Source organism: Corythoichthys intestinalis, chromosome 6 (genome assembly GCF_030265065.1).
Source record: "Corythoichthys intestinalis isolate RoL2023-P3 chromosome 6, ASM3026506v1, whole genome shotgun sequence".
Taxonomy (NCBI): Eukaryota; Metazoa; Chordata; class Actinopteri; order Syngnathiformes; family Syngnathidae; genus Corythoichthys; species Corythoichthys intestinalis.
In genome coordinates this window covers 23,484,614-23,772,971 of record NC_080400.1, presented here as the reverse complement: position 1 = coordinate 23,772,971, position 288,358 = coordinate 23,484,614, and the positions used below count along the sequence as shown (strand labels likewise).

The 288,358-nt window shown below is 39.6% G+C and overlaps 3 protein-coding genes and 4 non-coding genes across 7 annotated transcripts; 4 read left to right on the top strand and 3 right to left on the bottom strand.

The window, feature by feature from the left end:
- The first annotated feature begins 18,203 nt into the window (after positions 1-18,203).
- Positions 18,204-18,297, top strand: trnar-ucu (transfer RNA arginine (anticodon UCU)). Its single transcript has 2 exons — positions 18,204-18,240; positions 18,262-18,297. It is a non-coding gene; the product is annotated as a tRNA-Arg (tRNA).
- Positions 18,298-44,043: 25,746 nt separating this feature from the next.
- Positions 44,044-44,136, bottom strand: trnar-ucu (transfer RNA arginine (anticodon UCU)). The gene is made up of 2 exons: positions 44,100-44,136; positions 44,044-44,079 (listed from the first exon to the last, which is right to left on the bottom strand). It is a non-coding gene; the product is annotated as a tRNA-Arg (tRNA).
- Positions 44,137-47,288: 3,152 nt separating this feature from the next.
- Positions 47,289-47,381, bottom strand: trnar-ucu (transfer RNA arginine (anticodon UCU)). The gene is made up of 2 exons: positions 47,345-47,381; positions 47,289-47,324 (listed from the first exon to the last, which is right to left on the bottom strand). It is a non-coding gene; the product is annotated as a tRNA-Arg (tRNA).
- A 7,098-nt stretch (positions 47,382-54,479) lies between these two features.
- Positions 54,480-54,551, top strand: trnag-ucc (transfer RNA glycine (anticodon UCC)). The gene has a single exon. It is a non-coding gene; the product is annotated as a tRNA-Gly (tRNA).
- Positions 54,552-116,667: 62,116 nt separating this feature from the next.
- On the top strand, positions 116,668-135,937 carry rab4b (RAB4B, member RAS oncogene family). The gene is made up of 8 exons (XM_057839596.1): positions 116,668-116,869; positions 126,756-126,836; positions 126,963-127,077; positions 127,175-127,237; positions 128,585-128,739; positions 128,810-128,905; positions 133,372-133,540; positions 133,614-135,937. Exons 1-7 carry the CDS (start codon positions 116,854-116,856, stop codon positions 133,485-133,487), a joined length of 642 nt encoding a protein of 213 aa, XP_057695579.1. The 5' UTR covers positions 116,668-116,853; the 3' UTR covers positions 133,488-133,540; positions 133,614-135,937.
- A 1,763-nt stretch (positions 135,938-137,700) lies between these two features.
- ap2s1 (adaptor related protein complex 2 subunit sigma 1) lies at positions 137,701-145,177 on the bottom strand. The gene is made up of 5 exons (XM_057839966.1): positions 145,028-145,177; positions 144,542-144,691; positions 144,063-144,176; positions 140,114-140,173; positions 137,701-139,281 (listed from the first exon to the last, which is right to left on the bottom strand). Exons 1-5 carry the CDS (start codon positions 145,028-145,030, stop codon positions 139,180-139,182), a joined length of 429 nt encoding a protein of 142 aa, XP_057695949.1. The 5' UTR covers positions 145,031-145,177; the 3' UTR covers positions 137,701-139,179.
- A 4,966-nt stretch (positions 145,178-150,143) lies between these two features.
- Positions 150,144-287,236, top strand: arhgap35a (Rho GTPase activating protein 35a). The gene is made up of 7 exons (XM_057839590.1): positions 150,144-150,829; positions 234,477-238,325; positions 247,871-248,012; positions 264,739-264,816; positions 269,447-269,578; positions 273,631-273,736; positions 282,531-287,236. The coding sequence occupies exons 2-7, from the start codon at positions 234,588-234,590 to the stop codon at positions 283,009-283,011; spliced, it is 4,677 nt and encodes a 1,558-aa protein (XP_057695573.1). The 5' UTR covers positions 150,144-150,829; positions 234,477-234,587; the 3' UTR covers positions 283,012-287,236.
- The last annotated feature ends 1,122 nt before the right edge of the window (positions 287,237-288,358 follow it).

Below are 288,358 nucleotides of genomic sequence, written 5' to 3'. Positions count from 1 at the left end.
TTGGCCTCCGTTATTGCCAACAAAGGGTACATAACAAAGTATTGAGATGAACTTTTGGTATTGACCAAATCCTTATTTTCCACCATGATTTGCAAATAAATTCTTTAAAAATCAAACAATGTGAGTTTTTTTTTTCCACATTCTGTCTCTCATGGTTGAGGTTTACCCATGTTGACAATTACAGGCCTCTCTAATATTTTCAAGTGGGAGAACTTACACAATTAGTGGTTGACTAAATACTTACAGTGCCTTGCAAAAGTATTCGGCCCCTTTGAACCTTACAACCTTTCGCCACATTTCAGGCTTCAAACATAAAGATATAAAATTTTAATTTTTTGTCAAGAATCAACAACAAGTGGGACACAATCGTGAAGTGGAACAAAATTTATTGGATAATCTAAACTTTTTTAACAAATAAAAAACTGAAAAGTGGGGCGTGCAATATTATTCGGCCCCCTTACGTTAATACTTTGTAGCGCCACCTTTTGCTCCAATTACAGCTGCAAGTCGCTTGGGGTATGTTTCTATCAGTTTTGCACATGGAGAGACTGACATTCTTGCCCATTCTTCCTTGCAAAACAGCTCGAGCTCAGTGAGGTTGGATGGAGAGTGTTTGTGAACAGCAGTCTTCAGCTCTTTCCACAGATTCTCGATTGGATTCAGGTCTGGACTTTGACTTGGCCATTCTAACACCTGGATACGTTTATTTTTGAACCATTCCATTGTAGATTTGGCTTTATGTTTTGGATCATTGTCCTGTTGGAAGATAAATCTCCGTCCCAGTCTCAGGTCTTGTGCAGATACCAACAGGTTTTCTTCCAGAATGTTCCTGTATTTGGCTGCATCCATCTTCCAGTCAATTTTAACCCTGTCCCTGCTGAAGAAAAGCAGGCCCAAACCATGATGCTGCCACCACCATGTTTGACAGTGGGGATGGTGTGTTCAGGGTGATGAGCTGTGTTGCTTTTACGCCAAACATATTGTTTTGCATTGTGGCCAAAAAGTTCAATTTTGGTTTCATCTGACCAGAGCACCTTCTTCCACATGTTTGGTGTGTCTCCCAGGTGGCTTGTAGCAAACTTTAAACGAGGCTTTTTATGGATATCTTTGAGAAATGTCTTTCTTCTTGCCACTCTTCCATAAAGGCCAGATTTGTGCAGTGTACGACTGATTGTTGTCCTATGGACAGACTCTCCCACCTCAGCTGTAGATGTCTGCAGTTCATCCAGAGTGATCATGGGCCTCTTGGCTGCATCTCTGATCAGTTTTCTCCCTGTTTGAGAAGAAAGTTTGGAAGGACGGCCGGGTCTTGGTAGGTTTGCAGTGGTCTGATTCTCCTTCCATTTCAATATGATGGCTTGCACAGTGCTCCTTGAGATGTTTAAAGCTTGGGAAATCTTTTTGTATCCAAATCCAGCTTTAAACTTCTCCACAACAGTATCTCGGACCTGCCTGGTGTGTTCCTTGGTTTTCATAATGCTCTCTGCACTTTAAACAGAACCCTGAGACTATCACAGGGCAGGTGCATTTATACGGAGACTTGATTACACACAGGTGGATTCTATTTATCATCATCGGTCATTTAGGACAACATTGGATCACTCAGAGATCCCCACTGAACATCTGGAGTGAGTTTGCTGCACTGAAAGTAAGGGGGCCGAATAATATTGCACGCGCCACTTTTCAGTTTTTTATTTGTTAAAAAAGTTTAAATTATCCAATAAATGTTGTTCCACTTCACGATTGTGTCCCACTTGTTGTTGATTCTTGACAAAAAAAATATATTTCATATCTTTATATTTGAAGCCTGAAATGTGGCGAAAGGTTGCAAGATTCAAGGGGGCCGAATACTTTTGCAAGGCACTGTATTTGCCCCACTGTATTTGGTTTCATGAATAAAACAATGTCAATTTTTTTGATTTACCTGCAATTAAATCACTTTCAGAGATAAAGAAAAATAAGATCAGACATTTATATGTGAACATTTCTGAATTAAGAACTGAATATTTAATGGGTTGTCCTAATTCTTTCTGGCGACGTCCATGGACCAAGGTAACATTTACATTCTGGAGATTTTTTTCAAAATCCATGCCAGACTGTTCGTAGTTGAACCTACATCCTTTGAAAAAGCCTACTTAAAGTTCACACATGTAGAAGTCCAACATATAGAGCCATGTTATTGATCCATTGTATGATTTAGCAACACACTGGCCCAATCCATAGGCTCAGCTGGTAGAATTTCGATTTCGAGTAGTGTCCAGCAATCTTACAGATGTCCATAAAGAAAAAAATGTTGCATAACAATACTGTGCTGTTACCTACTTCAAGGGTAGCTTTCTAGGCCGTAAACCTTGCGGTTCAAAGGTTCTTAACTGTAAAGTTGTCAGTTGAGTCTGATAATCATATTTTATGTAAAACTAGCCATTCAGTTTGAAGATGTGCCCTCAATTTTTAACAATGTAGGCAATGTGTATGGGTTGCATGTATCACATGCGGTATATAGACAAAATTTAGAGGTTTTAATAAAGTCAGCAAAATACCTATTTGGCTGACTTGTCTTTAATTTCTTACACTCGTACAGTACATTCTGTTCCCTGTACTCTAAACATACAATTTGTTTCCAGATAGAGCAGTTTGCGCTCAAAAATGTAAATATTTATCTGTGTAAATGGTAACGTAGTCGGCTACACGCTGTCTTGTTAAATAACACAAACATATGGATGGATACCAATGATTTGAGATTAGGGCTGTCCCAAACGGCTAATTTTCTCCTGGTTAGTCAGCCAACTATTTTTACGATTAGTCGACTAATCTAATATTTCTTTTTTTTTTTTTTTTACTAATTTAATAAAGATTTTTAAAGCTTATTAGTTCACAAAAAAACATTTTGGAACACTTAAATTCTTTATTAACGTATAAATAATAAACATAAATATCAATAATAAATCACAAACAATGAAGTCAAATGCTGCTGGCATTAACTAGTGCAAAAAAAAAAAAAATGTAAACGGAAACACTTTGACCACCTTTTTAACGGGAGTCAAAACAATTCTTACTCTTTTTGTGGTATGTCTATATTGTTCTAAATGTTAAAATGAATTGCAATCGACCTCATGTCCCGGACAATCAGAATACTTTGTGTGAGTTCAGTTACTTTTTCTGGTGTGCAGTCCGCATTTTTTGGGAAGGGGAAAAACTGTTCAACTTTTGTTTGTTTTAACCTGAAAATAAATAAAGCAGAAGGCATACTGAAATATTACCACAGTTATTTTGAATCAAAGGCACACATAGTCATGGTAACAAAAACTAAATATATACTATTAATTTTAAGAGTATAATCTTATACAGTATGTATATGCACAATAATACTTCATAATATAAAGTAATTAATAGGGCTGTCAAAATTATCGCGTTAACGGGCGGTAATTAATTTTTTTAACCCTTTAACACCGAACCTGTCGGCAGCGACGCGTTTACGCATGTCGTCTTTGAAGCTTCGTCACTCTGTAATTACGTCACCCACGTGCTGCTGGTTGTTCTCATTTGAAAGTACGGAAGTTGATGTCCACGCCAGTTTTTATTTGAAGTCAATCGACCAAGAAAAACGGGAGATAATGTCATTTGAGTTTTATAGTTTTATTGCACTCATAAATATGCATTAAAACGCTGCATTGACCATGTATCTATTTCCATATTTCCATCATTTCTTGTCCTTTTTCAAAACCGAAAGCAGCACAAAAGACTACATCCCAAGAGCCATTGTGATGTCAAGAAGGGCGAACCGAATGTGGACATTTTTAATAAATTTCCGAGCGAGGCGCCAACTAAGGAAAAGGAGGCATGCTGAAGCAAGCAACGGCCAGTTTGAGCGGGCGACTTTGAAACGTGCAGAATGAATCTAAAACTAAATTTAGCGCAAGCTAATGCATTATTTCAGTAACTCAAGGAAGAAGATGAGCCGTATTTGTCGTTGTTTTCCTGGGATGAGTCGGCGTCTCGGCGAGTAGAAGTGACAGGCTGACAGCAGCGCGCAAACGGCGAAAGAGTAGGCTGTGTGACGTTGTGTGTGACGCAGCTCCGTGACATGTTCATGCAGAAGCTTTACTGAGTTCGCAAAAAAAAAAAAAAAAAAACTTTATTGGGTCGTATGCCAGAAAAATTTGAATTGAACTGAACTACTTGTCAATATTTTTTAAAATACTTTTTTTCAATGTTATATATATTTTTTCTTCACTATAATCTTTTCCAATTTTCTAAAGATGAGTGTTCGAGAAGCTTGGTTGCATGTACTATATACTTTAGATAAGGTGATGGGTATAATACCTAACTTCACAAAGAGATATCCTCCAAACCCTTTTTGTGTCAGATGATATATATTATTTTTTTTCTCACTATTTTGCACTGTATATAACCCGTTTTGGCCATAGTATGTGTAAAGGCCAAAAACGCCTATGACCACACTTGCTGTTTGTGTTGAATTGCCAAACATAAAACTATTAAATCTTATTTTTTTCTATTGAATGTTTATCCTAACAAGTAGAATAAATATTATCAAGCTTCAAAACGTTTGGTCGAGCATGTTTGGTTGTCAATGGGACATCAACATTACAAATTTTGAAAAAATATTTTGGGATTTTTTTGTCTTTTTGGGTCCAAAATGTGGATTATAATTGGTCAGTGAAGAAAACAACAGTTTGGACATGAAGTTCAAGCTGTCCTTAAAAAAGGGACCCAACTTGGCCATTGTGAATTTTTTTTTCTTTGAAATATAAAGGCAACAACAAATGCATGCAAATTCGGCCAAAATAGGCTTAGGTGTTAAAGGGTTAAAATAATCACCTTAAAATATTTGACGCATTTAACGCACATCCCCTGCTCAAACAGATTAAAATGACAGCACAGTGTCATGTCCACTTGTTACTTGTGTTTTTGGGTGTTTTGTCGCCCTCTGCTGGCGCTTGGGTGCGACTGATTTTATGGGTTTCAGCACGCTCTGCTGACGTGATTATACGTCGACGCGAACTCACACCAATACAGTGCTATAGACCCTACTCACGTGACGTCACAGCCACGCCCCCGCGCCATGATGTCCGGATACTAGTCATGTTAATGCATTAGCGCTTCGTAAATTCCTCCTATTATGGCGTGTTTTTCTGCTCGTTAACATTAATAATCAAAACGGTGAAGTCGTGTGTGGCGGTCAGTTGCAAAAACAGAGAAGATAGACGGAGAAACTTGAATTTTTACCGTATTCTGAGAGACCCGAAGAGGAGACCGACATTGACTGCTGCAATTCGACGAGAAAACTGGGCTCCAAACGACTACCGCAGATTATGTAGTAGTCATTTTATATCTGGTAAGATGCATTTAATATATATTTAGAGGGTTTTGGGCTGACAACCACAATTAAGATCATTGCTAGGCTAATCGCCGACAACATACACGTATGTATGTAGTCAGAGTGCTATCGCTAAACCATATAAACATTAAAAGCCCTAGCTCCATTGACAAATGACATGAAATACATTAGACTTGACAGTGGATGTTAGCAAGAAAAAAAAGATTTTGAATTGAAAATTTCGTAACTCACCTTCCGAGCACAAGATTCCTGCCGAATTTTCGTGTACGAGGACCTGTTTCACCCAACCAGCAACGTAGCATTTATAAGCCTCCAAGCTCTTAAAGTTTTTCAAACTTTCGTGAGAATAGGCTGATTTTGTGTGGACAAGATAGTTGTAAATATCAGGATATCAGATGTCAGGCGAAGCCAGCAGGTCGAAAAACATCGATTTAGGCATCAAATACGGATCTGGCGAATGGATAAACTGAAGCTTTTCCACGTAACGCCTTTTATGCAACGGATCCAATGAGTTTACAGCGTCAGATAACACCGGGGCTTCCATGAATTGCTCTATAACTTGCTCGACTAATTGAAAACAATGAGAATAGGTCTGAAAAAGAGGTACAATATGGCGGCCGGAAACAGCGACACGCCCATTTTGTGACGTAGGTGAGTAGGGTCTATACAGACCAGCTAACGTCTGCATCCAGTATCCAGTGGCAGTTCTCGCTGTATCATCACACTGTTTGTCTCTTATACATGCATCGCTTGTGAGTTGCATTCTTTCTTTGTATATATTCATGAGCATTGTGTAATTATTGGTGATGTACATTTCATTTTGTTTACATATATGGTGCAATGTAGTTACATTATTTGTTGCTTGTGAGCTAATTGGCTAGTGCTACTGCTCAAATGGAAACGTGTGTGTATACCTTGTGTTATTTTGTAACTTGTGCAAGTTATTGGCACATTTTTTATTATTTTCAGTTTTACACTAATCAGAAACGTGCCCCTGTCAAGAGAATTGATGACTACAGTAAAGCCCATTTAACTTTGCCTCAACGTCTGATTCCTCTTTGGAGCTTCTGTTGTTCGCTTTCTGTCAATTTGTGTACTCACACACATTGAGGACAGAATACAGAGCAAAAGTAATCATGTTCACAAAAAGAAAAATGCTTCTATCTGTATTAATGATGTTCAGACTTTGGACAAACTATTCAAACATTTCGTTTAGCTGTCGTTTAGCTCGACAAATACACTGGATGGCAATATTCAGTCACAATATACAAACGATCAGAGGTCTCGTACGTTGTGAATCCAGCACTCAAATGATGTGCAATGGATGGACAAGAATACGGGGAACTACGGCGTCGGTCGAGGGCCAAAACACACTCATTGGCTTGATTTCTAATTTAAAACTTGGTATTGACACCTTGTGGTGTATTTCAATCATTACCTTACGTAGTTAAAGACACTGTGGAAGAACGGCAGGGAGCCCAATTGACGTCACCGCTCGGCGACATCAACAATGGCGAGCTACTAGTTTATTTTTTGATTGAAAATTTTACAAATTTTATTAAAACAAAAACATTAGGAATTTCTATAACTAGTACTAACATTTATCTTTTATGAACTACAAGTCTTTCTATCCATGAATCGCTTTAACAGAATGTTAATAATGTTAATGCCATCTTGTTGATTTATTGTTATAACAAACAAATACAGTACTTATGTACAGTATGTTGAATGTAGATATCCATCTTGTGTCTTATCTTTCCATTCCAACAATAATTCACAGAAAAATGTAGCATATTTTATAGATGGTTTGAATTGCGATTAATTCCGATTAATTAATTTTTAAGCTGTGATTAACTCGATTAAAAATTTTAATCGTTTCACAGGCCTAGTAATTAACATTAGTGCAGTCATGGATTATAGTAAGCAGGCCAGCGCTGGGTTTCCATATATATTTTTATTATATTATGAATATACTGTATATATATATTTTGTTTTTTTTCCACAAGTGGGAGCTTCCATGTTTCTAATAATTACAATCTGCATGCCGTGCACAGAGATGTCGAGATCTACAGCTTTCGGGAGCAGCAGCAGAGTAGATTAAAAACGTGAAGTACGTGGGGGGGGGAATGATCCATGTTGATACGACACACATAAAGGCAACTTCAATTTAAAAAAATCGTTAGAAAGTTGTATGGACTTACGATCCGCTAACTTGTTGTTTCTTCTCGTCTTCCAAAATTACACCTGCGCGAAGGCGCTTCAAGTGTTCGTTCATAGCCGACGTGCTACTGTGGTATGCAAGCTCAGCTTGGCAAAGAGACACACAGTGGCACCATTCATATTTACCTTGAAATAAGTCCAGCCTCTGACCATTCTTGTCCGCTTTTTTGGCTTTTTGCCACTTTCACCGCTTGCACGGCGAGCGTCCGCCATTCTAAACTTTATCCGCATGTAAAATTTTTTTTAACCCGTCGTTTTTACCCGCCGACGCTTTGTTGTGCCCATCGACGCATTTACGTCATCGATGAAGCCGACAACGTCGACTAGTCGGGACGCTCTATTTGAGATCCACAGGTTCAATGATTTGCTCACGAAAAGCTGCTTCCAGCCAGTGTGTCTTCAAATTAATTTCAATTCAATATGTTGACAAAGTTAAAGATTTCATTCAAAGGTTTAGCCGCACAGGTTTAGCCTTCAAGCTATTCAGCTAGGGTCAAATGATTTACATTGTATTACATGATAGCCCCCACCCCTCGTTGCTTTGGCCAAAGTAAAGTTAGAACAACACACCGAGGCAGCATGGTGTCTTGTCCTTGTTTTCTTATTGATAGCACGTGACACTAAAAGATAGTGTGCTGTCTGGCACGATAAATGATTATGTTGTGGGTGGAGGTGGGGTTTACGGAGTGGGAGATTAATCAACTAATCACTACAGTCAGCTCTGCTCCACTTTCCAACAATGTTTCAATAACAACACATAGCTGGCTCTCAGTGTCTTCTGAAACCTACTAAAAAGCTCAACCTTGGCACTTTCACTTTACTTGTGTACAAACCTCTTGTTCTCTATCCTAGTTCCAACAACCCAAATGGTGGCTAAATAACCCATAAAAAATTTAGAAACCATTTTTTTATGTCAAGGTAATGGGGCTTAACCATTGTCTGTGGTTCCTGGTTTGGCAGTCATTGGTTGGAATGAATATTCATCCATGTTTCGCCGCTATAGGTCATTTCTTGATAATTCCAAACTGTAGCAACAATTTCTAAATTATTTTATTTTTGTTGTGCCTATACAGTGGGGCAAATAAGTATTTAGTCAACCACTAATTGTGCAAGTTCTCCCACTTGAAAATAATAGAGAGGCCTGTAATTGTCAACATGGGTAAACCTCAACCATGAGAGACAGAATGTGAAAAAAAAAAACGGAAAACCACATTGTTTGATTTTTAAAGAATTTATTTGCAAACATGGTGGAAAATAAGTATTTGGTCAATACCAAAAGTTCATCTCAATGCTTTGTTATGTACCCTTTGTTGGCAATAACGAAGGCCAAACGTTTTCTGTAACGCTTCACAAGGTTTTCACACACTGTTGCTGGTATTTTGGCCCATTCTTCCATGCAGATATCCTCTAGAGCGGTGATGTTTTGGGGCTGTCATTGGGCAACACGGACTTTCAACTCCCTCCACAGATTTTCTATGGGGTTGAGATCTGGAGACTGGCTAGGCCACTCCAGGGCCTTGAAATGCTTCTTACGAAGCCACTCCTTTGTTGCCCTTGCTGTGTGTTTGGGACAGGGCCGGCCAAGGCCATTTGGGGGCCCTAAGCACAATAATGCCAAGGGGCCCATATTTTTGGCCCACCATTTCGTCACAGTGTACTGTGAAACCCATGCATGCAATCCAACCCATACGCCCATTTTGTGTATTGTATTGTACATATTGTATCCATTTTGTATATTAATCAGATTTTGTTGCACTGCATACTTCAAACTTATCACCCCCCCAAATGATTGTCAGTACTTACAGTAGATGGCGCCAAACCTTTTTCTAAAAGAGGAAAAGAAAGAAGTTAAGGAAGAACTCTTATTTTTTAAAGCTTGTAATCAAGTATCAAAACTGACAAAAATCAAATAAAGCAAACTGTCGTAACTGGATGTTTGCATAGATAAACGGCAATGCACGCCACATTATTAATGCTCAACGTATAAAATGGGGTTGACAGTTTGGAGGCCCCCTAGTGGTCAGGGGCCCTAAGCAGCTGCATAGTCTGCGTATAGGCTGGGCCGGCCTTGGTATGGGATCATTGTCGTGCTGAAAGACCCAGCCACGTCTCATCTTCAATGCCCTTGCTGATGGAAGGAGATTTTCACTCAATCAGTCGTCCTGGTCCCTTTGCAGAAAAACAGCCCCAAAGCATGATGTTTCCACCCCCATGCTTCACAGTGGGTATGTTGTTCTTCGAATGCAAATCAGTATTCTTTCTCCTCCAAACACGAGAACCTGTGTTTCTACCAAAAAGTTCTATTTTGGTTTCATCTGACCATAACACATTCTCTCAGTCCTCTTCTGGATAATCCAAATGCTCTCTAGCGAACCACAGACGGGCCTGGACGTGTACTTTCTTCAGCAGGGGGACACGTCTGGCAGTGCAGGGTTTGAGTCCCTGGGGCTGCATTGTGTTACTGATAGTAGCCTTTGTTACTGTGGTCCCAGCTCTCTGTAGGTCATTCACTAGGTCCCCCTGTGTGGTTCTTGGATTATTGCTCACCATTCTTGTTATCATTGTGACGCCACGGGGTGAGATCTTGCATGGAGCCCCAGATCAAGGGAGATAATCAGAGGTCTTGTACATCTTCCATTTTCTAATAATTGCCCCCAAAGTTGATTTCTTTACACCAAGCGTTTTACCTATTGCAAAATCAGTCTTCCCAGCCTGGTGCAGGTCTACAATTTTGTCTCTGGTGTCCTTCGACAGCTCTTTGGTCTCGGCCATAGTGGAGTTTGGAGTGTGACTGACTGAAGTTGTGGACAGATGTCTTTTATACCGATAATGAGTTAAAACAGGTGCCATTAATACAGGTAACGAGTGGAGTCTCGTTAGACCTCGTTAGAAGACGTTAAACCTCTTTGACAGCCAGAAATCTTGCTTGTTTGTAGGTGACCAAATATTTATTTTCCATTTTAATTTGGAAATAAATTCTTTAAAAATCAAAAAATTGGGTTTTCTGTTGTTTTTTTTCCACATTCTGTCTCTCATGGTTGAGGTTTACCCATACTGACAAATACAGGCCTCTCTAATCTTTATAAGTAGGAGAACTTGCACAATTGGTGTTTGACTAAATACTTATTTGCCCCTCGGTAAAATTAGCTATCAACAAATGAATAATATCATGGTTTGGACTTGAATGGCTTCTTCTGGAATGGGCTCCATAATTTTCATATTACAAGCATTGTTTTCTGCCAGTTTTAAAGAATGATGCAACCAAATTCAACTCATTGGCTGCAGCTGACGGCAAAAGACTACAGGGCTGCAGTAAATGAACGTCAGTGGCACTGAGAGAGTAATTAACACAAATAGAAGCTAGTGAACCCAAAACATAGCGGCAAGAGGAAATAACTGGAATTTTTAAAGCTTTCGCCATGTCAAACTCCAGGTTAAAAACCTATACAGTACCCTATAGAGCAGGGGTCATGAATTAAAAATCCTCGGGGTCCGAAATTTAAAAATTACAACAATCTCGGGTCCGGAAATTTTTTCAATGCTTCTTTTTTTCCAAAAAATACAACCGTACCTTCACGTGGCCATGCTGATAATTACAATATGTAAATAACATATAAAAAAATTAATTTATAGTAAGTAATATATAATATTTAATAATAATTAATTAGTAATAAATAATAAAGCGATCATATTGAGCCCTTAATTCCGCTATTTTTTTGAGAACAGATGGCAGAGTTCATAGGGAAACTTTGCGAAAAAGCTGCGTGCTTCGTTTCATTGTGCCTTTTCAAATTGCTGCTTTTTACAAGCGCTTCCGTTGCTCGGCCATTCCTTACTACGCGACGAAACGTCTCCACAACGCTCAGGGCACTTGTGCAAGCATCCGCACGCATGCACACAACGGTTAGAAGCGGCGAGTACTCAATATTTTTATTTCGTTTTTTAAAACCTTTTCATTGCCTGAAAAATACTTTTTCCCTGTATTACCCTCTCATACTTTTAACCATTGTGTTTTTTTGTGTTAGCTTTGAAGCAGTTGACCACATTAGTCACATAGCGTATTTAGAACCGTCCTTATTTGGTATAACTGCATTTAAGTATTTTCTTAAGACATTTTTTAGTACGTTCTGCCTTTATGCATCCAGACAAAACAAGTTTAACGCGCATGGTAGTACTTTGGGTGTCAAATTCGATTAATGTAGGCGTTTCGCCGATGTAGCAGATTTTGGCAGAACTCCGTCTCTGAACAGATGAGGACAGCGGTCTTGTACTGCCGCCAGGTAAAATGAACAAAAATGTGTTGGTCTCCTCCTCCTTAAACACTCTGTTTTCTGCATCAATCTTGCGTAATTTTGAGCACGCCATTTGCCGTACCTTTTCGCCTCTTCCTCCAACTTCATTCGGCTCAGTTTTTGGCTGTCACTCCGCAGAGTCTGGAAAGCGAGTGTGAGACATGCTGTTCTAAAAATAACTTTCAAATGCTTCACTCCCATTGGCTGGCTCACGCGCGTCAACGCTAAGGTTTTTGTTTGTTGCCCATCTCCGCTCTGCAAACCCGCAGAAAAAAATGATTTTTGTTATTGCAACGTGTATTAGTCTGGACAGCTTGAGATCCGGTCCAGACGGCTTGGGGGTCCGGAACCGGACCAAGGTCCGCGGTTCCGTGACCTCTGCTATAGAGTATGCATTTGAGGTGCTAAAGAGTAAACTTGAAGGAAGTTAATGAAGCAACAATTTATTGTCACATATTCATCTTGTCAAACTCAATTTGTTTTGGCTAAATAAAGATCTAAAACTTGACTTTAAAGCTCTTCCTATTCTATTTGGCAGAGAATCTGCAGGATATTCAAATTCTTAAGGATGATTCCGAAGTTCGTATCTTCAACTAAGCCTGTCGCAATATGCAGGAATTCCATTTATCGCACGGTAAATCAAAATGAAGGTGGTAATTTTCCCACTGCGATTTATCGCCTCGCGTGTGTGCGGCAGACGTGCTGTTAAAAGTTCGGTTTCCTTGTTCCCAACTATGTATATTGCATCTTCGTTCCAGGTTCGGTCCGGGTCCAGCAAAAAATATCGCCGGAGCCAATCCGTTCCCATTATATCCTATTGTTCAGCATATATCAGCCGCGTCAGTGCTCCGGATTGACTGCAGACAATCTCCGACGCACCGGATGGTTTTGGCTATTTTCTATTTTTGCCGGGGACGCATCCGTCAAAATGGGCGGATTCAAGCCCGGAGTCAACAGCCCAGAGTCTTATTCATGGTTTAAACGCCAGCGAACATGGACGAAGAACGTTTCATCATGGAAGTGGAAAGTCACAAAGTGATTTACAATGCAGCAGATCATTATTATAAGGACAGCATTGAAAAGGAAACTGAAAGATGTCCTAATATGTGTGTTTTTCAGGCAATGATATCAAACACACGACGTGCTGACAACTTCCTCAACCTGTGGCTCTCGGTAAACTGTCTCTTTCTCACTGCTCCCGCATCACATGAACAAAACAACGTCACTGTAGCGTGCACTTCAGGGTGCCTCGGAAAACATCCAATCAGAATATTAAACATGGAACACCATAGCAGAAGCTATGAGGATGGATGGGGAGTTTTTTTTTATGCAAGTCATGTAATTTAAAACAGTAATTAAATAGTGTCGCAAACTCATGGTAAAAGCAAAAAATAAAAATAAAAAAATATGGGAAAAAAATGTTCAATCAAATCAAGTCCACCTCTCTCTATTTGCTTCTCTGATGAGTACAGACTTTGTGTGTTTGTAGTTGTTTTGAATGCCACATTACGACGAGATGGAGTTGGCGGAACGCAGTCGGTATTTTTATGCCTGTTTTTGATGTATTGCGGGGCACGCAGTCAACACAGCCGTGCCAGACCCGGAATGAAGATGCGCCCGATGTATTTGGGACCTGTGTTTCTCTAACTGCCGCGTCACATGAACAAAACAACATCACCGTTGCGTGCGCTTCATGGTGCCTCGGAAAACATTCAATCAGAATATTACACATGGAACGCCACAGCAGAAGCTATGAGGGTGGAAAAGTTTTCATATGCCTAAATGCTTGTTATTAAGTGCAATTTTATTTTTTTCTTGAAAAAGACATTTTATTTATTCTGTGTATTCTGTGAAATTAATATTGTTGTCTTTTACTTAAAAGAGGCATGGTCTATTGTTTTTAGTTGTGATTTCTTAAAAAGTATATTTGAATTTAAGAGTAAACGTTTGTCACGTTTTAATGGGTGTACTTGATTTATTAATATGTACTGTATTCTCACTGTGTCATTGTAAATTGGTTTTTTTAAAAAAATTGCGGGGGTTGGGGGCGCAATAATATCGCATATCGCAATAATTTATGAGATACAGTGGGGAGAACAAGTGTTTGATACACTGCCGATTTTGCTGGTTTTCCCACTTGCAAAGCACGTAGAGGTCTGTAATTTGTATCATAAGCTCTCTTCAACTGTGCGGGACAGATCTAATACAAAAAAAAACAGAAAATCACGTTGTATGATTTTTAAATAATACATTTGCATTTAATTGCATGAAATAAGTATTTGATAGAGTACATCACAAAAATCGAACTTAATATTTGGTACAGAAACCTTTGTTTGCTATTACAGATACCAAACGTTTCCTGTAGTCCTTGACAAGGTTCGCACACACTGCAGCAGGGATTTTGGCCCACTCCTCGATGCAGATCTTCTCCAGAGCCTTCAGGTTTCGGGGCTGCTGCCGGGCAACACGGACTTTCAGCTCCCTCCATAGATTTTCTATCGGGTTCAGATCTGGTGACTGGCTAGACCACTCCAGGACTTTAAGATGCTTCTTACGGAGCCACTCTTTAGTTGCCTTGGCTGTGTGCTTTGGGTCGTTATCATGCTGGAAGACCCAGCCACGACCCATCTTCAGGGCTCTCACTGAAGGAAGGAGGTTGTCAGTCAAGATCTGGCGATACATAGCCCCATCCATCCTCCCCTCAATACGGTGCAGTCGGGTTGAACCCTTGGCAGAGAAGCAGCCCCAAAAAATGATGTTTCCTCCTCCATGTTTCACGGTTGGGATGGTGTTCTTGGGGTTGTACTCATCCTTCTTTTTCCTCCAAACAGGACGAGCCGAGTTTAGACCAAAAAGTTCAATTTTGGTCTCATCCACATGACCTTCTCCCATTGCTCCTCTGGATCATCCAGATGGTCAGTGGCAAACTTCAGACGTGTCTGGACATGCACTGGCTTCAGCAGCGGGACCTTGCGGGCGCTGTAGGATTTTAATCCATGACGGCGTAATGTGTATCCGATGGTTTTCTTCAAGACTGCGGTTCCAGCTCTCTTCAGGTCATTGACCAGGTCCTGCCGTGTAGTTCTGGGCTGATCCCTACCTTCCTCATGATCAGTGATGCCCCACGAGGTGAGATCTTGCATGGAGCCCCAGAACGAGGCAGATTGACCGTCAACTTGAACTTCTTCCATTTCCTAATAATTGCTCCAACAGTTGTTACCTTCTCACCAAGCTGCTTGCTTATTTTCCTGTAGCCCATCCAAGCCTTGTGCAGGTCTATTATTTTATCCCTGATGTCCTTACACAGCTCTTTGGTCTTGGCCATTGTGGAGAGGTTGGAGTTTGTTTGTTTGAGCATGTGAACAGGTGTCTTTTATACAGGTATCAAGTTCAAACAGGTGCAGTTACTTCCGGTAATGAGTGGAGAACAGGAGGGGTTCTTAAAAAAGAACTAAGAGACGAAATATTTACTAGTTGGTAATGTATCAAATACTTATTTCACGCAGTTAAATACCAATTTATTATTTAAAAATTATACAATGTGATTTTCTGGATTTTTGTATTAGATTCCGTCCCTCACAGTTAAAGAGAACTTATGATACAAATTACAGACCTCTACATGGCTTGCAAGTTGGAAAACCAGCAAAATCGGCAGTGTATCAAATACTTGTTCTCCCCACTGTAGATAATCGCACACTATAATTTGTTATCGCGACAGGCCTATCTTCAACTAACGATATTTTGTCCATATGTAAATGTCTTCCCACATATACTGTAGTTCAAATCTGCTACAGCAATCCGCAAACCATAAAGTGATGGATAAATGCCCTGTGAAACATTTAGTGGCTATTTTATGACAAGATAATGGGCTAAATCTGCGTTTGTGGTACGTCGGTTTAATTAGTCAGCGGCATTTAGAGAAACTGTATCTCTAAGTCTACTTTATAAACCACACTTTTAACACTTGATCTCCATGGCCAATTGAGCCACGTTCCCACCATCACTGTTTCTCCACATACCTAGATTCAGAAACCACTGAAACTCATACAGGCCTAAAAAATCAGTGGATTCTGTGAAATTTAGGGATACAGTATAGCATGTATAACCATCGTGACCTTGCTGTCGTCATCTTCTTAGGTCGTCAATTTGGTTTTGGAGCAAATAAATAAATAAATTGCACCATAAAATGCATTACGTTCTTTTGAATTCCTTTGTTCTCCCCAATGAACTCGTGTCTTTACGTAACTTCGGGGAACAGTCCCAGTTATGACGATGATGCCTTGACTAGGCGATTAAATAATCATTTAGAACATTTAAGAGTCGCTGAAGGATTCCTGCAGCCCCCCTCAGATAATTGCCAGCATGATGACTGCGCTGCTCTCTGGGTGGGATTACGGAGGACATTAACTTCCCTAGTCAGCTCAGTTTGGTGGGAAGGGATCCGAGATGTAGACTGTGTTCCACTTTGTGCTTTGTCTTTGGGATTAACTGTTGCCCAAGACCTTGTAATACGATGTAATATGTCTAGGGGTCTGATTAGACACCTACACCGAGAGCCACCCAGTGATATTATTCTTGATGTAAATCAGCTTTTTAAAAAAGTCACCTCTGTAACAATTCAACTAGATCTAAATGCAAAGCTAGTCAGAAAAACAATAATAACTGTAACGGATACCACACTGGCTGCTAGAGGCTGCTTGGCTGCCTGTAATGCAAAGATAATGACAAAGACAGTTTTGCAAGTAATGCCCACCAGAAATAATTGTCCGTTTTCTTTGCAAGTACTTTTTCAATGTGGCTCTGTGGTGCAATGGACCGCGCATTGGACTTCTAGAGACTGAACAATTTTTGTTTTTTAAAAAAGTTTTTTAAAGGTTGTGAGTTTGAGTCCCACAAGAGTTGACCTCTAGTTAAATCGCAGGATGTGTCCTATTTAAGGGTGTAACGGTACATGTAATAGTATTGAACCTTTTCGGTTCGTGGTGCTCAGTTCGGAACGGACGCATACCGAACGAGTTTCTGACGTACAGTATTATAACCCTTACTTTTTGAGGCTGCGAGTAAATCGGGTTACAGTTTCTTTGTGTAGATTATATTTACTCCGTCTTCTCTACTATGATGAGGACCAACATGGTAGGACAGTAGGCTATAACCCAGAAACATCCAACGGCGCGACAACGTGGCTGCCGCGAGAACGCAGTAAGACTCGGGCGTTAGAGTCAATCAGCCAATGCACACCAGTCGCAGTGCGGCCACGTGTTAGATGCGTCCCAGAAGCGGCTCAACGCGACGCACGCGAAAAGAACGGCTGAGTTTATTATTTGACGCGAGACGCGGCCCTCCTGCGTCAATGCTACTAGCTAGTAGACCAGGCAGACCAGAAGTCACTCATGTAAAAATACGGTGGATCCAGTCGATTTTCAAACTAATATGCAATGGTAACCTACTTTTTGAGTCCATCAGATCTCTTGAGTGGTAGATCGGGGCACAGTTGACTTGTCTTTGTTGATTTACTGCTGCCTTCTCTGCTATAATAATAACCAACACGGCCCCGTGTTCAATACAAAACCCTCCTACCAAAACAAAACAAGTAGGAACTAATATTCACATAGGAACTAAAGTTATACAACAAAAAAAACATTTAATATAAATGAATACTACATCACATTTGTAAAATATAAAAACATAATAAAATAAATAATAGCCTATTTAAACAAAATAAATTGAAATGAGCTAAACACCTGTAATTAAATAATAAGACTAATACACACACGCTTTAACTTGAGAAAATCCACCAATAAAGCTTTTGAAAACCGTTCATAAGAAAAAAAAAAGTTTCACTGAGGCATTTAATTTGTAAAATACATCTTAAAATCTTTGTCATTGTAATTGCTTTTCTCTTTAGCACAGGACTTTTTTCTTCTTTCTTTTAGAAAAAAAGCTGACCAATATGCGGGGTCTGAAAGGCAAATTGTTGTTGAATTACCTTTAAATACCCGCTACTTTTTGAGCAGAATTCTAGCTTTCCTATTGTTGAAAGCACAAAAGTGTTTAATAAAAAAACTAGCACATTTATATTTTGCATTTTGTTTTCTTACCGTACCGAAAATGAACCGAACCGTGACCTCAAAACCGAGATACGTACCGAACCGAGATTTTTATGTACGGTTACACCCCTAGTCCTATTGCACGTGTGAATTCTTAAAAGTCGTTTCATGACTTTTGGTCTGCTGGTACAATTTCTTGAAGGCATCTATGCTAATAACTATACCACCAAAACTGGAAGTTTTGCATTTAATATTTCAAGACGTTCCTCAAATGGATTGCTGCATGGCTCTGTGGCTCAATGGACAGAGCATTGGACTTCTAGCTAATTAACTCAAGGAGGTTATTCAAAGGTTGTGGGTTCGAGTCCCACCAGAGTCGACTTATATTGCACTCTAAAGATATGTGGTTGGTCAATTCTAATTAGCTTAGCTTGGACATACTATGCTGAGGAAGAGTGTAGGACAGGGGTTACGACAGTAGGTCTAAAAGTAAGGATTACATGGAACGAGGTTGTGTTTGCAGTATAAGATGAAATAGCTGCAAACAAGTCTTCAGATAAGTAGGGGTGTGACAAAATATCAAAATGGTTGTATATCGTGATACTTTGTTTCCCAAAAGATTATTGATATGCTCCTGCCAAGAAACGAGATATCTTTTTTAAAAGGTGTCAATGTTTAAAAAAAGAAAGAAAGAAAGGAATAAAAAAAAAAAAAAAAGAAAAAAAAAAAAAGGAACCAACAAGTTGTTATCAAAATCTTCCACCATAATACAACCCCTAGCAAAAAGTATGCAATCACCAGTCTCGGACAAGCACTCACTCAGACATTTTATCCCGTAGAAATGATAAATTAGTTCAAAAGTGCAACTCTTTAGCATTCAGAAACACTAAAGGAAATGAATACAAAACATTATGGTGGTCGGTAAATGTTACTTTTACAAAGCAAGTGCAGGGAAATATATATGGAATCACTCCATTCTGAGGAAAAAAATACGGAATAATGAGAAACAAACAAAGAAATAACATTAGAAACCCATCTCTAGTATTAAGTAACACCACCTCTGGCTTTTATGACAGCTTGCAGTCTCTGAGGCATGGACTTGATGAGTATTCTTCATCAATTTGGTGCCAACTCTCTTTGATTGCAGTTGCCAGATCATCCATGCAGGTCGGAGCCTTGCTGTGGACCATTTTTTTCAATTTCCACCACAGGTTATCAATAGGGTTGGGATCTGGACTATTTGCAGGCCATGACATTGACTGGGTGAGTCTTTCTCCAAAGAATGCTTCAACAGTTTTAGCTCTGTGGCATGATGCATTGTCATCTTGGAAAATGAAAAACATATGAACAATTGAACGGATAAGAAATCTAAAATGTCTAAAATTTCAATGTAAACTTGTGCATTTATTGAAGATTTAAACACAGCCACCTCCCCAGTTCCTTTGCCTGACATGCAGACCCATATCATCAAGGACTGAGGGAATTTTGATATCTTTTTCAGGCAATCATCTTCGTAAATCTCACTGGAACGGCACCAAACAAAAGTTCCAGCATCATCACTTTGTCAAGAGTCAAGAATCTGCATCGGAGAAGGTGTCAAGAGTCAAGAATCTGCATTGGACAAGGTGATGATGGTGGAACATTTGTGCTCTGCTGCTATTCCAGTGAGACCTTAAATGGCCCAAAATTACATAATTGCCTGGCATTGACTGTCACTGACAGCCATAGACGTTCAATCCGTTTGAAATACACACTGAAGAACACTCCGTTCTCAGAATGCAGGTCTACTGGTAGTTCCCAGGGTTTCTATAAGTACAGTAGGCGCTAGAGCCTTTAGCTACCAAGCTCCTGTCTTATGGAATCAGCTTCCAGCTAGTATTATAGAAGCCGACACAGTCTGTACATTTAAGATTAGACTAAAAACGTTCCTATTCGACAAAGCTTATGGTCAGGCTATTTGAAATCGGACTAGACTCACAGTTCAGTCTAAGCTGCACTAGAAGCTATAATGCTGGGGGAAGTACAGCAATTGAGTCCTTTATCCTTTTACTCACTCTACCTACCACTTGTCTTACTTTATTTCTCTTTTATAATATATTATTATTTTTCAGCCGCAGCCTCCTGACTATCCAGTCCCTCACTCTATTGCATCTCTATAAACTGTAACTCTGTCTGCTAATTCCCATTAACAGTCCTGGTGCATCTTGTCTATCCGTCCTGGGAGTGGATCTCTCCCGACTGTGGTTCTCCCCAAGGTTTCTCATTTTTTCCAAAGGGTTTTTGGAGTTTTTCCTTGCCGACATGGAGGGTCTAAGGATGAGGGATGCCCAGGACTTGGACTGGAAATTCATTTAACTCATCTACTGTTTCTGACTGTGTATCATATTGCCTCTGCAAAGCCCTTTGAGACAACCTTGTTGTGATATAGGGCTATACAAATAAAATTGAATTTAATTGAATTGAAGTGGGAGGGATGGCAAGGCAAGGCAAGGCAAATTTATTTATATAGCACAATTCAACACAAGGCAATTCAAAGTGCTTTACATCACATGAAAACCATAAAAATCACATTTAAATCAACACAACGTAAAAACCAAGACAAAAGATCGCATTTAATCACAGAATAAAAATAAATAAATAAAAATAAAACAAAAATAGAAATAAAGCAAAAACTACTAATAATAATAATCATTGAAATCAGCAATGGAGATAAGCACAAGAGGAATAGAAGGCAGGTAGATTGAAATATATAGACAGTTATGGATATGCAGTGCTAAACAAAAGCGTTTTTAGCCCTGATTTAAATGAGCTAACGGTTTGAGCATACTTCAGACCTTCGGGTAACTTGTTCCAGAGGTGAGGAGCATAATAACTAAATGCTGCCTCACCCTGCTTGGTTCTTGTTCTTGGAACATGCAGAAGACCCGTTCCAGACGACCTTAAGGGTCTAGATGTCTCATAGGAATCTAACAAGTCAAGCATGTATTTTGGTCCAAGGCCATTAAGTGTTTTGTAGACGAGCAGTAGTATTTTATAGTCTATCCTTTGACTCACTGGAAGCCAGTGTAGCGATTTCAAAACCGGTGTAATGTGGTCCAGCTTCCTTGTATTTGTGAGGACTCTGGCTCCAGCATTCTGTACTAGCTGCAGCTTCCTGACTGATTTTTTATCAAGACCTGTAAATATACCGTTGCAGTAGTCCAATCTGCTGAAAACGAATGCATGCATAAGTTTTTCCATGTCTTGTTGAGTCAGAAGCCCCTTAATTCTGGTTATATTTTTTAGGTGGTAATAAGCGGATTTAGTGACGGACTTTAGATGGCTATCAAATTTTAGGTCTGAGTCAATAATTACGCCAAGGTTTCTGACTTGATTTGTAGCTGTAAGTGACATTGTGCTAAGTTGGCTGCTTATCTTTGACCTTTCCTTTTTTGGCCCAAAAATGATCACCTCTGTTTTCTCCACATTTAACTGGAGAAAATTCTGGCACATCCATTCATTGATTTGATGAATGCATTTACTCAGGGAGACTAAGGGACTATAATCATGAGGGGACACAGAAATGTACAGTTGTGTGTCATCTGCATAGGCGTGATAGGAGATGTCATACTGTTCCATTATCTGAGCTAACGGAAGCATATAGATGTTAAATAAGAGTGGTCCAAGAATTGACCCTTGAGGGACTCCACACGTGAATTTGGTTCGTTCTGACTGATAATTTCCGATTGACACAAAGAAATCCCTATCATGTAAATAGGATGTGAACCACTGAAGAATAGTGTCAGATGTTCATTCGCTGCCACCCTCCCAGTTCAAATGGATTGGACGTCTACTAGTGATAAAGTAATTCCAGTTCACACTAGAAGCTTGTTTTTCTGTTAATTAGTTGTTTGTTGAATATCCTAGAATGATTTCCTGACCAATGTATCGATAATCGTTGTATCCCCATATCCTCAGATCATCGTTATCGTGAGCTTTGTATTGCAAATCGTATCATATCGTGAGGTACCAAGAGGTTCCCACTCTTACAGATAAGTTATAATCTAAGTTCGCTGGGAGAGTGAATTCATCAGAACGTTTTACACTGTATCGTAAAGAAGAACATTGCTATAAGAGTATCTGATAAGTCACTCTTCTGTTATCAAGCGTATGTGATCTCATCATTCTTAGCTCCAAATAAAACATGACCTTATTCAAGGGCGGAGCTTAGGGGAGTGTGGCCGTACCGGGGCCCAGGTCTCTAGTGGGCCCGCTTTGTGGGCATCAAGGTAGTGTGGTTGGGTGAGGGGAGGGGCAAACAGAAAGGTAAAATCATGCCAGTGCCCTAATAAGGTGTGCAAGTGATGAGGGTGGCGCCCGTTGCTACTCCATGCATCCAGGCCCTGTTCACATTTGTACCGCCACTAACCTGATGTACATTGGAAATGTTTACTGTGGAAGAGTGGGTCATTTTTCAAGACACACTGTGCTTTCTATTTATAACTATTGCCAGGTAAAACAGGTTTATTGTGGAATAAGCTGATTAGATTTTTCCATAGTAACGCTGTAGCCTGTTATCAGTGATGACTTAAAGGAGTTTACAAAGCACCGTACCAGCTTTTATTGCTCCGTTCCTGTCACATGATTTACTTTTATATCAATCTTAAAACACTAATGCAGCAGCGGCTTGTGTTATCTCCTCTCAGGAAGCACTTTTAGATGACATTATCTTTTCATTTTTTTTCTATCTCTGACGTATTGACGGATCTCTCGTCTATTGAGGTAGCAGTTAATACATAACTGGACTTATGTCACAATCTGGCCTTGTCGTTTTGAAGGTCGTGGTAGACATTAACCACAAGCTCTGCGATACTTGATAAGGAAAGTTTGCAAAGCTCAAGTTGTCCGAGACTGTACACCACTAGGTATCGATGTTAAGTGACAAATTGTATCCGTGAGGCATGAAAAACAGACTGGATAAAGGCAAATTATTATTTCTTATCATTTTTTCATGAAATTTCTTGAAAATGTACAAGGTGGCATTGTTCGGCCATGGCTTGACCATAGACTCCACCATCAGTTGACAAGACAGCTCCCTCAGACAATGCACCACGCCTTCCCGTAGGGGGCCAACGCAGGCAGAACATTGAGTTGGCTTTTACTGTGATAAACTCAGCACACGCTGCGTTCTAACGCCGGATTTAGGTTGAAATAGGATGAATGCTTTACTGCATACAAGCAGGCAGGAGTGTCTCGAGTGATTTTGTCGAGGATTCAAGGTAATTATTATATTAAATAGCACCATGCATTAACTTTGAAACGTGAAAAAAACCAACGGATAAAATTAGTGTAGCTTTGTCTTGAAATATATTTGCATAAATTGAATGATAACATCCTGTTTTTTCTTTTAACCAAGAATCTAGACTGCTTCACGTTCGTTATTCATAGGAATTCCACGATTTAAGCATTTATTTATAAGAATTTTTTAATTTAAAAAGCTCTTTGTTTTGTGAAGGCCGCCATGTTGGATTTTGTATCACTACAAAATAGCGGAATTCAACCTAAAGTTGTAATCGTATATTTAAAAAATGCAAATTTTGCTTTTGTTGAGTAAAATTAAGATGATTTTGCCTGCTTTCCTCTAGTATTAAGTTTCCAGTGTGAAAATTAGTGATTTATTAGCTGTGGATTTTTTAAATTTATTTGTTTTTTTTAAGTTGCTATTTTGGGAAAACACTTATATGCAGTGTTGTCAGTAACGCGTTAGTTAGTAACGCGTTACTGTAATCTGATTACTTTTTTCAGTAACGAGTAATCTAACGCGTTCATTTTTCTACACCAGTAATCTGATTAAAGTTAGTTTCCTTAGTGTCTCTGCGTGACTGTTTTTTCATTGCCTCGTAACGTATGTAGAATGAAGAATATTGTAGTCATGTACGAAGAGCATTTTGAATAGAAAATGCTAAAATAAAAGGTTCCCGGTGCGTGTTTCCATGACAACCTCTTAGCTATTTCCTGTTTTGGTCTCGTTTTACGTCTTGTGGGACTGAGGCGGGTGGACATTCGCGCCGAGTATTGAGATGTTGCGAGGGAATGTTGATCTGTGGATATTCATGAATGAATGTGAGTATTTTTCCTTCATTCTGGAGGGTATCAGCAAAAGGTTGGACCCCCTACATGCGCGGCCCGTAGCAACGACGGGCAGTCATCGCGCCAAGTTGGCAAGCTTTGTTTACATCATATGCGTGTTGCACATTCATGCTGTGAGGTGATGTGTTTGTTTAGCATCTGTGGGATGTGTTGTAAGTCCGACTGAGTGTAAAGTGCTTAGTTGCTGCCACGTTTTGTGGCCAAATTGACTGCATGTGTGTTGAGAGGAGTACTTCCGGGTTGTTAATGCGCACGGCTGCACGCGCATCCGCGCCCGCCACCATCTTTGTGTTTATTGCACTGTACAATCCACTTGTGTGTTGTTGATTATTGTGCCGTCAGTTTGCATTGTTTTACATTGGCACTGATATGCTGTTAACCATAACCAGAAATTCAGAAGTTTTGACATTAGGCTTAATCTTAGAGTTAGCGGGGTTCGATTGGTCGGTGGGGTTGATTTCAACAAATTCCAAGCAGTTTGTCAGATATTTGTTAGTTTCAGGGCTCCGGAGTCGCTAAGCTAGTGCAAAATTCTGATATTCCCCTTTAAATTCAATCATCATAAAGTCAATTACATGTGATGACATTTTTCTGTTGTCATTATGTTGAGGCGGCAAAGGGAGAAAAATGGGTAAAAAGTAACTGATAGATTACATTTAAAGTAACTTAGTTACTTTGACAATGAAGTAATTAGTAAAGTAACTAGATTACTTTTTTTAGGCATAATCAGTAATTAAATTACTTTTTCAAGTAATCTGTGACAACACTGCTTATATGATATGTTAAGTATTGCCATTGATCCTGAAAATATAGGTGTTTATCTCTGCATTTGGTGATTTCTGTGTATCTAGTGTAAAATTTGAGAATTTTATAGCCATTTTGTTTAGTTATACTTGTCTTTAAAAAAAATAATCGGGATTTTATTAGGGAAGGACTTTGAATTTTTTTATGTTGCTGCTCATGGAGACTCATATGTGCCAAAGGGAGCCTGTTTTGGTTTTCAGGTCGTTTCCCGCTTTGGTTTCTAAAATATTTAAATTTTAAGTTTTTGAAAATAGGCCCCGTGTCCCATCAACTGATAATGAAGACTATGGCTTGACAATCATACTGTTACTAAGTGTCGAGCAATATTATTCTCTTGCAGAGGTAGAGGACTTGAGTCACCAATCTTAGGACATGCAATTGTCTAAAACTTAGGAAATACTTGAGTCAATTAAATCAATTCACAGGATTAAAGTGTCATTTAGAGTTTTTAAAATATATGTCATTCTTATTTAACTAACTAGCTTGCAGTGAATCAGTTAAAGAAATACACATCAAAAAGCAGTGGGGGAATATATGAGTACATGAAAATGATAATTTTCAGATTTTCAATTGAATTGAATGTAGTTTAGATTTTTTTAAATACTATTTTTATGTACTTATGTATTCCTCGAATGCTTTTTGTATATTTGTTATATTTAAATTCAGGCATCGACGTTGTTTAAGTATGTGTCTTTTGCCTCCAGCTGATATTTTCAATATTGGAAACATTTTCCTTGCGTCACTTTAACCTTATTCCTTCTTCCTCCCTTTCTTATCAGTTATTTTGTTCCCTCGCTCTGTGTGATTGCTGGCAGCCTGCGGTGCTTTCATCTCTCATATGGTGAAGATAAGCCTGACAAAGGAGGCTGTCTGCATGTGTGTCTGCCACACACACACCTCAGACTAGTCCACGTTGTTCCCGCTTTGGACACGCCAGATAGTGTGAGGGACTCCCAGGTCAAGCGACATTGTCAACAAATCTCTGAGAGTAAACAGATGCTGACGGAATCAGCAGAAGGCTTTGTAGCTCGTTAATAGAGCTGATTATTTACGCTGCCACGTGCACCAGTGGGCCAAAGTACTCCTCGTTCGCATAAGGAAAAATAAAAAGCTATGTTTGCATCGAATAAAACCTGAACGCACTCCTGTGACCAGTCACGTGCCATTTTGGAGGGAAAATGACAAGCAGTACTCAATTTGGACATTTAGGGATGTACGTAGTTTTTAAGGGGTGTACTCACTTTTGTTGCCAGGGGTTTAGATATTAATGGCTATATTTTGAGTTATTTTGAGGGGAAAATAAATCAACTCTATTATATAAGCTGCACACTGACTACTTTTCATTGTGTCAAAGTATCATTTTGTCAGTGATGTCCCATGAAAAGATATAATTAATTATCTGCAGAAATGCGAGGGGTGTACTCACTTTTGAGATACACTCTAAGTGTTTTTGACAATAACTAAAAAGCCCGCGAGAACAGCTAAATTTTATTTGAGGGCTAATTAGATTTTCACAAATGTTAATCACAGCCTTTTCCCCTGTTTAATTCCTCCTTTTAATGGAATTGTTAAAGCTTTAGCTCATAATAATGGTAGCTAAATATGTGAAATTATTTGACATACATATGACATCACTCCAAAAAGATCGATGAGAGTTCAAGAAAATCTGAGTTTATATTACAACCATTGTGCTCTAGGTCTGTATCATGTAATGAAAGTTACATACACAATCCACTGTAACCTGTTAAGAGGCTTATGATCGGAGAATTCCATAAGCGTTTAATACTAGATTATAATCTATATCAAGGTCAAACATCGGTGCTGACATTGTAAATGTTGGCAAAGAAAATGGTTTCCCCTTCTATTATTAGCTTCAGTGAAAAACCATTACTTTTTTTAAGCATTTTCATTTGATTACTTCCCACCACTGATTGTTATCACGGAACGTTTCGCTAATAAATTGCTCGTTTTCACATCTTTGACCCTTTATCTCCCAGTGACGCATTCAAGACTCAGGCTGATAAACGTTAACGAGCGGTCGGCAGTGTTCCATTTCATCACGGCCTGTTTGATTCCGACCGTTTGCTCTGACTAAGTGGATCAGTGTGAGTTGCTGGCCGCCGATCAGAACACAAGTTGAGTGAATTCGCCGTGATGAGAAACAGAGACGCTCGTGTCCAGACTTTCTATCTGTGCGTCTGTGACCAGTACACTGAAACACACGCCACAACTGGATCAGTACCACAAATTGTGTGTGTATTAGGGGCCGCTTATGTAAGCCTGACCCGGGCGGTCTCCTTTCCTTGAGTCGCACCATGCTGTGTGCAAAGTTCTTGCTCACAAAAGTGAGATTACACCTGCTGCAGTGCTCCACAAAACAACAAATTCAATTGTTCCAGTTCAGAGGAAGCAAGGGCTACTTTGTCAGTCTTAAGTATTTATTCAACACTACGGCTGCAGTTAGCAATTACTTAGGTAATCGATTAATCAATGATTTAGTTATTTCGAATAATCGAGTAATCGGATTTGAACATTTAAAGCGCTGCAGAATAAATTTTAGGATATGTAAAACAAATAAACAAGCATTTATGCTTGCAATAATATTTATTTTGGCTTGCTAAGATTACACATTCAAAAGAGCATTAAATGGTAACACAAAATAAAATTCCTGATTGTTTCTTGAAACTGCAGAGTTGCGCTTTTATTTCACAACAGCAATAAATGCATTTAAAAATCAATTTCAAAGAAATAATAAATAAGGATCAAAGTACAACAAAAGAACAATTGGCTAAATAGCACAGCACAGGTCTGCTAGCCTAAATGCTATATACAGTAATTAAGGGTGTAACGGTACACAAAAATCTCGGTTCGGTACGTACCTCGGTTTTGAAGTCACGGTTCGGTTCATTTTCGGTACAGTAAGAAAACAAAATGCAAAATATAAATTTGCTAGTTGTTTATTACACACCTTTCAACAATAGGAACATTAGCCTATACAAAGCTAGAATTCTACTCAAAAAGTAACGGGTATTTAAGGATAATCCAACAACAATTTGCCTTTCAGACCCCGCGTATTGGGCAGCTTTCTTTCTGAAAGAAAGAAGAAAAAAGAAGTCCTGTGCTAAAGAGAAAAGCAATCCCTAAGACAAAGATTTTAACATGTATTAAACAAATAAAATGCCTCAATGAATCATTTTTTTTCTTCTTATGAATGGTTTTCAAAAGGTTTATTGGTAGATTTTCTCAAGTTAAAGCGCCACACAGAAATTAATAAATTTGTGTAAGCAAGATCTGTGTATTATTCTTATTATTTACTTACAGGTGTTTTAGCTCATTTCAATTTATTTTATTAAAATGGGCTATTACTTATTTTATTATGTGTTTATATTTTACAAATGTGATGTAGTATTCATTTATATTGTATATTTTATGTTGTTTAACTTTAGTTCCTATGTGAATATTAGTTCCTACTTGTTTTGTTGTGGTAGGAGGGTTTTGTATTGAACACGGGGGCGTGCTGGTTACTATTATAGCAGAGAAAACAGCAGTAAATCAACAAAGACATGTCATCTGTGCCCCGATCTACCACTCAAGAGATCTGATGGACTCAAAAAGTGGGTTACGATTGCATATTAGTTTGAAAATAGACCGGATCCACCGTATTTTTACACGACTGACTTCCGGTCTGCCCGATCCTAGCTACCAGTAGTAGTATTGACGCAGGAGGGTCACGTCTCGCGTCAAATAATAAACTCTGCCGTTCTTTTCGCGTGCGCCGTGTTGAGCCGCTTGGTGTGCATTGGCTGATTGACTTTAACGTACGCGTTTCATGGCATTCTCACGGCTGCCACGTTGTCGCGCCGTTGACGTTTCTGGGTTATACTGTCCTACTGTGTTGGTCCTCATCATAGTAGAGAAGACGGAGTAAATATAACCTACACAAAGAAACTGTAACCCGGTCGACTCACAGCCTTGAAAAGTAAGGGTTACATTACGTCAGAAACTCGTTCTGTACGCCTCTGTTCCGAACCGAGCACCACGTACCGAAACGGTTCAATACAAATACATGTACCGTTACACCCTTATAGAGAACTTTTTTTTTTTTTTTTTTTTCAGTGCTCTTAACAAATCGTGCAAACACATATTCCCACAAAACACTGCCATTTATACTTCCAATCTAAATAACAAATGCATAAGCAAACATATTAGCTCGAACAATAACATATTTTATGTTGGGCTGGATTCAGCCAAGTTAGACGAGTAACGGCATATTCACTGTTGCCACAAGAGGGCATCGTATTCACCTAAATCAATCAAACTAAATACAACACTTTCAAAACAAACCATTACAATCCCACTCTAATGAAACGAATACTTGGAAGCAGCAAAATTTGATTCAAAGCTTTTTTCAAATTACTCGAGTAAATCGATTAATTGTTGCAGCACTGTTCAATGCACTAAAATACTGTATATGGCAGAAAACACTCAGGTGACTTGAAGTTCCGCTCTGAGACCCCAATTTAACTTTCAAAATTGTCCGATATGCATGTGTGATACATCATTGGAAAGCTTAAAATTTCTATTTTCTGGGGGGGGGAGAAAAATTTTGAACAGGAGGGCTTTTTTTTTTTTTTTAATGTTTTTTAAACAGCAAAATCCTATCTGGAGGTGAGAGCATGCGAGAGCAGAATTACAGACGCCATGACTATAAGGAGACATTATCGCGTACTTAACTTGTTTCGATCCAAAAACTCCATGTAGCATGCAGGGCCGGATTATGGGGGGTCTGGGCCCTAGGGCCATGAGTTTGCAATATAATTTATTATTTAGTTTAATATAAGAATGGCTGCCCCCTACATGATACCGCCAGTATCCAGTGTTGCCAATTTAGCGACTTTGTCACTAGATTTAGCGACTTCTGGCCATCTCAGGCGATTAAAACCTCATCTAGCAACTTAGCGACTTTTAAAGTGAATCTGGCGACTTAAAAAAAAAAACCAACTCTTTCTCTCGAGTGTCAAAATCATTGTTTTTCAATGTAACTTCAGATCTGCACTGCCACCAGAAGCTTATTTCATGGTTAAGCAGCACCGCACATTAGCCCCGATCTTGAAACTGTACCCTTTGGGATTGTCAACACATTTTCTTGAGATCAGTGAGTCGTGCGTGACGTTATGACGTCATAGTAACATTGTGACGTAATCTAGCGACATTTCAGAGAGCCACTTTTAGTGATTTGTTTTTGGCAACACTACCAGTATCGTGCATAGTGCTCTGATCGTTCTGCTGCAAGTATGTGCGGTTGCGTATGTAAATTAACCATGTCCCCCCAATCGAGTACTTTCTCGGTGCACTGCAAAGCAGTGTACTGTAAAGCGGTGCACTTGAGTCGCACTGTACGCAATTTGACAGGTTAGTATTGTCCCAAATCACACACTGCCATTTCCCCCCCGGGTCCCTGTACCCTTGGGCCCCTGGGCACCGGCCCCACTGGCCCGGTCCGTAATACGGCCATGGTAGCATGTATCGCTGAGCGTCAAGACACAGCTGTGAATGGCCACAGCCGGATTTTTGGGGGATTTTATGGGTGAAACATGGTAATATAACAAGGGTCGCGATGCAGAGATCGCAGACATCAAGGAGTGGTCGAGATTTGTTTGTTCATATATTTACCGTTTCAAACTTTTTTTTTCAATTTTTTTGTTTGTATCGATTATTTATCATCAAAAATATTGGGGAAAATGCGACAGGAACGAAAAAAATACAATTAAGCGATAGTTATAAGGTAGATATCCGTGACTTTTTTACAGACGCCAATTTTTTCATTGTAACGTGATTTGTTTAAAAGTTTTAAAATATGCGAGTGAATGATTTTTTAAAGTCGTTTTTTTTTTTTTTTTTTTTTTTAACTAAATATTAGACACCAATCAATGATTCTAAGCTAAAAACGACAGACATTTTGAAAACTAATTAATTACCTTCGTTTTATGGCTGGGTTGAAACAAAAGCGGTTGCGCGACATCTTTAAAGGAGGTTTTCAGGGTAAAACGGACAAATTAAAAATAGTTCTGGGGCCTAATGCGCCATAAATCTTCTATGACAGCATAAAGACATATTGTTCTATCAAAAACAACAGTTGTTTTGGCTTAAAATACGGCAGTTTCTTTTAAAAAGGAGTGCAAGAGCAGAAACTGCTTTTTCAGTCTTGTCTGTGTTTTCCGCCAGATCCATCAGTGTCAGTGGAGATTAGTGTTCCATGCCATCGAGGGACAAAATCATACTTCTGAATAGTATGAGATTAGGGTTCTGTTCCAGTTCTTTTGCTACAGAACGTTTTGTAACTTGTGCTTCTTCACTCTTGGCAGCCTCCTTTTTTCCTCTTTTGTGTGGCGCACACCCACGCCAAACTCTCTTTCGCCTCTCTCTCTGTGGTTGCCCTTTCCCCCCCTTGTGAATATGTGCATTCACTTTCTCAATGTGAGAGCACCAAAACAATGACTTGTTCTTCAGGCCTGGAGCCAGAAGAGTGACCTCTTGCGTCTCCTCTTTCTTTTCCATTATCTGTTTCTTCTTCATTTCTACCGACAATTCGCTTCAGCTTGCAAGGCTGGCTTTAACAAGAATCCTACTCCTACTCAAATAGGTAAAAAGGAGGAGAGATATTTCAGGATGTCAACTGTGTGAAGAGCCAGTGATTAGTGATGCATCGTTAGCCGAAAAGATCAAACATTATAAAATCATTAAAACAGCATATACAGTGGGGCAAATAAGTATTTAGTGAACCACTAATCGCGCAAGTTTCCCCACTTGAAAATATTAGAGAGGCCTGTAATTGTCAACATGGGTAAACCTCAACCATGAGAGACAGAATGTGGGGGGGAAAAAAGAAAACAGAAAATCACATTGTTTGAGTTTTAAAGAATTTATTTGCAAATTATGGTGGAAAATAAGTATTTGGTCAATACCAAAGGTTCATCTCAATACTTTGTTTTGTACCCTTTTTTGGCAATAATGGAGGCCAAACGTATCCTGTAACTCTTCACAAGGTTTTCACACACTGTTGCTGCTATTTTGGCCCATTCCTCCATGCAGATCTCCTCTAGAGCAGTGATGTTTTGGGGCTGTCGTTGGGCAACACGGACTTTCAACCCCCTCCACAGATTTTCTATAAGGTTGAGATCTGAAGACTGGCTGGGCCACTCCAGGACCTTGAAATGCTTCTTACGAAGCCACTCCTTTGTTGCCCTGGCTGTGTGTTTGGGATTATTGTCATGCTGAAAGACCCAGTCACGTCTCATCTTCAATGCCCTTGCTGATGGAAGGAGATTTTCACTCAAAATCTCTCGATGCATGGCCCCATTAATTATTTCCTTTACACAGATCAGTTGTCCTGGTACCTTTGCAGAAAAACAGCCCCAAAGCATTATGTTTCCACACCCATGCTTCACAGTGGGTATGGTGTTCTTCGGATGCAATTCAGTATTCTTTCTCCTCCAAACACGAGAACTTGTGTTTCTACCAAAAAGTTCTATTTTGGTTTCATCTGACCATAACACACTCTCCCAGTCCTCTTCTGGATCATCCAAATGCTCTCTAGCGAACCGCAGACGGGCCTGGACGTTTACTGGCTTCAGCAGGGGGACACGTCTGGCAGTGCAGGATTTGAGCCCCTGGCGGCACATTGTGTTACTGATAGTAGCCTTTGTTACTGTGGTCCCAGCTCTCTAGGTCATTCACTAGGTCCCCCCGTGTGGTTCTGGGATTTTTGCTCACCGTTCTTGTTATCATTTTGACGCCCCGGGGTGAGATCTTGCATGGAGCCTCAGATCGAGGGAGATTATCAGTGGTCTTGTATGGCTTCCATTTTTCTAATAATTGCTCCCACAGTTGATTTCTTTACACCAAGCATTTTACCTATTGCAGATTCAGTCTTCCCAGCCTGGTGCAGGTCTACAATTTTGTCTCTGGTGCCCTTCGACAGCTCTTTGGTCTTGGCCACAGTGGAGTTTGGAGTGTGGCTGACTGAGGTTTTGGACAGATGTCCTTTATACCGATAGTGAGTTAAAACTGGTGCCATTAATACAGGTAACGAGTGGAGCCTCGTTAGACCTTGTTAGAAGAAGTTAGACCTCTTTGACAGCCAGAAATCTTGCTTGTTTGTAGCTGACCAAATACCTATTTTCCACTCTAATTTGAAATAAATTCTTTAAAAATCAAACTATGTGATTTTCTGTTTTTTTTTCACATTCTGTCTCTCATGGTTGAGGTTTACCCATGTTGACAATTACAGGCCTCTTTAATCTTTTCAAGTAGGAGAATGCCCTAACCCTACCTAACCCTAACCCTAGGGCAAGTTCCCATCAATGTTGTTTCATTGAAATTAAAATTAATCATTTCTAGTTTACTTCTAAACCAATTTTTAAAAGATTATTATATCAATGTTAAAAAATCTGCTTTTTACTCAGTAGCTTCCACTGACAGTGCTAGATTTCCAATCGATTTGAAGTGGGAGGGTTGGGACCGAATTAACGAATGTTGCTGATACTTACCAACGGCAGCCAGTGAGTTAACGTCATAAAGTCAAACATTGAATTAGCCAACTCTAGTTTTCAGGTGCCAATTCTCAGTTCAATTCAGTTGGTTGTCTATCACCACCAATGGCAGTGAATGGTTTAAGAGCTTAAGTGTCAAAGCAAAATTTCCTACTGCCTCCTGTTGTGTTGTTTCTCTAAAATTCAAGGGCCTTTTCCACTTCACCATGCATCTTCCACAGACAGTTGCACTTGCACACACAGTAACGCCTGAGTCCACTGGAGCCACAGGTCTTTCATTGTAAACCGAGCTCACACTGGGGTTGTGTTTGTCCACTCAGGCCGAAAAAGCTGAGCCGCCCTCAATGCTTGATTGCTGACTAATCCCACAGTAAGACAATAACACCGACTGCAATCTCCCTTTGAGCATGGCTGCAGCGCACAGCAGGTAAAAGTCCTAAAAGGGGGCTCCGTTATTGCCCCCCTCAAGCCTCTTCTATTAAGCAGAGGATATAACCGCTTCCATTTTTAGTGTTTAATTGCGGAAGCCATTACCGTGATGTGCAGCGACACAGTGGCCCTAACTAGAGCGGACCTACCCCCCTGTGACCTCGTCACCTCAGCTCCCCCGAGCAAGCTTTGAAACCTGAGAAAGCAATTCTGACCTTTGGCATTCTGCCTTCCACCTCTCACGGTAAGAAAACCCCCAGCCCTTTACCGTTTCTCCGCCAGTTTCGGACAGGATGTGACCTATGAGGAGGGCTCAGTAGGAGGGCCTTGACCCCAGACACTGTCCAGACTGCATGTCTGGACCAACCGAGGCCTGTTGGACTGACAGATAGACCTGATAACAAGATGTATAAGTACTCTGTTCGAAATAATCATGTAAAGTCAATCAACAAAAGAGTTGGGAGTTACACACTGCATATCGGGGGCCATTTAGGTAAATAGTTTTGGACTTAGAACCATAATTGAACTAAGAGTGTAACAATTCATTGATCTGAATTGATTGGTTAGCAATGATTGAATTTAATTGTAATGCAAAACTTACATCAGCTTGGTCATATTTTAGATATGCTGTTTTGTTACAAAGAGACGCTATCATTTAAATGGGAGAAATGTTTCATTTACAAAATTGTCAAAAATGTCAACATTTCTCTATCTTTTGTAATTGCGATCGGTGAAATGCTATCGATTGCTAAATTTGTGGATAATATTGTAGTAGAATCGATCGAAGGAACTTGAATCGAAACAAATGGAATTGTGGCAAACTGTAATATCGATCAATCTTGTATTGTATTGTCATGAAAATGATTACCGTAATTTCCCGAATATAAGGCGCACCCGTGTATAATAAGCACCCCAAATTTACTTGTAAAATCTAGGGGAAATTATTGTACCCGTTTATAACGCGCACCCTAATTTTAGAAGAAAACAGAGCTTGTGTACAGATACAGAGATGTCATTTTACTGACTGGTGAAACACAGCACAAGCATAGCACATTGGTAGTTCAAAACATTACCGTAAACTGACAATATTTACGGTAATAATATGATTTGACAACTTCTCCAACTTACCAGAATCTAGGAGAAAACAAAACAGATGTGACTTTTCTTTTAAAGGCTGCTGTATAACTTGCTCGTTTCCTCGTGATGAATAAATGTTTCTTCCATGGATTGATACGGTAAAATGAAAGTGAGAACGTAAGTCGGAAATCCGTGAGAGCTCATAGCTGTCAACTGGACAGTAACAAAAGGAACTATTGTTATTTGGGTTTGAGTTTCCCGAGGGACCGATATAGTTGACGGACACAGGAAGTGTGTGTCCTTACATTTGTTATGGTCCGAATGGCGGAGCTGCAATAAACGTCGACTCAAATGAGTTTAAGAAACTAAATTCTGTGCTTTATGAAGAGTGAAAAAAGCAGAATTTAACACAGACGAAATCATTCGGCCGATTAGAGTGAAGTATTACCGAAACAAAACGGTGACGTCACGTACCGTAATGGTCGGCAACGGGTCGCCGCATACGTTTCTTCAAAACAACGTGGCCGTGTCAATGAAAAAAAATCGGTTTATATATATATGTAATACATATATATTTCTGTCTCCATCCATGTACCCGTTTATAATACGCACCATGAGTTTACAAGTTGATTTTGGGGAAAAAAAGTGCGCGTTATATTCGGGAAATTACGGTATTTGCAAACCTAATTTGAAGCAATCAATGGAACAGGGCCGAGAACAGACATGTCCAAAGTCCGGCCCGGGGCCAAATGCGGCCCGTAGTCAAATTTCATCCGGCCCCCAGCCTTTGTCATAAAATCAATAACGTCTGGCCCACACACAGACTTAATAAATTGGTCAGCAGTACTGCCACCAGCATATGAAGTATCTTACACACTAAATGCTGCTCCTCATTTACCCACGAAAAGGCAGCAACACTCTAAGCAACATTACCCAGTGTGACCCTTTACTCCCAATTTTTTAAAATGGCGACAATCAACAAAAAAAGACAGTTAACTGCAATGGCTGGTGCTTGAAGGATAGGTGGAAATTGGACTATTTCTTCACTAAAATATGCAACAACTGTCTGCCTCATTTGCAAAGAGACAGTCACAGTTTTTAAAGAGTTCAATGTGAGGCGATATTACCAAACAAGACACGCTGACATGTACGACAAGATTACAGGAAAGATACGTAGCGAGAATTTGAAGCAACTTGAAGCTCGTTTAATTTCAAAGTAGCAGTATTTCGCAAGAGCCCGAGAGTTGAAAGAGAATGCCACAAGGGCTAGTTGCGAGATTGTTAAAATTATTAATTCAAAAAAATAATAAAGCATATGTGACACACAGAATGGCTTGCTAAAATTTGCTTAAATATATTGTTCTACATAAAGGATGTCAGCCAAAGTCGGCCCCCCACATTTTTACCACAGCAAATCCGGCCCCCTTTGCAAACAGTTTAGACACCCCTGGTCTAGAATTAGAAAAATGAGGTTTTCAGCGGCCCTTATTGTGCTTTTGACAAGCAAACTGATTTAAATCTGATTTGAAAATGGTTGATATCAATTTGAATAGGTGGCGTAGACGCATTTTTCCCCCCCATTTAAATTTAAGGAAATTCAAAATCTTGTGAGAAAATGCCCAAAGAAAATGGGACAAGTTTGGCTTTAAAAAGTCCTTTTCCAACCATGGTTTATTACGGTCAATGGATTTCTGACCCACATTTTGATCGTTTATGGAAAAGTTGTCACCACGATTCTGCCACCCATTGCAATTAGCAGCTGCTATCTATAAACATTAAAGCACTTAACTCATTTGCTCCCAAAAACGTATAAATACATTCTATTTTTAATTGTTTCAGTGTCCCAAAGACGTATTTATAAGTCTTTTACGTTTTTTTTCTTTTTGACAAGAGACATCTCTGGGTTCTGATTCAATTTTGCTCCAAAGCACAAAGCTGAAAATCCATTTTAAAGCAATAAAACTGGCCACTGGATGGCAGTAGCGCATGTGATAAAACCCGCAACCCGATACAACGGCAACGAACGGCCGGGCCGCACGGCCGGGGCGCCGGCGGAAGACAACCGAATGGAGAACAACCTAGAGTACGCCCGGGATGCCAGGCGCTGGACGACCAGCAACGACCAGAACGACCGGGACCACCAGTGCAGCGGACGATGCCGTTGAGTCCGTGCTGCCCGCCGAGCAGAACCCGCAGAGACTCAAAAAAAATCTCAGTTAGTTATGTGCAAATAAATTGTTACTTTGCTATCAAAACCTTTATTTGTCCTGTTGTTAATGTTATTTTGTAAAAGCAAAACATTATCTAGATGTTTGGGATGTAACTAAAGCAAAAAATAGCTGTGTTAAAGTAAAAGTTATGATTGAAATGTATGCTTTCACAAAAAGCTCAATTTCTCTGTTTTTTTCATCAGAAATTGGAAAATTGCTCAAACTAAGCTATTTTCAAATGCTGATTTCTAAAGAATGGAAAAAAGATTTGAACTTACTTTTTTTTCCTGCTGAAAGAGGAGAGTATAATATTTCTTTTGGTGGGTTCCATGTTTATATAGCAATTAGGGGTGTAACAGTACACAAAAATCTCGGTTCGGTACGTACCTTTCAAAAGCTTTATTGGTGGATTTTCTCAAGTTAAAGTGCCATACAGAAATTAATCAAATTAATTGTGTAAGCAGGATCTGTGTATTATTCTTATCATTTAATTACAGGTGTTTTAGCTAATTTCAATTTGTTTTACTTAAATGGGCTATTACTTATTTTATTATGTGTTTATATTTTACAAATTTGATGTAGTATTCATTTATATTGTATATTTTATGTTGTCTAACTTTAGTTCCTATGTATTAGTTCCTACTTGTTTTGTTGTGGTAGAAGGATTTTGTATTGAGCACGGGGCCGTGTTGGTTATTATTATAGCAGAGAAGACAGCAGTAAATCAACAAAGACAAGTCAATTGTGCCCCGATCTACCACTCAAGAGATCTGATGGACTCAAAAAGTGGGTTACGATTGCATTTTAGTTTGAAAATCGACTGGATCCACCGTATTTTTACACGAGTGACTTCCGGTCTGCCCGATACTTGCTAGCATTATTGACGCAGGAGGGCCGCGTGTCGCATCAAATAATAAACTCTGCCGTTCCTTTCACGTGCATCGCGTTGAGCCGCTTCTGGGACGCGTCTAACACGCGGTCGCACTGCGACTGGTGTGCATTGGCTGATTGACTTCAACGCCCGCGTTTCACTGCATTCTCGCGGCGGCCACGTTGTTGCGCCGTTGACGTTTCTGGGTTATACTGTCCTACCGTGTTGGTCCTCATTATGGTAGAGAAGACGGAGTAAATATAATCTACACAAAGAAATTGTAACCCAATTGACTCAGCCTCGAAAAGTAAGGGTTACATTACGTCAGAAACTCGTTCGGTACGCCACTGTTCCGAACCCAGCACCACGTACCGAAACGGTTCAATACAAAGGCATGTACCGTTACACCCTTAATAGCAATAGAACAAAATTTTCTGTGGGCCTCGCAAAATCTGTCAAAATCCAGTAAAACGGCCGGGAGCGAAGGGCCTTGCTCTGGTGAAAATGGCTGGGAGTGAATGAGGTAAAATGGGCAACGTCTATGTACTTTTTAGCTCATTGTTTGTTTCTGATGGGTCTGTTTTAAAAAGCACACTCCAAAAAAAACTTCAGGATGCAAACATTGAAGTGAATGTTTTTGAGGTGAGGGTTTACTCAACAGTAAAGTATTGTGAAAGTGTCTGTTTTCAGCACAGTGGATCACACAACCTTCGGGGCAGTTTACATGGCGACTCTGCGTCGCCAAGACGCAACAACTATGTTGCGGAGTGGCCTCGCGTTCGTATGGTGTTGGCGAAGACGGAAGGCGAAGACGCAAACCTTGGAATCCTGCCTCCAAAGTGGAAGAATTCGATTGCGTGGGCTTGATGGGGCTTGCCTTGCTCCGCATGAATATCAAAAGCTCCCGCAGCGCGGGACCTGCCGATAACGTGAACACTCGTACACGTCACATTGGGCGTGAGCAGCGGGGCTACTAAACATTAAAAACGTCAAATAGGGCCTTTACGTCGGCTTTTAATATACTGTTTTTATAATATTTTCAATTTAAATATGTTGAATGTTTTCTTTTTTGTGCCTTTTGGAACAAAAGAAAAATGCCATTGCTTGGAGTGGGCGGGCATGTTGTCTTCCGGGCTGAGGAGATTATTGGGGTCAAAGTGCATCATTCGCTGTCACCTTGTAAATCTGCACTGCCCCCTATTGCCTGGCATGAATACTACATCGTTTTGATGCCTAATTGCGACATCGGTCGAATGGAGACGGAACCATATAAATGCAAAAATGAAATTTTTCGTATTCTCAGAGAGTCACCATGGAAATGGCCCCTTTGTCATGCATTTTGAATGTTTCCTGTCACCCGCAATCAATTTAACAAGTAAAATGTCTTTAATTGGCATTTAGCAATATTGTCTGGCGAGTTCCAAAAAAATGTGTTTTTGCTGTGACAGCGTTCCTTTTCAGCTTTCACTGTTAACTTGTCTTTCTTTCGTGGGTCTGCAGGACATCCGCCAACAGAACATCAGTAAAGCCGAGTCGTTAAGCACGCAAAAAAAGAGCAGAGACCGGGTGGGACACGTTGGGAAAGAGGTCATGACGTCTGCTGTGAGTCAGCTCTAAAGCTGCTTGTTAGAACAAAGAAACTGCTGCACAAACTTTTAATACCTAATTAAACCACACAATTTGTTTTTGTCATGGACAACAACAACACAGAAAGAGAGCTTTAGATTATTAGGATGTTTCTAGTATAAAATGTTCTCATTAAAAAAGTGTTAGAGTTAATGAGCCCGAACAATAGTACACATAATTACGTTCAGTTATTGCAGTCGCTCTTGTTGAAATAGAAGTATTAATCCTTCCACGAGTGATTATTAATGGACACATGCTGGTCGTTGTGTGATTATATTGTTACCATAACAACAGGGTACACCAAAACAAGTAGTTTGATGGCAAGAGAACCGACATTTTGCAGTTGTTGAGCACACCGTTCTGGGTCCAGAGTATTGTGTAATAGTTACAGTTCTTGCACATTGAAATTAAATTAGATGCAGTTAATGGTGCCAAGTCACATGCCCTGAGGCTTTGTGGGGCAATGGACTCACTTTGCTTAGAGAACATGGCTGCTATAAATGTTTTTTAAAGGTAAATTTAATTCAATGCCTTTGATGGTGATAGATTTCCGATCTAGTCTCATGTGAGTGCGTAAAACATTACCTTAAAGTTCCTGTGACATGTGAATTATGTGAATTAGAATCATATTTTGAGACGATAAGACTATATACAACAATTTGGCAAGGCGCAATGACGAGAAATTAGTCTTTTAATCTGCCGTTTAGCCACGCCTGTCATTAGAGCGCTCTAGCGTCCCCAGCTGGATGATGACGTCGGAACATTAACGATATCATCTGATTTAGAATTCAGCCCATTGAGGGGAAAGATTCAGAACGAAGAAAAAAACCACAGAGAGCAGCAAAATGTCATGATTATTTCAATCTCTCTACTCCAATATATATACAGGAAATTCTTTTTATCTAAGTATTTTTCCGCAATTGCTAAATAAATCGTATGGTCATGACAAATAACAGTCTTGTTCTAAATGGAATATGAAATGTTAAAAATTAGGGCTGTCAAACAATTAAAATTTTTAATCGAGTTAATCGCAGCTTAAAAATTAATTAATCACAATTGAAACCATTTCTAATATATGTCATATTTTTCTGTAAATTATTGTTGGAATGGAAAGATAAGACACAAGATGGATATATACATTCAACATACGGTACCTAAGTACGGTGTTTGTTTACTATAACAATAAATCAAAAAGATGGCATTAAAATTATTAACAGTCTGTTAAAGCGATCCATGGATAGAAAGACTTGTAGTTCTTAAAAGATAAATGTTAATACAAGTTATAGAAATTTTATATTAAAACTCCGATCGTTTTAGTTTGAGTATCTGCCGATCCCTATATTTCCCGATCCGATTGCTTTTTTCCCCCCTCCCGATTCAATTCCAATCATTCCCGATCATATACATTTTAGCAATGCATTAAGAAAAAAATGAATAAAACTCGGACGAATATATACATTCAACATACAGTACATAAGTACTGTATTTGTTTATTATGACAATAAATCCTCAAGATGGCATTTACATTATTAACATTCTTTCTGTGAGAGGGATCCACGGATAGAAAGACTTGTAATACTTAAAGGATAAATGTGACTTTGTATATTGTGACTAAATATTGCCATCTAGTGTATTTGTTGAGCTTTCAGTATATGATACTGCAGCCATTTAACTTCTGCCCAAATGCATGATGGGAAGTGCAACCATGACTGTGCGTAGGGGCACCAATTGATATATCTTCTCTAGGTTGGGAAAGAACATAGGGTGTTAAGAAAATGATTAACTACTACCTTTCTTCCCCACATTGCCTCCCATGTTATTTTTAATTGCTGAAGGAGGTACTGTAAGGCTTTAGCCACATGAAAAATGGCTCCAAAGGCTGTCAAGATTCTCTCCACTCATTATACGCTTATTATACGTATATATTATACTCATTATACGTATAATGGCGTCTTTATAGATTGAATACGACAATGCGTGAGTGGGTCGTGCAGCGCATGCGTTAACTATTTAACGTGATTAATTAAAAAAAATTAATTACCGCTGTTAACACAATAAATTTGACAGCCCTACTTTAAGCCAAAACTATTCTGGATAAGTGTAAGACATTTTGTCCGTAACGTTAAATACAATTACAAAACAATTTAAATAAAACAAATATATATATTTTAAAAAAGGCATTTCCGATATTTTTTTGCCGATTCCGGTACTTTGAAAATGACGTGATTGGACACGATCGATCGGGATGCCAATTGATCGGGACATCTTTAATTAAAACCCCTCTTAATGTTTTCGTTTTAATAAAATTTGTAAAATTTTCAATCAAAAAAATAAACTAATATCTCGCCATTGTTGACGACGCCGAGCAAGACATCACAGCCGTTCTTTCACAGTGTCTTTGACTACGTAAGGTAGTGATTATAATACACCACAAGGTGTTAATGGCGAGTTTTAAATGAATAAGAGATCTAGCCAAGGCAAAGTTTGAGTAAGTTTTATGTGTATTTTGCATTGCTATTTTGATTTGGAATGCTAGTTCTCTTTGCATTGAGCGGTTTCCTTTTTGTGAACATTATTTTATCTGAGAGATAGGAATATTATTTTTGTTGTGCTTTCATTAAATGATACTGTTGCGACTTAACTGTTCCGCAAAAATGCATGATGGGAAGTTGGGCAACCATGACTGTCAGTGGTGGCTGCAAATGGTATACAGTATGTTCTGCGTTGTGTTCAATTAGGCGTGTTAAGAAAAATGTCGTCTCCTGTGAGAGATAGGAATTGTATTTTTTGTTGTGCTTACACTAAATAATAATGTGGTGATTTAACTGTTCTGCCCAAATGCATCATGGGAAGTTGGGTTGTGTTCAATTAAGCGTGTTAAGGAAAATATCGTCTCCTGTCATTCTTCCCCATGTCGTTCGCCACTGTACATATAATTATTGTGAAAGAGTCGCGAAAACTTAAGCCAATAGAAGATGCGGTCCAATGAACTCCAGTGTCCACTCGCATCGCTCTGCCTTTTCGCTCTCAATGTGCTAAAATGGCGTCATTGTAAACTGTTTTGAGATAATGCATGAACGGGTCATTCCGTGCATGCGTTAATTGCGTCAAATATTTTAACGTGATTAATTTTAAAAAATTAATTACCGCCCGTTAACGCGATAAATTTGACAGCACTGTTAAAAATACATTTATTCAGTGCGACAGGGCAAAATTACTGCATAATTGTCAAAACTGCCGAATTCTTCCTCTCCCGAACAGTATTTTATGTCACCGGACTTAATCCGGTTTATGTAATTTCCCTGCCTCGGCTTTGGAGACGGCGGAAAGAACGTAAACAAAACAAAAGGTGTGACAGCTAGCCGACATGCTAACCCGAACAGAGCAGCCTTATTCTCACCTTTCGAAAACAAAAAATCACTCTAAACTACCCTGACTCATGTCATACATGGCGTTGGGGTTGATTGTCTTCACCGATCGGCCACCACCTGGCGGTGAGCGCTTTACAGCTTGTCGTTCTGCTGCGGCTCCAGTGGGCAGGCAGAGGGGAGAGAGAAATGAATAAACGGCAAAAATAGCGCATTCTCGATGGACAACCCGGCCGACGTCGGAGCGGGGGGCTGCAGGAGTCCAAGCCGAGGATATAGGTCGCCACACGAAGAGGACCACCGAGGGGGTGGAAGTGACCATGATGTGTGACAAGCCGCCGGTCGTCGGCTGAGTGGCCTTCTAGGTGGACAGGGTGCATTGTCACCCACAAAATGCAAGCCACTTCCTTATTAAAATGTGTGCTGTTATCCCAGCATTTGACATAATATAAAACATGTAGCTTACTCATTTCCTCGACGGTCCAATGGTCCCACAGTTGTCGGACTTGTTTTGGCCATTATCCGCGGTGAACAGGAACTTTTTGAAACCCAAAAGGCTCACACGCCTCTACCTGGTACAGCTACAAAAGCCTGCAACATATTGGGCGGGCGTGATGTGAAAAATAAAAGAAATAATTAGCAAAAGAAGCTGAATCTGCAGTCGTTCTGCATACTGTAGTATTGGTTGTAGACTGAAGATGATTAGCCCATTGACGTCACATTCGCATTCTTCTTCAATCCAGGATCGCTTCCACACACATCCAAGTAATCCATTTCATTCAGGAGCATAAAATTCCGTGTGAAATTTGAAATAAACATGCTTTTTGCTGTCATAGGTACTTTAACGTTAGATGGCACGACTTCAGCGTTGGTAGTATAGTGGTAAGCGTAGCTGCCTTCCAAGTGGTCGAACTGGGTTTGGTTCCCAGCCGATGCAGAGCTTTAGTGTATTTTGTAGCCCATCTTATCTCTGACAATGGAGATTTTAAAACTTGGTATTGTGAGGCCCATATGCTAACATTTCAGCTTTCATAATTTGTTCAACACTTCACTATAAGTTGACTCTGGTGGGACTCGAACCCACAACCTTTGAATGACTTCACCTGTTAAGTACCTAGAAGTCCAATGCGCTGTCCATTACGCCACAGAGCCATGGAACATGGCATTTTATTAAATATTAAAGCGTCTGCATGGCATCATCGCAACAATATGCGAAATGAGCCGCATCAGGAAACTTTGTAGAAAAATGAAGGCTATATTAAGCTTCTAAAATCAAAACTTGCAGGTCTCTCCAAGAGAAAAGGTGTACGTTGACTAAGGCTCAATGAGTGGTTCATATGAACACATACAGTAGTGGTGTGACGATTAGCCTAGCTGCTATGCAACCAAATGACCTAGGTTCGATTCCCAGCCAATGCAGAGCTTTCGCGCATCCTTTGGCACATCTTATCTCTTACGAGGCAGATTTTCACAACACAAACACAAGAATTCATAAGGAAAGGGCTTTTGGTTTCTACAGTGTTTGCAATTTGTTCAACACTTCACTATACGGTGACTCTGGAGGGACTCGAACCCACAATCTTTGGATATCTCCACCTATACATTACTTAGAAGTCCAACGTGCTCTCCATTGTGCCAGGAGCCACAGAGCCACTTGTCAGCATGTTACCCCACTTATCTAAATAAATATTTAAGTGTGCACACGCCATCACCGCACTAATTCCATTATGCGAAATGACCCGTATCATATCGTATCATATCTGTGGCGCTGTCCATTGCGCCACAGAGCCACTAAACACCTCTTTTTAATGAATATTAAAAAAACTGCATGGCATCATGCCATCATCACACCATTACGCAAATTGAGCTGTATTAGGAAACTTTGTAGCACAGGAGAGGCTATATTAAACTTCTAAAATCAAAACTTGCAGGTCTCTCCAGGAGAAACGGTGTATGTTGACTAAGGTTCAATGAGGAGTTCATTTTAAAGGGATCCTCTATTTTTAAGACAAGTAATTCTTAAAAGATAAATGTTAGTATGAGTTATAATAATTTGATATTAAAACCGCTTTTAATGTTTTTGTTTTAATAAAGTTTGTAAAATTATTTTAAGTGATAGGTCGCCATTCTTTTTCCGTCGCAGTGCGTGACGTCACCGGGCCCGTTGCCGAAATTCCAGCGTGTCACTCGTTAGCTTTCCCAACAAGTCGTCGGTTCTACCCTTCCTATTTGTACCAGATCTGAAAAGCGAGGAGCAGGACAGCACTGTCGGTCGTTCACAAGACGAGCTTCAGGGAAAAATGCGTGCAGCAAATACCTGATAAGACGAAAGTTGGGCAAAAGTCTCAATGACAACAGAGCGAGAGAGCGTATGCTGTTGGGAACTCCAGTTTTATTAGCAGATATTCAAGGTAAGCATATTGCGTTTTCAAACTTATAACCCAATATAATTATGTAGATTGTTAGCATCCAGAGCTGTAGTGTGCTTTACATACAGTACAGGCCAAAGAGCACACTTTGTGTAATCCATGTCTTGTACATTGTAATGCGTGGTAGGTAGGATATGTGTATAAAAGTACCAAAAAGGGGAGAAGCTTCCACCTATGCAAATTTTATTCACAAAAAATAATATTTCCACCTTGACCACTCTTCACTCGGGAGCTCAGCAGTACGCAAACATGCGTTCCCTGACGAACTCCATCATTGTTGTAAGGTCCATGTCAGAGTCACTGTCGTCACTGTAGCGTGCCATAGTGCTTTGATTATTTGGTATGATTTGGGGAAAACTCCCACGAAGAATAGTCAACAAAAAAGATAGCAGTAGTAATCCAAATCTGCGTTTTTTACTCACTCTCAGATCCAGGAATTAGACCGATCCCATGGCAATGTTGCAGCCGCGATTAGGCCGTCGATTCCACAAAATAGACAGATCCGAAAAGCCGCTGTGGCACCGACGAATAAAAAAAAAATAGACAGATCCGAAACCAATATTGCAGACGCGGTGGGACCGTCGGATCCAGAAAATAGACGGATCCCTTACTTGACTGAGGATCCAGGAAAAATGTTCGGGCGCCAGTTGTAACGCGTGGTTGGTAGGATACGTGCATACAGGGACCAAGAAGGGGGAGAAGCTTCCACTTATGCACATTTATTCACTAAAAATAATAATTCCACCTTGACCACTCACTTCACTAGTTTCCATTTGACTGGAAATTCCATCCAAAAGCAGCAAATGTGGCATTTTACTTTGCGAGTTTAGGCAGCAATAAGCAGTTGTTGAACACACTACACATTTGGAAAGATCCCAATGACGTCATCACTGCGAGCCTGCAAACCATGGCACCAACTAACGGTCAAAATATGTGGTAAATATTATAAAATACTGCCATTGATTTAACATTTTATGTGTTTCTAACAACATATTTTAGTACAAGAAAACAACTGTGGTTTATTAGAGCCTACATGTATTTAAGGTAGAGGATCACTTTAACACATACAAAAGTTTACTAACAATGTATGTTTAGCTTCAGTGTTTGTGGTATGATGGTTAGCCTAGCTGCGTTCCAAGCAATTGACTTGCATTCGATTGCCAACCAATGCAGAGTGCATCCTTTGGCACATCTTTGGCCTATACTACGAAGCCGGTTTTCTGGCGTAGCAGGGTAACTTCGAGAGTAACTTCATCACGTGCAGCCTATCTTACTGGCTAACCGGGACTATGAAAGGTGGATATGTTGGAACCCGGGAGTTGCCATAGCAATACACGCCACATGTCAAACCTGTTCATCTCAGAGTTAGATCCTGCTTAACCCCAGGATTCCAATTAACCACGCTCTATTTAAACAGCACTCCTCCGCTGACGTGTCCTGTTGACAATGACAGCGTACCTGGACGACCCGTACGACATTGGCGCACGGATTGTCAGGGGCTCTCTTCGGAGGGCACGGTTTTTTAGAGACCGCCAGAATTCGCTGCCGCACTCGGACAATGTTCTCCATGAAAGATATAGATTTTCAGCTGAGGGAATTCGTTTCCTGTGCCAGCTGATCGAGGTGGATGTCTCTAACGTAACCCGCCGAAGTCAGGCCCTCATAATCGAGCGGAATGTGTGCCTGTCCTTGCGCTTTTTCGCCAGCGGACAATATATGTACTCCATCGGTGATGCTGAATATCTGAGTAAGAAGAGTGTTTGCCGTGCGATTCGGAAAGTGGTAGGAGTGGGGTACACAAACACAAGAATTCATAAGGACAGGACTTTACAATTTCTTCAGCATTTGTAATTTGATCAACACTTCACTAAAGATCGGCTCTGGTGGGACTCGAACCCACAACCTTTGAATGACTTCATCTCTTAACTACGTAGAAGTCCAATGCGCTGTCCATTGCACCACAGAGCCACCTGCAAGCATGCTACCTTACTTATTTAAATGAAAATTTAAGTGTCTACATGCCATTACCGCACTAATGCGAAATTACCCTTATCAGGAAGCTTTGTATCACAATGGAGGTTATATTGCTACCAGGGGCGCTGCCAGGGATTTTGGGCCCCATGAAGCACACACACACACATTTAGAGTATCAACTACGTAATTTCCTGCATTCTGGTGAATCTTTACACACTAATTTGTGCATTTTCTGCATTAATTTAAGATGAAAACTATTTATGTAAACATACAGACTGTAGAGCACAAATGAATAGACTGTCACTATCATCTATACGAAATGTACTGAAGGCCATCTTTTACAATCTAAATATATTTTTATTAGAAATATTCTCAAAGGAAATACCATAATGAATGACTTAGAATAAATGTTTTGTTTTGTTTTAACTTAACTATACTACAGTATACATTATAGTATACAGTATACAACTGTTTTAGTATGAAGAGATTGCTAAGGGTTTGCCTGCTGTACTGATTAAATGTAAGCTAAAAGTGGAGCAAACACTAGCTAGCAAAAATTTACAGTATTTCATTACGGAGTAGGCTTAGCCTCATCTGGAAACTCGCGATCTCCACTATAGGCTACAACTCCGAAGCGAGGTCCCTTGTTAACAAACCTAATTCAATTGATGACAAACTAAATTTGATAAACTCTTGACGAACTGGATTCAAGCCGATTTTAAAAAAGAAAATTTCCACACCAACTTTCAACTAGGCCTGTCGCAATAACAAATTTTACTGTGCGATCAAGTACACCCATATAAACGTGATAAATGTTTACTCTTGAATACTTTTTAAGAAATCACAACTAAAAACAGTGGACCATGCCTCTTTTAAGTAAAAGACAACAATATTAATACCGCACAGAAACACAGAAGAAATAAAATGTCTTTTTAAAGAAAAAAAAGTTGCACTTAATAACTTAAGCATTTAGGCAAATGAAAACGTTTCCCCTCATAGCTTCTGCTATGGCGTTCCATGTGTAATATTCTGATGTATGTTTTCCGAGGCACCATGAAGCGCACGCAACGGTGATATTGTTCAGTGAGAGACACAGCCTGCCTAGAGCCACAAGTTGAGGAAGTGTTGTTAGCGCCGTGTGTTAATAAAATATGTTGTCAGCACGTTGTGTGTTTGATAGCATTGCCAGAAAAACACACATAATAGGACACCATGCAGCTTCCTTTTTAATTTTGTCCTTAAAATGATGATTTGCTGCATCATAAATCAGTTTATGACTTTCCACCTCCATGATGGGGCATTCTTTGTTCATGTTCGCTGGTTAAACTGTGAATAAGCAACTGGGCTGTTGACTCCGGGCCCGGCTCCACCCATTTTGACGGATGGTCTCCGGCAAAAATAAAAAATAGCCTGAACCACCCGGCAGGCTCCGGCACGTCGGAGATGGTACGCAGTCAATCCAGAGGACTGACGCAGCCGGTATACGTTGAACAATAGGATATAATGGGAACAAATTGGCTCCGGCGCTATTTTTTGCCAGACCGAATCTGGAACGATGATGCATCTGGTGTATTTGGGTCTGCCGCACGAGCGCACACACGTGCACACGAGGCGATAAATCGCAGCGGAAAAATTACCGCCTTTTATTTACAGTGCTATAAATAGAATTATTGCATATTGCGGCAGGCTTACTTTCAACATCTGTAGGATACCAAAAAATGCCGTCATTATTTGGAATTCATGTTTTTGAATAGGTGAATGTCGCTCATTGAGGCCGGGAAAATCCCGTATTTCTTATGGAGTGAGCTGGGACCTCGCTTCGGAGCTAAGAGAACAGGTTAATTTTCAGCACAACACTGACACAAGACACCAACCTTCCTTTGTGAAGTACTTTGCCACATCCTGTTGGCGTTTTCTACCCATCTCCTGTTTTGCTTTTTCTTTCCTCTATTGAAAACCCGATTTTTGTTTTGAAAACATTTCAGCAGTACCACGCTCAGTGCACGCCGAGTCATTGGTGTAAATGTGCACCGCTGCTCCACGTCTGATCGAAGGAAGGGCGGACCTACATATGCTCTGTGGGTGTTTACTTTTTGCCAAAAACAAAACAAGAAAAAGAAACCCTTCATTTTATTCCTATTAGAATTATAATGATTACCGTAATTTCCCGAATATTAGGCGCACCCGTGTATAACGCGGACCCCAACTTTACCTGTAAAATCTAGGGAAAATTCTTGTCCCCCTGTATAAAGCGCACCCTAATTTTAGCACCAATAAATATGAGTCTCGTGTCTCGAACTTTTATAAAGTACGCAGTGGCAGCATTTTTTAATCCTTTTGTCAAATATTAAAAAAATTTTTTTTTAAAAAGTATTAATTTTCTGTGGTAAAATTACTCACAGTATACGATAATAATTTTCACAAAGTAAGGAGTTGTAGCGAGTTTTAACAGAATTCACCAGCGGAACTAATGTTGGTAAGTTGTGTAGTTCCCGGGGGGAAGAGTTTAGTTAAGGGAACAGCCACAAGTAAACAAATGTCCCGCGATTTGCGTGCAAGATGTACGTTGTTACTTTGTCAGTTTCAATGTAAATAAAACAACGTGGCTTGGCTCAGTGGTTCGACACTCTTCCTCAGACTCCTGTCCTAGCTCGCCACACGGTCAACATTTATACGAAACGGATCGCCGTACACATTCTCTTCATGACAACATCGCCGTGTGCCGGCCGGCATGTTGCAACGCAAAGTTTAGAAAAATGTAGTGGTAAATAATAAACGAATATTACAAAAAAAATTTTTTATTTTATTAGATGTGAAAAGTATCATGAAAATAATTATTTACCACATGAAACTTGATTATTATATAACTGTCGTTCGGATAAGGTAATATTGTGCTGGTCCATGCTTACATTGGAACATGAATCATGATGAATTTTTTCTGTCTCTGTCCCTGTACGCGTGAATAACGCGCACCCATGATTTTACGAGTAAATTTTGGGGAAAAAAAGTGCGTGTTATATTTGGGAAATTACGGTAATACTTAAATTTGCAAACGATTACCTAATGTTCTAATTTTCTTTGTGGGCCCCCATCAGGGCATGGGCCCTTAGAATCAGTATCACTTTTCTCCCCTATATGGCGCCCCTGATTGGTACTCATATATTTCAGGTCTCTCCTGGAGAAATTATGTATGATGATCAATTTAACACATAGTCAACTGACAGTTATGTGTCAGATTGGTGGTATAGACCCTACTCATATGAAGTCACAACCACGCCTCCGCGCCATGTTGTCTGTCTACTCGTCGTGTTGATACATTACCGCTACGTAAATTCCTCCTATTATGGTGTGTTTTTCTGCTCGTTAACATTAATAATCAAAATGGTGAAGGCGTGTGTGGCGGTTGGTTGCAATAACAGAGAAGATAGACGGAGAGACTTGAAGTTCTACCGTATTCCGAGAGACCCGGAGAGGAGAGCGAGATGGACTGCTGTAATTCGACGAGAAAACTGGGCACCAAACGATCACCACAGATTATGTAGTAGTCATTTTATATCTGGTAAGATGCATTTAATATATTTTTAGAGGGTTTTGGGCTGACAACCACAATTAAGATCATTGCGAGGCTAATCGCCCACAACATAGTTTCAAATTCAAGATGTTTATTTCTTCCGCCATCATTATTTTTTGAATAATATTTAGCTGGTACCAAGTGAAAGAAGCTGGCCTCGTCTCCGGATCATCAGTTAACAGGGGTGTCCAAACTTGTTGCCAAGGAGGGCAGATTTGGTGTGGTAAAAATGCAGGGGGCTACCTTGGCTGATTTACATAGAACAATATACAAATTTTAGCAAGCCCTTCTGTGTGTGACATTTGCTTTATTATTTTTTTTTAATTCATAATTTCAACAGTCTCGTCTTTGTGGCGTTCTCTTTCGACACTCGGGCTCTTGCGAAATACTGCTGCTGTGAAATTAAACTAGCTTCAAGTTGCGATAATTTCTCGCTGCGTATCTTCCCTGTAATGTTGTCGTACATGTCAGCGTGTCTTCTTCGGTAATATCATTATCGCGTCACATCGAACTCTTTGAAAACAGCGACTGTCCCTTTGCAAATGAGGCAGACACAGTTGTTGCGTGTTTTATTGAAGAAATAGTCCAATATCCACCTATCCTTGAAGCGTTGGCCATCGCAGTCAACTTTTTTTTTTTTTATTGATTGTCGCCATTTTAGAAAATTGGAAGTAAAGGGTCACACAGGGTAATGTTGCTTAGAGTGCTGCTCTTAAAGTTTTTCAAACTTTCGTGAGAATAGGCTGATTTTGTGTGGACAAGATAGTTGTAGATATCAGGGTAGCAGATGTCAGGCAGAGAGGGCGAAGACAGCGGGTCGAAAAATATCGATTTAGGCATCAAATATGGATCTGGCGAATGGATAGACTGAAGCTTTTCCACATAACGCCTTTTATGCAACACATCCAATGAGTTTACAGCGTCTGAAAGCACCGGGGCTTCCATGAATTGCACGATAAATTGCACGACAAATTGAAACCATTAAGAATACGGATAAACAAAGACGGACAATATGGCGGCCGGATACAGCGACACGTCATTCTGTGACGTTGGTGAGTAGGGTCTATAGACATTAGATTAAATTACGAATCAGACAAACAGATTACAAATTATAAAATGAAATATTCACAGTACCATCACACATCATTTAAAAGCTATTACTTCTGCTCTGATCAGCTTTGGAATTGGAATAAATTCTATTTAATTTCTAATGTGAAAAGCCGTCAAACAGCTAAAGATGAAAAGTATAAACTTTCAGGATTTTCTGACTATAGGAAGCCCATCCAAGCACAGGGAGAACATTAAAACTTCAAACAGACTGAACCTGGATACTTTTACCTGTGATGTTACTGACATGCTAACCATTTGACAATTTGACTAGAACAGTCTGGACATTGTCTTGCATTGTACTTGTTCCAAGTAAGATTGTGGTTTTGTCCACCTTAAGAAAAAACTGCACTTTGAGAATAGAAATACAGTAGCAATATGAGTTCCTGCAGTTCCTCAAGAAATATTCCAAATTACACTGATTGGAAGGCAGCTACTACTAGTATATGCTTCAACTCCCTCAACCACGTAGCGAGTGAACTGTTACAATGGTGGATTTAAGTGTCAATTACATTGAGGTTCCTTTAAAGTGGCTGTGACACAAAAAGCATGTTTATTTTATAATACACGCGGTACTTTATGCCCCTGAATGATATGGGCCGCTTGGATGTGTGTGGAAGCGATCGCTATTTTTATTTAGTTTTTTGAATCCCGCGCCATGAAAATGAGTGACTTCCGGCTTCGGTCTTGCATTGAGGAGGAGGGCGTTGTGACGTGTACGGTAGAAGACGTCCTCTTCACGCTACAGTGTACTGTTGTGTATGAGGACGAAGGATTCAGCTGATTTTGCGGATTAATACGTTTATTTTTCGCATCACGCCAGCCAAACGGCTGCAGAAAAATCATTCTGTATGAGGGAGAGGCATATGCGCCTTTTTGGAGTTTCAAAAGGTTCCCATTCACCGTGGATATTTACTGTGGGACCATTGGACTTACGAGGAAGTGAGTAAACATCTTGTTTTGTATTATGTCAAATACGAATACAGCGATTACAAAGTAAACACTACAAACTTCCTTTAAATGAAGGACTACTTACGTTTGATCATTGATAGGAATGTAAAAAGCTCTACTAATGCTCATTAGCAGCAGCACGTTAGCTGCACAACAACTCCAGCCACCCTCCTCCGGGGAACGAACTGTAAATTGCTCTCCGCCGGGCGGTTTGCCGATCCGCAAAGACAATCGACAACCGGATCGTCATGTCAAATAATCCAGGATAGTTATGTGTGATTTTCCGCTTCGAAGACTTTGAAACATCACTCGTTTCGGGTTAGCATGTCGGCTAGCTGTCACGCCTTCTGGTTTGTTTACATTCTGCTAAGCCGGGGAAGGGAAATGACATATGTCTGATTTAGGTGTCATAAATTATCGTTCGGGAGGTGCGACAGTAAAGGTGAAGTCGACAGTTTTGACCATTATGGAGTAATTTTGCCATGTCGTCCTGAATAAATGCATTTTTATTATTTCATATTCCATTCAGCACAAGCCTGTTATTTGTCATGACCATGCCATTTATTTAGCAATTGGGGAAAATACTTTGATAAAAAGAATATCCTGTAAAAATATTGAAGTAAAGAGACAGAAACAATGACATTTTGCCGCTCTCTTCGTCGCGTTTTCCTCGTTGTGAATAGTTCCCCCTCGACGGGCTGACTGGTCCTTCTCAAGCCATTTATATAGCTATTGGGGAAAATACTTGGATAAAAAGAATATCCTGTAAAAATATTGAAGTAAAGAGACAGAAACAATGACATTTTTGCCGCTCTCTTCATCGCGTTTTCCTCGTTGTGAATAGTTCCCCCTTGACAGGCTGACTGGTCCTTCTCAAGCCATTTATATAGCTATTGGGGAAAAAATACTTGGATAAAAAGAATATCCTGTAAAAATATTGGAGTAGAGAGACTGAAACAATGACATTTTGCGGCTCTCTTCGTCGCGTTTTCCTCGTTCTGAATAATTCCCCCTCAATGGGCTGAATAGTAAAACCAATGAGCCCAGTTTACCGCTGACGTCATCCACCTGTTGGGGACGCTAAAGCCCTATAATGGTAGGCGTGGCTAACCGGCAGATTAAAAGACTAATTTCTCGTCATCTGTGCTTTGCTAAATTGTTTTATATAGTCGAATCGTCTCAAAATATGATTGTAATTCACATAATAATGCTATTTAAGACTTTTTTTCTCGTGTCATATGCTCTTTAATGGTGGTGATGTTAGGTGTATTGGTCAGTATAGCATCTTTTCAAGCAATTACGGCAGATCATTAACATAATATTATCGCTGTTTGTGTGGCGACTGTACGTAGCTCATCCGGCATCAACCAGGCTATATCATTAGAAGCACGGCATAAGAAGCAATGGGGACCAAAACGCTAGCTTTGGTTGCGTATTTGCTGTATATTACTTGGAGTTTTTAAGCGTTGGTGGTATAGTGGTTAGCATAGCTGCCTTCCAAGCAGTTGACCTGGGTTCGATTCCCAGCCAACGCAATCCTTCAAGCTTTTCCAAAGAGCAGCTGCTATTCATCACATTGAGTTTGAAAAGGCTTTGGAGTGAGAGGTTTTGATTCCCTCCCACCGTGGTCATGGGAAATATACTTGTTTTCTTCAGTAATTTTTAGAATTTCCCCTTCTCTGTGAATTTATATGTCTATCATTGTGAAACCCTCAATTAACATAGGAAATATATGAGCATTTTCAGTCCAATTGTTTTTGTGTTCATCTAAAATTTATGGACTTCAGTTAGAATACCTTCTAATTCTTTCAGAGACGTTAGCAGTAGAAATCGACTTCTTAATTGAATCTTTAACACTGACCATAAATGCTCAATAATGTTGAGGTCTGGGGATTTGTGCTGGGCATACGAGATGCTCAACTACATTAGAATGTTCCTCATGCCATTCTTTAGCAATTTTTTTCAATGATTATGATGCCAAAGTGTCAGATGCTTCCATTATTTTGGCCAACCCCTGTAGATGCGTCATATCTCGTGCTAGCAGAAGTGAGCTCCTGCCATTGCAAAAGTTCTTCACTACATTATGACTCTGGTGGGAGTCAAACACACAACCTTTGAGTCAGTTCATCGATGGCCATGCTAGAAGCCCAACGCACTACCCATTGTGCCACAGAGCCTTATATAAAAATGACATGGATCTGAGAGAACTTATCGAAGGCATGACATCAATAAACATGAATTCCTTTCCAAATCAGCTCCCATTTCAAAGACTGCTTTGCCCATGAAACCTGGCATGACCTCCAGTAAAAACATCCCAGAAACTGAGGTTTGGAGATTGATAGAAGACTCAAAAAGTAGAAAGTAATCAGCTTGCTAGTGCATCGGCAATATTATTTATCATTAGGGGTGTAACGGTACACAAAAATCTCGGTTCGGTACGTACCTCTGTTTTGAGGTCATGGTTCGGTTCATTTGTGGTACAGTAAGAAAACAAAATGCAAAATATAAATGTGCTAGTTGTTTATTACACACTTTTGTGCTTTCAACAATAGGAACATTAGCCTATACAAAGCTAGAATTCTGCTCAAAAAGTAGCGGGTATTTAAAGATATTCCAACAACAATTTTCCTTTCAGTATTGGTCAGCTTTCTTTCTGAAAGAAAGAAGAAAAAGTCCTGCGCTAAAGAGAAAAGCAATCCCAAGGACAAAGATTTTAACATGTATTTTACAAATGAAATGCCTCAATGAAACATTTTTTTTCTTATGAACGGTTTTCAAAAGCTTTATTGGTGGATTTTCACAAGTTAAAGCGCCACACAGAAATTAATCAATTTAATTGTGTAAGCAGGATCTGTGTATTATTTTTATTATTTAATTACAGGTGTTTTATCTAATTTCAATTTATTCTATTTAAATGGGCCATTATTTATTTTACTATGTGTTTATATTTTACAAATGTGATGTAGTATTCATTTATATTGTATATTTTATGTTGTATAACTTTAGTTCCTATGTGAATATTAGTTTGTACTTGTTTTGTCGTGGTAGGAGGGTTTTGTATTGAACACGGGGCCGTGTTGGTTATTATTATAGCAGAGAAGACAGCAGTAAATCAACAAAGACAAGTCAACTGTGTCCCGATCTACCACTCAAGAGATCTGATGGACTCAAAAAGTGGGTTACGATTGCATATTAGTTTGAAAATCGACCGGATCCACCGTATTTTTACACAAGTGACTTCCAGCCCGATCCTAGCTACCGGTAGTAGTATTGACGCAGGAGGGCCGCGTCTCGCATCAAATAATAAACTCTGCCGTTCTTTTCGCGTGCGTTGCGTTGAGCCGCTTCTGGGAAGCATCTAACGCGGCCGCACTGCGACTGATGTGCATTGACTTATTGACTCTAACGCCCGCGTTTCACTGCGTTCTTGCGGCGGCCACGTTGTCGCGCCTTTGACGTGTCTGGTTTATACTGTCCTACCGTGTTGGTAGGACATCGTCATTATAGTAGAGAAGACGGAGTAAATATAATCTACACAAAGAAACTTTAACTCGATCGACTCACAGCCTCAAAAAGTAAGGGTTATATTACTGTACGTCAGAAACTCGTTCGGTATGCGTCCGTTCCGAACCGACTACCACGTACCGAAACGATTCAATACTATTACATGTACCGTTACACCCTTATTTACCATCATTCATGAAATATGGAAATATTTATTTAAAATATGCACTTAAAACCTTTTTTCCCCCTCGAATCTCAGTTTGTATTTTTTTGTAGATGATGCTGACTTAGCTCCAACCCATGAAGTTGAAGATATAAGTACTCTTAGTAATCTCAGACTGTAGATAGAAGTGCAAGTAATATGATCCAAAATAAATACTCATTACAATCCAAGTCCAACATCATTATAGATGGCAAAATGCCGAAATCTGAGGAAAACCACACATTCTGTAAAAACAGGTACCCACAAAAAGTAGTCATTGCCTTATGAAACACCAAGTTATACAAACAAATATGAGCCCCGTATAGCTGCAAAACTTGAAATCACTCTCCTGCAAACTCTGCAGCTCATTTATTAAGGAGTTGATTTTTTTTTCAGCTATCTTTTGCCATGTCAATCTTGTAAAAATCAGTATCGTTGACCCATGTAAAATAAACTAAATCAACAAATGGACTGATTCTTTCTCCAGTCATATTTTAAACACGGTTCAACCGGCCCCAAAGACGGTCAGGTTTTTCCGTTTTCTGACTGGCTCATCAGCGCAAAACTGTTCAAAAAGCAAAACACATCTGTAGTGACCGTTAGCGTGAATTGGACTCATTAGCTTCAATTAACGGCAATAGACATACGCAAAGAGCGTAATGATAGCAGCAGAAATCCACATATAAATGCATGTTTATTGCTTTTCAAATTTTTGCGGATGATTTTACGAGGACAGAGTGGGGCTTTATACTCGCAAAGAAGACATAGAACGAGAGAAACGGAATCCCCTCCAAGCCACAGCCTCCTAATTGGCCTCATTACTGCGTAACTTCCTGGTCAATGCGCACCGCTATGACCTTGGCCTTTGAAATCTAGAACCGCCGTCTCGGGGTTGGCGCTCGAGGAACAAGCTTCCTCTGTGTTTGAAAGTGTGTGTGCAGTAATGAGAGTTGTGCGGGGGGCTCGTTGGTGCGACTGCGTGTCGACGCGCCGGCGTTTGAGAGAGTTAGCGATGATCCCTCTGACGTCAATCTGCTTCACTTGTGCTGGATCGATGTCAGTGTTCAGTGTGGGGGCGAGGGTTGGATTAGACAGGGAACAGAAGTGCCTATCAATCACTTTTACAGATAAACAAAGAACCTTCCATCTATTGTAACACTTCAGACATGAGTGTTGGTGTGAGTGCTAAATCGCAGCCTCTGTGCAGCCCTCAAACAAAGTTATACACAGCTTCTGTGACAGTATTCGCATGTTATTTGCCTGAGTGAAGAAAAGGCCCTCTGGCTAGTTCATCTCCCAAATTGTCAACAGCTCTGTCTATAAAGGTTGCCCCGCAATGACAAATCCTTTAGATAAGTGAAGCATCATGGCACACCATCAATCCAAAATGTCACAAAAAGTACAGTATGCATTTCCAATGTAAAATAAAGATAATCTCGTGTCAATGTACAGGTAGTCCCCTGGTTACGACGTACTAGACTAATGCAATTTCGACTTTACGTCCTAATAGCATATCACACGTAACATGTCACCTTTGCTCATTAATATTCATGACGTTAGCAACTGTTGCTAGGGGGGGGTCAAGCTTGCGTTCGTCCCTCATGCTAGATGCAGGTACAGTAAATAGTTTACGAACGAGATGTTTACTGAGCTAAACCTACCAATTATGTCCCAAAATGATGTCCCCGGTATCAAATTCACTGGTAAAGATTTGGAAGAACATACAGTGGGGAAAATAAGTATTTCGTCAACCACCAATTGTGCAAGTTCTCCTACTTGAAAAGATTAGAGAGGCCTATAATTGTCAACATTGGAAAACCTCAAACATGAGAGACAGAATGTGGAAAAATCACATTGTTTGATTTTTAAAGAATTTATTTCTAAATTAGAGTGGAAAATAAGTATTTGGTCACCTACAAACAAGCAAGATTTCTAGCTGTCAAAGAGGTCTAACTTCTAACGAGGTCTAACGAGGCTCCACTCGTTACCTGTATTAATGGCACATGTTTTAGCTCATTATCGGTATAAAAGACACCTGTCCACAACTTCAGTCAGTCACACTCCAAACTCCACTATGGCCAAGACCAAAGAGCTGTCGAGGGACACCAGAGACAAAATTGTAGACCTGAATCTGCAATAGGTAAAACGCTTGGTGTAAAGAAATCAACTGTGGGAGCAATTATTAGAAAATGGAAGACATACAAGACCACTGATAATCTCCATCGATCTGGGGCTCCATGCAAGATCTCATCCCGTGGCGTCAAAATGATAACAAGAACGGTGAGCAAAAATCGCAGAACATCACGGGGGACCGAGTGAATGACCTACAGAGAGCTGTGACCACAGTAACAAAGGCAACAGTAACACAATGCACCGCCAGGAACTCAAATCCCGCACTGCCAGACGTGTCCCCCTGCTGAAGCCAGTACACGTCCACGCCCATCTGCGGTTCGCTAGACAGCATTTGGATGATCCAGAAGAGGACTGGGAGAATGTGTTATGGTCAAATGAAACCAAAATAGAACTTTTAGGTAGAAACACAGGTTCTTGTGTTTGGAGGAGAAAGAATACTGAATTGCATCCGAAGAACACCATACCCACTGTGAAGCATGGGGTGGAAACATCATGCTTTGGGGCTGTTTTTCTGCAACGGGACCAGGACGACTGATCTGTGTAAAGGAAAGAATGAATGGGGCCATGTATCACGAAATTTTGAGTGAGAATCTCCTTCCATCAGCAAAAGCATTGAAGATGAGACATGGCTGGGTCTTTCAGTATGACAATGATCCCAAACACACAGCCAGGGCAACAAAGGAGTGGCTTCGTAAGAAGCATTTTAAGGTCCTGGAGTGGCCTAGCCAGTCTCCAAATCTCAACCCCATAGAAAATCTGTGGAGGGAGTTGAAAGTCTGTGTTGCCCAACGACAGCCCCAAAACATCACTGCTCTAGAGGAGATCTGCATGGAGGAACGGGCCAAAATACCAGCAACAGTCTGTGAAAAGCTTGTTAAGAGTTACAGAAAACGTTTGGCCTCCATTATTGCCAACAAAGGGTACGTAACAAAGTATTGAGAGGAATTTTTGGTATTGACCAAATGCTTAATTTCCACCATGATTTGCAAATAAATTCTTTAAAAATCAAACAATGTGATTTTCTGTTTTTTTTTTTTTTCCCACATTCTGTCTCTCATGGTTGAGGTTTACCCGTGTTGACAATTACAGGCCTCTCTAATATTTTCAAGTGGGAGAACTTGCACAACTAGTGGTTGACTAAATACTTATTTGCCGCACTGTATAAATGTTCAGTTAAAGTGATGGCTTGAGTGTCGAGGGCTGAAAAAAAAAAAAATAGAAAAAGAGCCAACCTGATCCAGAGGTAGCTTTTTCATCCACAACTTTTTCTTGTGTGCATTACCTTACACCACTGACAATGACATTCTCCTGTTTCAACAAGCTATCCTTTACAACCATATGCCCTGTCTTTCTTATATATTATATCCCCTGGTCGTCTTACGTCTCTGACCATTCTTGGGTGTAATTCATATTGCTATTTTTGTGTAGCGATCTCAAATGGTACTCAATGACAGCCAAAGAACGCTTTTATTTTTTTTCATGAATACCAAATCTGAATTCTATTAATCCATTTACACTTCCTCCTTACTAAAGTTGTTTCTTTACAACAGAAAAGGTAACAACAGTGCTGCCCCTGCTATAGGTGTTTAAAAGTAATAACAAACATATTGAGGAACATTTTCTTTGCTAAAGCCATCTCCACCCTGAACTGCCATATGTAACACCACATAACCCAATGTACAATATTCATTGACAGTACATGCAATATTCAACGTGCAATGCTTACTTACGTGCAATATTCAATGTCTTCACTGTCAAACTGCTGCTACTTCACTTCGATTACTTGCACTGCCTGAACACAGGACTATCTCATAGACATTTATATTTATTTGGATTCTATACTTTTATACTTGCAAGTCACTTTTGAGATTTTAACATCTTATCCTGCACTCTAAACGGAGTTGTTCCACAATTTCATTGTGCATCTGTATAAGGACAGTAAAGGGCTATTCTATTCTATTCTATTCTATTCTATTCTATTCTATTCTATTCTATTCTATTCTATTCTATTCTGTGATTGAATGACTGGACACAGTCTAAATTTCGGAAGATCACTGATAGAACTTGATTGTAATCAACAAGAAGGCAGCATTCCGGTCTGTCGGCATGCCCGAGCATGGAAAAGTCGTTTTTTAGTCTGTGTTTGCACGCACTTATGCATGACTTTGTCCTTCCATCCGTTACATAAGTCACCCCACCACCAAAACACCCATTCCCTTCAGTCAAACAAAGCACTGACTGACAGAAGTTGCTCTTCAGGCAATTAGCCCGACTTGAGGATTGAAGAATATTTCTACATTGCCTCCATGTTGCAGAACGTATCCCTGAGATTCACCGCACATACAAACCTGGTTTAAAACAAAGCAGTTCAAAGAGAGGGGGCCACACAGAGCATATCGCAACACCTTGTGCGCGACGATGAGCTGATGGAAAGTATGAGTCCTGTTTTATGAACCGCCAATTGATGGGAGGCCCCCAGAGGGACTGCAGACGGAGAGTGTGACATAACCAGCATGGGGGTAGGAGACGTGGAGGAGGAACATAATTGGCACTCCCTGCTTTGAGAAGAGAGACAGTGTTAAAAGAGGTGAGATTGTGGAGAAAGGGGGGCAGAAAGCAAGCTGGAGGAGGAAAAATGAACTGATATGACATCATACCTTCAAGCAACATGAAGTCACCTCCGCATTGCATTACTTGAGAATCTAATCTTAATAGAACACAGTATATTTCAGCTTCTTGTGAGCAACCAAAAATACGTTTTATAACATCTTGACATTAATTTGTTAAAATGAAGACTTCAAATCGATTTTTAAACTTCATTCTTGTACAATTTCAAAATCTTAACACAGAATTGGTGTATTTTTTTTTTTACTCTACTTCTTTTCCATAACATTAAAATTACAGTTGTGGTCAAAAGTTTACATACACTTGTGAAGAACTCGATTTTTGTTTCGTCTGACCACAGAACTTTCCTCCAGAAGGTCTTATCTTTGTCCATGTGATCAGCGGCAAACTTCAGTCGAGCCTTAAGGTGCCGCTTTTGGAGCAAGGGCTTCCTTCTTGCACGGCAGCCTCTCAGTCCATGGAGATGCAAAACACGCTTGACTGTGGACACTGACACCTGTGTTCCAGCAGCTTCTAATTCTTGGCAGATCTGCTTTTTGGTGATTCTCGGTTGAATCTTCACCCTCCTGACCAATTTTCTCTCAGCAGCAGGTGATGGCTTGCGTTTTCTTCCTGATCGTGGCAGTTACAAAACAGTGCCATGCACTTTATACTTACAATTGTTTGCACTGTTGCTCTTGGGACCTGCAGCTGCTTTGAAATGGCTCCAAGTGACTTTCCTGACTTGTTCAAGTCAATGATTGTTCAAGTCAATAATCACTCACAAGAAATTGCTAATTCGTGTTGCTGTATGTATATTTTTGACCCAGCAGATTTGATCACTTTTTCTGTTAACCCATAATAAAGTCATAAAAGAACCAAACTTCATGAATGTTTTTTGTGACAAAGAAGTATCTGTTCCAATCACTCTATCAGAGAAAGATCAGAGTTGTAGAAATAACTGGAAACTCAAGAGAGCCATGACATTATGTTCTTCACAAGTGTATGTAAACTTTTGACCATAGCTGTATGTTCCTGTAATAAAACGTTTGTCTTCATTATTCTAAAATGATGAACTTTTTTTGTTTAAAACTTGAGTTCCTTGAAAGTGTGGCTGTTCTTTTTTTAAATGATTCCTACTTTTTATAAGAAGATTCTATCATTATTAAATATTAAATTATTATGTAATGTATTCTTTTTTAAATTTTTTACTGTCCTGTTCAGCTGCTTGGCACGAAGAATGGGAATCTGAATGTCTGATTAGTCTGAACAGTTTTCATGTATCACATGGGAGTTGTGATCATTCAACTTGCCTCGTTTATTAGGAGAAAGCAGCAAACCACAAGGTGTTATGGGGAACAGAAAAAAAGAGAATAGGAGAGAGGGACAGAAGAAGCACAGGGGGGTGCGAGCCAACGCAGCCCACAACTCCTCCCGCAGCGCCAGCAAGAGAGACGCCGTCATCCCCCCGGGATCCAGGGTGGACCATCGCGCCCCCCATCAACCGGCCTTCCGGGAAGGGATGAGGTGACGCTCTATTACCCCCAACACCCACCCGGCCCACGAACCAAAGCCGCAGCCCCCAACCAAAACGGCACATCCACCCGCGGCCCGCTAAGCCCAGGGCAGGACAGGATCCCCACCCGGAGCAAGTGATACCCGGCCAACCCACCGGCGCAGTGAGGATACCCAGGCAGAAAAGAGAGGGGAAGACGGAAGCAGGAGAGCATCGAGAAACCGCTGCGGGGAGGCGCGGGATCTAATCAACTCATCATCATGACCTCAGTGCCTAAATGATGTGTAACAACCAACACTTACACTAGCTTCTCTCAGATTGTGTGCCAAGATTTCATGTTAATGCTTTGTGATGGCTTCTAATTAAAGAACAGCTTTGCACTTAACACAATTAGATACTTTTCCTTTTTCATAAAAAGCCTTGGGCTTATACAAATATGACTGGAATAAAATGCAATACTATATAGTAGGGGTGTAACGGTACACAAAAATCTCGGTTTTGAGGTCACGGTTCGGTTCATTTTCGGTACAGTAAAAAAACAAAATGCAAAATATAAATGTGCTAGTTGTTTATTACACACTTTTGTGCTTCCAACAATAGGAACATTAGCCTATACAAAGCTAGAATTCTACTCAAAAAGTAGGCAGGTATTGAAAGATAATCCAACAACAATTTGCCTTTCAGACCCAGTGTATTGGTCAGCTTTCTTTCTGAAAAAAAGAAGAAAAAAGAAGTCCTGTGCTAAAGAGAAAAGCAATCCCAATGGCAAAGATTTTAACATGTATTTTACAAATGAAATGCTTCAATGAAACATTTTTTTTTTCTTATGAACGGTTTTCAAAAGCTTTATTGGTGGATTTTCTCAAGTTAAAGCGCCACACAGAAATTAATAAATTTAATTGTGTAAGCTGGATGTGTGTATTATTCTTATTATTTAATGGCAGGTGTTTTAGCTCATTTCAATTTATTTTATTATGTGTTTGTATTTTACAAATGTGACGTAGTATTCATTTATATTGTATATTTTATGTTGTATAACTTTAGTTCCTATGTGAATGTGAGTTCCTAGTTGTTTTGTTGTGGTAGGAGTGTTTTGTATTGAACACGGGGCCGTGTTGCTTATTATTATAGCAGAGAAGACAGCTGTAAATCAACAAAGACAAGTCAACTGTGCCCCGATCTGACCTCTCAAGAGATGTGATGGACTCAAAAAGTAGGTTACGATTGCATATTAGTTTGAAAATCGACCGGATCCACCATATTATTACACGAGTGACTTCCGGCCCGATCCTAGCTAGTAGTATTGGCACAGGAGGGCCGCGTCTCGCGTCAAATAATACATTCTGCTGTTCTTTTCGCGTGCGTCACGTTGAGGCGCTTCTGGGACGCATCTAACACACGGCCGCACTGCGACTGGTGTTCATTGGCTGATTGACTCTAACGCCCGTGTTTCACTGTGTTCTTGCGGCGGCCACGTTGTCGTGCCGGTGACGTTTCTGTACTGTCCTACCGTGTTGCTCCTCATTATAGTAGAGAAGACAGAGTAAATATAATCTACACAAAGAAACTAACACGATCGACTCACTGCCTCGAAAAGTAAGGGTTATATTACGTCAGAAACTCGTTCGGTACGCGTCCGTTCCGAACCGACTACCATGTACCGAAATGGTTCAATACAATTACATGTACTGTTACACCCTTACTATATAGATTTTTGTTTTAATGTTGAATAGTCCATCTGTTGTGTGTAGTTCCGTTGAGTTAAAAGTACTGTACAGTCAAACTGTTTCCAAATTTTAATCTAATGTAAATAGACTAGAATAATTTGAAGATGTAACGTATAAAATGTACTTTTTAAAAATGGTTATTTTAGTGGTATGGGGTTACGAATTTATTTTGTTTCATGACAATATTCTTAGTTCAAAACACTCTTTAAAAAACTGCAAAAAGTAGTCTACCTCTGTATTTCAATACACTAAGTGAACATATTGGTACAACTAACAGATGTTAATAGAATATAAAGAATTAAGAAATTTCTCCACCATGAATTATTTGTTGCAGCAGGATCTTGTGTAAGTAACTTGACCACAGAGGGCAGTATAATTCAATCATGCTAACAAAAATTAAAAATTTACAATTACAGTGGTAGGTAGAGTAGCCAAAAATCTTACTCGTTACTTCAGCGTTACTCAAAAAAAAATATTACTCAAGTAAAAGTAGTCATTCCAAAAAATAAAAATAAAAAATACTCAAGTACAAGAAGTACTTGGTGTAAAGAATACTCCAGTAATGAGTAACATTGTGAGTAACTGCTTAAGGGTTAGGGTTTGTTTGATTTTTTTTTTTTTTTTTTAATTAATTAAACGATGGTATTTTTTTCTCAGCACAAAGTTATCAATACGAACTGCAATTATTATACTGTACTATAACATATTACATAACCACATTAAGACAAAGGAAAAACGAAAACATAGAACAAACACATTTCATCTAGGAAACATGTTTCCTATTATGAAACTAAAATGATCATATCTCTGGTTTACTGTGCTCAATCTGTGTCAACTAAAAACTCGGAGCGAGATTAAAATCCACGCTTTCGAGTCATGTTGACAGAGGCGCTCAATGTCAAATTCTTAATTTTTTACGATATTTTAAAGACATCACTTGATTGAACAGGCCAGTGTTTTCGTAGAACGACAAGCTTGAGTCTGATTGGCATAATGGAGTCATTTCATGTGATTGCTGTTGTGACGTCTTATTGGTGAAACTGTTTGCGTATGCCACCGTTGGCGTTTCTGGCCCCCCAAAAAAAAGGAAGTAGAATAAAGAGTTTTCATCCCGGTCATGGAACAGTGGACCAGCTCTACACCTCGGCAGGGTCCCCAAGGGTGCATGGGAGTTCGCCCAACCAGTCTACTTGTGTTTTGTAGATTTGGAAAAGGCGTTCGACCGTGTGCCTCAGGGAGTCCTGTGGAGGGTGCTCCAGGAGTACGGGGTGCTGAGCCCCTTGGTAAGGGCTGTTCGGTCCCTGTACGACCGGTGTCGGAGTTTGGTCCGCATTGCCGGCAGTAAGTCGAATTCGTTCCCAGTGTGGGTTGGACTCCACCAAGGGTGTCCTTTGTCACTGATTCTGTTCATAACTTTTATGGACAGAATTTCTTGGTGCAGCCGAAGCGTTGAAGGAGTCTGGTTTGGTGGCCTCACCAGATGATGTGGTGCTGTTGGCTTCATCAAGCTGTGACCTCCAACTCTCACTGGAGCGGTTCACAGCCGAGTGTGAAGCAGTTGACATGAAGATCAGCACCTCCAACTCCTAGACCATGGTCCTCAGTTGGAAAAGGGTCGGGGAGGAGATCCTGCCCCAAGTGAAGGAGTTCAAGTATCTTGGGGTCTTGTTCACTAGTGAGGGTAGGAGGGAGCAGGAGATCAACAGGCAGATCGGTGCAGTGTCTGCAGACTCTGCACCGGTCCGTAGTGGTGAAGAAGGAGCTGAGCCGAAAGGCAAAGCACTCGATTTACCAGTCAATCTATGTTCCTACCCTCACCTAATGGTGACGAGCTGTGGGTGGTGACCGAAAAAACAGGATGCCGGAAACAAGCAGCCGAAATGAGTTTCCTACGCAGGGTGTCCGGGCTCTCCCTTAAAGATACGGTGAGAAGCTCGGTCATCCGGGAGGAACTTGGTGTCGAGCCACTACTCCTCCGCGGTGAGACAAGCCAGTTGAGGTGGCTCGGGCATCTGGTTCAGATGCCTCCTGAATGCCTCCCTGGAGAGGTGTTCCGGGCATGTCCCACCGATGGGAGGCCCCGTGGACGACCCAGGACACGCTGGAGAGACATGTCTCTCGGCTGGCCTGGGAACTCTTTGGGATCCCGCCGGAGGAGCTGGTTGAAGTGGCAGGGGAGAGGGAAGTCTGGGCTTCCTTACTAAAGCTGCTGCCCCCGTGATCTGACCCCGAATTAAACGGCAGATGATGGATGGATGGATGGATGGATGGATGGACGGACGGACGGACGGACGGACGGACGGACGGATGAATGGAATAAAGAGGAAAAATGTAATGGCTAGTGTAGCCCAAAGTAGCAGAGAAAGAGTCGCGTTTGCACAAATCTAGTCAAGTAAAAGTAAAAAGTTTGGCTTGGTAAAACTACTCTTAGAAGTACATTTTCTCACAAAGCTACTCAGGCAAATGTAACGGAGTAAATGTAACTCGTTCGTTACTACCCACCTCTGTACATTTACGGAAAGTGACTCCGTGAACTGGAGTCAAATGAGTCATTTTTGAAGAGGATTAAGAATATATGCGTGTATGCATTTTTATATTATCAGTAAGTGTTCAAATATTCTTTAACCTTTTCAGTGCCATTGACACCATCCTTATGCTGTGAATTTTAAATGGGTTTATCACTAGTTTCTCACTTGTAGACGTCCAATCCATTTGAAGTGGGAGGGCCCTGTCAATAGCAGGCAATGAGTTAAGCGAAATAATACTGACACATGTACAGTATGCTATTTATTAACCCGTCAATTGAATCTTTAATTGTTTCTCAGTATTTAAGTAAATTTACCAAAGTCTCTTTTGTGGGTAATTGTTCACAATCTACAAAACTGCTGTTGGCTTTAAAGCTAGTCGACTACAGTGCTTGCAACTCAAATGTCAACAACGTCTAAAGGCCAAGTTATGCGTCCACATCAGACCTGCGCCGTCAAGGAAAACCCAATTTACGACCATGCGCCGTAGCCTGACACGGTCCTATTGATTTTTCAAACCCTAGCGTCACGTCAACGCAAATGATGTGGCGGAAATGGACTGCGATTGGGCCGCTCAGTCTGTTGTTCCCTGTTCAGCGCGAAATCACCGCCATTTTAAAACATTATTTTTCTACATGCAAAAATTGACCAAGCCGACGGGAGTATCATCGAAGAGCAAGTCTCGTCAAGACATCATAAAGATTGTAAGATGGCAAGGTCATCGATTGAATAAAAAGATGGAAGCACGACCATGACGTGTGTGTTCAGAATCGAATGGCCACATGAAGCGGCAGCCAAAAACTGCCAGCTTTTTATCACTTTATGTCATATTTTTGGTTGGTGCACTTCATCATTTGTTGTGTACATATGTTTGCTGTGAGTGTGTGACTTATTTACGTGTCACTCTTCAAGTATATGAAGAATAAAGCACAGGTTTGGTGTCAAAAGAGTTGTTTTGATGTTTAATTTTCAACAACAGACAGTTCACACACAATACATCATCACTGATTGAGAATGCCTCGGTGCTTTTATCATAACATTAACATCAAGGCTTCCAACGCAGTTTGGGAAGTTCCGTAGACGCCAGAAATCTGCTATGGCTTCCCACTGGCTGGTTGTAGAACACGTCAAACAAATCGGGCCGGAGGACTTTGCAGACCTTGGACAAAACGCTGGACGCAGTGCTCGACGCCAGTTTGATGCTAGCCGCCACAGCTCAATGTTGAAGAGCTGAAGCGTTCCACATTCAAGCGTTCCACATTCAAGCGTTCCATCTTGCATTGTTTATTTTTTTTCTCCGTTTAACTAGTCAAGAGGAAGTCAACAAGCATGCTCCAAAACCGTTCAAACATAACGCAACACCCGTCTAGTGGCTTGGCGGTGAATTACAGAGCAATGCCTCACCTTGCCGGAGAACCATCGAATGACGCCGTAGTCGCTGCGCCGTCGCCGCAATGCGGGAGCATAACTCAGGCTTAAGTCAGGTCAATCTTATCTTGCTGTTAAAATTCAAATTGCATATTGTAATAGTGACTTGCAGTCGCTTTAAATACAATTTATTGCACTATTGCAATTGAACGTCGGCCATGATGATTTTTCTTTTTTTAGGCTGAACGTAATACAAAGAGAATCTTTTTCTATAGCTTGTACCAACTGATCATGGGCACACACACACGCACGTATACATTCCAATGCATTTTGTGAATGGCCGTCATTGAGGCAGCTCTCTTTGAGGCCACCTCCCAGTGTGAGTGTCGTGCTGAGCAGGTAAGTGATAGCAGGTAAACCAATACAGCCCCCACCCCTTGTGAACACACACGCCACTATTGTATTGTTGCTTGCTTCCTGGGCCCCTGTGCACTACCTGGCGGCGCATTCCTGGCCGGCTGTGTCAGAATGTCTTTGTGTCCGCACTCCTTTTGTGGCACTCTTCATTTTGTGTCACCCTTTTATGGTTACTTTGTTCCTCTTTCCCCTCCTGACATGTGTTACCTGTTATGTTGCGCATGCTCTACAGAAATGCTTTCACACTGTACTAATTGCTCAATCACACTTTCTCACAAAAAAATTCAAAGGACTCAGTCATCAACATAAACAAAATAATTGTTAACATTTAGCTTCATATGTGTGGCAAATTTTCAGGGACACGTCTCATTTTGGTGACAAAGTAACATAAGCGGATTTTAAGGGGGGGGACAGCCCCCCCCCCCCCCCCCCCCCCGGTGGCCGGTGGTGTAATTGACTTTCCTATATACATACATATATACACTCACCGGCCACTTTATTAGGTACACCATGCTAGTAACGGGTTGGACCCCCTTTTGCCTTCAGAACTCCCTCAATTCTTTGTGGCATAGATTCAACAAGGTGCTGGAAGCATTCCTCAGAGAGTTTGTTCCACATTGACATGATGGCATCACACAGTTGGTGCAGATTTGTCGGCTGCACATCCATGATGCGAATCTCCCGTTCCACCACATTCCAAAGATGCTCTATTGGATTGAGATCTGGTGACTGTGGAGGCCATTTGAGTACAGTGAACTCATTGTCATGTTCAAGAAACCAGTCTGAGATGATTCCAGCTTTATGACATGGCGCATTATCCTGCTGAAAGTAGCCATCAGAAGTTGGGTACATTGTGGTCATAAAGGGATGGACATGGTCAGCAACAATACCCGGGTAGGCTGTGGCGTTCCAACGATGCTCAATTGGTACCAAGGGGCCCAAAGAGTGCCAAGAAAATATTCCCCACATGATTACACCACCACCACCAGCCTGAACCGATGATACAAGGCAGGATGCATCGATGGTTTCATGTTGTTGACGCCAAATTCTGACCCTACCATCCGAATGTCGCAGCAGAAATCGAGACTCATCAGACCAGGCAACGTTTTTTCAATCTTCTATTGTCCAATTTCGATGAGCTTGTGCAAATTGTAGCCTCAGTTTCCTGTTCTTAGCTGAAAGGAGTGGCACCCAGCGTGGTCTTCTGCCGCTGTAGCTCATCTGCCTCCAAGTTCGATGTACTGTGCGTTCAGAGATGGTCTTACACCTACCTTGGTTGTAACGGGTGGTTATTTGAGTCACTGTTGCCTTTCTATCAGCTCGAACCAGTCTGGCCATTCTCCTATGACCTCTGGCATCAACAAGGCATTTCCGCCCACAGAACTGCCGCTCACTGGATATTTTTTTCTTTTTCGGACCATTCTCTGTAAACCCTAGAGATGGTTGTGCGTGAAAATCCCAGTAGATCAGCAGTTTCTGAAATACTCAGACCAGTCCTTCTGGCACCAACAACCATGCCACAATCAAAGTCAATCAAATCACCTTTCTTCCCCATCCTGATGCTCAGTTTGAACTGCAGGAGATTGTCTTAAACCATGTCTACATGCCTAAATGTACTGAGTTGCCGCCATGTGATTGGCTTATTAGAAATTAAGTGTTAACGAGCAGTTGGACAGGTGTACCTAATAAAGTGGCCGGTGAGTGTATATACAAATATATATATATATATATATATATATATATATATATATATATATATATATATATATATATATATATATATATTAGAGATGTCCCGATCGATCGGCATCCCGATTGATCGGGTTCGATCACGTCATTTTCAAAGTATCGGAATCGGCAAAAAAATATCGGCCATGCCTTTTTTAATATATATATAATTTATTTTTAATTAAATCGTTTTCTAATTGTATTTAACGTTACAGACATTATATGTTACACTCATCCAGTGTCATATTTGTGTGTGTTCTCAGCTCTTTTTTCTTTATGCAGCACCTGATCGAGCCAGATTGGCGGGGTAATGCGACACACCTGTGCTTGATTAGGAGAGCTCAGTATTTAAGGAAACCTGTCACCATCTGCAAGTGTCGGACTATTGCTTGCTACTTGCCTTGCTTACCGCCTGTGTGTTCATCGTCAGCCTTCGAGTTTCCCGACGTTCTACGGTCGTATTTTGGTTTGGTCATCTTTACTTTAGTGCTCTTTTGGGCTTTGTAGTTTGATTCTTGTACTCTGTTATATTCATGCATATTTCGCATGCTCCCTTTGTTGTACTTTATTATTATACTCGCGTTTATTTGCGTGCTCTCTCAGTTTGTTATATCCGCATTTTTCGCGTGCTCCCTTTGTTGTAATTTATTATTATACTCGCGTTTATTTGCGTGCTCTCTCAGTTTGTTATATCCGCATTTTTCGCGTGCTCCCTTTGCTGTAATTTATTATTACACTCGCGTTTATTGGCGTGCTCTCTCAGTTTGTTAAACCCGCATTTTTGGCGTGCTCCCTTTGTTGTACTTATTAAACACAAACTTTAGCTTTACCTGATCTCTTGGTCTGTTTTTGGGATTCACATCAACGGCTTGCCGTTCTTGACAGAATAGTCCGACCACATGGATCCCACGGACTCGGAGGATCTTTTCCGTGCTCTCGCTGGTCACGACCAAATGATCAGTCAACACGAGCAATCGATATGCAAATTAGTGGATGTGATCAGCTCGCTCACCACAAGAGTTGCGAATATGGCTCCGCCTGTAAAACCCGGAGGTATAATTGACGCTACCGCGGCGCCCGACCTGCCCGCCCCTCCTCCGATGAGCCCGCCGGCGTCTTTTCGGGAGCCTATGTTGCCACACCCTCATCGTTATGAGGGAGAGCCAGGTGCTTGCCGACAGTTTTTGCATCAGTGCTCCCTTATTTTTGACCAGCAGCCTTTTACGTTTGCTAGTGATAGATCCCGTGTAGCTTATGTAATGAGTCTCCTCACCGGTAAAGCGGCTACATGGGCCATGGCGGTAAGCAACACAAGGCCCGTGGTCCGTAATTGTTTTGAAACTTTCGAGACTGAGTTCGTGAGAGTTTTTGATCATCCGGTTAGGGGCAAGGAGGCAGCCAGCCGCCTGTTGGATTTTTTTCAGGGCGATCTGACGGTAGCAGACTACTCTATTCAGTTTCGCATTTTGGCCGCGGAGAGCGGTTTTGGAGAAGCGGCGCTGTGTGGGATTTTTCGGCGTGGGCTGTCTTCTGCAGTGAAGGACGAGTTAGCGGCCCGGGACGATTCGTCGAATCTGGAGGACCTGATTTCCTTGTCCGTGCTTTTGGACAATCGTCTGAAGGAACGGGAGAGGGAACGTGCCATGGAGCCTCGGGGACGTCGTTGGTCGTCGTCGCAGAGCAGCCCGACTGCGGTCCATAAAGACGGCTTCGTCGAGCCGCCGTCCGTCTCTACGCCGACGCAGAGTCCAGTCCCGACGGGAGGGGAGCCTACACAACTCGGTGGCGGCCGCCTTTCTGCTGCGGAGCGACGGAGGCGGTTGGAGGCAGGCTTGTGTCTCTATTGTGGCTCGCTGGGACACCCTATCGCCGCCTGTGACGCTGTTCCTTCGCGTCGACCTGGATCTTCGGTTCCTGGGGTTCCCCTCGCCCGAGGGGGGCCGAGGTTCGTACATGACAGCAATCCGTCAAGTGAGTTGCCCCACGACGACATAAAGGAACCCAGACACCCCCAAGGCGTTATGAGACTGCAACTGCCGTGTGAATTGTCACATGGTGGGGTTAATTTTAAGTTTACTGCTCTGATCGATTCGGGGGCAGATGATTGTTTTGTAGACCAGAGTGTTGTGGACGCTCTTGGCTGTACATTAATAAGACTTGCTAGGCCAAAACGGGTTTTAGATCTCGATGGGCGACCCCTGGCGGATATTAGGTTTATTACGCCTCCACTCAAAACAAAACTGTCGGGCAATCATTTTGAGGTCCGAAGCTTTTTGGTTATGCCGTGTAAATCTGCTCCAGTAGTACTGGGGCTCCCCTGGTTGAAAGTACATAACCCCAATATTGACTGGGCTAAAACGCAAATAGTAACTTGGAGTACTTTCTGTTATGCACACTGTTTACGGTCGGCGTGTCTACTTCCCGCTCAAGCACACGTGACGACCGAGCCAGTTAATTTGGTCAATGTTCCTACTGATTATCACGATCTCAAATACGTTTTTAGTAAAGAGCATGCTATGACCCTACCGCCGCACCGTCCCTACGATTGTGCCATTAACTTGCTGCCCAATGCCCCACTGCCCAATTCAAGGTTATATCAGGTCTCTAAACCGGAGCAGGAGGCAATGAGGGAATACATCTCCTCTTCCTTAGCTGCTGGCCTTATTCGCCCTTCGTCTTCTCCTTTGGGGGCAGGGTTTTTCTTTGTCGGCAAAAAAGATGGGGGTCTTAGGCCGTGCGTTGACTACCGGGGTCTCAATGAGATTACTATAAAGAACAAATACCCCTTACCATTGTTGGATTCGGCTTTCGCCCCATTAAAATCAGCCAAAATTTTCACGAAATTAGATTTGCGCAGTGCTTACCACCTGGTCAGGATTCGTGAAGGGGATGAGTGGAAAACCGCTTTCAAAACACCGCTCGGGCATTTTGAATACCTGGTCATGCCTTTCGGTCTGACTAACGCGCCTGCGGTATTCCAGAGCCTCATAAACGATGTGTTACGCGACATGTTGAATGTATTCTGTTTTGTATATCTGGACGATATTTTAATCTTCTCAAGAAGCCTGCAGGAACATCAGCAACATGTCCGCCTGGTTCTGCAAAGACTTCTGGAAAACAAACTATTTGTCAAAGCAGAGAAGTGCGAGTTTCACCAGGATTCAATACAGTTTCTGGGGTTTATTGTGGAAAAGGGACAGCTCCGGCCTGATCCCGCTAAAATTCAGGCAGTAGCCGAGTGGCCGACTCCAACATCGCGTAAGCAACTACAAAAGTTTCTCGGGTTCGCCAACTTTTACAGACGTTTCATTCGTAACTATAGTATGAGGGCCGAGCCCCTTACTAGACTAACCTCCAACAAAAGGCCGTTTACGTGGTCTTCGGTGGCAGAGGCCGCATTTGTAGGCCTTAAACGGGCATTTACGAGTTCACCTGTCCTGGTCCATGCTGATTCTGATCTTCCGTTTGTGGTCGAGGTTGACGCATCGAGTTCCGGAGTGGGGGCCGTCCTGTCCCAGAGGTCTACCGTCGACCAGAGACTGCACCCATGCGCATTCTACTCCCGCCGCCTCACCCCAGCGGAAGCAAACTATGATGTCGGCAACCGGGAGCTACTCGCCATTGTGCAGGCTTTGCAGGAATGGAGGCACTGGTTGGAGGGGACTGAAGAGCCGTTCCAGATACTCACAGACCACAAAAACTTGGAGTACCTTCGGGCTGCCAGACGCCTCAACTCTCGCCAGGCCCGTTGGTCGTTGTTCCTGACCCGCTTTAACTTTGCAATTACTTACCGTCCAGGGTCAAGGAATGGAAAGGCTGACGCGCTATCAAGGATCCATGAACCGGTGGAGGAGGGTCCTTCAGTGGAGCCGGTCGTACCTGACCGCCTGATTGTTGGGGCGCTACGGTGGGAGGTCGAGCGTCTGGTGGAGGAGGCCTTGCGGGGTGTAACGGTGCCTGGAGGCTGCCCCGCTGACAAGTTATTCGTTCCGGATGCTCAACGTGCAGGAGTGCTGAAATGGGGTCACACTTCCAAGTTCGCCTGCCACCCAGGTGTGTCTCGCACGTTCTTCCTCATTTTCCAGAGGTTTTGGTGGCCGGGTATGCGCAGGGACGTCATGGACTACGTCGCTGCTTGTACCATCTGCGCTCGAGGCAAGGCGGTTCATCGTCCCCCAGCTGGATTGCTGCATCCACTTCCTGTTCCATCTCGCCCTTGGTCCCATGTGGCACTGGACTTCATCACTGGACTCCCGCGCTCCAAAGGTCTTTCTGTCATCTTGACTGTGGTGGACCGTTTCTCAAAGATGGCACACTTTGTCGCACTCCCCAAGTTACCCTCAGCTCTGGAGACTGCTGATTTGTTGGTGGCGCACATATTCCGGGCTCACGGCATTCCTACTGACCTGGTCTCTGATAGGGGGCCACAATTCGTCTCAAAAGTTTGGGGGGCGTTCTGCAAGGCATTGGGGGCCACGTCAAGCCGGTCTTCTGGTTACCACCCGCAATCGAATGGACAGACAGAACGGGTCAATCAGGAGCTAGAGGCCGCCCTCCGCTGTGTTTGTCAACTGCATCCAGCCTCCTGGTCAGCACACCTCCCGTGGGTGGAGTATGCCCACAACACCCTCGTTTGCTCAGCCACCGGGAGGTCACCATTCATGACCGCATACGGATTCCAACCTCCATTGTTCCCGTCGCAGGAAGCAGAAGTAGTTGTGCCGTCTGTCCAGGTCCACCTGAGGAGGGCCCATAAAGTCTGGAGGAACACAAGGGCTGCACTGGTCCGCACGGCAGCACGCAACCGCCAGATAGCTGACCGCCACAGAAGGCCTGCTCCGGTCTATCGTCCAGGCGAGATGGTCTGGCTGTCGTCGAGGGATTTGCACCTTGCTGGGACTTCTAGGAAGCTGAGCCCTAGATACGTTGGTCCGTTTGCTGTGGATGCTGTGGTCAATCCGGTCTCTGTCAGGCTGAAGCTTCCTAGCTCCATGAGGGTCCACCCAGTTTTCCATGTGTCCCTGCTCAAACCGGTCTCCACCTGCCCCTTGAACCCTCCGCCAGTGCCTCCTCCTGCTCCTCGCGTGGTCGACGGTGGGCCGGTGTATACGGTGCGTACCATTCTTGATTCTAGGAGGCGGGGTAGAGGGGTGCAGTACCTGGTCGACTGGGAAGGTTATGGCCCAGAGGAACGCCAATGGGTCCCCCGCTCCTGGATCCTCGATCCGTCGCTGCTGCGGGATTTCCACTCCCTTCATCCCTCGAAACCAGGTGGTCCGCCAGGGGGCGTCCGTTGAAGGGGGGGTTCTGTCATATTTGTGTGTGTTCTCAGCTCTTTTTTCTTTATGCAGCACCTGATCGAGCCAGATTGGCGGGGTAATGCGACACACCTGTGCTTGATTAGGAGAGCTCAGTATTTAAGGAAACCTGTCACCATCTGCAAGTGTCGGACTATTGCTTGCTACTTGCCTTGCTTACCGCCTGTGTGTTCATCGTCAGCCTTCGAGTTTCCCGACGTTCTACGGTCGTATTTTGGTTTGGTCATCTTTACTTTAGTGCTCTTTTGGGCTTTGTAGTTTGATTCTTGTACTCTGTTATATTCATGCATATTTCGCATGCTCCCTTTGTTGTACTTTATTATTATACTCGCGTTTATTTGCGTGCTCTCTCAGTTTGTTATATCCGCATTTTTCGCGTGCTCCCTTTGTTGTAATTTATTATTATACTCGCGTTTATTTGCGTGCTCTCTCAGTTTGTTATATCCGCATTTTTCGCGTGCTCCCTTTGCTGTAATTTATTATTACACTCGCGTTTATTGGCGTGCTCTCTCAGTTTGTTAAACCCGCATTTTTGGCGTGCTCCCTTTGTTGTACTTATTAAACACAAACTTTAGCTTTACCTGATCTCTTGGTCTGTTTTTGGGATTCACATCAACGGCTTGCCGTTCTTGACATCCAGAGTCTTTAGTTTAGGCTTAAAGTAGGGTTATCAAATTTATCCCAATAACGGCGGTAATTAATTCTTTAAAAAATGTATCATGTTAAAATATTTAACGCAATTAATGCATGCACTGCACGACCCACTCACGCGTTGTCGCGCTCAATTTGTAATGGCGCCGTTTTACCTGTATAGAGAGATAAAAGGCAGCGGAAAATGAGTAGAGTGAATTTTGGCAGCCTTTGGAGCCTTTTTTTAATTGGCTAAAGCCTTACAATCCCTCTCCCTACGATTAGATATATCATGGGAAGCAAGGTGGGGAAGCAAGGTAGCAATTGATCTTTTTCTTAACACCTTATGTTATTTCCAAACGCAGAGAAGATATATCAGTTGGTAGCACTACGCACAGTCATGGTTCCACTTCCCATCATGCATTTGGGCATGGCTACAGTATCATTTACTGAAAGCTTAACAACTACACTAGATGGCAATATTTAGTCACAATATACAAAGTCACAAGTCTTTCTATCCGTGGATCCCTCTCACAGAAAGAATGTTAATAATGTAAATGCCATCTTGAGGATTTATTGTCATAATAAACAAATACAGTACTTATGTACTGTATGTTGAATGTATATATTCGTCCGAGTTTTATTCATTTTTTCTTAATGCATTGCCAAAATGTATTTGATCGGAAAAAATTATCGGGAATGATTGGAATTGAGTCGGGAGCAAAAAAAAAAGCAATCGGATCGGGAAATATCGGGATCAGCAGATACTCAAACTAACACGATCGGGATCGGATCGGGAGCAAAAAAACAAGATCGGAACAACCCTAATATATATATATATATATATATATATATGTTGTAAAGCAATAATAATGTGACAAAAATGAAAGAAATTAACAAACTAAAAAACATTTTTATAATTGGTCGAAATTATTTTTCTAACACCTTAGACAGTCATTTGCTTTGCATATAATTTAATATGTATATATATATATATATATATATATATATATATATATATATATATATATATATATATATATATATATATTAGATGATTTTTTTTTTTTTGATTGAAGCAACTTTTTGGGGGATTGAATGATTTAGACACAACTGTCCTAATCATAATATGGCCCAAACACAAAAAGGATTGCTTCAATCAAAACTTAAGTGTTCAAATGCAAATTTTTCGATCTCAAATATTTTTTCGCATTCAAAAACATTTTTCTAATATTGAAAATTTTCTTTTTTTGATTGAAGTGATTCTTCTTTTTGAAAATCTATATTTTTTTGAAGGAACTTATTTTTTGATTGAATAATAAATAGAAAAATGTCCTAGCCAAAATGTGGCCCAAACACAAATCAACATTACTTCAATCAAAAAGTTGCTTCAATAAAAAAATAAACAAAGACTTCAATCAAAGAAATAAATAAAAATAAAAATCAATCAGAGAAAAATAGCTTTCACGTGCATTTTTTTTTTTTTTTGAGTTTTCTGAGTTTTAAAATTTATTTTTGCATTCAAACACTTTTTTTTTTTTTTTTTTAATTGAAGCGACTTTTTTTGGGGGGGTTGAAAATATTTATTTTGATTAAGGCAACTTTTTTTTTGATTGAATAATAAAGACACAAAACTACCTCCATATGGCTAAGCCCAGGGGATACAATTTTTGACTGAGGTAACTACATTGGCACCTACCAAATTCAATGGATGGCGATCTTGGCGAAAAGTATTGCCTAAGCAGCCTAATTTAGAATTCCACTCAAGAATGATGGGAAACAAAAAACGCTCATTGTCAACTTATTATTTTAAATATTCTTGTAAGTTAATTTTATTGCTGACACTGCGTTTTGGGGTCATCAACATATAGTGCCCCCCCCCAGCCCCAAAAGTCAAACTCTGCCTATGCAAAAGTAACAATAACATACTGTTGAATCACTACGACTTTGACAGTTAGCAAAGAGACAGTTTCTGGTGTAACTAATATTTAGTCCTGTGAGTTTTTAAAGTTAAAAACTGTAGCCCACACTGTGCGTTTAATAGCTTAACCATATGTCACAGATACACTAGACAGCTTTAGTAGTGGCTAATTCATACTGTAGGAGGCATGACAATCTATTTTACACACATGTGAAACTGAGTAAACCCAATTCCAGTAATCATGGGAAAGGGTTTGATTGTAAATGCAGCAGTGTTTCATTTCAGACTCTGCATTTGAGAATGATTGGTGGCACACAAAAAGTAAAGTCAAGTCTTAAAGCTGTTGAAAGCAAATAAAAGTTTAGAGCCTCTCGAGTCTGTGACCAAGCAAGAATCTTGAGTGGAGAGAAATTGAGATGGGAAGTGACACAATCCACTTGTTGAAGTTGTCGCTCAATTTTGCGGCTTTAGTTCAGCCGTTGGGCTTCCTGCTTGCTAAATAATGCCTCGGGAAGGGTGATTACTTTAGGATGAGGTGATAAAGAGAGAGATTTACAACAGCGTGATAGAATCTGTCTCTCCTTTAGTCTCCTCCACTCAAGTGTTATCACTCAGAGGCTCAAAAGCTACAGCTTCATATTTCATCCTCAGCGGGGCATAAAACCGATAAAATTTGACAGTAGATTATTTTTTTACTGCTTATTCCTGTAGCCCAATGTGAAATGTGTTTTTGTCAAGGACCACATGGTTTTTGGTTACCCTCAAAGGGGAGGGTTACGACTATGAATAATATATACAGTGCTGCCTCGAGGCAGCTGCAATTAATCTACAACTTTAAAAAACTGTATTGTTGACTTAAAAATGCTAAAGAAATCTTATTTTAGAGCAGGGGTCGGCAACCTATGACACGCGTGTCAGCACTGGCACGCGAAGGGTTCACCAGTGACACGCGAGCACATGGCAAAAAAAAAAAAAAGCGCCTTTTTACCTGAAATTAAGACATTTTCAGTTGCGCGCCCTGTATTAGTGTAATATGCGAGCAATAATGGATTTTGAGCACACCTCCAGCTCTTCCTCAATTTCTCGATTCCTGCGCTCGTCGTTTTTTTTCTTTGCGCGCTCAATGGCGTACCGCAAGCAACACGTCACTTCCGCTCGTTAATTTTCATGACGTTTGCTACTGTTGCTAAGCAGGGACACGCCACTGTTTGTCCCCAATAGGAAATGAATGGAAATCATGTACGAAGGAGATGTTTACAAAGCTAAACCTACCAATTCTCTCCGAAAATGATGTCCCTGGTGCCAAATTCACTTGCAAAGATGTGGAAGTACATAAAAATGTTCAGTTAAAGAGATGGCATGAGTGTCGAGGGCTGAGAAAGACGAAAAAAAAAACGAGCTGACCTTAGCATAGGTTTAGCTTTTTTATCGACACCTTTTTCTTACGCGACTGACAATTACATTCTCCTGTTTCAACAAGCTATCCTTAATTCTATAATTTATTTACACTTCCCCCTTACGAAAGGTGTTTTTTTTACAACAGAAAAGGGACCAGTGGCAGTCAGATAGCCTACCATTTAAATTCTTCTCAGGTCATTCATTGTCAGACAGAAGCAGCACGGCACAACTTCACGCTACAAAATAAGTTAAAAATATCAAAATGGCCAGTGTTGGGCACGTTACTTTAAAAAAAAGTAATTTCTTATAGTTACTCACTACTTCTTTCAAAAAGTAACTGAGTTAGTAACTGAATTACTGTATAGTAAAAGTAACTAGTTACCAGGGAAAGTAACTATTTCCGTTACTTTAAAAAGAAGTTGTTTTATGTCAAAAATTTGAAATTTTCTGAGCAGTATTCGAGTCAGTTGAATAGAGAAGAACAGACAGGTAGTTGTGTTATAGAACCTTGTAATATTTATTGCACCTCACCAGCAACAGATTTATCCTACATTTGAAGTGCAACAAAAATAAAATGATTTGAATTGCTTACCACAGATGTCGACAAAAGCTTTGCCCCGGGACATAAATTATACTTTACATGCACGTTCTTTCCTTTGATTTCGACCAACTTGAAATAGTGTTTATATCTCCACCTCGTAAAGGACAAATTTTCCTCTGAATGCTCTGCCATCATATCCCTCTGCATCTGTTTTGCGTGTGTGTGTTTGCCGCACGCGCTGTTCCGGTTTGTGTGTGAAAACACCGGTGTATGGCCATTCCTTACTACGCGACGAAGCATCCTACAATGTTCAGCGCGCTTGCGCATGCATCCACACGCATGCACGCATCAGTTAGAAGCGGCGAGTGCTCACTATTTTTGTTTTTATTTAGTTATTTAGAACCTTTTCACTGCCTCAAAGATACTTTTTGCATGTATTAGCCTCTCATACTTTTAACCCTTGTGTTTTTTTGTGTTAGCTTTGAAGCAGTTGACCACATTAGTCACGTAGCGTATTTAAACCGTCCTTATTTGATATAACTACATTTAAGTTATTTTCTGCAGGCATTTTTTTAGTACATTATTCTTGTATGCATCTAAACAAAACAAGTTTAGAGCGCACGGTAGTACTTTGGGTGTCAAATTCGACTAATGTAGATGTTTCGCCGATGTAGCAGATTTTGGCAGAACACCAGCTCTGGAGTACGTGCGCTATTAGGCTCGAGCGCTTACATCACAGAATGGGGGATCACGTGAGATTTGACAACAACGCAGCCATATTGGAAACAGGTCTGGCTCGCAGGACATTAAACTTTAACTTGCCAGTTCGATAAAGAGACAAACTCGTTACTAAGGCGAAGAACCGATATGTGATCAAACTTAAGGATGTGAACAATGTTGACCCTTACGAGCAAGCCGAAGACAAATGGAGTAAAGATGTCGACGGGCTTCCACAATTACGCGAAATGGACATTCTGCTGTATTGTTTGGTGTATGTTATTAAACTCATCAGCGATTCCGAAATGACAAATCGCTACAAAGCTACGAACAGTTTTGCTGCGGATGGGTGCAGGACCTGCACATTATGACCGTATCAAACGGCAACTCCATCGTTCTTGCAAAGGTAGGCTATGTGTGTTTACTATTTTCATTGCCATGAACCTGAACGCACCCCAAGTCTTGGATCACAAATAAACAGAGCAGACTCGCTACGGCTGGTAGTTTCTTCAATTTATTCAAAGTAAGTAACGCACCGCTTTTGACCGTCAGTAACGGTAACGGCGTTGTAACGGCAAAAAAAAAAATTGGTTAGATTACCCCGTTACATAACGGCGTTATTTATAACGCGTTATTCCCAACACTGAAAATGGCTTACCTCTTTGTCCTCTGAAAGACCATGCCAACCCAACAAAATGTTTACTGCATATGAAATGTGAATGGATTCACCGAGCTGGTGTTAAAAGTCCGCGCAATTTGATTCATTCTTCACATTTTTTCCTCCCGAGTTTTTGGTTTTGGGAAACATATGAAGAAAACATCCTTCATATGTCGTAATGTCTAGAGTCGTTTCTACAAGTTCCAAAAAAGCAATGTGTGATCGGCATGTTCCTTTTTGAAATATTACCGGAGAAAAGTAGCAGAATTAACATGGTTTCTATGCGAGGGATGGTCTATAATGTCCCACTTCTGCTATACTTCCGCTTTACAATGCGAAATCACTGTGTAAAAATAATAAATAATGGTACGCCATTCAACACATGCTACTGACGTGTCACGAAGCCAACCAATCAGAGAGCTGGCAGAAGTACACTGTGTTACCAATCTGCACTTTTTGGTAATTGCAGTGCTTTCAACTCCGTACTGTAGTATGGGGTGGACCGGCGATTAACGTGGCTCGTTGTCATCGATTCGTCCGGTGCTTACTTCGGAGAGGTGGCGATGTGTATAAAAACACAGTGACGCGTTGGATGGCGTTTTGCTGGAGACTTTTATTAACAAAACAAAAACCAACGGGGGACACAGCCTCTTTTCATGGCGCTCTCCGCGCAACTCTCTCTCAAAACACCTTGCTTCGCTTTCTCTCTTTTTCTCACCCAGACGCCCACTTCTTCTTCTTCGCTTAACTAGTAAGCCGGTCATAATGTAGGGGACAGCGGCCCCTTGTGGATGCCGGTAACAACTGGTTGGCTGGTTACTTCCGCTAGCTGTCTGTGCGTTATGCCTCGAGAGCGTTGTGTGTCGCACAACAAGTGTCAAACGCCACTACGAGACAAAACATGAAAATGCATGGAAAATAGGGCAAGGGATCACATTAAGGTAGGCATCTTTTATATTTGTAATATAAAATCTAAAATTGTGCATATTGTGCACTGTTTAAGTTGCTAGTGAACAAGACAAAATGTAAGAGTCGGCAATCACAAGAACAAGACACATTGGCAATTCAGAACAAAAATGCTCCATGTACACACTCCATTCGGAATATTAAACCGCATCAAGCCCATTCCGATCAAGATCTTAGTCCAAACGTGAGGGGTGGTTTCGATTCATAATTCAAACGGTGTGCATGAAAACTAGGGATGTCCCCGATCCGTCGGAAATTGGACCATTTTTCAGAGGATCGGAATCTGTTGAAAAGGTTCGGGTTTTTAACTTTAAAAATGATTAATCTTTTTTTGGGCTAAAAAGTAACAAAATATTTTTTTTTCAGTATCAGATGGGGACACTACGACGGAGGATTATGGCCAAATGAAGGAGAAGAGAGAAAAAATGGACTACAAGATCAAAATCGTACTGGTACTACGAGAAAAAAAAAAGTTGTATTATTACTAGGGTTGTTAATCTTACATTTAAAATATAATTAATTACAGTTACAAATTACTACCCCCAAAAACTGATTTGAGTTAGTATCTCAGTTACCTAAATGTAAGAGTAATTAGTTACTTGGCAAAGTAACTGGCATTACTTTTCATGTTTTACACATTATTACATGATCCATTCTATAATGTCTTTCACATCAATCATGTTTCTATTAACTGATTGAATTGGACAGTTTTTTTTTTTTTTTTTTTTTCAAAACAAACAAAAAAACAGGTCACACTATGAGAAGTTCAAAGGTTTTTTGGAACATTAGGCCCGAGCCCAATTCTTTGACCTAAACTTAACTAGACACAGGGGTATTACGAATATTGCGATAACTAGATTGTAACCTTTGCTATGTTTGGAAGTCATTTAATATTTTGAATCATCTGTTAAAGTTCTTAAAATTGCTCCCGTTATTGCATTAGTTCCCTTCTGTCTACTTTTGACATTTGAAAGTTTCAAAACTTTTTCATCATTTAAATATAAATTCAAGTTATTTAGGTTTGCTACAACAGAGCCTTCCTGAGAAGTCTACTATTTTATGATGGCAGCTGTTTGTTAACGTTGGCGAATCTGTCATTTCTCATCTAGTTCTCTATACATGTGGTAACGCCACGGAGTCTGTCATTTCACTTCTAGTTCTATAGACATGTGATATCTACCGTAGCATCATGTGGGCGTAGTTTGAAGGCTGTCGGCTGCACACAGGTATTGTTGGAGCCACCTAGCATCGCGTTTAAAATATTCAACCAAATTGCAGTAACGCACTAACACTAACACTCCGTTATAATCGAACGTCGTTATTAACAACACTTTTACATAAGGTAAACCGCTACGCACACCTCAAATCATTATCAATAGAATGATTTGTAGGCTACCAATACTTCGTCATGGATCCCAGCTACATAGCAGCTTAACGACAAAAGTGACGTAATAGCGAATTGGAATATTGTGCATCTCCTGAGCCTATATTATAGAATAGAATATAGAATCTGCTTCATAAATAAGGTTATCCTTTATCTTTTGGCACTTATACATCAAATTATAATCAATAGATGGCTTCATATTGATGCTTCGTCGTAGCTCCTAGCTAAGGTACATGTGCGTAAAGTGCGTAGTGGTTTACCCTATGTAGTAATACTACTTTTTTTCCCGTAGTACCAGTACGACTTTAATCTCGTAGTCCTTTTTTCCCCTTCTCCTTTATTTGGCCCTAATCCTCCGTCGTAGGACACTGTAATGGCAAATTCTCAAAATCAGGTGACTCAGACTCGGGTGCAAAAATATGCGATCTGGACATCCCTAGTGGAAACACGTATTCCAAAATTTCAGAACAAACCATCTTTACTGCTCATGTCTGTGACATCACTATATGCATTTCTTTTATTTCTTAGTTAAAAAAAAAAAAAAAGCCCAAAAACAAACTATTAACACAAGAATGAGGTTATTGCAATATAAATGGTTGATGAGAGTATACATTACACCTGTAAAGTTAAACAGCTGGTCCCCTGATATTCCAGACACCTGCATTAAATGTTTAGAAGGACGAGGAACTCTTTTACATTGTGTTTGGGACTGCCCTAAATTGCAAAGATATTGGACAGAAGTGGCACGTATTATGTCATATATTGTTGGGATTGACGTACCGTATAATGCAAAATTGTTTATACTGGGCATTTACCCAAGGGACTCTGTGATCTGCAAAAAAAAACAGACTTTGATTGATTTTGGACTGCTACAGGCCAGGAGGCTCGTTGCGTTATTTTGGAAGAAAATGGACACACCTCCAATAAATCACTGGATTAAGGAAATGACAAACTCTGTTATGCTGGAAAAACTAACCTATGTAGTGAGAGGGAAGGCAGATGATTTTGAGCAAATATGGAAACCTTTATTGGACTTTATTGACAAATGGGGTGTACAACTACCTGTGGTATAATAAGTTGTGAAACTACTTGACTTGTGGACGGTTTTGTTTTTGTTTATTTTTTGTTCTGTGTTGTATGTTGCTATAAAATGTGTATAATCAATGAAAATATTGTTTAAAAAAAAAAAAAAAAAAAAAAAAAAGATGAGCGAGCAGAAGATGATCTGTATCTGAAACAAACATTTTGCTAGAGATATTAAAAAATATTACAATTATTGAAAAACCTGACGCTAGAAAAGTGGGGAAAATACACAAAACACCACTAAAGTTTAAAGTGGAAATGCACCGACCAATGTTTTGTGGACATGAAAATCGCATTTGGTCAATCTGTGCATGTCAAAATAATTTGTTCCGACAGAAAGTATGATGCATGAGTGCCTATGAAAAGAGTGAATCCGAACATTATTTTAATCGGACCCCTTATGGGATGAAAGACATTTGTCCATGTACACGTAACCACTGAGGAACAAACCACAGTGAAACCAAACTAAAATGCACTAAACAAAATCCAGACCGGGACAAATAGCAAATATTCACTTAGTTTTTTAATTTTTCGTTTTAGTGAAAATTCATGTAGTAAAATTTTCCTAACTGTGGGTCACATAAAATAGTATAAAGAGCCTCATCTGGTCCCTGTGCCTTAAGTTTGACAACGACGGTTTCGCCAAAAATGACCTTAAATAGCCCCTCACCATCACCCACTCTTTCCATTTTCCTCCTGTCTTTGATCTTCTTTCCCTTCCCTAACCTGACCTAATGCTATTCCTTCAAATCCCAGGGAGCCCCACATCCCTCTGTTGCTTATCCTCAATAGTGGGTTGGGGGCAAAAGTGCTGGCTGGGTGGTCCCCCCCAAAAAAACGACCCTCCCCCTTCTTGCCCAGGGTCAGGAGTCAGAGGTGAACCTCGACAGTGTGTGGGAAAGGTGCTATGGAGTGTGCGGAGCTAAGGAGGAAGGAGCTGGGGGCTTGGCTACTTCCTCCGCTAACACACCGGCGGGGCTTCTTAATGTGGCTCCGGGGTCAACAGGACAGAGCAACACAGGCGTGTTGCTGCACGGTGTCACTTGCGCTTTTGATTTATTGGCCCAATTTCTTCTCCCAACGCGCCTTTGTTTGGACTGACAGGGAGGAACGGGAGACTGCCTTAACTGCGGAGATCAGCAGAGACGCCTGCCCGGGTGATGTTCTGTTTGGAACTAGGTCACGTGAGGAGAGTCAAGACTCTCAAGTTGAACTTATTTGTTCAGGTTTTGAGACAATCACTGTTCTGAGGGTCAAGGTTTAAATCCTGCTGTGGGGATTTTGAATGTTCTGCCTGGGGTTGTGTGGGTTTTCTCAGGGTGCTTAAGCTTCCTACCACACCTTAAAAAATACATGTTCTGTTCACTGGAGACTGTAATTGATCTTGTTTGGACAGTAAATGTGAGTGCGTACATACATATGCTATGTCATTATCTGATGAACAGTTGCATTCCAATTTTAAGATTTTAAAGGGAATCCCAGACTTAAAGACTTGTAGGCTTTAATAAGCCACAATTTTTCTATTTTACGAAAATATGTTATCAGAAACACATGATATATTGCCAATGATTTAAAAATCTATAATATTTAGTAGGGCTGTCCCAAACGACTAATTTTCTCCCGATTAGTCAGCCGACTATTTTTACGATTAGTTGACTAATCTAATAATTTTTTATTTTTTATTATTATTATATATTTTTTATTAATTTAATAATGGATTTTTAAGCTTATTAATTCACAAAAAACATATTGGAACACCTAAATTCTTTATTAAATTATAAATAATAAACATAAATATCAATTATAAATCACAAACAATGAGGTAAAATGCTGCTGGCATTAACTAGTGCAAAAAAAAAAAAAGTAAACGGAAACACTTTGACTTCACCTTTATAACAGGAATCAAAATATTCTTACGTCACATGACATTTTGGAGGGAAAATGACAAGCAGTACTCAATTTGGACATTTAGGGATGTGTGTTTTTTCATAGGGGTGTACTCGCTTTTGTTGCCAGGGGTTTAGATATTAATGGCTATATTTTGAGTTATTTTGAGGGGAAAATGCATCAACTCTATTATATAAGCTGCACACAGACTACATTTCATTGTGTCAAAGTGTCATTTTGTCAGTGTTGTCCCATGAAAAGATATACTTAAATATCTGGAGAAATGCGAGGGGTGTACTCACTTTTGAGATACACTGTAGCAAAGGTTACTATGGTTTTTTTTTGGAATGACAACATGAAAACATGAAAGGTAAAACCAGTTCCAAGTAACTAATTACTCTTAAATTCAGGTAACTGAGTTACTAACTCAATTACTTTTTGGGAGAAGTAATTTGTAACTAATTAATTACTTTTTAAAGTAAAATTAACAACACTGGTTATTGGAGTTATTGACAGTCATAATGGAATTTTTCACACCAGAGCACCCCCAAATAGAGCATCAAATTGACAATCGATACACCGTTAATATGACTACTTTCAAAAATGGCGTATTTGGAATTTAGTTCGGGTCTTAAAAATATGTGATTTTCATTTGGTCATGCAATCTGAGATTGAAGCTATGTCTCCACTAGGACAGATCATTTTTTTGCCTTGTAATTCGGACAATATTTTATACCTGTCCGCACTACATTTAAGGTGCGTTTATAAACGCCATGCTTCTGCAAGGGTCACCTGAATTTTCACAGACTATGCCTGCGCACAAGCAGAGCAGCCTCATGCGTGACGTCATCGTCCGTGCGGGTCACCTCTGAACCAGAGGCTTAGAATTTTTCGGCATTGTTTGATGTCTTCTCTTTTGACATGTCCAAGTGCAAAATTTACAAGCTCTTTCAGTTGTAAAAAAGGGAAGAGGAAGACCGCATCTGTACCATTCACCTCAATTGTTTACAATTTCATAATGCTTAATGGCGATGGCTGTGACGTCACTTCCTTTGTATCCGATTATTATACTGATAGCCTGGCGAAAATCTCCGGACAAGATGTACATTAGTTTAACCGACATGCCGTATAGTCAAACTAATTACACGTTTAAGGCCATCATCCGTCCTAATGTAGGCGTAGCTTGAGACTCATTTTTAAAAACTTCGACTGTTTTTCACGGGATCAAAATTGAACAACTTTGATCAAAAATTTGCCAAAAACTTGCCCATTCATTTTTAACAGGAAAAAAAATAAAAGTTTCAAAATGTATGTAGTCCTTCAATTTTTGACCAAATCACACAATTTGGGCATAAAAAATTACGGGACGGTGAGGGGCAAAAAAATAGATACAGAATTGGAATAAAATTTACGGTTCCCCGGAAATTTACCAAAAACTTGCCCATTCAATTGTAATGGGAAATGTCCCGTTCACTTTCAATGGGATTTCCAAAAGAATTTACATTGCATTAATGCCATTGACGACAGTGTATGTCAAATCTATTGATGCTAATGTACTTGGATTCCATTGACGCATCTGTGAGTCGATGCCATTGACGGCCATGGACGTCCCAATTTTTTCCCATTCATTTTCATTGGGTAAAAATAAAATGTCCCCAAATCAACAGGAAAGGACCAGAAATCAACAGAACATGTCCCCTAAAGGTCCCCGAATCCATTGACGCTTATGGAGGGTGCTGCCATTCACGTCCATGGACGTGCAAATTGTTTCCCATTCATTTTCAATGGTTAAATAAAAAAATGTCCAAATTAACAGGAAATGACCAGATATTAATAGGACGTGTCCCCCAATCGTCCCCGAATCCATTGACGCTTATGGAGGGTGCTGCCATTGACGTCCATGGATGTCCCAAAATTTTCTTATTCATTTTCAATGGCTAAAAAAAATGTCCCCCAAATCAACAGGAAATGATCAGATATTAATAGGACGTGTCCCCCAAAATTCCCCGAATCCATTGACACTTATGGAGGGTGCTGCCATTGACGTCCATGGACGTCCAAACTTCCCATTCATTTCCAATGGCTTTAATCGTGTTTTTTCATTCTATTGATGCTAATGCACTCCGATTCCATTGGCGCCTATGTAAGTCGATACCATTGACATCCATGGACGTCCAAAAATTTTCCCATTCATTTTCAAAGGCAAAAAAAATATATAATAATTTCCCCAGATCAACAGGAAATGACCAGATATCAATACGACGTGTCCCACAAATGTCCCCGATTCCACTGACGCTTATGGAGGATGCTGCCATTGACGTCCATGGATGTCCAAATTTTTTCCCCATTCATTTTCAATGGGGAAAAAAAATGTCCCCAAATCAACAGGAAGTGACCTGATATTGTCCCCGAAATGTCCCCAAGCCAACCTGGGCGGGGTTAAGATATGCATCACCACAGAGCAAAGACCCAGAGTAATTTCTCCAGAAATTGCAGTTTCAAGTTTCAAAAATGTTTTTATTAATTTCATTGTATTTGTTTCTTGAAAATTGTTCTTTTCATATTCATACAATTTCTAAATTGTAGAAATTGAACTTCTAAAGGCTTATGATAACGTAAGCAACTGAAACCTCAAATCTTTATGCAGCACATTGCGTCCAAATTGTCCCTGGAGAAAGCTTTTGACGATTTAAAGCTATCTTTGCGGTTGTGGAATGAACGTCACTGTCAGAGTTCTCAAGGACATAATTTTTTTGTCAATGACAGTCATGGGGTGAAAAAAAATCCCACATTAGAACACAATGTCCTGACAGGAAATTAAACCCTTACGCAGATCTGTCTTTTCCTTTTAATCTATTAATTCATTCCGGCTCTCTTTGAAAGGCTTAAAAGAAAATCAACTTGAGGGAAAATAATGGAAAGACAAGCAGCTGCTCCCTGTTTTGGAAGCATCCCAGCGTGTGTAGAGTATATGCGGTTAACGGGACGCATACAATTACACATAAAAGTATGCAGTCAACATAGTTATTGTTGTGACTAAACATGCCCTCATTTACAATGGCGCCTTTTTGCTGACAGATTTGTGTGTCACCTCATCGTCACACCTCCATTTCCAGCATGTGACGAGCACAAAGACTAAGGCTCTGTGATCCAAATACTCCCATCATTGGGGGTGGGGAGTCTGTGCATCAAAAACATAACATTAGGTATGTTTTTGATTGCGGGCCAAAAATGGCGATGAACTTGTAAAACGAAACAGCTGTCAACATGAAACGCTCGGTAGGATACAGAGATGGATGGTGCTGTCGTTTTGTTTAATGGAGTGTTTCTTATTAGGCACAGACTTCAGTTGCTGCAGAAACTTTACACTACTTATTTTCCAAGAGAAGTCATGCTCTCAGGTGGATGGTTCCTAGAAAAGTTTTGTTCTTGGGCATATATTGATTAATAATAAATAAACCATTTGACTTGAAGGAACTTGCTGAATTAATGTTGCTGGACAGTGGTTAAACTTTCCACACAATTTTCTCCTAATTTCTACAACAATCAAGGGATGGATAAAATGAGTGACCTCACAACCAGTGAATACAGTGTATCACAAAAGTGAGTACACCCCTCGCATTTCTGCAGATATTTAAGTATATCTTTTCATGGGACAACACTGACAAAATGAAACTTTGACTCAATGAAAAGTAATCTGTGTCCAGCTTATATAATATAGTTAATTTATTTTCCCTTCTAAATAACTCAAAATATAGCCATCAATAGCTAAACCCCTGGCAACAAAAGTGAGTACACTCATTTAGAAACTACGTACATACCTACAGTAAATGTCCAAATTGAGTACTGCTTGTCATTTTCTCTCCAAAATGTCATGTGGCTTGTTACAGGAGTGCTGTCAGCATTGCTGCAGAGATTGAAGAGATGGGGGGTCAGCCTGTTAGTGCTCAGACCATACGCCATACGCTACATCAAATTGGTGTGCATGGCTGTCACCCCAGGGGGAAGCCTCTTCTGAAGACGGTACACAAGAAAGCCTGCCTGTTTCATCAGACCAGTAATCCATGAGCTTTGTTGACATGTCTTCGCAAACTATTTGCGGGCTTTCTTGTGTACCGTCTTGTGTACCACTGTCTCTGGTGTCTTTGGACAGCTCTTTGGTCTTGGCCATGTTAAGAATTGGAGTCTTCCTGATTGTATATGGTGGAAAGGTGTTTAAATGCAGCTCACCACCTCAAGCAGGTCAAAAAGTCCACCTCCACTCCACTTATTCGTTGGACTTTTTAAAGGCAACTAACAGGTCTTTGAGGCTCACAATTCTAGTTAATAGACAGGTGTTCAAATACTTACTTGCTGCAGTATAATACAGACAAATTGTTTAAAAATCATACACTGTGATTTCCGGATTTTTTTTCTCTTTAGATTGTCTCTCACAGTGGACAAGCACCTACCATCACAGTGGACAAGCACCTACCATAAAAATGTCATTTCTAAATGGGAGAACTTGCAAAATCGCAGGGCGTTCAAATACTTATTTTCCTCACTGTAGTTATCTTGTAGTGTTTGGTGGGTGCACCTTATAGTCAAATGCACCTTGTAGTTCGAAAATTACAGTATACAGCATTTTTTTAGGGTGGATAAACTGATCCTGATGTCATGATATTTTACACTGTTCACAATATTTACAAAAGACAAAAGAGTCCAGCACCAACAACCACTGCTGAGTCTTATGTGGTAAGCGGCTAACTGCTAGCATACCAGCACAAGCTACAACAACTGAATCAAGCTAATTGATTTCCTCTTTTTAAAAAATCTGACAAAGAAAAATGATTCCTATGTGGCAGTGATGCCTGCAACATGAAAGCATGTCAAATTTTGATTAAATTACCCCTTTCCTAAGTGTTTAACATTGACTACCTGTAACTGCTTTCAATGCATAGAGCAGTCAGGAACACACTGGGGTGTGTTGCGTTCAGGTGCAACTCCAAAAGGGAGGACAATAAGTATATTGTTAGAGGCTATACAGGACACCATACTAGTAATTTACTGCCATTCTTAATTCAAGATGTACTGTATAGCCACCCTATTTACAACTTTCAACAAAATTTTGTTTCAAGAATCATCTATTCATTCATCAGAGGACAAAATTGTCACTTAAACGAAATATCAAATTAAACAAAAGTGCTGTGTGTGTTAATTTGGAATTTTGTGGCTGTGCTCACATTGTTCTGGTAAAACTTTTTTAAAATAGACCAGTAAGAATTTTTGTGCATGACACTATCTTCTTTGTTAGCCTTAGCAAGTGGTCACGTTTCTTCCGTAAAGTTCATAGACGGGCGAAGTGACATCATGGAAAGTAATTTCGAAGCAAACAGAGGCGGCAGCCCCCAGGTGGCTTCTATGATTAAGAGATTATTAGCAGGGAAATGAAAGAGCTTCATGCACACTTCTATTGTGTGTGTGTGTAGGGGTGTGGGTGGGTGTGTGTGTTCTCTGTGTGTGTGCATGTAAGGGATAGGAAATTAGGTCATCAGGGTTGCCCGTCCTGGCCATTATCTGAATGTATCTACCAAAATTGCCCAATATTACAGTGTCAAAAGTTACAATAATCTGTTTCAAAAGCTTTAATGGGATATGTAGTAGAAGAACTGTGGAAATGAAACAAGTGGTTACCATACGTGCTTGTGGTTCCATGCGTGTTGATCAAAGGTACAGAGGCGTTTCGGCAACAAGGGAGTGACGCCCGCGCTGGCATCCAATCAAGACCATATTTACACAACAAAGCTGGCGGGCCTCACGTGAAAGCATTCCACGTGAGCCACCTTATGAGTTGATGTTGCCACATGTCGTCCATATGTGGTGTTTGTTCCGAGGTTAAAAAGATACACCAAAAGTTCTCTCATCCACACCTGCCCCACAGGTGGGAACGCCAACAGCAGAGAAATGTGTAGTACTTATAGAACTCCTGGACTTGTAAAAGTGAAAAAGAGCAAGAGGTCATCTGAAACGGTAGTAGTTCATATGAAAATTCGGCTAAAGGAGACTTAGAAAGTCTTTGTAGTTGCTTAGTTCCCACCTTTTTGCCTCCTGCTGAGGTCTGGTGGATTTCGCTTCTGCCTTGAGGTCAGAACTAGATGGGAGCGCTGTCGTAGCCTGGGGACCCTCTTTTGTTATAATGAGCAGTCTAATCAGAATTTAAGCATGAGGCACTTGGAAAAGTAACTAGAAATGCCTGGTGGTGGGAAAGTTAATTGTATCCCAATGGGAACTCTCATTTAGCGTTTCTTTTCTTTTCTTTTATTTTCTTTGCTTTTCTTTCTTTCTTTCTTTTTTTAATCCAAGGAACCACTTTTAAATGAGAAAAAAAATCACTACTGACCATGTTACAAAAATCTCAAAAAAGCATAAATACTGGTAAAACACATTCAAAATGAATTCCGACCGCCCGGATCCCTCTACTGGCTAACCTCAGAGCCTAGAGGTAACCATAAGTAACTACTGTAAATAATGAATTACAGGTAGTCCCCGGGTTGTGAACGAGTTCCGTTCCTATGCTGGTGATGTAAGTCGGTATTAACTCTTCAAGCTCCCTTAAATACCCCATTAATATCAAAATAACAATGCAAAAACATGTATTATATGCAGGGGTGAAAGTGGCTAGAATTTCTTGCCAGAACTCAAGGTCGCCATGGAGCCAGATTTTTTTTTTTTTTTTTTTTTTTGTGGAGGGAAGCAAACCTCCTAAAATCACTGAAATGCAGAGAAAACTGCCTTTGGGACAGTTATAACTACAACACATATTAAAAAATGGTTTTAAACATGCATTAGACTACTGTAAAGTGTTACGAATACTGACACAAGGCATACATGAGAAACTGATTTTCATTCAAAATTGTATTTTTTCAATGATTTGCAATATAAAGTTTACAAAAACAGCAGTAACCCCAACTTCTATATCCTAATTTTTACATCAAATGCAAAACCTCAATTTTAACTACATAAGAACAGAGGTTGTACATTAAAATTGAAGACAATGTAAACATTTTTTTTTCTTTCTTTCTCTTTTAAATAATAAGGATATAAGTAACATATGCCCCTTTCACACACACCTGAAGACTGTTTAAATCCCAGGATTTAGACGTGTAGCCCTTCTGTGTGAAAACAATTTCCCGGGTCAATTGACACAGAAATGACGCGGACATTTACCGAGTCTCGTCTTAATATAATGGTGGAGACTTTCCCGGGAAGCGGTATATGTGTAAGCAGGCGTTAAATTCCCGGGTCACAACACGATGACTGATGACGTAAATATCATGGCGGGCCGATCGTCATTTCCTCTTCGCTGTAAGACGAAAAGCAGTAACCAAACATCGCAATTATCAACATGGCAAGCTGGAAATAGCAAAATTAAACAGAAAACATAACGAAATTAAATTGCTCCTGGATTGTAAAGCTGAAGAAGAGAGTCCATCGTCCATCTTTGGAAATGTGTGGTTTATTTTGTTGCCGATGCCGACCAAAAATGACGTAATGTCTGGTTTATAAAATCGTGCCAGCAGCCCTCCCTGCACAGAGAGCGCAGAGTCGGCAACACGGGACAAGTCTGTGAAAGTGTCCTACCCGCGTCATTCCTGGGATATCTCTCCATGTGTGAATGCAATGACCCGAGTAAATCCCGCATCACCTTACACGGGAATTTACCGGTATATAAGTCTGAAAGGGGCTATAGATTCACAAAAACAAGTACAAATGACTTAGAGTATGCACAGTGAAATGAGAAATACTGTATTTTGAAGATCATGCAAACATTGACTTTTTTTTAATATTATATTATATTATATTATATTATATTATATTATATTATATTATATTATATTATATTATATTATATTATATTATATGGAAATAAATAAGTATCCTAACATATATGAACAAAAATAAGTCCAAAATGCACATTGACAATAAGATGTTCTGAAGCTCCCCATCAGAGCAAATATAATAAAATAATATAAAATAAAATAAATAAGCCTCTTCAACTCGTTCCTTTCTCTTAAAGATTTGATCAATTTTCTGTTGCATTGCCCTTTATTATCGCATCAATTCAACGAGCTTGTTCTATTTCTTGACTTTTTTTTTTGCTGTTCCAAAAAACGTACATTTGAACCAATCAGCGCTAACTATCTTTGCTGATCAAATCACATGTAAATATGTCAGCCAATGGCGTACCGCAAGCAACACGTCACCTCCGCTCATTAATATTCTTGACATTAGCTACTGTTGCTAAATAGGGACAAGCCACCGTTTGTCCCTAATAGGAAATGAATGGAAATCGTGTACGAAGGAGATGTTTAAAGAGCTAAACCTACCAATTCTCTCCGAAAATGATGTGCCTGGTGCCAAATTCACTGGCAAAGATGTGGAAGAACATAAAAATGTTCAGTTAAAGAGATGGCTTGAGTGTCGAAGGCTGAAAAAGACGAAAAAAACGAGTCGACCTAAGCATAGCTTTAGCTTTTTTATCGACGCGACTGACAATGACATTCTCCTGTTTCAACAAGCTATCCTTTACCATCAGCCCTGTCTTTCTTATATATCCTCTGGTTGTCCTACGTCTCTTACCGTTCTTGGGGGTAATTTAGTTAGCTTTGTGTAGCGATCACAAATGCTACTCAGTGACAGCCAACGAACACTTTTAATTTTTTCATTGATAACACATCTTAATTCTATCATTTATTTACACTTCCCCCTTACTAAAGTTTTATATGTACAGTAGCTCCGTGCCGTCCGTGGAATAAATAAATAATAAATATCGGTGGAAAAGGATTACACTCCACAAGCACTTTAGTATGCTTGTTGTTAACACCTCTGTAAGTAAATGGGATGTTGATAGATTGTTTTGTGTTTGGAGATGAGATGCGTGTATGGCGGCCTGGCAGGTTTTTTTTTTTTTTTTTAACATAGTGTGTTGACTGTTGCCGTCATATTTTTGGGATGAAAGCACCATTCCGCCCAATTCCAGCCAAGATTCACCCCTGATTATGCGTCATATTAATAAAATAAAGTAAAAAATTAGATATTGTACTTAGCATCAATCCTGAGAGGTGTTTCTTTTTTGGGGGACATGATATGAAAAAGCATGTTGAAAAAAAAAGAAGAAAAAAAAACACTCACAGACAACAACCCGGCGTCGAAAAAGTCGAAATCACGTAAATCGGTTACGTAATGACCCAGGGACAAATCAGCCCTGAATCAAAAAATACAATTAGGGTTCTGGGAATGTGTGTGTATAAATCCCTAGATATACCTATTAAATGTCAGAGAAGCAATTTTAGTTAGTGTCCCGAGAAGATCAACAACAAAGTAAGCGAGAACCTGATAGTTGTAATAAGTTAATGGAATTTTTATTCAAAGCAATGAAATAACGTGCACAGGAATTAGCCCTCATCTCAAGACATCATGAGTTTAATTACCTTAGTTGCTGTTGGTGGTCATTAATTGACGCTACTGCCATCTGCTGGTCAAATAAAGGTCAAATAAAAGTGTATTGAGATTCTTTTATGGCTCAGCCGCAAACAATTTGAATGGGATCCAAACAAAACTTGTCTTTGACACACAAAAACTCTCTTTGAATCCATAGATATGATAACAATTATAGTAGCAGTGAAATCATAACAGGATTTAGAAGATTCAAACATGTTAGGACTTGGTCGGCTTAGAGAAAACTTGTGAGAGAGTGTGGCCATGGTAACAAAAGCAGGGTTTGACTATATTGCTACTTTCCCAGGTAAGCCCCCACCTAAAAAGGCCTCCTGACCTGCTCACGACTTGTCACTTCCCACAAAGGCTAATCCGGCCTCTCCATTGTGTCCCGCTCAATCAGCGTTCAGGCCCCCGCAGGCGAGATGCTGGGAACGTCATGTAAAAAGCTGGATTGCAAAGAGCTACTGTTGAGCGAGGCTTTAACTTTATTAACCGCTGCCTCCTTTGAGGTGGACGAATCAGCCTTGACTGGAGGCCCTTATGAAATCATCTAAGGGCGGAAAAACTTTTTCTACGGCCTCCTTTCAGAGGGACTATCAAAGGGTCAGCAAACACAAGAGAGGCACACTTCATCCACAAATGACACACACTGTTTTTGCGCATGGGAGTGAGAGGAAGCGAGGGCAAGGCTGGATTCATTCCAGTTTAAACACTCTGAACAGGTCATCACCAACTAACATGCTTGGATTTAAATGGAACTAGGGGGGTGACTAAATATCAAAATGGTGATATATCGTGATACTTTGTATCCCAAAACGTTATCGATATGCTCCTGTCAAGAATCGAGATATCATTTTAAAAATGTGTCAATGTTTTTTTTTTTTCTAAAGAGGAAGCAAGTGATACTTTGTATCCCAAAACGTTATCGATATGCTCCTGTCAAGAATCGAGATATCGTTTTAAAAAGGTGTCATTTTTTTTTTTTTTTTTTTTTTAAAAGGAACCATCAAGTTGCTAGCAAAATCTTCCACCATAATAGTGTCTCACTTAACTCTAAGGCTACCATTGACGGTGCTCGACGCCCAATCCATTTAGACTGGGAACGTTCGTTCATTCGGCCCGATTTTCGGGACATTTACAGGTCATTTCCTGTTGAATTTGAGTCACTGCCTATTCATTTAGGTGATTCCCAGGTCACTTCCTGTTCTATAACTCAAAATAAACAGGAAGTGACCCTTAAAATACCCCAAAATCAACAGGAAGTAACTGAAAATGAACAGACAAATGACCTTAAATGGCCCCAAATTACCTCATTGCCTGGCATTGGCTGCCACTGACGGCCATAGACGTTCAATCCGTTTGAAGTGGGAGGGATGGCAGCGAATGAACAAATGTTCATTCGCTGCCACCCTCCCAGTTCAAATGGATTGGACGTCTACTAGTGATAAACTCATTCCAATTCACAGCAGAAACTTAATTGTCTGTTTATTAATTGTTTGTAAAAAATCCTAGAATGATTTCCTGACTAATGTATCGATAATCGTTGAATCGCCATATCGTCAGATCATCGTTATCGTGAGATTTGTATCGCAAATCGTATCGTATCGTGAGGTACCAAGAGGTTCCCACTCCTAAATGGAACTATTGATCTATGCAGATTGTTTGGCCTCGACAAATTTGATTATTCAAGGAAAACAGTAAAAAAAAAAAAAAAAAAAATCAAATATGTGTGTAAAATACAATTTCAACTCATTTGCTGCTGTTGAGGATGATGTCAAGAAACATTATATATATGTATATATGTATATATATATATAGTTTTTAAGCACTTCAAATGTCATAATTATGAGTTAAGTGAGTTAAACATTAACGCTTTTATGTACAAATTTAAATGTGCTGTGATGATACGTTGTGGTTTTGAGTACTCCACAAAACAAGACGCTTGATTTTTTTAATTTTTTTTTAAACGTACAATTTTCCAGAATATTAATAAGTGATTCATTGCGGCTCGATTTCTTAATCTCTATAAAGGCGAGTTTGTCTGTGTGGCTGTCCGTGTGTTCATGTTTTATGGATGCCAAAACGTCGGGGGGGATTTTGACGAAATTTTACACAGTTGTACTCAGTGTTGTTAATAACGGCGTTACAATATAACGGCGTTACTAACGGCGTTATTTTTTTCAGTAGTGGGTAATCTAATTAATTACTTTTCTCATCTTGGCAACGCCGTTACCGTTACTGAGGACGGAAAGGCATGCGTTACTATGCGTTACTATATTGGTCGAAAAGTCTGAGGGAGACGGACTCACCGAGATGACAGAGCAGAGCAGGAGCGGGGAGGAGGCTAGAAAGTTGTGACGCCGAGCAAACGCGATGCTAGGTAGCTCCAATAACACATGTTGTAGCCGATAGCCGACAAACTACGCCCGCATGTTATGGTAGATATGTTAGACATGGTAGATATCACATGTACTGTATATAGATATAACTAGATGCAAAATGACAGACATGGCACTAAATGCGTTAGTAGACAGCCGCCATCTTAAAGCAGTAGGCTTTTTAGGACGGCTCTGTTGTAGAGAACCTTCCTAGCGAACCTAAGTAACTTTTTATCTAAAATACTTCTAAATCGGCAAAATCTTGACTTGAATCTATCTTTAAATTTTGAAACAGTTTTCAAACTTTCATATGTCGAAAGTAGAGAGAAGGGAACTAATGCAATAATGGGAGCAATTTTAACAACTTTTAACAGTTGATTCAGGGTAAAGGGTAAAGAATTGGGCTCGGGCCAATTGTACCAAAAACCTCCACAAAAACTTCACATAGTGTGGCCAATGTGTTTTTTTTTTTTTTGTTTTTTTTTTTTGAGGAAAAAAAAAGAAGTAATTATCACCAATTACTTTGCCAAGTAACTAATTACTCTTACATTCAGGTAATTGAGTTACTAACGCAATTACTTTTTGGGAGAACTAATTTGTAACTATAATTAATTACTTTTTTTCAGTAAGATTAACAACACTGGTTGTACTTAGGTGTCTGGGAGTGCTCTTAGATGGGTTTGATCTCTGTAGGCCTCAATTTAGTGCAGAAAGTTAATTCAAAACTCAGAAATGCCCATTTTCACAAAGCCAGGAAGTGCTGCTCAAAATCCATCTAGCATACATTAAAAAAAATCACGGGGAAGCCCAAATTTCAAGGTTTCTTATGTGTCAACTTAACAAACCTTGGCCCAAACAACCCAGCACAAGTAGCACATCCGGCTATATTGCCGGACTATACTGCTAGTCACATTCTGAAACATGATTTTTTTTTTTCACTTTTCATGAAAAAAGTGAGACAGCACTATTCACTTAAAGTCATTCACATTACCCCTAACACCATCACTGCGTGGGAAGAGATCTCTGAGATTCCTGTTTTTTGAAGGGTTAGACCCACTATACTTGTGAATTTTAATTTTAGCAATGCTTGGTGCATGGTGTAAAATGTTTAAAAAACACTCGCATGATAATGTTATGTAATAGCAGGACATTCCAGTCTAAAAGGTGTGAGGATAAGAATATGAGTCTTTAAGAGGGGCTTTTCAAGAGGATGAAAACACAATTAAAGAAGCTTAAAGGAGGTTTAGCTGGTTAGTCACACCGGCATGATGGAACTGAGCACAGGTGTTGCACACCTGGGCCTTTGGAGCACACCTTTTAGCCTCAAATTCACCTACCTAAATGGGGATCAGTGACCCTCGACCCTCAGACACACACGCTCACGCACGTGCTTACATTTTTAGAGGCGGAATTACTTTGAGAAACATTTCAGACTCAGAATAGTTTGACAACAAATATAAATGTTGATTTGAAAAATACACTCATAGGATAAAATTGTGACATATATAAAATAGTAAGATTTGAATAATAATAAACATTAGTAGACCAAATACAATTTTAATAAGGAGGGAAAAAATAAATACTAAAAAAAAATATTGGGCAAAATACAAAGTTATTTTTAAAAAAATAATCATGATAATAGAAAACCGTTGACCAACTGTATAGAAAATTTTAAAATGAAAAGAAAAGCATATAGAACTATACAAAAATTTTTTTAAAACTATACAAAAAATATATGAAAAGTAAAAATATTAAAGACTAGGAAAAAAAAATATTAGATAAAACTAAAGGAAATACCAAAAATAGATTAACAAAATTTAACCAAACATAAAATAAGTTTAATTTGAAATAAGACAAAATGTACGCAAAATTACATTAAAATTATACAAAAGATGATAGACAAAGTAACAAAAAATATGGGGGCCAGAATTCAGAATGTTCCACAAAATACAGTAATCATTAACAAATGCCAATAGTTACCCAGAAAAACTAAAATATGGCACAAACCAAAATATTAAAAAGAAATACCATATGTTGCGCATTGATGTAACAAGAACAGTGTAACAGTTTGCTTACTGAGAAAGTCATCAGGGGTGAGTGTTATTACTAAAGACAGGGAGGATGTGATGGCTGATTTGCGGTTGTCTGGTGTGGAGGTCACTGATGTCATTCATCAAAGCTGACATCATCCTCGAGGGCCGACTGTCTTCTCTCACTGACACATTGGTGAACAAGAAGGGCTTAAGGCAGGACACAACTCGTAAAGGCCTTCAAGTGAGGCTCCCCCACGGATTTTGTTACACTGACCGACATTAGTCACGTTTTCTCAACTTTTATTTTGCTATCTGTTATAATTTTAGCTTATTAGCTGCTATTTATGGCGATAGAAGTCCAATCCATTTTGACGAGAAGGTCTGCCAGCAGTTATTTACTGCAAGTCTCTTACAGTTGAAACGGATTAGACATCTATCGCCATCAATGGCACTGGAAGATGATCCTTAGATGCCAGCAATCCCAGTTCAAATGAATTTGATGTCTGTCTCTGTCAATGACAGTGAATGAGTTGATTATCAACCATAAATTGTCTTTTTTTTTTTAATATTACATAGTACACCCTGAAATCATCAATTAAAAATTGGCATCCAAAAAAAAGTTACCAATCACAAACCCTTTGTTTAGTCTTCTTTTGACCTTTTACACAAATTGAGGAGGCCGCATACTGTAAGTCCTCGGTAGACAGTGAGCTAAGCTCCCAAATGACGATGTCAGACATCCATGTAGTTTGCTGACTTTATTCAGCTGCTCATGACATCAACACTTGCAGAATGAAACTAAAATAAAATGAAATTAAATCAGCCTCTCCAAGGAACCATAACCTTCTCGTGGTAGAGAGGTTTGTGTACCCTAATGATCCTGAGAGCTTGGTAGGGTCACCCAAGCCAACAGGTCTCAGGTGAAGGGCCAGACAAAGCATGGTTCGCCAAACCCCATGATAAATAGAGGAGGGAAAAACGAGACCCTGCCCGGAGGAAGCCCGGGGGCCACATCTGGAACCAGGCCTGGACGGAGGGCCGGTCAGCGAACTCCTGGTGGCCGGGTCTGCCATGGGGCCCGGCCGGGCTCAGCCCGAAGAAGCAACGTGGCTTTTCCTCACCTCTGTAGGCCCACCACTCGCAAGGCGGACCGATGGAGTCGGGTGCGCTGCCAATGGGGTGGCAGTGAAGGCACGGGGTCTAGACGGACCAGACCTAAGCGACAGAAGCTGGCTTTGGGGACGTGGAACGTCACCTCACTGGCAGGGAAGGAGCCAGAGCTTGTGTTGGAGATGGACTGATATCAGTTAGATCTGGTGGGGCTTACCTCCACACAAAGCCTCAGCTCTGGAACCAAGCTCCTGGACAGGGGTTGGACCTTGTTCTTTTACGGAGTTGTGTCAGGGGTGAGGCGCCGGGCGGGTGTGGGGATAGTCACAAGCCCCCAGCTGAGCGCTGCTGTGTTGGAGTTCATCCCGGTGGATGAGAGGGTCGCCTCCCTTAGGGTTGAGGGCGACTTAGGGTTGAGGGGGGTTCTTTACGGAACCCCTGAAGGGGACGCCATTGTCCCCCTGGGTGACTTTATTGCACACGTAGGCCATGATGGAGACACCTGGAGGGGCGTGATTGGGAGGAACAGCCTCCCTGATCTAAACCCAAGTGGTGTTATGTTATTGGACTTCTGTGCGAGTCATGGATTGTCCATAACTAACACCATGTTCAAACACAAGGATGCTCATAAGTGTACATGGAACCAGAGCACCCCAGTTCAAAGGTCAATGACTGATTTTGTGATCCTTCCATCTGACCTTAGACCGTGTGTTTTGGACACTCGGGTGAAGAGAGGGGCTGAGCTGTCAACCGATCACCACCTGGTGGTGAGTTGGGTTCGTTGGCAGGGAAAGCCTATGGACAGACCTGGTAAGCCCAAACGGGTAGTGCGGGTAAACTGGGAACGTCTGGAGGAGGACTCTGTCCACGTGACCTTCACTTCCCACCTCTGAAGGAGCTTCTCTCACATCCCTGTGGAAGCTGAGGACATTGAACCAGAATGGTCCATATTCAAAGCTTTCATTGCTAAAGCTGCAGCCGAGAGCTGTGTTCTTAAAGTCTTAGGTGCCTCAAGGGGCGGTAACCCTCGAACACCGTGGTGGACCCCGGTGATCAGGGAAGCCGTTCTACTAAAGAAGGAAGAGGAAGGGGCATGTTGTCACTGGGGACTTGCAAGGTACCGACAGGCCCGAAGGACTGCAGCCTAGGCTGTGATGGAGGCAAAACAGAGGGTGTGGGAGGAGTTCGGAGAGACCACGGAGAAGGACTTTCGGACGGCACCAAATTGTTCTGGAAGACTGTCTGGGGGGGGGAACGGGGGACTATCCGAGCCGTGTACAGCAAGGATGAAACAGTGTTGAACTCGACTGAGGAGATTGTCGGCCGTTGGAAGGAACACTTTGAGGTACTCCTGAATCCAACTACCCCAACTGACCCGCCCTCTGTTTAAGAGGCAGAGCTGGAGGATGAAGGGGGAATTGACTCAATCTCTCTGGGCGAAGTCACCAAGGTGGTTAACCAACTCCGCGGTGGCAAAGCCCCGGGGGTTGATGAAATTCACCCTGAAATGCTGAAGGCTCTAGGTGTTGAAGGGCTGTCATGGATAACATGCCTCTTTAACATTGTGTGGCAGTATGGGACAGTACCGAAAGAGCGGAAGACTGAAGTGGTTCCTTTTTAAAAAAAAAAAAAAAAAAAAACCGGGACCAGAGGGTGTGCGCCAATTACAGGGGTATCACACTCCTCAGCCTCCCTGGGAAAGTCTACTCCAAGGTACTGGAAAGGAGGATCCGGCCGATTGTGGAACCTCTGATTGAGGAGGAACAATGTGGGTTCCATCCTGGCCGTGGAACAACAGACCAGCTCTTTACTCTCGCTGGAATCCTGGAGGGGGCTCGGGAGTATGCTAATCCAGTCTACATGTGCTTTCGTGGACCTGGAAAAGGCATATGACCGGTTTACCCCGGGATATGCTGTGGGAAGTACTGTGGGAGTATGGGGTGAGGGGGCCTCTCCTTAGGGCCATCCAATCGCTGTACACCCAAAGTGAGAGTTGTCTCAATGTCCTCGGCATTAAGTCAGACTTGTTCCAAGTGGGTCCTGGCCTTCGCCAGGTTTGTACTTTGTCACCAATTCTGTTCGTCATTTTTATGGACAGAATATCAAGGTGTAGTCGTGGTGGAGAGGGTTTACAGTTTGGTGGGCTGAGGATTGCATTGCTACGTTTTTGCAGAGGATGTGGTCCTGTTTGCATCATCAGTCTGTGACCTGCAGCACTCACTGGACAGGTTTGCAGCCGAGTGTGAAGCGGCGTCAATGACGATCACCACCTCCAAATCTGAGGCCATGGTTCTTTGCAGAAAAACGGTGGATTGCCTTCTCCGGGTACGGAAAGAGGTCCTTCCTCAAGTGAAGGAGTTCAAGTATCTCGGGGTTTTATTCACGAGTGAGGAAACAATGGAGCGTGAGATTGGACGGAGAATTGGGGCAGCAGGAGCGGTATTACAATCGCTTTATCACACTGTTGCAACGAAGAGGGAGCTGAGCCCAGAGGACAAGCTCTCCATCTACCGTTCAATCTTCATTCTTACCCTCACCTATGGTCATGAACGATGGGTCATGACCAAAAGAACAAGATCACGGGTACAAGCGGCCGAAATGGGCTTTGTCAGGCGGATAGCTGGTGTCTTACTTAGAGACAGGGTGAGAAATGCTGCTATTCGCGAAAGACACAGAGTCGAGCCACTGCTCCTTCACGTAAAAAGGAGTCAGTTGAGGTGGTTCGGGCATCTGGTGCGGATACCACCAGGGCGCCTCCCTAGGGAGGTACTCCTGACACGTCCAGCTGGGATGAGACATTGAGGCAGGCCCACAACCAGGTGGAGAGATTATATCTCTACACTGGTTTGGGAGCGCCTCGGAATCCCCTAGTCAGAGCTAGTTGATGTGGCCAGGGAAAGGGAAGTTTGGGGATCCCTGTTGAAACTGCTGCCCCCACGACCCGACTCCGGATAAGCGGTTGAAGATGGATGGATGGATATGTCCAATAACAGCAATTCAAATTTGCGTTTACAAGTAGCTGCTGATACAGCAATAAAGAACGATTGGCATATCTCAGTTACCTTCCGCACATCATCAAAAACAATCACATAAACTGGCACCAAGTATATAAATGCACAATAAACAGTACAAAAGGGGTCATATACAGCCGCCGCCTCTGGATGCTTCACAAGCGACAAATGTGCGCGCAGGCTGTCACCTCTGTCACTCGGCTGCTCTGTCTGTGCGTGTGTGGGCATCTGCACATGCGCTCGCTTCCTGTTCTACGCTTCCTACACCAAAATAAAAGCACGCATCATAAACCAAAAGTTAACATTACAAAAAAACAAAAAAACAATGAGACTTAGGCATCGTAAAGTCGAAATCGCCTAAGTCAGGTCCGTCGTAATTTATGGATTATCTGTAACTTAATAATAAAACATTTTTATTGGTTCTCTGCAAAGACATACATAGAAGAGTGCCAAGCGTACCAAGCGTGCTACCCTCCTGTCAGCCAGTGCTCTTTTATAAATGTAATTGTGCCATGTTTTGTCTTACGCTTTGTGTCATTGAGGGCTTCTCAGGTCCTGTAGTGGGCAACTGAAGAGGAAAAAGGTGTGTGGGGAAAAACAAGCAGAAGATCAGAGTGTTCCCAAATATTCCTGGTCTTTAAGACAACAATTAAGATTATCTAGCATTGGTTGTAAAATGTTACGAAACATATAAATCTGTCAATATGTTCTCAAAAACATTTATCGCGACTTGCATGTTTAGTATTATGTGCAAAAGTTTACATCTACGACACTGGTTACGAGTGCAGCCATTTTGTGATGTCAGTTATACCCACGCACATACAAACTGATAGACTTGAGCAAAGGTGTATAATGATGACATGAAGCGTGGTACTCACATTTGATTGACTAAAATGGTATCAGCATCGATAAAATATCTACCAATCACTTCCTGGATATAATGTACTTTCATTAATTTCAGTTTTTTCTTCAGTATTATACATCAAAAAAATGAAATTACAGTAGTACCTCGACATACGATCGCTTCGACACACGATCTTTTCGACATCCAACGTAAAATTTGACTCGCCATTTGTTTCTACATCCGACGACATGTTCGAAATGCGACGACATGACAGCATAGCAAACGAATGCACGGCGGATTTTCTTGTGTGAGAACTCAACACAGGTTTTAAAAAGTTGGTGAAACAAGTAAAAAAGTGGTGCTTACCTTTGAAATGAAGATGCAAATTATAGAAAAATATGAGCGTGGGGTGCGCATCTGTGAACTAGCTCAACAATACAGCTCTACGATGCTCTTCCGACCAACGTTCGCCAGTCTTTATAAGTTAAGGTGACAATTATTATTGTGGTAACATCGCCAAAGAAATCGCCAGCTTCGTCACGTTTTTAACTTTTATTTAAGAACTTATCCAACACAAAACGCCCATTGTCCTCCGCAGTTGACTGTGCTCTCAAGAAAATGAAAGTATTATCTCTACCTGCACCAAACTATCTCGATGTGACGTCAGCCCCACGGTGTGTTCAGGTACAGCAAAAAGTGTCCGCCACATTAGAATCCAATTCGTTACATTATTTAAAGTAGGAGTGGGAACCTCTTGGTACCTCACGATACGATACGATTTGCGATACAAAGCTCATGATAACGATGATCGGACGATATGGCGATACAACGAGTATCGATACATTGGTACTTTGGTCTAGGATTTTCTACAAACAACTAAAAAACAAAAAAACAAGTGTCTGCTCTGAATTGAAATGAGTTTATCACTAGTAGACGTCCAATCCATTTGAACTGGGATTGTGGCAGCGAATGAACGAATGTTCCCTCCCACTTGAAACGGATTGAACATCTATGGCCGTCAGTGGCAGCCAATGCCAGGCAATGATGTAATTTTGGGCCATTTCAGGTCATTTACCTGTTGATTTTCAGTTACTTCCTGTTGATTTTGGGTATTTTATGGGTCACTTCCTGTTTATTTTGAGTTACAGAACAGGAAGTGACCTGGGAATCACCCAAATGAATAGGCAGTGACTCAAACTCAACAGGAAATGACCTGTAAATGAACAGCAAGTGACCTGTAAATGCCCCGAAAATCGGACTGAATGACTGAATGCTCTGGTTTTGAATGAAGGAACGTTCTCAGTCTAAATGGATTGGGATGTTTTGCTATGTTTAATTGCCATTTGTAGTAGTACCAGCAGTATTTATTAAGGATTTAGTGTAGGTTTTTGGGGCTTTGGAACGAATTAATGGAATTATAATGTATTCCTATGGGAAAATCCTGCTCGACATACGACCATTTCGACTTACAAACAAGGTCCTGGAATGAATTAACTTTGTATGTAGAGGTACCACTGTATTTAACTACCCATTCCACCTACTGTATCAGTAAAGATTAGGGCGAAATCTGCTAGCATGTTTTTAAAGGTAACTTAATACTTTTTCTTTTTCTTAAATTAAGGTGTCTTTGACCCTTGTGTTTTGTAACACTATTTATATGCATTGAAGACGATCATAAATGTTTTTGTTTTTTCTCCGTTCTTACAGCGATTCCAATGTTTCCAATCCTTTTCTTTCCGCATTTATTTAATGTAATCTCAACTGTCTGATATGTTCGTTTTTAATATTTGAGGTTCTCCTGTATAAGACACATTAGTGTGAGTTTTTCTTCTGTTATAAAGTGAATGAACGAAAAAGTTTTGTGCAAAATTTCCAGTGGTTTTTTTGACAGGTGAGAGAGGAGGAAGGAAATGAACAGGGAGTATTCCGGAATGTATTTGTGCCTGGAGGGAAGGTACAAAAGCCTGCTGTGACATTAGAAAGGTGAGATACAAACTCACAGATGGGAGTGTCTTGCAAAAGGACAAACTGACTAATAAGTGTAATATTTGTTCTCCAAAACATGAAATGATACATTTGATTCTCTGTACGTGCAATGTACAGCATAAGGAGAGCATTCTGTTGTCAACAAATCTACGTGCAATCTGGATTGTGTCCTCAAAGAGTTGATGTTCTCCAGTGGGATCTTTTATTAGAGTGTTGAAAGATGGACTGTCAGTCACATTGATGGAACACTCCCCCATGCGAGGACATCTGAATGTGTGTAATTTGCATTGCCTGTGTGGAAAAAAAGAGAACAAACAACAAAAAGGGGGGGGGGGGGGGTGTAGCACCACTTTACCCTGCAGACCTGCAATGTGATCTTCTCAGCATTAACTACCTACCATCAATTCCCATCATTTTGAGTGACATAATGGAGAGATTCCTCGACAAGTTCCATCGGGTAGCACACGGATCACAGAGGAGCTTCCATGTCAATATGGGTCTTAACATGAGATGATAATTGATTGATTATTTCAGTTCACTGCAGATAAGACAGATTGGGTCAGGTTCGTGCTTATTGTATCATAAATACAGTACATTCTAGCACTGGCAGCTTATGCAAACTTTTCTTCGTAACATTCACATGCACTTTCATTTTCTAAAAAAAAAGGATGGAAGAAGCATTTATTTCTATGTATATTCTTCATAATATTAAAACCACCAGATATGATTAACCCCACCTGTTTATTGGGAATTTAAGCTGATTGTTCTCATGATCAGGGAGGAAAAAGATGCAAAAGTCATGAGTTAGCATGGAGTTAAATCATTTTCTTACCATTTTCCGAGTGCTAATTGTCGATATACACTGTGTTCAGTATCTAGGTAAATTATCATTAGGTCAGGCATAAACACAAGTTGTTTGCTGAAAGGCACATGTATCAGTATGATGTTGTGTGTACAAGTGTGACTCATTCTAGTCTTTTGTTGAGTAAGGTAGTTAAAAGCTGACTTTTAATGGACATTATTATTATTTATGCCTGCTCTCCAGAAAATAACTTTGGGTTTTTATAAATGCATGGACTTGATGCACATGATTGTATATGTAGTCGTGTGCTACATACAGACAGTGTAATGTTTACAGATCATATTCTCTTGCTGCTCCCTGTTCCCTTAAAAGCAACTCCGGCAGAAAGGCTAGAGTTTAGCTTCAGGTTGTCATGGCAACCAAAGCCAGATTTTTCCATTGGCCCAGTAGCAGAAGTAGTCAGTCAGTTGTTGGAGCAGGGCCAGCCTTCAAAACAGGTATACTTTTGCAAGACAAGAAATTGGGTGTGTAAACTTAGCTATTTTTCAGTTTTTCTGGTGTGTTTTGACAGTCTTTTGGTTCTGAATATTTACACATTTTACATGGTCAGTAAAAAGGCATAGAACTTAGTGTGGGACTTTAATGTAGATTACCCAAAGTCAATCACAGACCTAATTCAGAAATAGGCAGCTAACAAATCATTTGTGTGGCTATTTAGTTTCAAACCACTTGATATTCTTCAAAAACAAACTATACACACAAGAAAAAACATACTGTAAACACACTTTTTAGGAATTGTTTTTTAAATCTTATCTGTCAACATACACTGGGGCAAATAAGTATTTAGTCAACCAACAATTGTGCAAGTTCTCCTACTTGAAAAGATCAGACAGGCCTCTAGTTGTCAACATGGGTAAACCTCAAGCATGAGAGACAGAATGTGGAAAAAAAAAAAACAACTGAAAATCACATTGTTTGATTTTTAAAGAATTTATTTCCAAATTAGTGTGGGAAATAAGTATTTGGTCACCTACAAACAAGCAAGATTTCTGGCTGTCAAAGAGGTCTAACTTCTTCTTACGAGGTCTAACGAGGCTCCGCTCGTTACCTGTATTAATGGCACCTTTTTTAAACTCATTATCGGTATAATAGACACATGTCCACAATGTCAGTCAGTCACACTCCAAACTCCACTATGGCCAAGACCAAAGAGCTGTCGAACGACACCAGAGACAAAATTGTAGACCTGCACCAGGCTGGGAAGACTGAATCTACAATAGGTAAAACGTTTGGTGTAAAGAAATACACTGTGTGAGCAATTATTAGAAAATGGAAAACATACAAGACCACTGATAATCTCACTCGATCTGGGGCTCCATGCAAGATCTCACCCCGTGGTGTCAAAATTATAAGAAGAACGGTGAGCAAAAATCCCAGAACCACACGGGGGGACCTAGTGAATGACCTACAGAGAGCTGGGACCACAGTAACAAAGGCTACTATCAGTAACTAAATGCACCGCCAGGGACTGAAATCCTGCACTGCCAGACGTGTCCCCCTTCTGAAGCCAGTACACGTCCAGGCCCATCTGCAGTTCGCTAGAGAGCATTTGGATGACTGGGACTGGGAGAATGTGTTATGGTCAGATGAAACCAAAATAGAACTTTTTGGTTGAAACACAGGCTCTCGTGTTTGGAGGAGAAAGAATACTGAATTGCATCCGAAGAGCACCATACCCACTGTGAAGCATGGGGGTGGAAACATTATGCTTTGGGGCTGTTTTTCTGCAAAGGGACCAGGACGACTGATCTGTGTAAAGGGAAGAAAGAATGGGGCCATGTATCGAGAGATTTTGAGTAACAATCTTCTTCCATCAGCAAGGGCATTGAAGATGAGACGTGGCTGGGTCTTTCTGCATGACAATGATCCCAAACACACAGCCAGGGCAACAAAGGAGTGGCTTCGTAAGAAGCATTTCAAGGTCCTGGAGTGGCCGAGCCAGTCTCCAGATCTCAACCCCATAAAAAATCTGCGAAGGGAGTTGAAAGTCCGTGTTGCCCAACGACAGCCCCAAAACATCACTGCTCTAGAGGAGATCTGCATGGATGAATGGGCCAAAATACCAGCAACATTGTGTGAAAAGCTTGTGAAGAGTTACAGAAAACATTTGGCCTCTGTTTTTGCCAACAAAGGGTACATAAAGTATTGAGATGAACTTTTGGTATTGACCAAATACTTATTTTCCACCATGATTTGCAAATAAATTCTTTAAAAATCAAAAATTGTGATTTTCTGTATTTTTTTCCTCACATTCTCTCTCTCATGGTTGAGGTTTACCCATGTTGAGAATTACAGGCCACTGTAATATTTTCAAGTGGGAGAATTTGCACAATTAGTGCTTGACCAAATACTTATTTGCCCCAGTGTAATAATTGGGGTGATTTTATACTTGACTTGCAAATTAACAATTTAGACACATGTGCTGTATGGTGCCCGAGAACTCACCTCACTTTGAAAAGATAGTAAACAAACCTGGGAAAAAATGATGTTTTAACACTGTTTATTACCAGTCTAAATTGAAGGTTACTTACAAACCAAACTTAAAGAAGGATAATTACAAATGATGTACCGGTATTCAAATTAAATACATAGCTGTGCTTCAGATATGGTTTGGCTTAATACTAACAAACACGAACAGGATTTCAGCTAACCTCTCTTCTCCATTTGAAGTGACTCGCTCCATGTACCCTGTGAAAATGACTCATTGTTTGTAGTAAATGCTTTGGTTGTCTGGCATTGCATAGGGTTTTCCCCCTCTGTAATCACTGTGAACACATTTGTTGTTGATCTCTACTTTGAATTCCGCCCTCCTTCCATTCACCTATGCCCATAGAAGTACACACAAATCTATTCGTCTGAGCTGGTTGTCCAAATTCGACAACAATGCATACAGAAGCACACTGTTTGGCCTGTAGCTCAGACAGCCGTCATGATGATGAAACCTGAATTGGCCCAAGTGGACAAGAAAGAGAGAGGGGGTACAATGAGTGATGAAAAAGCCACAAAGGTAAGCAAAGTGAGTAACAGAAGCACAGTCTGTTTTTTTCCCCCTGGCCAGCTGCACACCTTTGAGCCCACCCGTCCCCTTTCTTTTCGAGCCTACCTTAGGAAAACATCCTTGCCCCCACACGACGCTCAGCCCTGTTTCCTCCCCCGGCTTTAATCTCAGTGAAAAGAGCTTTTAACGATGAGGGGACCTGCCAAAGTGCAACAAAAGCAAGGAGGAACAAGGAGGATATTAGCTGAGTGGTAAGGTTCTGTAATTTATCACCTGTTGCCTTTGTGCCTCCTTACATACGCTCAGCCTCACCCTCTAGGCTTTTTGTGTAAGTGTGTCTTATTAGTGGAAGTGTTCAGAACAAGGGAAAACATGCATCAAGGTGCGTTTAGTTAGCTCATTTGATGCCATGGAGTTCAATGGATGTTCATCCCATTTTAACTGGGATCAATGTCAGTCCTCCAAACTAAAATGGATTTGACGTCCCTCACCATCAATGGTGGCAAACTGGTACTTCATTTACACACGCCACGTTAACACAAACTATGCCCCCCCCCCCCGCATTTAAAAAAAAACACATTTCCCCTTGCACAATTTTGCAAAACATAAGCTCATTGTGACGTTTCCAGGACATGTAAAGGACCAAGGAAATAAAATATGCTCATGAAGTTATTGCCATCTTGTGGAAATTTGTTGCAAATACAGATTTTAATTTGAATTTTGAATCATTTTACAGCAGGAGTCAGCAACCTATGACATGCGTGTCAGCACTGGCACGCGAAGGGTTAACTAGTGACAAGCGAGCAAAATATATTTTTTTAAAGAATGTGCTTTTTTTTTTACCTGAAATTAAGGCATTTTGAGTTGCGCGCCCTGTTATTTAGGGGCTTTACGGGAGTTTTTTATTTTTTATTTTTTATTGACAACAACAACAACACGACAGAATAAACAACAATACAAACACAACAATAGACAGAAAATAATCAATAATACAAACAAAAAAAAAACAAATGAATACAAACACAAATATGCCAGAGATAGTATTTCACTTTTTTTATTATTTTTTTATTAAACAATACAAAACATACATATACCAAACATTACAAAACAACTAGTTCACATAGAATATACCCCTCTCGGCTTTACGGGAGTGCCCCTCCCACCTTCCATGCCTATGACGTAATATGTGAGCAATAATGGATTTTGAGCAAACCTCCAAAGCATTTCCTCAATTTCTCAACTCCTGCACTCGTCTGATTTTTTTCCTCTGCGCGCTCAATTCAGCCCACGCGACTAACGTGTCACGAAGCCAACCAATCAGAGTACACTGTGTTACCAATCTGCACTTTTTTGGTAATTGCGGTGCTGTCAACTCCGCACCCAAGTGTGGAGTGGACAAGCGATTAACGTGGCTCTTTGTCGTCGATTCGTCCGGTGCTTACTTCGGAGAAGTGGCGATGTTTATAAAAACACAGTGACACGTTGGATTGCATTTTGCTGGAGACTTTTACTAACAAAACTAAAACCAGCATGGGACACAGCCACTTTTCACAGCACTCTCCGCGCAACTCTCTCTCAACACCTTGCTTCGCTGCCTCTGTTTCTCGACCAGACGCCCACATCTTCTTCTACGCTTAACTAGTAAGCCGGTCATATTGTAGGGGACAGCGGCCCCATGGGGATGCCAGTAACAGCTGGTTGGCTGGTTACTTCCGCTAGCTCTGTTCGTGCATTATGCCTCGAGAGCGTTGTGTCTCGCACAACAAGTGTCAAACGCCACTACGAGACAAAACATGAAAATTCATGGAAAACAGGGCCAGGGATCAACATTAAGGTAGTAGGCATCTTTTATATTTGTAATATAAACTTTAAAATTGTGCATAGAATTCACTGTTTAACCCTTAAAGACCTGCAACATGAAGCAATTATCAGGCAATCCCAAAATTTGAAAAATAAGGTCCCAATGAAATCTTTTTTTTTTTTTTTTTTTTTTTTTACAAATTTTCAAAACAAACGTCAAAATGAATATGTGTATTAAGCGCTCTAATATCTATAATCCTAGCTAAATCCAGTTTTTTTCTCATAGAACCTGCAGATGCATGTGTTGACTTGCATCCATTTTTTTTTTTTTTAATAAAGTTTCAAAATTCTGAATTACTCTCAAAATCATGAAATTTTAGGTGTATCAAATGTGATACATTTGGGAATAAAGGGTTAAGTTGCTAGTGAACAAGACAAAATGTAAGGCTAGGTTCACACTGCAGGTCTTAATGCACGCATCCGATTTTTTCGTGTTTTTCCGACTCGAGTGAGGCATTAACTTGACGGCCTGAACAGTACAAGTCACATAGTAGTAAACCGTTTCAAATCCGAATCGGAATTCGTGCAGCAATTACATCATCAAAGAGCGAGAGAGACGGCGCGCTATGGTAGCGGTGCAGCTGTGCGTTAGCGCCTAGCTTGCCTTGAACACGGCTTTTTAGGAAGGGTCGGACTTGACAACAGTCATAAAAAAATTCAAATGGGTTGAGGATAAGCCTGAGAATGATCGGTTTTCTCTTTGCTCTATATGAGCAATATTTCAAGATTGCTTACACGGCTGAGAGCCGGGGCAAACTGCCCTTATGTGTGTGTGACATGCACGGACAGTTCGTGCATGCTATCGATCCATATAAACTTTGAATATAAGCCTAAACTGGGATAATTTATGTCTGTTATTTGTGTCCTCTCAAAATATGAGCTCCCTGGAATGACGAATGACAGCCAGCAGTAGAGATGCCGATCGATCGGGTCCGATCACGTCATTTTCAAAGTATCGGAATCGGCAAAAAAATATCGGACGTGCCTTTTTTTTAATATAAATATATATATATATATTTTTTTTTAATTAAATCGTTTTCTAATTGTATTTAACGTTACAAACATAATATGTTACACTCATCCAGAGACTTTAGGCTTCAGGTAGGGTTATCAAATTTATCCCGTTAACGGCGGTAATTAATAAAAAAAAATATTTATTACATTTAAATATTTAACGCAATTAACGCATGCTCTGCACGACCCACTCACGCATTGTCGCGCTTAATCTGTAATGGAGCCGTTTTACCGATATATAGAGCTAAAAGGCAGCATAAAATGAGTAGAGTGAATTTTGGCAGCCTTTGGAGCCTTTTTTTAATTGGCTAAAACCTTACAATCCCTCTCCCTACGATTAGAAATTTCGTGGGAAGCAATGTGCAGAAGAAAGGTAGTAATTGATCTTTGTCTTAATATCCAATATTATTTCCCAACGCAGAGAAGATATATCAATCGGTACCACTGCGCACATTCATGGTTGCACTTCCCATGATGCATTTGGGCAGAAGTTAAATGGCTACAGTATCATTTACTGAAAGCTCAACAAATACACTAGATGGCAATATTTAGTCACGATATACAAAGTCACATTTATCCTTTAAGAATTACAAGTCTTTCTATCCATGGATCCCTCTCACAGAAAGAATGTTTATAATGTAAATGCCATCTTGAGGATTTATTGTCATAATAAACAAATACAATACTTATGTATGTAATATGTAATATGTTGAATGTATATATTCGTCCGAGTTTTATTCGTTTTTTTCTTAATGCATTGCCAAAATGTATATGATGGGGAAAAATTAGCGGGAATGATTGGAATTGAATCGGGAGCAAAAAAAAAAGTAATCGGATCGGGAAATATTGGGATCAGCAGATACTCAAACTAAAACGAGCGGGATCGGATCGGGAGCAAAAAAAACATGATCGGAACAACCCTAGCCAGCAGGTGTGTCATATGTTTTGATGCTTCTGCGCATGCAGGTGTTCTTGCTCAGCGCGTGTCGGACTGCGAATTGGTGCGCATGCATAATACTTGAAGGGTCCCAATCGACAAAGGCAGTCTGAACGGGCACGCCCCCCCCAAAAAAACAGATATGACAAAAAATCGGATTTGTGCATTGAGACCCGTAGTATGACCGTAGGCTGTTCTGACTTTGAAGGTTAAAACAGCCCGCTCTGTACCGTGAGAGACCTGCACTGGTTGCTGACCCCTGTTTTACAGCATTTATTGGTTACAAAATGAATGATGTCTCTAGTAGAATGAATTATTATAAAATCGATTAAGATTAGTTGTGATGTCGTCTAGGTACCTAAATAAATTACAGAGTCGATTCTTGTCACTTCGACCCCAGTCTTTCATTAAATTAAGTATTGGTGTTTCGACAGATTCAGAATACGCGTAGTGTACGTTTGTCATTCTAGTTAAAAATTATGTAACGCAGTGCAAGTACGTTTTTTAGTTTTTGCATACAATTAGGCTTGTCTGTAGTTTGCCTTATTTGTACATTGTACTTAATTTTAATTTCCGGCAGTTTTTAGTTTTATTCATCAACCTTTTCAACTACCTAAATACTGTATTATAATACATTGGTTGTAATTCTTTACTAAATGAGAAAAAAAATGTTGATTGACGTCATGCCTGAACTGGAGCGCACAAACGAAAGAATAAGGAAGCTACACTCTGAGACTATTTTGAAGTATCCCGTTTATTTATTTTGCCCTCTGCTTTTATTGCAGACTCAACAAAAAAAATCGTAGGGCAAAAATAATGTGGAGAGTGACAATACGCGAAATTTTACCAATTGAACAGGATTGTTCTTTGATTTCCAACTGCCCATGAAGTCAACATTTTGGGAAGTGCATGACGTCATCACTCAGTCACAGCGTCTGTCTCGGCTCTGTTGGCTGTGACCGAAGCGAAAGCAGCTGAGACATAATCAGACTGCATTTAAATAATAGTAAAGAAAAACAAAATAAGGAACGCCCGACTTTCCGAGTCAACCGTGAAAACGGTCCGAGTGACTCATTCAACACAGCGAGAGGGGCAACATGTCCGAGACGTACGGTATGTTCGTTCGGGGTCTTTTAATTCCCCGCCTAAGCCGTGAATGTGAAGGTTTCTCTGCTCTAGTAGGATGTGAAAGGCGCTTAGCTAACATCGCTAACTGGCTATCTTACAGGGTAGCTAGCTCTCTCACATTGGTAATTCATTATTATTGGATGGTGCTGAACTTTTTATTTAAAAAAACGCTGTTTCGTTCTGTGTTGGTGCTTGGGTCTTTCCATCTGCAGTTTATGGTACACACCCAGCTTCCGTAGCACTGGCGAGGCTACATTTTTGACAGGTGAAAGTTGGTCAAACTTGAGTCGCAGTAATATTTCCGGACATGAATGACGAGTGAACACACACGGTTTCGCTAAACCCGAAGTAATTGCACAAAAAATGTTCTATATTCATTGTCGTATATATATATGTGTATATATATATTTCATATCATATAAAGCTAAACCTAAAAGGCCTGCTGCATCAGGAAGTTGGAAAGTGTGTGTGTGTGTGTGGGGGGGGGGGGGGGGGGGGCGTGCGTGTGCGCGCGTGTGTTGGATGGCAATGACGGTGCTAGACGTCCAATCCAGTTTGACTGGGGGCGTTTAGCGACGTCCATGGTATCTAAAGAGTTATCGTTAAATATTTTCCCATTTAATTCTATTTTTTTATTATAATTGTTATTACATTTTAAAATTTAATATAAGCGGAAAAATTTGTAAATATAACCCTTTTTTTTTTTTTTTTTAACTTTTTTCCCCCAAATTATTTATATATATATATATATATATATATATATATATATATATATATATATATATATATATATATATGTGTGTGTGGTTATCTAAGGGCTTTCAAAATTATCGCGTTAACGTTAAAATATTTGACGCAATTAACGCACATGTCCCGCTCAGACAGTATTCTGCCTTTTGGTAAGTTTTACAGCAAGGTTTTTTGTGCTGTCTAACAGCGAACTCTTGTGGTTGCTTTGCGACATGGTTTATTGCTTTCTTGCCAGTTCAATATGGCTGCACGACGTCTCGGGCTGACGCCTACGTTGTAATGTTGTGCTTATTTGATCCTTGGACAAGATTTGTCCGTAAGTATGGTTGTTGTAAATAATGTACATATTATGTTAGTAAGCGAAATGTTATATTTTTTGTATGAGACGCTTTTTGTTTATGTTTAGTGAACCTGTATAGCGTGCTAAGCTAACGTTGTTGCTAATGCAATGCTTGTGTACTTTTTTTTTGTAGTTTCACTGCGGTCTAAAGAGGACAGTAGTTTGAGGCCATTTTATTAATAAATCAGATGAAAAAGGAAGAAGTCTGATTATTAAGGCGTCGTTCACTAGCTGTCTAGTTTTGGAAAAAGTAGACGCTTCGGAGTGAGGACAGCATAGACAGATTTAAATGACAGTAGAGTGAAATGCCCACTACAGTCCTTATGTACCGTATGTTGAATGTATATATCCATCTTGTGTCTTATCTTTCCATTCCAACAAATTATTTTACAAAATATATATATAATTTACAGAAAAATATGGCATATTTTATAGATGGTTTGAATTGCGATTAATTGTGATTAATTACGATTAATTAATTTTTAAGCTGTAATTAACTCGATTAAAATTTTTAATCGTTTGACAGCCCTAATATATATATATATGTGTATATATATATATATATATGTGTGTATATGTGTATATATATATATATGTGTGTATATATGTATATATATATATATGTGTGTGTATATATATATATATATCAATAAATATATTTAAAAAGCATTTTAAATTAAAAAGAAAAAAATCCAAAAAGGAAAAAAAAGAAAAACGCTGCAAATATTCAGTTATTTATTTATTATTATTACTACTTAGATTATTTATGTTTAATAATAATAAAAATCCCCCAAAAAAGGAAAAAGTAAATGTTTGTGTTACTTAAAAAATAATATGCAAGAATGTATATATTTAAAGTGAAAATATGAAACCATTTACAGCCATTTAAATTAATTCAATATCTATTGTCGTCAATGGCAGGCAATAAGTTAAATTCTATTAAATTTAAAATAAACTAAGGTCAACTCCAAAGTGTTATTGGGGGCCACAACAAGAATGTATTTTTGTTTTTATTTGTAGAAATCTGTAGGAATTTTAAAAACTATTTTATCCTTGTATTTATTAAGATTTTTTTAATTGAATATCAAAAAATCACAATATTAATGAATACTAGTTCAAAAAATGGATATGTACTTAAAATTGAAACTTAGTATCCACAGTGGTTGACATCCCATTTTGGCCACACTAGTGCTGCAACGATTAATCAATTAACTCGAGTAATTCAATTAGGAAAAAGCTTCAAATCAAATTGTGCTGCTTCAAGTAATCGTATAATTAGAGTGGCGATGTAATGGTTTGTTTTTAAACCTTTTGCACTTAGTTTTATTGATTTTGGGTGGATACACTGCCCTCTAGTTGCAACAGTGAATATGGCATAACTCATGTAACATGCCTAAATCCAGCTGTTCCCTGGTAAGACCAACATAAGGTAAGTTTTTGTTTGAGCTAATATTTTTTAATGCACTTTTGTGGGAATAAGTCTTTGAATGAGCATTGTTTAAAAAAAAAAAAAAAGTTAGAATTTTATAGCATTTAAGCTAGCAGACTTTTGCTATGCAAGTTAGCCAGTTGTTCTTTTTTTATACCTAGATCCTCATTTATTATTTTTTTTAATACCATTTGAGGCTAAAGGTTTTTTTTTTTTTTTTTTTTTAAATGAAAGTGTAATTCTGCAATTTGAAGAAATACTCGGGAATTTTATTTTGTATTTGCATTTATTGCTCTTTTGAAAGTGCAATCTTAGCAAGCCTTTGTTTTACATCTCCTAAAATTGATTCACTAACGCATGAAATGTTCCTAATTGGATTACTCAATTATTCGAACCAACTAGTTGATAGATTAATCGACTTCTAAAATAATGGATAGCTGCAGCCCTTGGCACCACTTGTACATCAATTAACATTGTGTTGTTAAAAAAAAAAAGTGGTGTTCATGTATGTGGACACTTGATCGTTATGTGGTTAAAAAAACTAATCGCCCAAAATATTCACTGTCGCTGTAAAGAGTTAAGCATTACTAACTTGATGATGAACTTCAAATCGTCTATCCCTATTAAAGAAATTGGAAATTCTATTGATCCATTCGATCCATGTGAAAAACACAAGCATATTTTTCAAAATATTAAAATTACCACACTACTGTATGGTAGTTAAATCCACTGACTAAAAATACAATTAAATACAATGAAAACAAGCAAATATTTTGTTTTTGTGCACAATTTTGGTGCATACAGAAAAATGCAAACGATGGAATTATACATAGAAATGATTATGAATCAAAAGAGCACCATCAAAGCCAAGCAGTAATTCATATTTTTTTGGTACAAGGTAATGAAACAGCAACTGCTAGATTTGCTTTTTTTAGTACAGTGGTACCTCCACATATGAATTTAATCCGTTTGAGGACCTGGTTTGTAAGTCAAAATGGTCGTTTGTTGAGTGGGATTTTCCTATAAGAATACATTATAATTCGATAAACTCATTCCATAGCCCAAAAACCTACGCTAAAACCTTAATAAATACTTATAAATATATTATAAATACAAATCGTGAAAACAATAATAATAATGTAACGCATCGAGGTCTAATATAGCGGTTGTGTTTTGAATGCTGTTCCTGAACTGTATGACTGACGAGAGAGAGAGAGGTGCGGCAGAGTGTGAAGTTTTTACTTTGTCTTTTCATGTTCTGTTGTTGGCGTCGGCTACGGCGAACAGTAGCTGTGTTGTGCTGAACAAGTCCTGAAATAAATGATTAAAAACCTGACGAAGCTGGTGACTTCCTTGCCGACGTTACAATAATAATTGTCACTTAACTTACAAGAGACTGGCGAACGGAGGTCATAGGAGGACCGTCAAGATCATAGACATATTCCGGCCGTATTGTCGAGCCAGTTCCCTGACGCACACATCACGCTCATATTTTTCTATCATTCCATCTTAATTTCAATGGTAAGTGTCACCTTTTCCCTTACTTTCACCACCTGCACTAACCTTCTTGGGACCCATGTTGATTTCTCTCACAACAAAATCCGCCATGCTGCTGTCTTGCGGGAAAACAATGAAATTGCGTCGCTGTCATAAATCATTGCATTTCGAACATGTCATCATATGTCGAGACAAATGACGAGTCAAATTTTAGTGGGATTTCGAAAGGATTGTATGTCGATGTGTTCGTATGTTGAGGTACCACGGTTTACTGATTATGAATATATTGTCTATTAGATTTAATTACTATTATTAAAATATATAAGCATATATATTGATTATACAATAACTCACAGGGGTAATCAATAGCCACCACTGATATTTCTGTTAAGGCCACTTGTTTGTATTGACTCTCAGCTTTTGCCCTGTAAGCGAATGTCTGCGTGTTTTACTGTTGAATATATATAATTAAAGTCTTGTAAGTAATGTATTGATTTCCTTTTGTGTGCTCCTCCAAGTTCTTTTTCACTATTAGTCAACTTGTCCCTTCTTTCAATCTTGTGATACTCCAACCACAACATCCTGATGGGATGATGTTAAAATGGCAGCGTTGGTGTGTTGCTCTTGTCACACTGACAGCTGGACAGCCGTGTAAGGGACTGCGGGACGTCTGGGAAGATGCTTGAAAAGCTGAGGCAAGCTTAGAAACTGACACTTGTATCTTGTCGGCTGTGCTGTCATGGCAGATAATGGCGGAGGATTTTTTTTTTTTTAAATTTAAGAATTCATGTTGTTCCTCTGATGTCTGCTGCCGATTTAATCTTGACTAAACATCTACTGGGCCTTAGGTGTGTATTTGCTAAAGGAGGTGGCTTGAGTTTTTTTTTTTTTTTTTTTTTGCTCCAGTATACTTCAGTGTTGGCTTTGATTGTTCTGCCCATGCTTGGGGGGGATAATTAATTTCATTAGCATTCCAAAAATATGCCGGTTAGGTTAATTGAATATTCTTAAGTTGTCCAGGGATAGGACTGTGAGTGAGGCTGGTTGTTGTCTAAATGTGCCCTATGGTTGTCCAGTGATTAGACACTTCTCTCCATTCAAGCAAGAAGCTTCTCCAGGGAGAAAGGCTTAAATATTATTTACAGATTTGGGATTCACTGTTGTTTCAGGTTATTCTTTAATCACTCTGCAGACGCACTGACCCACATTCCCCCTAGAATGTAAAAAATAAATAAATAATGAGAATGTTTGAAAGTCAACTGTCGAAAAAAATCTTTGTAGTAATATTTCAATATCCTTCACATTGGAAATAAGACTCCTGTAGTGACTATTTCTAAATGTGGAGTGCTGCTATTATTTTTTGCCACTTGTGGCTGTACTGTATTGTCTGTGACCTTTAGCATAAATGGCTTTAAAAGGCATTAGCGAATAAGTTTGTTGAATTGACTGTCTTTTAACATGTATTGAATAGGACTTTGACGACGCATCAGTCATTATCAATACATCGAGTGGTTAAGCAACGGTCCAATCAAAAAGCAAAACATGGGTCAACATCATCATTATTCAAATTAGTTGTTTTGTAAAAATTAGTTTTTCTTTCAAATGTCTGAAATGTTTCGGCCACAAATATTGTTAAAAAAAAATCAAAATGTTATTTTTTTATTGCTTTTATTAGCTAACCGATTGCGTAAATGTGTAAAAAATATCGGATTAAATGGAATCATGGCAGACTTTACTATTTTTAAAACGGAATTTTCACCCAAAAAATGCAGGTGCAACCTTTATGCTCGATATGCTGTTCTCGCTACGACCATTACACAATTCATACTTACGTAAAACTGAAAAATCATACAATTTAGTATCAGCTACGTAGTTTAACCATACAGACAAGTTACGCTCAAAATAATCTACAAAGATCTAATATAAAAATACAACTTCTCGTACAACAACAAAAATAAACTTTACTTCAGACAAACAGTACTTACAAACAAAAATTGCCCAACGAAGGACTAAAGACCAACATCATGGCCTAAACTGCAATTTAGGCAGCCATCTTGGCTTTCACAACAAACAATGTCGCCAAGCGTCCTCAAGAGGGTACTCTAGGAAAGCGCAAAAACCCCTGTTCCTTCCAGAACTTTGCCAAAGGCAGAAAGAGTTAAGACTGTTAAGAAACAAACAAGAAACTGAATATATTACCATAGTGGCATTGTTTGGGTAGTGTACTTATAGATTTTGCTATGTATGTAAGTTGTTACTAAATAAACATACAATCAGGTCAATTTACAGTCTTTAAACCACTATAAAATGTACATATGTAGTTTTATTTGTTTCAGTCATATTGGCATCGAAAATTGGCCCTAACATCTCCTATATTGTGTTGCGACCTATATGAGAGTCAACTTAAAATGCAGTGGTACCTCTGTTTATGAAATTAATTGTTTCTGGAAGTAGTTCTGTAACCTGCAAATTCCATAAGTAGGGACACATTTCCCATGTATAAACCCTAATCGGGTTAACACTACTAAACACTACTAAAACGCCACATTAAATTTTAAAATCAGGGTAAAACCAGAATAAAACTACAGCCAAACACATTTGAATCATTCCATATTGCTAACCTAACCATTAATATGAGGAGGAAACCTGTGCTCATATGTGCTGCTAACGTAGTGGCCCATGTGTGGGCTGAAAAAAACTCTTCATGAGACAAAAACGTGAGGAGACCTGTGCTCTTTTGGCGAGGATGGCTCAGACGTCGGCCCGCAATAACAACACCGTCGCGCCTGTGCATGTCATCATACTGCGACACTCAAATTGAAACGTCATCAACAATAGGCCAATAAGAGGGTAGAATCGCGTTGCTGAAGCATGGTGAGAAAGATTATGACCAATAGGGCAGCAGGATCTTATGGCGTGACACTTAAAAGCAGAAAGTAGGAATTACGTACCGTATTTTTTGGACTATAAGTCGCAGTTTTTTTTCATAGTTTGGCTGGGGGTGCGATTTATACTTATGTGTGAAATTATTAACATTATCACATTATTACATCATTTCACATGTTATTTTGGTGTTTTGGAGTAACACTTATGGTTTGGTAAACTAGCATTAGCATGTTCTTTATGCTATAGTTATCTGAATAACTCTTAATAGCTATGTTACGTTAACATGCCGGCCACGTTTGCATTTCATTGTTAATGCTTACATTATCATACTGAACACTTATTCAGCATGTTGTTTTCTATTGTATTTTTATTTTAAATTACCTTTCAAGATTACATATCTGTTCTATGTGTTGGATTTTATCAAGTAAATTTCCCCCAACAATGCAATTTATGCTCTGGTGCGACTTGTGTTTTTTTTTCCTCTTCATTGCGCAGTTTTGGGCTGGTGCGACTTATACTCAGGTGCGTCTTATAGTCCGAAAAATACGGTATGTCTATTTCACAGTATTGTACTGTATTTTGCCTCTCCTGTCCTTAATTTTCCTTGGTAACGAGACAATATTTTCCTGTTGAGGCGCGTAACCTGAAAATTCCATTTATTTCCATTTGTAGAGATGTTCATAAGTAGAGGTACCACTGTACGTACTTTTTCAACCACAAACTAGGGGTGTGATCTATCTGCTGGAGCGACCTATACGCGAGCATACAGTGGGGCAAATAAGTATTTATTCAACCACCAATTGTGCAAGTTTTTCTACTTGAAAAGATTAGAGAGGCCTGTAATCGTCAACATGGGTAAACCTCAACCATGAGAGACAGAATGTGAAAAAAAAGTCAAATTTTTTGATTTTTAAAAAATGTATTTCCAAATTAGAGTGGAAAATAAGTATTTGGTCACCTACAAACAAGCAAGATTTCTGGCTGTCAAAGAGGTCTACCTTCCTCTAATGAGGTCTAACGAGGTCTAACGAGGCTCCACTCGTTACCTGTATTAATGGCACCTGTTTTATTCATTATCAGTATAAAAGACACCTGTCCACAACTTCAGTCAGTCACACTCCAAACTCCACTATGACCAAAACAAAAGAGCTGTCCAAGGACACCAGAGACAAAATTGTAGACCTGCACCAGGCTGGGAAGACTGAATCTGCAATAAGTAAAATGCTTGGTGTAAAGAAATCCATTATGGCAGCAATTATTAGAAAACGAAAGACATGCAAGACCACTGATAATCTCCCTCAATCTGGGGCTCCATGGAAGATCTCACCCCATGGCGTCAAAATGATAACAAGAACAGTGAGCAAAAATCCCAGAAGCACACGGGAGGACCTAGTGAATGACCTACAGAGGGCTGGGACCACGGTAACAAAGGCAACAGTAACACAATGCGCCGCCAGGGACTCAAATCCTGCACTGCCAGACATGTCCCCCTGCTGAAGCCAGTACACGTCCAGGCCCGTCTGCGGTTCGCTAGAGAGCATTTGGATGATCCAGAAGAGGACTGGGAGAATGTGTTATGGTCATGTGAAACCAAAATAGAACCTTTTAGTAGAAACACAGGTTCTCGTGTTTGGAGGAGATAGAATTTTGAATTGCATCCGAAGAACACCATAACCACTGTGAAGCATGGGGGTGGAAACATCATGCTTTGGGGCTGTTTTTCTGCAAAGGGACCAGGACGACTGATCTGTGTAAAGGAAAGAATGAATGGGGCCATGTATTGTGAGATTTTGAGTGAAAATCTCCTTCCATCAGTAGCTGGGTCTTTCAGCATGACAATGATCCCAAACACACAGCCAGGGCAACAAAGGAGTGGCTTCGTAAGAAGCATTTCAAGGTCCTGGAGTGGCTGAGCCAGTCTCCAGATCTCAACCCCATAGAAAATCTGTGGAGGGAGTTGAAAAGTCCGTGTTGCCCAACGACAGCCTCAAATCATCACTGCTCTAGAGGAGCTCTGCATGGAGGAACGGGCCAAAATACTAGCAACAGTGTGTGAAAAGCTTTTGAAGAGATACAGAAAACGTTTGGCCTCCGTTATTGCCAACAAAGGGTACATAACATGGTATGGAGATGAACTTTTGGTATTGACCAAATACTTATTTTCCACCATGATTTGCAAATAAATTCTTTAAAAATCAAACTGTGATTTTCTGGGTTTTTTTTTCCACATTCTGTCTCTCATGGTTGAGGTTCACCCATGTTGACAATTACAGGCCTCTCTAATATTTTCAAGTGGGAGAACTTGCACAATTAGTGGTTGACTAAATACTTTATTTGCCCCACTGTATATTACTGTATGTGATTTACACCCTTAGTTTTGATGCACTCGACATGAATTGTGGCCATGGTCATCTCCTTGTGTGTTGTTGGAAATACAATATTGTAACTTAAAAAAAAAAAAAAAAAATCAAGTTGAGATTTTCCATTAATTGTTGCAGCTTAACACAGTATGCTTACATTTTGCAAGATTAAAGTTCAATTTTCAAGTTTTGGTGTTTTAAAGCTGTATTTTTAGTCAGTTTTTGGCATCACAATATACAAAATTTCATCAGCGTGCTTGCTCACAGCCTGGTGTCATCAGAGTGCTCAGAGTTGTCCTGCGCAAAAACATCTGTACAAACAGCTGGTGACGACGGTGGTGCAGTCACCCAGAGCCATGTTTAACAGATTTAATGCTGAACATGTGCTAAGCTCTGCTGCTTCGCCTTCCAATACAGCCAGCGTGCACAAACCGTGTTGTGTGTGCTCAGTGATTAGAAGGTTAATTTGGGGCCTGCCATGAGCTGTGAGAGTAGGATCTTGACGAGATTAAAAGGATTGTCTCCGAGGTTCCGAGCGCCAAGTGCAGACAGTTCTGGTTTTCCCCTGACATTTACTTAGCATTGATCTCCTCTCTTTTCTGCTTTCAGACTTTCTCTTTAAGTTCCTTGTGATTGGCAGCGCCGGGACAGGGAAATCCTGCCTTCTTCATCAGTTCATTGAGAACAAATGTGAGTTTTTTTGGAATGTTTTTTTTAATAAGTGAAAGTTGACTTCAAAAAGAAGGGCTGCACGTCTCAGACAAGCAACCACAATTCTAAGCATTGTTTTGAATAAATATTTGTGTAATTGTACAGTTAAACAGGACTCCAACCACACTATCGGCGTAGAATTTGGTTCCAGAGTGGTCAATGTCGCCGGGAAGACGGTCAAGCTGCAGATTTGGGACACTGCCGGCCAGGAGCGCTTCCGGTAACTTTTTGCGGATTTCATTTTGGAACAGAACAGTTTGACACCATGTTAATTTGAAAGGCGGTAAATTAAATGCAGCAACTGTTTGGGTTCACAGCTCTGTGACGCGCAGCTACTATCGCGGAGCAGCCGGAGCACTTCTTGTCTATGACATTACCAGGTAAAATATTGGTTCCATAAAATAATCAGCAAAGAGATCATGTATTTGTGTTTATTTGACACTTTACTGAGGAGTATGTAGACGTTAGGGCGACTCTTGGTACATTTTGGCTTGTGTCCTTTGGGAGAATTCAGGTTTTTAGCCAAATACTAGTATGTGTGACATAGTTGTTTGTCATGTCTCATGTAAAATGCTTGTAGTCTCCCCAAAATTGTAAAGTTATCGTATATTTATGGACTAAAAGGCGCACTTAAAATCTAGGGGTGCACGATATCCATTTTTTTTTAAACCGATACCAATATCGATAATTTCCTGCTCCTCAAGGCCGGTACCGATACCATAACCGATAATATATATATATAATTTTTCAATGTATATTCATCTGAGTTTTTGAACACCTGCAGGTCAAAAATACTAGCAGTTGATTCAGCATAGCATTTGCCTTTGACCGAACCAGAATTTTCATGATGACATGAACATTATTATAATGAACAAAACAAAGACAAGAACAGTTTTGACTTCAAATAAAGTGCCCATATTATTTTTTTCAAATAAATATAATTTGAGTCAATCACAATCAATCACTCAATATCATTGACGATGTGTTCCCCTGAACAATGAGCACTGATCTAAAACAGGTATTGTGCTTTGTCAGCAGATAAAACATTTGGTGCAACAGGAGAGGAGACTTTTGTCGTCTTGGTCCATGAAACAACTTTCTTAACCTGGCAATTATAGAACAGCAAGCCTATCAATAACCAAAAGGCCTCTTAAGAACTTGTAAATATAACACTGTAAAATGCAAACATTTGCTAATTGCCATTGTACGGTTTATAACTCAGTGAAGGAAAAATATGGACTCTAGAACAGTAACAAAACTTCGCATACTGGCAAAACAGGAGTGGAAACAAATGCATACATCCCAATCCGACACAGTGCCAAAAATATTATTAATAGGCCCAATAACATATTGTTATCGGATTTATTGGGATGACATCATAATCCCTATTATCGGACCGATGATTATCGGACCGATAAATATCGGACCGATAAATATCGTGCATCTCTATTAAAATCCTTTATTTTTCCCAAAAACTGACTGCACTTTATAATCCAATGTGCCTTTTATATGGATTCTGGTTGCTTAATGATTGATTTTGAAGGCTCATGATTCTATTTAACTGCTCCGGTAAAGTAAGACACTTTTCTATTACTGTGATAAATAGTGTGACATATCTGAAAATTATCATAGTTTATGTGCAACTGTTTTCTGCAAATAGAGATGAAAGCGAAAGTAAAGCTTGTTGATCGAAAAAAAATAATGTGTCCCTGTGTCCTGTCTCAAAGCCGAGAGACGTACAACGCCCTGACCAACTGGTTGACAGATGCACGAACACTAGCGAGCCCTAACATTGTCATCATCCTGTGTGGCAACAAGAAGGACCTGGAGGCAGAGCGAGAGGTTACATTTCTGGAGGCGTCGCGCTTTGCTCAAGAGAACGGTATCGCAATCGTTCTTGTTTTATTTTTCACTTTCTTGTCATGTTTCTCATTTCGTATCTGTCTGCACAGAGCTGATGTTCTTGGAGACCAGCGCGCTGACAGGGGAGAACGTAGAAGAGGGATTCCTCAAGTGCGCTCGCACCATCCTCAACAAGATCGACTCAGGTAATCATCTGGTGTATGTGGCGTGTGATGTAGACTGCTGAATTTAAGTAAGATCACCTACAAAGAAATTAGCCGTGGCTCACTCTTACAGGGATTTACTTTTAAAAGTGTGAGAATGACTAAAATATTAGGCATTGTGAAGTAATTTCAAGACTATCTTTGAAAGACTCCAAGCGGCCAGCAGATGCCATACGGCTTGCAAAGTGCATCAACAAATACTAATGAGGTGGTGACTATTTTTGACATTATTCTAAATTGGAAACCACAAAGTGACCATGCTCCTCTCCATGCTTCATGAATTGAGGATGGAATCATTAAAAAAAAAAAAAAAAAAAATGAAGAAACAATACTATCAAAGAAGTCAACTCAATTTCAGGAATTGCATTTCCGAACAATAAAATTCTACTGCATTTCATTAATAGGTACTACATTGTGGAATGAACTAACACCTGAATTTAAGAATATTAAATCACGTCCACAGTTTAAAACAGATATGTATGTATGTATGTATGTGTATATATATATATATATATATATATATATATATATTAGGGCTGTCAAACGATTAAAATTTTTAATCGAGTTAATTACAGCTTAAAAATTAATCAATCGTAATTAATCGCAATTAATCGCAATTCAAACCATCTATAAAATATGCCATATTTTTCTTTAACTTATATATATATTCTGTAAAATAAATTGTTGGAATGGAAAGATAAAACACAAGATGGATATATACATTCAACATACGGTACATAAGGACTGTAGTGGGCATTTCACTCTACTGTCATTTAAATCTGTCTATGCTGTCCTCACTCCGAAGCGTCTACTTTTTCCAAAGCTAGACAGCTAGTGAACGACGCCTTAATAATCAGACTTCTTCCTTTTTCATCTGATTTATTAATAAAATGGCCTCAAACCATTGTCCTCTTTAGACCGTGGTAAAACTACAAAAAAAAAGTACACAAGCATTGCATTAGCAACAACGTTAGCTTAGCACGCTATACAGGTTCACTAAACATAAACAAAAAGCGCCTCATACAAAAAATATAACATTTCGCTTACTAACATAATATATACATTCTTTACAACAACCATACTTACGGACAAATCTTGTCCAAGGATCATATAAGCACAACATTACAACGTAGGCGTCAGCCCGAGACGTCGTGCAGCCATATTGAACTGGCAAGAAAACAATACACCATGTCGCAAAGCGACCACAAGAGTTCGCTGTTAGACAGCACAAAAAGCCTTGCTGTAAAACTTACCAAAAGGCAGAATACTGTCTGAGCGGGACATGTGCGTTAATTGCGTCAAATATTTTAACGTGATTAATTTAAAAAATTAATTACCGCGCTTTAACGCGATAATTTTGACAGCCCTAATATATATATATATATGTATATACACACTGATTATCAATACATATAAAAATAATTATTTTAAATTGAAAAAATTTTGACATTAAAAAACATTAAAAAAAAAAAAAAAAAAAAAAAAAAAAAAGAAGAAAGAAATACCGGTACTTATTTTTTTCACATGAACTGAAAACAAATACAGTGGTACTTCAACATCTGATTGCTTCGATATCCGACCTAAAATTTGACTCGCCATTTATTTCTACATCCGACAATATGCTCGAACTACGACTATTTAGTGCAGGTGGTGAAAAAAGGAAAAAAATGAGGCTTACCATTGAAATGAAGATGGAAATGATATCCGTGAACTGGCTCGACAATACGGCCATAGAATGTCTCCGATCTCGACGGTCCTCCTCCGACCTCTGTTCGCCAGTCTTTATAAGTTAAGTTGACAGTTATTATGGTGGTATCATCGCCAAAGAAATCATCAGCTTCATCAGGTTTTTAATCATTTATTTCAGAACTTGTTCAACACACCTACTGTCCACCGCAGTTGATGCCAACCACAAAACATTAAAAGAGAAAGTAAAATCTCTACAAGGTTAACTTGGGAAGAATTGAATACCGGTATGTACAGTACATGCAGTTTGCCCACTTCCCAGTTCTTATTTTTGTCATTGGCCTTTGAGATGGACAGGGCATAGACTTCAAAATACTTGACAGGAAACGGGAAACGGGGCCGATCTGTAGGGTGCCTATTTTCAAAAACTTCAAATTCAAATATTTTCAAAACCAAAGCTGCTACCGACCTAAAACCAAAACAGGCACCTACCGTAGCTATATATGAGTCTCCATGAGCAGTGGCATCAAAAAATTCAAAGTCACTCCCTTTTAAAATCCCGATTAATTATTTTTTTAAGTATAACAAAGCTTGAAAATAGCTATAAAAGTCCAATTTTACTCTAGATGCACAAAAATCACCAAATGCAGAGATAATCACCTATATTTTCAGGATCAATAGCGATATTTAACATATATAAGTTTTTGACCAAAATAGCAACCTTTTTTTTTTTTTACTGCAAGTTTTCAACAGCTAATAAATCACTCAATTTAACATCAGAAACTGAATACTTGAGGAAAACATGCAGCAATAAAAATAATATGTAAAAAGATTATAAATACTATATACAATCACAATTTATTATGGAATATAATAGTCCTTTATTATACAGTTATACAATGAAATTTTGGAGCATCTCTTTACAGTGCAGGATAAGTTAAAATCTCAAAAGTGACGTGCAAGTATGAAATTTAAATATACATAAATATAAAATGCGTGTGAGATAGGGGTGTGACACATGATCATGATATCGTTTTAAAAAGGTGTCAGCGTCGAAAAAAGTAAAATAAAAAGGAACCAACAAGTTGCTACCAAAATCTTCCACCATAAGTGTCTCAGTTAACTCTAAGGCTGCATTGACGGTGCAACACGCCCAATCCATTTAGACTGGGAACGTTCGTTCCTTCATTCAAAACCAGAGCATTTAGTCATTCTGTCCGATTTTCAGGGCATTTACAGGTCACTTGCGGTTCATTTTAGGGCATTTACAGGTCATTTTCTGTTGAGTTTGAGTCACTGCCCAGAACAGGTGATTCCCAGGTCACTTCCCATTCTGTAACTTAAACCAGAAGTGACCCATAAAATACCCCAAAATCAACAGGAAGTAATTGAACATCAACGGGTAAATCACCTTAAATGGCCCAAAATTACCTCATTGCCTGGAACTGGCTCCCACTGACGGCCATAGACATTCAATCCGTTTGAGGGGGGGGGGGGGGGGGGTCAGCGCTGCCACCCTCCCAGTTCAAATGGATTGGACGTCTACTAGTGATAAACTCATTCCAATTCACAGCAGAAGCTTGTTTTTCTTTTTATTAGTTGTTTGTAGGATATCCTAGAAGGATTTCCTGACCAATGTATCGATAATCGTTGTATCTAGACCTGTCGCGGTAACAAATTTTAGTGGGGGATAAATTCTCATAAATTATTGCGATATGCGATATTATTGCGCCTCCCCTCAAAAAAACTTTTTTTTTGAGCGTTTATTTATTGTCATCATCATCGGTGTCATTGACAGTTGCAAGATGTGATATTACCAACCCGAAAAAAACAAAGAAAAGACAAGGGCTGACGAGAGAAGCATATGCTTATCAAGTCCCTTCCCCTTTTAACCGATTTACAATAACACAGTTAGAATACAGTATATATTAATAGATCAAGTACACCCATAAACGCAATAAATGTTTACTTTTAAAATAAAAAATATCTTTTAAGAAATCACATCTAAAAACAATAGACCATGCCACTCGGCCCTGCCTCCATCCATTAAATGAATGTATAAAAACGAACATGCCCAGAAGTCAATAAAACAGAGTGGCACAAGGAAGCTGAACTCTTAACTTTACCGTCTTCATTTTTATATACCGCGCAATAAATGGAATTATTGCATATTGCGACAGGCTTAGTTGTATCGCCATATCGTCAGATCATCGTTATCGTGAGCTTTATATCGCAAATCGTGTCGTATCGTGAGGTACCAAGAGGTTCCCACTCCTTGTGGTCCTCCTTGCCGGTGCGACCATGTTGGGGTTGACGACCGCCATGATCAGCCCGACACTCTGCTTCTCGATCGTAGAGCGCGCCAGCGCCTTCTGGGTTAACTTGTAGCCAGCCTTGACAGACTTGTCGTTCTCCCAGAACTTTATCATATGCTAATTTTTAAAAGAAAGACCAGTATATGTTTGGAGTTGTTGTTTTTTTAATTACACAAAAAAAGTCCCTTGCCTATGAAGTGGAAGTTCAGAATTTTTGACATTAGGCTTAATTTTGGAGTTACTGGGGTCTTAATTAGTCGGTGGAGTTGGCTTCAACAAATTCGGTGCAGGGCTCTGGAGTGGCTAAGCTAGTGTGAGACAAGGGTGCTTGCGAACATAGCTTTAAAGAATCAGGATTAACGCACTCAATTTTCTCTCGGGCTACACTGTATTCCCGTTTTTCCTCCGATGACCATGATGACTCATACCAAGCATTTGCCTCCCCAGGAGAGTTGGATCCAGAAAGGATGGGCTCAGGCATCCAGTATGGGGATGCGTCGCTGAGACAGCTGCGACAACCGCGAGGCAGCACCACACAGAACAAGCAGCAGTGTAGTTGCTAGGGTTGCGCACTGCTCCCAAACTCTTCGTTCAGTCCACAAGACGTCCCATACAGGTCAGTGACGTCCAACTCAAACGGTTTTTTGTCAGGAAAACAGTTTTAAGTCTTCTTCTCTTCTGTGTATCAGCTCCAGGTGTTTTGGGGTGTCTTGCACACACCTCGGAGCACCTGGATGAATCGGTCATGAAGACCACTACAACTCCGGGTTCTTGGCTTCTGGTAAGGTGTATTTATATGTGTGAGGACTCTTTGGAGTAGTCTTCAGTCCTTACCAGACATGGATAAGTCAATGGTTGTTTGTATGGGATGTCTTTTTTTTTTTTGTTTTAATTCATTTGCTTCCGTTACTGTCTTTAGTCACACATGCGGTTCAAAATTTGCGCCTAATTTCATTTATGTATAATATTTTTGATTGGAGTGTTGCTCAGTTTGTTGACTTTTTCCAGAAATTTTACTTCGTACGGTATTTAACTCTTTCAATTCCATTCATGGTGATAGACGTCCAATCATATGGCTCTCTTCAGCCTTATGCTGTGAATTTAATTTGTAATTAGTAGACGTCTGGACTGGAAGGGCTGGCATCGAATGGTCATCCACTGCCAGAACTCACAGTTGAAGAGGATTGGACATCGATATCACTGTTAATGGAAGTCAGTGACTTAAATGGAAAGATAACAGGTCTATGAAGAGCCTCATTACAAGAGAATATTGTGCATTTGAGTTGATTGGTGTCATTTTTGGATCTTGTTGTCCAGTCGTGAGCTTTATAAAAGCACAAAAGTACAGATCATGCTCTAGTTGGCCCGAGTACTGTATAAGTTGTAGTAACAGACCTCCCAAGTCACCCATACTGACGTCACAGGAAACCACATCTCCCACAGTTCCCCCAAAACGATTATATATGTGCTAGCCTGTTTTATTTTTTTTTTACTTTCCCTCGGAAAGCACACAAGCTGATCGAGATCACAACGGGGAATTTTCTTCATTTCTGCACCACAGCTGGTGAGCTTTGTCGAGCTGCTGAGGCTGAATGGATGAGAAAACAAAACAAAAAATCAGGTCAAACCGACCCAAAACTAACAAGTGTGTTTGCGAGCTCTCAAACGTACACATTTTAGAATCTCAAGTCAGCAGACTTGAAACAAAGAAGACACAGAATCATGAAAATAGGAGATAACATATCTAGAAATGTACCATATATCAAATTGTTTTTGTTCATTTTGTAATAGTTTTGCTTCCTTCTGTGTAAAGATGTATTGGGGTCACACTGACAAGAAAACAAGGTCATAATATCATGGGTGAGAAATTTTAGATAAGAATGAGGTTAGGTGTGAATGGCTGATATAGGCTCCAACTTAGTCAAGAGTTGGCGTTATAACTTATTAGTACTATTTTTCTCTTCTCGGTGTGGCCTCAACTCTCCTTTCCTTCTGCAAGTGCACTTTTACTTTTCAGATGTTCTGTTTATATGCTGTAACTAAAGAATTGTACATTTTCATTTGACTTGAAACTGTAATAAAGATTTTAAATGCCATTGTTTCTTAATAAGAACATCTGAGTGTGAAATTGATTTTTGCATAGTGAGTTTCATTTGTCCTGAAGAATTTGCATTAAACCTGCAACTGTTATTATTTTGAAATGTCAGTCAGTTCACTTTAAAACACTCAGTTGTTGCTTGGTAACAAATGACTAATGAATAGGACCATACATCTGGACTAAAACTTATGTTGTAAATAAGAGTTGTCTTTGGGTGAGTGTTGATCATTGATTGTAACAATTATGCAATCCCAGTAAATCTTTTTCCAGTGAACAACTGATGTTATTTTGTCACTGACTACATAAAGCCCCTTTCTTCAAATCACACAACATATATTTCAATGGCATACCCTTAAATCATGTAACAGAGACTGTGTGACTGTTCACATCGTCTTCAACAGGGGCACATTTGTCAATAAGAACTAAAAAGCAACATAGCAGGTTATAAGGAAGGTTTATTATCACTGGGCTAACATGATGAACAATAAATGGTTGCCAAGACATCTCAACCATCTTGATTTATGCCCCTGGCTCGGTTCAGTTGCAGCCAGAGTGGTTTTATGTAGCTGGAGTGTATCTATCGACTGATTTATTGATCTTGGCCAGGCTGTCGGTTGACCTCATGGTTCAATTGCTCAAGAAACGTGTGATGCTGACAGTTCGCCACGAGATGGTGCCAAAGCACCAGACGGAGTCCTACATTACGTCATTCCTGTCTTTTATGAATAAAGTACTATTGATGCTAACTGTAATGAGGCCATTTCTTTGTGAGTTTCAGTTCAATACTTTTTACGTAATTGTTCCGTGTACACTCAATAAATGACAAGGAATCCTTAGTTCGAAGTACACCAGTCCCTGGAGTAAAAAGTTCCTGTGGTCGGTAGTGTTGTCTTTGACCAGAAGCCTAAAGTTCTCAAAAACATTTAAAACAAGGTAATGATGCCAGGTTAAATAAAATGCAGCAAGTTAGCAAATCGGATGTGATTTATTTTTTATTTATTTTTATTTTTTGCTTTTCAGACTCCCTCCCAACTGAATTCCATTCCTATGGCGACTTTGGAACCTGAATTTATTTGTACTACTCTAAAACTGAATATTGATATTCAAATTTAAAAAACTGAAATGTCTCGTTAATTGGATAAAAAAAAAAAAAAACTCGACATGAAAAACGGAAATTAGCATGGTATATCTTGTGCTTGCAAGCTACAGTTCCTGTGTATATATGCTTAAAAAAATAGGGACACCAGGTTTCTGTATTAATCATTATTTTTCTATACATTTTAAAATGAATAAAAACAAGTCAGGCATGAAAATGAATCAGGGGTTAAAAAGGTGAGTACGATGTGGAGGAAATATGTTCCGGTACAAACTAGGGCTGTCCCAAACGACTGATTTTCTCCCGATTTGTCAGCTGACTATTTTTATGATTAATCGACTAATCTATTATTCACCCCCCCCCCCCTTAAAAAAAAAAAAAATTTTTTTTTTTTACTAATTTAGCAATCAAGTTTATGATGACGCTTATTACGGTATTAACATTTTGAAACAAAATCTTTAAATACAAATAAACACGTAAATAACAACAAATCACAAACAATGAGGTTAAATGCTGATAGTATTAACCAGTGCAAAAGAATGGAACGTAAAGATTCAGAACACTGACTTCGCCTTTCCAACATAATTGAAAACAATTAAAAAATATATATCTAGCACTAATATTATAGTATACTATGTATAATAGTACGTATTATAATCATTGCCAATCAGATTTTTCATAAAGGGTGTCATTTTAAAGCTATTCTTAGTGTAGGATCTGAATTGTGAAGTATGTGGGATTAACTCAAGAAATTGTTACTTATATTACGAACATGACATGCATTAACTTTGAAATGTTCACCGGAAGTACGTTCGCTAAACCACTAACAGTAAGCTTTACACTTCGCAAACTCTTTTTATCATTGCATGTGTTGTCAGTAACCTTTTTTGTTTTTTTTGCAAATGCTGTTAACCAGTGATTTTTCATGTTTGAAGCATCTCCTTTTAACCGTGAGGTTGCGTTTTTGGAGAAGACTGCCAATGTTTCATAGCAGGCTAAAGTAGGTTACCCCTACATTAGCCTTAATGTGGCAATGCTAACGTTTACAGTGTTTAATATACAGGTGTAGATGTGTTTCCTTATTTTGTATGTCTGAACTTTAATTCTACGGCGTGTTGATGACCAATAAACATCTGTGAAAGAAAGTGGAGTCTTGCCCTGGGAGTCTCACACGCCATCAACACGCATGCAACAATAAAACGCAGCCATGAAAATACTGCACTCATTTTTATTTCCCGTGCGATAAATGGACTCATTGCATATCGCGACAGGCTTAGCAACTTAATAAAACATGTAGTTTGTTAGTTAGATGGATTTACAATCTGCCAGGTTGTAATTTTCTACTCTCGTCTTCCAAAATTACAACTGGGTAACGGCGCTTTAGGTGTTCATTCACGGCCGACAAGCAGCCAAGCTTGGCATTGATGAGACAGGACACAAGTCTACCCTCCTTTGTTTCGTTGAAATAATGTTTTGGCCACTCTGGTGCGCTTTTTTTTGGCTTCGTGCCGCTTTCCCCGCTTGCATACCAAGCGTCTGACATAAAATCTGAAACCCCCCCCCCCTTTAAGATTTTCTCGTTGGATCTACACAATTCACGTAGGTCACCCTCGACTTCAAAACGGCGAATTTCGCCGAAAGGCGGGAGATTTTCATGCCTGTGTACACTGGTTATAGCTTCCACCATGGCACCTGAAAGTTGATGTCTTTTTATTCTTTTGAACAGTATTTAAACCAATGCCCGTCATTGACAACAAACGTCCAATTATTTTAAACTGGGATGACTGGCTGTGAATGCTCATCCTTCCTTTGGGTGCCATTAGCTGCCAGTCTCACCCAGCCAAAAAAAGATTGGATGTTTCGCACCATCAATGGCAGCCTTCGAGTTAAGTGTCCAATACAGGGTTAAATGTATTTTATTAACAGTTAAAAAGGACAATTCGGGGCTAAAATTGTTCTCATATTTTTATTTACATATCCTGTAAAGGACTGGAAGATGTTTAAAAAAAAAAACTCAAATGGACACAAAGGGAATATTACATAAGAAGTGAATCATTCAACAAAAACAAAAACATTAGAAACCATCTTGGAACATGTTGAATATTAGTTAATGGTTGGTTTGTTTCCAAGCAAAGTTGCTTTAATAAAGCCAATAAGTAACTGACACTTAAGGAGTAAATACTGATTGAGGCACACATTTTGTGTGCTCTGGAATGAATGCTTCATTTGATAGGCAACATAACTATCTTAAGATACATTTACACGCACGAACCATACTACACGCAACAGTACTGCTTCACAAATTGTGTGACAAACAAGCACCACGTCATACAGAGGCGAAAACTACATTGAAATGTCATTGTACTGAGGCAGCCATTTTGTGGCACGACAGGTTATCATGACACATTCGACCAGATGATGCTCATTGGAGCAACCTCTGGTTTGGGAAAACGAGTCCCCGGAAGTGTTATAAAACCCTGCAGCACCGGAGATTGCCACTGGAGGCCTGCTTCAAAACGGAGCAATTTCTATAAACTATAATTTATGCTTAAGAATGTTCTAAGGAATTTGTTGTTAAAGGCAAATGCCATTGCCTTTTATTTATTTATTTTTTTTTTACACTGGCATCATCTTAGACTGCTGACGCTCTGAGTGACGTCACAAAGGGTTTGTCCAGTTTTTTTTTTTTAACAGTCTATGATTGGAGCCCGTGAAGGGCCTCTTAATTAAAGTTAATGGTGATCCACATGTCAAATGCCCTTTATAAGTATGATATGACCCCAGTGGCATGTTTTAAAAATCCATTTCAAGTGCTGAGCGCACTGATTATGACGGTGCTTGTTCATGACAGTAGTGCTCTGAGATGAAGGTTAATTGGGGAGAGCTGGATGTGAACACATCGTTGTCTAGTGATTGGAAGAGACGAATCACTTCACTTCTTGCAATTTCATATTGGGGGGTTTACAAGCAGTGAGACACATCCAAAATATCACAAAGAATTTCAAGGTCTAGGAACTCCCCTCCCTTCATCGAAGGAAGAGAAGTGAAGAAGATGTCTTGTCTACTCGAGCGACTGGAGCATGAGGAGCTGCTTAAGGACCTTTGTCTGACTGGTCTCCCTGATCTCCCCAGCGAGGAACATCTCGTCCACCACCGTATACACCTAGTGGGAGACATGGCGTGGTTGAAAGCTAAGCGTTTTCTGAAATACATTAGATCAGCCGCGAGGAAAACTGTTGAACAAAAATAGTCAACGACTACCACAAACCGCGGGCTGAAAGAGGACGTGACATTATCGCTTTCCCTATTCGTGGAAAGACAAAACTTCCTGGAATAATGCCTCACCAAATGAAAACTTGTCAAGTCGTCAGATTTTAAAATAACCGCAGAATGACCTCACACACAGTCAACTCTTGAAGTATTTGGACAGTCTTAAACTTGTTTTACACGTTGTAGGGTACCACAATCAATTTGAAAAAAAACAAAAAAACTAGATAATCAGCACTGATTCAGTAATTTTCACAATGAATACAGAATTATAGCCAATTTAGAATATGTAAATTAGCAGGTGAGTCAAAAGAACTTGGACGTTTTGAGATAAACGTCACAGCTTTAAAAAAAAGCTAACCTGGAAAAGTGCCTTTCCAAATACTCCTAAGCATCCAGAATTGTTTTTGTTGACTGTTATAATGTAAATACATTGTGTTAGTCTATGAAAGGAAAAAAAAAAAAAAAAAAAACCAAAACAAGGACTTAGTTACTCAGTTATTCTTCCACATCTATTAGCCCAGTTTTAAAGAATAACATGGCAAGTGTTAATTTGTACGTGGGAGTAAGTGTTTCAGACAAAGTAATTAGCAAAAGCAGCAGCTGGGGAGTTGTTTGTTGCTAAGCATTCTCGCCTTGACCTTACATGGAACTGCCACAGGTTTTAATTACATTCGGGAGAAAAACATGTCTTTGTGCCTTGTTCACAGCTTTGTCGAAGCGTTTACCTTGTAGAAGTTGAAGACGAGATCCAGTTCGCAAACGTTGTGGAAGTACTCATTGAGCACCTAGGGTTTAGAAAATACATATTTAGGTGTGTTTAGGAATAGGTTTTCAGCAGTCTGTAGTAGGCATGTGCCGGTTCCCAATTTCAAGGTATACCGTGGTATGAAAACGTCAAGGTTTCAAAACCGCTAATGTCATACCGTCCCTACAGTATTAGCTATTTTTTATGTCCCAAAAATGCAGGGCTCCCCCCCGCCTTAAGCTGTTGCTCAGTGTCGGCTAGAGACATGAAACACCTGAACTTTTTCACCCTTCGAACAAAAAGAAGTCGCTGGCATAGGAATACTTCGGGTACAGGAAAGTTACAGACAGCCGCGGCTTAGGTGGGCCAGCCGACATGTAAAACGTGTTTGCGGTGTGTGGCAACCAGAGAAGGCAATATCTCCAATATGATTTCGCATTTATACAAAATTAAAGGTTAGTAAACGCTGTCATGAATGTTTCCCACTAGCTACAAGAGTTAACTCCAGCGTGTGTAATAGTGATGCACGATAATAAATTTTTCAACCGATACCGATAAGATTTTCCTCCTCGTTCTATTAAAAGATTTATGTCAAATTTTAAAGTATACACAGGAGAAAATATTACTGTGCAAAAATATAATTGCTCTTTTTATTTCAACATTAAATGTGAACAAGTAGTAAATTCCAACATCTAGATAAAGACAGATTGACATTGTGTAATGGTAAACCTTTGGCAACACTCACAGAGTAAATACCCAAGTTGCACAAAAATGCTTTTAAAAGTAAGCCATTCCTAACATATAACATCACTACACTGCAAAAATACACCTCCTTAAAACTGGTTAAATTCCTTGTTTTCAGTGTAAATCTATTGGAAATAAGTCAAATTATCTGCCAGTGCTTCAAGTATATTTCACTCAAATTTCTTGAAGAAAAATAGCTTGCTGAAAATAATCTTAACAGCTTTAAGCAATAAATTATACTTAATGATAAAGAACTTCTCAGAAATGTTCTTTACTCAAGAATAGCTATAGTTCAAAACATTTAAAAAGGATTTTTTTCTTGATTTAGGTGAAAAACGACCAGTTTTTTTTAGATGTATGGGCTTAAGAACAAATGGCAATATTTACTTCAAGTAAGTGGAATAATCTGGCGCATTCATCTGTTAACTAGTCTTTAACACTCAAAACAAGATGGGGAAAATTATTGGACTGGATTTAAGAAGAATGGTCTGATTAAGATGTCATAAATTTACAGCGTACTGAATGCATTACTGACTGGCTGACTTCTTTGTGAGTGTGGTTTGGTGCATGTTGAAATTATCATCTAACCACTGTGCCGTCTTGATAGGCATGCTTACTTGACATCACTTGTCCAAATGTCCGTGGTGAAACTGATTTGATCGGCATGTTTTTCACGAAGATTGGTGGTCCTATAAACTGCATTATTTTTTTATCCGGGGCTTGGGCTCTCGGGTCACTTCGGTAAAAAGACGTCTCTCGCCCGGAATCTCCTCCCGCCTGTACCCTTCAGTCCGTCTGGCCGCCAAATTTGCACCCGTGCCAGGCCTCTGTCTGGCAGTGGTGCTCAATGAGTTTAACCGGAGATGAGTGGCAGTGGCAGCTACGTTCGTACCGGATATCAGGCTCTCTGCGGCGTATTTGGGGCCTGGCTTTGCTCCCGACGGAGGTGCGTGCCTCGCGTCCCGCACGCTGTGGGGGAACGTTCGAGAAACCGGGGTGTTCGTCGGATGTCCCGCTGCTGGGGCAACGGGCTTGGCCCACCTGCCCGCCGCGGCGGCCTGCCGGACCAGCCAGAGCGGCGGGCTCCGTCTGAAGATTGCTACTTGTCGACTATCGGTCTCATGCGGGTGTTTAGCCTTAGATGGAGTTTACAACCCGCTTTGGGCTGCATTCCCAAACAACTCAACTCCGGGAAGGCCGCAGCATCTCTCCATCGTCACAAGCCCCGTGGCATAGCTTAGTTTATGTGTGTATAGTTTAGCATTCGCGCTAGCAGCAGGCTCGTATTCGTTCCAAAAATCTTTGTGATGCAGTTTTAAATGGCTGATTGGGTTAGTGATGTTGAATGAGGACGCTTTCTTTCCACCTCGTGGAACTTCTGCAGTGCATGTTTTGCAGATGGTGAGAGCGTCGTTTGTTTCACACACGGGGAAAAAAAAAAAAAAAAAAAAAAAAAATCAACCCACACTAATGACAGAACTGCCATGATATCGCCTCAACCCTGTTGTGTAACACCACCTCCTCTATGAAACCATACTCCAACCCCTCCTCCCTCAGGGGCTTCAGAGAGAGGAGGGGTTGAGGAAGCAGCGGTGCAGAAGTGGACAAAACTGCTTCGGTTGCGCACATTTGGAGGGTAAATCAAGTATATAATTATCTGATTAAATTATCGGTGGAACTTTTAAAAATCTGTATTATCTGTGCAACGTCTTAATTGCCATTATTGGCCAATAATTATCGGTAACCAATATTATTGTGCATCTTTAGTGTGTAGTGTGTCTAGCAGTGGTAAAATATACTGTAACGTAAGCTTTTTAATGAGGCAGATAACGTGGCTAATTAGCATGCCAATTTCTTTTAATTTAGAATATTTCATTTTTTAAAATTTATTTTATTTTAAAATTATACTTATATTCCAATTTACTTGTATGTTGTTTAGAAAACTAAAAATCCTGTTTAATGGAGAGAAGTTTTTTTTTTGTTTGTTTTTTTTAAATCCCAGAAATCTCAAAACACTATTTAGAGCTGCAATTGCAACACCATGAAACCGTGATATTTTTTGCTTAAGGTTATGATACCGTCAGAATCTCATACCGGCACATACCTAGTCTGTAGAACATTCAACTCAACTGCCATTCCCACAATTCCTCAAAATCTTTACTACGCAGATAAAACATGACAGTGCACTCCACCCTCCAAATGCACAGCATATTTTTTTAGAATCACGATGAACTCAATAATGTCAAATAGAAGTGATAGTTCGAGATGAGACGGTTTGACGTTTTGAAACTGTAATGTAGCAAAGGAAAGAGGCAGAGATTGCTGTATGTTTGACTACATGGACATTTGGTTTAAAGAGAAACATTAGCGTTTTGGTTTCAATCTACACAGGCTATTATGGATCATAATACAGCATAATAGCCTGCCTTTTAGTTTTAGAGCTCTGTATCTGGCCTTGATTCACTTCAGTGGTCTCTTAAGATATTAAGAACTGAACAAAACATTAGCATAGCATTTGAACCAGTTGTGGTGCTAGCATGAAGGCACTCTGAACTTAGGGTTGCCACCTGTCCCTTAAAATAAGGAACGATCCGAAATTCGGAATTAAATGTTGCGTTCCGTATTGAACTAATACGGAATATAAATGAATAGATACATGTCTATGCATTTTAGGAGTTTTGGGATGTCCTTTTTTCTCTGCCTGTACAGCTTTGGGCGTGAAGGGGGCATCCCATATTTCTTATTTCTGAAAGGTGGCAACCCTATCTGAACTATACTTGTGATTTTATACTGTCAAGCAAATTGTGATCTGCAACGGTGATCAGACAATTTCAAATGTTAAATCGTATCCTGTGCTAGGTTCTTTGTACTTTCTAGTAGTCTAGATGTGTGTAGGTGAGCTAGCACAATGCTGCAGTCATACGTCAGTCCTGTTTTTCGTTTTGTTTTAGGGGAAGATACTTGATATTGTTATAAATCTCCTTAAGTGCATGTTTCAATACTAAAATACATTTATCAAGAATGTACCTCCCACAAGAATGTTAAGAGGTGCTGCAGCCAAGGGAATGGTAATGATAATCATTAACAGACATTCCAGAACACAATCAGGGCATAAAAACTAAATCATCATACTTGACTTACAGAGTAGTTCTACTGTGTATAACATTGTGCTGCGTGTGTCTTACCTCTACAAAGTTGTGAATTCCTTCGAGATATGCCAGGTTATTATCAGTCACGTCAACACAAATGCAGAAGTAGAGTCCAGCATAGCGTCGGTAGATGATCTTGAAGTTTCGGAACTGTGGAAACAACGATTTTATTTTGATGTGAAGCAGTCTGAGCTGCATTTTATAGATAAAGACACTCTGTAAATAAAGATGATTTATTTTCTTTCAGGCAGAACCCTGAAGGGTTTTGTTCTAACAATAACAAGTATTTGGAACAGTTAATTTATCCCTCTGCTTTGACTTAAACCCTGGTATCATCTGAAACAAAAACGGTGTAAAAAGGTGAGTTTGTTCAGAAATATTTTCTAGTCGCAACAAAGAATAGTTATTTGTTGTTTAAAATGTTTGGTTTATGATTTAACAGCCTTAAATTCCCAGCAGTGAGTTGTTGCTTGCTAGTTACAAAACTGACTGTAAGATAGGAACAACCTCCTTACCTCTACAAAGTTAGTGTGCTTGGCATCTCTGACAGTCACAACTGCATGTACCTCTTCGATCAACTTTTGCTTTTCATCATCGTCGAATTGCATGTACCATTTGGCAAGTCGTGTCTTGCCAGCTCGGTTCTGGATCAGAATGAAGCGGATCTGGAATATAATGTAAAACTATATCACATGGGATGGACAAAACTCTTAATGATGTAGTCAGACATTTCTGCTGTGACACATCGCAACCGATGTCATTCAAACGTGCACACCCAGGTATTTCATATAAAAGCATAGACTAGCAGATCCGTAACACCCATGATCAAGAGTTTATTTCAAATTGTTTACGTTCTAATGGTTCAATTGCCATGTTTGAAGATTACGCGTCTTTAATAATAGCGATTTACCCAAAGCGCTATGTAAATCGGTTAGCATGTTAGCCGTGATCAGCAACCCAAGATATAAAAACGTATTTGCGTTAATATACCATATATTTACCATGTTCGTTTCCTATTGTTGGACCTTACTAACTCCAGAAAGGCACGTTTGTGGAAAATTAAGCAGCGCGTTTGCTCAAATACATGTGTAATGCTGCCGACTCGCTCACTATCTTTTATAAGCTAACAGGAAGTGTGGTACACGATTAGCTCGTGTTGCATGTTGGGAGATGTAGTTTTTATGGGTAGATTTGAAAGGATTTGTTATTGCTTATAAACTACGTTATCCAGCATTCCTCAGTAAAGCCTTTCCTTCATCACATGAGTAGACGGTTTTGTTTTTTTAATCTAATGTTGATTTTTATATACTGTACTACCCGAAAGATTTGAAAATCGAAAAAAAAAAAAAAAATCCAACAAATTTTATTTTGCCAGAGTTATATTGATTTGCATGTTATTCATTTATTTATTAGGTCAAAATCACCTTTTAAGTTAAATTTCAGAAATACACCAACATTTTGAGGAAACTTTTCGAAGTAGTTCTGTATATCCTTTATCACATGAGTAGACACATCTTTTTCTATTTTTTTTTAAACTTGTGTTTTTAAAAAGCGTTTTGAATACAAACCACGTATAAACTTTAGATGTAGTTTACGTGTGTCATAATTCAGATTGACATAGTGGAAATTGCACATTTAAATATACCAACCCAATTTTGCAGAGCACTTCAAGAATAAAACAGTTGAACAATGTCCAAAATAATAACAACAACAACTATGAACAATATATGTACTTAACGCATCACGTGGCTATAGTAAAGCTTGAATTGCTCAATAGTCTGGTTGGGCATCCAGTTCACCGCAGCACAATTGGCCTGGGAGTTTGGACAGCGTTCTTTGCTGAGCAGTTATTGGATTTAGTCGGGGTGGAGGAACCGGGACTGTCAGGGATTGCACAACGTTTGAGTGGAGGAATGTGCTGGCTCTTGAGACCAAAAACTATTTCAGCTGCAAAGCCAGAGAAAGAGATGGGGGTAAAACAGGGAGGGAAGCATACAATGGCAAGGCTAACATAGGTATTTGACCATCTGTGTTTTAATATTTTTCGTAATTTAAACTAATAGTGATTATTGTGTTAAGTCAAAAGCCAAGACAGAAAGAAAAACAAAATGGATGAAAAACAGAGGCAGATTATTTTAGCAGAAACTTTGACCCCTGTTAATCTAGTTTTGTGTGCCCCGGGTCATACAAATATTGCTTGAGAGCGACACAATGTCCGCTGTGATTGGCCTTCTGTTTTTGTGTTTGTTCAAACAAAGGTCACTGCACTTTGAGCACAGCCTTGCTGTATATTTAATGTTGGTCTATAGTGGTGAACAAAAATGTGTATATTTTAAATTAGTGGGGCTATTCCATTGGGTTCATCCTCAGTCCAGATACAGTACATGGAGTCCAATGACGACTCTAATTAAATTGTTTGACTCTTCAGCATCTGTTGAACTGCACTGCATCAAACTCTTAAGCTGATAAGCCGATACTTTTTTTTTTTTTTTTTGTTAAAGTAAAGTTTAGATCACTATCCAATTTCTATAGCACTCTTTTTTTATTTGGGTCTTGACTCCCTGGTGACTTCAGTGATTTTCCCTGTTTGCTGCACATTGTGCAACATATAAAATGTGTACACATTAATATATCATTATTTTCCTTATTAATTTCATAAAGTACTTAAAGTACAGTACAGTAAAATACAATATCTTCTATTCTTCTTCTTTTCCTTGGTTTGTACAATCTAAGGCTGTTAATCATGTCATTAAAATTCTAACTTAATCTGGTCAGCCATGTAAAATTTATTAATAAAATTATTAATATTATAACTGGTGTTATAGGTAGTGCTACCACTACAAAACATTTTTATATATAAAACCCTATGCGGCACGGTGGCTGAGTGGTTACGGGGAGAACATCCCAAAAACATGCATGGTAGGCTAATTCAACACTCTAAATTGCCCGTAGGTATGAATGTGTGCGTGAATGGTTGTATGTCTCCTTGTGCTCCTGTGATTGGCTGGCAACTGGTTCAGGGTGTCCCCTGCCTTCTGCCCGTAGTTAGCTGGGATAGGCTCCAGCTTGTGAGGAAAAAGCAGCATGGAAAATGAATGAATATTAAACCCTTTATAGGACACTTTAATTCATTGCTTGGCTGCTATTGACAGCGCTAAACGTCCAGTTTTTTGTGACGTTTTATTTTTGTTATTATATTATTATTATTAGTTGTACAAATTTCTATTACCGATACCGTTTTTTTTTATTTTTTATTTTTAACGAAATTATTTTTATTTACTATTACAATACCTTAATTTTAATACATTTAATTTTTTCATTTTATCAAAAAAAAAAAAAAAAAACTATAGGGTTGTGTGTGTGTATATACATAATATATATATTTGTTTTTTCTTGACTTTTTATGCCAAAATCATCAATATTAAAACAATAAAAGGCTTGAACTACTGTACTTTAGTTGTGTATAATGAATCTAAAATATATGAAAGTCTAATGTTTATCAGTAAAATACAGAAAATAATGAACTTGATCACAATATGCTAATTTTTTTAGAAGGACTAGTATATATATATATCATGGCTGCAGATGAGCTTCCCTGTTAAAGCTGCTGCCCCCGCGACCCGACCCAGAAGCAAGCGGAAAATGATGGATGGATGGACTTTTGACATGTTCCATTTTTTCTTGGTGTCTTTCTCTTCGCTTTCATCGGCTTCTTCATCGTTACCTCTATATTCATGCGCGGTTTAAATCAAATGTAACAGCCGCCTCTCTCTTTTTCCTGTACGCACGTGACGTCAGAGCGTTGTGCCGCATTAAAAGTAGTCCCAGCAAAACGTCATGCTTAGAGTTGGCAAAATTAACAATTCCTCGAGGAGGAGAAAATTCCTCCATTAATTTTTAAAATCCACTTACTCAAATTATTCGCAAGATACATGCGGGCGACACCTGTCCCATATGAATGTCATAAAAACAATTAAGACTTGAAAAAAGTCATAATTTGTGCATGAAAGAGTCAGTTCATAAATATTAAAAAATTGCCCTGTGTGTACCCCACCTACTGCCCATAATTAGCTGGGATAGGCTCCAGCACCTTGGCTCTTGTATGCGGAGCCAAAGTTGAATGAATAAATAAAAAACGTATTGGCCCGAATAAAAGACGGTTTTTTTTGCATTGAGATAAGAGTGAAAAAGAGGAGGTCGTCTTATATTCGCGGTCTAGACATTATACCCATTCACGACGCAAGATGGCGCCAGATATCATTGAAGTGATGTTCTGTCATGACAAATCTCAGCTAGTCTTCCCATTCGCGATGCTAGATGGCGCCAGATATCTTTGAAGCGATATTCTGTCATGACAGATCTCAGCTAATCTCAAATTTAACCAGTTTGCATTATTTTATTGCAATGTTTTTCCTTATTCAGATTTGTTTCAAGACTACAGTTACAGTTAGACTACACTTTGATGATTAATGCAGTTATTGCAATTTTGTTGTTTCATCACAATAGATTGGTTTATTTACATTTCAAAAACCAGAAGCCATTCATTTACGAATGTGATTGCACTTTAGTTTACATTTGGGCAGTCAAAATTATCACTTTAACGGGCATTAAATAATTTTTAAAATTAATCACGTTAAAATATTTGACGTATTTAACGCACATGCCCCGCTCAAACAGATTAAAATGACAGCACAGTGTAATGTCTACTTGTTACTTGTGTTTTTTTGTGTTATTTCGCCCTCTGCTGGCGCTTGGGTGCGACTGATTTTATGGGTTTCAGCACGCATGAGCTTTGTGTAATTATTGACATCAACAATGGCGAGCTAGTAGTTCATTTTTTGATTGAAAATTTTACAAATTTTATTCATTCATTCATTTTCCATGCCGTTTTCCTCACGAGGGTTGCGGAGGTGCTGGAGCCTATCCCAGCTAACTACGAGCGGTAGGCAGGGGACACCCTGAACTGGTGGCCAGCCAATCGCAGGGCACAAGGAGACATACAACCATTCACGCACACACTCATACCCACGGACAATTTAGAGTGTTCAATCAGCCTATCATGCATGTTTTTGGAATGTGGGAGGAAACCGGAGTTCCCGGAGGAAACCCACGCAGGCACGGGGAGAGCATGCAAACTCCACACAGGAAGGCCGAAGCCCTGGATTTAACCCTTGATCTCAGAACTGTGAGGCGGACGTGCTAACGACTCAGCCACCGTGCCGCCTTTAAAAAAATTTTTTTTTTTACAAATTTTATTAAAACGAAAACATTAAGAGGGGTTTTAATATAAAATTTATATAACTTGTACGGACATTTATCTTTTAAGAAGTACAAGTGATTCTAGCTATGGATCGCTTTAACAGAATGTTAATAATGTTAATGCCGTCTTGTTGATTTATTGTTATAATAAACAAATACAATACTTATGTACCGTATGTTGAATGTATATATCCGCCTTGTGTCTTATCTTTCCATTCCAACAATAATTTATAGAAAAATATGGCATATTTTATAGATGGTTTGAATTGTGATTAATTACGATTAATTTTTAAGCTGTAATTACCTTGATTAAAAATTTTAATCATTTGACAGCCCTAGTTTACATATTTAAATGCTCAGATATTAAGATTTGAATGAGGCAAAATAACATGCTTTTTCTCTCAAATACATTGTTATAATCATTTGTTTCGGATGTACTGTAATTATTTTCTGTATAAAAATTAATTTGGTGTCCAAAAAGTTTTTTTTCCAACTTGAGTCTTAAAAAAGAGGGGGTCATCTTATAATCAGGGCCGTCTTATATTCGGACCAATACGGTAATAAAAAAAATAGTGTAATAATAATTATTTTTTAAAACATTTTTTTAAATGATCAAAAATAGTCATTTACCCTATAAAGGGTTAATTGATATAATTTTTTGTGTCCCTTGCCAAATCAATTGAATGACCCCTAATAATGGACGTTTCTCATTTGTGAAAAAATGTCTGTTGTAATTTTTCAAAACAATGCTGAATTCTAAATGTATGTCAAATGAAGGGGCCACATTCAAAAGAGAGCGAAAGGGAGAGAATAAGAGAGGGAGAATAATTTGAGTTGTGTTGTAATGGTGTGCATGAACCACTGGGCGAGACTGTCTTTCTGTGTTGGCCGCAAAAGAGGAGGGGAGATGCTGCCTGGAGTCTGGAGAAGGGCCGCCGCCATTATTGGGAAGCTGACAAAAAATAAGACTTACCCACACACCGCCACACATTTTTAGGCTGCCAGCAGCCCAACAACACTAGCGAAGAAGACCGGAATCCATACTTGTTTTCCTCTTTTTTTGTTTTTTAAACCTTCGATCGGATCATTGAGGACAGCTGGCCCCCTTTTCCCTCTCTTGGCGAATCTTTTATTTTGCACACAACAAAGGAAATAATAATTGCTCCAAACAACGTGGTGGCGAAGCAAGAGACAAAAAGACTCCGAATGGACGCGCTTTAAACTTGGAATCCCTCCATTTAACCCCTCGTTCCTCGTTCCCAGGCGTGTTGAAGACGACTTTGTGTGGCATTTTGACTGCTTTCCCCCCTGAACTAGCGTTTGTTGGTTAGCCCTCCGGCACACACTCGCACACGCAGAAATGCTAATGTGAAAACTTCAGACGTGAGAGTATAAAGTGACAAGAAATGGACACTTGAACACTTTTCGCTCCTGAAAGCGGATAATAATCGATGAAAGTGTTGGCGGGCACTGTTTTGGTCTCTTTCTAAAGACGGCGAGGAGGAAAGGAGTGGACGGAATCTGAAGGGGGAAGGAATGTTATGGTACGTAATAGACTTCCTTTTAAATCTTCCAAATGTGGAGAATGCGTTCTCAAATTATGTATGATAATCGACATTCTTGCCCCTTCTTTCTCTGTATCATGCGAATATAACTGGGAGTCAACCCCAAATCCCCCTAAAATTAAGCCTACTGTGATCCCAACCTCTTCCTAGTAATAATCATAATTCTTCTTATCGGATTGAGCTTGTGTGTTCATTTATAGCTGATTCATGGGAAGTTTACCGAGGAGAGGAAGGAGCTTAATAAGCATGGACGCCATCCAACTAAACATTAAAACAGTTGTTCGGCGCACAACACCTGGAATGCATTGGTTTTGTCAGGCATGCAGAAGCTTTCCCTAATGTCTTTTGGGTTTAAGAAACAATCACAACCGCAGAGGGGGAACTACATCTATTTTACTCATACATATTTTTCAAATCACAAATGTACGCAAGTTGTCAATTTCTCAAATTGACATTTTGGGCATACAAACATCAATAAGTTAACCTGTGGGTAACGAATATTCTAATTTTATTACTCCACACCCATTTGTCATCTTTCAGGAATTCATTTCACATCACATGTGAGGCTATGTGGCTCTCGTCATGTTTTATGGTAATATCGCGTTAGTCTTACGGTATGAGGGTGACCTCATGTTAACGATTAACATAGCTGTGTAGATCTATTTCCATGACAGAGTCAGTCAACCCGTCTGTGACGTTTGCTTACTGCAAAGTGGTCGTTGGTCCCTACCAGCCACTCCCTCTCCTTTGGGTCCCCGCTGGACATCTGGTCGCTTCATTTCAGGAGACGTCTGTCTCTCATACTGCCACTGGTTGAAGATTGATGCTGAAGCATTTACAAGGAGAGCTGTGGCAGGTTTACAATGCTGTGTCATTGCTGAATGAAACAGGAACATGATGGCACATGAGGACGCTGGTTTTGAGTTCTTTAAATCAATCATAAACCAGCCTGATGGTTATGATGGCCAGCGGAGGTCTGTGTTTGTGTGTTTCGTATCCTTAATGTGTCACATGTCCCGATAACAGTTCAGAACAATTGGAAGAAAATGTAATTTAATGCTGGAATTATCTCAAATCAAGTGAGTTTATGATGTTTCAGCATACACCTACCATATTACTAGGGTTGGGCATCGTTTGAAATTGAACGATTCCGGTTCCGATTCCACGTTTCGATTCCGGTTCCGAACGATTCTCAATTCCGATTCTTTTAAGAGGCAGGGTAAAAAAAAGTCAGGGTGAAAAAAAATGCATGGTTTATATTAAAGTCTTAACATCTCGATGATTTTTTTTTAATTACCGTATTGGCCCGAATATAAGCCGGCTCTGATGTTTCAGTATACACCTACCATATTACTAGGGTTGGGCATCGTTTGAAATTGAACGATTCCGGTACCGATTCCTCGTTTCGATTCCGGTTCCGAACGATTCTCGATTCCGATTCTTTTAAGAGGCAGGGTAAAAAAAAGTCAGAGTGAAAAAAAATGCATGGTTTATATTAAAGTCTTAACACCTTGATGATTTTTTTTAAATTACCGTATTGGCCCGAATATAAGCCGGCTCTGATTATAAGACGACCCCCTCTTTTTCAAGACTCAAATTTGAAAAAAGACTTTTTGAACACCAAATTAATTTTTATACAGAAAATAATTACAGAACATCTGAAACAAATGACACCATTTACCATTATAACAATATATTTGAGAGAAAACGCATGTTATTTTGCCTCATTCAAATCTTAATATCTGCTTGTCTGTCTCTTAATATCTACCATTTAAATATGTAAACTAAAGTGCAATCACATTCGTAAATAAATCGCTTCTGGTTTTTGAAATGTAAATAAACCAATCTATTGTGATAAAACAACAAAATTGGAATAACTGCATTAACCGTCAAAGTGAAGTCTAACCGTAACTGTAGTCTTGAAACAAATCTGAATAAGGAAAAACATTGCAATAAAATAATGCAAACTGGTTAAACTTCAGAGTAGCTGAGATTTGTCATGACAGAACATCGCTTCAAGGATATCTGGCGCCATCTAGCGTCGTGAATGGGTATAACATCTAGACCGCGAATATAAGACGACCCCCACTTATTCAGTCTGATTTAAATGCAAAAAACACTGTCTTATATTCGGGCCAGTACGGTATATGAACTTCTCACAGGTCTAATTTTAACTTGTATATAAATATAAGTCTTTCACCTCGAGCAATTTTTTCTGCTCGGCGGTCAGGGCATCGAAACATTAAAATTTCGATTCCGGGAGCATCGGAGTGATAGAACCGGTTCCCATTGATGCTCGATGCCCAACCCTACATATTACTTAACATATTTTCTTAGAAGGTAGCCTCAGATGCCATAATTAATCTCCAGGTGTAGTCATTAGCGGTGTGACAAAATATTGAAATGGTGATATATCGTGATACTTTGTATCCTAAAAGGTTATCGATATGCTCCTGCCAAGAATCGAGATATCGTTTTAAAAAGGTTTCACTGTCTAAAAAAAAAAAATAAAAGGAACCAACAAGTTGCTACCAAAATCTTGCACCATAATAGTGTCCGTTAACTCTAAAGGCTGCATTGACGGTGCACGACGCCCAATCCATTTAGACTGGGAACGTTCGTTCATTCGAAACCAGAGCATTCAGTCATTTTGTCCAATTTTCAGGGCATTTACAGGTCATTTCCTGTTGAGTTTGAGTCACTGCCTATTCATTTGGGTCATTCCTAGGTCACTTCCTGTTCTGTAACTCAAACAGTAAGTGACCCATAAAATACCCCAAAATCAACAGGAAGTCAATGAAAATCAACAGGTAAATGACCTTAAATAGCCCAAAATTACCTCATTGCCTGGCATTGGCTGCCACTGACGGCCATAGACGTTCAATCCGTTTGAAGTGAATCAAATGGATTGGACGTCTACTAGCGATAAACGCATTCCAATTCACAGCAGAAGCTTGTTTTTCTGTTTATTAGTTGTTTGTAGAATATCCTAGAATGATTTCCTGACCAATGTATCGATAATTGTTGTATAGGCATATCGTCAGATCATCGTTATCGTGAGCTTTGTATCGCAAATCGTATCTTATCGTGAGGTACCAAGAGGTTCCCACTCTTAGTAGTCATCCACAAGAACACCGGACCCCAGATAGACTTTAGCGCTTTAGTCTTTTTTGGACATTTACAACTTTGCTTTTTGCATATTATTAGAACACAAATCGGAGGTCATTGCTCATTGAGGAGTAGGACTGGGTATCAAAATGTTTTTGATTCATGTACTTTAATTTTGATACTGGTTCCAAGAACGATCCTTTTTTCCAATACCAATTTTATAAGTTAAATTCTAACCTAAAGAAAATTACCTCACACATTACAGTGCAAATCTTTCGGTTTATCTATTTGATCATTTTTTTCCACCCAAGCAGTTTTCCCACAGAAACGGTGAACAATTTTGAGGGCAAGAAAAAAAAAACCTTTGCAAACAATTGCCAGGTCCATGTCTAATTCTCAATGCCACATATACTGTATTAGGGTCTTACCGATCACCTGATTTTGAGGATTTGCCAGTACTGAGTACTGATCTGTTATCACAGCAATTTATTAAGGAGAGTAAAAACATAAACTCATCCAAATTGAAAAAATTTCAGTATTTCAGTCCATTGTCACTCCTGTATGATGCTATCTTAACATTAGCTTCTTGCAACAGCTAGCATAATGCTCTCTTTCGCTGGTGTTTACTTCAACTTCAACTTGGATTGCGTAGTAGAAAACATTGTTGCTTTTGACGATATCCTTTTACAGCCATATTAATTTATGGCTTTGTTGCCCTCAAAAATAAAAAAATAACATCTTAAAAACCCGATCTTTTTCACCCGATTCCTCTAAAAATCATGTGATCAGGCCCGATTTCCAATTACATGATCGAAACGGGGACATTCCGATACTGTACATCAGTTAGCAGTTTTTCTTCAGAAAAATCGATATGTAGTTTCCCTTGTTCATATTCTCAAAGTGAAATCACTCTGCAAAGTAGTGTGTGAGAGAAAGTCCACATTAGTTAAACTTTAGTTTATTTTGTATTTAATTAATTGATTACATTTTTATGCCAAAATTTGAAATGTTCCAATGTGTGAATGGTCTTTGAGACAAACTTTTGCTTTAATTTTGGTCTCATTCTTCTGCGCAGGTGGGTCTGTTTGCTCAGCGCCTGGTAAACTGCGAGCTAGCGCGCATGTTGTGATTCTTGAACAGGCTTAATGGAAAAAGGAAGTCTGAACGGTCAAACAAATAGATCAAATATGACAACAAACAAAAAAAAGATTTTTGCAGTAAGAGTAAGAGCTGTGGTGTGAACGTAGCCTATAAGTTCTTTTAACATGAGTGGAAGTATTGTGCAACATGCTAACAGTTGATTAGTTGTGTCTAGAATATGGATAGCCATAATAATAATTCACTTGATGAACTCATGATTATGAACTACAATATGCTGGTGACCAGTCCAGGGTTCACCCCACTTCTCATATAAGGCCTCCTGGTATACACTCCAGCTTATGTGCTACCCTAATGAAGTCAAGTGCTTGAAAATGAATGGGTGGTTGTTCAATATTCTAATACTTGTGTGGAAGGATTGTTGATTGATTGCATTCTGAAAGCAGATAAGGCAAAGCAGGGTGTCGATTCAACTTTGTCTGATAAAAACAAAATCAAAATGGATTTCTCAAGGCAACATTTGGCAATAGCATGTATACAGTCGCGTATAGGTTGCTCTGGCACATAGGTTGCACCCCTAGTTTGTGGTTAAAAAAAGTAGGTATTTTAGGTTGACCCTCGTCTAGGTCGCACCACAATACGAGAGATTTTTAGGCAAATTTTTGGACCAATTTTCAATAACAATTTTATTATTTATTGACTTGATTTTTATTTGGCAACAGCTTACAGGGGTTGCACAAAATAATGGAAACAACATCTGGGCGTCATAATCATTGAACATGTAACTGTTAAAGAATGACATGAGGAACATGCCTATTTTAGGTTTTGTTTTTTAATATTAGACATTTGTAGATTATTTTGGGTGTAACTTTTCTGTATAGTTAGCATACATAGCTCATGCTGAGTTGTATGCTTTTTCAGTTTTACGAGTCTGAATTGGGAAATGGTCGGCATATCAGTCGTATAGGTTGCCCCCGCATTTTTGGACAAAAGATTTTGGTGAAAAAAAAATTGCGACCTGTACACGTGTACAGTACATATGGTAATTCAAACTGCGATTCTGTTATGAAAAATAACAATAGGTTCACTGCCTTTTAGCATCAATAAAATGGCGCGCAGTGACATATATTCTGGCCTGAGTGGTTCCTTTGCCATTATTATTAGGAATAAGTACTTAATTTTACCTATGCATGGTCAAACAAAGACATTTAGTGAAATTCCCATCCCTATTTTTCATAGTTTTCAAGCAGATACTTTGAATCATTGTCGCCTACAGTATATTTGGCAGCATTTTGCGATGAGTCTCCCTTTCACTGTGGTTAATCAACTGCCTTGGGAGGACGGCAGTAAGAAGCAAGTCAACAAAACACAATTTTCATGGTAGAAGACTCATCTCTTTGCTCCCAGGTAAAATGTATTTGCAGCTGTCAGCACTTCTGCTCCTTGCCTGATTGGGCTCATTGCAACATGCCGGTCACGCCTCCAAGCAGCGTACCCACTCACCCTTGTACTGTCTGCCACTGGGTCGTGTAGTTCCAGTTTTGGAAGTGGATGCCGTTGCTGGGATTAGAGGGAGGCTGACTCTGCTTGTCAGGCTGCAGGCCAGACATGTGGATGCATACTCTGATTAGGACACTGGAAGTGAGATTAAGCCCCTCATTATCTGAACAGCTCAGAGTTTGGCAAGGTTTATAAGAGGGAAAGTGGAGGGGTGTACTCTCCTTGACGTGTTCTACAGGATGTCAAATGGCCGTGTGGAGCACTTTTAAATCAGTTATCCTTTTTGAGAACAGGTTTGAAATGTGAACAAGATGGTTTTAGATTGAATAGCACTCCATTTAGAAATGTACCTCATGACTTCCGTGTCAGCCCACGCTTTTGTTCCCGGCCCGTCACCTGTTCACTTGCATATATCCCTCTGCAAGTCTAGCTGTCAATGCCAAGAGACTTCACATGCCAAAGATGGACAGCTTCCCTTCTTGTCAAAAATTCTTTTCCCTAAATGCACCCCCCACGTACACACGTTCACAATTTTGTTTCACAGCAGAAGCTTGTTTGTAATTCAGTGTAAGCCAGTGTTTGATGGAGAAAAGAGCTAATTATAGCAGGCAGCTTTGCAGTTTGGTGGTCCAGATTACAGACAGTTCTCGCTCAATGGTAGCTTTGTTCTGGTGACCGATTATTAGGCAGAAAGAGGTGCATTCTGGGATGATTGCATCTGAATTTCCATTAGAAAGTGTGCCTCGCCTTGGTTGAAATGAGGTACTCTTCGCTCCCCAGTGTTTCAGCTTCTTTGCATGCTACAGTTTTGATATAAAGACCTCTGTAGCTTTCCCCTTTTCTAAAGGTGCTTTAACAGAATGGCTGAATTATGTGCAAGGGACTGACCTCAAGTCAGCAGTTTCACTTGTGCCTCGCATATACTCCAGGGAACAAAATGACTATTAAATATCGCCAACAGTCATTATCTTTATAATAAATTGCTTGCCGAAGAACTTTGAATGAACAGTTAACAAAAATTGAATCTGCCCTATACCTAATCCACCCTATAATGGTATTGTTTTACAATTGAAATTGCTTATTAAGGAGGATTGCTTGTAGTAAGTAAAGCTTTTAGATATGATTAATGGTGTAACGGGTGGCTCAAAGGAGTCAACACGATTAAAGTGGCCTTTTAAATATGACCCTGCAGTGACCGTTTTCATGACTGCCTTGGAAATGTAGGACCAGGATACAAGACACTGTGAAATGGCAATGCTTTGATATGAGCAATGTGATTGATCCTCGTTTCCAATGAACTGTGCGGTTTGATTTCTTTGTGTTTCGATAGCCTGAGCTGAGGAGGATGTTGTCAAGGAAGTGTGTTGCGTTGTAAGACTGCCACTAGTCTGAACTTCTACTGTCTGGCATAAATGCGATGTAGTATTCATTTGGATTTGCTGCATTGTTCGAATAGGAATCTCTCTGCTGTGGGGCAATTTGTGTGGATTCGCTTGGGGCATCTCCCTGCAAACGGGGGCTTAAGCTAACAAAAATCTCATCCAAACCTCACTGTAACTACAAACAGAATTCAACTGCAATGCTTGGTCGAAATGTGGCTTTTGTCAAGAGTATGAATAAAGGTAATAGACTGGTGCTGTTAAACGATATGTCAGGGGAAAGCTTGTAGAACCATTTTACCTTTCAGAAGTACAATGGCTTGTCACTTGGGTGATTTCAACTGCTTTTGTACCCATGATGCTTTTATAGTGTAGGAACATAATGGATTATTGGGCGGCCTTGGTACAAATGGTTACCTTTGAGTTTAGTAATTATACCTGGAGGCTTCATATAGATTGTACCTTGAGGGATAGACTGCCAAAAACAGTGAGAGCAAGCAAACCGCTGTTGGTTTCTGCTTCAGGGCTCTGCTCCAGGTATGTGCCCTTTCGGCTTTACCATGACTTGGCAACTTCGGAGATGAGATGTTAAGATTGAGCCGCTGCCAGTGAAATGAGACCACTGCCTGGAGGTCAGTAGGTTGGACTTTTGCTGCTTTCAATGGGTCACAGAGACTTCTTCTGGGATTGTCATATGGGTTGTAACATTAGACATTATGGGTATAATAGTCTGAGATTGTTTTTTAGTGCGTAAATCATTGTTAAATATGAGTTTGCTCAAGACAGACCTGAGATACTGAACACTTGTTTTCAATAGTACTTTTGTTATTTGAGAGGTTTCTTATTCTTTTTGTGTTTCTTGTAAATGCTTTCTGTCACATGATTTCAAAGAGTAGATTTGTAGAGTAACTTTGTTAGCAAGCATTTATATCAATTTACTCAGTGCTGGAGCCATTTTACTTTATTGGAAGCATCTCTGATATGAATCTGACTTGAGGGGCCGGTGGATTTTGAAGTTGACATAAAGCTTTTTAGTGTCTTAAAATGAACTGAGACCACTTTTTCAGTAGCTGTACAAGAACTAAGCATTCTGGCCTTGTAAATTTGTGTCATTTTCGTAGTATTAGTGTTTTTTAGTACCATCTACATGTTGAGAATCAGTGCACCCCTAACTTTTTACATCGATCTTTGCTGGCCACTTTAATTACATTCAGCAGAAGTCAAAATCCATACTGCCTGCATTTTTCAAGCCATGTCTGTTGTTTTGATGACTCACAGTATAACTGTGCAACAAACAATTGAATCACTGTTCTTGGAACTTGTGTTTTGGGCAGAAATACTGTTTTGTCCATTTTTCCCATCTCCTTTATTACATCATGTAGTTTTCAGGCTTGCGCGGCTTAATGATGCCAAGCAGTATGCTATCCAAACGGTTTAAAAATCCTGATTGAGGTTATGTGAACACTTAAAACAAATATAGATGAATTCATTTCAAATTTGCGCATCCTACGTCGTTAGATGCGCCACAAACTACCTCAAGTTAATTAAATCTGGCCGCTTTAGTCACAGAGTGCCAAACATCTTACAAGAAATGAGGAAATGGGCTGCAGATAGAAACTGCCACAGGCCTTAAAATACCTTACCCAACCCCATGTTTTCACGTTCCTCCTTTTTCAGTGTCCCTTCTATTCTCACTTCACCATCAGCTATTTTAATTTGGCCTTATTGAGGGCACAGTGCAGTGTAATTGTCAAATACGTTTAGGAACACAGGAACAGCACTGCCTTGTCAACTTTTGTTTGTCTCAGATGCCACTTCAGGGGGGTCTGACCAAAGCGTTGGCCTTTGGTGTGTCCCTCGCAAACATGCACTCAAACACAAGACCCCGTTTTGGTGTTTTTTGGGGTTGCTGTCATTTACTTGACTTTGGAGTGATGCAGTCATTTTAAGTTAGGAACAATACTATTATTGTAGTGTTTGTTGTTGGTCCAAGTAATTTAGGCTAGGTTCAGACCGCAGGTATTAATGCACAATTCAAATTTTTCATCATACGTTTTTTTGGGCGTGCCCGTTCAGACTACCTTCTTCCATTGAGCCCGATCAAGTATTACGCTTGCGCACTAGTTAGCAGTCTGACACACGCTGAGCAAACTGACCCGCACGCAGAAATATCAAGTCGGAATTAACCCTTTAAGTACCCCCAAATACCACCAGAATCTCAAAATAACTATCCTAAAACATGTATTACATATCATTATGCTGTCCTCGCCAAGACGTTGGAGCAAAGTCTTACCTGGACAACGGGCTAAGCGCCGAAATGACGATGTCACTCGTCCGTTTGGTTTGCTGACTTTATTCAGCTGCTCATGACATTGCTCGCATAAACGCAAACGCAATCTCATAAACTCGCCCCTAGTATTTGACCACAAATAAAAAACGCACAATTGGAAGTACATAAGGTGTTATATACAGGTGTTGCCTCCTTGGATGCTTCACAAGCAAAAAATGTGCGCACAGGCTTGCAGCTTTATTCTTTCCCCCCTCTCGCTCTCACTCGGCTGTGCGGCTTCTTTGTGGAGGCAAATGTGCTCTTCCTCATGTGTGCGCATGCGCTCTTCTTCATGTGCCCAAATACGTTCTTCATTGTGTGTACGTGCGCCCTTATTCACATGTGTAAGTACTATCTGCTCTGTTTCCTGCGCCAAAATAAAAGCATGCATCACAAAACAAAAGTCAATATTATTAATTTAGAAAAACAAAAAAACCCCAAAAAACGACTAGGTACAAAATGGCAGATGGGACTCTGGCGTCGTAAAGTTGAAATCACGTAAGTCGGGTATGTCGTAACCAGGGGACTACCTGTATTTTGATTTCCAAAAAGAGCACACAAATTAAAGACATAAAAAAATCCTCGTTTATTCTTATATTAAAAGTTTATATGGATTGACAGAATGCACAGTGCGTGCAAGACGCACACACATACGTTTTTTTTTTTTTTTGCCCCGACTCTATGCCATGTAAGCAAGGTGGAAATATTGTTCATTTGGCGCACAGAAAGAAAAACGATAATTATCTGGCTTAGCCTTTTTTTCATTTTTATTTTTTATGACCAGTGGTGTTACCAGGATGCCAGGTGTGGGTGGGAATTAGTCTTACCTGGGGGTGGGGGGCAAAAAAAAGCTACAATGCTCATGTAGGTCAAAATCCAGCGTAGGGCTACTGCACCTTAAAGCATGTTTTGTTTTCTCCTTGAGATAACTGTTGTTGTGATTTGGTCTAAACAAATAAAACTTGATTTGATTTGATTTGACTTAGAACACATCCATAACTGAACAGTATGGACATGCAGGTGACAATGTTTTTTTTAGGTAACCTATTGTGGTTCCTCGGTTTTATTATTATTATTGTTATTGTTATTCTTTGTTCTGCAGCCCCTTTGAGCCCAATATGATCCCCTTAGAATGCTTCAAAATGCACCAAAATCGGCAGGCAGGTCAAGACAGGTGCAATTTTTGATACCGTGTGAAGACAAATTCCAAAACAGTATGTAGCGTCCCCTAGCAGTCATTCGTTGTCCCGCCGATGCTTTGAGCCCTACTTTGAGCCCTACTTTGACTCCCTCAGAATGCTTCAAAACTCACCAAACTCAACAGCCGGGTGAACACTGGTGAAAACTTCGATAAAATGTAAAAAAAATAATAAATAAATAAATAAATAAATAAAATAAAATAAAATAAAAAATCAAAATATGCGTAAATGTGTGTAGCGCCCCATAGGAACAAAACCAACATTTCATTTTTTTTTTAAGGTGAAAGATGAGGTAACAACGCAAAGCTTAAAACTTAGAACACATCAGTACTATATGAATGGGATACCATATGCGGTGCCTAGACTGCCGTTAGTACTACATCCTAAGCCTGTCGCAATATGCAATAATTCCATTTATCGCGCGATATATAAAAATGAAGGCGGTAATTTTTCCGCTGCGATTTATCGCCTCACGTGCACGCGTGTGTGCGCGTGCGGCAGACGTGCTGTTAAAAGTTCGTTACCAACTGCGCAAAATGCATCTTCGTTCCAGGTCCGGCAAAAACTAGCGCCAGAGCCAATCGTTCCCATTATATCCTATTGGTCAACGTATACCGGCCGCGTCAGTGCTCCGGAGTGACTGTGGACCATCTATGGCGCGCCGGTGTTGTTGACGTGTGGGCGCTCCCGTCAGGAGTGACATTTCACGCGGGGCGGCTATTTTTCGGCACAACGCTGGATATTTACAACAAAGTCCGCCAAAACATTGTTACCGACTTGGCTGCTATGAATAACCTCACTTTGACAACGAACAGCTGAATGAAATTAAGAGCGCTGTGCTTCAAACTCGTCCTGTTTATGAAAGCCGTCATACGCTTGCGCGCACACACTAGATATCATGAAATGGCAAACTAGATGTGCTACGGTCCATGCCATTGGCTACGTGAGCCCAGAGTGATTATGGGACATGTAGTCCATATTCTAGAATTCTAAACAGTCATCAGTCATTTGTCACATGAGGTTAAGAAGTCCAAATCAATCCATACCAGTGACTATAGATAATGTTGCAAATATTGTTAATTCAGTACGTGACACAGATGGATTCGGACCATAAATAGGATGTCTTGCTCATGTAGTAAACCTAGCTGCTAAGAGAGCTGTAGAAATCAACGGTGTGCCCTGCCTCACTTTACAAACAGTAAAGATTGTTCTCAGCACTTTTATACAATTTTTTTTCATATCAGTAAGAAGTAAGCACATAAATATTATGCACTAAAATGCATGTTTATATGATGGCAATTTAATTTTTGCTCGTTAGCAAAAAAAAAAAAAAAAAATACAATTGTTTTTTTTTTTTTTTTTTTTTTACAGAGCATTAAATGTATTGAATCGGCTCAAAATTCATGTCCCCCATATCAAAATTCGTACCGAACCATGACTTAACTGTATCGTTGCATTCCTATGGAACACCATTGCAGAAGCTATGACGGGAAATGTTTTCATTTTCCTAAATGCTTAAGTTATTAAGTGCAATTTTTTTTAATTAAACACATTTTATTTATTCTGTGTTTCTGTGCGGTATCAATATTGTTGTTTTTTACTTAAGAGGCAGGGTCTATTGTTTTTAGTTGTGATTTCTTAAAAAGTATATTTGAATTTAAGAGTAAATATTAATCGTGTTTAAATGGGTGTACTTGATCTATTAATATATACTGTATTCGCACTGTGTTATTGTAAATTGGTTTAAAAAAATTGGGGGGGGGGGCGCAATAATATCGCATATCGCAATAATTTATGAGAATAATTATCGCACACTAAAATTTGTTATCGCGACAGGCCTACTACATCCAGTTTTCTTTGGGTGGGCAGAGTGTGTCCATGGGTGGGCAGTGTGCCCCCCCCGGTAACGCCCTGTTTATGACTGTAGTGAAGCCAACCTCCTGCGTAAAAGCAGAGTTCGAGCTAGGCGCTAATGCACAGCTCAGTCGCTGACGCCGTCCTCCCTGCCTCTCTCGCTCTTTGCTGATGTAATTGCTGCGTGAATTCCGATTTGGTAGACTTGAGAGTTCATACCGCCACCACATTTTGAATAATATGGCCCAGATCGGATTTTAATCACACACGAAAGTGGCTTAGATCGGATTTGAAATGGTCCACTTCTATGTGACTCGTCCCGTTCAGACCATCAAGTTAATGCCTCACTCGAGTTGGGAAAACACGAAAAAATCGGATTTGTGCATGAAACCAAACATCCAAAATGGGGTTCAATAAAGCAGTACACAGCAACAGTTGTTATTTTTTACTTTTCACAGTTCCGATGGGCAAAAATTCCTTTGTTGAGTTAATTGTTCAGTGGGAAATCCCATCTATTGTGTGGAATGGATTGTTGATAATATCGTCTTAAAGTGATTCTGACAAAACAAGTTGACTACTACAGTGCAACCAACAGAGGCACTAATTTTGACCTTATACATAATCACTACAGCACCAGCATTGAAACAAACGTTTAGTAAATTCACATGGGATGATCTCATGTGATGATCCCATTCCACATAATTGAAATTTTCATTACAAATACTTACAATACTTACAGAACACTTTAACAACTTTTGACAATGGAAATGAAAAAAATGCACTGATGTCAACTGAGCTATACTACCTGGTAAAAACTGGTCTAAGGTTTCCTGACTAATTCGACCCCCTCTGGCATAAGCTACAGATTGTTACTAGCCTCAAGCATCGGTATAGCGGTGGCCATCATATCCTATTTAAGGTCCCAAGATAAAGTGACTGCACATACAGTGGCTACTATATTTGATAACACGCCCGGCAAAGCTTTGACACCTCCACATTGCTTATCTGACCCAGTCCAAATATATGGCCCCAGCAAAAGCTTACGCAAGCCCTCATCTGATGAATAAGCACAGCTCGGGCTGCGGATGGTTGAACCGGCCTTTATCGATTGCAGCGCCACCGCCTGTTACCAAGCCACCACTTAGCTAATGATGTCCATGCCATTGTCTCAGGGTTGGGGGGGTGGAGGACCTAAAACACAGAGACACCTACATAATAATTGAAGGATTTACTGGAAAAGCTTTGACCCAAGCAGTGTTCTTTTATTTAGTATGCTATTTGTAGTAGGACTACTCTATTTACTTCCTGCATTTTCCCTGTCTCCTACTTACTCTGTGTGCTGGCAGCCGTCTTTGTGGTACTGGCGGGTCCATCTGCATGAAAGACAGACAGACTAGAGTTTCCGACAGGCTGCCAGTCTCAAAGTTGGCCTGGTTTTGACCTTGTTTATCTGAGTCTTTCTGTTGTTGGACAAACAGCACTTGAATGCTACCAATGAAGAATCACCTGCTTGAAATTAGGGTAAATGAGGTAAAGGCAGTTAAAATATATAAAAACCATCATCTCACTCGTCCATGCTATGGAGTCCGCAAAAGGAGGTCTGAGTTAGGATTGCGCGGCGTACTGATACCTAGTCCTCACAAATTAAACAAAACTATGCTTTTTCAGTTTGACTACTCATGCCCCCCCCCCCCCCCCCCCACACACACACACAAAAAGGCTGACTAAGCTTGCTTCAGCCGGTTTTATTCATTCTTTTAAAATATTTACAGTATTTGACCGTGGAAAGAATGAAAGCCAGACGACCAAGCTGTGGTAGACTGTACTTTATTCAGCCTTCTGCACCTCAGTACAAAAGTTTGAATGTGAATGTATAAGTACAATACCTGGAGAAAAAAAAAGTTGAATCAGGCTACTTTTTTTACTCTGCAGAACTGATACCTGTGTATTCAAACAACAAATTGTCTTGCCCATATGGCAAAATTTCATTACATGAAAGTGGCGAGCTTGATGATAACACAATTTGGAATGTCATAGACTAGAAATGGAAATTAGTAGGTATGATATGATCACGTGACCGGAAATCGAGCAGATCGTGCCCCTCTTCAGAGGATCGGAAACGGGTGAAAAGGCTCGGGTTTTTAATTTAAAAAATATATTTTATTTTTTAAGGGCTAAAAAGTGACAAAATAATCCAAAAATACAATGGCTTTGCCCCCCCCTAAAAAAAAAAAAAATATATATATATATACTCTGCAACACTCCCGGAAAAAGCGGAAGTACAGGACTGTAACATGTTTGGAACTGTTTGTTTTTCGAGATCGGGACTGTGGATCGGCGGATTCTCAAAATCGGGTGACTCTGACTCTGCTGCAAAAATATGCGATCAGGACATCCCTACAAATTAGTATAATCTATATGATTATTACAGTGCCTTGCAAAAGTATTCGGCCCCCTTGAATCTTGCAACCTTTCGCCACATTTCAGGCTTCAAACATAAAGATATGAAATTTAATTTAATTTTTTTGTCAAGAATCAACAACAAGTGGGACACAATCGTGAAGTGGAACAACATTTATTGGATAATTTAAACTTTTTTAACAAATAAAAAACTGAAAAGTGGGTCGTGCAATATTATTCGGCCCCTTTACTTTCAGTGCAGCAAACTCACTCCAGAAGTTCAGTGAGGATCTCTGAATGATCCAATGTTGTCCTAAATGACCGATGATGATAAATAGAATCCACCTGTGTGTAATCAAGTCTCCGTATAAATGCACCTGCTCTGTGATAGTCTCAGGGTTCTGTTTAAAGTGCAGAGAGCATTATGAAAACCAAGGAACACACCAGGCAGGTCCGAAATACTGTTGTGGAGAAGTTTAAAGCCTGATTTGGATACAAAAAGATTTCCCAAGCTTTAAACATCTCAAGGAGCACTGTGCAAGCCATCATATTGAAATGGAAGGAGCATCAGACCACTGCAAATCTACCAAGACCCGGCCGTCCTTCCAAACTTTCTTCTCAAACAAGGAGAAAACTGATCAGAGATGAAGCCAAGAGACCCATGATCACTCTGGATGAACTGCAGAGATCTACAGCTGAGGTGGGAGAGTCTGTCCATAGGACAACAATCAGTCGTACACTGCACAAATCTGGCCTTTATGGAAGAGTGGCAAGAAGAAAGCCATTTCTCAAAGATAGTCATAAAAAGTCTCGTTTAAAGTTTGCCACAAGCCACCTGGGAGACACACCAAACATGTGGAAGAAGGTGCTCTGGTCAGATGAAACCAAAATTGAACTTTCTGGCCACAATGCAAAACGATATGTTTGGCGTAAAAGCAACACAGCTCATCACCCTGAACACACCATCCCCACTGTCAAACATGGTGGTGGCAGCATCATGGTTTGGGCCTGCTTTTCTTCAGCAGGGACAGGGAAGATGGTTAAAATTGACGGGAAGATGGATGCAGCCAAATACAGGAACATTCTGGAAGAAAACCTGTTGGTATCTGCACAAGACCTGAGACTGGGACGGAGATTTATCTTCCAACAGGACAATGATCCAAAACATAAAGCCAAATCTACAATGGAATGGTTAAAAAATAAACGTATCCAGGTGTTAGAATGGCCAAGTCAAAGTCCAGACCTGAATCCAATCTAGAATCTGTGGAAAGAGCTGAAGACTGCTGTTCACAAACACTCTCCATCCAACCTCACTGAGCTCGAGCTGTTTTGCAAGGAAGAATGGGCAAGAATGTCAGTCTCTTGATGTGCAAAACTGATAGAAACATACCCCAAACGACTTGCAGCTGTAATTGGAGCAAAAGGTGGCGCTACAAAGTATTAACACAAGGGGGCCGAATAATATTGCACGCCCCACTTTTCAGTTTTTTATTTGTTGAAAAAGTTTAAATTATCCAATAAATTTTGTTCCACTTCACGATTGTGTCCCACATGTTGTTGATTCTTGACAAAAAATAAAAAATTTATATCTTTATGTTTGAAGCCTGAAATGTGGCGAAAGGTTGCAAGGTTCAAGGGGGCCGAATACTTTTGCAAGGCACTGTATATACCTATCTAAAACTCCATAAGACAGACTGCTGGGTTTCAGGGTTTTGCCTTGATATTGTTTCAGTATTGGCTTCCCGGTACTTTCTTAAGTTGGTGTGTTGAAATCAGAATTTTGCTTTCGTGACAACCCACCTCTGACAGTGATTTGGATCATTCTCCCCGTACCTCTCAATGCCATAATTTCCCAGGATGCACCAGGGGCCCCAAAGTCTGTAGTTCTTATGTCAGAGTTCATTTCCTGCTGCGGGGCTGTTAAAGATCCACCATTTTGGCACATTCCTGATTCACAGAGGATGTGTAGTCCCCGTTTTCAAGGTGCTCGGGCTGTGACTAAACAGAGCACGGAGTATATACTAATAAATCAAGAAATAAAAACACCTAAAGTGGGCTTATTTTGTACTCTTTGTGTATTTTTCAAATAAGACTGCTGTTACATGCTTTCTGTCCCAAGCTTCTTTCTTGCTTTGCTATGCTGACTTGCAATATGTCATACTGTTAGTAAGATAAAAGGGACACGGGTGAGGAATGTAAACAAGTTTTGTTTTTGACAAGACGGCCTCACCACGGCGCGTGTTAGTCACAGTTGTCGGAGAAGGGAGAATGCAGACTTTTTTGCCCAATGAGGGAAAAGGTCATTGAGAATGCTGTTTGTCAGGTCAGGACGAGCTGGGCCTGTTGTAGCTTAAATCCATGTGACTGCTGTGGGAGGTGGGGGCTGGGGAAGGGGATGGGGGTGATAAGTAAACCTCAGCTGCATGTCACTTTACTAGATGGTAAAATTACTCAATTTACATATTTGTGATTGATCTCGTGGATACCGCAGTTTACAATGTCATTGTTTTTTATTTTGTTTGACTTGAATTTTAGTTTGAACCTTGATATTCGATGTGACTTCAGGGTTTCAATTTTTTTTTTCTCCCAAATTAAAATCCTACTGCGACTGCCAACACTCCGCGGAAGATTCCCACTATAATGAGTCATGTTCACACTCACTGCCTACATTATTTGTCACACAATAAGTCTTCATTAAATCAAACTCAAAGTCTGACTAGTTATTACTCATTCAAAAGCTGAAAAGGGAAATGAACAAAAACATAACGTTTTGTGCATTACTTGTGACACAAGCTTCGCACAAATTGATAATTTAATTCTGGGTAGCACTTACAGTATGTGCTAGGGGTGTAACGGTACAGAAAAATCTCGGTTCGGTACGTACCTCAGCTTTGAGGTCACGGTTCGGTTCATTTTCGGTACAGTAAGAAAACAAAATGCAAAATGTAAATGTAGTAGTTGTTTATTACACACTTTTGTGCTTTCAACAATAGGAACATTAGCCTTATACAAAGCTACAATTCTGCTCAAAAAGTAGCGGGTATTTAAAGATAATCCAACAACAATTTGCCTTTCAGACCCCGCGTATTGGTCAGCTTTCTTTCTGAAAGAAGAAAAAAGAAGTCCTGTGCTAAAGAGAAAAGCAATCACAATGACAAAGATTTTAACATATATTTTACAAATGAAATGCCTCAATGAAACTTTTTTTTTTTCTTATGAACGGTTTTCAAAAGCTTTATTGGTGGATTTTCTCAAGTTAAAGTGCCACACAGAAATTAATAAATTTAATTGTGTAAGCAGGATGTGTGTATTATTCTTATTATTTAATTACAGGTGTTTTAGCTCATTTCAATTTATTTTATTTAAATGGGCTATTATTTTATGTTGTATAACTTTAGTTCCTATGTGAATGTTAGTTCCTATTTGTTTTGTTGTGGTAGGAGGGTTTTGTATTGAACACGGGGCCGTGTTGGTTATTATTATAGCAGAGAAAACAGCAGTAAATCAACAAAGACAAGTCCACTGTGCCCCGATCTACCACTGAAAAGATCTGATGGACTCAAAAAGTAGTTTACGATTGCATATTATTTTGAAAATCGAACGGATCCACTGTATTTTTACACGAGTGACAACGGCCCGATCCTAGCTACCGGTAGTCGTATTGATGCAGGAGGGCCACGTCTCGCGTCAAATAATAAACTCTGCCGTTCTTTTCGCGTGCGTCGTGTTGAGCCGCTTTTGGGACGCATCTAACACGCGGCCGCACTGTGTCTGGTGTGCATTGGCTGATTGACTCTATCGCCCGCGTTTCACTGCGTTCTCGCGGGGGCCACGTTGTCGCGCCGTTGAGGTTTCTGGGTTATACTGTCCTACCGTGTTGGTCCTCATTATAGTAGAGAAGACGGAGTAAATATAATCTACACAAAGAAACTGTAACCCGATCGACTCACAGCCTCGAAAAGTAAGGGTTATATTACATCAGAAACTCGTTCGGTACGCGTCCGTTCCGAACCGAGCACCACGTACCGAAATGGTTCAATACTATTACATGTACCGTTACACCCTTAGTATGTGCACATTCTTTATCTGCACTACATTTTGCCAATGTACATTCATAACTTTTATTTAGGTCATATTCTTTAAATTGTACCTGTGATTGTCGTGTCAGGTAAATTTGAAAATGATAGGAGAAAACAATTATTTTTAGTTAGGGTGTATGTTTGGTCAGATTTCGACTAAATGTCCTTGCATGAACTATAGGGAAGCTGATCAGTATATAAAGTGTAATTAATTGTTTAATAATTGCTGTTCGGAATGAACAGCATCCCAGATGGCTGGAGCCGAAGTAGTGTGCTCCATTTCTTCAAGATGTGATTTGTTGACAAACAACATGGTGGCTTTAATATTCAGACTGAGACACTACTTAACTGAAATGCCTTTTGTTACAGTTCAACTCAGTTTTATTTGTTGACACTCGGTCAAAAATTTGGAGGCACTTATCCTGAAAGCGCAATGTGCTGTACATAATGATTGAACATAAAACAACAAAGTGATGTGTTAAAAAAGTTCAGTCTTGACAAGTTGTTATTCTAAAATGTGTGTCATAAGTGAAACTAAAATATGCTCGAGAAATTTGTGTATGTTCTATTTTTCTTCACAATGATTAGGTTGAAAAAAGTGGTAAAATATATTTACAAGACGTAACTAGTTTTGAAAAAGAGGTATTGTTACAAGCCTAAGGGGTGCAGTTGTTTCTGTCCACGATGTTATTTAATGAATGTGATTTGATGCTCCATTGTGAGTATCTAAATAACTGAAAATGTGTTGTCAAGAACTTCTGTAATTGTAGCAATCCACACTAATGGTGGGGTTGGTAGGTTTTCAGTTAAGTGTGATATGTGCAAAATTATTGGAGATTTGGAACTCGTACTAAGGGGCCCTTAAAAAAGCATACGTAAAAACAAATCAAATCTGAGGTTACTTTTTGCTCAGGTGTTAGATAAACAAGCAGAGTGAATTTAATCATACTCAGGTGATGCAAAGAATTTCTTTTTGTCATGCTTTTTGGTTGAACATACCGAACAAGTTGGCTCTGACTTGTTAAACCTGCCCTTGAACTGCAGCTCTAGCTTCGTAGCGCTCTTATTGTCAGACTTGAGGCAAATGCTGTGTACGTAATATGGATACTCCCATCCTTATTTTTTGCTTCATAACTATGTAAATATATCCTCTGGTTGTCCCCACTCAGTGTTTGGCCATAACAAACCCAATTCTGGGAAATTGTGCAGCAGTGAGCACATTCACGTGCAGTCTCATCGAAGCTCTAGTTGTTTCCCGCCCCCGCCTGTTTCTCCAGGGTACATAGTTGACAGGAGATGAGGATGGGTGATGTAAGCCCTCTCCCCAAGAGATCACTCGGGGTTCCCTTATGGGCACTTTGAGGTTGGGCACTAGCTCCTAAGTGAGCACAGGAAGCGGTGATGGCAGAGTCTGTGGGGAAGGAACAGTTCGCTGTTGTTCCACTTTGTTTGTTTTTTCATATGTCAGTACTAAAGCCAAAAACACAGGATGTGGACACTCAAGAAAAGTTCATTGCTTGCTCGTGTGTACATAGTGTGCATGTGTTGGGTTTTAAAAACATCTGTCTGGTGTTTCTTTGTTACCACTGCCAAAAGGGGTATGTTTTATTACATTTTATTATTAGAATATTTGCATAAAAGAAAGTTTTGTAACTCAAAGCACTCCAAAATCATCTTTCCGCATTTGAAATGAAGACATGCCATAATTCGTTCAAGGCACCCCCCCACCCCAAAACCCACATAATTGTTAATAGTGCCGTAGGATAGGACGATATATATTGCCAATAGGATATAAAACTTTCAACAATTTACATCTGTATCGTCATTCATTGCCATAAATAGACATGTTTGCACTGACTTGCTACATTGATAAAATTCCATTATGCCATAATCCTACAACCAATCGACCTCAAGATGTCCCATCTGCACTCAATAGTTTGCCAATTGACTCTCACTGCCAAACCCACGTGAGTAATGCATGCTATACAATTGAAAATAGCAACACATCTAGTCCACACAGAACAAAGACCTCACTTTTTTTCCCTCAATATGTTAATAATTAATTGTCCATAATATTATGCCATCTTAATATGCAGCGGTCTTAAATGTCAAAACCACTGCTCACAAGTATTGGTAGACAATTTCATATTGATACTTTTAACATTTGTACCAGGTGAGTTTGATGTCAAAAATTAAAGTGAATGAGGGAAAAGCTGTCATAATTATTGTATAATTTTTCACCAGATAATTTAAAATGTATTGTATTGATATCGTGATATGACATTTCTTTCCATATCGCACTGCATTGTTGTTAATTACGAAAATACCTCTCTTTAACTCTTTCACATTGTACTTTGTGAAAAAAAAAATAGGTTAATTGGAAAAAAAAAAATGCTCATAGCAAGAATTTTTGGTGCATAATTTTTAAAAAGGAGCCGAATCTCAAGCACATTTTTTCCAAAGTTAAATGTCAAACTACTTTGGTGATACAGAAATGCATTAATGTCAAACTACTTTGGTGATACAGAAATGCATTGTACAGAAACCCTTTTTAGCAACTTGAAAGTGTGTCACTCAAAGCTGAGGATTATATATATATATATATATATATATATATATATATATATATATATATTTTTTTTTTTTAAACTGTATGTGAAATGTCTTGAAAGCATACGATCAAAATCAATCCACCTTCCATATTAATTTTGTGTAGTTTCTTTCCTTTATGCACTCATTTCTTTTCTGTTCCTCTCAATCATCCTTTCATTCTCTCCCTTTCACCCGCTCCCTGCTGCTGATTGGCTCGACAGAAAGTGAGGGATGAGGTTTTGTCGTCTAATCTGCCAGCAGATCGCCACTGATGGGCCTGTGCAGAATGGCTTTAGTAAATTACTGTTCCAGGGTAGAGCAAATCCCTTCTATCAGATAGCAGCTCTCTTCACTCCAGCCTTCATTCTAAGTCTTTCTCAAGGCTATGTCCATCATGCTTTGACTTTATCTCTGCATCACTACCTTGAACACAGTCTCTGTTTCTCTGTAGTTTCTTTGCCCTTTCCTTTCTGTTTGTTGTGACTGCTTTCATAGTTTAAACACCTCTACCCGTGCCTCCATTGACAGTACGGCTCAGTGGTGGAGGAGTTGTAAGAAAAAAGACATTCAGCGGATTTGGATTGGAAACCAATTGCCTCGACCAGTTTCGCAAGTGTTTCTGTTGTGTTGATGCTTGTTAACAAGATGGACCAGTGTTGAGCTTTTCAAAAGAAGTGTAGGGATGGACCGATCACTATTTTGTGGCAGATCAACAGACAGATTTTTGGATGGCCTGACCTGCCCGTTTCGATTTTTGCCGATTCTGATCTGTTTCATGAGCAACAGCATGCAACTTTAAAAATTCCAATTAATTATAAATTTTTGAATTAAAAAAAAAAATCACAAAGTTTAAGGAAAATGATAAATGAATTTTCTGTAGAAAAGAACTACTAAATTATATCAGGTCTCTAAGCTTTTATTCTTTTGCATCTTAATGATTTTTTAATTCTGGAAAAATCTGAATGTGAGCAATCACTAAACAGGTATTATCTGACTGAACTCGGAAAGGAAAAACAGGCCACAAAACAATACCACGCAGCGACTATTTCGAATACCATTACAGATTGCACTCCTTCCCACATTAACATTGCAAAGAACGGCAGACATTCCAGTTGTAAACTAGGGATGTCCCGATCGCAGTATTTTACTGTTTACAATACTTACTCTCTTCTGCTTTTTTCGTGAGTGTTGAGGAGTATAAAACATATATATTTTTGTTTCTTTTTGCAATTCTATTGTATTTCCTGATTATTTTGTTATGTTCTAACCCTTAAAAACTGTTTTAAGTTTTTTTTTTTTTTTTTAAATTAAAAACCCGATCTGAAAAATGGCCGTATTTCCGATCACGTGATCGGATCGGGGGCATCCATATTGTAAACATTGTTGGGGTCACGAAAGAATGAAAATACCCAACAAATACACTTATATCCTGAATGGCCACAAATATCGATGACCCAATGCTAGTGGGCTAATACTGACTCTAGATGCAATAGGCAGACAAGGTCGATTTATATTTTTAGTGATTGAACAATCACTGATCCCCAAAAATTTATGAAATCGGCCCCAATCAATTAGTGCACCTTTACAATTCTGAAAAATGTTCAGCTCAAGTAAAACACCGTCATACGTGGCACCATGCGAGAAATCAGCATATTTCTGGAGGCTTTAACCAAGTCAGGTCAATACACATTTACATCAGGAGAAATATTAGAAACCTTGAGAAAGATCCACAGATGGGGCCATTCCCTTTCAGAATGACCAGGCGGTACAGTGGATGCCGAGTGGTAATAACACCATTACTCAAAGTGACTCAGCGAAAAATTAGGCCTTATATTCAATCCAGATTTTAAATTACACATGAAGAATATTACTTCCATCTCTACAGTACTGCAAAGATGCAACCTACGTATTTCATCTACTAGTGATGCACAGGCCATAATTCATGCATTTGTTACGTATCGTTTTGACAATTTTAATGTGTGATCTTGGCTTGTTTGTTCAGTGCGAAGTGAATAAAGTAGCTTTAGGTGTCACAATCTAGATTAGGCCTGCGCAATATATCGTTTGAACGTCGCTATCGCAGTGTGCCCATTGCAGGACATGCGATTGTTTTTTTTAATGTAAGCTTTTGTTTTTCTTCATAAAAGCCGCGATTTTGCAGAGACATGGCTTCCTGGATTCCTTTTATATAAAGATGTTCCGATCGATCGGGATGCCCATCGATCGGGTCCGATCACGTCATTTTCAAAGTATCTGAATCGGCGAAAAAATATCGGATATGCCTTTTTTTAATATATATATATATATATATTTTTTTTTATTTAAGTCGTTTTCTAATTGTATTTAACGTTACAGACAAAATGTCTTACACTCATCCAGAGTAGTATTGGCTTAAAGTAGGGCTATCAAGTTTATTGCATTAACGGCGGTAATTATTTTTTTTTAATGAATCACGTTAAGTAATTAACGCATGCGCTGCACGAACCACTCACGCATTGTCGCGTTCAATCTATAAAGACGCCATTTTACCAATAGATAGCGCTAAAAGGCAGCGTATAATGAGTAGAGAGAATTTTGACAGCCTTTGGAGCCATTTTTTATGTGGCTAAAGCCTTACAATACCTCTCCCGGCAATTAAAAATAACGTGGGAGGCAATGTGGGGAAGAAAGGTAGTAGTTGATCATTTTCTTAACACCCTATGTTCTTTCCCAACGCAGAGAAGATATATCAGTTGGTGCCCCTACGCACAGTCATGGTTGCACATCCCATCATGCATTTGGGCAGAAGTTAAATGGCTGCAGTATCATTTACTGAAATCTCAACAAATACACTAGATGGCAATATTTAGTCACAATATACAAAGTCACATTTATCCTTTAAGAATTACAAGTTTTTCTATCCATGGATCCCTCTCACAGAAACAATGTTAATAATGTAAATGCCATCTTGAGGATTTATTGTCATAATAAACAAATACAGTACTTATGTACTGTATGTTGAATGTATATATTCGTCCGAGTTTTATTCATTTTTTTTTCTTAATGCATTGCCAAAATGTATATGATCGGGAAAAATTATCGGGAACGATTGAAATTGAATTGGGAGCAAAAAAAAAAAGCGATCGTGAAATATCGGGATCGGCAGATACTCAAACTAAACCGATCGGGATCGGATCGGGAGCAAAAAAACATGATCGGAACAACCCTACTTTTATATATTCCAGATAAACAGTATTATATGAATACTAGGTATGTCCCGAGCAGATTTTTACACCCAAGTCCAAGTCACCTAATTTAGAGAATCTGCTGATAACTAGTCCCTGTTTCAGGCATGAAAATCTCTCACCTTTCGGCGAAATTCGCCGTTTTGAAGTCAAAAAGGGCGACCTACGTGAATTGCGTAGATCCGAGGAGAAATTCTTTTTGGGAGGGGGGGGGGGGGTCGGGAGGTTTTATTTATTATTATCATCCTGTGATTGATTTAGTACGTAAACTGAGCACTTAAGAACACAGTCAGCAAATCCTTCTAGACGCTTCGCTGACGAGAACCAATCATCGGCCCAAGCTGCGTTCCATTATTCCAAACGCGCGCACGCTATACGTGTACATGGAGTGCTCGGAGAGCCTTTGGTTGGATTGCAAAGCTGCGAAAACAAAAAGCAGGCCTTACCCACACCGGGGCAGACCAGAGCGCAGCACACACACTTGCCTGTATTTGCCAGCAGATTGAATTTGGTGAGTAATGGTTTCAATCGTTTTCACATTTTGCGATATAAAAAAGTTACTGCCATTCGTTGCAGCTTGCGTTGAACACTGCCAGAGCTAGCCAAATCTCCCATGAAAAAAAATAGCTCCCGTTAAATTGGCGTCAAGCTTGTGTATTTAGCGGTAATTTAAATGAAGAAACGCACTGTTGAGTCAAATTAAGCGGCTGCTCTCGGATGGAGGGGGCGCCTCGTATCGCTCCCATTGTTCGCCTGAGACGCGTTATTTTCGGCTGGGACTTTAGCTGACGGCCGGTGTCGGCACAACACCGGCCCGACGAGTGTTAGGAATGACTCTTGCTTCTTAAAGCTTTTCAGAAATACAGGGATCCCTCGTTTTTCGCGGTTAATGGGGACCAGAACCCGCCGCAATAAGTGAAAACCGCGAAGTAGCGCCCCCCCCCCCCCCCCCCCCCATTTTTTTGTGCGTGTTCAATGTATTTATTCAGATTTTACATTGGAAAAAAGATACATGTATATAAGACATGTTTTTTCACTTTTTTCACCAAAGTATCATTTATAAATGGTTTTCAAGCACTTCAAAATGTAAGAATTATGATAAGTTTTAAACATGTTACTGCCCCACCGAATTATTTTTAAACAAGAATAAAGTAGTAAGAAAATGCTTGGCTTTATTAAATGCTTCATAGTGAGTCTACTCAAACCCTCTCAGGCTTTGTTAAACGGTGATTGACACATGTGCAAAGTTTTTCTTTTTATATATATTTTTTTGTTTGAAGCAACTTCTTTGATTGAATAATAAAGACACAAATGTCCTAGCCAAAATGTAGCCCAAACACAAAACAACATTACTTCAAAGGAAACATTTGTTTCAATCAAGAAAAATAGTTTTCAAATGCTTTTTTGTCTCAAATTTATTTTTGCAATCAAAAACAATTTTTTTATTGAAGTGACTTTTTTGGGATTAAAAGTATATACTATATTTTGATTGAAGCAACTTTGTTTTTGATAGAAGTAACTTTGTTTTTTGATTGAATAATAAAAACACAAATCTACCTCCATCGTTATTGAGAGAAAGAAATTAAGAAAGCTTTAAAACTAAAAGCTTTTTTTTTTTTTTTTTTTTTTTTTTTTAAATATTTATATTTCATTACATAGACATGCCTCGTAGGGAAAGGAGATTGAGGGATAAAAAAAGGAGTTGGATGAGGCTGCTAAAGGCAGTGGATACCTCATCAGCTGGGTGAATAGCAGACCTAGTAAGAACAAGTTTGCAAGGATAGTCGGGTATTAAATACAATTATAACCGCAATTACAATGTTATTTTTCTATAAGATTTTATGTCATTGCTTTATTAATCATTAGGTGCTAGAGTTGTTAAGTATGGATAATAATGAGATAATAGTTTTGAGAAAACTGTGCTGTTGGTGGCTCAGTGACCATCTGATGTGGTTTGTTTGTTCTCAGATGAACAAGTTGAGGAAGGAAATTTTGATGCAGAGGTTGAAGGAAGAAAAGAGGCAGACTGAGTCACAGCCAGAAAGTGTTGATGACAGTTATGATTTCTATTCACTGTTGCCCCCTCCCAATTAAAGTATGTCACAGTCGCAGACAATTATTATCTAAAGCTGGTTAAAATTGAAGTTATGTTGTTTAAGGTGTATTAAATACTTGTTCATGTGCCCCTTTTGATCTACGAGCACCCGCCCCTCCACCGGTCTCTGCACAGCCCTGCTGAAACACAGTGTGGGTTGACAGAGCTCAATATTTTGTTGGGGTGTACAATGTACTGGAACATATTTCCTCCACACCCTTCTCACCTTTTTAACCCCTGACCCATTTTCATGCCTGCTGTTTTTTTTTTTTTTTTGCTTTGACACTCACACTGCCAAGAACAGGCTCTCACTTACTCAATGAACTAGTTGCCAGAGCACACTTCAGACTGTGTACCACACTTAACAATGATTAACACATTTCACATAATACAGATCAATGCTACAAACCTGTCAATCATCATTTACTTGAAGTATCAAACACCTGCTGCACTGGTGACCAAGAAAAAGTTTAATCGCACTGCTCCTTTTCATCCGATTCCGATCCTCTGAAAAATGGGCCCGATTTCTGATCATGTGATCGAATCGGGACATCTCTAATGAATACAATGTTGTCATAGTGATTCAACCAAAGTCTTCCCAAACAGAGCTATTCAATTCTAGTGAAAATTGTTCTAGTTTTAATATCGCAATATATATCTCAAACCCCAAAACATCGGAGTGGCAGTTTTTCCAATATCGTTCAACCTTAATCTAGATTGCGATAACTAAAGCTACTTTGGCCTTTTTTTCAGAGGTAAATACTGAAGCCCAAATAGAGCTTTATATTGTATAGGTACCACAATGTGCCTGAGGGGGGAGTTTTGCCTTGCTTAGAAAGCAGATTGCCTTGTTTAGAAAGCAGAGTAGAACCAAACTTGCCGAGACCTTGTAGGTTTTTGTTGAAGCTAGCCCAGAACCCGCCTCGGTTGTGTAAAACTGCCAGCATTCTCTCTGCTGACGTATGGCACCCATGGATGTCATACCAACGCCGCTTCCTCATGGACCGTGAAACACGCCATGCCAGTCCTCCAACTGTGTGATAATTAACAGGTTTAGAAAAGGCGTGTGAGGGACCACACACAGACTCACACACATAAATAGGTGCAGAAACACTTAAAGTGCTTAAAGATTATGTGTTGTTTGGTAGGTATTTCAGGAAAACCTATTAAACTTGCATTTGCTATGTGCACAGTGTTCTCCCTATCAATAACATTTTAAAGTGATGATTGATGTAAAACTTTTAACAAAAAAAAAACTTCTGTTGTTAGCAGAGATTACTTTTTTTAGCTAAATATCAGTCAGTGATTCCCGCCGAGTTCTTTCCCCCTGAAGGCAACAACCAGATGTTAGAACATGTTTGTGAGGTTTTTGTCCAGTTTTAGTGGCTGAAGGGAGATGGAAGAACATGCAGCTGCAGCAGTGTGGTGATGAGCTAGAGGAATAACACCTCTGTGGAGATATTTAACCATTATTTGTTTCTTTTCCCCCTCTAATACAATTCTTTCTTCCCCTTGACATTTCCACAGCCGACTTTCAAACGAAATATAATTTAAGCACTCCTTGACATTTCTATCTGACTGATGTTAAAGTGAGTAAGCGGTCTAGGATAAGTTTTCTTCCCGTCCATCTAGGGAATGAGGATTTATTCCTTTACTTTTTGTCATTTGGAAACATAAAGGAACAAAAATATTGTGTTGTTGTAAGTAGGGATGCCCCTGATCCAATCATGGGATTGTATCGGCAGATTCTTAAAATCCGGTGACTCAGACTCACTCGGGTGCAAAAATATGCGTTTGGGACATCCCTAATTGTAAGTAATTTTTTGTCCAAATAAAGCCTCTTTCACATACACTTGAGCACCGTTTAAATCCAGGATTTAATTGGGCAGCCCTTATATTTGAAAGCAATTTTCCGGGTCGACTGACACGGAGGTGATGCGGACATTTACTGAGTCACGTCATAGTATAATGTCTGGGAATTGTGCGAAAGCAGGCGTTAAATTCCCTGGTCACAGCACAATGGCTGATGACGTAAATATTATGGCGGGCAGATCATCACGTCCTCTTTCTTTGCAGTAAGACAAAAAGCGGTAAACAAACATTGCAATTATCAACATAGCAAGCTAGAAATAGCTAAATTAAACTGAAAACATGACAAATTTAAATTGCTACTGGATCATAGAGCCGAGGAAGAGAGTCCATAGTCAATTTTTGGAAATGTGTGGTTTATTTTGTTGCCAATGTTAGGGTCCGCAACTGCGGAAACTGCAGTAAAGCAGAAAACAACAGAGGGGTGGGTGTGACAAAATATCGAAATGGTGATATATCGTGATACTTTGTATTAGAGATGCTGATCGATCGGGTCCGATCACGTCATTTTCAAAGTATCTGAATCGGCAAAAAAATATCGGACATGCCTCTCTTTAATATATATATTTTTTAATTAAATGGTTTTCTAATTGTATTTAACGTTACAGACATTCAGGCCTTCATTTGTTTTTTTCTGAAGTTTTGGAGGGCCTCACACCCACCTGAACAAAATCCTAGCTTTCCCTGCTGACTGTTGGAATGCTACATTGCACATATGCTGCGCTAGACATATGCACTCCAGTCGAGCTTCAAATCCCTTTCCCGCAACATGGAACCCAGCTGTCTCATTTACCGGACATTTAAGATGTCTGCTCATTAAAGAAAGCTGAGCTGGTTGTTTATGTGCATGCTAACATGCGGGGTCTCTTAATGTGGAGTCTTATACAGCAGTGGCTTACCACGGTGGGGATAGTGTGTGCATGTGTGTGTGTGTTGGGGAGGGGGGGTCTTGGGTTTGGCTAGTCCCACCCATCCATCAAATCTGTCTTGATGCCTCGGCAACCCATCTTGCTATCATTGCGGCTGCTCGCTATCCTGCTCACACCAATGTCACAGCCGCTAATCTCTCTGTGCGTTAAAGGCCATGCAAAAGGAATTTATGTCCGCCCGCTACGAAAAGAAAAGAGGAAGTGAAGAACCGTTTGAGGAGGTTGACAGATAAGGCTCTTGTGCTTTCTGTGCGGTGCTTTTTAAGCCGTGTTAAGCTTCTTAATTAGACATAATCTACAGGCCCCAGACTGAGGCGGAACTAATGAAGTTAAAAGACTCAAATCCCAAATCCTGCCATCACACTTTCTTCTACCCGCCACCATCCTTCTCATAGCTTCACTTTCCAATCTTCTGCCTGAATCCTTTGTCTTCTTAAGCAGTCAGGTGCTATTTTTTTGCTTCTAAAGCAAAAGGTAATTAATTTCGAAACTATCCAACAAACCATGGCAGGTATATTTGACAATTAAGGATAACTTTGGAGACATTTCCTAACACTGTTCCACTTAGTTTTTTTTTCAGATGGATGTTGTTATCTGACATGAAAGGTTGAATCTATCTTTTTTTTGTCTTGAGCAATCAAGCTATGACTCATTGATAGAGGTACATGATAATTATCAATTCGATAATTATCAGTCCAATAAAAGAAATTATGACGTCATCCCAATTAATCCAATAACATTGTTTATAGGCCCCATAATATACTGTATCATGTTTTTGGCATTGTGTCGGTGGATTGGGATGTGTGTGTTTGAGGTAGTCCTATGTTCAGGCAGTGCAAATAATTGAAGTGAAATAGCAGCAGTTGACAGTGAAGGCATTGAATATTGCACAAGTAAAAATCTCGAAAGTTGCTTGCAGGAATAAAAGTATAAAATTAAAATAAATATAAAATATGTATGAGGTAGTCCTATGTTCAGGCAGTGCAAATAATTGAAGGGAATTAGCAGCAGTTGACAGTGAAGGCATTGAATATTGCAGATGAATACTGCACGTAAATACAGTAAGTATTGCACATAGAATATGTATGAATAGAAGTTAAGTTGCAGAAGTTGACAGTGAGGCATTAAATATTGCACTTAGTAAGTATTGCACATAGTATATAGCATGTAAATGAATATTGGACATTGGGTGATGTAGTGTTACATATGGCTGCTCAGGGTGGAGATGGCTTTAGCAAAGAAACTGTTCCTCAGTCTGTTTGTTCTTGCTTTAAACACCTATAGACCCTACTCACATGACGTCACAACCACGCCCCCGCGCCATATTGTCCGTCAACTCGTCATTGTTGATGCATTACCGCTACGTAAAATCCTCCTATTATGGCGTGTTTTTCTGCTCGTTAACAGTAATAATCAAAATGGTGAAGGCGTGTGTGGCGGTTGGTTGCAATAACAGAGAAGATAGACGGAGAGACTTGAGGTTCTACCATATTCCGAGAGACCCGGAGAGGAGAGCGAGATGGACTGCTGCAATTCGACGAGAAAACTGGGCTCCAAACGATTACCACGGATTATGTAGTAGTCATTTTATATCTGGTAAGATGCATTTAATATATCTTTAGAGGGTTTGGGGCTGACAACCACAATTAAGATCATTGCGAGGCTGATCGCCGACAACATACAGTTTCAAATTCAAGATGCTTATTTCTTCCACCATCATTACATTTTGAATATTATTTAGCTGGTACCAAGTGAAAGAAGCTGGCCTCGTCTACTGATCATCAGTTAAACAGGTGTGTCCAAACCTTTTGCAAAGGGGGCCAGATTTGGTGTGGTAAAAATGCAGGGGATACCTTGGCTGATTTACATAGAACAATATATTTAAACAAATTTTAGCAAGCCCTTCTGTGTGTCACATTTGCTTTATAATTTTTTTAATGCATAATTTCAACAATCTCGTCTTTGTGGCGTTCTCTTTCAACACTAGGGCTCTTGCGAAATACTGCTGCTGTGAAATTAAATTAGCTTCAAGTTGCGAAATTTCTCGCTGCATATCTTCCCTATAATGTCGTACATGTCAGCGTGTCTTGTTCGGTAAAATTATTGCGTCACATCGAACTCTTTAAAAACAGCGACTGTCTCTTTGCAAATGAGGCAGACACAGTTGTTGCGTGTTTTACTGAAGAAATAGTCCAATATCCACCTATCCTTGAAGCGTCGGCCATCGCAGTCCTTTTTTTTTTTTTTTTTTTTTTTTTTTTTTTGTCGCCATTTTAGAAATCACACAGGGTAATGTTGCTTAGAGTGCTGCTTTTAAAGTTTTTCAAACTTTCGTGAGAATAGGCTGATTTTGTGTGGACAAGATAGTTGTAGATATCAGGGTAGCAGATGTCAGGCAGAGAGGGCGAAGACAGCGGGTCGAAAAATATCGATTTAGGCATCAAATATGGATCTGGCGAAAGGATAGACTGAAGCTTTTCCACATAACGCCTTTTATGCAACGCATCCAATGAGTTTACAGCGTCTGAAAGCACCGGGGCTTCCATGAATTGCTCTATAAACTGAACGACTAATTGAAACCATTGAGAATAGGGCTAAACAGAGACGGACAATATGGCGGCCGGATACAGCGACACGTCATTCTGTGACGTTGGTGAGTAGGGTCTATAGTGTCTCCCAGAGGGGAGCAGTTCAAACAGCTGGGAACCAGGATGTGAGCTGTCCTTGGGGATGTTTAGAGCTCTGCTGAGGCATCGAGAGGAGTAGTTGTCCATCAGGGAGGGGAGAGGACAGCCAATGATCCTTTGCGCCATCTTGACTGTCCTCTGAAGCCTCTCCCTGTCTGCAGCAGTGCAGCTCCCGTACCAGGTGGAAATGCAGTATGTTAGCTGGCTCTCAATGGATGAGTGGTAGAAGGCCAGCAGCAGCTTCCTATCCAGTGTGTTCTTCCTGAGGACTCGCAGGAAGTGCAGTCGCTGCTGAGCTTTCTTTATGATTGCTGTTATGTTTTCTGTCCATGAGAGGTGTGGACCCTCTCCACTCACTCGCCGTTGATGTACAGGGGTGGCAGGTTGGTAACGTTCCTCTTGAAGTCCATGATGACCTCTTTTGTTTTGGTGGTGTTCAGGGCCAGGTTGTTGTCTGAGCTCCAGGCTGAGAGTTTGTGGACTTCCTTTCTGTTGGGTGCCTCATCTTCCTGTGAGATTAGTCCAACCACTGTGGTGTCATTAGCAAACTTGACGATGGTGTTGCTCCTGTGGATTGGATTGCAGTCGTAGGTGTAGAGGCAGTACAGGAGGGGGCTCGGCATGCACACTGTGGTGAACCGGTGCTCAGTGTACGGAAGAATGGTGGGAGCCAAGTATCACAGTCTGGGCTCGTTTGGACCGGAAGTCCTTGATCCAAGAGCATGTGGTGGTGGTGGGGGGGTGCTTAGGATGTCCAGCTTTGTAATGAGAATGTCCGGGATGATGGTGTTGAATGCAGAACCATAGTCCACAAAGAGCATCCTGGCATAGCTCTGCTTTCCTATTGCTTACTGAGCATCTGCGATTCTTAACTTTCCACGCATATATTTTTTTTAACCCTTCATTAACTGTCGACGGGGTGTTTTGCTCGTCGACGCATTAACGCCGTCGATGACGTCGACTATGTCGACTAGTCTGTACAGCTCTAGTGTACTTATTTTTGCCCGTGTTGCTTGTATTTGATGAATTAGCAAGTAGAGAGCAGCCTTCATCCTATGCTAACACAAAAGTGTTTGTTTTTGTTTCTTTGTCAGCAAGATGCCAATATTTTTATCATATTGTTTACAAACATTAGTTTTATTGCTTGATGTAAAAGCCACAAACTTGTTTTTAATACTGTCTGAAAAAGCATATATGTGAAAGTACATTCTTTGTCGAGTCACTCTACTGCTATCAATCGATTCCCCTCAAACTTTTATCATTGGTCATTTGTGGAACAAAAATCCTGTTTGCTTTTCCAGACGAGCTGACTTTAATGCTTGAGGCAAGTTGATGAATCCGCAGAGTGATGAGATGTTCTTCATCTTGTGATAACTTTATTACAGTATTCATTTAATACTCGCGCAGTGACCTTTTCCAAAAGTTGTCACAGAGATGGGACAATAAATGTAGTGGAAGATGTCTTACTCAGCTTCTGAACTTGATGAAAGTCGCACACACATGCTACACAAACCAAACAAGCAAGGACATAATGATGGCTCTGTCAAGCCAAGGCGCCTCATCACTGGCTGCTGCAGCCATGCAAATTCCTGACTCAAAATGTTTGGGGATAGTGGTGAGCAGCACAACAAGTTAATTAAAGATTTTTTTTTTTTTTTTTTGCCTTTTAGCACATTTTGGTCTCTTCTGTACTTCTGCCTCCACAGCACAGTCAGAGTCCTCCCATGTTCTCATTCTCAGTTATTCACATCTCCCCGTGCATTCAAACGTGGATGTGTGTGTGTTGTTTGGTGACCCAATTTCCATCCCTAATCTCACCATGGGGATATACACACTCTCCAGACACTTCAGAAGGTACATCTGTTCAATGACTGTTCTCGCGGACTTTGTAGCATCGGAACTTTTCTGTATTATTGTCCAAAGAACTGATAACGTATCGTCATGAAATTGGTGATTTACACCCCTACTTTGAACTTTTTACTTTGTTCACGCTGCTGGGAAGTCTTAATTTATCTTAAACACTTATACACAAAAAAAGTTGATTATTATTATTTTTTTTAAGGCAACGAAATATGTGGTTCTACTCAAAATTAAGGTGTACCTTATTTTTCGGACTACAATTCGCACCTGAGTACAAGTCGCACCAGCCATAAAATGCCCAACTAAGACAAAAAAACATATAAGTCGCACCGGCGTATAAGTCGCATTTTTGGGGGATAAAATCCAACACATAGAACAGATATGTCATCTTGAAAGGCAATTTAATATAAAAATACAATAGAGAACAACATGTTGAATAAATGTACAGTGCATGAACAATGAAATGCGAATATACTGTCCTCACCAGGACGCTACGGCTCGGTCCTGGCTATATACCCTACCCACCGACGTCACAAAACCACGTGCTCGCTGTGTGGTTCCGCCCACTTGTCCGTCATTTTGTCTCTGTATTAGCATTGTTTTCAATTGATCGAGGAATTTAAAATGCATTTCATGGAAGACCCGGTGCTTTCTGATGCCGTAAACTCACTGGATGTGTTGCATAAAAGGCGTTATGTGGAAAAGCTTCGTTCTATACAGTCGCCAGATCCATATTTGATGCCCAAATCGATGTTTTTCGACCCACTGTCTTCGCCCTGTCTGCCTGACATCTGCTACGCTGATATTTACAATTATCTTGTCCACACAAAATCAGCCTATTCCCACGAAAATTTGAAAAACTTCAAGAGCTTGGAGGCTTATAAATACTTCTTTGCTGGTTGAGTGAAACAGGTCCTCGTCCACGAAAATTCGGCAGGAATCTATCTTGTGCTTGGAAAGGTGAGTTACGAAATTTTCAATTCAAAATCTTTTGTTATTGCTAACATCCACTGTCAAGTCTAATGTATTTCATGTCATTTGTCAATGGAGTTAAGGCTTTTAATGTTTATATGGTTTAGCGATAGCACTCACTACATACATACGTGTATGTTGTCGGCGATTAGCCTAGCAATGATCTTAATTGTGGTTATTTGTCAGCCTCGTAGACGAGGCCAGTTTCTTTCACTTGGTACCAGCTAAATATTATTCAAAAAATAACGATAGTGGAAGAAAGGGAAGTCACAAACATCTTGAATTTGAAACTATGTCGTACTACGTCGTATGTTGTCGGCTATTAGCCTCGCAATGATCTTAATTGTGGTTATTTGTCAGCCCCGTAGACGAGGCCAGTTTCTTTCACTTGGTACCAGCTAAATATTATTCAAAAAATAACGATGGTGGAAGAAAGGGAAGTCACAAACATCTTGAATTTGAAACTATGTCGTACTACGTTGTATGTTGTCGGCAATTAGCCTCGCAATGATCTTAATTCTGGTTATTTGTCAGCCCAAAACCCTCTAAGTATATCTTAAATGCATCTTACCGGATATAAAATGACTACTACATTGTCTGTGGCGATTTTTTTGGTGCCCAGTTTTCACGTCGAATTGCAGCCGTCCATTTCGCTCTCCTCTTTGGATCCCTCGGATAACGGTAAAACTTAAAGTCTCTCCTTCCATCTTCTCTGTTAGTGCAACCAACAGCCACACACGCCTTCACCATTTTGATTATTAATGTTAAGGAGCAGAAAAACACGCCATAAATAGGAGAAATGTACGTAGCCGTAACAGGTTAACACTATGTTTTGACGGACAAGTGGGCGGTACCATTCAGGAGAACGGAGTTGTGACGTCACGTGGGTAGGGTCTATACAGCGTACTCCCAAATGACGATGCTGGACGTCCGTATAATTTGCTGAATCAATTTGGTCCTCAATACCAAATAGGTTCGCATCAACGTAAATAAATAATAATTAGGTTGTTTTACAGCAATGACATAAACAGTTAGCATGCGTTCGCTTGCATTAGCACATCGTTCAAACACTGACACAACTGGCTCTAAGTGTCCGATCGCGGGTGGAAAAGACACAACAACAACAGAAAAGATGATACACACAGGCGTTGCCTCTGTAGAGATATTTTAAAAGCATAAACAATGAACGTAGGTTCGCAGCAGTGTTTCTCTCTTGCTAACTCACCCACTCACTCAGAGCTACGTAGCTGTCAGTCTTCTTCTGTTGGTGAGCGCTCTTCACGTAAACGAGTGCAAGTGCGCCCCCATGCATTTCAATATTAAAAAAAAGTCAATAATACAATTGAACACACATTGCCAAAGGCAGAACGCGAACGTGGCCATAGCTATGAGGAGTTATTCAATAACTATAGCATAAAGAACATGCTAACAAGTTTACCAAACCATCATTGTCACTCCAAAACACCAAAATAACGTGAAATGATATCATAATGTGTTAATAATTTCACACATAAGTCGCTCCGGAGTATAAGTTGCACCCCCAGCTAAAATATGAAAAAAAATTGCGACTTATAGTCCGAAAAATACGGTAATCATTCACTGCCAGCCCTCCCATTCAAAATGGCTGCTAATGACATAAGTTTTTTTGCACCACAAACCGGTGTAATTTGGGCCTTTTTTTCACGGACTGGCAATGCGTGGCAGATAATTGCAGGACTGTATATATAAAATAATGGTATACAATATGGCTACAACATATTGAGTCCATGGGGGAAAAGATCACTGCAAAGCTTGAAAGAGGAGAATTTTTCCTTTTATGTTTATACTGCGTTCATTTGGATAAAAGCAACATGGGTAATAAAACACTGGCCTCACTTCATTTTAGTTTTTCAACCGAGACTTTTCAGGTAATTTGTCTCTGTCCGTATGCATTTTCCCATTAAATTCAACTTTGCTTTGCTTCCGCTTCATCTCCTACTTTAGCCTCTATGGAAGCCCGCCACTCGCCAAGATCATTTCCTTGCTGAGTGGATCTGAGGGCCGACACATTCTGGTCGTGCTTGATTAGCTTTCACGATACTCGAGGTAGCTTTGTTTACAGCCTGAATGGAATGTTGCACTGAGAGCGTAATAGTAGGAAGCATGAGAATGGAGAGGACATGGGTGTTGCGCTGAAGGAAGAGAAGGAGGATGCTGAAAAGGGGAGATAAAAGCACTGGGTGGAAGGATGAGAGAGCAGGTGGGGGGGAGATAAATGAGACTGGAGGAGGAGAGGTGATGGGAGGACAGGGATGTTGGGTGGAGAGGAGAGAGGAAGAAAAAAGAAATAAATGACCTTTCCTCCTGTGCACAGGGAAGATAACTGTTTAGAAATGCTGAGGTGGACAGAAGGCATATCTTCCACCAATAGAGCATCTCGTGCTCGTCTGCCTCCCTGCACTTGCTTCCCTTTCGAAAGCCCGAGTTTTTATTTCATCACTTGTCTATATGGGAGTCAATGTTCATACTATTAGATTTGATGTCATACCATTTCTGTCTATTTTTTTTTCTAAATGAGAAATTATACAGTACTGTGCGTTCCTATAGTTTCTATTAATTAGTTAGCATGATTTGGTAATTATTTCAGCATGAATAACAATTGCTAGTGGTGAGCACGTCTGCTTCACAGCTCTAAGGTTACGGTCTGAAGACTTTCTCTGTCACATTTTTGTAGGTTTTCTCGAAATATTCCAACTTCCTCCCACGTTACCCACAAAAAATGCAAGTTAAGATCATTTTTTGACTCTAAATTGTCCATAGTTATAATTGTGCCCTGCAGTTGGTTGGCAAACAGTCCATTGTGTTCTCTGGAAATTGCCTTAAGTCGGATTGGACTTGGCTTCAGCTCGCCCTGATAAGCACAAATGCTATCGAAAATGGGTGAATGGATGCATTACCACATTATTGTGATCTGATTTAAGGTGCCAAGCAGGAGAAAGTGATGTCTATGAATACAATTAAAAATCTACCCTTTCAGTACTCTTTAAATAAAGCATTACCAGTGATAATCCATCAATGGTTATGTATACAGTATGTACAGAGTTGTATGTTTTTAATCACCCAGGCCTACTCATGCAAGAGTTACATAAATAATTATGTTTAAGCTACAGTAACTCATCAACAAGTGCTCGTCTGACAAGCACTGGTGAACAAATTAACTACTCTTTTATGGGGAAAACATGTAGTCTTCTAATGAGTAAAAGCTAAAAATGGCAAAACACCGTGATACTGCAGTTTTTGTGATTACTGTAAACATCTTTATCTTTATTTTTATCTGAAGACCAATATTCCATGGCAAATAATGTAAACATATTTAATCACAGACACCCTAAACTACTTTTTTTCAGACAGTAGCTATGGCTTTACATTCAGAAAAAAAAATGAAGATTTATGTTTCTGTTTGGAAAATGGAAATGAGGGAGAAGGGGAGTGTATTGGTCAGAACAGGGATCGCCCTATCTGGGCTTACGTCTCTTTGTCTTTTCCTGGCACTAAGACCAACTTGAGGGTCACTGGACACCTGTCAGCTGTTGCAATTACAATCTGTGGTCTGTGCAGACTTCTGTGCATCCTGTCCAGATTGGCCACATGTATACCACTCTTGAATTTTGTCACAGGTTCATCTTTCTTGCCGTGTTTATCAAATGGCAAACACTTAGAACTTACTTTGGCTGCGTGGTCGCTGACTCAGTGATTTCACTAAATAAAAAACCACAAGAAAACTGTAGAGACTTGATTCTTGGAAATGAGAGACAGTCACGTGAAATTGGTATGAAAACCAACCGGTTGCACGGAAAATGGGGGAACAGTTTTGACAATGTCGCTGAAAACTGAAAGGTATGAAAGCTGAAATTGCACATTGTATTTTTTTTTTTTTTTTTTTAGCTCAACTGTAGATGTTAATCATTTCGGCATGTCAGGGCAGGAAGATTTTTGTCACGAATCATGACTCCAAAAGTAGCCATGTTTGATTTGTGATTGACACTCAGCAGAAGAGACTGCGGTTAGAGTGGCGGGCACATTTGTTTTTAGACGACTCGGGAGCCGCTGCATCTCGTAACTCAAGTGTGCAGAGCTGATGCCATATGGGTGACGTTTTCGACAGCAGGTTGCGCTTTTCGTTGAACAGATGTGGTATTGCCACCTCTTTGTAGTGATATAAAAAGAACACAGGCTTTCTTTGCCTGCAATATTAAGCGCCACAATCTCCACTTTGCTGCAGTGCTTCATTTTTTTCCCTGTTGGTCTTGTTTTCTTTACTATAACAGCTCTATGCCTCGTGCTCCTCCATGGTGGTTGTTTGTCAGCCTGTCTTGTTCCAACTGATACGGCGTGGTTTTCACAGGTTGTGTTTTCATCCTTCTCTATAAAGAAAAAATGTGTAATGCTATTGATGCGTTTCTTCATGCCTTGCAAGAATATGTGCGAAATTTTCTTCTGCCCATGCCAGCGTGTGTTTGGATTTGTGGAAGCAGACTGGAATAGAGCCCACTGTGAGTGTTGACATTGTTGTGTTGTAATAGCTGAAGGGGTACATAAGTGCTGAGCGCCATGTGTTCAATATGGGAGGTAGATGTGCAGTGTTTTCTTGACAAATAGATTGAGTTTGTGCACTTGAATGAAATGACTTGATAAGCAGTCGGCCTTCGTTGTACATTCTGTCATACCGTTGTCCAATAAGTGATTCCCTTTCTGTCTCTTCTTATTTTTCTGTGTCCCTGAGACACTCCTGCGTACTTTGCATCTCCCTGTCTCCCTGCCATTCCATTCCAGCCTCTTCTCACAAATGGTCTGTTTGCCAGACGACTAGGGAGAACACACACGTCTACACATCCATTCACACAAAACCGGGAGGCAGAAATAAAGAAGCCCTTATCTCTCCTACCAGAGACACTTTGTTCATGTGATTGCATGTTGATGAATAATATATGTGCGCACATACACACTCCCACGGGTCACACTCTTCGATCGGTGATGATGCTGACATCGGCATCGGCAGTGTTGTGTGAGTACTGTATGTGTGTGTGTGTGTGCTGCAGACTGTTGTCACTGTAGAGGGGTGAAGACTCTCTAGGGATATGCTGATGAATGAGACTGTTGTCACCAGTCAGGTCCAGCTGCATTAATGCTGCATGCTCTGCGTTTTTTATGTATGGCATCGAGAAACAAGAATGGGATGGGAAAATTAAAAAAAAAAAGAAAAAAAGAAAAAGCACTGCATTATATGTTGAGAGCGTTTTTTTGCGACAACTCCCCTTTAGCGTTGCACTACTGTCAAGTTCTCCTGTAACTGTTGTGAATTTGCTTCATGAATAACACAATTAAAGATACACGATAATATCGGTAACCAATAATTATCGGCTGATAATGGCAATTATGACGTCACACAGATAATACAGATTACAAAAAATTCAACCGATAATGCAATCCGATAATTGTATACTTGATTTAGCCTCCAAATGTGCACAACCGAAGCAGTTTTGACCACTTCTCCACCGCCGCCTGCTCAACCCCCTCCTCCCACAGGGTTTTTTGAGAGAGGGGAGGGGTTGAGGAGTACGGCGTCATGGAGTAGGCAGCGTCACACATCAGTGTTGAGGCGCTCTCACTAGCATGCGTTGATTTTTCCCGTGTGTGAAATGAAATAAACGATGCTCTCGCCATCTACAAAACATGCACTGCAGAAGTTCCACAAGGCGGAAAGAAAGTGTCCACAATCAACACCACTAACCCAGCAGCCATTTAAATCTGCATCACAAAGATTTTTGGAACGACTACGAGGCTGCTGCTAGCGCGAATGCTAAAGCTATTGTAAACACAAATAAACTAAACGAAGCTACGGGGCTTGTGACGATACAGAGACGCTGCGGTCTTCCCGGAGTCGGGTTGTTTGGGAATGCAGCCCAAAGCGGGTGGTAAACTCCCATCTATGGCTCAACACTGGCACAAGACCGATAGTCCACAAGTAGCAGTCTTCCGACGGAGCCCGCCACTCTAGCCGGCGCGGCAGGCCACCGCCGCCTCGCCCTGGGCGAACAGAGCAGAGCCATGCACCGAATATGCTGTGGCGAGCCGGCCAGGGCGGGCGGATATCCGGTACGAACTTAGCTGCCACCGCCACTCCGGTTCAAGACAGAGGCCTGGTGCGGGTGCTAATTTGGCGGCCGGACGGACTGAAGGGCACAGGTGGGAGGAGATTCCCGAAATGACCCGATAGCCAAACCCCTGGATGAAAAAATAATGCAGTTTATACAACCACCATTATTCGTGAAAAACATGCCGATCACATCAGTTTTACCACGGACATTTGGACAATTGATGTCAAGTAAGCATGTTTATCATGACGGCACAGTGGTTAGTTGATAATTGTAACATGCACCAAACCACACAAAGAAGTCATCCAGTCAGTAACGCATTCAGTACGCTAATTTATGCCGTCTTAATCAGATCAATCTTCTTAAATCTAGTCAAATAGTTTCCCCCATCTTGTTTTGAGTGTTAAAGACTAGTTAACAGATGATGGCGCCAGATTATTCCATTTACTTGAACTAAATATTGCCATTTGTTCTTATTAAGCCCAAACATCTAAAAAAATAGTCATTTTTCACCTAAATCAAGAAAAATTGCTTTCAAATAATGTTTTGAAAAGTGGGTTACGATTGCATATTAGTTTGAAAATCGACCGGATCCACCGTATTTTTACACGAGTGACTTCCGGTCTGCCCGATCCTAGCTACCGGTAGTAGTATTGACGCAGGAGGGTCGCGCCTCGCGTCAAATAATAAACTCTGCCGTTCTTTTCGCGTGCGTCGTGTTGAGCCGCTTCTGGGACGCGTCTAACACGCGGCCGCACTGCGACTTGTGTGAATTGGCTGATTGAATTAAACGCCCGCGTTTCACTGCGTTCTCGCGGAGGCCACATTGTCGCGCCGTTGACGTTTCTGGGTTATACTGTCCTACCGTGTTGGTCCTCATTATAGTAGAGAAGACGGAGTAAATATAATCTACACAAAGAAACTGTAATCCGATCGATTCACAGCCTCGAAAAGTAAGGGTTACATTACGTCAGAAACTCGTTCGGTACGCCTCCGTCCTGAACCGAGCACCACGTACCGAAAACGGTTCAATACAAATACAGTGATACCTCAGCTCACGAACATAATTGGTTCCCAGAAAGTGTGTGTAAGGCGAAAAGTTCGTCTTCCCAACATTTATTTCCCATAAGAAACCATTAAAATGAGAATAATCTGTTCCCAGGTCCCCATAAAACATAATTTTCTACTAAAAAAGCCTTAAAACTACACAAAAATATACCTTATTTTATGTATAATACATGTGCTATTGTATTATAATTAAAGAAATAAACTGTACTGTATAATAAAGTCGTTTTATTTACCTTTGTGATGGTAGTTGATGGCTTGATGGAATGGAGTGGGAGGAGGAGGGAGGGAGGGAGTTACTGTTTGGAAGGAGAGTGTTACCGGCAAAGTGCGCAGTTAGCGTAGACTCCACTGCTGTGCCCCCCACATGCTTTTGGTTGTTAATAAAAGTGCCCACAAAAAGCCATCCGACGCCTCTGGGTGTTTGTATGCACGCCGCCACCTTTCTGGAGAGGAAATCGGGCGAACCGAAGACAACCGACGACAACGAGCCAACGTGACTCGCCGGTCCACTTCTCACTACTGTGGGAAGCTGAAAGCACCGCCAATTACCAGTCGAGGGCGAATTGGTAACACGAGTCACCTTCCATAAGGACTGTAGGTAACTCTTTTTCGGTCCCATAATAGCAAAAGTACACTCAATATGGTCCAAAATGTCTATCAAACACAAACCACGTCCGCACTCAACGAAAGTGAGGGGACGAACTGGGACGCCGTGATCGTGCGTCAGCTTCTCGTGGCGCTTTTCGACCGCGTGAATTGGTTTGTCCGCCGAAAACTAGTTCGTCAGCAGAGACTATATGCTCGCGAATTTAATGTTCTTGAGGCGAAAAGTTCGTGAGCTTAAGCGTTCGTGAGCTGAGGTATCACTGTACATGTACTGTTAAACCCTTACTACTATAGCTCCAATATGTATTTGTTTTTAATATTAATTACTATGACGCCATCTTAAAGGAGGTACTGGAAAGCCTAGTAACATTGCTGGAAAACTTGCAACACTTAAAAAACTTCATTATTTGCCTAGCTTTTCAAATAGCATACAGAATAATAACATAAAAGTCGAAAATTTAAATCCACGTTGCGTTATATCCATCATAATCCTCCATGAACCTTGAAAAATAACATCCCGCACAAATCTGTGATCCACAGAGAGCGTAGAAAATTAACTTAAATCAAATTCATAACGAATCAACGCTGACTGAGCGCCATGGTTTTTGTTAGTTGTAAGTCATGCCTCATTATCTTAACTTAATATTGATTACGTGCTATCCGACCATTGTTGTTTCCTCACATCCCAGGAAGACTTTTCAGCCATACTGTGTCATCCTCTGAATTAATCAAACAAGAGTTTCTATGCGACCACAGACATACCCATCCCAATAGTGAATGACAACTGATTAAAGTGTGAGACATGAACATTTACAGCAATTAACCCATTTGTGTATACGTTTGCCTTCATCTGCAGTCAAGGTTTGAATTAATGCTCAGGCTCGTCCATGTGGACTTTACAATTTTGTTGTTTCCCAAAAACTAAACTCTTATTGTTCCATTTCCGTAAAGAGCAGAAGCCTGTGAGTGTTTGTTTTTTGTTTTTTTGTGTCAACGTTCCTGTTGAGGCATTGCTTTGACAGTTACATCTCATAAAGCAATGCTAATTTTCATAAGCACTTTAAAGGCTTCTTCTATTATGTATTTGGCATTAAGCTAGAGGGTTTTCAGGGGGAAAAAAGTGAAGTTTCTTTTGTGTTTTATTGCTTAGTATATGTCATATTATTTGTAATTGATCTTCAGTTTTGCAGTTAACTCTAACTGGAGCGTAATAAATGGCTTACCATCAACGTTGCACACGTTTTGATCAGAAAGAGTAGCATGCTGATCTTGTTTTTAACCTGAATTCAATCCTCTTCAAAGGATGTCATAAGGCCCGGTTGTCTCTGAGATGATCGGATCAGGACATCTGTGCTGGTAACTGTCTACAGATGTGAATGTTGTGCCAGCAATTGGATGGTGACCAATCAATGGTGTACCTCACCTCTGACTAGGAGTGGGAACCTCTTGGTACCTCACGATACGATACGGTTTGCGATACAAAGCTCACGATAACGATGATCTGACGATATGGCGATACAACGCTTATCGATACATTGGTCAGGAAATCATTCTAGGATATTCTAAAAACAACTAATAAACAGAAAAACAAGCTTCTGCTGTGAATTGGACTGAGTTTATCACTAGTAGACGTCCAATCCATTTGAACTGGGAGGGCCATCCCTCCCACTTCAAACGGATTGAACGTCTATGGCCGTCAGTAGCAGCCAATGCCAGGCAATGAGGTCATTTTGGGCCATTTAAGGTAGGGATGTCTCGATCCAGGTTTTTACATTTCCGATCCGATACCGATATTGTTTTGCACTTCCGATACTGGCCGATACCGATACCGGCCTAACTGAGCATGTATTGAATTTTAAAGTTATTTAGCCTCCTTACTTAGTTGTCACTCATGTTAAAAAGGCTTTTAGTATACTTGATAACAACTAGCCAGCTGAATTAGGTGAGTTTGAATAACACAAAATGGTTGGTAACAAGAAACTGATCTGTTTATTCAGTGATAAACACAAAACATTATAAATAACAAACACAAATGACATATTCAGTCAGTAAAACATGCAAATAATATTATAAACTGTCTTAAAAAAACAAAACACACAAACAGCAGTGGAAAATAAACTATTAACTCGGCATCAGTTTTCTGCTCTTGAACAACTGTACAAAGGCTTTAAAAACATCAGTGCGAATAATACTATTTGAAACCAAAAATGGCTTCTACTCCCCAATCTTCTCCACACTTTGTGATTTACATTGCAGTCATAATGGTAGGAGATGCCACGGAGGTAAAATGAGAGAGGTAATGCTAGTGTGCAGAAGGTGTGCCATAAAATGCGGACCGGCTTTTAGGGAAACCAGACCAAAAACTGCGATGGATTAGGTGAAACGGTACGCTGGAAAACCTGGACCGGATTTAAAAAAAAAAAAAAAAAAAAAAGAAAAGAAAAACTGGATCGGGAGTCTGGATCGGACTTTTTCCGTGTCGCCCGATCTGATACCGATGCGCATTTTTTTGCGCATATCGGCGGTTGATCTGATCCAAATATCTGATCGGGACAACCTTAATTTAAGGTCATTTACCTGTTGATTCTCAGTTACTTCCTGTTGATTTTGGGGTATTTTTTGGGTCACTTCCTGTGCATTTTGTGTTACAGACCAGGGAATCACCCAAATGAATAGGCAATGACTCAAACCCAATAGGAAATGACCTTGACATGCCCTAAAATGAACAGCAAGTGACCTATAAATGCCTTGAAAATCGGACAGAATGACTGTGAATGCTCTGGTTTCGAATGAACGAACGTTCCTAGTCTAAATGGATTGGGTGTCGAGCACCGTCAAGGCAGCCTTAGAGGTAACTGAGACACTATTAGAGTGGAAGATTTTGGTAGCAAATTGTTGGTTCATTTTTTTTTTTTTTTTTTTTTTTAAGACATTGACACCTTTTTAAAACGATATCTCGATTCTTGCAGGAGCATATCTATAAGCTTTTGGGATACAGAATATCATGATATATCACCATTTCGATATTTTGTCACACCCCTACCTCTGACTGTAAGGCAAAGGGATAGGGTCCAGTTCGCATGCTGGACAAGTGGGATTGAAAATGAACGACTTTTTTGTTTTGTCTGTAGTACTCTGTAGAACGCAGACATGCACCGTTGCACTTGCCTCATCCCTTAGTTGATGCATGTGATCTGCTCATTTAGCTAATTGTCTGCAGTAGTAGTTAGCGGGAGGTGTCTCCTGCGTGCTTTTCGGTGTGTGAACAATGTGTCGTGAGGGAGGGGGGGGGGGGGATGCTGTCACAGCAGAAGCTAAATAATTTTCCACTAGAGGCGTTTGTGATTGGGATTATGCATTAATTCAACCAGCAGTGTGGCGTTACATTTGTCCTGTGTGTGATATTGCAAAGCTCATAGCTCACCACTTTTTTTTTTTTTTTTTCCCTTGTCTTCTCCCTGCTGTTCTCAACAGGGATATTGGTCCCACTGGCATTTCTTGTACAAGACAAGCAGAACATATGCTTTGGAGATACAGAAGTTTTCTTCATTTTATTGTGTGGAGCGCTAGTATATGAACATCTTGCCATATTTCTATTGTCTTCCTTCTCATCTTTATTTTATAGTTTTTGGTTTGTATGCAGGAGGAGCAGTCTAGCCCCCCCCAACACTACTGCCTTTCTCTCATGGACATACAGTATATGGACAGTACGTCCCGTCTATAAGGAGTGTTTCTCAATCACACTATTGAATGGTAATGGTAAACTGATGCACATAATGTTGATTTACAACTCTGGTGCATTTTAGATGGTTTGATTAGATGGTAGCAGGTCTGAGACTTAAGCAACCTTGGCCGAATCTTGTCAGACAATCATGATGAAAGGGGTCTTAGCATTCCAGGAAGCCATAACACCCTATAGGGGTCCTCGATTTATGACGATACTTATGACATATTAGACATGAGTATTTCTGAGTACCGTATTTTCTGCACTATATATTTCAATTTTCTCCAAAGCCTACAGTGCACTATATAAACCGATGCACCTTATACATGGATCAATATTAGGCATGTGCCGGTTACCTTTTTCAAGGTTTATCGTGGTATGAAAACGTGTAGGTTTCAAAACCACTAAAATTTTCCGTCATACAGTAGTACGGTATTCGCTATTTTACAAGTCTCAAAAATGCAGCCAGAAGTATCTTGGAGCGGCAGCGCTCACCCCTCCCTCTCCGGTTGTTGATGTGTGTGTGTGTGTGTGTGTGTCAGTGACGCTATTCTGCTAAACATCCAAAAAGAAACACTCCAAACAAAAGGCGTACTATTCTTGAATTTATGGAGGTCTCAAATCATGGTAACTGAAATAAACAGTTTTAAAACGTTGTACAATAGTATTTTACACGTGTGAGTAGCTTCATTAGCACAAACACAACAGAATGTGAGGAAGTCATCCATGAAAAAGTTTGCCAAAAACAAAACACACATTTTCCTTTCAAATTCAAAATAGAAATTAACTAAAAACATACAAAGACAAATGTTAGCCTAGTCTTAGCTGGGAGAGCAACTTCGTCGAGGTTATAAATCTCACGGCCACTGAGAAACAAGCTTGAATGAAGAAAAAGGGATAACATCAAAACTAGCTAATTGCGACAGATGATCTTGCCCTAAGCACAAATGTACGCTCGCTGGACAAGGAGAGGTCTCATTCCCAGTGTTTTTAGATGAAACCTTTACACAACAGCATTCACATTTTAATTAATCCATTTTTAGCTTATTAACTTATGAATTCTGCGTCTTTTTAACACAAAGGCATGACGTGTAGACTAGAATTGACACAGTGGCTGAAAATGGCGAAACTTCACTTGAGCTTTTGCCCCCTCAAATAAAAAAAATAAAAAATAAAAAAAGTACAGTCAATATTTTTCAATTTTATTTAGAAGTGTTTTTACTTTTTTATAGCAATTAATTTAGTTCTTGCTCCAATCTTGAGCAACCTGAGCTGTGGCTGTGGGTAGTCTATAAGTTCTATTTATTTTAATTTTATTTAAAATATTTTTTTGTTTATTTATTTATTTTTACATAATATTCATGTTCCAATTAGCAAATATTTTTTGAAAAATAAAAAAATCCCGAAAAAAAAGTTGTTTTTTTGTTTGTTTGTTTGTTTTTAACCCATACCTCTCTAACACATTTTGGAGCTATAATTGCAATACCGTGATACCGTAAAACCGCGGTATTTTTGCTCATGGTTATCGTACCGTCAAAATCTCATACCGGCACATGCCTAATCAATATTGATCAATATTCCATGTTTGCCACATGACAAGATGTTTTTCTGTCACTAAATGCAGTTCCGGGCCAATGTTTTTGTTGGAAAACAAAACTAACCGATTATAAATTATGAGCCGTCTCCATTTCATTTTTTTTATACCAGGGGAGTCAATTGTTGTGTTGTACAATTCATTTGCAATGCCCGATAGGCCTTATTAGCAGTTCATATTTTGAACTTTGATGACAATGCTATGATGTGATTTTAAAGGTGACAGTAGCTCAGTTGTTAATTTTGACAAGGATTGATCACTTTAACTACAGCAAGGTCAAACATGAACATAACCGTGATGTGTTGTCACCGCCACGTGTGTCTGCAGTGATCTAAATGGAAATCTGACTCGAGGTTAGCATGTCAGTGTGCAGAGCAGCCCGGCAAACACACCACCTGACAGCCCAATTAATTTAGACGTGTAAGGATGGGATTTAATATGCAGTGCGGAGGGAATGAACGGAACAATATTTACCAGTGTGGTCAGTGCTCAATCGAGGTAAGATTGGTCTCACCATTCCACAGAGCACCATTTGTCTTCTAATTTGTGTGATTTAATTAGATGCTTTCGTTATCAAGTGATTGTGCCAAGAGTTTGATTTAGCTTCTGTCTTGGATTGTTTCGAGTCGGGCGAGAGCCTCACTTGAGAATCCAAACAACAGAGTGGCTTATGGGCCAGAAGCCAGCTTCGGTCCGCTGTTAGTGCCATTCTCCGCAGCTTGTGATTAATGCCCACGTATGTTTAGTTCATTCATTAAAAAGCTGTAAAACACTTCTGCTAGGTGATGGGTGGATCGTGTAGCTGTAATTGTTCCTCCAGAATGCAGTTGCACAGGAGCTTTATTTGACAGTGGTAGAGGGCTATTATTTATTTAACTGCAGGGTATGGCAGGCTAGCTTTTGTAAAAGGTGAGATATTGACTTTTAAAAATGCGTTTTCAGTTAATCTTTTATATGTATTTGAGAGCAAATGGGTAATCAACTATGAAAATATGAAAGATCAATTATTTTATTAACTGCTTAGAAAATATCATTTAAAAGAAATGTTATTTAAGTCAAGGTTCGACTAAGCTACCTCTTAGCTTACGCATAGTGTTTGAAAGGGCCTTGACTTAGAAGTTTAACTTGTTGATTGACCATGCTCAAAACTTTACAATTAGGGCTGCAACTATCGCCTATTTAACTACCGTATTGGCCCGAATATAAGACGGCCCTGATTATAAGACGACCCCCTCTTTTTCAAGACTCAAGTTTGAAAAAAAAAGGCTTTTTGAACACCAAATTATTTTTTATACAGAAAATAATTACTGTGCATCCGAAACAAATGGTTATAACAATATATTTGAGAGAAAAACCATGTTATTTTGCCTCATTCAAATCTTAATATCTGAACATTTAGATATGTAAATTAAAGTGCAATCACATTCGTAAATGATTGGCTTCTTGTTTTTGAAATGTAAATAAACCAATCTCTTGTGATAAAACAACAAAATTGCAATAACTGCATTAACCATCAAAGTGAAGTCTAACTGTAACTGTCGTCTTGATACAAATCTGAATACGGAAAAACATTGCAATAAAATAATGCAAAATGGTTAAACTGTAGAGTAGCTGAGATCTGCCATGACAGAACATCGCTTCAATGATATCTGGCGCCATCTAGCGTCATGAATGGGGAGAGTAGCTGAGATCTGTCTTGACAGAACATTGCTTCAATGATGTCTGGCGCCATCTAGCGTCATGAATGGGTATAATGTCTAGACTGCAAATATAAGACGACCTCCTCTTTTTCAGTGTTATTTCAATGCAAAAAACACTGTCTTATATTCGGGCCAATACGGTAATTGATTAACCTATTGATTAGTTAGTTCGAATGATCAAGGAATCGGATTACAAACATTTAATGCTTTGCAGAATACATTTTAGGAGAATAGAGAAAATGTTTATGCTTGCAATAACATTTATTTTGATTTGCCATGTTTGCACTTTCAAAAGAGGTTTAAATGCGAATACAAAATAAAATACCTGAGTCATCGTTACTGATTCGAACCTGGAAATTTCGGAAAACATTAGTGGCATCACGGACAGGGTCGCCTGGCTTTTGTCCTTTTGACGCTTTACTGGAGTGTCGTTGGCTTCACACTCGTTTGTCACGGTAAGCGATTTTCATTTCTAAGGGACAACTAGTTGTGCTGTAACGTAACGCGGGGATTCTGAGATTGACAAACTCAAATCTAGCATCACGTTACCATTTGTTTGCTTGTTTTTGATATCTGTTTGCTTGCTTTTGTGGGATTGTAATCAATAAATCTCATTTATTCTGCATTTTCTAATCAATAAACATCGTCTATTGAGCAAAAGTGTTCCTCTTACTTATTCACCGCGAACCTGGAAATTTCGGAAAACAGTCATGTTTCTTCAAACTGGGAAGAATTGCACTTTCGTTTCAGATGAACAATAAATGCATTCAAAAATAAATTAATATACCTGAGCTTAGCCTCAAACAGTAATTAAAAAATGAATAAATGAGGTTCTAAGTTAACAAAAAAAAAAAAACAATTGGCTAACTTGCATAGCAAAACTCTGCAAGCCTAAATGCTATCAAATGCTAATGTGTATTTTTTTTTTTCCCAACAATGCTCTTAACAAATCATTCAGACACATATTTCCCCCACAAAACTGCTAAATATACCTCTAAATTTCGAATGCATAAACAATCATATTAGATCAAAAACTTACAAACTTATGTTGGTCTTAACAGGGAGCAGATGGATTCAAGCATCATTTGATGAGTTATGTCATATTCACTGTTGCCACTAATGGGTAGTGTATCCACCCATATCAATTAAGTTAAATGCAACACTTTGAGAACAACTCATGACAACGCCACTCTAATTAAGTGAATCGTCAAAGCAGCATAATTTGATTCAAAGTTTTGTTTCAATTGAATTACTCGATTAAATCATTGCAGCACTATTTACAATACTCAAATCTTTCGTCCTCATTCAAATGAATATGAATGCCGTTTATCTGTTCTAGTCTCCCAGGATCAACATAAAGGTTGTGTACCTTTAAATTGTATTGTCATAATATAAAGTAACCACATAAAATGTTGAGAAAGTGCATCATGATGCTATGCTTTTAATGTGAGGCTTATCCACCAAAAGGCAGTGTAATGTATGCATACATATCTCCGTGAAGAAGACGGTCACAACCGCTCAATAAACTGCAGTAATATTAGTTTTCGTCAAAAAATATATGCATCTAGTTATATTTATGTTGTATATCTACATGTGTTGTTGTATGTTAAAAAATATCGTACAAAAAAGACAAAGCAGCAATTTCTATTTGGTGTGCCATCACTGACTTGGCACAAGCCGATAAGCAATCATCAGGTTTCCTGCTGTAAATTGTCACTTTTTCAGATGAATACAGAACGAAAAAATACATTTTTTTTTCCCGTTCACCTTCCTTTGCCAATGAGGCTGTTTAGTTGAGGGTTTCGGTGCTTTAGAGAGATGTTCACAATACAGAACAGTGTAGTGAATTTTCTCCCATTTGGATGCCACATACCCTCAGCGTGTTTTTTCCCCCAAACAAACCTCCTCAAAGTCATTGGTCAGGCTGCCATTTGAGGTTAATCCTTCTCATCTCCCACATTCAGTCGACTTGATAACCATCTCACCCTTCCACCATTCCTCCCTATCCTCTCAACAGAACATGGAGCAAGAAAAGTGTGAAAGTGATAGAGGAAGAGTAAACAATAAACCAAAATCCTGCAGTGTGTGTCAAGTGGAGTGATGACAAAAATAATCCCTTGTCTACATGGAACAATCACACTAATGAGTAATGACCTCAGCCAACTCATCAATAGACAGAGCTGTACCTTTTTGGGACGAGTGATGTGCAACAATATGTGCATGTGAAAGCTTCCCGCTCCTTTGGGATAAAAGATTAGAAGGGTTTAAGGATGGTATGTGCTGCTGGTGTGTTAGGGGAGCGTTAATGGAGGTGACCTCAGCACTTAAAGAGTTGCTGCTTGTAATACATACTCATAACAGTCCATGTAATGTAATGGTTTGTATTTGGTAGTAGATTTTGTAGCCAAAGATCGTTGTACAATAAGTTTTGGCTTACAATTGAAGTCTGAAGTATGCTCAAACTGTTAGCTCTTTTAAATCAGGGCTAAAAACGCTTTTGTTTAGCACTGCATATCCATAACTGTCTATATATTTCAATCTACTTGCTTTCTATTCCTCTTGTGCTTATCTCCATTGCTGATTTCAATTATTATTAGTAGTAGTAGTTTTTGTTTTATTTTTATTTCTTTCTTTATTCTATTTGTTATTAAATGCGATTTTTATGTATAATTTTATTTCCGATTTTGATTGTCTTGGTTTTTACGTTATATTGATTTAAATGTGATTTTTATGATCTTCATGTGATGTAAAGCACTTTGAATTGCCTTGTGTTGAATCGTGCTATATAAATAAATTTGCCTTGCCTTGCCTTACAAACTAATAATAAATTATACGAGGGATGTCCCGATCCAGTCACGTGATCGGAAATAGGGTCGATCGCACCATTTTTCAGAGGATCGGAATCGGGCAAAAGGATCGGGTTTTTAATTTTAAAAATTTGTTTTTCTGCTTTATGCTCTTACAGCGCCATAGCCTCTTATCCTCCCTCCTGATAAGCAATGCAACCAAACTGTCCAGCTTGCTTTTGGTAATTAAAACTAACAAAGATTGACAGGTTAGTAGCGGTTTGGAGGGACAGATATAGTTGACGGACACAGGAAGTCTGTGTTGTGTTATGTTTGTTATGGTCCGAGTTGCGGAGCTGCAATAAACGTTGACTCAAAAGAGTTTTTCTGTGCTTTGAAGAGTGAAAAAAGCAGAATTTAACACAGACGAAATCGTTCGACCGATCAGAGTGAAGTATTACCAAAACAAAATGATGACGTACCATAATGGTCGGCAACGGATCGCCGCATACGTTTCTTCAACACAACATGGCCGTGTCAATAAAAAAAAAAAAAAAATGTTTTTTATATATATAATATATACAGTATATATTCCTGTCTCCATCCCTGTACCCGTGTATAATGCGTACCATGATTTTACAAGTTGATTTGGTGGAAAAAAGGTGCGCGTTATATTCGGGAAATTACGGTAGTTGTGTTGCAAGTGTTGCACTGAGCTCACTGGTCTTTTTTTTTTTTGTAAAGTTGAGCCAAACTTTTGAGCGCCGCCACACTATGTCCATGTTTGTAATCAAGTTGCAATGCACAAACACACACTTCATGTGGCTTCTTCTTTGTGGTTTTTGGCAACAATTTTTCAGTTGCTCTATGCCCAACCCTACTTGTGCGGTAGGTGACAGAAAATGTCAAAAATTAATGTGAACAAACAGCAACTAGACTGTCTCTCTAATATCAGGAGATAATGTATTGTGTGTGTGTTCCAGTTTCGTTTTTCAAATCAAGTGCTTATTTCCTACTTGTTGAGGCTTGTCAGGAAGACAGCAGTAAAAAGTGGATGTGAGTGATGGTGAAGTAGCTCTGCCAGTTTACCATTAGGCAACCGTAAGTGCTCAGCACTCAGCAAAAACGGCCAGTGTTAACCTTCTCATCTCTTGCTGTCTCTCATCTCTTATCCTCCTCACCCCTTTCAACTCACTTTGCCGGAAAGTCATTTTGCTCTTTTGTGTTGGTTTTGGTCTCACACCCTCACAAGACTCCTATAAAAAAGTCATTATTTTCTTTCACTCATCTCTCTTGTGTAGTGTTGCACTCAGACTGCTAAATGGCTACAGATGTGAATCTTTTCTAAGAATCTTCACTCCAGCGTGACAAAAGATTCCAATCTGTCATTGGTATTTACAAAAATTGCAGTAATTCAAAAGGTAGCCATTTTCAAATTAAAATAATTAGCTTTCTTTGCTCTTTGTCAGCCAAATCGGTGCTCTAAAATTGTCCAATTTCACAGTCACATTTATTGTCAAGGTAAACATTTGAGTATTTTAAAAAAAATTTTGCTTGAAAATATAAGAAATTCACTTTTTGGAACAGGATGGCAGATTCTATTTGAATGTTTTGAAGACGATGTCATGTTTCCAAATCTGACCGTCGTATTTTCTGTAAGCTCTAATTTTTTAGTTATTATTTTTGCAAATCAAGATTTACGCTTTTGTGCAATGAAAAATTCAATATAACTGTGTATAAAGTAGGCCTGAACGATATATCGTTTAAACATCGCCATCGCGATGTGCGCATGCGCAATAGTCCCATCGCAAGGACGTGCGATAGTTTTTTCATTTCATTTTTTTAAATCCACAAACGTTTGTTTTGAGCAAGGAGCGAGAAAGAGAGTGCAGTCTCTCATTCTCTCCAGCTCGCAGTCATCGGCTCCTCCCCCTCCCCTGCTAGAGCAGAGTGGAGGGAGGAGGGGCCGAACAGCAGAGCGGAGGGAGGAGGGGCCGTTTTCAAAGTGAAAGCAAGCAATCAAGCAGCACGTTGAATAGGGAAGACTGTCTCCAAAAGGAGTTTTGGAAGTATTTTGGCTATCGACAAGAATATAAGGAACAAAAAACAGCCCTGTTGACAGTGCCTCGCCATGGTTGCCTCAACAAGAAGTAATCCGTCGAACATGTGGGACCATTTAAAACGCAGGTATCTATGCATTCCTGCTACGAGCTTCCCATCAGAGGCTTTTTAGTACAGGTGGGAACATTGTTACGTGCCAACGTTGTTGTCTCAAGCCTGCAATGGTGGATAAACTAGTAGTCTTGGCCAAAAACCTATGAGACCCAGTTGAGAATTGCTGAGCAAGGAAGGTGGACGATATGCAGACAAATACATAAATTTGGGAGTTAAAATGGTTCTGTTATTCATCAGTTATTTGCTGTTATTCAGTTCAATTATTTACAAGTTCAATTGAGTTCCTGTTTCTTTTATATTTAAATTAACTGTAAATCGTATTTTTCAAATAACTATAGTACAGCTGCACATAAAGTTTTGATACTTAATATTTTTTAAATATTTTTACAACTTTGTTGCAGTTTTGCAGTTCTATATTGTTATATTTTGTGTAAACAACTCAGGGGACTAATGCACTTGCACTTTTATTTGACAGATTTAATATTTAAGTTCAAATATGTTGACAACTTTATTGTTTTACTGAGGTTCTTATTTATTGTTATAGTTTGTGAACAACTCTTATTTGTCATATTTAATATTTTTGTTCAAATATGTTTACAACTTTGTTGTTATTTTACCGAAGTTGTTATTTATTGTTATATTTTGTCAAAAACTCAGGGGACGAATGCACCTGCTCTTTTATTTGTCATTTAATGTATCTGCTGCTGTTGAAGTGTCAAATATTGTGTTCAAGAAATTATCTATTTTGTGCAGACATGGCTTCCTGGATCCCTTCATAATAATACAGCAATCTTAATCATTCACAAATGAAACGGTATTATATGAATACACTGTGGTCACGGTGTGTCATGCAAAGTATTTCCAAACAGCTATTCAAGTCATCTAGTGAATATTTCTTTAAAAATTTTTTTTTTTTTTTTTTTTTTTTTACTATCGCAATATAATATCGCAATATATTGCACACCTAAAAAAAATCGCAACAATAGTTTTTTCCAATATCGTTCAGGCCTAGTATAAAGATGGCGCTTAAAATGTACACCAAAGTAACGCTACGTAGCAAAATAATACCTGTTATGCCATGACTGAGACAATTGCAGAAACAGGAGATCAACTATCAGCAAATGGTGACTTTTGCTTAACTGCATTGCTGACAAAGTGCTCCAAATTGTGAAAATCAGTCAACTATGACAAGCTAATGTTGACAGTGATTCCGAAATATGTATACAGTGTATCACAAAAGTGAGTACTCTCCTCGCATTTCTGCAGATATTTTAGTATATCTTATCATGGGACAAAATTGACAAAATGACACTTTGACACAATGAAAAGTAATTTGTGTGCAGCTTAAATAATAGTTAATTTATTTTGCCCTCAAAATAACTCAAAATATAGCCATTAATATCTAAAAAGTGAGGACACCCTTACGAAAAAAACTGACATCCCTAAATGTCCAAATTGAGTACTGCTTGTCATTTTCCCTCCAAAATGTCACGTGACTCGTTACAGGAGTGCTGTCAGCATTGCTGCAGAGAGTGAAGAAGTGGGGGTAAGCCCGTTTGTGCTCAGACCATATGCCGCACTCTATATCAAATTGGTGTGCATGGCTGTCACCCCAGGAGGAAGCCTCTTCTGAAGACGGTACACAAGAAAGCCCACCCGTCTTATCAAACCATAGGACATGGTTACAGTAATCCATCCTTTTTGCGGGCTTTCTAACAATGCAAGGACTGATCATTTTACCTGATACTGGATGAAAATATCTGAAGAATCTGTATACAATACCGCTAATATGAGAATATCAAAAATGCCGATTGCATAAAAACCAAATCATACAGAAAAAAATTATGGCAGATTTGAAACCAGTGACTGAAAATTGTATAGAAATAGGTTAAAATATATGTATTTTAAAAAAACCTTATGCAACAGAAGAAAAAAAACTAATTTTGGCTTTTTTTATGAACAATTCCATCTTCTTTTAACAAATAAATGAATAAAATCCTTGGTAAGTAGTGCCCCTGAATCATGCCACCACATTTGACTGAGACTTAACCCTTTATAGAGCAAGTGACTTTGGTCATTCATATGAAAAAAACAAACCCTCAAAGACCTGACATCCACATATGTGGACATCCTATTTTGGGTCATATTGATTAATCCAAGTAGAGATTTGTGGACATTGTTACTGGGGTGTTTACACACCTCAGTCGCAGCTCACCGTCAGTCAATGGAAACAGTAACATTAGCTGCTGCTAGGGTTGCCAACTCCCTGAAAATAAAAAAAGGGGTCACTTCATTGGTATAGACCCTACTCACCTATGTCACAAAATGGGCGTGTCGCTGTTTCCGGCCGCCATATTGTACCTCTCTTTCAGACCTATTCTCATTGTTTTCAATTAGTCGAGCAAGTTATAGAGCAATTCATGGAAGCCCCGGTGTTATCTGACGCTGTAAACTCATTGGATCCGTTGCATAAAAGGCGTTACGTGGAAAAGCTTCAGTTTATCCATTCGCCAGATCCGTATTTGATGCCTAAATCGGTTTTTCGACCCGCTGGCTTCGCCTGACATCTGATATCCTGATATTTACAACTATCTTGTCCACACAAAATCAGCCTATTCTCACGAAAGTTTGAAAAACTTTAAGAGCTTGGAGGCTTATAAATGCTACGTTGCTGGTTGGGTGAAACAGGTCCTCGTACACGAAAATTCGGCAGGAATCTTGTGCTCGGAAGGTGAGTTACGAAATTTTCAATTCAAAATCTTTTGTTCTTGCTAACATCCAGTGTCAAGTCTAATGTATTTCATATCATTTGTCAATGGAGCTAGGGCTTTTAATGTTTATATGGTTTAGCGATAGCACTCTCACTATATACATATATAATACGTAATAAATATGAAGTGCGATAGCACTACTCCAGATTGTCCCTAGTTGAATTTATTTTTTAGCTTTTGACCTCAATAGTGAAATTGTAAATTAATTGTATGACAACTGTCTGATTATCCCCTTATAATTATATATTTTCAGGTAGTTCATTCACAACGTCTGAGTGTATGTTGTCGGCGATTAGCCTAGCAATGATCTTAATTGTGGTTGTCAGCCCAAAACCCTCTAAATATATATTAAATGCATCTTACCAGATATAAAATGACTACTACGTAATCTGTGGTAGTCGTTTGGAGCCCAGTTTTCTCGTCGAATTGCAGCAGTCAATCTCGGTCTCCTCTTCGGGTCTCTCGGAATACGGTAAAAATTCAAGTCTCTCCGTCTATCTTCTCTGTTTTTGCAACCGACCGCCACACACGACTTCACCATTTTGATTATTAATGTTAACGAGCAGAAAAACACGCCATAATAGGAGGAATTTACGAAGCGCTAATGCATTAACATGACTAGTATCCGGACAACATGGCGCGGGGGCGTGGCTGTGACGTCACGTGAGTAGGGTCTATAGACCCTACCCACCGACGTCATAAAACCACGTGCTCGCTGTATGGTTCCGCCCACTTGTCCGTCATTTTGTCTCTGTATTAGCATTGGTTTCAATTGATCGAGGAATTTAAAATGCATTTCATGGAAGACCCGGTGCTTTCTGATGCCGTAAACTCACTGGATGTGTTGCATAAAAGGCGTTATGTGGAAAAGCTTCGTTCTATACAGTCGCCAGATCCATATTGATGCCTAAATCGATGATTTTTGACCGGCTGCCTTCGCCGTCTCTGCCTGACCCTGATATTTACAACTATCTTGTCCACACAAAATCAGCCTATTCTCACGAAAGTTTGAAAAACTTTAAGAGCTTGGAGGCTTATAAATGCTACGTTGCTGGTTGGGTGAAAAAGGTCCTCGTACACGAAAATTCGGCAGGAATCTTGTGCTCGGAAGGTGAGTTACGAAATTTTCAATTCAAAATCTTTTGTTCTTGCTAACATCCACTGTCAAGTCTAATGTATTTCATGTCATTTGTCAATGGAGCTAGGGCTTTTAATGTTTATATGGTTTAGCGATAGCACTCTCACGACATACATACGTGTATGTTGTCGGCGATTAGCCTAGCAATGATCTTAATTGTGGTTGTCAGCCCAAAACCCTGTAAATATATATTAAATGCATCTTACCAGATATAAAATGACTACTACATAATCTGTGGTAATCGTTTGGAGCCCAGTTTTCTCCTCGAATTGCAGCAGCCCATCTCGCTCTCTCCTCTCTGTGTCTCTCGGAATCCGGTAGAACTTCAAGTCTCTCAGTCTATCTTCTCTGTTATTGCAACCGACCGCCACACACGTCTTCACCATTTTGATTATTAATGTTAACGAGCAGAAAAACACGCCGTAAATAGGAGGAATGTACGTAGCCGTAACAGGTCAACATGATGTGTTGACGGACAAGTGGGCGGCACCAGTCAGGAGAGCGGAGTTGTGACGTCACGTGGGTAGGGTCTATAGCCAGCCAGCCTGATAACCGTCACCTTTGAATTTTTTATTTTTCTATATGAAAGGTGATTGTTTATATTTTTTTATTAATACAGTAATTGTAATATAATAATTGTACTGAAGTCTGAATTGATTTGATGTATATTTGAGTGGTATAAGCACATCCAAAAAATATTATTTATCAGCAATATATATTGAATACTTTTTAAACAGTGCAAACGTAAACTTAGGTGTGTTTAGTTCCTTTAGCAATGTTTCGCAAATGATCACTCAAAATAAGTGGAAACTCAAACGAAATTGACAGAACATAAAAATATAATACAAATAGTGAAAATAAAGTGCAGAGAAGAACAAGAAAAACAAATGATCATCATTTTGAACATGGTTTTTACTCAAGCTTCAATCCAACTTCTTATCTCCCACAGTCTTATGTTGTCTTCCGGTATCATAATGACCCACTTTACCTCGACCAATGAGATGAGTGCAAATGTCATTGTTCTGTCAGCTCGTTGGTCAGAAAGCAGGAGGGGCGGGGGACTGCATTTCCATAAATATTATTGAAAAGCACCATACCAGTATTCGTTCGTTCTACAAATAAAACACTATTTTTGATTTTCATGAAAATACAGAACAGAGCGCATCTCTTGCAAGCTTAATAGGGGACGCATACTTTTATTTCTGAATACGGGATGACCGTGTTTTTTGATGTACAGTTGGCAACCCTGACTGCTGCTAGCTGTGTGTTGCGGGCAACACACCTCAGCAATTGTGGACGGGTTACTTCCAGTTGTCGGATTAGACGTCTACTGTTGTCACTGGTAGGCAATCAGTTAAATGAGTGCCCTGTAAAGGTGAAATTAAAATGAATAAAATTCCAAATACAGTGGGGCAAATAAGTATTTAGTCAACCACTAATTGTGCAAGTTCTCCCACTTTAAAATATTAGAGAGGCCTGTAATTTTAAACATGGGTAAACCTCAACCATGAGTGACAGAATGTGGGAAAAAACCCATAAAATCACATTGTTTTATTTTAAAAGCATTTATTTGCAAATCATGGTGGAAAATAAGTATTTGGTCAATACCAAAAGTTCATCCCAATACTTTGTTATGTACCCTTTGTTGGCAATAGTGGAGGCCAAACGTTTTCTGTAACTCTTCACAAGCTTTTCACTCATTGTTGCTGGTATTTTGGCCCATTCCTCCATGCAGATCTCCTCTAGAGCAGTGATGTTTTGGGGCTGTCATTGGGCAACACGGACTTTCAACTCCCTCCACAGATTTTCTATGGGGTTGAAATTTGGAGACTGGCTCGGCCACTCCAGGACCTTGAAATGCTTCTTACGAAGCCACTCCTTTGTTGCCCTGGCTGTGTGTTTGGGATCATTGTCATGCTGAAAGACCCAGCCACGTCTCATCTTCAATGCCCTTGCTGATGGAAGTTAGATTTTCATTCAAAATCTCTCGATACATGGCTCCATTCGTTCTTTCCTTTACACAGATCAGTCGTCCTGGTCCCTTTGCAGAAAAACAGCCCCAAAGCATGATGTTTCCACCCCCATGCTTCATAGTGGGTATGGTGTTCTTCGGATGCAATTTAGTAATCTTTCTCCTCCAAACACGAGAACCTGTGTCTCTACCAAAAAGTTCTATTTTGGTTTCTTCTGACCATAACACATTCTCCCAGTCCTCTTCTGGATCATCTAAATGCTCTCTAGCGAACCGCAGATGGGCCTGGACGTGCACAATTGGTGGTTGACTAAATACTTATTTGCCCCACTGTATATATACAGTATATATATATTTGTGTGTGTGAAATCCTCAAGTGTCTTCATTGCGATAAAAAACACTGTCACTTGATGCATTATACAATCGGCCAATTTTTTGCTTTGACTAGCACCTTGCTCTGTGAGTTCCGTTGCTATTGGTACTACTTTAACAGTAGTCTGCATTACGGTGTCTAGAAGTTGCTTTCTGCTTTAAAAGCCTTCTTCAGAGCACCGGTACTGAGTGCATTGAGTCGAAACAGTACCTATTGGGCTGTGTGTCGTCTTGTGTTCCCATCAGGTCGGTATTAAAATCTTATTACTTGAACCCGCCCAAGTCACAATCGGCCTTTTCACATATAAAACATGAAAAGAACAGGCCCCGTGCAAATGTGGCTTTCCCTGGCAGTAAGGAAATACTCCTCAGTGTAAACCCATTTCTAAGAATGTGTATTCTATCTTTTAGTCCCCCTGAGGCTGACCCTTATTCTCCATTTTTCTTTCTCCTCGTTTAATTGGACTCAGGGAGACTCAGCAGTGCATGAGAATTACTCATGGTGGAAAAATCTGAATTTATTCAAACTTTACCTATTTAAGCAGACTGCAGACAGGGCATTTTGCGAGATGTTGAAGGCACAGTATCTACGACTAAGCATATGGCACACTTGTAGGGTGTTGTGTGCGTGTGAGGACCATCTGTCACTCAAGAGTGTGGCTGGCTGCATGTGAATGCAGCATCTTCATGTAAGTACCGTAGAACCCAATTTTGTGCTGCTTCCAAACCACAAAAGGCTTCATTACATGTTTACTTGAGTAAGTGTTATTAGGGGTCAAACTAATTATTTCTTCAAACTGTGAGTAAAATAAATTCAATAGTGAGTTGTTTGGCTGCTGTGCTTTTCCAAAACCTTTAATAGCAAAACACATGGCTTTGCAGTTTAGTTTGGGTGTATAACAGACTGATTTTGATGGATGTGTAATCCAAATCCTAGAAACAAAATGCTGTTCTGAGGGATTATTTTACTGTACTCTCAAGCATCATTTGAGTGGGTGTGTGCCTGAAGTTCAGGCAGTGGTGCCTCCAGGAACAGATTGTTTTTGGGGCAAGAGACTACTTCCATTTGTGCATATATAAAAAAAAAAATAATGTCAAAGATTTTAAGGGTCAAAATGTAATTTAAATATTTTTCTCATCTGGAAAAAAACACTTCATTAACCAGTGACAAAACTGTAAGGCAACAGTAATTTGTACTGCTGCTAGACATGTGCCGATTACGGGTTTCAAGGTATACCGTGGTATGAAAACGTCAAGGTTTCAAAATCGCAAAAAAGATACAGATGGCTGTGGCTTAGAGGAGTATGGCCAACCGATATGTAAAGCATGTTTGCTGAAAGTGGCTGCCAAGGAGGGAATAAATCTTCATGATGATTTCGCATTTATATAAAATGAAAGGTCAGTAAACAATAGAGCTGGGAATCTTTGGGCACCTAATGATTCGATTACGATTCAGATGGTCCGATTCGATTCTAAAACGATTATTGATGCACCCCCCCCCCCCCTTTTTTTTTTGTTTTTTTTTTTTAAATATTTTGTACATTTGTTCCAAAATTGTTCAAAAATACTCTCAGGCTAAACCAAACTACTATTTCAGTATCAAGTTAACATATAGCAGTAAACAAATATACAAAAATAACAGTAAATAAAAAACTCCAGTCCCCATTCTGTATCAGCAGCTTTAAACTACATTCAATTAATTTAATGTTGTGAATCAACCGTTAAAGTTGTTAAAATTGCTCCCGTTAATCCATAATTTCCCTTTTGTCAACTTTCGACATGTGAAAGTTTTAAAACTATTTTAAAGATAGATTCAAGTCAATATTTTACCGATTTAGGAGTACTTTAGATAAAAAGTTAATTAGGTTTGCTTGGAAGGTTCGCTACAACAGCCTTGCAGAGAAGTGTACTGCTTTAAGATGGCGGCCGTTTACTACGTCTGCATCTAGCTTTTTGTAGATGTACTGCAAACGCTACCGCTACCGTAGTGCATCTAGTCTTATATAAATGATATCTACCGTAACATTAAGTGGATGACGTACTTTTGTAGCAGCTTCAGGTATGTTGTTGTGTTTTTTTTATCTCGTGGCATGAGTTGAGCTAGAGCCGTGAGTTGAGCATTGGCATTACCCGAGGGGCCGGGTAATGAGAAGCATGATGTTTAACTACTCTCGCTCCGTTGCTCATTGACCGCGCGGCGCGCTGAGTGTGTTGTACTTCCGCTTTACTTGGCATATTTCAATAATCGGAATTTGGATGTTTGTGAATCGTTCTCGAATCTTCCACGGCCGAATCGCGAATAATCTAAGAATCGGAAATTTTGCACACCTCTAGTAAACAATGTAACGAACGTTTCCCACCAGCTACGAGCGTTAACTCCACTATGTTTAGTGTGTTTAGCTGTGGTAAAACATGTGGTGTTTTATTTCTCTCTGGCAGCTGTCAGTGTTGAGAAAGAGAGTGTGTGTCAAACGTAATCATGATAAGAGTCATACACATGTGCTTTTTATGGAAAATAAATCAATTATTTTGTTCTGATGGTAATAATGTTGAGCTTTGGCTGTGGGTTTAGGTTCACCCAAAGGACTCCTCTTAATTTTATTTGGAATATTTCATTAATTTATTTTGTTATTTATTTCAACTTAGCATTATACTTATATCCCAATTTGCTAATATTGTTTTGAAAAATAAATAGCGGTAGCGATACCGTGAAACAGTGATATTTTGGTTTAAGGTTATTATACCGTCATAGTCTCATACCGGCACATGCCTAATTTGCTCTAATATAAAATTGATTGTCATTATGTATCTTACAGTATGTATTTTCCTTTTTGGTCCTGGCTTTTGGAATACATTCCAAAAAAGCCCCCCCACCCCCACCCCCACCCCTTCTGTCAATTTTGGTCTGTTCCAGAAACTTTGTAGTCCATTAGGGCGTCCAATGTCAGAGGCACTTGTCATAACACATTAGGTCATGCACCTAACAGACAAATAAATGTATTCAAAACGAAGTGTAAAAACTTCCCTAAATGGCAACCAGATGGATGCAATGAAGGAAGATATAAAGGGGCTTCCCCTGTTTCTGTGAGACCGTCAACCCGATTATACTCGTACTTGGCGGCTCATTCATGCGGAGTCTTTCAGTCACCTTCAACTAAGACGTTGTCATATATGAAAGTACACAACGTGTCCGTTTGTGTTCAGCGTCTTCGGCAGGCCTTATGACTTGCCGGGTTTGACGTGTGTATTTGCATACATGTGTTTGTTGCCGTTAGAGCTGTTTAAGTGCACTAGCCTCAGGTGAGACTGAGAGGAGACAACATAGCTAATGAATGTGTGAGCAACCACAACTGTTCTTAAGGTGAAAGAATTTGATCAAATATATGAAATCTTATAACCTGACATGCTGAACTGGCCTGAGCAAGAAATGTTAAGGGCCGTTAGTTTTTGCTGTAGAAAATCATTGAACTTATCTCTTACAGTGTATCTCATTTTGGATGTGTAGCTTGTACATGCTGAGCGAAGACTTTGTTTTTAAGCACCAGCCCATAAAAGACTGCAAATTCATCCCCATTTGGCATGTTGTTAAAGGAATACTGTACCTTGCTCATGAAGTCTATGAGGCTTGCGCTTGTAAACATTGATGTAAAGTCAATTCTGGTGAATGACGGCTAATTAGGTTGTCTCCAAACTTTTAAAAGTTGTTCACGTTGTCTTGGAAGCACTTGAGTCTTATAACTAACTCTGGTGGTGTTGTCCACTCGGAGAGAAATGGCCACCACATTAAAGTAGACACCACGCTGTCACTACTTTCGGATGAATGCGCAACACTCAGAGGATTTATAAGGCAGCAGTTTGAACTTCCAGCTGTCACAGTCAGCGGCACATTATATATTGAGGTACTATCAGTAAGACCTTCTGCTGCTGTTGAAGAGGTTAAACTGCCGGTACATACACTTTCCCTACCCTCTTATCCTTACTAGGGATGGGAATTGATAGCATTTTTACGATTCCGATTCCATTATCGATATTGCTTAATGATTCGATTCTTTATCGATTCTCTTATCGATTCTCTTATCGATTCTAATTTGGGGAAAAAGAAGAACAAACGTTTTGATTGGCATTGAGTTTGTTTAATCAGAAGTCACAACCTTACAAACTCACAACGAGATCAAAAGAGGCCCAAAGCCTCAATGTTAAATGTGGCAATAAGTGGCAAATACACAAGAATGTGTAACATTTTACTGAAACATTTATCTAATAGAAATAAAAAATATTGCTATATATTGGCAGATAGGTTGTTGGTCTGCCTTTGGCAATATGTGTTAAAGCAGGGGTCCCCATACTTTTTCCTGTGAGGGCCACATAACTTTTCCCTTCTCTGATGAGGGGCCGGGGTCAGTTTGTAACAGAAAAACGTGTGACGATTGCAGAAGTGCATAAATGTAAAAAATAATTGTTTTTCAGAAAGCCACAATCAAATAACCCTTTCTGGATTCTTCACGGAATGAAAGTAAATAAAATAAAAATAATAATATTATATAATAATAATAATAATAATTAATAATAAAAACACTATTAATTAAATAGATAATAACCAAATAACCCTCTCTGAATTCTTCAAGGAAAAGGCCAGGAAATAACACGATTGAGAAAAAAAATTCAAAATGGCCGGACCAAATGTGGAGGCGGGCCGTATTTGGGCCGCAGGCCGCAGTTTGGGGACTACTAGGTTAACGTCTATTATTTACCATTACATTGAAATGCATGCCTTTTAGTTTTTGTGGCGCTTACACGCTCAAGTGGGGGCGCCCTTGCGTTTCCTTACGCGAAGAAGAACGCGCTCACGTGAAGAAGAGCGCGCTTACACCCGAAGAAGAAATGCCGCATCCAAGCGAGTGAGCGAGTTAGTGAGAGAGGGAAACACTTCTACGAGCCTACGTTCTTTGTTAATATTAATATCTACAGAGCCAACGCCTGTATGTATCATCTTTTGTGTTGTTGTTGTGTTTCCACTCGGCGATCGGACACTTAAATCAGGTTGTGTAGTGGTTTGAACGATGTGCTAATGCTAGCGAACGAATGCTAACCATTTGTTATTACTGTTATTAGCAGCTAATCATCGCTGATTTACGTTGATGCAAACCTGTTTGTTATTGGGGACGAAATTGATTTGTTTCATTTCTATCCTTAGTTTCACTCTTCAAGTGATGGTTGAATAAAGTCAGCAAATTATACCAACGTCTTCTGCATCGTCATTTGGGAGTTTAGCTAGCTGTATAGCCAGGACTGAGCCTTAGCCTCTCTGAGGACAGCGCAGTTGTATTCCCTCCCGATGCAGTTATCTCCACCTTGCAATGACTGCAAGTCGCTTTGTTGTAATTTTTCCTCGTGAAGTGAAGACACACTTTCGAGCATTTGAACCTACGTGCTGTCATTGTTATGTTTATGGCTGCAATGCTCGTGCTTACCTGTCGTAAGCTTTCATTTTCACACTCTTTCCTGGTGAAGTGTAGTCAAACTTTGGAGCGAGTGGTTCTGGGCGCCATGCTAGTTTGATGCGTTTGGACAAAAAGACACGTCACGACGCAATGCGCGTCTTTAGGAATCGTAAAGGGATCGTTAAGGCTTTTTCATTGTGATGTCGAGGCCTCGAAACACTCAGAACTGGTTCCGAATTGGAATCGGATTTCGATTCCCATCCCTAATCCTTACATTTCTCCAAATAAGCTTTTCATTATTTCAAGAACCAAGTATTTTTCAAACTTTTGCTCTTCTCAACTGTGAGTGTGGTTGCCTCTCCCTTCTTGTTTTGTATCCTGCATTCTTACTTGTTGAGTGTGTGTTTGTTTACAGTCTTTGTCCAGCTTATCCTTTTTATACCCTCATCCTGCATCCTTCCGCCCTCTGTCCATCTGTCTGCTGCTCTCCTCAGGAGGTCTATTGGGTCTGATGCTCTATTGCCACTGTGCCAGGCAGGCGGAGGGAAGAGGTGAAGTTTAGCTATAGGGGGTTTTGAGTACCAAAAGCTAAGATAACCAATATACCCTATTTGTTCTCGAAAGTGGTGCAGTAATAAAGGTAGGTTTATGTGCCTTATATCCATATGTGCAGAGCAATATATTCGGCATGAAGGGATTTGTTACTGCATCCCAATAGATGTTGTATTGCCATGAGATCAGATAACACCAATGAATGGGCAGCTCCATTTGCGAAGATGCAGCATGTCTATAATCCCACTCGCATCTCTTCTGAATTAGACCATGTGACTGATTCTGGGTCTCTATTTTCATGTTTTTTTTTGTTGTTTCTGTTGTTGTCTTGGTTTTTAGATATCAGGAATTCTCTCACCAACCGCAAGATGCCATGTGTGTAGCACCAAATTTCAAGTACAAACTGCATTTGTTCATATATAAGCCACACTTATAGCTATAAACCACAGGTGTCCATGTTGTATTATGAGATATATACACCTAAAGAATAAAGACATGGAGCTCATTATCCTGTAAAAATTCATAAATAAGTGACCCTGGACTATAAGATGGAGGGTGTAAAGCAGGAGAAAAAAGTAGTGGTGCATACAGTGGTACCACACTGAACGACATTAATTAGTTCTGATTGTGGTCTCGTAACCCGAAAATTCTGTAAGTAGAGACGCGTTTTCCATGTAAATGCCTTCGTTCCAAGCACTCATGAAAGTCCACATTAAATTTCATAATCGGGGTAAAACCAGAATAAAACAACAGCCAAAAAAAATTGAATCATTCCATATACCTAACCTAACTGTTAATACCTGTAAAGAAGTAGATAATAGAAAAGCAGTGTCCTCTTTCGCAAGATCGATGGTGCCTATCGCCTATCTCTTAGTGACACAAAAATGTGAGGAGACCTGTGCTTTAATGTGCTACTAATCTAGTGAACCGTGTGTGGGGGTTAAAAAAAATCGTGAGACTTGGGCTCTTTTGGCAAAGAGTCAACCTGCTATGACAGAGGTCGGGAACCTATGTCTACCGAGCCATATCTGGCTCTTTTGATGAGTGCATGTGGCTCTCCGCCAACCCGGAATTTTTAAATGTGGAACCGGCCGGCACATTTGACATGAACGAGTTGTGATGAGCTGATGGTCCATTCACACATTTCTCATGGACATTCAAACATACATCACAATAATATGCTTGGCGTCATCATACTGCAACATCACAATTGAAACGTCATCAACAATAGGCCAATAGGAGAGCAGAATCACAATACTGAAGTATGATGGGAAAAATTCTTACCAATTGGGCAGCAGGATCTTATGTCAGAACATTTTAAAGCAGAAAGCAGGAAATACATATGTTTCTTTTACAGTACTGTATTGTATTTTAGCCTCTTGTAAGCTGAAATTTCTTCAACAAGAGGCAATATTTTCCCGTTTAGCTGTGTCGTAACCTGATGATTACGTTTGTAAGTAGAAGTAGCACTGTAGTCTGAAAATAATTGCAGTACAAGGAAAATATATATTTTTTTGTTATAGACTGAATTTAGTATGACATTGACAAATAAAAAAATAAACCAGAATATTAACTTGTCCCCTTGTGTATGTTTAAAAATGTAAAAAATGAATTTAATAAAAAATTTAAAAAAATGTAAGCTTATTTATTATGAGCTTATCGTCTGGAAACCGTAACAGTATGTGTACTATTCAGTTTCTCTTGTTATAGTTGAGTAAAAGAAGAATTACATGTATATTAAAAATACCCATTGACGATGCTAGACGTCCAATCCATTTAGATAGGGAGAGGGAAGTCAAAATGGATTGGACGTTTAGGTTCTGCAATGGCATCCAATGAGTTAAATGAGTGCCCCTTAACGGGTTAAAGTTTGTACATATTATAAATAAAGACATTTGAGGCAATAGTGCAGCAACTTTTATACAGCCTGTAACAATATTTCATATTTAATTTTTTTTTGTTTCTACAAAATATGCTGCAAATTAAAGGTTAGCATTTTAACTGTAACTACAGGGTGACCCAAAAAAAGGTTTACACTGCCATAATACAACTTAAATGCCATGTTTATTCAGCTTTGAATTAGAATTTAATCACAAATTATACATTATTGTAAAGAACATGTACAGTACACTCTATTTTTCAATGTGTCCTCCCTTAAGTGTCACAACAGCCTCCAGGCGCCTGCGGAACGCTTGACAGGTCTTCTTTATGTAGGATGCTGTCATCTTTTCCCAAGATCTAACAATGGACCTCTCCAAGGCTGCCACAGAAGTGTGTGGCTTCTTACAGGCACTGTCCTCCACAGTTGCCCATATGCTATAATCCAGGGGATTGAGATCTGGACTCTGGGGTGGCAACATATCACCTTGTCAATCAACTTTTTGGTCCGCACAGATCGGCACTTCCCGACCCAGGTTTTCGTGAGGCTGTTCCAGTATCTTTCAGCTTCTTTTTAACTTTGCACATCTGGATATTCTCAGATTTGCTGCAATCTCAGTAGGTGTCAGACCGGCACGCAGCAATTCAGGTACAGCTAAAGTTTTCTTCATTTTCAGCAGAAGCACAAGAATTGTAGAGACGAGAGATTACCAGCTGCATTGAGTGACCTTAATGAATCACTTAAGCATGACAACCTATTTAGCTATGTTTCAATCAATGGCTTTTAAACAAGCAGTCAACTGAGTGTAAACTTTTTTTGGGGTCACCCTGTAAATGCATTGGAACCAACAACAGTGCTTTTTTTTTTTTTTTTTTTTTTTTTTTTAATAAATTATATATATATATATATATAATATATATATAAATGATCACAAAAGGATTTGATTTACCATCAAACTCAAAGAAATTTGTAAGAATTGATATAAAACATGAAAAGTACTGATAAAAATTAAGAGGAATATATTATTCCCGATGTCACAACATCATATTTTGTATATGTGTCCTTTCAAAATGAGAGCACATGACAACCGGGAAGTGGTAACAGTTCAAGGAATGTCCTACCCACAACTTCTATCTCTTGCCCTCAACCTCCAGTTTCTTACTAATGGACGACACATCCCCTGAGACAGTGGTATGAATGGGGAGGAAGAGTGTGTGAGAGTGTGATGGCCAAAGAGGCAATCCTGACAGATGGGGATGGGAAATCTATAACATGAAGATAATATTGGAGGTGATAGCACACGAGTAGAAAAACAATAAGAGCAAAAAGGGCAGAAGTGCTTGTACACTTGCATCATGCACAAGTGTAAGAGAGGGAAAACATGTTCGCACCAAATGGAAAAAAATAAGTGAGAGGAATAATGTCTCACTGTTGCCTTTCTGCCATCGTCATTGTCATTCACGTCGCACTGCTTCATGACTATTTCATGACCTTGTCAATTTCCACCCCTCCTGAGTGGATAACTGTGTACAAGCAGAAGGCTGGCGAAGCAATCTGGCAAGTGGAATTTTCATTGTGTACTTTTCATTACAAAATACATGGCAATCAGCATTAAAAAAAATCAAATGCTTTCGTCATTATGGAAATTATTTACCTCAAGGAATACCCCAGGAATATCCGGAGGATTAATCATTGATATTGTCAGTGCTCGAGACACGCAATGTTCCGCTTCAGCAACTAGCGGAAAAGTTGTCTTGAATTTCTTTCTCCTCATCTTGTGTTGTTGTTGTTGTTTGGTTCAAACAACTGGCTGGTTCAGTCTCTGCCATTCCTAACTCTAGTTAGCTCTGTAATGAGAGGAATTCAGCTACTCTGCAAAGGCTCGTATTCAGCAAGGGTGAAAGTGGGCCAGAACGGTAAAAGATTTGGTGCCGGAACGGAGCGGAACGGTGCTTTGATCCCAAAAATATGACCCCAACTGTCAAAACCCCATGTTAAAAAAACAACAACTGCCAGACTGCCACACACGCATTTCCAAGACGAAAATCTACTAATGTCAGATTTACATAAACAAGCGTTTAGGGCTGCAGCTATCGAATATTTTAGCAATTGAGTAATCGACTGAAAATTCTATCGATTAATCGAGTAATCGGATAAAACATTTTTTTTTTTTTTTTTTTTAGGTAAAGAGCAATTATAAATATACATGAGAAAAAAGACATTTATTCCAATATTGAACCATTTTCAGTCAATCAATATCTTTATTTTCAATGTACATTGTTGAAAACAGCCAACAATTGCATCTAAGATGTGACTAGAAAAAAAACTCACTGCTCTCACTCAAAAAACTTCTAGATCTTATTAAAAAAAACTTATTTCTTACCTAAAAACGTAATTACGCTTCATAACACACATCACTTGAAAGCTACATGTTTTTCCCACGTGTTTCAATTTAATTTCCATTTGTGTCAAGCTATTTTTAAGTTTTAGTTAAGTTTTAAAGTAGTCTAAACTGTAAGTACTGGTAGGATTCTGAGTTTTTGCAGTGTTCAAAATAAATGTATGATACCTGCTGTATTGGAGAACATTTTTTCAGTAATGACTACTGAGCTAAAACTGACAGTTAGCTTTATTATGTTTTAATTTTACACCCTCATCACTCTACAGCGCAGTGTTTTTACAGAATTAATAAAGCCTGTATGTAAGACACGTTAGCCACGCATCGACAGTGGTCATAATCAATAGAAACCTAGCCCTCCGAAGGGCTAACGTTACGTTAGCGAGTGACAGTAACGTTATAGTTATTAGCGCTGAGTACTGCTTAAAGATGGCGGCTGTTTACTAACGCTGCCCAGACGCGACTGAGTCTGGCATTTTGCATCTAGTCTTAAATGCATGTGATATCTATGAGACTCATCGGACACTACCTGCTACCTAACTAGCATCATGCGGGCGTACTTTTTAGCAACGTCGGCGTAGTTTGTAGCGTCTGTCGGCTGCGGTAAGTTTTTTTTTTTTTTTTTTTTTTTAATTATTGCTTCTTCCTCTACGCACGTGATGTCAGCGCGTTGTCCCGCATTAAAAGTAGTCCAGGCAAAACGTGATGCTTAGAGCTGGCAAAATTAAACGATTCCTCGAGGTGAATAAAATTACTCGGATCAGTTTTTAAACTCGAGTTACTCGAGTTGCTCGAGTATCCGTTTCAGCTCTACAAGTGTTAACAACAAGCCTAATAAAGTGCTTGTGTAGCGTCATGTTTCCACCGATATTAATCATTTATTTATTCTACGTAGTTCTTCCAAGTGTCTGACAAGTCGTGTCGCTGTTCACATGCAGACAGCCAAAAAAAAAAAAAAACACTGGACTCTGCTGTCCGCTCAATTGGCTGACATACTGGCATGTTATCATCATGGATAGTTAGCTCTGATTGGTTCAAATGCACTTTTTTTTTTTGTTTTTTGAAACAACAAATAGAATGGGGGAAAACCAGCTTGTTGAATTCATGCTATAAAAAAAGCCAATGCAACAGAAAATTGATCGAATTGATAAGAAAAAGGAAGGAATTAATGAGGTTTTCCATGTTAATGTGCACTTTGGACTTATTTTTGTTCATTAATGTTAGGCTACTTTATTTGTTTCCGCATGATTAAAAAAAAAAAAAAAAAGTCAATGTTTGCTTTATCTTCAAAATATTTCATTTCACTGTGTATAATGCAAGTCATTTGTACTTTTGCTAATGTATATTATATCTTTATTATTTAAAAAAAAGTTTCCATTATCGTCAATTTCAATGTGAATATTCTTGAATAGTTAAAAGTAAGGTTTTGCATTTAGATTTGAGGAAATGAGGGAAAAAAAGTTTTAGACAATTTCGTAAATCTTATAAAAAAAAAAAAAATACTATTTTGAATAAAAATCAGTTTTGTATTTATGTTCATCGTAATGCATGTGTAAAACATGTTGTGTTTTATTGTGTGTTATTATATTTATAACTGTGCCAAAAGCATTTTTTGCATTTTGGTGGTTTTAGGAGGTTTGACCCCCAACACACATACACGAAAATTAGGCTCGGGGAATTCCAGCAAGTAATTCTAGGAACTTTCACCCCTGGTATTCAGGCATTCCTCCTTATGGACAGTGAACACAGCCTCTTCTTCCCTGGCTGGCCTTTGTAGCACATGTTTTTGTGAACCTCACGCACTGATGCACCACTACCGTTCTGCCTATCATTCTCAGTATCTCTTGTCCGCGTGATGGGTAGTGACCTAGAATGGGCTCTTGTTACTTGTCTCTTTTAACCATTTTAAATTATTAGGGGAAAAAAGGAACAAAGAAGTGCTGCGTGAATAGTACTTTGTGTAGTAAATGCACTTAGAAAAAACTGATTCTACATCACCGATAGCACATCCCTATCCTACATTATACTTTCCAGGTAGGAGCCATGTCAACTGTGTGAAGGTACTTTAAGACTGTTGAAAACACTTTTTAAACAAATTAAACTTATGCTCTGCTCTCAGCAGTAGTTTCAAGCTTGCACAGCTCTGCTCTGGCTGAGCCAGTCGTGCTCCCATCAAGAATCCGCGGTAAGCGACTGTGTAATAAAGTGCGACTTAAACTATCCTGCCAGTTTCAATTTTATAACTTGCAGTTTTCTGAAAAAGGTCCTTGTATTTCCCTATAAGCCATTTTTTCCCCGTAGTTCGCACACGAAAGAAATGGCATTGAATATCCTAATTATTTATGTAGTATATCCACCAGACTATTTTCTACTTTGCCTCTTATCTATGCACTCCTCTTTGCACTGAGACGTCACATAACTGAAATACCTGTGCAGTTGGATGTTGAAATGTCAGCTAATCTGATAGTCTTTCATGAAACTACACCACCTTCATCAAAGGTTTGCTTTTGAAAATATAGTTCAAATAAAATGTAATCAGATCAGATTTATTGCAAGTGGTCCCTTTTAGTGTTAGATTGTGAGACTTTACTCATCCCTGCTTTACCACACCCTGCCCCTTCTTTCCTGAGGGGATTCCAGTGTGGAGCTCACATGGCTTGGGCCACTGACCTCTATCGCCTACCCCTCCGAACCATTCTTCTCCATACCCCCATCCTTTCCCTGTGTGCTAACTTCCCACCCTCGACCTCCTCCCCCAAACAGAACCTTTCAATCCTTCCTGTTCTTCCTCCACCCCCCCCCCCCCCCCCCCTTTTTTTTTTTTTAAACTTACCCTCCAGTTTTTAAGATTAAAATTTAGCAGCACATGCCTTAACCTATTTTGGTCTCAACACTGTGCCCTGGCACGGTGGTATGTGTCTGGACATGTGTACCGGACACTGGACCTCAAAGTGAACCAATCTGTATCATCCAATGAATCTCTAAAATGAGTTCAGGCTTTGGTGTCTTAAAAATTCTACCTAAAGAGGGGCAAGTGTTCTTCAAATAAATATATTTCTTTAGGAAATACTGCTCTTAGTCTGCCAGTTGGCGTGTTGCCGAAGCAGGCACATTTGTAAAGTTTGACTGCCATTTATGTTCTATTGTTCTGTCAGTTTGTCTTAGGCACGGCAGTCAGTCTCACGAGGCGTTTATTTGTCACCATCTGCTGTTTTAAACTTTTAAACCCCCACATTTTGTAAGTCCTTCTGATGCATGCTTCTGTGTATGCCAGTCATTTATCACAAAACACTAATATTGCAGTTTTGGTTGACTTTAGTTTTGACTTAGTGTTTTTGTCATATGTTTCAAATGTTGATGTTACGGTGGCCGAGAAGTGTCAGGCGAAATGCAAATTCTAAACGCTTTGCAAAAAGAAAAAAACACAAATACAAACTGCCACAACACGATCCCCAATGACGTACCGCAAGCAACACGTCACTTCCGTTCATTAATATTCATGACATTAGCTACTGTTGCTAAATAGGGACAAGCCACCGGGTGTCCCTAATAGGAAATGAATGGAAATCGTGTACGAAGGAGATGTTTACAGAGCTAAACCTACCAATTCTCTCCAAAAATGATGTGCCTGCTGCCAAATTCATTGGCAAAGATGTGGAAGAACATAAAAATGTTCAGTTAAAGAGATGGCTTGAGTGTCGAAGGCTGAAAAAGACAAAAAAAACGAGCCGACCTAAGCATAGCCTTTTTTATCGACGCAACTGACAATGACATTCTCCTGTTTCAACAAGCTATCCTTTACCATCAGCCCTGTCTGTCTTATATATATCATCTGGTTGTCCTACGTCTTCTTGGGGGTAATTTAGTTAGCTTTTTGTAGCCATCGCAAATGCTACTCTGTGACAGCCAACGAACACTTTTAATTTTTTCATTGATAACAAATCTTAATTCTATAATTTATTTACACTTCCCCCTTATTAAAGTTGTTTATATATATATATAACAGAAACGGTAACAGTGGCAGTCAGATACCATTGTAATTCTTTTCAGGTCATTCATTGTCAGACAGAAGCAGTACGGCACAACGTTACGCAAAAAAAAATACGTTAAAAATATAAAAATGGCTTACCTCTTTGTCCTCTGAAAGACCATGACAACCCAAGCAAATGTTTACTGCATATGAAATGTGAATGGATTCAAAGAGCCGGTGTTAAAGTCTGCGCAAGTTGATTCGGTCTTCACATTTTTTCCTCCCGAGTTTTTGGTTTCCGGAAACGTATGAAGAAAACATCCTTCATGTGTCGTAATGTCTAGAGTCGTTTCTACAAGTTCCAAAAAAGCAATGCGTGATCGGCATGTTCGGTTTTGAAAAGATTACCGGAGAAAAGTGGCACAAATTATGTTGTTTCTATGCGAGGGCGGGCCTATAATGTCCCACTTCGGCATTATTTCCGCTTTACGATGCGACGTCACGGTCTAAAAATAGCATGTGTGCGGTATGCCATTGCAAAAGCACGATTGCAAATTGGCAAAAGCAAAAACCCAATTCACAAATGCAAATGGCTCGCAATACGACCACAAGAAGCAACAGTACGAATGCAAGAGGATGACCTGGAAGTAAGCCCCTTTCACATATAACTGAACAAACGGGCAGCCCTCGTAAGTGAAAGAAATTTCTAAGGTTGACTGACACGGAGATGACGTGGACATTTACCGAGTTTCATCTTACTATAATGGCCGGGACTTGCAGGGCAGCAGTGTGTGTGAAAGCAGGCGTTAAATTCCCGTGTCACAGTACGATGGCTGATGACGTAAGTATTATGGCGGGCCAATCATCAGTTCTTCTTTCTTGGCAGTAGGATAAAAAGCGGTAAACAAACATAGCAATTATCAATATAGCAAGCTGGAAATAGGTAAATAAAACTGAAAACACATCGAAATTAAATTGCTACTAGATCGTAGAGCCAAGGAAGAGAGTCAGTCCATCGCCCACCTTTTGAAATGTGTGGTTTATTTTGTTGGAAACAAGGTTGTATCTCAAAGCAAAAAATAGAGGGATGCGTTCATGGGGTTATTAAATACAAAAATTGTACTAGGGCTGTCAAATTTATCGCGTTAACGGGCGATACTTAATTTTTTAAATTAATCACATTAAAATATTTGACGTAATTAACATTAATGCGTTGCCTCAAACAGTTTACAATGATGCTGTTTTAGCACATTGAGAGCGAAAAGGCAGAGAAATGCGAGTGGACACAGCCGTTCATTGGAGGCGCCTTTTATTGGTTTAAGCTTTGGCAGCGACTAGTAACAGTCATGGTTGCCCAATTTCCCATCATGCATTTGGCCGGCGCAAGAGACGATCTTTTTCTTAACACGCCTAATTGAACACAACGCAGAACATACTGTATACCATTTGCAGCGACTACTGACACTCATGGTTGCCCAACTTTCCATCATGCATTTGGGCGGAACGGTTAAGTCGCTACGGTATCATTTAGTGAAAGCACAACAAAAAGAATATTGCTATCTCTCAAGAAAAATGTTCACAAAAAGAAAAGCGCTCAATGCAAAGAGAACTGGCGTTCCCAATCAAAATAGCAATGCAAAATACACATAAAACTTACTGACTTTGCCTTGGCTAGATCTCAAATTAATTTAAAACTCGCCATTGACACCTTGTGGTGTATTTCACCTTACGTAGTTAGAGACATCGTGGAGGAATGGTAGGGAACCCGATGTGACGTCACCGCTCGGCAACGTCAACAATGGCAAGCTATTAGTTTGTTTTTTGATTGAAAATTTTACAAATTCCATTAAAACGAAAACATTAAGAGGGGTTTTAATATAAAATTACTATAACTTGTACTTAAATTTATCTTGTAAGAACTACAAGTCTTTCTATCCGTGGATCCCTTTAACAGAAGAAATGTTAATAATGTTAATGCCATCTTGTGGATTTATTATTATAATAAACAAATACAGTAATTATGTACAGTATGTCGAATGTTTATGTCCGTCTTGTGTTCTATATTTCCATTCCAACAATAATTTACAGAAAAATATGGCATATTTTAGAGATGGTTTGAATTGGGATTAATTACGATTAATTAATTTTTAAGCTGTGATTAACTCGATTAATAATTTTAATTGTTTGACAGCCCTAAAAAATACACGCGATCACAGAAAAGGGGGATAACACAATGGGGCCGTGACAGTAGGTTGACGGGGATCAATAATATTAACCTAAGCGGTAGGCAGAGAGCCGATAAGACAACAAAAAAGTACACTCAACTACCAGCACAACATAGGGGATTTCACAACAAGGGCGGGAGACAAACAAGCTAATAAATGCTCAAAATTGGAGAGTACAAGGTGTCGAATGGCGCCCAGCAAGTTGATATTTCGGCATCCTTCTCTTGGATCGCTTGGGCTTAAAAACAGTCTTGATGAACCTGAATTGGCTGCAGTTACAACGTCGGGAACACTCCCACAACCTCTGTAACAAAACACGATCTGACCAACAGAATATGACAGCCGATGCAGACCAAGAATGACGTATGGTCCAGGGTATAAAATCGCGCCAGCAGCCCTCCCGCACAGAGAGTGCCAGTGGTCAACACGGGACAAGTCTGTGAAAGTGTCCAACCCAAGTCATTCCCGGGATATCTCTCCATATGTGAAAACAATGACGCGAGTAAATCCCGTGTCACCTTACATGGGAATTTACCGGGATATGTGTGTGAAAGGGGCTGTAGACTAAATTTCACGGAAGTAGACATGAGGATTTCAACTCCTGTTGCCACGTAACCACAAGTTATTACGTCAAATCCCCACATGTGCAGCGCTTGAAAACGTAAGTTACAGAAATTCGCTCTCAAATTCACACTTTGGTGTGTATTGCTTTGTGACCATCTCTATGGTGGCACCAGCAGGGCGGGAGTTGTAGTCTTCATGTCTACGTCTGTGGAATTTCTTCTTCTTCCGGGTCATCCTTTTGCATTCGCGTAGTGGTTTTTTACAGTTTCTTGCGAGCCATTCGCATTCGTTTTGCGAGCCATTTGCACTTCTGTTACGGGCAATTGGGGTTCGTGTCGTGGTTGTTTGCATTTGTGCTGTGTCCATTTACAATTGAGCTTTAACCAATTTGCATTTGTGCTTTTTCTTCTTTTTCAAAGCATTTGCAATTGGTGGGTGTGTTGTGGCTATTTGGGTTCATGCTTTTTCCTCTTTGCAAACTGTTTGGACCGTTTCGCCTGACACTTCTCGGCCACCATAGGATAGTCTAGTAGAAATGAAAAAAACATTGTCATAATTTTCACAAGGAGCTGCAAAACTGCTCCACATACTGTGTAATTGGGATGACCGTTTACTTGTATTTTAAGGGAGTAATGAGTCCCTGCTTGACATATGTCTGCTTTGTTGGAGAAGCATTAACAAGCTTATTATCTTTAGCAATGCCATCGCTGTGTTCATTAAGGATGCAACAATACTCGGTTTCATATTGAACCGTTCGATATGCCCTTTTCGATTCGATACGCAAAAACATTCGATCCAAATGATAAGCTCCCTAAATATATTTTCTGAATTTATTTTTGTCGTCTCTCGCTAAAATGTCCGGCGCAGCTTTGCCTTGAAAACTCTGCCGCTAGCAGCCCCCCTCTTCGACTCCTCCCCCAAACTGCATGAATGGTAGGAGCTGTGGCGCACTTGGATCCTAGCTCATGAGGAAAGACAGAAACTTGCCGGCTACAATATCATACTGATCCATTATTTGGCAGTATTTTGGATGATCTGATATGCTATCCCCACTCCTTTATATTATGTAAAGACTGTCTTTTCGGATACGTACAACAAAGACCGTCAATATATTGTTGCCAACTTGGCTGCTACGAATAACCTTGCTTTGTCAACAGAACGGTAAAGGCCGTGGGTCACAGACCCCTAACTCACGGTTACATGATGAACAAGGAGTGGCAAATTAAGAGCGCTGTACTTCAAACTCGCCCTGTTTATGAAAGCCGATTGTCAAATGCTGGTGTTATGCAGTAATGAGCCGACATGACTTCTGTGGTGTTTGTTAACTTTTTTTAATGCCCGACAAAACTCGCGCGCACACAGTAGATATCATCAAATAGCAACCTAGATGTGCTACGTTAGATCCCCCAAGTCCCATGCCATTGGCTGCGTGAGCCCAGAGTGATCATGGGAGGCGTAGTCCATACACTACATCAATGAATTAAAATCTGCCAGGATTGAATGGAAGTTAAGTGGGCCAAATCAATCCATCCCAGTGATTATAGATAATGCTACAAATTAGAGCTGTCCCGACTAGTCGACATAGTCGACGTCATCGATGACGTAAATCCGTCGACAAGCACAACATCCCGTTGGCGGTGAATGAAGGGTTAAAAAAAATATATGCGTGGAAAGTTCAGAATGTCAGACGCTCTGTATGCAAGCGGGGAAAGCGGCACAAAGCCAAAAAAGCGCACCAGAGTGTCCAAAACATTGACTTATATTTCAAAGAAACAAAGGAGGGTACACTCTTGTGTCCTGTCTCTTCAATGCCCAAGCTTGGCTGCACGTCGGCCTTGAATAAACACCTAAAGCGCCGTCACCCAGTTTGTAAGTCCATCTAACTAACTAACTAACAACATGTTTTACTGAAGTTGCTAAGCCTGTCACGATATGCAATGAGTCCATTTATCGCACGGCAAATAAAAATGAGGGCCGTAATTTTCATGGCTGCCTTTTATCGCTGCGCACGTGCGTGCGTGCATACATTGGTGTGTGCGTGCTGATGGCATATGAGACTCCAGTTCCTTACTCTAATCAGCACGCTGTAAGAAAACACATCTATATTAAACACTGTAACATTAGCACTGCTACACTAAGGTGAATGGGGGAAAAAGGCAACTTACTTTAGCCTGCTATAAAACACTGGCATTCGTCTCGTAAAAGCAAACTTGCAGTTAAAAGGTGACACTTCAAACATGAAAAATCGCTGGTTAACAGCATTTGCAAACGAAAAAAACTGACCAAAAAAAATCTATTACTGACACTACATGCAATGACAAAAAGTAAGTTTATTTGCGGAGTGTAAAGCTGAAGTTAGCGGTTTAGCGAACGTACTTTGGTGAACATTTCAAAATAAAAGCATGTCATGTTCGTCATATAAATAGCGATTTCTGGAGTTAATCCCACATACTTCAGAATTCAGATTCTACACTAAGAATACCTTTAAAATGACACCCTTTATGAAAAATCTGATTGCCAATGAATAATTATTATAATACTTATATATGATACTATACTATATAATATTAATGCTAGTTTTTTTTTAAAGAATTGTTTTGAATCATGTTGGAAAGGCAAAGTCAGTGTTCTGAAACTGTTTACATTCCATTCTTTTGCACTAGTTAATTCTATCAGCATTTGAACTCATTGTTTATTTGTGATTTATTATTGTTATTTACGTGTTTATTTGTGCTTTAAAAAATAATTTAAGTGTTCCAATATGTTTTTGTAAATTGATAAGTGTCAACAAAAATTTCATTGCTAAATTAGTAAAAAAAAAAAAAAAAAAAAATTTTTTTTAAATTATTAGATTAGTCGACTAATCGTAAAAATAGTCGGCTGACCAATCGGGACAAAATTAGTCGTTTGGGTCAGCCCTACTGCAAATATTGTTAATTCAGTACGTAACACAGATAGACTCGGACCCCAAATAGGGTGTTTTTCTCATGTGGTAAACATACCTGCTAAGAGAGTAACAGCAATCAACAGTGTGCCCCACCTCACTTTACAAACGGTAAATATTGTTCTCAGCACTTTTACACAAAATTGTCTCCAGGTCAGTAAGAACTAAGCACATAAATATTATGCACTATAATGCATGCTTATATGATGGCATTGTTATTTATATTTTTTGTTTCAGAGCATTAAATGTATGGAATCGAATCGAATATCGTGTCCCTCATATCGAAAATCGTACCGAACCGTGACTTAACTGTATTGTTGCATCCCTAGTCTTCTTTAGTATTTTTATAAAATTTCCACTTTGTGGCTAAGTTTGCATGTTTCCTTGTATGGTCACATCCAAACGACCCCTGAGGAAAAAGTGTTAGCTGTTAGGCAAAATTCTAATTAAAAGAATAACTGCACTGTTCCATGCTGAATAAAGGCGGTGCCAGAAAAATCATATGGTCATATATTCTTCAGTTATCAGGAGTACCACAAGTGACCAAGTAATTTTCACCATAAATGATTATCTCTGGATTGTTACAAAAGGATATAAACTGATTAGTCTTTGTGTCCACATGCCTGGGCATGTTTGCTAAAGCCAATATAGGTCAGTTGTCTAATACAGATCTAAAGTAGGACGTCCTCCTGTCTATTTATCACATTGTCCACAGTAGGTAGTTTTTGTAAGTGTGCCATGAAAGTACTTTAGTGAGAAGATTTTTCGCCTGCGAAACTCATTTTTCTCAACTTTTTTTCGATTTATCTGATCTACTGTATCTCAAGTCACACAAGGCTAAACTAGTAATACAATGTAATATAAGATGCCTTAGGTTTTAGCTATAAACATATAACTATCGATGAGTTGACCACAGCATTGTCTAAGTGAAACTTCATTTTAAGAGGAACAAGATTTATTGCTATAATCGCTTGTTGATTAATATTTTATTCTTTATCCTAGTAATATAAAAATACCAAGGCATTGTTTTCATGAGTCCTTCCTTGTCACATACCTGGCAAAAGCACTCCAGGAAATATTTTTCCTTTGTCATTTAGATTCACAGTCTTACAGGAATTAAGAAATCCAGGTTCTAAGGCCTTTGCTGTAACTGTCAGCTTTGAACTTTAAGCAAATACTGCCTGTCAGCTTTTCAAAATGAAACACGCTTTATATGCCATTGTTGACACATGGCAGTTGTTTGATTGTTTTATGCAGTTGATTCCACTGTGTTGTTTATTTAAATGTATATATATATTTTTAAACCTTGCCGGTAATGTTCCTCCACTTACCCCTCGAGAACAACAAGGTATACTTTGAAGTTCATTGTTTTTAAAAGATGAATGTGGATCCGCAAACTCTCGACAACAGAAAATCAGGTTCGATTGGGCTTAACTGTCTCTAACGGGCGATTCATGCTGAATAATAATGTTTGTTTTAATGTTGTGAATGGTTAAGTCATGAGACTGATAAGAGTTGTCGTTTCTGTGTTTTGGATGTCAAGATTTTTATTCTTTACAAATTGTACCATCAGCGAAGGTTGTTTTATTGTTTTGTTTTGTTTTTTTCTTTTGACAATGTCTCATGACAGAATGCATTATACAACTGTTGAGCTACCCCCAAAATAAATGTGTATGTTTTGGATGCCAAAACAATTCAAAATTTTCCCATTTACTGTCACATGAACTATAACAAATTTTGACTCTATCACTGTGTATTTGTTTTCTATTTGAGAAAATTCAGAAAACATCTTTTTGATTTTGACATACTCCAAGTCGGCAAACAGCATTTTTAGCTTTTAAAACACAGATGGCTTTCCCTAGTCGGCCAATTAGTAACTTAGACCACATGTATGCTTTCATGTATTTGTAATGTATGTCTTTTGATTCAGGGTGATGATATTAGTTTGGTGCGATTTTTTTTAATTACTGGTGTGTTTGTGTGTCAAATTATTGAGAAATGTAATAATATTGCTAATCTTTCCTCTGGAACAGAAAAACCCACACATCCCGATGACCACAGTTTATGACCACAGTTGTTGTTTTAATATATAGTTAATGGCCCCAAAATATTGAGGCTTAACAATGACAGTGCCACTATTAGTGTTGCCATCTACCCAACCTTATTTTTTGAAGTTGCGAATCACTTTTGCCAGGAAAAAAGCTACGGTAGATTAAGTGATGATCTTAATTGCATCAGCTTTTGTAATGACCACAATCTTTCTAGGAAACAGTTGAAGTTCTGGGATCACAAATAAAAATGATTATCAGTACCGTCAATGCTGATTAAGATGATTGGGCGTGTAATTCAATTAAAAAGGCTTGTCAATTTGTTTTATTTCATAACCATTTTTTATTAATCTAAATTTCTCCTTTCTCTCTCCCATTTTCTGTTTTACAGGGTCAGATCAGAGTATAGCGAATCCTCTTGCACGGGATACCCGTGTCCTTGGCAGCCTCCCCCTCTGGCTAGAGCTTGAGGCAAGCATGACAGGATGAGCTTCTGCCAGCGATGATGATGGCCAAAAAGCAAGATGTGCGGGCTCCCACCTACAACCTGGTCGTAGTTGGGCTGTCTGGTACAGAGAAAGATAAGGGCCAATGTGGAGTGGGAAAGTCCTGCCTGTGCAACCGCTTCGTCCGGCCAAGTGCTGATGACTTCTACCTGGACCACACCTCAGTTCTCAGCACCAGTGACTTTGGAGGTCGCGTAGTGAACAATGACCACTTCCTTTTCTGGGGAGAGGCTGGTAGGACTGTGGAGGAGGGGCCGGAGTGCCGTATGAATGTGGTGGAGCAGACAGAATTCATTGATGACCAGACATTCCAGCCACATCGAAGCACAGCACTGCAGCCATACATAAAGAGAGCTGCCTCCACCAAGTTGGCTTCAGCTGAGAAGCTGATGTACTTTTGCACAGACCAGTTGGGGCTAGAGCAGGACTTTGAACAGAAACAGATGCCTGAAGGCAAGCTCATGGTAGATGGATTCTTACTCTGTGTGGATGTTAGCAGGGGCATGAACCGCAGCTTTGAGGATCAGATGAAGTTTGTTACAAATCTGTACAACCAACTTGCCAAAACTAAGAAACCTGTGGTACTGGTTCTCACCAAATGCGATGAAGGAGTTGAACGCTACATTAAAGACTCGCACACCTTTGCACTAGCAAAGAAAAACCTCCAGGTGGTCGAAACATCAGCACGCTCCAATGTTAATGTTGACTTAGCCTTTTTGACACTTGTTCAACTAATTGACAAAAGTAGAGGAAAGCCTAAAATAATCCCTTACTTTGAGGCACTGAAACAGCAGAGTCAACAAATTGCTTCAGCCAAGGACCGCTATGAGTGGCTTGTCAATCGAATTGTGAAGAACCACAATGAGTTGTGGCCAAGTGTCAGTCGCCGGATGCAGACGGCTCCAGAATACAAGGAATATGTCTTCCTTGAGGGCACAGCTAAAGCAAAGAAACTATTCCAACAACACGTTCATAGACTAAAGCAAGACCATATCGAGAAACGCAGGAAAGCATATCTAAGTACTCTACCACAGGCCTTGTCTATACTACTACCACAGTTGGATGAGATTGACCACTTGAGCTGGTCTGGAGTTCAGAAAGTGTTGGAGACCAAGAGAGATTTTTCACATTGGTTTGTTGTACTAGATGACACACCATGGGAGACCACACCCCACATTGACAACATGGAGGATGATCGCATACCACAGGACCTCCTTGAAACTCGCACGGCTGAGGCTATTTACGAGACCCACTTGGAGCAGCTAAGGAATGACCGCAAGCGGGCTGAAATGAGATGGGAGTTTAAGGAGAAGCTGAGTGTCTCTCCATTCATTTCTCCAGGTAAACCGTGGGAAGAAGCACGTAGCTTCATCATGAATGAAGACTTTTACCAGTGGCTTGATGAAGCAGAATATTTGGATATCTACAATAAACACCAGAAGGAGATTATTGACAGAGCCAAAGAGGACTTCCAAGAATTGCTTCTTGAATACTCTGAGCTTTTTTATGAACTGGAGGTGGATGCAAAGCCAAGTAAAGAAAAAATGGGAGCAATACAGGAACTGCTGGGTGAGGAACAAAGGTTTAAAGCCTTACAAAAACTGCAGGCAGAGAGAGACGCGTTGGTATTAAAACATATCCACTTTGTCTACCACCCCACAAAGGACACCTGCCCCAACAGCCCCCACTGTGTGGACTCTAAACTTGAGCAGATACTTGCCTCTAGATTCCCCACTCGCTATGCGTCACCAGATAGTTCAAGAGTAGACGGAGGCAGAGCGGAAAGGATAAATCTGGTCATCCTTGGCAAAGATGGGCTTGCCAGAGAGATGGCCAATGAAATAAGGGCATTGTGTACCAGTGACGATCGGTACGTGCTAGATGGAAAGATATATGAATTAGCCCTTCGACCCATAGAAGGCAATGTACGTCTGCCAGTTAATTCCTTCCACACACCAACCTTTGCACCCCATGGTTGCCTGTGTTTGTACAACTCAAAAGAATCACTATCATATGTTGTTGAGAGTTTAGAAAAGCTTCGAGAGTCAACCATAAGTAGAAGGGACAGAGAAAACCTTTTAGCCCAACTTCCACTTTTCCTCCTGCTCGTGACTAAGCGTGGGGTTGGTTCAATTGGGGATATTGGAGGGGAAACTGCTCACACTCTTATCCAGCAAGGGGTGCAGGTGGCTGGAAAGCAGCAGTGCCGTTACTTAGAACCAGCCTCTCCAGGCATGGGCTATGGGCGCAATTTCAATGAAAAGCATCTCAATCAGATGTTGCGAGGTCTGTTAGAGTCCCGGAGAAGTCTGCGTAGCAGCTCACCACCCATACCTCCTTCATTATCAGCCTTTAGAGACTCTCAGTCCCAACCAGTTCTAGAATCAGACCTCAAGATTGTCATGTGCCTCATGTGCGGAGACACGTATGATCTGGATCAGCTCCTTGCTCCTTTCTTGTTGCCCCAGCATTGTCGCCCTACTAGCAGCCTCCATAGTGGCACCTCTGTCCTGCTGGATCTGAGTGTTGGTAGTCAGAGGCAGACTATTGAGCTGTCTTTGCTGTCCTTCCACTCCTCATTCACTCTCCGCAAGACTAAACTGGTCCATGGCTACATTGCAGTTTATTCAGCTCGCCGGAAAGCGTCTTTGGAAACGTTATGTGCTTTCCTTTGTGAAGTTCAAGACATCATTCCAGTCCAGTTGTTAGCAGTTGGGGAAAGCCAGATGGAGCTTTCAGACTCCGAGTCAGCCAGGGAACAGGTCAGTCAAGGAGAGGAACTTGCTCATGAAATTGACGCAAGGTTTAGCACAATAATATGTGGGCATGGAGGAGTTGTAGGCGGGCTCCATAAAATAGATCTTTTCCAATCTTTTCTCAAGGATATAGTTGAGCAGCGCACCATTATCGAAGCTACACACATGTATGATAATGTGGCGGAAGCCTGCACCAATGAGAGCACCAGCCCCCGTTGCGGCTCTCCCAGTCCAGTTAACATTCTTATGGACTCAGAAGATGATATTGACCCTTCACCACCTTACCCAACCCTGAGAGAAGATGGAGGCCTTGGCTCCCATCTGGTTAGCTTTAAACTGCCTGATATGGATTCAAGTGATACATTTTCTGTCATTTCTGAGCTCAGTACTTTTGAGAGTAAGCTGAACAACAAGGTGCCTCCACAAGTGAAACCTAAACCTGTCCGCAAGGTCAATCTAGGTCCTTATATGGACCAGCAGGTTGGCACCAACAGACGTTCCTTGCCGCAAGCTGTCACCTGGGCTCCAGGTAGTGATGGTGGCTACGATCCCTCGGATTATGCAGAGCCGATGGACGCTGTGAGCAAACCTCGACATGGAGAAGAGGAGAGTATTTACTCCGTCCCTCATGATAGCACGCAAGGCAAGATTATCACTATTCGCAACGCCAACAAAGGTCACGCCAACGGGAGTGCTGGTGGAAATGGGTCGGACAGTGAGGCCGATAGCAGCTCACTGGAACGTAGAAGAAAATTGTCAGCCATTGGCATAAAGCCCAAGCTTTACAGAGATAGATCTAAACGACTTGGGAAGTTCAGCAGTTTTAGAACAAGCTTCTCAATAGGCAGTGACGATGAAATGGGTGGTCCACCTAAAGCTAGCCAGGATGACGGAGGAGGCCAAAAGGACAATTCCATTGAAGAGAGTGAAGATCCGAAAAGGAGAAATATCCTAAAGAGCCTGCGCAGAAATACAAAGGTCAGTGTTTTTAAACATTTAACAACTCCGTGATCATTACTTTTGCTGCTGTTCATCCGCGTAATTTTTGATTCGGAGGTACCTTATTTCCTTTCACTGCTTAAAAATGTTATTCCAGAACACTGCATGCTTAACAGACAGATAAACTACCTTAATGTAAATTTAAATACAGAACAAAGAGAGAAATTGAAGAACAGAGATGAAACATTTTTGATCCAGACATTACTGATGAATTCATCAAATGTTACGTGTCAAATATTTTGTCTAATATGAATATTTAAGGCATTGCGAATCAATACAGGATTTTTTTGTACATTGATTTGTTTATGGTTAGAGTAGAAGTATAATTAGTTTTTGGCTTAGAATCAACACCTGCTTCCTTTCGTGGATAACTTATCGGTGAAGTCGAAGACTAATTAGTGGAATATCTGCTTTCGGGCAGCCTTGCTCAGTGAAAACATGACAGACTTGAGAGGATCCTCCTAAAAGCACATTTGCAAGTTTGTCCCTGACCGCTCTGTGGGAGCCCTCTAAACAAGCTTATTATCAGAGGCAAAATAAAAACTCTAGTCATTAAATTGCAGATGGAAGAAATTCACACAGATATAGTCTCCAACACTTTAATGTATGTGAACCAACTATTCAAAAGCATCGTCTTGTTGTTTATATGCTGATAAATGAAATGAAACTAAGAATACATGTAAGATAATTAACTGTTAACATTCATGCTGTTCAGAAAATTATCACACGGAGTTACCTGCAAGGTTGACAAAAACGTGACTTTGGATAGACCTACTTTTAAAATATTTTTTTTATTGGCATTAATTACATTTGGAATAATTCTACAGTCAAAACTGTCATAGTCTAGATCAGGGGTCCCCAACCTATTCCACTAAGGCACACTGTGGGTGCAGGATTTCATTCTTACCAAACAAGATGACAACACTTTTTCCCCAATCTGGTGTTTTACAAGTGCAATCAGTTGATTGCAGTCAGGTGTGGCTTGTTTTAGCAGAAGCCTCATTGGTTCAACTGTCTCTGCTGGATCGGCTGGAACAAAAACCAGGACCCACAGTGTGCCTTGAGGACTGGGTTGAAAACCCCTGGTCTAGATCAAAGCCGTTTGTATAGTGACATGCCTGCAACAGACATTCCTGGGAGTCAAGCCAACAGACGATAACAACAAGCATAAACGGGGGGAAAAAATGCTTCATATCATGGATGTACATACAGTGATCCCTCGTTTTTTGCGTTTAATGGGGACCAGAACCCGCTGTGATAAGTGAAAATAGTGAAGTAGCGTCCCCTCTTTTTTGTGTGTCTGTGTTCAATGTATTTATTCAAATTTAGCATTGGAAAGAGATACATATAAGACAAGCTTTTTTTTACTTTTTCCCCCCCGAAGTGCATATAATTAAAAAAAAAAAAAACTTTTATCTATATATATTTTAATAAATGTTTTCTAAGCACTTCAAATGTAATAATTTTCATGTTTTAAACATGTTACTGTCCCATTGAATTATTTTTAAACAAGAATAAAGTAGAAAAATGCTTGTCTTTAAATAAATGTTTCATTGAGTGAGTCCACTCAAATCTGCTCAAGCTGCCCACTTACACACAATGAGTTGCCACAGCAACTGTTTAACAAGCTAAACTATGATTAACGCATGCAGCGCTTTGAAGTTTCGGCTTCCATGCGTCTCTGGCAAGATCGTACCTTAATATCTGTCAATCATCGTTAGATTTAATGAACTTGAACTCCAGTGCACTGCCAGATCAAGAAAAGCAGCTGCAGGAGGGAGAAGGAGACTACGTGATCGGATCGGGAGAGCTCATCTGTATTTATTTATTTTCTTTTACTTGGAAAAAAAATCGCCAGTGGACTGAGGGCACAAAGTTTGAAGCGCGAAGTAGCTGCTTTATAATTTTCTTTGTACGACTATTAGTACTTTTATTTTTATACTCTACAAATTAGGCGTTAATGTGTTTACATCTTCCATTTGTGATAAAAAATGTTTTGTTTTCATCAAATATTGTTAAAAAAAAATCTAAATACAAACTTTTCTTGAAAATTGCACATTTCCTTCAGATGTAACACTTTTTACAGTAACAACCAAATGTTTTTTTTACTTAGTTTGCCACACATCTGCCTCTAATTTAAACTGTACCACAAGCCACTTTGGTTACAAAATAGTTGGATAACTTATAGATTTTAGAATTGTATTATAGAATTTAAAAAGTTAAATTCTATAGTTAAACTTCAGGGCCGTTTACACGACAAAGGCAACAAGAGGTGACAACGAAGAAACTGTTGAAAACGCCGTCCAGATTGAAACACTTGAAAACGCTCCCTTTTGCCGTCTAAACAGTTGACAACACAAAAGTGAGTTTTGGGTGACAGCCGACTCCAGAACAGTAGGTGACGATAATGCCCCAATATATTTGTCAGTGAAGGGAGTGAAGACACTGATGACGTCAGTGCACGCGGACAGTCCGACAGTGTATGAAAACGTGTCTTCAAGTAGCAACCTTCTACACGACCTAACTGCGTTCAACATTATTCAAGAGTCTAGTCAACTATTCACTACTCGAATTACAGCCTGATGTGCCTCACCATGTTGTTATATGACCAGGACGAAAGAGGAAACTGCAAAAGGGATGTTGGGACACCACTCTGTAATTGAAAGAGTTGGTACGCTCCAGCCGCGGAAGTTAGAACACAGAATTACCGTAATTTCCCGAATATAAGGCGCACCCGTGTATAACGCGCCCCCCCAAATTTAGCACCAATAAATAGATGAATACAAGAAATCAGAGCTCGTGTACAGATACAGAAATGTCATCTTACTGACTGGTAAAACACAGCACCAGCATAGCACATTGGTTGTTCAAAACATTACCGTAAACTGACAATATGTATGGTAATATGATCTGACAACTTCTTCAACTTACCAGCATCCAGGAGAAAACAAAACAGATGTGACTTTTCTTTTAAAGGCTGCTGTATAACTTGCTCGTTTCATCATGATGAATGAATGTGTCTTCCATGGATTGATACGGTAAAATAAAAGTGAGGATTTACGTCGAAAATCGGAAAGAGCGCATCGCTGTACACTAGACTGTAACAATAGGAACTATTGTTATTTGGGTTTCAGTTTCCCGAGGGACAGATATAGTTGACGTTCACAGGAAGTCTGTGTTGTGTTATGGTTGTTATGGTCCGAGTTGCGGAGCTGCAATAAACGTTGACTTAAATGAGTTCAAGAAACTAAATTCTGTGCTCTATGAATAGTGAAAAAAGCAAAATTTAACACAGACGAAATCTTTCGACTAATCAGAATGAAGTATTACTGAAACATCACGCACGTGGGGACATCACGTACCGTAATGGTCGGCAACAGATCGCCGCATACGTTTTTTCAACACAGCATGGCCATGTCAATGAAAAAAAAAAAAAAAGTCTTTATGTATATATATATGTACTATATATATATATAATAAATATATAATAAATATATATTTCTGTCTCCATCCCTGTACCCGTGTATAATGCGCACCATGATTTTAGAAGTTGATTTTGGGGGAAAAAAGTGCGCGTTATATTCGGGAAATTATGGTAATGCATTCACATGCTTTCTTCTCTGTTTTCCTTTCTGCACATGTAACAAACAGAAGGGTTACATGCAGGAATCAAGCTTTGGTGTTTTTCAGCTGCAGCTTTCACCTTACACCTTACATCTTACATAAAAAACATGAGGACTGACTTATTGCCTAAATGGCCTTAGTCTAATAATGGCCACAGTTCTAAATGTCCAAACACATTCCGAGGTCACTGCAGCAATGTCACTCAAACTGCATAACACACTCTAATGAACTCCACCCTTGTCTTCAGGGGAGTACAGGGATTTTATGCACCGTAGACCATAAGCCTGGTGAGGCAACCGTAAAATGGAGACCTACCTGTGACTTCGGCGAACTCCCAAGCCAACTGCTTCACTTTCTCTATTCACTAAAGTATGATTCCCCTCCAGAGAAATCTAATAAAAAATACTACCAGGGACTAGCAAACAATAAACTACCCAATTTACAGTTTGTTGCCAAGAAATACAGATTTTCCGACTGAGGTAACCACATTTTTCCCCTTCAGGCAGCCATGCTTTACATTTTGATGATGCATGTAGTCATGCAACTCTTTGTGGCTGAGGTTGCAAAATAAGATATTTTATTCCCCTACATATAAAGGCTGGTTTACTGCATGTTTAGCCAGGTTTTGTGAAACATGGCACTCTTTAACAGAGGGAAAAATATCCGTTCATGTTCACCCAAAATATGAAATTGTTAAATTACAACACTGACCTTGCCATTAAGGTGTAAATGATGTTACCCTTGCAGTGAGAAGGCTCCTTTTGCTGATTTAAAGTTGACTCCCCTGATTTTTGAGTGGTGTGTTTTTCATAGGTATCTCCCTCTTCACTCTTCTCCCCCACCCCTTCAGTGACACTTTTGACCTTAAACTGTTTATCAGTTCTGGTATGCTGCTCATTCACTTGTACGGCTTGGTACAGAAGGCCTTTGTATGTATGCTGTGCTCGTGTGATAATTACCATGCCTGGTAGTAGAGAGGACCAGGTTTTCACACATTCATTGTGGGGCCTATGTGATGTCTTTTTGTTTTTTTCTAATCACCAAATGACCTTAAGTGCCCACCACCCCTTTTGAATACTTATTTTGGCTTTAAATTTAATCCAACATTGTGCGAGCTGGAAAGATAGCATACTGGCTACACCATCATTATATTGCCTAACTGTTTGTGACCTAAATAAGCAAGGTTTCAGGCTCCAGTAGGTCTGACCTTTCCCTTGAACTTCTGTGATCCTGTTTAAAATCAATAAACACGATTTAGCATCTACTGTATGTGCTTCAAAACAAATCCTTCAGCGTTTCATCGTTTTTGTGCTAATTATCGACTCCCCTAAAAGCATTTTGACGACCATATTAAAGCCATTGTTTGAGTGAAAAAAGTGATCCGGTTCCATCGTAGTGTATCCAACGCAGCTGGCTCCACTAAAAAAAAACCAATCTGCTCTAGCCTGGAATCCCCTCAGGGTAGCCGTCTGTGTGGGTGTTTTTGAGTTATCCGATCATCTTTGGAAGTATACTCTGCTTTGACTTTTTAAGCAGTCAACACATCTGAGATCCACTGTGAGCCCGAGGGAACAGTCAACTCTGAGTTGTGACGGGTGGCAACAAATAATTCAAACAGCTTTCTGTGTCCTATTTTAGCACCACCCTCCATTTACCTGAGGCATCCGCAACCTGTGTAACTGTTCTGCACTCCCTCCCTTACTCAGCGAGTGGCCGGAACCCCCCCCCCCCCCAATCCCCACTCTCTCCTGCAGCTTTTTTTCATTGGTCTTCAGCCGGCAAGTGGAATGTTTTGAATTCCTCTGTCACCTAGCTCCACTCGAGTGTCCTCATGCAAGAAGTAGGAGAGTGGGAGATTAGTCTGACATAGACAACACAGTCCTGCAAAGATATTAAACTTAACTGGGAATTATAAAAAGTGGAGACAGAGCTGATAATGCTCCTTTTAACTCATGAACTGTCATGAATGGCTCAAACTTTAAAATGGATAGGGCATCTGTCTCTGTGAACCCCTAATAGAAACTGTGAAAGAGAGAAATGCTTAATTTGTGCCTGACTTTCATTTCCTATTTTATGACATGCTATGCTGTAAATTTCAAGATGATACTTAATGGTCTGTATAAGAGAAACATGTGGAGGACTCCCTGTAATTTCAACAACAATTGGACTAGGACTGTCCCAAACGACTAATTTTCTCCCGATTAGCCAGCAGACTTTTTTTTTTGTTTGTTTGTTTGTTTACGATTAGTCGACTTATCTAATATATACCGTATTTTTCGGACTACAAGTCGCCAGTGGAGTATAAGTCGCGTTTTTGTGGGAAATTGACTTGATAAAATCCAACAACTTTGAACAAATATGTCATCTTGAAAGGCAATTTAATATAAAAATACAATAGAGAATAACATGCTGAATAAGTGTACAGTGCATGAACAATGAAATGTGAATATACTGTCCTCACCAGGACGCTATGGCTCGGTCCTGGTTATACAGCGAGCTAAACTCCCAAATGACGATGTTGGACGTCAGTATAATTTGCTGAATGAATTTCGTCCTCGAAACCAAACAGGTTGGCATCAACGTAAATAAATGATAATTAGGTGCTATTACAGCAATGTCACAAACGGTTAGCATGCGTTTGTTAGCATTAGCTACATTAGCATTAGCTGGCTCTAAGTGTCCGATCACAAGTGGAAAACACACATCAACAACAGAAAAGATGATCCACACAGGTGTTGCCTCTGTAGAGATATTTTACAAGCATAAACAATGAACGTAGGTACGCAGCCATGTGTGTGTGTGTGTCTCTCGCTCTCTCTCTCTCGCGCTGTCTCTCTCTCGCTCTCTCTCTCTCGCGCTGTCTCGCTCTCTGTCTCTGTCTCTCGCCCACTCGCTCTGAGACGCTGCGTAGCTGTCAGTCTTCTTCTGGCGTGTGAGCGCTCTTCTTCGCGTAAACAACTGCGGGTGCGCCCCCACGTGGGCGTAAAAGCGCCACAAACTAAAAGCATGCATTTCAATATAAAAAATTCAATAATACAATTGAAAACACATTGCCAAAGGCCGAACGCGAACGTGGCCATAACTATTAAGAGTTATTCAGATAACTATAGGATAAAGAGCATGCTAACAAGTTTACGAAACCATCAGTGTCACTCCAAAACACCAAAATAACATGTAAAATGATATCATAATGTGTTAATAATTTCACACATAAGTCGCTACTGAGTAAAGTCGCACCCCCAGCCAAACTATGGGAAAAAAAAGCTGCGACTTATAGTCCGAAAAATACAGTAGTTTGTCTTACTAATATAGTAAATTTTTGTTGACGTTTATTAAATCACAGAAAACATTTGGAACACCTATATTCTTCATTAATGTATAAATAATGAATATAAATAACCATAATAAATCACAAACAATGAGGTCAAATGCTGCTGGCAAATATATAGTATTAATATTATAGTATACTACTATGTGGTAATACATAATAACACTTTGTAATATTAAGTAAGATTAGTGCAGTCATGGAACATAGTAAGCAGGCCAGTGTTTCCATATATATTTTTATTATATGTATATACTATATATTTATATTTGTTTGTTTTTTTTATCCCAAGTATCCAAGTAATTTTATTCACCTCGAGTAATCGTTTATTTTGACAGCTCTGAGCATCACGTTTTGCTCGAAATACTTTTAATGCGGGACAGCGCGCTGATGTCAAGTGCGTAGAGGAAGAAGCAAAAACAAAAACAAAAAAAAACTTACTGCAGCCGACAGCCGCTACAAACGACGCCGACGTTGCTAAATACTAGCCCGCACGATGCTACGTTGGTAGCCGTTAGCGTCTGATGAGTCTCATAGAGATCACATGTATGTTGAACTAGATGCAAAATGACAGACTCGGCCACGTCTGGGCAGCGTTAGTAAACAGCCACCATCTTAAAGCAGTAGAGCGCTAAGCACTAATAAATAAGATTAACGTTACTGTCACTAGCTCACGGAACGTTAGCCCTGCGGAGGGCTAGGTTTCTATTAATTATGACCACTTTCGATGTGTGGCTAACGTGTCTTACATACAGGCTTGAACATAACATAGCGTTGTGGAGTGATGAGGGTGTAAAATAAAAACTCATTAATGCTAACTATCAATTTTAGCTCAGTAGTCATTGCTGGATAAAACCACCAAGTAGCACTGGTCCCTAATGTGCTCCAATACAGCCTGTATCATAAATTTATTTTGAACACTGCAAAAACTCAAAATCCTATCAGGACTTACAGTTTAGACTAACTTAAAAGTTAACTAGAACTTAAAAATGGCTTGACACAAATAGAAATTCAATTGAAACACGTGGGGAAAAAATCCTAACTTTTAAGTGATGTGTGTTATCAAGCGTAACGGCATTTTTAGGTATATATATATTTTTTTATTATAAGATCTAAAGGTTTTTTGAGTGAAAGCAGTGAATTAGTCTTTTTTTTAAATTCTAGTTACATCTGAGATGCAATTGTTGGCTGTTTTCAACAATATACATCGGAAATAAAGACATTGATTGACTGAAAATGGTTCAAGATTAGATTAAATGTCTTGTTTTCTCATGTATATTTATAATTGCTCTTCACCTAAAAATATATTTGTTTTATCCGATTACTCGATTAATCGATAGAATTTTCAGTCAATTACTCGATTACTAAAATATTCGATAGCTGCAGCCCTAGTTGAAAACCTGTTGATGACCTCGTTGGTTAATCGGCTTCAACTGGAATTTTATCACATAGTTAACTTTTCTTTCGTCTGCAAAATTCATATCGGTTTCATGTTAGCAACCATTTGACACTGGAGTGGGTTAAAAACCTCTTCAAACCTCTATTAAGGTTCTGATTATATCAGAGCAAGAGAATTATTTACTTTAACTTTATAGTTTTCAAGTATCCTCAGCGTTGATGCTTTCCAGCAAGTCAGCCATCGTGCCTGCTTTATGTCCTTCGCATTTACCCAAGAGTGGTAGATATCTGCAAATATTATAGATCTAAATGGGCATCACTTAAGTCACTTTGAATTGAGGCTGGATAAAAGACAATCACTGACAGAGGGTCAATGCGAAGGACAACTTAGATTGTTGATTCAACTGTCAGTCTGACAAATGCATAGGTCACGCTCTGTTCAACTTCTGTCTTAATTAGTATTTTGTTGCTGGGTTTCTGTGTGTAGCGGTTTCACTGTGTGCTACTGTGTGTAGAAGCAAGATGGAAAACCTTCAGTGTAGTGCAGCGAGGCCAGTATCTGGAGCAGAGGCCAGTCTGGGCTCCATCTCTTTAATGAGCCCTCCTCCACTGCACTGTGTCAGGCCTGCTCTGTTGCTGCAGTCTATGTGCCCAGCCAACCATGCATCCCCGGCCCCACTGACCAGCCTGCCAGGACACAGCCTCGGGGGCCTGACAGACTTACTGGAGATGCAGGCCTTAGGGGCCTTCAAAACATGCCCACTCCAAACCATTAACGCTTAGTACTATTACTATTGATGGTACAGCCATATGGGGGCAGGCAGAGGATGTTTAGAAACGAATTACAGTTTGTGGTTTCAGTGTAAAAAAAAAAAAGAATATGCCGACACCATACCGATATCTATCTTAGTTATACGCAGAACAGGCTGAAAACAGGATTGCACAAACGATTGCTTATCATACAAGCTTTGAAGGAATGTATGGGATGTTCGTCAATGCATTCAAGTAAATACTTGCAACCAAAACACACAAGTTGCGTGCGAATCCATCTGATCCAAAGGCCTTTTTTTAGCATTGTCAATCAAGTTAGGACAATAGCCGCAATCGTTGTAGGGTCAAGAAAGACAAAACCTCACCTCCAATTCCTCCCACCAATCTTATCTTTAATTTGTTTCAGAAACAGCGAGCCAAGCCGAGACATTCCATTTCAAAACCTATTGAGAGCAACTACTTCGGAATGCCTCTGGTTGCCGCGGTAACTCTGGAGAGGCCCATCCCAGTGTTCATTGAGAAGTGTATCCGATTTATCGAAACCACAGGTAAGAAAGATGCACAATTAGCTGTCATAAACTGCATTGTCTGTCCTTTGAAGTCCTTTAGGTTCCTCTCTTGAATAATAAATCCTTGAAGACTCATTTGGTGCAGACTAATCATGTGCTGGTATGATATTCTGACGGTATGATAACCACAAGTCAAAATATCACGGTTTCACGGTATTGCAATCACAGCTCTAAAATGTGCTACTTTGAGATACCTGGGTTTTAAAAATACAGTGGTACCTCTACATACGAAGTTAATCCGTTCCAGGACCTTGTTTGTAAGTCGAAATGGTCGTATGTCGAGCAGGATTTTCCCATAGGAATACATTATAATTCCATTAATTCGTTCCACAGCCCAAAAACCTTCACTAAATCCTTAAAAAATACTGCTGGTACTATTACAAATGGCAATTACACATAGCAAAACAAATAAATTATAAATCAAAATCGTAATAATATTAATAATAATAATTCTTGTATTAATGTAACAAATCGGGTTCTAATGTGGCGGACGTTTTTTGCTGACCCTGAACGCACCGTGGGGCTGACGTGCCAGAGACAGACCGGTGAGCTTGAGTTTCACTTTCACTTTGAATGTTTTCTTGAGAACACCGTCAATTGCGGCAGACAGAAGGTGTTTTTGTTTTGAATAAGTTGTGAAATAAATGATAAATACGTGGCGAAGTTGGCGATTTCTCTGGAGTTGTTACCACAATAAGAATTGTCAGCTTAACTTATAAAGACTGGCGAACGATGGTCGGAGGAGGACCGTGGAGATGTATTGTTGAGCCATTTCACGGATGCCCACCCTTCGCTCATATTTTTCTGTCATTTGCATCTTCATTTAGAAGGTAAGCGTCAACTTTTTCCTTGTTTCACCACCTGTACCAACCTTTTCTGAAACCAGTGTTGATTTGTCACACAAGAAAATCCGCCGTGCATTCGTCTGCGGTGCTGCCATTGTCGTCGTATTTCGAGCATGTCGTCGGATGTAGAAACAAATGGCGAGTCAAATTTTACGTCGGATGTCGAAAAGTTCGTGTGTCGAAGCGATCGTATGTAGAGTTACCACTGTAACTTTTTTTTCCCAAAACATATTAGCAAACTGGAACATAAGTATAATGTTAAGTTACAATAATTTTTTAAAAATAACAAAATATTCTAAATAAAATTAAAATAAATGCAGTCCTTTAAGTGAGCCTAAACCCACAGCCACAGCTCAACATTATTACTATCAGAACATAAATAAATTATTAATCATAAAAAGCACGTGTTTATGACTCCTGTCATGTTTACATTATACACACACACACACACACACGCACTCTTAACACAGGCAGTTGTCGGGAAAAAAAACACCGCTAGACACACTAAACACGCTGGAGTTAACTCTTGTAGCTGGTGGGAAACGCTCATGACATTGTTTACTTACTTTTAATTTTGTTTTAATGAGAAATCATATTGGAGGTATTGCCTCCTGAGCAACCACCGTCCGCAAACATATTTACATGTTGGTTGGCCCTCGTCCTCTAAGCCGCGGCAGTCTGTAACTTTTTTCTAGCCGAAGTATTCCCATATCAACATTTTTGTTTTCTTCAATGGGGAAAAAGTTAAGGAGTTTCCACTCCTCCAGCCATCATGTAGCACAGCTGACTCACTGACACTGAGCAACAACCGGTAGGGGAGGGTTGAGCCTTACAGCTGCAAGCGAGGGATTCCTCCATGCATTTTTGGTACATAAAAAAGTAGCTAATACCTTAGGGACGGTGTGACGGAAATTGTTTGCTGTTTTGAAACCTTGACGTTTTCATACCACGGTATACTTTGAAACTGGATATGCGCACATGTCTCGTGCAGCCCAATGTATACATTTGTTCCAAAATTGATGTATAATTCACGTTAGGAAAATTGGTTTCGCTTTCTTATCTGTCATATTAAACTTTCCAAATATTTTCCAATTGCTTTACACTGTATATGTACAGTATATGTACAGGATATACATATATTTTTTAAGTCCAACCAGCATTTGAGCATGCGAGTTCATGGAAAGCATTTCTGGTGCTTACTGACATTCCAGTGCATTGCGCCTTTAATCTCTCTGGTGTTAAAAGCCTGCGTATGCGTGGATTACTCAAGCCTTACAAAACATCCACTGGCCTACTGCATGTGGATGAGTGGAGGCAACCCTCCGGATAATGAGGCGTCACGTTAGGTTTCACCTTGCCGTTTTCACATGTGAAATGGAGCAGTTTCAATAACTTCTGAGAGTGGAAAAAAGGTTGCGTATTTGTTTATTCACGCACTCCACCTGAGGCGGTTTTGATTTCATTTGCAACTTTATAACCTTCAGTATTTCATTTATTCACGTTCCCTTCCTTGTCCTTCACTGACCTTGTTTCTGTAGCTCTGATTCACTCCTACTCCCCCTCGGTCTCTTTGAGTACTTTCCACCTGTCAGCTTTGATTTCCTTCATCTATTTCTTCACCCGTTTTCTTTTCTCTGCAGTCTTATCACCTGTCTACCTTTTGTACGTATGCATCTCTTCGTTCTCCTCTATTACCTTCCTTTTTGTGCATATTCCCATAAGTCAAAAAGCAAGAGTCGGGTCATTAAAATGAGACTGCTTCTTTAAACCGGAATACAAATACACACACTAGCCACTTCATCAGGTATAATTTTCCAATCCAAAGGGATCCAGTCAAAGATGTGCATAATTTAAATTGGAAGATAACAAGAAACAAATGTACATACATTTTTGAAAACCGCCAACAATTGCATCTCAGATGTGACTAAAAAAAAAAAAGACAAGTTCACTGCTTTTACTCAAAAACATAACATTAAAAAAGAAAAAAAATCTTATTTCTTACTTTAAAATGTCATTACGCTATATAACACATACTTAAAAGTTAGGTGTGTAGTTGAATTTCCATTTGTGTCAACTAGAGCTGAAACGAATACTTGAGCAACTTGAGTTTAAAAATGGATCAGAGTAATTTTATTCACCCCGAGGAATCGTTTAATTTTGCCAGCTCTAAGGATCACGTTTTGCCCGGACTACTTTATTGCAGGACAACGCCCTGACGTCACGTGCGGAGAGGAAGAAGCAAAAAAAAAAAAAAAAAAAAAAAAAACCTTACTGCAGCTGACAGCCGCTGCAAACTACGCCGACGTTGCTAAAAACTACGCCCGCATGATGTGATCTTCTAGTGTGGTAGCAGGTAGTGTCCAATGCGTCTCATAGATATCGTATGCATTTAGGACTAGATGCGAAATGACAGACTCGGCCGCGTCTGGGCAGTGTTAGTAAACAGCCGCCATCTTTAAGCGCTAATAAATATAACGTTACTGTCACTCGCTTACGTAACGTTAGCCCTTCGGAGGGCTAGGTTTCTATTGAATATGACTGCTGTCGATGCGTGGCTAACGTGTCTTACATCCAGGCCTTATTTAATCTGTTAAAACACAGCGCTGTAGAGTGATGAGGGTGTAAAATTAAAACATAATAAAGCTAACTGTCAGTTTTAGTTCAGTTGTCATTGCTGAATAAAACACCAGGTAGCACTGGTCCCTAATGTGCGCCAATACAGCAGGTATCATACATTTATTTTGAACACTGCAAAAACTCAAAATCCTATCAGTACTTACAGTTTAGACTAACTTAAAACCTAACTGGAACTTAAAAATAGCTTGACACAAATGGAAATTCAATTGAAACACGTGGGAAAAACACGTAGCTTTCAGGTGATGTGTGTTATCAAGCGTAATTACATTTTCAGGTAAGAAATATGTTGTTTTTTTTATAAGAGCTAGAAGTTTTTTGAGTGAAAGCAGTGATTTTTTTTTTTCTAGTCACATCTGAGATGCAATTGTTGCCTGTTTTCAACAATGTACATCGAAAATAAAGACATTGATTGACTGAAAAAGGTTCAATATTGGATTAAATGTCTTGTTTTCTCATGTATAATTATAATTGCTCTTTACCTTAAAAAAAGTTTTATCTGATTAATCGATAGAATTTTCAGTCGATTGCTCGATTACTAAAATATTTGATAGTTGCAGCCCTACTGTCAACCTATTTTTAAGTTAATTTTTAAGTCTAAATTGTAAGTAATAGGATAGGATTTTGAGTTTTTGCAGTATTCAAAATAAATGTACAATTTGCACATTAGGCACCAGTGCTACTTGTTTTATCGATCAATGACTGCTGAGCTAAAATTGACAGTTAGCTTTATTATGTTTTTAGTTTACACACTTATCACTTTACAGCGCTGTTTTTATACAGATTAAATAAAGACTGTATGAAAGACACGTTAGCCACACATCGAGAGTAGTCATAATTAATAGAAACCTAGCCCTCCGCAGGGCTAACGTTACATGAGCAAGGTACAGTAACGTTAATCTTATTTATTAGCACTACGTTAACTTAAGTTTCCCTTGTCCTGAGTATTGCTCCTCTGCTTTCGGAACCCGACCCAGGTTTCATGGACGGTCATCGGTCGCGGTGTCCAGCCGGGGGCGCGGAAGCGTCGGCGGGGCCGTGGTTAGCCGGGGCCAGGCGGGTGTAGTGTTATGCAAGCGCTGTCTTAGAGTGAATACATGAAACAGTGTTCGCTTTGGTCTCCAGCTTGAAATGCTCCCACTCTTTTGACATTTTCTGCTTTTTGTTGGCGCCTTTCTCTTAGCTTTCGTCAGCTTCTTCGTCGTTACCTCTTTATTCATTCGTGGTTGAAATCAAATATATCTGCCGCCTCTCTCTTCTTCCTCTACGCACGTGACGTCAGCGCTTTGTGCCACATTAAAAGTAATCCAGGCAAAACGTGATGTTTAGCGCTGGCAAAATTGAACGATTCATCGAGGCGTAGAAAATTTCTCAATCAATTTTTTAAAATCCATTTACTAGAATTATTCGAGTAATTATTTCAGCTGTAAACATGTTTTTGTCAAAATACACCATTGAGAAATATTCTTAGAAGAATTAGCGTTATCAGAGTAACTGCATGCCCATCTAGACAAACAAAATTCAGTAGGCTTCATATTGAGTAATAACTAATTAACAAATTCCAACACTATATTCACACTGATTGTAGCATTTCTAACCCATTACACGTTTAACAAATGTTCTATTTGCATACTGACATGCTTACCTTTCTGTGCCATGTCAATGGTGTATTTTCACTCACCTAATTTTCAGAATATGAACCCCCATCCCAATTCTGAATTCTGGGATTTATATTCCAGTGCATTTCATAGATGGATATTTACAGGCTAATGAGCTGCATGTCTTTTGGTGTATCCCCTCTAAGATAATGTGGATACCGCTAGCTTATAGTCCAGGGTGGTTGATATAGAAAAGAAATACTGAAGGTTGTTTGCTAAAAGTCACGGTCACGTTATAATCCAGAAATTACAAAGTGGGAAAAGATGGATGGATGGATACTTGAAAATTGACACTTGCTATTAAATATGAATTTTCATCCTATAGCTGCCGGAATTGAACTTTTTTTTTTTTTTTTTTTTTTTTTAAGTCAAAATAACACTAATTATTAATTTTAACAATACTTTTACTCCTAATCACTACAGTATATAGTGAGAAAAAATGTCATGTAATTTTGACTTATGACACCCTCAAATGTTTTTCACCAAAAATGTAATTTCACTCTTTCATCTTCCATACCACTATGATTTTTTTCCATTTTTTCTTCCCCTCCTTTTTAAAGGAGACAAAAAAATTAAATACGAAGAAATGTTAAATGTTGAACAAAAGAAATTTAAATAAAAGTGGAACTTTTTAGATGTAATAGTTTTTTTCTCCCCCTACTTGTGCTGTCAGCCCCCAAGTGCAAAGTAATTACCACACAAATAAACTAAATATTTCCAGATCTATTCAATAACTGGCTTTTGAGGAAAAAAAAAACAACAACAACAACAAAAATGTTTTTGTCAGTTTTTCGCATATAAAAAAACAAAAAACAAACCTTGAATCAACTCCTAATATTGCCTACCACAAAGCTATCATTAGCCACGTTTACATGCTGACTTTTATTCATACCGATTCAAATCATTCCGAATGGAAATTTCAGATCAGCTGTTTACATGTCACTTCATCTATTCCGATCCAGCGTTTACATGTGTCTGCCTTTATTCCGAAAGGACATTTGACAACTGCCGTCTGACATGCGCAGATTAATCAAAACAAAGCGTCACGTTGCAAAACATGGAGATCGATCGTCAGAGTGCTGCTGTTTTAACTTTAACCCACTTGTTGTGTTTGTGGGGTCGTATCCGCTTCTGCTGTTTTGCTCTTTTGCCTTGTAGTAGCCGGTTGTCAGCGTTTTCCACCGATTTCTAATCTGGTCAACGCTCCGGTCTATTCCGGCTTCGTGTAACCTCTCGTGAACTTTTTTAAATAGTTCACTGTTCCTCGTTTTACGCCCGTCTAAGCGAGCAATTATATTCAATTCTTTTAAAGTTTGAATTAAATACAATCTTTCCGCCGGACTCCAATTAGGTGCGCTGTGCTTGGAAGCCATGTTGCAAGTGACGTTACTTACATCACCAAGTGACGTCACCACGTCAGTACGGAGCATGTGCAGAAAGAACGCAACCAGACACCATTCCGCTTCCCTGTTTACATGATATAATTTTACTTCTAATCGGTTTGGGAAAAGGAATATTCCACCCCTGTGAATCGGAATGAAATTCCATTCGGTTTGGGCCTGTTCATTCCGAATGAGGTGTTTATATGGAACACATTTATTCGGTTTGAACAAATATTCCGATTGTAATTGGAATATTTGGCTCCATGTAAACGTGGCAATTGACTGCTAGCCGTCCAGTAAAAATAAATCGGATGTCTATCGTTGTCATTGGAAATGAGTGACTTCAATTCACTTAAAGGTCTCAATTTTCATTTTGGGAAAACCTAAGATCACTTGAGTCAGAATTGGCTATGTAAAATAAAGTTGTAGCTAATGAAGTGGTCAATGAGTGCATTTCTCGCACATACAAACAAAAGCGATTAAGTTAACGCAATAGAACAGCCGTATGTCACGGATGAGGGGGAAATGAGTAACAATGTATTATGAGGTTTTCGTAGCTGCTGTAAGCCAAACTTATCTGCTATCTGTGTCTGCAATCTGCGGCTATAATGGTGCTTGCAGGAAATTACGATACTGTGCTGACACAGTGTTTGTCACCTTAGTGTCGGTTGATAATGAACGAGCATTGTGAAGCTGGCTCTGAGCTTGCCAGGCTGACCCACATCCTTACCCTCTGGTACAAAAATTCCTACAGCTAAGCACTCGCCTGTATACCTCTTTTCATCTTAACTTCTTTCAAAATATCTTCAATAAAATATTCTTTGTAAAGAATAACAACAATCGTTGCTCTGATCCCGAGCCAGATTCAATCTTAAGAAGAAAAAATCCTTATCTGACGATTATTCCAACTGATTGTTCATTTTCTTAATAGTGGCTCTTTCATAGACACACAATGTACTTTTTTTTTTTCCCCCATCTTTATTTTTTATACGTCACAGCGAAGTTCTTGTGACCTTGGGAATAATGCTAGTGTTGTATTTTGTTATTCTGCAGCTTTTAGGCAAGCAGTGGTATTAGATAAATCCACTGCATGTTGCAGTTATCTGCCATCAGCTCTGTACGTTCCCAAACGTGATAGCTCCGGTTTTGCTGTGGGTGCAGACGTGTTATGTGTGCGCCTGTGCGGGCATATCTGTTGGCCGTGTGAGCCTACACAGTGAGGCAAAGGGCAGCACCCGCCGACCCGGCTGTCGCCATGGTGAGCGATGAAATCAGCCTTCAAGCGGCTTAGCCTATGGAGAGTGTTTTTGTATTATCGACTGATGCAGGATCAGCTGGAGCACAGTCCCACTGTGACATGTGGCGAAGCTGCGACCAGTTAACCTGCTGGCACATTAATGACACTTAGCTCATGTGCTTGCTGTCTCATAGGGACTGTATGCATTCATATCATCCTATTCTTTGGCGCTATCGATTATAGCAGGGTTTCTGTGAGGTCTTAAAAAGTCTGAAATGTAATAATCTCGATAAAGTTTCCTAAAAGTCATTGAATTTAATTTGGTTTGTCTTGAATTCCTTAACTTTTAAATTGGGACTGAGAAATTTATGACATTTCAGTATTTAGGTTTTTTTTGCAAGATTGATTGATTGATTGATTGATTTCGAGCCATAATAATGAAATACAACAAGAGTGGGGGAAAAAACAACAATAATAACAGTAATGATGAGTTATAACAAAATTGATAACAAACACATACATACAGTATGTTGCTTGAAAAGGAGTGGGAAGAAGCCGAGCTTTTTTTGGGTCCCACCCAAAATTCTCAAAAAAATTCCATGAGAATACAGTCACTTCCCAGTGTCGTCATCATCATCAAGTCATCACTATCATTACCGCCATCATCGTCGTCATCACCGCTGTCCCTATATATTGATCAGTCAAGAGTCCAGATATATATGTAATAACAGCTTTACTGGTGCTCATAGTGATAACAGTTGTTCTTGAGATGTGTATTATTCATTATCCAATGTTACTTGCGGACCTGCTGCCAGAGGGAAGCAACCCCCAGGCAACAGGACCACCCATTGCTAAATGTCCTAACTAGGTTAATTGTGAAATTTGCCGCGGAACTGATGATTAAATTATATTCTAAGCAGTGTTATTATTGTTGATTTCAAAAAGTAATTAATTACAGTTACAAATTACTTTTCCCAAAAAGTTATTGAGTCAATAACTCAGTTACCTCATTGTAAGAGTAATTAGTTACTCAGCAAAGTAGCTGACATTACTTTTCATGCTCTACACATTATTACGTTACATTCCATAACATCTTTCACATCAACATTCTATAACATTTTTCTCATCAAATATGTTTATATTAACTGACCGAAGCCTTTTTGTTTCATGTTGTTCTGAACCAGCACTTGTGTGGATCGTCACACCCTTAATATATATATAAATATATTTTTCAATATGCAGGTAAGTCTCTGAATATCCTGCCTTTGCTCTAGTGGTTTTGATTAAAAAAACATCACACAAGGTTCATTGATACGTCATTCAAGATAAGTTTAGGGCAAGTAACTATATTTGAAATATTATATTGTAGCATCTACAAGGGCAACGCCAACTGGGTGATGATAAAGCATACTCAAAAGGAAAACAATACATTATTTTCAATTAACTGTACCCACCTGGATGCCACGAACTATATGCAAAAAAAGAGTTGCCCAAGAGTTTAAGATGATGCTCGCCACGCTAATTGCTAATGCTAATGGGAACGCGAATGCGATGCTAACGCTCCGAGTCACCTAGCATCCCGTTTGCAACGGCGTCACCCCCCCCCCCCCCCCCCCCGCTCTGCTACCTCCCAGGTAGCTGTGATAAAATCAGAAAACAAGCAGTTAATTCAACCAAATTGTAGTAACGCCGCTAACACGCCCCTGCACGTCTAACGCAGTTAGTAACAACACTGATTCTAAGTAGTTTTAAAAAGGCCTTAAAGAGAAAAAAAATCACTTGATGAATCCTGTAGGAACCCTGTACAGGTGAAAAACGCAAATCCATCAGTCCATCACTTTTTCACATCTTGTATTACGTCCTTATTATGGCTATGATTTAGAACTGTGGTACAGATGCGCTAACTTTTCTGTTCAAGATGTGCTTTCAGAATAACATTTGACTCGTATTTAACTTTGTAAGTATTATTTTTTTTCTAGTGAAAGAAAAATGTCTAATCCTTCTTTTTGTAGGCTTGGGAACAGTCAGTCAAAAATCTCTAAAACACCTGAAATTTTTAGGAACTGTTCTTTGAAAATGGCTGGTAGAAAACACATTAAAGATAGCCCTCTATATATTTTTTAATGTTGATTTTTTGTTAGCAACAAAGTTAAAAAGTTTATGCTCAGCAGTTATCTGAAGTGACATGCAGTTAGTTCCTGGGTGACGAAGTACCCGATTTACGTGATTTCGACTTTACGATGCCGGGTTAGGGTTTATCTCCAGTCGTTTTTTTTGTTAAGTGGCGTAATAGGTAGCACCTTTCGGACTTATGTACCGCTAAATTCCCATGTAATGTGACATGAGATTTACCAGTCTCATGGCTTTCAGACATGGGGAGATGTACCGGGAAGTACCCGGCTTGGACATTTTCAAAAGCGTGTTGGTGACTCGGCACTCTCTGTACAGAGAGGGAGGGGGACAAGATTTTATAACCTGTACGTTACGTAATTTTTTGTCGGCAACAAAGATGGACGATAGACTGTCTTTTCCTCGGCTCTAAGATCCAGTACGAATTTAATTTTGTTATGTATTCAGTTTAATTTTGTGATCTTTCCAGTTTTTCCCAGTTTTCCGTTTTTCGCTTTTCATCTTGCTACCAAAAAAGAGGAAATGACAATTGGCTCGCCATGATATTCAGATCATCAGCCTTCACGCTGTGACCGGGAATTAACTGGTTGTTTTCATCAATGCCCCGTCCTGGTTAAGTCCCGGACATTATACTAGGCGCGACCCGGTTATTGTCTGTGTCAGTTGACCCATGAAACTACTTTCAGAAATAAGGGCTACTTGTTTAAATGCCGGATTTAACCGAAGTTCAGCATATGTCTAAAAGGGGCGTTTATTGGACACTTTTCAGCTCTGTATTCTTCAAAACGCACAATCCAATCTAGTACAACATGCAAGAACCATCTCATTCAAGTCTAGTAGTTTTGAGATGCTGAGCGTTCATACTCCTTGTCTTCATCCTGCTTTATAGTTTAATCCTTTCATCTTTGCACCGAACATCAACCCCTCCCCCACCATTGCTCTCATCCTTGGGTGTTTACTGTTACCATTTACCCTCCTATCCTTTGCCACAATTTCACTTTCTGTTTTTCTCTTGTCTGCTTTGAAAAGCTTTTGTGGATAATTGATTGAGAAACCGAGGAGGTCGATGCTGTACGCCTTGACTGAAAGCTCTCAGCCTAAGCCCTCTTACCTCCCTATCTTTCTTGCCTTCGTCGATTCTCCTTTGTCTCTATCAAAAATTTGAATGGGCAAATTCAGTGATGACAAGTAGATAATGAAAAATTGTTATTTATCATTCACAGACGTTACTGTCCTATGGCTACACCGGACATATGATCGATATCTTTCAACAATTAAAAAAAAAAAACTAAATGAAAAGTAGAAAAATGTGAAGGTTAAATCCTTTTCATGCGTGATGTGGAGGCTTTAGCATGTCCAGCTCAACTCAGCCAGTATCAAAGCTAAAATCCATTATCACATACAGTGGTACCTCTACTTAAGAAATGAATTGGTTCTGGAAGTAGTGTCTTTACTTGAAAATTCTGTAAGTAGAGACGCGTTTTCTATGTAAATGCCCTAATCCGTTCCAAGCCCCCCCAAAATTCAGACATAAATCTTTTATAGTGCTCAAAACATGTAACAAATACATTTTACAATTGGATTATTACACAATAAACATAAAATCAGTGTTGTGCATACTATAAAAAAACAACAATAAAAATAAAAGTATCACTCATGTGAAGCTGTCGCAACATGAGGGGCAAATGAAGAGGATGCTGGGATATACACATACAGTAGAGGTCTTTCTGAGCCAATTGGATGCCAGGAATGCTAGACAATAGCCAATGGCCGAGCAGCTAAAAGTATGTTCCTTTTTGGTAAACTCTGGAAGCGGCGAGTACCAGCCATACTGTATTTTTGCCTTTCGGATCCTGAAATTTCTTTCGTAACAAGAGTCGATATTTTTCCGTTATGGCGTGTCTTCACCTGAACATTCTGTGGTTGGGGACCCCTGTTCAAGATGACTCAAGAATGAAAGAAGGGATTACAGTGATTCCTCGCTATCTCGCGACTCAACTTTCGTGCCCTCAGTGCATCGAGGATTTTTAAGAAGCATCTTGTTATAAGAATGAAGCCCCTTTCACACACATCCTGGGAAATTCCCATGTAAAGTGACACAGGATTTACTCGTGTCATTGCTTTCACGCATGTTGGACACTTTTACAGACTTGTCCCGTGTTGCCCACTTAACGCTCTCTGTGAGGGGAGGGCTGCTGTTGCGATTTTATAACCTGGACATTACATAATTTTTGGTTGGCATTGGCTGTCACATTATGTTGGTCAGATGGTGTTTTGTTACAAATTCAGTTGTGTTCCAGACGTCGTCCCTGCAGCCAATTTAAGCTCATCAAGACTGTATTTAAGCCCAGGCGATCCAAGAGACGGGTGCTGAGATATTAACTTGCTGGGTGCCATTTGACCCCATTGTGCTTTCGAATTTTGTGCATTTCCTAGCTTGTTCATCTGCCGCCCTTGTTTTGAAATCCCCTACATTGTGCTGGTATTTGTTTCGTTTTCTTATCGACTCTCTGCCTACAGCTTAGGTTAGTATTATTGATCCCCGTCGACCTACTGTCACGGACCCATTGTGTTATTCCCCCTTTTCCACGATCGCGTGTATTTTTGTTTGTATTTAATAAACCCTTGAACGCTCCCTCTGTTGTTTTTTGCTTTGATGTACAACCTTGTTTCTGCAGTTGCAGACCTTAACATTGGCAACAAAATAAACCACAGAATTCCAAATATGGACGATGGACTCTCTTCCTGGGCTCTACGATCCAGTAGCGAGTTCATTTAGTTGTTTTCAGTTTAATTTAGCTATTTCCAGCTTGCTATGTTAATAATTGTGATGTTTACCGCTTTTCGTCTTACTGCGAATAAAGACTAAGTGACGATTGGCCCGCCATGATATTTATGTCATCAGCTATCGTGCTGTGACCCGTGAATTTAACGCCTGCTTTCACACACACAGCTTTTTGGGAAAGTCCCGGACATTATACTAAGACGCGTCAAATGTCCGCGTCATCTCCGTGTCAGTCGACCCGGGAAATTGCTTTCACATGTAAGGGCTGTTCAGGTGTTTGTGAAAGGGGCTTGTTCTAAAAACATTTTTATGTACACTTTATTTATATTATTTATTCTTTTTTTAAAAAATTTTTTTATGTACCTTATTTTTTGGACTATAATTCGCACCTGAGTATAAGTCGAACCAGTCATAAAATGCCCAACGAAAGGAAAAAAACATATAAGTCGCAACGGAGTATAAGTTGCATTTTTGGGGACAATGTACTTGATAAAATCCAACACATAGAACAGATATGTCGTCTTGAAAAGCAATTTAAAATGAAAATATAAGAGAGAACAACATGCTGAATAAGTGTACAGTATGATAATGTTACATGATGCATTAACAAAGAAATAAGAACGTGGCCGGTATGTTAATGTAACATAGCTATTAAGAGTTATTCAGATAACTGTAGCATAAAGAACATGCTAACAAGTTTACCATACCATCAGTGTCACTCCAAAACACCAAAATAACATTTGAAATGATATAATAACATGTTTAATTAATTTAATTTCACACATAACTCGCTCAAGAGTTGCACCCCCAACCAAACTATGAAGAAAAAAAAAAAAAAAAAAAAAACTGTGACTAATAGTCCCAAAAATACGGTCCGTCATTTATATTGTTTCAAACTATATGTTCTAATTTTAACATATGCATTTATAGGATTTTATATACACTTATTGATATTATATGTACACAAAAATATGTTAAAAATGGGGTTTACAGTACTTCGCAGTTTTTTACTTTACCCGGTTGGTTCTGGTCCCCATGAACAGCAATCATTGTATTACCAAACTTGCAGGATATATTTCTTATATAAAACAGAAGAGGTGATTGAAATTCAAGAGTTAAGAGGTCAAAGGTCACAGAGGTCAAAAGGAATTTTGCGATCACTTGATAACGAATTAGCCTATTTAACTAAAACCTGCAGGGTAGGTGATAAAATGAGAAGACAAAGGGTCAAAGACCACAGAGGTCAGAAATATGGCGACGCTTTGAATTTGGCTGCTCTCTGAGTGCTCCTCCAGTTATTAAATGTTTTCAATTTTTGTGATAATCAAGCTTTTCAGTGGCAGCTTTTTGAAAATTACGACGTAAAACTTTTTTTCTATACTTCATAGTTTAGCAGTAATAAATGAAACCAAACATCAAACAAACTGCTTCCTCAAAGGAAAGTTAACTATGTTGCGACTACAGCGATTCACGCTGCTCTTGATGTTTTTCATGTGCTGTCAGCAGGTAATAAAGACCAACAGCGGCCACCTTAACAAGCGTTTAACGTAAACCTCAAGACATCACACTTGACTGTGTCTTTTGTTTGACATTAAACGCCAGGAAACATACCCTACAAGCACACTTCAAGAGAATCCAAGGTGGAAAGTATTCGGTGGAAAATATGAGCAATTAGTTTTCTCTCCTTGTATTTTTTTACACCCGAGTTTCCACAGTGCTGCCTTGAAACATCTATTAATCAGTCTCTAATGTAGAGCATTAAACAATTTTTTGTCAACAAGGACAAGTGTGAATCTTCATGTCCTGTTAACATTTGGTACTCAGGTAACCTTCGCTCATCTCTGAGCATCGGCTGCCTCAGCAGTGCTTTCTGTGTTTATAAATGCTTTACTGTGGGGTGTTGTAGAAATGACTAGGGCTGTCAAACGATTAAAATTTTTAATCGACTTAATCACAGCTTAAAAATTAAGTAATCATAATTGCAATTCAAACCATCTCTAAAATATGCCATATTTTTCTGTAAATTATTGTTGGAATGGAAAGATAAGACACAAGACGGACATAAACATTCAACATACTGTACATAGGTACTGTATTTGTTTATTATAACAATAAATCCACAAGATAGCATTAACATTATTAACATTCTTTCTGTTAAAAGGATCCACGGATAGAAAGACTTGTAGTTCTTAAAAGATTTTTAAAAAATTGAGTACAAGTTATAGTAATTTCATATATAAAACCCCGCTTAATGTTTTCGTTTAATAAAATTTGTAAAATTTTCAATTAAAAAAAATAAATAATAGCTCGTCATTGTTGACGTCGCCAAGCGGGGTGTCACATGGGCTCCCTGCCGGTCTTCCACAGTGTCTTTAACTACATAAGGTAGTGATTGAAATATACAAAGGGGTCAATGGCGAGTTTTAAATTAGAGATCTAGCCAAGCAAAGTCTTAAGTTTTACAGTGCCCTCCACAATTATTGGATTTATAATAATTATGTGTTTTTTGGCTTCTAATATTTTTTTTCCTAAATAATATGGGACCTTAATGGGGAAAAAAAAGAGAAAAATCCAACCTTCAATACAAGTGCATTTATTCAGTGGGGGAAAAATCCCACATAAAGAAATAATTATTTGACATCAAATAATGTGTGTCACAATTATTAGCACCATAGGTGTTAATACTTTGTACAACCCCCTTTTGCCAACAAAACAAGTATGGGGTACTGTGAAGTATGGGGGTGGGTCAGTGATGCTGTGGGGCTGTTTCGCTTCCAAAGGTTCTGGGAACCTTGTTAGGGTGCATGGCATCATGAATGCTTTGAAATACCAGGACATTTTAAATCAAAATCTGTTGCCCTCTGCCCGAAAGCTGAAGATGGGTCGTCACTGGGTCTTTCAGCAAGACGATGACCCTAAACATATGGCCAAATCTACACAGAAATGGTTCACCAGACACAAAATCAAGCTCCTCCCATGGCCATCTCAGTCCCCAGACCTCAACCCTATTGAAAACCTGTGGGGTGAGCTGAAGAGGAGAGTACAGAGGAGAGGACCAAGGTCTCTGGATGATTTAGAGAGATTCTGCAAAGAGGAATGGCTGAAGATCCCTCTTTCTGTCTTTTCCCATCTTGTGAAACATTATAGGAGAAGATTAGGTGCTGTTTTGTTGGCAAAAGGGGGTTGTACAAAGTATTAACACCAGGGGTGCTAATAATTGTGACACACATTATTTGATGTCAAATAATTATTTCTTTATGTGGGATTTTTTCCCCACTGAATAAATGCACTTGTATTGAAGGTTGGATTTTTCTCTTTTTTTCCATTAAGGTCCCATATTATTTAGAAAAAAAAATTATTAGAAGCTAAAAAACACATAATTATTATAAATCCAATAATTATGGAGGGCACTGTATATGTATTTTGCATAGCTATTTTGATTGGGAATGCCAGTTCTCTTTGCATTGGGTGCTTTTCTTTTTGTGAACATTATTTTTTTGAGAGATAGGAATATTATTTTTTATTGTGCTTTCTCTAAATGATACTGTAGCGACCTAACCGTTCCGCCAAATGCATGATGGGAAGTTGGGTAACCATGGCTGTCAGTGGTGGCTGCAAATGGTACTGTATATGTTCTGCGTTGTGTTCAACAAAGCATGTTATGAAAAAGACGTCAGATGTCCTTCTTCCCCACGTCGCTCGCCACAATAGTTATGTTTGTTGTGAAAGAGATGCCAAAGCTTATGCCAATAAAAGGTGCGTTCCAATGAATGCCTGTGTCCACTCGCATTTCTCTGCCTTTTCGCTCTCAATGTGCCAAAACGTCGTCATTGTAAACTGTTTGAGGAAATGCATCAGCGGGTCATTCTGTGCACGCGTTAAATGTGTCAAATATTTTAATGTGATTAATTTAAAAAATTAATTACCGCCCGTCAACGCGATACATTTCACAGCACTAGAAATGACATGTAACTATGGGCAACCTTGGATCTTTAACGCTCAAGTATCCAAACCATTTTGTTTCTGTTTACCAGGCTTGAGCACTGAGGGGATCTACAGGGTTAGCGGGAACAAGGCGGAGATGGAGAGCATGCAACGTCAATTTGACCAAGGTATGTTATCTTCCACTTACTGAACTTTTTGATAAGACTGTGCCAATACAAGTCCTTGGTTTACGATGGTCCTAAAATACACAACTTCAAGGTTACGATCTTAATTGAAGGAACTAGTATTTGGCAGGGAGGTGTAAGAATAGATATGACATTGCAAGTTGATTTGGTACCTTCTTCTATGTAGCGAAAGAGAATTTAGTGTGTCACAATTTGTCATTGCCATAGGTAATATATATATAATATAAATAATTTTTGACCAAATATGTGACTGGACCATTTACTACAGCACATCTGATCTCTTATGGCACACATATGGCTACTGTAATAAAGGTAAATGGTGTGAAGTAATGTAGTCCAGCTACAAGTGTTCTTTATTTGCTTTTGCAAAACTTGAGCAACCCAACAGATTTGCTGCTCCCCTCTTCTCTAGAAATGTTCAGTCGATCCATTTTTTGTCTTTTTGACGAAATCATGACACTTGGCTATCAACTTTGTAAATGGTAGCTGCCTCCTTAGTTTTTTCCTGGCTCTCAATGTGCATGTGTGTGTGCATGTATGCCCATGCATGCGTCTTATAAGGTTAGGGGAGTTCATTATCTCCAGATTGGTTTGTTTAATGAAGCATATCATGTGTAAGATTGATAGCAAGAGTAGAAGCAGGCAGAATGCAAGTGAATAGACATGTAAATGAGTCCAACTCAAGGAATCGGACTCGAAGCAGTGCTGAATAATTCAAGACAGCCATTTTGATTGACACTTTGACAGCTAGTTATTCATTGAACTGTGTTTGCAGCGCTGTGGAACTGACCTGCATCAGGTTGCCAGCTGTTTCTAATATTTTGGTTACCTCCTTTAGCCAGATGACTAGGATAGAATGCTCCAATCACCTTGCAAAATGAGGTAATGTAGTTTTGAGGAGCACAAAACAAAGATCAAAGATGACTGTTATTTATTCATGATTGGACTCCAGCATATTTGTATTCTGAAGCCTCAAAAGCAAATACTTGGTAGTATGTACTCACATTTGAACTGATGAAAAAAAGCTGCACGACATGAAAAAATTAAGAAATTTTCATGTAATTTATATTCCCAATTAATGTATTTATACATGGGAACCTTAAAGATACAAGTAAAATTAATTCCCTGACTCATTTGTAACTCAAAAAAGTACCACACCCCTGGTAACAACCTCCCCAAACACACACACACAAAACAAAAGGTGTAATGTGTTTTTAATAAGAACACCAGCAATTTATAATACAGTGGCACCTCGATATCTGATCGCTTCGACACACGGATCTTTTCGACATCCGACGTAAAATTTGACTCGCCATTTGTTTCTACATCCGACGACATGCTCGAAAAACAACGATCTATGACAGCGCCGCAGTTTTTTTTCCTTGCAAGACGGACACACAGAAGATTTTCTTGCGAGAGCAATCAACATGGGTTCCAATAATGTTAGTGCAGGTGGTTAAAAAAAAGGAAAAAGGTGATGCTTACCATTGAAATGAAGTTGGAAATAATAACGTCGTGTGCGCATCCTTGAACTGGCTCGACAATATGGCCGTAGAATGTCTGCTGTCGACGGTCGTCCTCCGACCTCCGTTCGCCAGTCGTTCTAAGTTAAGGTGAAAATTATTATTGTGGTAACCTCGCCAAAGAAATTGCCAGCTTCGTCAGGTTTCTAGTCATTTATTCCATCAACTTGCAACACAACACGCCTACAGTCCCCCGCAGCTGACCATGTAAAGTGAAAGTGAAAAGTCCTCCCTCATTCTGGCACGTTAACCACGCGGTGCGTTCAGGTACACCACGCAAAATTACAACGGCCACATTAGTACCAGATTCGCTGCATTATTACACCTTATTATACATTAAGGTGTTATTAATATTATTACTATTAATGTATTATTATTCCATTTTTTATTCACAATTTAATTGTTTTGCTCTGTGTAATTGCTATTTGCAATAGTACCATCTGGTGCTGCAACGATTAATCGATTAACTTGAGTATTCGATTAGAAAAAAATATTCGAATTAAATTTATCGCTTCGAGTATTCGTTTAATTAAAGTGGTGTTGTAATGGTTTATTTTGAAAGTGTTTGCATTTAGTTTTATTGATTAGGGTGGATACACTGCCCTCTGGTCTGCCTCATTTTACATGGCTGAATCCAACTGCTCCCTGTTAAGACGAACATCAGCAAAGTTTTTGTTTAAGCTAATGTTTTTTAGGCATTTATAATTTAGTTTATAGGCATATTTAGCCGTTTTTTGTGGGAATATGTGTCTGAACCATTTGTTAAAAACATTGTTAAAAAAATGTTGGCATTTTATAGCATTTAAGCTAGTAGACTTTTGCTATGTATGTTAGCCAACTGTTCTTTTGTTATACATACATCCTCTTTTTTTTTTTTTTTTTTTAATACCGTTTGAGGCTCAGCTTAGGTATTTTAATTTTTAATGTTCCTTCTTCGATTACTCAATTATGCGAATTAACTAGTTCACCGATTAATCGACTACTAAAATAATTGATAGCTGCAGCCCTAGTAGCCTACCATCAGTATTTTTTAAGGATTTAGTGAAGGTTTTCAGCCAGTGGAACGAATTAATGGAATTATAATGAATTCTTATTGGAAAATCCTGCTCGACGTACAGTATGACCATTTTGACTTACAAACTAGGTCCTGGAATGAATTAACTTCGTATGTAGAGGTACCACTGTATTGTACTTTACAAACGCATACTTTTGGGATACAATTAAAAGATGTGAAGAATTTCAACCATTTCTTGCTATATTCGTGACCTGGCATAGAGACAATGAGATAAAAAGTAACACTGGTTCACTTTGTAAATTTTCTGATTTGATATTTCGTCATTAAATATTTAACAAACATTTTATTGATTCAAAGTTCCATTATTGTGAAATATGCACCGTACAATGTTAAAAATTGCATTTTGTAAAAGTTCAACTCAGACATTAGATATCTCAAAATATAGCAAAAACAATCATTCCGTTACCATTTTTGTGAATACTGTATCAACGTAGGGCTGAACGATATTCGAAAAAACTGACATTGTGACTTTTTGGGGCTTTGTGATATATATTGTGATGTTAAAACAAGAAGAATTTGGTAAGATACTTTGGTTGACTCACCATGACCACATTGTATTCATATAATACCGTTTATTCCAGGCTAAGGGGGTTAATTTGTGAATGATGATGCTTGCTGTATATAGAAGGCAGAGGTAGGTAGTAAAGCATTATATTTACTTGAGCAACTTTTTAAGAAAAATGGTACTTTTTACTTGAGTAGATTCGTGAAGAAGAAACGCTACTCTTACTCTACTACTTTGGGCTACACTAGAGTCATTTCATTTTTCCTCTTTATTCTACATATTGACTTTATTTGTGTCAGAGATGCTAACAGTAGCTCCACCAGTTTCACCAATGAGATGTCACAACATGACTCCATTATACCAATCAGACTTGCCGTTCTTCTATTACGCCAACCTGTTCAATCAAGTCATCTTTAAAGTATCGTAAATAGTTAAGTATTTGCTGTATGTGCTGAACCCCCCCCCCCCCCCCCCCAAACACATATTTTTAAAAATATAATAATAATAAAAATCAAACATTGTAAGCAGTTACTCGTTACCTGAGTATTCTTTTCACCAAATACTTTTTCACTTATACTTGGGTACATTTTTGGATGATAACTACTTTAACTTGAGTAATAATATTTTAAAGTAACACTACTCTTACTTAAAAACAGTTTTTGGCTACTCTGCCCAGCTCTGATAAAGGGATCCATGAGGCCAAGTCTCTGCACACTTGCTGCTATTATGAAGCCAAAAAAAAAAAAAAATTGCACGTCCTACGATAGGACGATTGCGCATGGAGACATTGCAATGGCGATGTTCAAACGATATATTGTTCAGGCTTAGTATCATCCACATAGGGAATCCCCAATTTGTGGAAGTTACTTATGCTAATTTTGTACCTATTTTAGAATACGAATTTCAATTTTAAAATGACTAGCTATGCAAAAGCTAAACGTTATTGGCTATCCCTAGATTGTTATGAATGTTATTATGAACATTTATAGAACTGCTGACAACATGAGCTATGTGTTAATTTCTGATAATGTTGGTGTTAAAAATGGAGGAGCATGAAGAAAACGGAGGGCAAAAATGAAGTCTTGTTTCACTCACCAGTGTTTGGTTTTCAACTTTAGTTTTTGTCCAATTCGCTGTGTTACACTGTTAGTTTGCTGTTTCTTTGTGTTGGTTAGCCATGGTAGATGTGTGGTTAATTCATTTTAAAATATTTAATTTCCATGCTGTACTGTATCATTGAATTTTAGGGCTTCCGCACCTGTCAAATCTCACTTTAATAACTGTCTATGAAGTTGTCATTGTTGTATGTTTAGTTTGAAATTAAAACCTGATCTGTGAGTGGCAATAAACATCCTGAAATAAGAATATTATCCCTAAATTCATTATTTTGGGGTTTCCATTTTGAATGGGAATTGTTAAAATACAGCTAAACGTTATGACTTTTTCTAAGGGACGCACGCACTTCATCTGGTATTATGTGATTATCGCTTAGTATCTCCTCTTTATTAGATCACAACCTGGACCTGGTGGAAAAAGACTTCACGATCAACACAGTAGCTGGAGCAATGAAGGCCTATTTCTCCGAGCTTCCCGAGCCTCTGGTGCCATACAGCATGCAAGGAGAACTGGTGGAGGCCTTCAGTAAGTTCTGGGATGTTCCTCTGCAGTAAGGTGGTGTGGTAGCGAAATAATAAAGGTGGTGGGAAGAAGGGTGGCTTCTTTAAACTCGAAGTGTATTGGATTTTCCTTGAAATCCCTTTAGCATTTCTTTAACCTAACAAGCACAACTCTCACAAGGCAAATCCATTCATGGGGAGAATTGGATTTAACCCTCAGAGCGAGCTGTGCAGAATAGGATGGAGGCGAGAATATTTCAGGCTTGGGGATGGAGAGGCAGTAAATGTGGTGTTGACGGCAGGATGTAGGAGAGTTAGGTCTCCTTGATGAAGTCGTGGATAAGATAAACGAGGTCGCTCCGTTCTTTTTAGTCTCCGAGCTTGCACTCAGGAATAAAGATTTAAGGCAAAGCTTTGACTCGCATGGTGCCAGATATTTACCCCCAAGGCCTCATCGCGCTGTCACTCTCCTCCACTCACACATACACTCACATTTGCATTTGTGTGTTTTTCATTTTTATAACAGCTCCGGCGAGACCCTTCAGCCGTGACAGGGACCTGATAAGACTCCTGCAGGCGGTACCAAACTAAAGGGACTGAATGCTTAGAAAAAGAAAATAACTGCAGTTTGAAAGCTTTGTTTAGTACAAGATTGCACAACTAATATAGTGCTTTTTCAGAATCCTCCTATTGCAAAAACAAAATTCAGATTGCTATATGTGGTTGTACTGTATGTTGCATTAACTTTAGATTGTGCCTTTCCTTTCAGTCTAGTTAAAAGTGTAAAGCTTGTTTGTGACTGGGTCCAGTTCTACAAATGTGCCAAGTATACACTTTATAAGAGGGGTGGGCAAACTGGTTTTCCAGGGCCGCAGTGGGTCCTGGTCTTTGTTCCTGACTGCAATCAACTGATTGCACTTGTAAAACACCAGATTGAGCGTTTTTTACAGAGCTCGTCTCCCACGTTGTCTCTGATCAACCAGCTGCGGGGCTGGGCCCTCCCAACTCAATGCCGACCGAAAATGAGTATATAAAAATGCGTAGAGGAAAATTAAACCCCGAAAAGTGACCTGCTTGGTACCCCCAGTCAAAGAGGCGCGCGATCAATTTTTTTCCATGACATTCCTGCCTGTCAAAACTGTCGCCACTTCCATGCACAAGCACTCATCGTTGCGGCTTCCAGGAAATATACAGCGCTACACCATATGCTTCTATTTGTTGTTTTCCAAGTGGTGAGAGCGCAACTGATCATCGATTGTAACGTCCCAAGTAACGATGTCAGGCTTTCGTTGTTTTCTAAAGATTTACCGTATTTGCCTAAATGTAAGACGGTGTTTTTTGCATTGAAATAAGACTGAAAATTGGGGGATGTCTTATATTCGCGGTCTAGACGTTATTGCCATTCACGACGCTAGATGGCGCCAGATATCATTGAAGCGATGTTCTGTCATGACAGATTTCAGCTACTCTCAAGTTTCACAAGTTTGCGTTATTTTATTGCAATGTTTTTCCTTAATCAGATTTGTTTCAAGACTACAGATACAGTTAGACTTCACTTTGATGGTTAATGCAGTTATTGCAATTTTGTTGTTTTATCACAATAGATTATTTACATTTCAAAAACCAGAAGTCATTCATTTACGAATGTGATTGCACTTAAGTTTACATATTTAAATGTTCAGATATTAAGATTTGAATGAGGCAAAATAACATGCTTTTTCTCTCAAATATATTGTTATAATCCTTTGTTTCGGATGTACTGTAATTATTTTCTGTATAAAAATTTGGTGTTCAAAAAGTCTTTTTTCAAACTTTAGTCTTGAAAAAGAGGGGGTCGTCTTATAATCAGGGCCGTCTTACATTCGGGCCAATACGTCATTTCAATCACAACTCGGCGACTGCTCGTAAAAGCCAAGCGTGCTCTTCCTTCACTCTCGCTCCTGCGTGATGCGTTCAATTGCGTTCATGAAAAAAAAAATGTGATCACAAAATAATGACAGTCTAGAAGGTGTAGTAATTTAGAAATTTGCCGCCGGTGAATATTGAGTACCCGGTTCAGAGGTAAACCACGCGGGCGATGAACTAACATATGAGGCTGCTCCTTAAATGTAACGCACCTTAAACGTAAGTGTGGACAGGTATAAAAATAGTCGGCAAAATACCCTGGAGAAAATTATCTGTCGTAGTGTAGACGTTGCCTTAATCGGTTTGAACAAAAACCCGCACCCACTGCAGCTCTTTGTGGAATAGATTGCCCACACCTGCTTTATAACTTGAGAGATTCATGTGTGAAATAGTGGCCATCACTTAAATGGACGCTGTGCCCTCATAAGTGCCCTATATAGTGTCCAATGTTTTTTTTTTCTCTTGTAAGATTGTTAATTTTCAAATCAAGATTGACTTTTTTGTGCAATGCAAAATCATTGAAAAGTGATATTTTTTAACAATTTTATGCCTTGAGTAAACAACATGTAGCAGAATAATACCTGTTATGCCATGTTTGTTCCATTATGTGGAAATTAGTCAACAATGACAAGATAATGTTGACAACGATACAGAAAAATGTATATAACTGTGCAAAGGACTGAAGGGTTAAGCTGGTGTTGGGTGAAAATATCATTAACATAAGACTATCAAAAATGCTGACTGCACGAAAACTAAAGTTTACAGAAAAAGAAAAACTGATGGCATGTTTTAAATCAGTGACCAAAATTTGTATAGAATCTTTTTTCTTTTTTTTTCTTCAAATCATGCACCAAAAAGTGAAAAGAAAAATGTTGGCCAGTGTTATAATCCTACCTATTGAGAGGCAAATGTCACTCACTAAATGTTAAGTACTGTATTATTAGTTTTCTGCTAAACACAAATTCACTAATTTATCTCTTGCACCAAAACATACCTCATTGTGTGAACACTCAGAGGGATCGCCTCTATCATACAAACATTAAACATTCTGCCAAATAAACAGTTATACCCCAGCAGGCATTGCAGGTACATTAAACACAGGGCTTTGTTTTAGATGAGTAATAGGTGGCGAGTGTTAGATGGCAAGAAAATGCATGCTATTCATTCCACTATGGATAGCTACCAAACTATCGTTCCGTTTTATTAGGCGCAACAAGGCTTGTCATATACAATGTGATTGCCATGACAAATGTTTTTACAATTTAAGCTCTTGTGAGCATCCATGCCATTCATAGCCGATCATACATCCATTGCATCACAATGCTTTTTAGCTCACAGTGGCCCAAAACGGCTGATTTGGTTTCCCCGGCTTACTACAATGTTTGCTGGATTGCTCATTATTTTTCGACTCCACACCCATGAGCCACTCAATTGACTTTTTAAACTGTAGGATGCTGAACAAGAAATTCCAGCAACTGATGATAACAAATCAGGTGTTAGCTTGTGTGCTGCATCCAATACGAGCTGATGTCACCGTAACGGAAATGTAAGAAATTGCACTTTGGTCACTGATCATGGATGCAATTCCCCGTGGACCTGATTCCACGCATTGCGATTCCACCTAAAATGTGGTTTTGATCCAGTGTGACCGCAAGGCAGGAATGAGAAAGTCCAATTCTCTGCGTGTAAATCATGCGTGCTGCATAGAGGAGAACATCTGCTGCTTTGTCCGCCCCGTTCACATATACAGTACACACGAGACCAACTGTTAGATGGGTGACGTCAGCTCTTCTGACTCACTCCCCGTTGCCATCAGTCTTAACACACCCTATCTGTGTGTGTTTTTGTGTGCGCGCATGTTCATAAAATCTCCAGTGGTCGTATGTGTGGTATTCTTGTTCTCTCAAATGTGTGTGGTCTTTGTGTCACTGTTTGGCATCCTTTTAAATCATGTGAGATGTGTACTGTTGTAGGATGAAATCACTGCACGTATTATTTGTGGAGAGCTCAGCCAAATTGGTTTCATTACTCTTGTCGCACTTTTTCCAATGTTGTACGCTAATTTTTGCATTACTCTTTCCCGCCGTGACATCTCTTTGATATTTTCCTGGCTCTTTTGCTAATCTTACCTATCCTTTTTTTTCTCCCCTCTCGCTCTCTTCTACAATTCAGAGATCAACGATAGGGAGCAGCGCTTCCAGACGATGAAGGACATTCTCCTCCGCTTTCCTCGGGAGAATTATGAGGTCTTCAAATATGTTACCAGCCACTTAAACAAGTGAGTGACGAGGTCGAAGACCACCATTGAGTGCAGTGATGATTATACAGTGGGGTGAACAAGTATTTGATACACTGCCAATTTTGCTGGTTTTCCCACTTGCAAGCCATGTAGAGGTCTGTAATTTGTATCATAAGTTCTCTTCAACTGTGAGGGACGGAATCTAATCCAAAAATTCTGAAATTCACATTATATAATTCTTAAGTAATACATTTGTATTTAACTGCATGAAATATGTATTTGATACATTACCAACTAGTAAATATTTCGGCTCCTAGTTCTTTTTTAAGAACCCCTCCTGTTCTCCTCTCATTACCGGAAGTAACTGCACCTGTTTGAACTTGTTATAAAAGACACCTGCTCAGATGCTCAAACAAACAAACTCCAACCTCTCCACAATGGCCAAGACCAAAGAGCTGTGTAAGGACATCAGGAATAAAATAATAAACCTGCACAAGGCTGGGATGGGCTACAGGAAAATAAGCAAGCAGCTTGGTGGGAAGGTAACAACTGTTGGAGCGATTATGAGAAAATGGAAGAAGTTCAAGTTGACGTTCAATCTGCCTTGTTCTGGGGCTCCATGCAAGATTTCACCTCGTGGGGCATCACTGATCATAAGGAAGGTGAGGGATCAGCCCTGAACTACACGGCAGGACCTGGTCAATGACCTGAAGAGAGCTGGAACCACAGTCTTGAAAAAAAACATCGGAAACACATTACGCCGTCATGGATTAAAATCCTACAGTGCACGCAAGGTCCCGCTGCTGAAGCCAATGCATGTCCAGACACGTCTGAAGTTTGCCACTGACCATCTGGATTATCCAGAGGAGCAATGGGAGAAGGTCATGTGGTCGGATGACACCAAAATGGAACTTTTTGGTATAAACTCGGCTCGTCGTGTTTGGAGGAAAAAGAAAGATGAGTACAACCCCAAGAACACCATCCCAACCGTGAACCATGGAGGCGGAAACATCATTTTTTGGAGCTGCTTCTCTGCCAAGGGTACAGAACGACTGCACCGTATTGAGGGGAGGATGGATGGGGCTATGTATCGCCAGATCTTGGCTGACAACCTCCTTCCTTCAGTGAGAGCCCTGAAGATGGGTCGTGGCTGGGTCTTCCAGCATGACAACGACCCAAAGCACACAGCCAAGGCAACTAAAGAGTGGCTCCGTAAGAAGCATCTTAAGGTCCTGGAGACTCCTAGCCAGTCACCAAATCTGAACCCGATAGAAAATCTATGGAGGGAGCTGAAAGTCCGTGTTGCCCGGCAGCAGCCCCCGAAACCTGAAGGCTCTGGAGAAGATCTGCATGGAGGAGTGGGCCAAAATCCCTGCTGCAGTGTGTGCAAACCTTGTCAAGGACTACAGGAAACATTTGGTATCTGTAATAGCAAACAATGGTTTCTGTACCGAATATTAAGTTCGATTTTTGTGATGTATCAAATACTAATTTCATGCAATTAAATGCAAATGTATTATTTAAAAATCATACAACGTGATTTTCTGTTTTTTTGTATTAGATTCCATCCTTCACAGTTGAAGAGAACTTATGATACAAATAGGCAGTGTATCAAATACTTGTTCTCCCCACTGTAGCTATTACTACTGTATATCTCTTCTCTGCTTAGTGTTACTTACTCCACTTTGCACAGTAGTATTGTTTTTGGCAGCCCTTTCAATTTTCGTCTTAGTCTTTTGGATGAAAACACTTACTAGTCTTAATCATATTTTAGTCATTTCAAAATGTGTTTGTCTAGTTTTAGTCGACGAAAAACTCAAATTTCGTCTAGTTTTAGTCTACAATTCTCAAAATATTTTCGTCTATAAACGTAAAAAGTTTTAGTCCATGAATAAATCAATAATTAAATAAAAGGTTTGACTTTGTCAGACAAGCACATAATTGGTGTCTTCAAGGACGTCACCATCTTCGTGATAATACACACTCATCAGGAAAACGGCACATTATTTGCAATTAAACTCACCTGAACAGTATGTAAAACGTTTTCCACGAGTTTAACACTCACCCTGCTAAGTGCTAATGCTAACGCGAACGCTATGCTAACGCTACACGTTATATTAGTTTGTGATGATCACTTGTCACAGATCTTTAAAAGCTAAAGCAACATGGCAGATCTAGCCAAGATAAGAAAGCAAAACTTTCCAAGCAGCACCTGACACATTTTACGAAAGGAGCCTGGAATTGGCACACGCTTACTCACTGGTGTGTGGAGCGGGGGGGCAGCTCATCACATGAGTGAAACGACCAAACACTGCTGAAAAACGTTCTAAATACACATACGATAAGAAAATGTCACACATTTTGAATATATGATGGAAAATAAGGCAAATTTTCATCTCGTTCTCGTCTCGTTAGACTACAACTGGCATCCATCTCGTCATGTTTTAGTCTCCCGAGACACGTTTTTAGCATGTCATCGTGACGTCATCGTCATGAAAATAATTGTGCATTGACAAAATACTTTCGTTATCGTCATCGTTGACGAAAACAACACTGCTGCCCAGTTGTATTGATAATAACTAGCCAAAACAGACGTAGGAGTTAAAGATGGAGTCTTTTCCTGTTTCAATACTTTAGGCCACAGGTGCCAAACTCAAACCCAGAGGCCAGATCCAGCCAGCCATATAATTTTGTGTGGTCCGTGAAAGTAAATCATGAGGGCTGACTGTGTGTCTCGCTAAAATTAAATTTTACCATATTTTTCGGACTATAAGTCGCACCTGAGTATAAGTCGCACTAGCCATAAAATGCCCAACGAAGAGGAAAAAAAAAACATATATAAGTCACACCGGAGTATAAGTCGCATTTTGGGGGGGGAAATTCACTTGATAAAATCCAACACATAGAACAGATATGTCATCTTGAAAGGCAATTAAGATAAAAATACAATAGAGAACAACATGCTGAATAAGTCTACAGTATGATAATGTTACATGATGCATGAACAATGAAATGCGAATGTACTGTCTTTACCAGGACGCTACGGCTCGGTCCTGGCTATACAGCGAACTCCCAAATGACAATGCTGGACGTCCGTATAATTTGCTGACTTTATTTTGGCCGTCGTTATGACATCATCATTTAAAGAGTGAAACTAAAAATAGAAATAATACTGATTTCATCCTCGATACCAAACAGGTTCGCATCAACGTGAATAAATAATAATTAGCTGCTATTATAGCAATGACACAAACAGTTAGCATGCGTTCACTAGCATTAGCACAACGTTCAAACAACCACACAACTGGCTCTAAGTGTCCAATCGCGGGTGGAAAACACACAACAACAACAGCAAAGATGATACACATAGGCTAGCCTCTGTAGAGATATTTTACAAGCATAAACAATGAACGTAGGTTCGCAGCTCTGTTTTTCTCTCTATCGCCAACTCGCCCACTCGCTCAGAGCTGCGTAGCTGTCCGTCGTCTTCTGGCGTTTGAACAAGTGCTAGTGCGCCCCCACTTGGACGTGAAAGCGCCACAAACTAAAAGCATGCATTTCAATATAAAAAAAGTCAATAATACAATTGAACACACATATCCAAAGGCAGAACGCGAACGTGGCCGGTATGTTAGCATAACATAGCTATTAAAAGTTATTCAGATAACTTAGCATAAAGAACATGCTAACAAGTTTACCAAACCAACAGTGTAACTGCCATTTGTAATAGTACCAGCAGTATTTAGTAGAGGTTTTTGGGCTGTGGAACGAATTAATGGAATTATAATGTATTCTCATGGGAAAGTCCTGCTCAACATACAACCATTTCGACTTACAAACAAGGTCCTGGAATGAATAAACTTCGTATGTGGAGGTACCACTGTAAGGGCCTCAAACGGTTTAAGAATAACTAAATAAATCTTAGTACGAAAAAAGAAAAAGAACAATTGGCTAACTTGCATCACAAAAGTCCGCTAGCTTAAATGCTATAAAATGCTAACGTTTTCAAAAATGGCTAAATAAACTTATAAACTAAATTACGAATGCATTAAAAAAAACATTAACTCAAATAAAAACTTACCTTACGTTGGTCTTAGCAGGGAGCAGCTGGATTCAGTCATGTTAAATGAGTTATGTCATATTCACTGTTGCCACTAACGGGCAGTGTATCCACTCAAATCAATAAAACTAAACACTTTCAAAACAAACCATTACAACACCAATCAAATAAACGAATACTCGAAGCAGCAAAATTTGATTCAAAGCTTTTTTCTAATCAAATTACTCGGCTTAATTGATAATTGGTTGCAGCACTAGTTTCCTGTATCAAAAGTGTCAAGCAATGAGTCAAAATGGGAACTTCAACAATAGAAAGAATTCTAATCTGCTTTTGTTTACAAAGGATGTCAATTTGCAGCATTGTTATTTCTCATCTTCATCTTAGTTGGTGAATTCATTGGCTGTTGTCAAGCCAGATAAGGGTTTTGCATCAAAAATTCGAATGTGGTGAACTGGACTGGACCGCACTGTTGTTATTGAACACCAGCCGACAAGAGTCATCAGACAGATTTGTCGGGGACGTTTTTGTGGTCGACATTTGCTGTGAGTGTGGTGGGATCGTTGAAGGGGTGACTTACAATTAGCCGCGGCACTTAGTGCTGTGGCTGCTCACGAAAGAATGAACTGCCATCCGCCTGGCGTCATTATCTGCAGTCCTTACCAGAAGAGTCCTGTGATGTTTTGATGGCCCGTGCTATTAGCATTAGCGCATCGCACTTTAATCACTGGCAGATGTTTTGCAATGAGCTGTTAGTTTTTGAGTTTGATGGACCTTTGTGTAATGCACTTCATTATTATACAGAGTAACCAAAAAAAAAAAAAAAAAACGAGAACTTTTTAAAAATCCAATAAAACAAAAAATGATGGAAGGAGAATATTTTATTCTTAGAAATTGGAACCTTAGAACATTCCATTTAAGAAAAAAGTATGGAGATTTCATTTTAAAAATGATGTTCTTTGATAGGGGTGTGACAAAATATCGAAATGGTCATATATCGTGATACTTTGTATCCCAAAAGGTTATCGATATGTTCCTGCCAAGAATCGAGATTTCGTTTTGAAAATGTGTCAATGTCTAAAAAATAAAAATGAACCAAAAAGTTGCTACCAAAATTTTCCAACATAATAGTGTCTCAGTTAACTCTAAGGCTGCATTGACGGTGCTCGACACCCAATCCATTTAGACTGGGAACGTTTGTTCATTCGAAACCAGCGCATTCAGTCATTCTGTTCAATTTTCAGGGCATTTACAGGTCACTTGCTGGTCATTTTAGGGCATTTACAGGTCATTTTCTGTTGAGTTTGATTCAATGCCTATTCATTTGGGTGATTCCCAGGTCATTTCCCGTTCTCAAAATAAAACAGGAAGAGACCCATAAAATACCCTAAAATCAACAGGAAGTAACTGAAAATGAACAGGTAAATGACCTTAAATGGCCCAAAATTACCTCATTGCCGGGCATTGGCTGCCACTCCGACCATAGACGTTCATTCGCTGCCACCCTCCCAGTTCAAACGGATTGGACGTTTACTAATGATAAACTCATTCCAATTCACAGCAGAAGCTCGTTTTTCTGTTTATTAGTTGTTTGTAGAATATTGTAGAATGATTTCCTGACCAATGTATTGATAATCGTTGTACCGTCAGATAATCGTTATCGTGAGCTTTGTATCGCAAATCGTATCGTATCGTGAGGTACCAAGAGGTTCCCACTCCTATTCTTTAAATGGTTTCCTCCTGTATGAATGCATTCTTGAAATCTGCTGTGTACCACTGTTTTAAAAAAAAAAAAAAAAAAGGCTATTTTTGCATATTGGCAGACATGAACAAGTGGCAGAACTGCGAGACAGTGACTTTGACCAGGTAAACAACGTTTCGTTTTAGTAACCATGATGAATTCAGGATAAAATTCACAGTATCCCAGGTTAGATGAGGAATCAATAAAGAATCTCAACAGCAGATTTCAAGAATGCATTCGTACAAGAGGACTCCATTTACAGAACGTCATTAAAAAAATAATAATAATAATAATCACCATTATTTCTTAATTGGCATGTTTTTAAGGTTTCACTAACTATAAATAAATTATTTTTTCTTCCAACACTCTTCGATTTTTGGATTCATTTATAAATAACTGCTAACACATTAGTGATTTTTTTTTCTTTTGTTCAGGCAGTAAAACTAAATGATTAACTTCTCATAATGCTGTTTTTGACTTCCTGATCCTGTAAACTCTTGATCTCAAGTAGAGCTGCAGCTATTGAATATTTTAGTAATCGAGTATTCTACTGAAAATTCCATCGATTAATCGGATAAAACACTTTTTTGGGGAGGGCGGGGGGTAAAGAGCAATTATAAATATACATGAGAAAACAAGACATTTCACCTAATATTGAACAATTTTTAGACAATCAATGTCTTTATTTTAGGTGTACAATGCATTGTTGAAAACAGCCAACAATTGCATCTCAGATGTGACTAGAAAAAACAACAAATTCACAGCTTTCACTCAAAAAACTTAAGATTTTATGTAAAAATAAATAAATAAATAAAATCTTACCTAAAAATGTCATTACGATTGAACACATATCACTTAAAAGTTAGGTGTTTTTCCCACGTTTCAATTGAATTTCCATTTGTGTCAAGCTATTTTAAGTTCTAGTTATGTTTTAGGTTTAAGTCAAAATTTTAAGTCCTAAGATAGGATTTTGACTTTATGCAGTGTTCAAAATAAATGTATAATAATGTAATATCTGCTGTATTGGAGCACATTAGGTACCAGTGCTACTTGGTGCTTTATCCATCAATGACTACCGAGCGAAAACTGAGAGTTACCTTTTGGTTTGTTTTTAGTTCACACCCTCATCATACTACAGCGCTGTTTTTTACAGATTAAATCAAGCCTATATGAAGGACCAGTTAGCCGCGCATCGACAGTAGTATTAATTAATAGAAAACTAGCCCTCCACAGGGCTAACGTTATGTTAGCAAGGTAAAGTAACGTTAATCTTATTTATTAGCGCTACATTAACTTAATCTTACCTTGTCCTGAGTAAACGGGGTGGCTTCGGTGGAGCGGGGGCTAGGCGGGCAGGTTGCGCGGTGTCACCCGGGTTTCGTGGGCGGTCATCGGTTATGGGGTCCAGCCAGGGGTGCTGAAGCGTCAGCGGGGCTGCGGGTAGCCGTGGCCGGGCGGGGGTAGTGTTATGCAAGCGCCTGTCTTAAGCCTGAGTTATGCTCCCGCGTTGCGGTGACGGCGCAGCGACTACAGCGTCATTCGACATTCGATGGTTCTCCGGCCAGGTGACGCGTTGCTCTGTAATTCACCGCCAAGCCACTAGAGGGGTGTGTCGTTATGTTTGTACGGTTTTGGGGCATGCTTGTTGACTTCCTCTTGTCTAGTTTACCGGAGAAAAAAAATAAACAATGCTAGATGGAACGCTTGAATGTGGATCTTTAGCTCATCAACATTGCATAAATGTTGATCATACAAATGTTGAGGCACAGGCGATGCGGATGGTGGTTTTGAGGCGGTCTGTCCAACTTTTGATGCTGCATAGAGAGTTCTAGCCTCGGGTGAAAACCAGCTAGCAGTTACGGCTAGCTTCAAACTGGCGTGGAGCACTGCGTCCAGCGTTTTGTCCGAGGTCTGCAAAGCCCTCCAGCCCGATTTGTGTGCCGTGTTCTACAACCAGCCAGTGGGAAGTCATAGCAGATTTCTGGCGTCTACGGAACTTCCCAAACTGCGTTGGAAGCCTTGATGTTAACGTTATGATGAAAGCACCGAGGCACTCTTAATCAGTGATGATGTATTGTGTGTGAACTGTCTGTTTTTGAAAATGAAACATGAAAAAAACTCGTTTGACACCAAACCTGTGCTTTATTCTTCATATACTTGTAGTGTGACATGTAAAGAAGTCAACAGACTCACAGCAAACATACTGTATGTACACAATAAATGATGAAGTGCACCAACCAAAAATACGACATAAAGTGATAAAAAGCTGGCAATTTTTGGCCGACTGGGTCACCGCTTCGTGATTCTGAACACACACGTCTCTGTGGTTCTTCCATTTTTTTTTTTCTTTATTCAATCGCTCACCTTGCCATTTGGCAATCTTTATTATGCCTTGACGAGACTTGCTCTTCGATTATACTCCCATCGGCTTTCTCCATTTTTGCGTGTAGAAAAATGTTTTACAATGGCGGTGATTTCACGCTGAACCGGAAACCTCAGTCTGAGCGGACCAATCACAGTCCATTTCCGCCACGTCATACGCGTTAACGTGACGCCAGGGTTTGAAAAATCAATATGTACACGTCAGGCTACGGCGTAGGGTCGTAAATTAGGTCTTCCTTGACTGCGTTGGTCTGACGCGGAAGCATAACTCGGCCTTTACAGTGAACACATGATACAGTGTTCGCCTTCGTCTCCAGCTTGAAATGCTCCCACACTTTTGACATTTTCTTTTTCTTGGTGCCTTTGACTTCTTTCGTCGGCTTCTTCGTCGTTACCTCTACAGTATATTCATGCGTGGTTGAAATCAATATATCAATCGCCTCTCTCTTCCTCCTGTACGCACGTGACGTCAGCGCCTTGGGACACATTAAAAGTAGTACAGGCAAAACATCATGCCAAGAGCTGGCAAAATAAAACGATTCCTCGAGGCGGAGGAAATTCCTACTTCATTTTTAAAAACGAGTTACTCGAATTATTCGAGTAATCGTTTCAGCTCTAAGCTCAAGGACTCACATTAGATCTGTTTTCCGCAGGGTGAGTCAGAACAGCAAGCTGAACTTGATGACTAGCGAGAACCTGTCCATCTGCTTCTGGCCGACACTGATGCGTCCCGACTTCACCACCATGGACGCGCTGACGGCTACACGCACCTACCAGACAATCATCGAGAGCTTCATCCATCAATGTGCGTACTTCTTCTACAATCAACCTCTGGCCGACGGCCCTCCTGGCTCGCCCACCTCTACGCTCTCCTACGGCGGGGGCACCTCGGCGTACTCGTGCATGGCCGCCGGTTACTCTTCCTCGCCGGCTCCGTCCCCTCCGACACCTTACGTCCTCCCCGCCACTCCTCCAGTTATCCCTCACTACGGCCCACCCATCCACCATCACCACCACCACCACCACCAATCCCCGCCCCGTTCCCCGCCACCCACCCCCCAGTTACCTCTCCCCGCCCTTCTGCCACCCTCCCTGCACCCTCACCACCCACCTACGGAACAACACACGCTGTGAAACACCAAGGGATCAAGGGAAAATCAAAAAAGAGATTTATGAGTGCTTCAGAAAGAGATTAGGACTAGTAGAAACCAGGAACAGGAAGTGGGAAGATGACATTGAGGTATCTGCAGTATGTACAGTGAGATACTTTGGGAGAAGAGTGCTTGTATAGAAGGCCCCCACTGGCCACTTCACTTCCTATTTTTCCCCCTCTCCTTGTCACCTAACCAGGGGAACAACATGACAATGAATAGTGAGATGTTGCCGGGACCTAGGAAGGACTCAGGGCGGGACTCCAAGACACTATCGACACATGTACGGCCACGAAACATTTTTTTTTTTTTACCTAGCTAGAGGCCCTGCTTGCACACATTTGCTCACTCAAATTCTTGTCTCTACACACATGCACACAGACAAAGACGGTTTCACTCGAGGCTCTTTGCCAGGCAACGGAGAGAGAGCAAGGAGGGAAAAAAACTCAAACAACCGGATCTGCAGATCGTCAGGGCAAAGGATCATGGGTGCACTCACGCCCTTGGCATTCAATATACTGTATGTTCACGCTCGATCTGGATGGGAGCGTGATTACCAAGTTACTGTTATTATTTTTTTAAGTCGGCCCACACCTAATGTTTCCGTCTTTCTGTTGCCAAACAGTCAATGTGTGAATGTGTTTTTTTGAACCTGCGTGTGTGTGCCAGTTTTCAAAGTAAGGACCTTGTTCAAAAAGCACTTTTCTTAGCACTTTCAAGGCACGTTTTTTTTTTAATTATCAGAGCTGTGACTTCACGTTCCTCTCACTCGCTTTTTTGGGAGCACACCACTGACATCTAGAGGAGCAATCGGGGTATTGCAGCCACTACATGGGCGTTGCACCATATCTTTCACTGCTGATATTTTCATGTCCGCTTTGTTTTTTTTCTAAGACTGTGTTATCAAACCTTTTGTGAGCCAAGGCACATATTTTACATTAGGAGAATCTCACTCCCAAAAACATATCCCAAATGGTTACACAAATTAATTCCCATCGAGCAGAAGAGTATGTCTGCGGCTAGGTCATTTTCATCACACCTCTGTCATGGCGCACTTGTTTCGAGAGGTGATATTTTAATGGTGAAGCATTATATGTTGTCTTTAAAAAAATATTTTTTAAAATTTTGACAAGTTGCATCCTCACAACACAGTGGCTTCTCTGCAAGCGCCCCCCATTTGGACCTTTAAAAATAGTTCTAAAAATGCTAATAATGTTTAAGAAATTTTGAGACTGGTTTCTCGTTTTAGCTTTATTTTAATAAGGTGTATTAGGGCCACATATTTGTTTTTGTTTTTTTCCCCAAATAATTCAGAATACATTTGTAAAGTTGTGATTAAAATATCAGAAATGAATTGTTCGAATTTGGCTGACTTAGGGAAGCATAAGAAAAATTAATACAGACGATATGGAACCTTTCACGTAACCAGTCGAAGAATTACTTTACTTACTTTTTTTTCACCCATAACAAAAAAAAAAAGATAAAAAATGTCAATAAAGCCGTAAAATATATTTTCCTTCTGAAATGTATTAATACAGTTTTTTTGTTGTTGTTGTCATATTACCATTTTTATTATTTTAAAAATGTGTACACCCACCTATTTTCCATACTGCTCATTTTGTGAAATTTAAAATGAGCAACACAACATTATATAGACAAAAAACTATGGCTAGCTTCTTGTAATATTTCCAGTTTAATCTTGGAAATATATATATAATTTAAAGTTTTTCCTCCAATTTTTTCTTGCGAATTCATATTGCTTCTTGCGTTCCGACTTCATGCAGACTGCAGATTTTTTTTCCCTCTCATGATGAATATGCGGTAAAATAAATCCCCCCTGTTAAACTTGTAATTTGCCTGTATGTAGAAAAAAAAATGTAAATTTTATGACATTATAATCCATTTGTATTCTTGCAGTGACAGTTTTTGTAAGATTTGAAAATGAAGTGATAAGATTACAAACAAAATGTACATTCCGGGAAAAATGCATTTTGTCACATTGTCACCATTTTACAAATGTATTTTGCTTATTTAAAAACTTTTCCATTGTGGCCCTAATAACCTTGATAACCTAATCATGTGTCCCTGGGAATAGCAAACAAGCTCTTTTAGGCTCAGTTTCCTTCCCCTATGACTTGACCCCCTATGCCATACTGCCCCTAGTGTCCCTGCCATGGCACTACAACTCCTTGTCTCTCCCCATCAGAGTCGATCTTGTTGTTTTTCGGGAAAAGAGATGGGAACAGACAGTCCATTCATCCGTCTGCACCACCGGAACAGAGCATCCCAAATTCCCTTCCCTGTCCTGCTGTTACCGTAGAAACCAATGAGACCGGGGGCTCCGGAAGAGCCATAATCCAAACCGCTTTTGAAGTGTGTCTTTGTGTATTGTTACACAGATGCTCACCAAGGTCACCTGAATCCTCCCAGCTAGGCCCGAACGCCTTTTAAACAATCACTGAACTTTTACAGGAGATATGAATTACAACACTACCTTGTGTACATGTATGTGTAAGCTTTTGTGTGCTGGAATTAAGAGTGTGTATGTTGGACGAGGTGAGCATGGCAGACGTCCAGACAGCAACGTGATCCAAACAAAGGTGACGGCGAGGAATGCGGCTGCTCGATGCCCCCGCCGGGTAAGCCTGTTTGCTCATCTACATGATTTGGGACAAGCGGAGTGGGATGATTACTTGGGAGAGAGAAATGTGACCACTGGTAGTGTGTGTTAACCAGTGGGTCCAATCTGTGTTGAACTGACTGTCAGGCAGCCAAAGACTGGACAAAAAAGGTGACAGTGCAGAACAATTGAACTATAAATGAAAAAAAAAAGTGACTTTTCCCCCCCAAGCAAACATGACAGATGTCTGTTAAGTTAAAATGAAAAAATGAAGAGGAAAAAAAACAGTATATTGAATGAGTTTTTTATGGTATGTCAGGGTGGGCCAGGGTCTAACATTTTGCCTCTTTAGTCTGTGGTGATAGGAAGAAGAAAAAAATCTTTTTTTATGTTAATAGTAAATAATGCTTTTAAAAAATTTCTTTGGTGCCCACTATAGTGCATGAATTCTTCCCAACAAAGGAAGAGGAGGGTTTCACCACTCGGGAGTATTTAAGACATAATTAAATAATATTCTGAACTCTTCTGAGAGGTGGTGTCGTATTGGGAGAAAAAAAAAACAATGAAATACTGTATACTGAAAAGATATGTCAATTTGCTGAGTCTGGTAATTTGTCTTGATGGGAATGGTGTATACAGCAAGGCCTTATGTGATCTGTATCATAGTTAATAAATGAAATCTTGTACAATGAGGGTTTTGTCACTTTTGAATTCTCAAGTTAATACTGCAATTTAGAAAAAGACATCAAAGTGCTTCAGACAACATCAGATGATCGTGTGAAAAACTGTCTTTCCTTTGTGCTTAACTCATTTGCTCCCAAAAATGTATAAATACGTTTTATTTTTAATTGTTTCAGTTGCCACGTTTACATGGAGCCAAATATTCCAATTATAATCGGAATATTTGTTCAAACCGAATAAATGTGTTCCATATAAACACCTCATTCGGAATGAACAGGCCCAAACCGAATGGAATTTCATTCCGATTCACAGGGGTGGAATATTCCTTTTCTCAAACCGATTAGAAGTAAAATTATATCATGTAAACAGGGAAGCGGAATGGTGTCTGGTTGCGTTCTTTCTGCACATGCTCCGTACTGACATGGTGACGTCACTTTGTGACGTAAGTAACGTCACTTGCAACATGGCTTCCAAGCACAGCGCACCTAATTGGAGTCCGGCGGAAAGATTGTATTTAATTCAAACTTTAAAAGAATTGAATATAATTGCTCGCTTAGACGGGCGTAAAACGAGGAACAGTGAACTATTTAAAAAAGTTCACGAGAGGTTACACGAAGCCGGAATAGACCGGAGCATTGACCAGATTAGAAACCGGTGGAAAACTGGCTACTACAAGGCAAAAAAAGAGCAAAACAGCAGAAGCGGATACGACCCCACAAACACAACAAGTGGGTTAAAGTTAAAACAGCAGCACTCCGACGATCGATCTCCATGTTTTGCAACGTGACGCTTTGTTTTGATTAATCTGCGCATGTCAGACGGCAGTTGTCTAACGTCCTTTCGGAATAAAGGCAGTCACATGTAAACGCTGGATCGGAATAGATGAAGTGACATGTAAACAGCTGATCTGAAATTTCCATTCGGAATGATTTGAATCGGTATGAATAAAAGTCAGCATGTAAACGTGGCTAGTGTCCCAAAAACGTATTTATACGTCTTTTACGTTTCTTTTGACAAGCGGCATCTCTAGGTTCTGCTGCACCTAAACTGCAATGCACAATGCTCAAAACTCATTTTAAAGCAATAAAACTGGCCACTGGAGGGCAGTAGCGCATTTTGTAAGAGGTCATCTCGGGCCAAGAAAGGAAGTGAAGAAAAATAGTCAGGAAAGGGAAGTTGGAGGGATCTTGTGAATACACGTGAGAAGTAGAGAAAAACGTGGAGAACGATCGGGAAAAAAAGGCAAACGACACTGGAGGAGTGTTTTGAAAAGAAAATGAAACCATCGTCAAAGAAGGATTAAAAATAATCTATCTTGATGAGACAGACGGTGACGGCCACAACAGCGTCAGGTTACACACGCGTTCTGCGGAGCTCACGTTGCGTTACTCCTGTCCCCGAGGTTGAAAATAACGATGAAGGTGATGAAAAAAGTGAGACCGATCTTGATCCGGACTCATCAGATTACTTGGAGCCACCTCATTCAACCGGGAGCATCCGAGAGCCTTCCCCGTTGTTATGTGCGCAAATAGTTTTAACAGTTCAATAGTAATGTGTAAATAAATTTTTACTTTGCGATCAAAAGCTATATTCGTCTTGTTGTTTGTTATTTTGTAAAACAACGAAAACATTATTCAGATGTTTGGGATGTCACAAAAGCAAAAAATAGCTGTTAAAGTCAAAGTTATGTTTGAAATGTATGCTGTTACAAAAAGCTCAATTTCTCATTTTTTTCATCAGAAATAGGAAAATTGCTCAAACTAAGCCATTTTCTAATGCTGATTTCTAAAGAATGAAAAAAGATATGAACTAATTTTTTTTTTTGCTGAAATAAAAGAGTCTAATCTTTGGTGGATTCCATGTTTATATAGCAATAGAACAGAATTTTATGTGGGCCTTGCAATATCAGTCAAAATCCAGTAAAACGGCCGGGAGCGAAGGGCCTTCCTCCGGTGAAAATGGCTGGGAGTGAATGAGTTAACACAACTAAAAGTATAGACTTTTTTAAAAACTTACTACTCAGAGTCAT

What these genes read in the sequence shown, in the direction of transcription:
- ap2s1 (XM_057839966.1), bottom strand. An exon ending in GAATTCACAACTTTGTAGAG is followed by an intron (nt 140,174 to 144,062) that starts GTAAGACACACG and finishes TCTAAACCCTAG; the next exon opens with GTGCTCAATGAGTACTTCCA. An exon ending in TCGTCTTCAACTTCTACAAG is followed by an intron (nt 139,282 to 140,113) that starts GTAAACGCTTCG and finishes GTCTCCCACTAG; the next exon opens with GTGTATACGGTGGTGGACGA.
- arhgap35a (XM_057839590.1), top strand. Translation starts at nt 234,588, where the DNA reads ATGATGATGGCCAAAAAGCAAGATGTGCGGGCTCCCACCTACAACCTG. An exon ending in GCAACGTCAATTTGACCAAG is followed by an intron (nt 264,817 to 269,446) that starts GTATGTTATCTT and finishes CCTCTTTATTAG; the next exon opens with ATCACAACCTGGACCTGGTG. An exon ending in AGAACTGGTGGAGGCCTTCA is followed by an intron (nt 269,579 to 273,630) that starts GTAAGTTCTGGG and finishes TCTACAATTCAG; the next exon opens with AGATCAACGATAGGGAGCAG.
- rab4b (XM_057839596.1), top strand. An exon ending in TCAGTTCATTGAGAACAAAT is followed by an intron (nt 126,837 to 126,962) that starts GTGAGTTTTTTT and finishes GTAATTGTACAG; the next exon opens with TTAAACAGGACTCCAACCAC. An exon ending in GCGCTTTGCTCAAGAGAACG is followed by an intron (nt 128,740 to 128,809) that starts GTATCGCAATCG and finishes CTGTCTGCACAG; the next exon opens with AGCTGATGTTCTTGGAGACC.